The sequence below is a fragment of the Phyllobates terribilis genome, unplaced genomic scaffold (genome assembly GCF_046119375.1).
Source record: "Phyllobates terribilis strain yellow unplaced genomic scaffold, ASM4611937v1 Scaffold_4__5_contigs__length_816908805, whole genome shotgun sequence".
NCBI lineage: Eukaryota > Metazoa > Chordata > Amphibia > Anura > Dendrobatidae > Phyllobates > Phyllobates terribilis.
This window is the reverse complement of record NW_027362764.1, coordinates 756,863,453-757,151,810: the sequence shown is the minus strand read 5'-3', so window position 1 is coordinate 757,151,810 and position 288,358 is coordinate 756,863,453. Positions and strand designations below refer to the sequence as shown.

At 43.7% G+C, this 288,358-nt stretch overlaps 3 protein-coding genes and 1 pseudogene across 14 annotated transcripts in view; 2 read left to right on the top strand and 2 right to left on the bottom strand.

The window, feature by feature from the left end:
- ASAP1 (ArfGAP with SH3 domain, ankyrin repeat and PH domain 1) overlaps positions 1-7,989 on the top strand; it is a 328,274-nt gene extending 320,285 nt beyond the window's left edge. For all 3 annotated transcript variants that reach the window (XM_073679894.1, XM_073679892.1, XM_073679893.1), the window contains 3 exons: positions 3,411-3,922; positions 4,786-4,908; positions 5,999-7,989. In XM_073679894.1, coding sequence (XP_073535995.1) covers positions 3,411-3,922; positions 4,786-4,908; positions 5,999-6,073 — 710 coding nt within the window. In that variant the 3' untranslated portion in view covers positions 6,074-7,989. The remainder of the gene's footprint in view (positions 1-3,410; positions 3,923-4,785; positions 4,909-5,998) is intronic.
- A 7,548-nt stretch (positions 7,990-15,537) lies between these two features.
- LOC141264524 (elongation factor 1-alpha) lies at positions 15,538-18,400 on the bottom strand. The gene is made up of 7 exons (XM_073676800.1): positions 18,254-18,400; positions 17,340-17,519; positions 16,850-17,146; positions 16,432-16,582; positions 16,069-16,325; positions 15,757-15,991; positions 15,538-15,656 (listed from the first exon to the last, which is right to left on the bottom strand). The coding sequence occupies exons 1-7, from the start codon at positions 18,398-18,400 to the stop codon at positions 15,538-15,540; spliced, it is 1,386 nt and encodes a 461-aa protein (XP_073532901.1).
- Positions 18,401-54,416: 36,016 nt separating this feature from the next.
- Positions 54,417-260,167, top strand: CYRIB (CYFIP related Rac1 interactor B). 10 transcript variants are annotated; one of them, XM_073679886.1, is made up of 15 exons: positions 54,423-54,646; positions 156,996-157,117; positions 193,573-193,646; positions 196,671-196,703; positions 225,722-225,805; positions 226,516-226,598; positions 236,441-236,562; positions 241,994-242,099; positions 243,775-243,911; positions 245,038-245,115; positions 247,732-247,848; positions 250,181-250,260; positions 251,295-251,421; positions 257,810-257,880; positions 259,634-260,167. In XM_073679886.1, exons 6-15 carry the CDS (start codon positions 226,526-226,528, stop codon positions 259,695-259,697), a joined length of 975 nt encoding a protein of 324 aa, XP_073535987.1. In that variant the 5' UTR covers positions 54,423-54,646; positions 156,996-157,117; positions 193,573-193,646; positions 196,671-196,703; positions 225,722-225,805; positions 226,516-226,525; the 3' UTR covers positions 259,698-260,167. The 10 variants fall into 10 exon arrangements, with proteins under 10 accessions (XP_073535989.1, XP_073535987.1, XP_073535990.1 ...); XM_073679888.1 differs by lacking the exon at positions 226,516-226,598 and having other exon boundaries at positions 54,417-54,646; XM_073679889.1 differs by lacking the exon at positions 156,996-157,117.
- Positions 239,563-241,981, bottom strand: LOC141264127 (uncharacterized; annotated as a pseudogene).
- Positions 260,168-288,358: the final 28,191 nt, after the last annotated feature.

Genomic DNA, 288,358 nt, shown 5'->3' with positions numbered 1-288,358 from the left:
CTCCTAATGCAGGACAATGCCAGACCTCATGTGGCTGGAGTGTGTCAGCAGTTCCTGCAAGATGAAGACATTGAAGCTCTGGACTGGCCCGCCTGTTCCCCAGACCTGAATCCGATTGAGCACATCTGGGACATCATGTCTCGCTCCATCCACCAACGTCACGTTGCACCACAGACTGTCCAGGAGTTGGTGGATGCTTTAGTCCAGGTCTGGGAGGAGATCCCACAGGAAACCATCCGCAACCTCATCAGGAGCATGCCCAGGCGTTGTAGGGAGTTCATACAGGCACGTGGAGGCCATACACAATACTCAGCCTCATCAGGAGCATGCCCAGGCATTGTAGGGAGGTCATACAGGCACGTGGAGGCCATACACAATACTCAGCCTCATCAGGAGCATGCCCAGGCATTGTAGGGAGGTCTTACAGGCACGTGGAGGCCACACACAATACTGAGCCTCATCAGGAGCATGCCCAGGCGTTGTAGGGAGGTCATACAGGCACGTGGAGGCCATACACAATACTGAGCCTCATCAGGAGCATGCCCAGGCGTTGTAGGGAGGTCATACCGGCATGTGGAGGCCATACACAATACTCAGCCTCATCAGGAGCATGCCCAGGCATTGTAGGGAGGTCATACAGGCACGTGGAGGCCACACACAATACTCAGCCTCATCAGGAGCATGCCCAGGCGTTGTAGGGAGGTCATGCAGGCACGTGGAGGACACACACAATACTCAGCCTCATCAGGAGCATGCCCAGGCGTTGTAGGGAGGTCATACAGGCACGTGGAGGCCACACACAATACTGAGCCTCATCAGGAGCATGCCCAGGCGTTGTAGGGAGGTCATACAGGCACGTGGAGGCCATACACAATACTGAGCCTCATCAGGAGCATGCCCAGGCGTTGTAGGGAGGTCATACCGGCATGTGGAGGCCATACACAATACTCAGCCTCATCAGGAGCATGCCCAGGCATTGTAGGGAGGTCTTACAGGCACGTGGAGGCCACACACAATACTGAGCCTCATCAGGAGCATGCCCAGGCGTTGTAGGGAGGTCATACAGGCACGTGGAGGCCATACACAATACTGAGCCTCATCAGGAGCATGCCCAGGCGTTGTAGGGAGGTCATACCGGCATGTGGAGGCCATACACAATACTCAGCCTCATCAGGAGCATGCCCAGGCATTGTAGGGAGGTCATACAGGCACGTGGAGGCCACACACAATACTCAGCCTCATCAGGAGCATGCCCAGGCGTTGTAGGGAGGTCATGCAGGCACGTGGAGGACACACACAATACTCAGCCTCATCAGGAGCATGCCCAGGCGTTGTAGGGAGGTCATACAGGCACGTGGAGGCCACACACAATACTCAGCCTCATCAGGAGCATGCCCAGGCGTTGTAGGGAGGTCATACAGGCACGTGGAGGCCACACACAATACTGAGCCTCATCAGGAGCATGCCCAGGCGTTGTAGGGAGGTCATACAGGCACGTGGAGGCCACACACAATACTGAGCCTCATCAGGAGCATGCCCAGGCGTTGTAGGGAGGTCATACAGGCACGTGGAGGCCACACACAATACTGAGCCTCATCAGGAGCATGCCCAGGTGTTGTAGGGAGGTCATACAGGCACGTGGAGGCCACACACAATACTCAACCTCATCAGGAGCATGCCCAGGCGTTGTAGGGAGGTCATACAGGCACGTGGAGGCCACACACAATACTGAGCCTCATCAGGAGCATGCCCAGGCGTTGTAGGGAGGTCATACAGGCACGTGGAGGCCACACACAATACTCAGCCTCATCAGGAGCATGCCCAGGCGTTGTAGGGAGGTCATACAGGCACGTGGAGGCCACACACAATACTGAGCCTCATCAGGAGCATGCCCAGGCGTTGTAGGGAGGTCATACAGGCACGTGGAGGCCACACACAATACTGAGACTAATTTTGACTTGTTTTAAGGACATTACATCAAAGTTGGATCAGCCTGTAGTGTGTTTTTCCACTTTAATTTTGGGGGTGACTCCAAATCCAGGCCTCCATTGGTTAATAAATTTGATTTCCATTGATGATTTTTGTGTGATTTTGTTGTCAGCACATTCAACTTTGTACAGAACAAAGTATTCAATGAGAATATTTCATTCATTCAGATCTAGGATGGGGTATTGGAGTGTTCCCTTTATTTTTTTGAGCAGTGTATATAGATAGATCAAAATTTTACAGTCCATGTTCAAATTTAACTCCTTAATGGCGCTGCCATGTTTTTGCTCTCTTGGGTTTTTCTTCCTCCTCTTATTCCCAGAGCCATAACTTATTTGTTTTCCCTTCGACATCGTCATATTAGATTTTTTTTTTTTTGTTGTTTTTTTTTGTAGTTTTCATTCCATTCATTTACCACTTGGAGCATTGCGGCTTAAAAGTCTCCTCACCTCGGCATGCCAGGCTTGACATGTCACTCTCAGCAAGGAGAAATGTTACCCCTTGGACCACTTGGAAAAAAAATTGCAACTGCAGTGAAACAGAGAAAACACGTAATTCCGGTGTTGTTTTTAGTGGTTTTGTTTTTACGGCGTTCATTATACGATAAATATGACCTGGTAACAAGATACTTCAGGTCCAGCGTGATTTTTATGATTCCAGACTTATATAGATTTATTTATTTTTTTTTTTTAACTTTAGTAACTTAATAAAAAGTTTTGAAGTTTGTAAAAAATTAAAAATTGGTTTGTGTCGCCATTTTCTGAGACCCTTAACTTCTTTATTTTTCCATCATTAGAGCTGTGTGAGGTTTTTTTTTGCACGACCAGCTGTAGTTTTTTGCTGGCACATTGCGAAGTTTTGATCGCTTTGTCTTGTTTTCTTATGGGTGGGGAGGTGCCAGCAACAACAACAAAAAAACAGCAATTCTGATGCTTTGATTTTCGTATAGGTAAAAATAATTTTGATAAATTGGACTTTGACAGATGTGAGGAAACCAAATGTGTGGGGTTTTTTTAACTCCATTTCTTTATTTCTACATTGGGGGGGGGCAGGATGCAATTCAAACTGTTATAATCGCATCTGCCCTAGAATAAAAAATGAACTTTTAAAGTACCTTGTGTGCAGAATTGCTCTGGTCATTTAGGATGAAAACACTGGTCGTTAAGGGGTTAACTTGAATGGGGATGAGCTGTAATACCACTTTAGCCCATTGAGCCAAAGAGGCGCTGTTTCCAATAGAGAAGCATCTTTTTTTTTTTTTTTCCATTTTGGACAACCCGGATTTCCTAGAACAAATTCCGGTAGGTGGAGAGCCCCTTTAATCATTTGGGCTGCTTGATGTCTTATATTGATGTTTATAAGGTCATTACGTGATGGCTGTAATCCGTAGTGTAATGTCTCATCTACTTGTTTTCCGTTCATAGTGGCTCTTAGAAAAATAGACACCACTCATCATCTCTCTATGGACAAGTACAGCCCACAGTCGGACATCTTCCAGAAGTCGCCGCAGCCGGGAGACTTGCCTCACAAGCCACAACTTGCCGATCTTCCTCCAAAACCGCAACCTTCTGAATTCACGCAAAAGCCACACATGGGAGATCTACCACCAAAGCCTGGAGAGCTGCCTCCTAAACCTCAGCTAGGAGACCTGCCGCCCAAGCCGCAACTCGGAGATCTACCTCCCAAGCCGCAGCTGAAGGATCTTCCACCCAAACCCAACCTGGCAGACCTGGTGCCCAAAGCGCCCGTAGCAGAGCCAGCCCCCAAACCTCAAACCCCAGAGGCAAACCAGAATTCCCAGCCACCTGCCGAGGTGATTCACAACTCGCAGCCGACCGACCATACACCTGTCCAAAAACAGGGCTCCGAAGCTTCCAGCGATGGTCCTCCACCCCTTCCAGAAACACCGGTGCCGCTGCCTCGTAAAATCAACACAGTAAGTGTCACCTACCACCGAGATGGCAAAGATGGCTGGCATGGTCTCCGTATAACAGAACCTCCCGTTTCTTCCTTAAAAGGGGTTTCCAGTTTTACCTAAATTATGTTTAAACCACAAGGTCGTCGTTTTTATATATGTTTTAGCACTTTTGTTTTTTCCTCTTTCCTCCGTTACCTTTTTAATTTTTATTTTGTACAGGACAAATCCAATTGAGCTGATGTGTTGGGAAAAAAATGACACGATTCCTTCATTGTTTTTTGGGTTTTGTTTTTACGGTAAAAATGACCTAATAACCTGTTTCTCCAGGTCAGCATGATCCAAACTTACATGCTTTTTTTTCTTTCTATTACAGTGCCCAAAAATTAATTGCTTCATATTGATTTTTTTGGGGGGTGAGATGCTGCAACGGAAAAACAGCCATTTTGGCATTTCTATTTTTTTTTACCTTTTCAATTAATTAATTTTAGATTCTTCTTTTTAAATGTTTAATTTTTTTTTTAACTAAGAAAAAGAAGGTGATTGAAACTTTTTTTTTATATATAGTTTTAAAAACTTTTTTAGTCGTTTTGGGTAACTTGAACCGGCGACATTGCTCTGTCTAAATGCTGCAATTCTGTTGCGGTATATCGTGAAAGTGACGCACCGTCAACCAGTCCAATTAAATGCCGCTGTCACTGATTAAACAGCAGCAATTGGAGGAAGCTCTGATCGCTGCTGTTACAGGCAGATGCCGGCTGTGTAACCAGCCTGACTCTGCACCACCGACAACACGCGTTTCTGATGAGCAGCAGATGTTGCTGCATACATAGGGTATATATCATTATATCATTTGATGATTTTATTTTTGACATTTTTATAAGGGGAAAACCAAGCTGAAGAGAGCGAAGACGATATACGATTGCCAAGCGGACAATGATGACGAGCTGACGTTCGCAGAGGGGGAGGTGATCATAGTGACAGGTGAAGAGGACCACGAGTGGTGGGTGAGTGTCCGGAATAGAAAGCCTTGCATTACCTGTGAGTCGAAGGAACCTTATCCTACAGGTAGAAACATTGGTGTCTTAATGCAGCAAATAGATAATGGCTTGCAGCAAGGGAATAGTGAGGCCATGCTGTGACTACTTGGTGGAAGGACGAGACCCTGCTGGGTGGAAGGACGAGACCACGCTGGGACTACTGGGTATAAGTTGCAGTCAGAAAGCCGTATAAATCGGACCAAGATCAGAACGCAGTGCCCGGGCTGGCCGACGGCTCCCTCGATCCGACCACAACAGCTGCATAAAAATACATAAAGCCATCACACTCAAGTTGGGAGAGCCATGTAGTGCGTTCTGATCTCGGTCCGATTTATACGGCCGTCTGACTGGTGCCTAAGAGTGAGACCCTACTGCGTCTGCAGGGTGTAAGGGAGAGACCCTGCTTGGTTTGCTTGGTGTAAGGGCGAGGCCCTGCTGGGTGGAAGGGCGAGGCCCTGCTGGGTGGAAGGGCGAGGCCCTGCTGGGTGGAAGGGCGAGGCCCTGCTGGGTGGAAGGGCGAGGCCCTGCTGGGTGGAAGGGCGAGGCCCTGCTGGGTGGATGGGCGAGGCCCTGCTGAGTGGATGGGCGAGGCCCTGCTGGGTGGAAGGGCGAGATCCTGGGTAAAAATCAGAGGTACTGTTGGAACAACTGGGGTAAATCCAAATTTCTGCTGCTGGGATTACTGGGTGAAATGGGAAGGCACTGCTAGGACAAATGGGGGAAAGGAAGAAGTTCTGCTGTGACTATCAGGTGTAATAGGAGGCCTCGCTGTGACTACTGTGTGAAACTTAAGGCCCGGTCATGACTACCGGATGACATTGCTGTAACTGTGTTAGTTTGGAATACCCTGCTGTTACTGATAGGGGTAACACAGGCTCCGCTATAACTACTGGGAAGTGGTAGATACACCAGTGTGTATCGTATGGGGAAGGAAAAAATCTACTGTGACAATGAAGGAGAAGGAGATACTGCTGTTATTACTTAAGTTGCAATGAAAAACAGATTTTTCTTGTGAACTCTTATTTTTTTTCTTTTTGCATTTCCCCATTTTTTTTAGATCGGTCACATCGAAGGAAATCCAGAACGAAAAGGAGTCTTCCCTGTGTCTTTCGTCCACATCTTGTCAGAATAGAACCTGGATGTGTAAAGTGTAGGGGGGCCGGCATTGTGCGCGGTGTCGCCGGCATTGTGCGCAGTGTCGCCGGCATTGTGCGCGGTGTTAGGGCTCGTCCCCTTGTCTGTATATAAGCTCCTGTTACCGTCATCCAGTACTTCCATTCTGTGTATCGTAAATGTGCTATGTTTTCCTGCCTCCGCCAGTATTACTAGAGCCAGAGATTTGGCAGCCCCCACCAGCTCGCCTCTCTGGTCCCCCCTAGGTATATCAGTACTTCTACCCCTTTGGGCAAAACGTCATGTCCTGCCAGAGCTGTCTTGTCCGTATAGATACAATATATAGATATATCTAATATGCACTCGCTCCCTGATCACACGTCCGGCTTCAATTCCAATATCACACACAGGACTTAAGTCCGCTCCACCCGCAAAGCAATCCCCCTGCGTATTTATTACGGATAGAGCAATTTCAGGATAGTTTTTGAAAAAAAAAAATAATGAAAAAAAGTCTAAGTATTTCTGTGCTCCGTTCCTTTATGTTTTTCGACTTTTTTTTTTTTTTTTTGCAACAAACATAACTGTTACTTTGCTGCAAGTAGTAAAGAAAAAAAAAAAGAAGAAGATATATTTCTATCTAAAGGCTTCTTTTATTAGAAATGATATACATATATATATAATATACATAAATATATATATTGAAAATAAAACGACATTTCCGTTTCAATCCATACGACCGCGAAGCAATTATTAGTCTGTTTACAGTATGCATGCGTTATCGAAACCACATAAAAAAAAAACTCCAGAATACTTGAAACCTGTAATAAAAAATAAAAAAAAATACTTTGTTGTAGACCAAGTCGTTCTGTAGCTGTGAGGATCAAGGGGAAATATTTTTCCAGTAGAATGATCTATTTGAAATAGACAGTATTACGTTAAATAAAAATACGGATCAAATCTTTGTGGCCGACGGGCCTTATGGAAATAAATATGTATGCCTATGTATAATTTTTTTTTTTTATTATTATTTAAACTGTACCATAAATTATTCATAGATGAAAAGTGAAATGGACTTAAATGTATATTATTAGCTACATAGAAGCAAATCGAACCTTAACATGGAGGTATTAAATGCAGACGCCAGAGGGATGAGGGGTCTCTCTTGTCGCCCCCCCATTAAAGGTGACGGCACGACTCCTATCTTGACCCGATCATTGTGTTACGGACTGGAACTTGTTCATTGTGGTGATTGTTTAGATAGATAGAGATAAAAAAAAAATGTACATACTGTAGAAGTGTTTCCATTTTATTATGTCTTTTTTTTTTTTTTTTTTTTTTTTTTACAATGTACCTAGAAAAAAAAAATTGATTTTTTTTTTTTTTTTTTTTAAATTTACTTTTTCTATTTTCCGTGCACTTCTAAAATATTTTTTAAATTTTATTTTATGTACCATTATTTGGGGTATTTTAAAGGCACATATTTTCTGCATGTACAAATATTTTATTTATACTGTTTTTTGTTTTTTTTTTTGTTTTTTTTCCTGGCCAAAATATTCAAGCAATTTTAATTTGACAATTAGTTGGAAAAAAAATAAAATAAATAAATTTGGCCGCAGGACTTCCAGTAGTGGTAATCAAGTCGATCAAACTTTGCATGGAGAGAGGAAAAAAAAGATTAAAAAAAAAAGTATTATTTTTCAAGTATTTCAGCAATACCCTCAGAGCCGCCGCGTCATGGAAGACCCCACCTGAAAGAAATGAGACTTAGTAGGACCGTAGCTTCTTCTCTCCCGTCTGAGTGGAGTTTACCTTGCAGAGTAATTTAAGAACATGGTACAGTAATACCGTTTTTAACGCAAAGTCACAAGCTCATTTTATTAATCATTCCATATTTTAAATTAATAAAAATGTTTAAAGTGATAAAAAGTAGAAAAAGCTGTGTTTTTTTCTTTTATTATAAAACATTTAAAATTTCAGAAGCTCATAAAGAAAATAAAGGAATATACAGCGGCATGTAAAAGTTTGTGCACCCCTGGTCAAAATTACTGCCATTGTGAACAGTTACGCAAGTTGAAGATGAAATGATCTCTAAAAGGCCTAAAGTGAAAGATGACACATTTCCTTTGTATTTTAGGGAACTATATATATATATATATATATATATATATATATATATATATATATATATATATATATATATATATATATACACAGTACAGACCAAAAGTTTGGACACACCTCATTTAAAGATTTTTCTGTATTTTCATGACTATGAAAATTGTACATTCACACTGAAGGCATCAAAACTATGAATTACCACATGTGGAATTATATACTTAACAAAAAAGTGTGAAACAACTGAAAATATGTCTTATATTCTAGGTTCTTCAAAGTAGCCACCTTTTGCTTTGATGACTGCTTTGCACACTCTTGGCATTCTCTTGATGAGCTTTAAGAGGTAGTTACCGGAAATGGTCTTCACTTCACAGGTGTGCCCGGTCAGGTTTAATAAGTGGGATTTCTTGCCTTATAAATGGGGTTGGGACCATCAGTTGTGTTGTGCAGAAGTCTGGTGGATACACAGCTGATAGTCCTACTGAATAGACTGTTAGAATTTGTATTATGGCAAGAAAAAAGCAGCTAAGTAAAGAAAAACGAGTGGCCATCAATACTTTAAGAAATGAAGGTCCGTCAGTCCGAAAAATTGGGCAAACTTTGAAAGTGTCCCCAAGTGCAGTTGCAAAAACCATCAAGCGCTACAAAGAAACTGGTTCACATGAGGACCGCTCCAGGAAAGGAAGACCAAGAATTACCTCTGCTTCTGAGGATAAGTTTATCCGAGTCACCAGCCTCAGAAATCGCAGGTTAACAGCAGCTCAGATTAGAGACCAGGTCAATGCCACACAGAGTTCTAGCAGCAGACACATCTCTACAACAACTGTTAAGAGGAGACTTTGTGCAGCAGGCCTTCATGGTAAAATAGCTGCTAGGAAACCACTGCTAAGGACAGGCAACAAGCAGAAGAGACTTGTTTGGGCTAAAGAACACAAGGAATGGACATTAGACCAGTGGAAATCTGTGCTTTGGTCTGATGAGTCCAAATTTGAGATCTTTGGTTCCAACCACTGTGTCTTTGTGCGACGCAGAAAAGGTGAACGGATGGACTCTACATGCCTGGTTCCCACCGTGAAGCATGGAGGAGGAGGTGTGATGGTGTGGGGGGGCTTTGCTGGTGACACTGTTGGGGATTTATTCAAAATTGAAGGCATACTGAACCAGCATGGCTACCACAGCATCTTGCAGCGGCATGCTATTCCATCCGGTTTGCGTTTAGTTGGACCATCATTTATTTTTCAACAGGACAATGACCCCAAACACACCTCCAGGCTGTGTAAGGGCTATTTGACCAAGAAGGGGAGTGATGGGGTGCTACGCCAGATGACCTGGCCTCCACAGTCACCAGACCTGAACCCAATCGAGATGGTTTGGGGTGAGCTGGACCGCAGAGTGAAGGCAAAAGGGCCAACAAGTGCTAGGCATCTCTGGGAACTCCTTCAAGATTGTTGGAAGACCATTTCCGGTGACTACCTCTTGAAGCTCATCAAGAGAATGCCAAGAGTGTGCAAAGCAGTCATCAAAGCAAAAGGTGGCTACTTTGAAGAACCTAGAATATAAGACATATCTTCAGTTGTTTCACACTTTTTTGTTAAGTATATAATTCCACATGTGTTAATTTATAATTTTGATGCCTTCAGTGTGAATGTACAATTTTCATAGTCATGAAAAATCTTTAAATGAGAAGGTGTGTCCAAACTTTTGGTCTGTACTGTGTATATTTTCATCTTTTACATTTTAAAAATGACAAAGGAAAATGGGCCGATGCAAAAGTTTGGGCACCCTGCATGGTTAGGACCTAGTAGCGCCCCCTTCTGAAAGTATCACAGCTTGTAAACGCTTTTTGTAGCCGGACAAGAGTCTTTCAATTCGTGTTTGAGTGATTTTTTTCCATTCTTCCTTGGAAAATTCTTCCAGGTCTGTGAGATTCTTGGGGCGTCTTGCATGTTCTGCTATTTTGAAATCTAGACACAGATTTTCATTGATGATCAGATTAGGGGACTGTGAGGGCCATTATAAAACCTTAATCTTGCGCCTTTTGAGGTCGTCAATTGTAGATTGTGTGTTTAGGATCATTATCCATTTGTAGAATCATCCTCTTTTCACCTTCAAGTTTTTTTACAGATGGTGTTATGTTTGCATCAAGAATTTGTTGAAATTTCATTGAATCCATTCTTCCCTCTACCCGTGAAATGTTCCCTGTGCCATTGGCTGCAACACAACCCCAAAGCATGATTGATCCACCCCCATGCTTAATGGTTGATGAGATGTTCTTTTCCTGAGATTCTGTGCCCTTTTTTCTCCACACATACCTGTGATCATTGTGGCCACAGAGTTCTATGTTACCCTCATCGGTCCACAGGACTTGTTTCCAAAATGCGTCAGGCTTGTTTAGATGTTTTTCTGCATACTTCTGATGCTGAATTTTATGGTGAGGACGCAGGAGAGTTTTTCTTCTGATGACTCTTCCATGAAGGCCATATTGGTGCAGGTGTCTCTGAACAGTAGAACAATATACCACAACTCCAGAGTCTGCTAAATCTTTCTGAAGGTCTTTTGAAGTCAAGCGAGGGTTCTGATTTGCCTCTCTAGCAATCCTATAAGCAGCTCTCACTGAAATTTTGCTTGGTCTTCCAGACCTCATCTTGACCTCCACTGTTCCTGGTAACTGGCATTTCTTAATTGCATTTCAAACTGAGGAAAGGGCAAATTGAAAACGCTTTATCTTCTTACAGTCTTCTGCTTTGTGGGCCTCCACCATTTTCATTTTCAGTGCTAGGCTGCAGCTTAGAAGAACCCATGACTGCTGTTTTATGGCCACTGTAAATCCTTTGCAATAAATCAGAGATACTTCAAATCAGCCTTTCTTCCTAAAATATGAAATAAAACTGAAAATGAACTTTACAGGCAAAAAAAAAAAGATAAATTCCACAAAATTTTGGCTGCTACTTTTAAAAAGTTTTTTAAATCGAATCAGTCTGGAAACTTTTATGGGATGTCTCAAAATAAAGGGGAAAGGTTTTTGGCACAATTTGATACACGGCCTAACCTACAAAAGAAAAATAAAGTTGGATTTTTGGGAAGAGCCAGAGGTGTAACTTAAAACTCATGGACGCTAAATCGAAATCTGTAACATCTACCATGTGTTATACACAGAGTTTAGCGAAAAGGGTCACAGGACTAAAGTCCAGGGGCTACAACTTTCTCAATGGCCACTTGACCAGGATCCTGCAAACTTTCTACAAGGCAGCATCATCGATACTTCTTCTGATTAGTAGGCCCATCATGCCACAGCATAATGTTGCAGAGACACATCAGCGATGGCGGCAGGAAGGAAAAGGTTTGCAGGATTCTGTTCCAGCAGTCGTGGACTACTGACTTGGCCACTGGATCAGGACCGGATCCTGCAAAGCCTTTTTCTCAACTGTAGTTATATATAGAATATTGGTGTTATCTTATGTGGCCCTTTGCGCCACTCCAGCTCCAGGACTTTTCATTTTCTTTGCGCCACTCCAGCTCCAGAACTTTTCATTCTCTTTGCGCCACTCCCGTTCCAGGACTTTTCATTCTCTTTGCGCCACTCCAGTTCCAGAACTTTTCATTCTCTTTGCGCCACTCCAGTTCCAGGACTTTTCATTCTCTTTGCGCCACTCCAGTTCCAGGACTTTTCATTCTCTTTGCGCCACTCCAGTTCCAGGACTTTTCATTCTCTTTGCGCCACTCCAGTTCCAGGACTTTTCATTCTCTTTGCGCCACTCCAGTTCCAGGACTTTTCATTCTCTTTGCGCCACTCCAGTTCCAGGACTTTTCATTCTCTTTGCGCCACTCTAGTTCCAGGACTTTTCTTTCTCTTTGCGCCACTCCAGCTCCACGACTTTTCATTCTCTTTGCGCCACTCCAGTTCCAGGACTTTTCATTCTCTTGCTGTAAATGTCCACCAATATGATTTTCCAAGAGGCATCATACGACCCATTCTTAAAATCCAAGAAAAGGTGGCGATCCTACAGTTCTACCTATCCTAAAAGTGTATGGGGTTGTTTAAACGGCAGGGATAACATTTCCTCATTTTCCTAAAACAGCATCACTCCAGATCACAGGTTGCGTATGGCACTGCAATTTGGCCCCGTTCACAACAATGTGGAAGTGTTTTTCTACTCCTAGACACCCCCTTTAAGGTAGGATGCTCTGTGCATGGTATGTCAAGCCCACCACCACCAACAACAACATTTAAGGTTTTTGTAATTGTTTAAGCAAAAAGGAGAAATTATACCTACTAGAATCCACCTGTGCTGCAAACTGTTATGTCACCACAAGGGGGCTCTCTTACCACCTAAAATCTGAATATTTATTACATGGAAATTAGAATTTTGGGAGATTTTATTTGTTCTTTAACAATGGCAAATTACCACAAGGAATTATTACACACCGATGTGGAAATATCAGGGGTCTTTAGTGCAGTGGTGTAGCAATCGCCATGTCTTAGAACCTTGGCCTCTTGTCTACTCTGCCTATAACAAGGTCGGCTTCTTTTTAATTACAGCTAGGAGTCCTACAACTGGAGTTTTGTCCCTTATTCTTTACAAAGCTTGTATAAGCTCAACACGTAGAATGTATTTACAGCGAGGAGAAATAACCAAAGCGCCATTTATAAGGCTGCATTCACACATCAGTTGTACACAAAGCCCATAGGGTTTCATTGATCCTTGCATCCGTTTCAAAAATGGATCCATGTGTCCAGTTCTTGAGGACTCCGAGCAGAACCTATTTTCATCTGTTTTGGATCAGGCTGCCATTAAGGGGAATCTGACAGCTGCATGATGTAGGAGCTGAGACCCTGATTCCAACAATGTATCACTTAGTTTACTGAATGCAGCAGTTGTGATAGAGCTCTGCTAGATCTGCAGGGGAGAAAACTGAGCGGTGTATAATCCTGCCCACACCACTGATTTTTATATTGACAGAAAGCTGCCAATCAATCAGTGCTGGGGATGTGGTTGGACCAGGAGACACACAATACCTAGTCCTATAGTGATAAACTCCTGCTGATAAAACACTGATTTAATCAAAACAGCAGCACACAGCCTAGTAAGTAACACATCCCTGGAATTGGGGTCTCTGACACTAGATCATGCTGCTCTCAGATTACATCACAAAAATCTGCAATTCCCTTTAGAGGGTAGGAGGATCCTTCAACTGTATGAATAATGGAAGACATACTTTGTTGAGAACATAATTTTTGGATAAAACCATTTGAGATCAATTCATTGCTTCATTTTTGTAACCTGTTACTTTGGTATTTGACTCTTTTTGCACCAAATTTTTCAAAATCATTTATGACTTTTGAACAAAATCAAAATGTTCTGCTTTTAACTTGTTTGTGACCTGGGACAATGAATTAGGAGGACCTTTATTTCCTAGTCGGCTGTATGACCATCAGGGGCAGAGGTCCTAGTTATATGCAAGAGCTTCTGATGTGTGATCTGTAATGGACCAGTCACCAGATCAAATGGGACTAGTTTTTTGCCCTTTTAATCCCATGAGTTCAGGTTTGTTTTTTCCAAAAACCTGTCATGGTTCCAGAGATACTGGTGTTTTTGTGAAAATTGATCTTGTCTTCATAAAATGGGTGACTGACTGGGGAACAAGGCAGAACAGCAGAGGCATAGCTAGGGGTTCAACTACAGTGGTGAACCCCAATCGTGGGTGTAGAGGAACCTCAGTAGATGACCAGGCTGTTTCTTGATGATATCGCCATATGGTGACAGTCGTAGATACCAGACTATACAAGTAATTAGTTATATTAACTGACTCCATCAGAACATCAGCTGTAATTAATTTTCTAGTCTGGCCCAGATAGACACGACAACTTCTCCAGGCAGAACTCCTCTGCCTTCACATTTACAGCCCGGTCCCCATTATTCCCTACTTGCAGACTCCTTATCCTTCTGAGCCGGTGCTGCTGTATGTGTCCCTATTACTGCACCTGCTGTGTGGTACAAAACAGAGCTCTTAGTGCCCCACATAATGCTGCTCCTCCACTGTGCCCCTTACAAAGTAATAATGCCTCATTTATGCCCTCTAGATGGTAAAATTGCTACCTTGAAAAGATTAATGTCCTGTGCAACTGCCATAGAGCGAAAAAAAAAAAAGCCTCATTCCCCCCCCCCCCCCCTTTGGTTACAATACCGAGTGCCCCATTGACAGTTTATGCCAGTGTACAGCTCCTGTATACACAGTATAGTGGACCCACAGCTCCCTTATACAAAGTATGAGGTCCCCTCAGCTTACCTATACTCCGCATTGTGGCCCACAGCTCCCCTATACACAGAGCCAGTCAGTACATGAACGCAGCACCAGAACCACCATCAGTACATAAAAGCACTAGAATCACTTTTCTGCCTCTGTATACACAATGTGCCTCCACAGTAACAGCCCTCATATACAATAAAAGTCCCCATAACCTTTGGCTCTAAGGCAGTCCTCTTTCCCTGTTAAGCAGCCATGGTAGGGTACCAGTGGCTGGAAGGTGACCACCTCTGGTCAGTTATAGATGGGTACAGTCATACACGATCAAGACCATGGTCAGTACATGAATCCAATTTATCAATACTGTGCCCCAATGCTCCCTCCTGTCCCCAAAATTCTCCATGTGGTCCACACACACACACACACACACCCCCCCCCATAATGTGCATGCACAATGCATCCTTGCTGGCTCAGTGATGACAGCAACCTCATCGCTCCCCTACCTCCCAGCACTGCAGTGTTTGCCAGATGTATTCATGTCTTGAGACATGAATACATCTGAGCACGAGGAAAAAGGGAGCCGGCAGTGAGCCACATGCTGTGCAGCCTTGGCTTAACTATATCAGCGTGGTGTACACAGATATAAGGGTAGTGTAGCTCCGCTTGGGCCCCCTTGATCATGTGGCAGCTGCACCCTCTGCCACCTCCCAGTAGCTATGCTGCTGCAGGACCAGCTGAAGACACCCAAAATGATTTGCTTATCATAAGTCACGTTTTGGGAATCTTCTTGGAGCTGAAGGGTTAGACCAAAGATGCTATAGAGTCTGGTTAAAAGGTCTTAAGATGACACAGCCAAACAGCCTTCTTTACTCACACCACCATGCATGGTGGTCAAAATCTCTGGTCATACAAGTAATGGGAAGATTCTGCCATTCACACTAGCCCAGTGATCCCATTTCAATCTTCACAGTTCCCTCATGGGCAGGACAATACATCAATACCCAAGTGTCTACATGCTTTTAATATCTTTATTAGGAAGCCTTTTCAACATAAAGCAACAGTTTATTTCACTGTTGTAACAGAAACTAAAGAAATGCTTAACAGTCAAAGGCGGAAAGGTCTTCAATTCACCAGGATTGGTTTTGGGACTTGTCTCCTGGCCACGCTGCTCAGTTTCCTTTCCACTGATTTTACCACACCCACCGCAACAGTTTGCTTCAAATCCCGGGCAGCAAAGCGTCCTAAAATCAGAAAGGTTAAGCCAATGGATACTAAGAATGATGACCAGTTATTGGCCACCATACACAACTTCTACTGGATGAAGTAATAAGATAAGCCTACCTAGAGGCGGGTAGTCAAAGAACCGCTCTACAACAAAGGGTTTAATGGGCTTGAGGGTTACAATTGCTGCATCACCAGACTTCAGTTGGTATGGCCGGTCCTCCAGCTTTTTGCCAGACCGACGATCGATCTTCTCCTGAAGCTCAGAGAACTGGCAGGTGATGTGGGCAGTATGGCAGTCTATGACTGGAGAGTAGCCAGCTTTGATGAAGCCAGGATGGTTCAGAATGATGACCTACCAAAACAAAAACTTCCACTTAGCCAACTACAAGTGCTACCTCGATTTTAAGATAGTTGGAGGACATTACATACCTGGGCAGTGAAGCTGGTGGCCTCAGTTGGAGGATCACTCTTGGAATTTCCAGCAACATTTCCACGTCTCAGATTCTTCACAGCAATGTTCTTGACATTAAAGCCTATGTTGTAGCCTGGAAACGCAGTCTGGAGAGGCTCATGATGCATCTCTATAGACTTCACCTCAGCACTGAAGTTTGATGGCGCAAAGGATATGGTCATACCAGGTTTAAGGATTCCAGTCTCAACTTTACCCACAGGCACAGTGCCAATCCCTTAGACGAGCAGAAACACCATTTTAATTAATAGAACTTTAGATCAAACTTCCCCACAGTCTACATATTGTATCATAGCTGTGCCAGAAATTACCAAACCACCTACCACCTATCTTGTATACGTCTTGCAGTGGCAGTCGTAAAGGTTTGTTGGCGGGCCGGACTGGAGGAACAAGGTTATCCATGACTTCAAGTAGAGATTGTCCTTTACTAAAGCCATCTTTTCGTTTCACTTTCCATCCTCTAAACCAACCCATCTGTTGAGGATACAGAAGCCTTAATAACTGAATATTCGTTAACCCATAAGCATGCGGAGGGGAATTTTATCATGTCACAGCGTAGGAGACTTTAAGTTCTATTCTTTGGCATCACAAATGGCTTACTTTACATGCATCTTTGACCCAGATTTACATAAACCAGACCAAATTAATAGGCTAACAAACATGTCCCTAGTGTTGGACAAAGCTCAAGTGGCAGCTGGAGGGCATTTTGAGACAAATCTCAGAATTTCAACCTTTACTTACCTTCTGGCTTGGAGAAGAGATGTTTTCTCCAGTCCACCCCGACACTGGTACAAAGGGAATACCATTTGGGTTGTAGCCAATCTTCTTCAGGTACATAGTCACATTCCTTCCCACTTCATCAAACCTCTTCTCGCTGTATGGTGGATCAGTCAGGTCCATTTTGTTTACACATACAATGAGTTGCTTGACACCCATGGTGTAGGCCAGCAGTGCATGTTCCCTGGTTTGACCATTTCTGGACACCCCAGCTTCAAATTCACCGGTGGCTGCAGAGACCACTAGAAGAGCCACATCAGCCTGAAATCAAGGCAGACCATCAGCAAATATGGAATGTAAAGGCCGACTCATTAAACGAAGCAGCAACAGAACAGCAAGGTGGCACCAAAGTTATATGGTAGCCTTCTGGTGAAAGCCAACAAGGCAAGAGTTATATCTGGCATGTTTAGTCATAGCATTAGCGTCTAGGCCACCCCATGGAATGAGCACCTACCTGGGATGTGCCGGTGATCATGTTCTTGATGAAGTCTCTATGTCCCGGGGCATCAATTATTGTAATGGTAAACCTATTGGTTTGGAACTTCCAGAGGGAAATGTCAATGGTTATCCCTCGCTCCCTCTCAGCCTTCAACTTATCCAAGATCCATGCAAACTTGAACGAGCTCTTGCCAAGCTACATGAAGAAGAAACAGTAATGGCCACAGCTATTAGAAGACCTCATACCTCGATATTGTATATATACGCAACTTAGAGCACATGAATTTTCCTACAATAGTGCAGGAGCCTAGAGAAAGCACCACTAGGCTTCCATCTACACAATGTAGGAATCCAGATTGAATAGAAGGGTACCTATTGCAGGAAGCTGTAATCCCCAGTTTCTCCCATGGTGGCACTACAGGAACACTGCATAGGCTTTATAGATCAATGCTAAATCATAGTAACAAATTCATACTAGAAAGACAATTTTCTCGAGAGCTCTCCTTGCCATCATTCACTAGGAGATTTCATGGCTTCCTTCCATTTTTGAAGAGTCTCATTACATGATAGCAAGCAGAACGTTGGGAGAGAGGCATTACCAAGTATATTGGGTGTGTAGTGCTCATTTACAACACATGGGATTGTGGCTTTACATTAGGCCATGTTCACACGCAGCATTTATACAGAGAAAGCTGTACCAGCAAAATGATGCAAGATATCTCATGCACACCAGCTTTGATGGAAAACTGCATATACTATAGGGTCACATCAGCTCAGCTACATCATTCTGGGGTCCATGTGTACAGCTTCCAAACACTTAGGTTAATGACAAGTTAACGCACCCTTTTTTCGGGAGCACACAGCTCAATAACCCACCAAACCAGAAGACCTCACACAATCCATCCAAGAGGTGCCCACCACCATACTAACCTGGCCAGCTGCAGCCTCCAACTTCTCCAGAGACCTGGGGTCAAAGCCCCCACATTTGTAGATGAGGTGCCCAGTGGTGGTGGACTTCCCAGAGTCCACATGGCCAATGATGACCACATTCAGATGAGTCTTCACCTTCTCAGCCATTAGCCCTCTTCTCTCTCCTCAGCCTCACAAAGCTCCTGCCTGTGCCCTTGTGTGGTGAGGACAACTACTCTCAGCAGGATTATAAAGCCTCAATGATGTCACCTGGACTTGCCTCACCTGCATACTATTTGGTTCTGAACAGGTCCAGGTATTTTCTAATTAAGCCTTGTATCATTAACCCATTACATGCAACCAGCATCTCGCTCCATGATAAGGTCTGTCTGATATTCCAGAACTACATGGTCTTCTCTGCTGGATACCATCATGGTGCCAAGTGACCACTTCTACGTCCCATCGCTACAAGCGTTATATACTTGAATTGATTTTGCAGCAATGTTTCACATCTTTCTTTTTCACAATTTACATAAAAAAAACTCTGCAATTTTTGCTATTTATAAACTGCAAAAAAAAATGACATAAATCAAGTGAATTCAATGTGTTTGTGATAATCATCTCATCTTCACCTGAAAATCTGAATAAACCCTAAGGCTGTGTGCCCACGAAGCGTCTTTTAAGCGTTTCCACAGCGGCAAAAACGCTGCAGAAACACTTAAAAAACGCATGGTAGAAGGCCTGCCATGTCCCCCAATGATAATCCGGATGTGCTGTGCACATGCTGCCGAAATTTCCGCTGCGGATTATCATTGCGGAAAAATACGCAGCATGTCCATTAATTTTGCGGACACGCAGCGTAATTGCCACCATTGACTTGCATTGGAACGCGTTTTTTAAGCGTTTCTGGGGCGCAATTGCAGCTGCGGAAACGCTTAAAAAACGCATAGTGGGCACACAGCCTAATGCACAATTTGAAAGTAACATGTGAATAAGACCTTATGGTTCTTGCTAAATCTTAGGGAACATTTAGGGTATGTTCACACAAAGTTTTTTTTTTTGTACTTGGATTTTGGAGCAGATTCTGCTTCAAAATCCACATCACATGAAAAACTGCATCAAATACTCCATGAATAAGCTTATAGTAATAATATTATTGATGCCTATAGTACACATGGGGCTGTTTCTTTTCCACCTGGAAGCAGTAACATGCTAAATAAATGCTATTAACCAGCAGAACTGGGGTTAATTTGCAGGTTAATAGTGTTCTGAGGTCATACGGTTTCTGGGAGGAAATTTATTTTGATATTGAAAGATTGACACCTGTTCTGTGTTTTGGAGACACTCCTGGTTTTGGCATACAAATACTGATGAAATACTGATCAAAAATACTGATGTGTGAATAAAGCCTGAGGCTATGTTGACACGTTGCGTTTTTTCTGTGTTTTTTTTTTTTTTAGGCAAATGTTAATCTGCGTTTTACAGAGCCAGCAAAAGCTCAGAGATTTCAGAAATCTCATGCACACACCTAGTTTTTATTTCCTGATTAGGAAAACTGCGTTTTTCCAATCTGCTATGACAACCCGGGGGCTGCAGGAGACCCCTGCGGTTGTCATTACCAGATTGCTATGAGTGCCACCCAGCGGTCGGCGCTCATAGCAAGTGTGCATTTCTGCTACACACAGGCGATCTGACAATTGCAGCTTCTCGTCTCCCATGGAAACTATAGAAGCATGCAAAAAGTAAAAAAAAAAATGTTTTTAAAAATCTTAAAAGAAAAAATATATATAAAAGTTTAAATCACCCCCTTTCGCCCCATTCAAAATAAAATAATAAAAAACAAACCCCACATACACATATTTGGTATCGCCGCGTTCAGAATCACCCAATCTATCAATATAAAAAAAGAATTAATCCGATCGGTAAACGGCGTAACGAGAAAAAAATTCAAAACGCCAAAATTACTTTTTTTTGGTCACCGCAACATTGCAATAAAATGCAATAACAGGCGATCAAAACATCGGATCTACCCCAAAATGGTATCAATAAAAATGTCAGCTCGGCACGCAAAAATGATGTCCTCACCCGGCCCAGATCCAAAAAATGGAGACACTACGGGTCTCGGAAAATGTCGCCATTTTTTTTTTTTAGCAAACTTTGGATTTTTTTTCACCACTTAAATAAAAATGAACCTATACATGTTTGGTGTCTACGGATTCGTAATAACCTGGGAAGTCATAATGGCAGGTCAGTTTTAGAATTTAGTGAACATGGTAAAAAAAAAAAACAAAAAACAATTGTGGAATTGCACTTTTTTGCAATTTCATCGCACTTGGAATTTTTTTCCCTTTTTCCAGTAAAAGATATAGTAAAACCAATGATGTTGTTCAAAAGTACAACTTGTCCCGCAAAAAATAAGCCCTCACACGGCCATATTGATGGAAAAACAAAAAAGGTAAGGCTCTGGGAACAAAGGGAGCAAAAATGAAAACGGAAAATGGCCCAGGGGTGAAGGTGCCTGCAGAAAAAAAATGCAGCAAAAACGCAACGTGTGAACATAGCCTTAGTGTGATCAGATTCTCTTGGATGAGAGATTTGTAACACAAAATGTCTCCATCTTCTCCATTGTGTGAGTCCACGGAAATCGGACTGCACTCGGATGACATCCAGTGTTTTCCATGCACCCATAGACTTGAATGGGTGCGCGATTTGCGCAGCAGCTTGCAGCATGCTGTGATTTTTTTCAAATGCTGAATTAACAAGAGAAAAAAAAAAGCAGATCTGCTCTGCTCCGTAGTATAACATTGGTCCGATTGCTATCTGATAAAATATCACATACGAGTACTCGGCCGATGTATACGCTCATGTGAGCGAGCCCAAAGGCTGAGGCTGCTGGGAGGAACAAAGTTCATTTCCTCCCAGCACCCAGCTGTCAGTGCAGCGGCCGCACGGCCTCAGGACGATATTAATAGCAGATTAATAGCATTTTTTTCACATGACAGGTTCCCTTTAACTGCATAGGGAAGCACAGAAGACTGCAAAGAAACACATAGCATATGCCATAGATTTCTTAAGAAAGGGTCCCTATGGAAGCCGCTTGCCGACACGTCCACCCTGATTGTGGCCACCATCGGGCACATAACTCCGGAGCATATTTGACCAACACTGGGCACAAATGTAAAGAGTACCCAGCCTATAACACATAAAAAAGTGTCACTTTTTTATTTTTTACTTTTTTATAAATCAAAAACTGTATGAATATACCCTAATAAGAGAATTTCTTCACGGTTTTCTACATCATAGAATCATAGAATCATAGAATGGTAGAGTTGGAAGGGACCTCCTGGGTCATCTGGTCCAACCCCCTGCTCAAAGCACGATTCACTAGATCATCTCAGACAGATGTCTGTCCAGCCTCTGTTTGAAGACGTCCATTGAAGGGGAACTCACCACCTCTCGTGGCAGCCTGTTCCACTCATTAATCACCCTCACTGTCAAAAAGTTTTTTCTAATATCTAATCTGTGTCTCCTCCCATTCAGTTTCATCCCATTGCTTCTAGTCTTTCCTTGTGCAAATGAGAATGTTTTTTAGTCTCCTATTATTCAGCATTTATACCTTGTGCGAGGTAACTTGCATTGTGATAATGTGTGATATCGCTCGCTATGTTACTTTATATTGCAAACAGCTTTGAACTGTGATCTCACAAGTCGCTGCGGAGTCTTAAGGCTTTGTTCACACATCAGTATTTCTACGCCAAATCCAGGAGCGTTTCCTAAACACAGAACAGGCGTCAATCTTTCAATTCTAGTTTTTCTTTGAATGAAGCTTTCGTTAGTTTTTCACATACGTGTATTATCAGAGATTCTCACGGATAGAACCCGTAACCATTACAGCTTATGTAACTATTCACACATCTTCATTTATTTTATTTTTTTTTGTGGTCTGAACAAAAAAGCATGGAGACATGTCCGTCTTTGATCCAAGTCACTGATCAAAATCACCCATACAAGTCTCTGGGTCTGTAAAAATCACGGACGGCATCAGTGTGCAATGTGTGTGGTGTCCGTAATTAACTATTTATTTTTTTTAGCAATGAGAAAAAAAAATCTGATCCAAAACACTGATAAAAATCGCTCCGCTGTTCACTATAAGAAAAGTCACTGACGTCTGAATAAGCCCTAATTGTGGTAATAACTCACAATTTCCCATCACTGTGTGAACAGGCCCTTTGGTTTGTCATTGTAAAGGCAGCGCAGAGCCGGTCCTGGGATCACAGGTGAATGGATGACTACCACAGCTGATATGCCGTGTAGCCACAACTTTGAAAAATGTACCGCCAACTACAGTACCGGAAAACCGAATGTGGCTTATGAAATGGACTGTCAAGATACGCTCACACGCCACTTTTTTTTTTTTTTTTAAGCAGTCAAAAACAATGAGTTTCTTTAAGCGGAAACCGCTTTAGGAAGCCCCAGTATTTCTTGTCATTTTTTTTTTGTTCTGAAGCAATTTTTGTTAATTTTTTTTTTCATTTTTTTTATTTTATTTTTATTTTACTTTTTTTTTTTTTTTTTCTTTTTCTTTAGGTTTTATGGAAAGGTCTTTTTTGAGCTGTTTTCAGTTGTTTTTGTTTTTTTTTTAGATGCTTTTTGCACTTCTTTTTTTATAATTCTGTTAAGCAATGAGAAAAACACTAGCATTTTTTTCCTAGCAAAAATGCCTCAAATATGCTTACAAAATACTCTCAAAACACTTTTTGTAGCCTTCCCATTGATATCTATGTAAAGTATGAAGCAGCTTCCTAGCAGAAAAAACTTGAAGTATCCTATGATCACTTCTTTTAACCGCTTGATGTTTTTGGAAGCTTAAAGGGGATAAAAACTATTTAAAAGGCTGAACATGTGCACAGCAAGTCGTTTTTCAATAGAAATGATTGAGAAGGTTCTTTCAAGCGTTTTCCAAGGGATTTCGTGTATAACATCAAATGATAAACATATGCAATTGTGACATGCAGAAGTAGTGCTGTTGCTTCCAAAGCATCCAGCAACTGTTACAAATAACACAAGCACAGGAGACAGGAAGTGTTGTGCTTCTGAAGCATCCAGCAACTAGAGGGGTTAACACAGTCACAGGAGACAGGGAGTGTTTTAGCAGAGCTCCTAGGGGGATTGTGGGGAACTTGTTATTTAGTCTGCCTGAAGCCAAAGAGAAAGGTGGTGTGTTATCTAGATCTGACAGAAGGCAACTGAACAGGATTCAGATCAGGAGAGAAACTAAACACAGGTCAGATAAACTCCATGAACTAACAGTGCAGAGTATTATCGGACAGGAAGATAAGGACTGGAAGGAATTGTGTCATAGTGATCATCTCCCTCATCAAACCCTCCCCCCTCCATCTCCATGCAGGATAAAGAATGCTGTATACCTTGTGAAGGGAAAAGCAGGTGGTTGTGTATGCACAGAAGTGTGCTGCTAAGAGATCTAATCTATGCTGAATTATGCTACTGAAGAGGCTGTAATACTGTGCCTTGTGAAGAAACTAATGTATTGTTACTGGAGCCGGTTGCTCAAGAAACTCAGACTGTACTGTAATGAAGATTGTTGCTGTAATATCCCTGTATTGCACTGGCCGTGCTTCAGATTAAATTCCACTGTTAAACTGTTGAAAAAGACTCTTGTCAGATGTGTCTAGTCAACAATTGAATCTATTGTGTGCCTGAGAGAAGCTGCAGCCTATGGTCATCCTGAGTAACGGTTCCCCCAGGATTCCAAAGAATTCATGAAACCCGTCTCGCCCTTTCTGAACCTAGCAGTGTGCGTGTAACATTGGTGGCCCGTACGGGGAATCCTGTGCAAGAATTAGCATGTAGAGGGAGAAGAGGAAAAGTGTCTGGAAAAACACAGCAGCACAGCACCTCAATTCAACTCTGCTACACCAGTTCACTAGCAGCAATGGATGTGGAAATACAAATTGACAGAATTAGTGAGCTGCTTCTTCAGTTAACCTGTGAAGAATTGAGAAGAGTAGCAGATCATATAAAGATGTCAGAAGAACAGATTTCTAAAGCACACAACCGCAGGCAACTGTTAGCTGCCATTAATGAAAAATGAATGATCTGGGGAGAAATAAGCTGAAGACGTCATGGGGATGTTCCTCCAGGAGCTAACACAGTTTCTAAGCAGGTTAAAGTTGGAGGATGGAGGGGCGGCACCAATTACCAAAAGCAGGAATCCTCATCCACAGACAGAACTACAGGAATTGAAAGAACAATTCAAAGCTGACTGGACATAATCGCAAGAGAAGTATGCTGCCTCCCAGGGGCGAAGATCAAGGATGTTACCGATCGGATACCGAAGCTCATCAGTTCCAAGGATGTCCACCCATTTCTTCTGATACATGTTGGCACCAATGACACGGCAAAGAAGGACCTACCGACAATCTGCAAGGACTTTGAAGCATTGGGGAAGAAAGTAAAAGAACTGGATGTGCAGGTAGTTTTTTCTTCTATCCTTCCAGTAGACGGGCATGGCGTCAGGAGATGGAACAGGATCCTTGATGTGAACAACTGGCTGAGACGATGGTGCAGACAACAAGGATTTGGATTCCTGGACCACGGTGTGAATTACCTCTATGATGGACTCCTTGCCAGAGACGGACTACACCTCAACAAACCCGGAAAACACACATTCGCCAGGAGACTCGCAACACTCATCAGGAGGGCGTTAAACTAGAAGAAGAGGGGATGGGAAGAAAAACGCCGGACACGAACATGCAACCAGAGGACATACTAATGAAAGATATGAAGTGCGACAAAGAAGGTCCAAGACAAGATACTTGGAAGGGAGGTAAGAAAATTTCTAATACAATCCACAGGGAGAAGATTGGAACAAAACAAAATCGTGTAAACTGCGTGCTAGTGTAGCACCCTGAGGATTCGGCTGCTACAGGGGTATTGCACCTCAATCCAGAGGTGTGATATTCCACTCCCGGGTAAGGATGGAGTGTGGATCTGAGCTCGGTAGGCTGCATGCACTACACACATCCCATTTCCGAGGAACAGGCCGACGGTACTCCCACTTAGAAATGTGCAGGTACGACCGAGTCTGTTCCTGGCTGGAGTGGGAGGGGGGTGGTACATCCCAAGTAGTGTAGGGGTAGATAGGGGGAGCAGCCTGGGTAAAGATAGGAGCTCATTGGGTGCTGGTCACCTGAGCTCACACATAGAGGGTGTATATAAGGTGGGCACCATCAGAGATCAGGGTCAGTCAGCCACAGTCAGTCAGTCTGTGAGGAGCCAGAGGAAGAGGAGCAGAGCAGCCCTGGAGAGAGAGAGAGAGGAGAAAGAAGGAAAGACCCAGAGAGGGGACAAAGAGAGGACTCTGAGAGCCCAAATTCAAGCTAAGGGTGAAGAGTCGGCATTAGGGTACCGGAACCCAAGCTGGTGGGGGCAAAAACACACCCCAGCCAGAGACCGGAGGCCGTGGGCAGCGTCTGCCACGGCCACCCACCACATCCACCACGAAGGCATACCACGTGGAGGGTCAGGGAACCCAAGGCCAAGGGTCACCCAACAGAAGGCCCGAGGGAGCTGGACCTGGGTGGATCAATAGTGGGGACGGCCAGAGAAAGGACAGAAGGAGAGCTCAGGGTCACGCTCCGGACTCGCTTGGGGGTTGGCTGGATCCAGGACCTGGTGGACGCAGCACGGCTCGGGAGGTCACTTGAAGCTGGAGTGACCGGAACATCAGCAGTGAGTAAATACCCTGAACTGCACAACCCGACTCTGTCGTCCTTTAACACCTATGCTGCACCACCACAACCCCCATCCTCTGCACCTGACCCCCTGAGGCTATACCCCACCCGTTGGGGGTTATACCACCAAAAGCTGCACCTACACCATCAGCCTCAGCGGACCCTGCTGCAGCGGCGGCCATAGTGACCGCAATACAACGGGTGGCGTAGTCGACAATAAAGAACTTAATAACATCTGTAGGACTGCCACATACAACTGAGTTTGACACCCTGGGCACGGACCGGGTCACAGCCACTCGGAAGACTACAACTCCCATCTGATCCGGCTCCGGATATTCCCCCTAAAGAATATGGCCCAGGGGGCGCGTCACTAGCAAATGCCAGGAGCCTGACAAACAAGATGGATGAACTGGAAGCAGAAATATCTCCAGGTAACTATGACATAGTGGGAATAACCGAGACATGGTTAGATGAAAGCTATGACTGGGCAGTTAACTTACAGGGTTACAGTCTGTTTAGAAGGGATCGAAGAAGTCGGAAAGGGGGTGGAGTCTGTCTATATGTAAAGACGTGTCTAAAGCCTACAATATGGGAGGATGTATGGGAGGGAAATGAGGAGGTCGAGTCCTTATGGGTGGAGATACATGGGGCAAAAAACAAGAATAAAATTATCATAGGAGTCTGTTATAAACCACCAAATATAGCAGAAGCCACGGAAAGTCTATTAATGAGACAAATAGACGAAGTAGCAAAAAATAACGAGGTGATTATTATGGGGGACTTCAACTACCCCGATATAGACTGGGAAACCGAAAGCTGTAGATCTCAGAAAGGTAACAGGTTTCTGTCAATTATCAAAGACAATTATTTGTCACAACTTGTGCAGGAACCAACTAGAGGGACGGCCCTTTTAGACTTAATATTAACTAACAGGCCAGACAGAATAACTGAGGTGCAGGTCGGGGGGCACCTGGGAAATAGTGACCACAACATTATACAATTCCACATGTGCTTCAGTAGGTGCCCAGCAAGGGAGTCACAAAAACACTGAAATTCAGCTAAGAGATGCCCTTCACCTTATAGACTGGGATAGTACCTTCAGTAATAGGAGCACGGATAGAAAATGGGAAATTTTCAAAACAGTCCTACATAGTCACTGTAGAAGGTACATACCTTATGGGAATAAAAGGGCGAGGAATAGGAGGAAGCCAATGTGGCTAAATAAGGAAGTCAAGAGGGCAATGAAAAACAAAAAAAGGGCTTTCGGTAAACTTAAACAAGAAGGCAGCGAGGAAGCGCTAATATCTTATAGGGAAAAAAACAAAATCTGTAAGAAACAAATAAGAATAGCAAAAGAGGAGACAGAGAGACTAATTGCCAAGGAAAGTAAAACGAATCCCAAACTGTTCTTTAACTATATAAACAGTAAAAGGATTAAAACTGATGGCGTTGGCCCATTGAAAAATAACCTGGGTAAAATCATAGAGGGCGATGAGGGTAAAGCAAACCTACTCAATAGCTTCTTCTCCACGGTTTTCACAAAAGAAAACAATTTATCGGAGGAAATGCAGAGTGATAAAGTAAACCCTCCGCTAAATATCACCCACCTAACCCAGGAGGAAGTTCAGAAACGCCTAAATAATATCAAAATAGACAAGTCACCAGGCCCAGATGGCATACACCCCCGGGTACTAAAAGAATTAAGTAATGTGATAGACAGGCCGCTGTATCTTATATTCAAGCACTCTTTATGGACAGGGACTGTCCCACTAGACTGGCGCCAAGCAAATGTGGTACCAATATTCAAAAAGGGGTCTAAAAGTGACCCTGGGAACTATAGACCAGTCAGCTTAACGTCTGTTGTGGGTAAATTGTTTGAAGGATTTCTTAGAGATGCTATTGTAGAATATCTTAATGATAATAACTGTCTAACTCCATATCAACATGGATTCATGAGGGATCGCTCCTGATGGCCTTCTACGAGGAGGTGAGCTCACAGCTGGACCGGGGAGAGTCAGTGGATGTTGTATACCTTGACTTCTCCAAAGCGTTTGATACCGTGCCACACAAAAGGTTGGTATATAAAATGAGAATGCTTGGTCTGGGGGATAATGTGTGCAAGTGGGTAAATAGCTGGCTGAGTGATAGAAAGCAGAGGGTGGTTATCAATGGAGTAAGCTCAGGGGGTGTCAGGGTTACTAGCGGGGTGCCTCAAGGGTCTGTCTTGGGCCCTATATTATTTAATATATTTATTAATGATCTAGTGGAAGGGTTGCATAGTAAAATAGCAATATTTGCAGATGATACTAAACTTTGTAAAGTAGTTAATACAGATGAGGATAGGGCACAGCTACAGGAGGATTTAGATAAATTGGGGAGTTGGGCCAAAAAATGGCAAATGGGGTTCAATGCCGATAAATGTAAGGTCATGCACATGGGAAAGAAAAGCAGCAGTCACCCATACATATTAAATGGGAAACCGTTGGGGAAATCTGACATGGAGAAGGACCTGGGCGTCTTGGTTAATAGCAAATTAAATTGGAGTGCCCAGTGTCAGGCAGCAGCTGCGAAGGCAAATAGAGTCATGGCATGCATCAGAAGAGGAATAGGGGCATATGATGAGAACATTGTTCTTCTTCTGTATAAAGCGCTGGTAAGGCCGCACTTAGAATATTGTGCACAGTTCTGGGCTCCGGTGCTCAGGAAAGACATATTGGAGCTAGAGAGGGTACAAAGGAGGGCGACTAAGGTAATAAAGGGAATGGAGGGACTAGAATACCCAGAGAGGTTGTCAAAATTAGGCCTATTTACATTGGAAAAGAGAAGGCTTAGGGGAGACCTCATAAACATGTATAAATACATCAGGGGGCAGTACAGAGATCTCTCCCATGACCTGTTTATACCAAGGATGGTGACAAAGACGAGGGGGCACACTATGCGTCTGGAGGAAAGGAGGTTCCTGCACCAGCATAGAAGGGGATTCTTTACGGTCAGAGCCGTGAGACTCTGGAACTCTCTGGGAGAGGAAGTGGTGATGTCCAACTCACTTAATGAGTTCAAGAGAGGCCTGGACGCCTTTCTTGAGAACAATAAAATTACATCTTATGCTTAGTTAATTAATCCAGGGATTTAATCTGACTGCCAGATTGGTGTCGGGAAGTGAATTTTTCCTCAATGATGTAAATTGGCCTATGCCGCATGGTTTTTTCTTGCCTTCCCCTGGATCAACGCTGCGGAATAGCTGCAGTGCACAAGAAATAGACTGAACTGGACGGACGCTTGTCTTTTTTCGGCCTTATAAACTATGTAACTATGTAACTATGTAGCTCTAACAACAGCCCTGCAGGAATTGACCAAAACCTCTGAATAGGCGACAGACGCAGACAGAACCTTTACCATGCTCGGGTTAGATAAATCAGGAAGACAGTCCTCTAACACCACAAACCACCATAAGGAAAGAATTCAAGATCCTGGGACAGAATGGAGAGTGTGAACGGAAAGAGAAACTGTCTTATATGAACTTGTTGCACCAGATCGATGCTCGATGTAGGCTTACAGAAAGGCTACCAGCCAGCTGAGGTCGTTGAGGGGGTGGTAAAAGCGATCAGCCCAGGACTGAACCTCCGTAGCATGCTAGAAATGAAGAGTCAATTGACCTTGCAACAGCTGAACATGATTTTAAAAGGGCACTATAAAGAAGAGTGAACTTCAGAATTGTTCCACCGACTCATTAACCTTTCACAGAAAAATAATGAATCACCCCAAAGTTTCTTGTTCAGAGCAATAGAACTGAAGGATAGGCTGTTGTTTGCATCCAGAGATATAGAAGCGGAGGAGAAGTTTGATGCTGGACTAGTCCAGAAGAAGTTCTTGAGATCATTGGGAATGGGGTTAATCAGCAAAGACATCAAGTTGCAGCTGAAACAGTACGTAGAAGATCCTGGCATTCTGGACGAAGTCCTAATTGAAAAAATGAATGAGGAAGCTAGTTTGGAGTCAGAGAGCAAACAGAAGTTAAAGAAAGGCTCTGCTCCTAAAATCACCAAAATGAGTCAGCTGAAGTTGGTGACCCCCGGTGGCCAGACCCTCCAGTGCCACCTCCTAGAGGGAACCTTAAATCACCAACAGAAGAGAGAAGACTGCCTGCGCTGACTGGGAGGAAGCAATAGGAAAACTGTGAGCCGAGTTGATTGAGGTGAAAAAGTTGATTCATTCCAAGCCAGAACTTGTATCCCTCAGACCCAGGAGTGGGTTCCAAAACAGAAGATACCGGGCTTGTGAAGCGTGCCGTTCATCAAATCAGAGTACGGTATGTGTCCAGTGTCTAAGATGTGTTGAGGAAGGACATTATGCCAAGGAATGCCAATGGTCACGGTCGTTTGGGTTAAAAGACAGGAGGTTACCAGTGTGGGGCGACTGGTAACCGCTACATGGAGGAGGCCCCAGAAGCAAACCCAAATCTCGCCAAACCCCAGAACGGCGCATGAGGTGAAACGGCTGCGTCAATACTATCCCCAAGTGTGTTCCCGTCTCCAACAGCTGCAAGAGAGACAAGGGCATCAGTTACTTAATGCCCAGTGCGGAGGTCAAACGATGTACTCCTGGGAGGAGGATTCCTCAGTCAGTAAAGAAGCCTAATCGGTGAAAGGCGCTTTATACAGTGCCAGCTAGATGGACTCCTAGTAAAAGCACTGTGGGACACAGGAGCCCAAGCGAGCCTTTTAAATGATGGTGAGCGGTTCGGTGGGGTGCCAGCGCTTGCCCCCCCAACTTGTTCAGGGCACCAGCAGCCGGCGGCACAATACTTACCTCTCCCCGTTCCTCCGCAGCAGCTCCGGTTTCTTCCGTGGCTCTGCACTGTGACGTCTCAGGTCAGAGGGCACGGTGACGTCTTTACACCGCGCTCTCTCCTGAGCCGTCACAGGCAGCGCAGAATGGGAAGACGCCAGTGCGGGTGAGGGGTCCGGAGCAGCGACAGCAGGTGAGAAGTGAGGTATTTGATTTTTGGGGCATTATATGGGGGGGAGGGATGACATCCTGCATGAGGCATTATATGGGGACCCGGGGGGGGGGGGTGACATCCTGTATGGGGCATTATATGGGGGCGGAGTGAAATCCTGCATGGGGCATTATATGGGGGGGGAAGTGAAATCCTGCATGGGGCATTATGTGGGGGCACAGCCTGCATGGGGCATTATGTGGGTGCCAGTATTCTGTTTGGAGCGTTATATGAGGACCAGTATTCTGTATGGCGCATTATAAGGGGGCCAGTATCCTCTATGGAGCGTTATATGGGGGCCAGTATCCTCTATGGAGCGTTATATGAGGGCCAGTATTCTCTATGGAGTGTTATATGGGGGCCAGTATCCTCTATGGAGTGTTATATGGAGGCCAGTATCCTCTATGGAGTGTTATATGGGGGCCAGAATCCTGTATGGAGAGTTATATGGGGTCCATTATTCTGTGTGGAGCAATATATGGGGCCCATAATACTGTATTAAGGACTATGTGGGGTCATTATTCTGTATGGAGCAATATATGGGGCCCATAATACTGTATGGAGGACTATGTGGTGCCCATAATACTGTATGGAGGACTATATTGTCCGGTCTGCACTGTGCACTGCGAGGATTCGCCGGTTTCTGAGCTATTGTAGAATTTACAATAGATACAATAGATATCGCTCATGTAATGTAAGAAGTGAAATCTTTGGCCTTGTACTATATATATATTTTTCTGCGGTATTTGTGCATCATGAATCGTCATATGTGTTAAAGGGGCCACTGAAACTCTTTCGCCCAGAGCCCACAAAAACCTGGAGCCGGCCCTGCTGAAGATATAGCGATAGCAAAACAGATGCTGAAAGAAGAATGTCATGCATTCTCTAAAGATGACTCTGATATAGGCTGTATCCCGTTGTTGCAATTGAAAATCAATTTGAAAGACACGACCCCAGTAACCAGAAGTTACATGTCTGTGCCGAAACCATTACACCATGAAGTGAAAGAGTATTTACAAGATCTAATCAACAGAGGTTGGGTCCAAAAGTCAAAGGCGTCTTATTCCTCTTCTATTGTTTGTGTTAGGAAGAAGGACGGTACGTTGAGACTCTGCTGTGATTACCGGGAACTAAACCGAAAGTCAGTACCTGATCGGCACCCGATACCAAAGATTCAAGATATGCTGGATAGCCTATCAGGAAGTATCTGGTTCTCTGTCCTCTATCAGGGTAAAGCATACCATCAAGGGTTTGTTGAAGAGTCCAGTAGACCCTTGACAGCAATCATCAAAACGTTGGGATTATATGAGTGGATCCGCATATCGTTTGGGCTCAGTTCAGCTCCAGCAGAATTTCAGAGCAGCATGGAGACCTGTTTGACCTGTTTGGAAGGATTGAGGGACGATATCTGCCCGCCGTACTTGGATGAGAATGTGGTACACAGCAAAACCTTCCGGGAGCATGTTGAACACGTGAGCACCGTATTACAATGGTATCAACAACACAGCGTTAAGTTGACCCCAAAGAAGTGTGAACTATACAAAAGGCAAGTCCGATTTCTAGGGAAAATTGTGTTCGGAGAAGGATATATCATGGACTCAGCAGAAATCGCTCCGATACTGGCCTTAAAAGACAAGCGACCCTCTACTGTCAGGGAGTTGAGGCAGATCTTAGGATTCCTGTCCTACTATCGTACTTACGTTCGGAACTTCTCCAGGATTGACGCCCCGCTATACCTCCTCTTGGGGGGGAAGACAGAGACAACAACACCCACGGAGAAAAAGAAGAACGTGGGTAGGACTGGGCTTAAAAAATAACGCAGTTTCGTCCCAACAGCCCATTCTCTGAACAGCAGGCCTCCAGGAGGCATTGGAAGAACTAGTAGACTACCTGGTAAAACCACCCATCTTGGGATATCCTGATTTCATCTTACCATTTGTTCTTCATTGTGACGCTTCTCAAGTTGGACTGGGAGCTACCCTGTATCAGCATCAAGATGGAAAATTGAGAGTCATCGGTTACGGATCTAGAACTTTGACAGACGCCGAGAAGAATTACAATGTACATTCCGGAAAATTGTGGTTCCTGGCATTGAAATGGGCTATCTATGAACGATTTAGAGATTATCTCTATTACAGCTAAGAGTTTTAGGTATACACTGAGAACAACCCTTTGACCTATAGTATGTCCTCTCTACAGCCAAACTGAATGCAACGGGTCAGAGATGGGTCGCTGAACTAGCTGACTTCAATTTCAGCATCAAGTACAGGCCAGGAAAATGCAATGCGGGTTCTGACGGATTGTAGAGAATGCCACTAGAGCCTGAGGAGTTCATGCAAGAATACTCGGAGAAAGTCAGTCTGGAAGCAATTGAGAGCACTACCCAAACAGTTCAAGCTTATCAAGAGGAAGACACACCATTGTGGTGTCCGTTGACGGTGGAAACCACCATAAAAGACAGAGAACAAGATCACCCCCTGTCCATTCAACAACTACCAAAAGGAAAAATCCGTAGAGCACAAGGGGAAGATCAGATAATTGGCCGAATACTACCTTATGTGGACCAAAATCGGTTTCCAAGTAAATGGGAGAGAGATAATCAGTCACCAGCAGTATCTGTTTTAGAGAATGGGCAAAGCTCTACCTCAGTGAAGACGGTATCATGTATCGTAAAGGAGGACAAAACCAGCAGTTTTTACTACCAAGAGCATTCCGTAGGTTGGTCTTCAAAGAACTCCATGAAAACATGGAACACCTAGGAGTGGAAAGGACAACAAACTTGATCCATGAGCGCTTCTTCTGGCCGTACATGCAGAGAGATATTGAGAGGTACGTGACCAGGGAGTGTGGGTGTCTGAAAGATAAATGTCCCAACACATCAACCCGGGCATCTATGGGCAACATCCAAACTACGTATCCATTTGAGATGGTCTCAATATACTTTCTACATCTTGAGACATGCTAGGACGGTTATGAATACATCTTGGTGGTGATGGACCATTTTACTCAATTTGCGCAAGCGTATGCCACCACCAATAAATCTGGTCGAACAGCGGCAGAGAAGATCTTGAATGATTTTGCTTTGAAATTTGGGTTCCCTATGAGGTTACACCATGACCAAGGAAGAGAATTTGAGAACCAGCTCTTTGCCAAGCTAGGAAAGTACTGTAGAATTCAGAGATTCCACACAACACCCTATCACTCAGAGGGTAATGGACAAGTGGAATGTCTTAATCGGACATTATTGTCAATGTTACGCACTTTAACAGCTGATGAGAAGAAAGACTGGAAGAGTTCCCTGTCAAAAGTGTACATGCCTATAACTGTACAAAGAGCGATGCAACGGGTTACTCACCCTTTTTCCTATTGTATGGACGATCGCCAAGACTGCCAATCGACATCATGTTCGATACTCCGGTGTCAGAAACTTACAGAACGTATCCGGAGTACGTTCGGAAATGGAATGAACGGATGGCAGAGGCATACAACATAGCGTACAAAGTGGTTACGCAAGGGCAGAGCAAGGTGTATGTGGTCATGAAGAGGAAAGCCGATGATAGTCCAGTGTATCAAATCTGATTGGAAACAGGGGACAAGAAAACCAGAATAATCCATCGGAATTTACTACTACCCTGTGATTATCTCCCACCACAACAAGACTTCCCAGGAGCAGATCGCCATCAACCGAGATTGACTAAGGTACTATCACCAGCTTAAGCTCTGGAGGTGGATAGAGACCTTGAGAGCTCGGATGAAGAAGAGCACGCTGTTCTATTTCTTGGACTGGCAAAGAGAAGGATGTACCATCCTCAGGAGAGTGAACTAAGTCCCGAAGCACCAGAGTTTGTACCAAGGAATACAGATGAAGTCCAATCCAGATCTGACGATAGAACACCGGTCATTGAAGAGACCGACACTTAGGAGTAGCAGAATTACCAGACCAGGTGGAAACGGACGATTCAAGAGAAGCACAGGAACTTACAGAGGCAGTTCCAAGATCATGTGAGGAAGTATGAGAAATGAGTGCACCAGAAGAAACTCCTGCAACTGAGGAACCCGTGGCATCTGAGGAACAACCCACCAGGAGGATGTCGACTCGAGAAGTGAGGAGGCCTGTGATGCTGACGTATGAAACACTTGGTGAACCAAGCCTAGTGTCAAGGACTGTCGATTAGAAACAGGTTTCTCTGCCTACGGACCAGGTAAGCCCACTTGAGTGGTATTCACCACCGAGAGACAGTATGGACAATGTTACCTTATGGAAAGACTTGTTTTGGCCTAATGAGAGAGAGAGCTGGTTGAAGATGTACGAAAAGCTCCAGAGGAAGAGATGCTGATTGTTTTAATTGTGTATTTTTTACAGCAGTCCTACAAGAAAAAGGTCGTAAGAATAGGCTATCAATGTCTATAAATGTTATACCAATTTGACAATGACAAATTTATATATATAGTTACTAAGCTTTCACCACTGTCTCAGAATTGGTCAGATTGACCAATTAAGGCGAATGTCGAGGACGACATCCAAAAAGGAGGTAAGAGTGTGACATGCAGAAGTAGTGCTGTTGCTTCCAAAGCATCCAGCAACTGTTACAAATAAAACAAGCACAGGAGACAGGAAGTGTTGTGCTTCAGAAGCATCCAGCAACTAGTGGAGTTAACAAAGTCACAGAAAACAGGGAGTGTTTTAGCAGAGCTCCAGGGGGAGTGTGGGGAACTTGTTGTCTGGCTGAAGCCGAAGAGAAAGGTAGTGTGTTATCTGGATCTGACAGAAGGCAACTGAACAGGATTCAGATGAGGAGAGAAACTAAACACAGGTCAGATAAACTCCCTGAACTAACAGTACAGAGTATTATCGGGCAGAAAGATAAGGACTGGAACAAATTGTGTCACAGGGATCATCTCCCGCATCAAACCCTCCCCCCCTCCATCTCCATGCAGGATGAAGAATGTTGTGTACTATTGTGTCCCTGTGAAGGAAAAGCCTTTGATTGTGTATGTATAGAAGTGTGCTGCTAAGAGATCTAATCTATGCTGAATTATGCTACTGAAGAGACTGTAATACTGTGCTTTGTGAAGAAACTAGTGTATTGTTACTGGAGCCGGTTGCTCAAGAAACTCAGACTGTACTGTAATGAAGATTGTGCAGTAATATCCCTGAATTGCACAGGCCGTGCTTCAGATTAAATTCCACTGTTAAACTCTTAAAGACTCTTGTCAGATGTGTCTGGTCAACAACTGAATCAATTGTGTGCCTGAGAGAAGCTGCAGCCTATGGTCGCCCTGACTAACGGTTGCCACAGGATTCCAAAGAATTCATGAAACTCGTCTCGCCCTATCTGAACCTAGTGGCGTGCGTGTAACACAATACAACCCTAGGTTATAAAATTGTATATAACCCCCCCATATATGTGTAAGGAGCATATCAGACTAGAAAAATACACAAACAGTTCAATATTGGGGAAATTTATGAAACTGTCTAAAATAAAAACTATGTTGCCCTTAGCAACCAATCACAGAGCAGCTTTCATTTCATATCCTGCTTTTAAAAAATGAAAGTTGCTCTGTGATTGGTTACCATGACGCATTTTTTTGGTAGCTACATAAATATGCCCCATTGTGTCCACGTTACTCCATAGAAATATATACACTGCTCAAAAAAATAAAGGGAACACTTAAACAACAGAATATAACTCCAGGTAGATCAAACTTCTGTGAAATCAAACTGTCCACTTAGGAAGCAACACTGATTGACAATCAATTTCACATGCTGTTGTGCAAATGGAATAGACAATAGATGGAAATTATTGGCAATTATCAAGACACCCTCAATAAAGGAGTGGTTCCGCAGGTGGGGACCACGGACCACATCTCAGTACCAATGCTTTCTGGCTGATGTTTTGGTCACTTTTGAATGTTGGTTGTGCTTTCACACTCGTGGTAGCATGAGACGGACTCTACAACCCACAGAAGTTGCTCAGGTAGTGCAGCTCATCCAGGATGGCACATCAATGCGAGCTGTGGCAAGAAGGTTTGCTGTGTCTGTCAACTTAGTGTCAAGAGGCTGGAGGTGCTACCAGGAGACAGGCCAGTACCCCAGGAGACGTGGAGGCGGCCGTAGGAGGGCAACAACCCAGCAGCAGGACCGCTACCTCCGCCTTTGTGCAAGGAGGAACAGGAGGAGCACTGTCAGAGCCCTGCAAAATGACCTCCAGCAGGCCACAAATGTGCATGTGTCTGCCCAAACGGTTAGAAACCGACTCCATGAGGGTGGTATGAGAGCCGACGTCCACAGATGGGGGTTGTGCTCACAGCCCAACACCGTGCAGAACACTTTGCATTTGCCACAGAACACCAGGATTGGAAAAGTCGCTACTGGCACCCTGTGCTCTTCACAGATGAAAGCAGGTTCACACTGAGCACATGTGACAGACGTGACAGAGTCTGGAGACGCCGTGGAAAGCGATCTGCTGTCTGCAACATCCTTCAGCATGACCGGTTTGGCAGTGGGTCAGTAATGGTGTGAGGTGGCATTTATTTGGAGGTCCACACAGCCCTCCGTGTGCTCGCCAGAGGTAGCCTGACTGCCATTAGGTACCGAGATGAGATCCTCAGACCCCTTGTGAGACCATATGCTGGTGCGGTTGGCCCTGGGTTCCTCCTAATACAGGACAATGCCAGACCTCATGTGGCTGGAGTGTGTCAGCAGTTCCTGCAAGATGAAGGCATTGAAGCTATGGACTGGCCGCCCGTTCCCCAGACCTGAATCCGATTGAGCACATCTGGGACATCATGTCTCGCTCCATCCACCAACGTCACGTTGCACCACAGACTGTCCAGGAGTTGGCGGATGCTTTAGTCCAGGTCTGGGAGGAGATCCCACAGGAGACCATCCGCAACCTCATCAGGAGCATGCCCAGGCGTTGTAGGGAGGTCATACAGGCACGTGGAGGCCACACACAATACTGAGACTCATCAGGAGCATGCCCAGGTGTTGTAGGGAGGTCATACAGGCACGTGGAGGCCACACACAATACTGAGACTCATCAGGAGCATGCCCAGGCATTGTAGGGAGGTCATACAGGCACGTGGAGGCCACACACAATACTCAGCCTCATCAGGAGCATGCCCAGGCATTGTAGGGAGGTCATACAGGCACGTGGAGGCCACACACAATACTCAGCCTCATCAGGAGCATGCCCAGGCGTTGTAGGGAGGTCAAACAGGCACGTGGAGGCCACACACAATACTCAGCCTCATCAGGAGCATGCCCAGGCGTTGTAGGGAGGTCATACAGGCACGTGGAGGCCACACACAATACTGAGCCTCATCAGGAGCATGCCCAGGCGTTGTAGGGAGGTCATACAGGCACGTGGAGGCCACACACAATACTGATCCTCATCAGGAGCATGCCCAGGCGTTGTAGGAAGGTCATACAGGCACGTGGAGGCCATACACAATACTCAGCCTCATCAGGAGCATGCTCAGGCGTTGTAGGGAGGTCATACAGGCACGTGGAGGCCACACACAATACTCAGCCTCATCAGGAGCATGCCCAGGCGTTGTAGGGAGGTCATACAGGCACGTGGAGGCCACACACAATACTCAGCCTCATCAGGAGCATGCCCAGGCATTGTAGGGAGGTCATACAGGCACGTGGAGGCCACACACAATACTCAGCCTCATCAGGAGCATGCCCAGGCATTGTAGGGAGGTCATACAGGCACGTGGAGGCCACACACAATACTCAGCCTCATCAGGAGCATGCCCAGGCATTGTAGGGAGGTCATACAGGCACGTGGAGGCCACACACAATACTCAGCCTCATCAGGAGCATGCCCAGGCGTTGTAGGGAGGTCATACAGGCACGTGGAGGCCACACACAATACTCAGCCTCATCAGGAGCATGCCCAGGCGTTGTAGGGAGGTCATACAGGCACGTGGAGGCCACACACAATACTGAGCCTCATCAGGAGCATGCCCAGGCGTTGTAGGGAGGTCATACAGGCACGTGGAGGCCACACACAATACTGATCCTCATCAGGAGCATGCCCAGGCGTTGTAGGAAGGTCATACAGGCACGTGGAGGCCATACACAATACTCAGCCTCATCAGGAGCATGCTCAGGCGTTGTAGGGAGGTCATACAGGCACGTGGAGGCCACACACAATACTCAGCCTCATCAGGAGCATGCCCAGGCGTTGTAGGGAGGTCATACAGGCACGTGGAGGCCACACACAATACTCAGCCTCATCAGGAGCATGCCCAGGCGTTGTAGGGAGGTCATACAGGCACGTGGAGGCCACACACAATACTGATCCTCATCAGGAGCATGCCCAGGCGTTGTAGGAAGGTCATACAGGCACGTGGAGGCCATACACAATACTCAGCCTCATCAGGAGCATGCTCAGGCGTTGTAGGGAGGTCATACAGGCACGTGGAGGCCACACACAATACTCAGCCTCATCAGGAGCATGCCCAGGCATTGTAGGGAGGTCATACAGGCACGTGGAGGCCACATACAATACTCAGCCTCATCAGGAGCATGCCCAGGCGTTGTAGGGAGGTCATACAGGCACGTGGAGGCCACACACAATACTCAGCCTCATCAGGAGCATGCCCAGGCGTTGTCGGGAGGTCATACAGGCACGTGGAGGCCACACACAATACTGAGCCTCATCAGGAGCATGCCCAGGCGTTGTAGGGAGGTCATACAGGCACGTGGAGGCCACACACAATACTCAGCCTCATCAGGAGCATGCCCAGGCGTTGTAGGGAGGTCATACAGGCACGTGGAGGCCACACACAATACTCAGCCTCATCAGGAGCATGCCCAGGCGTTGTAGGGAGGTCATACAGGCACGTGGAGGCCACACACAATACTCAGCCTCATCAGGAGCATGCCCAGGTGTTGTAGGGAGGTCATACAGGCACGTGGAGGCCACACACAATACTGAGCCGCATTCTGACTTGTTTTAAGGACATTACATCAAAGTTGGATCAGCCTGTGTTTTTCCACTTTAATTTTGGGGGTGACTCCAAATCCAGGCCTCCATTGGTTAATAAACTTGATTTCCATTGATGATTTTTGTGTGATTTTGCTGTCAGCACATTCACCTTTGTACAGAACAAAGTATTCAATGAGAATATTTCATTCATTCAGATCTAGGATGTGGTATTTGAGTGCTCCCTTTATTTTTTTGAGCAGTGTATTTTTTGGCAGTAATTACTAAGGACTGGCCTTGTTTACTATAGAAATCAATCAGAGCTTTCATTTTTTTTTTTCAGTTGCTGAGCAAAAAATAAAGCCTCTCAATGACTGGTTGCTATGGACAACGAGGCCTACTTTCTGCCATTTTTGATCATAGAGGCCCAATGACTGATATGTGTACTGCACTTTGTTTTATCAGTATTATGTGTCTAGTCCATATGTTTTTTTTTTACATCTTCAAAAATAAAGTTCCAATTCAGTTTCCTTTGTCATTTTTTTTTCAATTGATATGTGAATAATGGATGCGATAGAAGCAACATCCTTATGGTCTCTATTGTGCTTCACAACCATTGAGTATAATTTCCACCAATCCATCCATTTCTGACCTTAATCTCCTGTTACCAACCAACACCTAGGGCCCAGTTCATCATTGCACTTTTTTGTTTGGTTTTGATGTTTTTTGCCTTATTCTTCTTTTAATTTGTGCCTTTTGTGTTCGCCTGTTGTTGTTTTTTATGTTCGCCATTTTGGTCGTTTTTTTTTTAATGTTTTCGGCTCATTCACATCTCCCCCCTCCATCTCAACTGGAGTAATAATTTCTGTATTTTTGTCTAAATTTTCCGACATTTTAGTGGAAAATGCGACTTTTTGCTCTAAAAAAGATGCAAAAAAAGTTAAATACAGAAATGGAGTGCATTTTTCATTATATGCTAAATTTATCAACCACGAAAAAGACAAAAAAAAAAAAAGAAAAGGAATTTATAATAAAAGTAGAGGATGAATCTGGCACATAATACAGTCCGGCTGAAGCTAATGGGCCCCAATGCAAAATCTTCATCAGGGCTCCCAACTGTCATGGAACTTTTAATAGTTTTATTTTTCTCATATTGGCCAAATATACTGTGTTTTGTCCAGAACAGTATGTAGGTATCTAGCACAGCTATAGCAGCCACAATATTAACATGTATGTTGTAAGGTGGCAACTGGACAGGTCCTGGACAGGAGGTATGTGTCACCAAGGTGGCAAGCCTAGGTGAAGTAGGATCCGGAGAAGCAGACTGAGGTATTTTTTAATGGGTTCGGATTTTTGAGTCCGGGTTTTTGGAGCGGCGAAGAAGCTGGGTGGGACTGGCCGTTCCCTTACCTCCAGTTCCAGGATTTGGAGCAGTTCACCTGCTTCATTTAGTTCTGGGAGTTGATATGGAAACACAGCTGAAGTACTGGTGATCGCAGCAAGAAACTGATTAGGTCTGCAAAGCCTATGTTCTCATATATGGACTGTTTTGTTCATTTTCATTTTGTTTCTTTGTGCCGAGTCAAGACTATTTGTTGTTTTATGTTGGAGAGATTTCTGGACTGAAATAAATCTATTTCGTTTACAAAAAGAGTCTTTGTGCCTGTGACTACCTTAAACTTCTGACAAAGAGTGGAATCCCTACAATGTGTATAATTGTAAATGTATATATGTCAGGGAGATATTAAGAAAATATGAACCATTTCTCCCAAGCCCCTCTTCACCCCTCCCTTATCTACCATTTGTCAAAAGAGAAGAGTTTACAGTCCAGGATCCGTCTCTCTGCAAATTATCACCTACAGCAGAAGTGACTTGTAAAGCTATAACCTAATTAAAATGCGAGGGTCTTTCTCCCTGGCAGTGGCAGGAGATGATTAGACGCTGGCTTTCAATCAATTTACATGTAGTTGCTGAAACTTGCTTCCCAGGACGAAAAAGCAAATTTAATCGAGGGTCCCAGGACGCCCGGCACCGATGCAAAATATGGAATAGCTCAAGTTCCATAATTCTGATAATAAGGGGACCCATATTTTTAGTGGCAGGGTTAGCCAAGGAACAAGATGCTTATTTTTTCGTAGCCGTAAACCCCTCTGGGGAACTGTAGCGCAAGAGCAACAAAATAGCAGATCGCAACTACGCCATGTGTGGTCTCTAAATGAAGGTAAAATCATAATAGAAAATATGGTATCACTTTGGGGCTTCTCGGATCAATCAGCGATAAGTTATCCCAAAAACCAGATATCTTAAATAAAATGTGCAGTATAGAGTCTAACCCCGTGATTTCAGCACAGGGGGTGTGTGGGCAGTCTCCCCTTAGGCATAAAAGAGTCCACGGAGGATAGATGAGCATTATTTGCCGGGAGTATATATTTAATATAGCAACGAATCCTGCTCGATAACAGTCAAAGCGGAGTGTCTCCCCTCCACCTATATTGAATCGTCTCTGTGAATGTATAGTAAGTTTCTTCTTTTATCCTGTTTTATGTATGTAACTGCATATGTATTGTATTATCCCCTTTTGTAAAATCTTGTATATTTTTCATAACACTTCCTCTCTTTTGGATTAAATATAACATTTAATACTTCTGTTTCTTTTGTCCTCTAATCGTTCCCTCCCCCGAAGCCATATACGCTACCAGAACACAGGCGTCCGACCAGGCCTATATTATATTTCAAAATGGACGGTGGTGGCAGAGAATAATATTAATAATTGGGCTATCGCGAAGCTAACAGTGACCGTACGGGGTGACGCGCCCCCTGGGCCGTGGGGATGCCCAGAACCGGGCCTGTTGTAGATGTTGGGGGTTGTAGTCACCGTGGCGGCGACCCAGTCCGTGACCCAGGGCGGTCAAACCAAGGGCGTATTGTCTGTATTTAGGTTACCGTCTGACTACGCCACCTGTGGATTGCGGTTATTGTTAACCGCTGCTGCGGAGCAGTCCGCTGAAGCTGGTGGAGTGCACAGCAAGTGTAATATGACTCCCCACAGGAAGAGTGTAGCTTCAGGGCAGCGCGTGTAAATGATGGTGGTTGTGCAGGGCGTCCCAGTACAGTTAGTGCTGGCGCGGTAAGAAACACGGAGACAAGATGGTGCAGTCCCAGGGTCTTTACTCACAGTTATCTACTTCCAAGTTACAGACGTCCAGGCAATTTCCCACGTCGTGCTGTGCGTACTCAGTGAGGGGCTCAGTCCACCCTCAGATAACTCCAGAGCACTTCTCAGGACCCCGTTCAATGTACCTTCCTCTGGCCTCTTCCTGCACTTCACACCCAGCGCCGCATCTATCCGGTACCCTCGGGCCTTAGCGGGTGACATATGTTCCGTCCCCTGGTCCTATGTGGGCACCTTCTTAGGGCCACTGGTGTGGATTATTGTTACAGCACGTTAGACACTGTAACCGCCGGTTCCTAGCTGAGCCTTCAATGTTTCTCCACTAGTTGAGGGATCCGGTTCCCTATTCTGGCCTCGACCCCTCCACTTCCTGGTAGCAGCGGGCGTACGGGTGGCCTTCTGCCCGGCCCGTACCCCTAGGGTCCCTTCTGGATTTCTGGAGCCTTCCTGCCCCTTCTCTCTCTCCCAGGCTCAGGCCTTCTGGATAGGCCTGCCCGTGGAGCAGAGCTCCTACAGAGCCCCTGCTCCTGTCTGCCCCTCAGTCTGACTGACTGGGTGAACTGCGCTGTGCACTGTCCTAAGATGGCTACTCTCTTTTATATATCTCTCACTATGTGATCCCCTTAACTACTTCCTCCACCCATCCACTACATGGTTCCCCCTCTCTAGGTGGTTCCCCCCACTCCAGCCAGGGATCAGGGACAGTTGTGCTCTCCCTTAGGAGCATTGTCGCCCTGTCCCCCGGAAATGTGGTGTAGTGAATGCAGTGTTAGGGTCCTGAGCCATACTCCTTCCTTACCTGAGAGTGAGATACCACACCTCTCTGTGAGATGCAATACCTCTGTGGCGACCGAACCCTCAGGGGCGCCATAAGGGCATATACTCATATTCCATGAGTTGGAATCTGGAGGTGTGACGCCATACGCTCACTGTTCGCTTGCCGATACCTAAGTAGTGAGTAATTGGGATCATGTGCTCGAGAATCCCTGCTCAATCCTGACGAAATCCTGGCAGAGTGACGGCAACGGTGAGGTATTGTGTGATCTCCCCGGTGTCGTCTCCGTGGAATACCTGACAATTTAATTTTATTTTAATTGGTAGAGAGTGTATGGGAAAACATATCCCTTGGGGCTTGGTTCCTTGTTCTTTTAAGAACCTAGCAATGCCCCTGCCCTAACCTACTGATACCTGTGCGGTTGTAATCTCCGTTCCATAACTTGTCCTCTCCATACATCCCTGACCTAATCTCATGGTAACTCACCACATGTAATCTCCAGACTATTACCTGTCCTTTCCGTACATCTCTGACCAAATCTCCCAATACCTCCTCAAATGTAATCTCCAGACTATAACCTGTCCTTTCCATACATTTCTGACCTAATCTCCTGATATCTCTTCAGCGTGCTTGAGTGTTATGTTTGAGTCACTCTGTGCTCATGATTTGCGACTGTTTGACAGCTTTAATACATGTGAGGAATGCTTGTTTCTTAGGCTTTCCTCACATGTATTAAAGCTGTTAAACAGTCGCAAATCATGCACATGGAGTGACTCAGACATAACACCCGAGCACGCTGAAGATATTCGGCGAGCACCTGAGCATGCTCGCCGAAAGGGTTAACAGAAATGCTCGCTCATCACTAGTAATTTCTAGTCTATAACCCGTCCTCTCCATACATCTTTGACCTAATCTCCCAATACTTCCCCACATGTAATCTCCATTCCATAACCTGTCCTCTCCATACATCTCTGACCTAATCTCCTGATAATTCCCAACATGTAATCTCCCAATACTTCCCCATATGTAATCTCCAGACTATAGCCTGTCCTCTCCATACATCTCTGACCTAATCTCCTGATACATCCCCACATGTAATCTCCATTCCATAACATGTCCTCTCCATACATCTCTGACCTAATCTCCTGATACATCCCCACATGTAATCTCCCAATACTTCCCCACATGTAATTGTAGCACCCTGAGGATTTGGCTGCTACAGGGGTATTGCACCTCAACCCAGAGGTGTGGTATTCCACTCCCGGGTAAGGATGGAGTGTGGAACTGAGCTAGTAGGCTGCATGCACTACACACATCCCATTTCCGGGGGACAGACCGACGGTACTCCCACTTAATAAATGTGCAGGTACGACCGAGTCTGTCCTTGGCTGGAGTGGGAGGGGGGGTGGAACATCCCAGTAGTGTAGGGGCAGATAGGGGGAGCAGCCTGGGTAAAGCTAGGAGCTCATTGGGTGCTGGTCACCTGAGCTCACACATAGAGGGAGTATATAAGGTGGGCACCATCTTAGATCAGGGTCAGTCAGTCAGTCAGTTGTCAGTCAGCCAGTCAGACAGTCTGTCTGAGAGCCTGAGAAGCAGAGCAGAGGAGAAGGAAGAGGGACCCAGAGGCGCAGGAAGAGGGGACCCCAAGAGCCCATAAGAGAGCTAATAGGGTGAAGGGTCGGCAACAGGGTACCGGATCCCAAGCTGGTGGAGGCTACAGCACTAATCCTCAGCCAGAGACCGGAGGTCGTGGGCAGGATCTGCCACGACCACCCACTAAATCCACCCGGAAGGCAGACCAAGAATAGGGTCAGGGAACCCAGAGACAAGGGTTTACCAACAAGAGGCCCGAGGGAGCCGGACTTAGGTGGATCCCTGGTGGGAACGGCCAGAAGAAGGGAGAGTCAGAAAGGAGCTCAGGACCACACTCCGGAGTTGCCTGGGAGTTGACCGAGTCCAGGACCTGGTGGACGCAGCACGGCTCGGGTGGTCACTGCTGTACACAGTGACCCGAGCAACACCAGTAAGTAAAACCCTGGAACTGCATTTTATGCCTCTGAGTCTCTTTGCTGCACCTTCACAACCACCATCCTCCACGGCTGACCCCCTGAGGTTATACCCCTCCCGTTGGGGGTTATACTACCGCAGCTGCATACACACCACCAGCCTCAGCGGACCATCTTGCAGCGGCGGCCTTTTGACCGCAAATCAACGGGTGGCGTAGTCGACACTAATAACATCTATAAGGACTGCCGCACACTGAGTTTGACACCCTGGGCACGGACCGGGTCACAGCCACTCGGAGACTACAACCCCCATCTGATCCGGCTCCGGGTATCCCTAACAACATGGCCCAGGGGGCGCGTCAACTTTGGCGTAGTCGGCAGGATAACGTGCCCGCAACAACCGGGTACTGCGTGCCTGAAGAAAAGTTCACCGTTACCTCAAAAAGAAGTCTCCCGCCGGTTCCGGAGGGTCCCCGCCAACGGACCCCATCACAGGTCGTTTCCCGCCGGTTGTCCGCCATTTGCAGCTTTTTCCCGCCATCCATGGAGTTTCCCTCCACTGGGAGACGATTCCCGCCATTTCCAAAGATTTCCCGCCTTGGAAGAGCGGACGCCATTATGGGCGTGCCAGAGGGTGGCAAGAGGCCACCTCCCATCGTGGGCCAGGTCGAAGAATGGCGCCAAAAGCGGAAACCGCGCCCACCAACAGAGACTGTGATGCTGGAAGTGTCCATCAGCGTAAGAGAACTGCCCCTGGAACTGACAATCACTAAGTTGCCCCGGGACCACCCTCAATGTGGGCGGAGACAGAACAAGAGAACAAAGATGGGTGTCGCCTGGAGCAGTCTGGAGAGAGCGCACCCGGAGACAAGAAGTCTGGAGGAGAGTCCAGAGAGAACACACCCGGAGATGGAGGGAGAGGCAGGCAGCACCGACCCAGTGGTCAGGAGCCTGTTGCAGGTCGCCACTCCAGAAGGCCTGCTGGAGATCCTGGCGCAGCTCCCCGGAGATCGGGAGCGTGCACAGACCGCGCTGGAGGGCCTAGCACGGAGGATGGCCCGGGTGCAGCAGGAAACACTGGCGGAGTGGACTCGAGAGATGGCCCAGCAAGCCGGAGCCCGCCAGCGAAGCATGCCACCCGCAGCGGGGAGCAAGTCCACCTCTGAGGACGGCGAAGGAGGGACGACGGCCGGAGACGGCGCCGCGGAGGGAGCCGAAGAGATGAAGGCAGGTAATGGGGACGACAGCATCCCGTGCCCAGAAGCCGTAAACCTGCCCCAGCTCCCCGTCGCAGAGCCCGAAGCCCCACTCACCGTTCCCGTAGCCGCTGCGTCATCGCTCCAAGCTAGGCCTCAAGAGGCCGGAGCCGCGGCCACGCCCCCTGCTATGTCACGTGCCTCAATCCAGAGCGCGGCCAAGCAGGAGAAGCCACCGGCCTGGTCGCAAGGCCGAGTGCCCCCGGGCGCCGCAGTACCAACAGCGCCCTCCACCTCTGCCGAGCCGCCGGCCTGGTCGAAAGGCCAGGAACACCCGGGCGCCGCCGTCTTCACGGTGCCCTTCACATTCAGGGTGCCCCAAGCCTGGTCGCAAGGCCTGGTAAACCTGGGCGCCGCTACCACCACAGCGCCCTCAACCTCTAGAGCGCCGCACCTGGGTGAAGACCTGTTCGCCCAGCATACGTGCCCGGATGGGCAGCCCTTTGTGTGGCCTCCGGAGTTCGTCAATCCCCGACTCCGGAGGGAACGGCCTCTGGATGAGCCCCTGATACCGCCTCCGGCGCCTGTCAAGATGACCCCGCTCCCGCTGGAAGAAGCGCAGTTCGAGTGGGACCCCACCGGAGGAGACCTCATGGGGTTCACTCAGGAAACAAGGGCAGCCGCAGCTGAGCGTGCGGAGTGCTGCCGCCAGCAGTTGGAAGTCTTTGACAGGGAAAGGAGAGAGAGGCGGGTCCGTGAGCAGCGGCTGCAAATACAGAGCGCTGAACAGAAGAGCCGGACCCGGAGGAACCCCCGTGCAGCTCATGGTCCCCGCACCATCGGGACTGTGATTAAGTTCAACCTGCAGCATGGGTGGGGCTTCATTAGAGACCATCATACCCCCGGCGACGTCTTTGTGACCCGCAGAGACGTAGAAAGCCATCTGCCGGAGGGACACAGAGGTCGTGACCTGTATCTAGGGGACGAGGTCACCTTCACCCGGCACAAGTGTGCCAAAGGACCCTACACCCTCCATGTGCATCGCCTGACGGAGGAGGAGCTGCGGTGTGAGGAGGTGCAAGAGGACCCGGACGGGTCTGAAACAGAAACTGAATCCAAAGAAAGAGCAGGAGGACGCCGTCGTTGAGTACGGTAGAGAAGAGACTGTATATAGTTGCCCGTAGGGGTACCAAAAAAAAAACTGTTGCTGCTTAAAATATGTTCCCCGTTGGGACAAAAGAGTGAACTGTACCCGTGTGTCCCCATCCCTTAACAGGCTGAGGACTGTGAACAGCCGTCCTTAATCCCACTGGTCGAGGACTGAGAGCGGCCATATCCCATTTGTATATAGTTGCGCTTCCTAAGGCGCCCTCTACCGGTTTTATAGGAAACTGTTTTCTTCCAAGAGAGACTGTCGCACTTTACCCGGTCACAAGTTGCACAGTGACCGGAGGAACCAGAAGCAAGAATGTTATTTATGAAAAGTTTTATATGAAAAGTTTATTACTGATGATAATATATATGATGTTTTATATGTTGATGTTTATGAAAAAAAAAAAAAATTTGTATGTTTTTGGATGTTTATTCTTTTACAGCCCGAGGACGTGCTGTGATTTACCAGGAGGGAATGTAGCACCCTGAGGATTCGGCTGCTACAGGGGTATTGCACCTCAACCCAGAGGTGTGGTATTCCACTCCCGGGTAAGGATGGAGTGTGGAACTGAGCTAGTAGGCTGCATGCACTACACACATCCCATTTCCGGGGGACAGACCGACGGTACTCCCACTTAATAAATGTGCAGGTATGACCGAGTCTGTCCTTGGCTGGAGTGGGAGGGGGGGTGGAACATCCCAGTAGTGTAGGGGCAGATAGGGGGAGCAGCCTGGGTAAAGCTAGGAGCTCATTGGGTGCTGGTCACCTGAGCTCACACATAGAGGGAGTATATAAGGTGGGCACCATCTTAGATCAGGGTCAGTCAGTCAGTCAGTTGTCAGTCAGCCAGTCTGTCTGAGAGCCTGAGAAGCAGAGCAGAGGAGAAGGAAGAGGGACCCAGAGGCGCAGGAAGAGGGGACCCCAAGAGCCCATAAGAGAGCTAATAGGGTGAAGGGTCGGCAACAGGGTACCGGATCCCAAGCTGGTGGAGGCTACAGCACTAATCCTCAGCCAGAGACCGGAGGTCGTGGGCAGGATCTGCCACGACCACCCACTAAATCCACCCGGAAGGCAGACCAAGAATAGGGTCAGGGAACCCAGAGACAAGGGTTTACCAACAAGAGGCCCGAGGGAGCCGGACTTAGGTGGATCCCTGGTGGGAACGGCCAGAAGAAGGGAGAGTCAGAAAGGAGCTCAGGACCACACTCCGGAGTTGCCTGGGAGTTGACCGAGTCCAGGACCTGGTGGACGCAGCACGGCTCGGGTGGTCACTGCTGTACACAGTGACCCGAGCAACACCAGTAAGTAAAACCCTGGAACTGCATTTTATGCCTCTGAGTCTCTTTGCTGCACCTTCACAACCACCATCCTCCACGGCTGACCCCCTGAGGCTATACCCCTCCCGTTGGGGGTTATACTACCGCAGCTGCATACACACCACCAGCCTCAGCGGACCATCTTGCAGCGGCGGCCTTTTGACCGCAAATCAACGGGTGGCGTAGTCGACACTAATAACATCTATAAGGACTGCCGCACACTGAGTTTGACACCCTGGGCACGGACCGGGTCACAGCCACTCGGAGACTACAACCCCCATCTGATCCGGCTCCGGGTATCCCTAACAACATGGCCCAGGGGGCGCGTCATAATATCCAGACTATAACCTGTCCTCTCCATACATCTCTGATCTAATCTCCCAATACCTTTTCACATGTAATCTCCAGACTATAATAACCTGTCCTTTCCACACATCTCTGACCTAATCTCCCAATACCTCCCCACATGTAATCTCCAGACTACAATTTGTCCTCTTCATACTTCTCTCTGACTTAATCTGTTGATACCTCTGGACATGTAATTGGAGGTGTTCATGTCCGGCCACTGCTCCGTGCAGACCAGCAAGTCCCTGTACTCTGAATTCTATGGATAAGTGAAAACTTCTAAACATTGGAATAACCATTTAAGCATGGAAAACCCCTTTAAGAACTATTTGAATTTGGTGGGAGCTGTATGTGTAGTAATTGCATCCTATTGGAAATTGCCGGCAACAAGAATTGTGGAAAATGCAAAATTCCACATACCCTATAAAACTAAGTGTTAATTCATAGGAAATCCTATTTTAATGAAACCTTTGCAAATTATTGGAAAAAAGAAGATAAAGCTGCAGTAAAATCCCTGTTTCGTGTTTTACCTGCTTATTTAAGTACCGCCATTAAATGTTCTGACTGGGGGCGATTTACTGTATTTTTGTTGGTATCTAAACATCTCATCACTCCTGCAGACAAGATATCGGGGGGGGGGGGGGGGATATTTGAAGTTCCTGGGGCCGCACCTGTACTTTATTAGGGCGTCTGTATTAGCTTAGGGTCTGTATTAGTTCATTGTGTCTAATCTCAGATCTGTATTAGCTAAGGGGGTCTGGTCTAGGGTCTGTATTAGCTAAGGGGGTCTGGTCTGGAGTTCGGTCTAGGGTCTGTATTAGCTAAGGGGGTCCAGTCTAGGGTCTGTATTAGCTAAGGGGTCCGGTCTAGGGTCTGTATTAGCTAAGGGGGTCTGGTCTGGGGTTCGGTCTAGGGTCTGTATTAGCTAAGGAGGTCTAATCTCGGGCCTATGTTAGTGGTCTGGTTTGGTGTCTGTTTTAGTTTTGGGGGTCTGGTTTGGTTTCTGTATTAGTTTTGGGGTCTGTATTCATTTAGGAGTCTGCATTTTGCACTAGTTTAGGGGTCTAGGAGGGCTATTAATTTAGAGGTCTGATCTGGGGTTTGTATTAGTTTTGGAGGACTGATTTGGGGTCTGATCTGGGGATTGCATTACCGTCCTGCTCGTCATTATTGGCACCCATGAAGTTTAAGTACATAATGTGGAATATCTCCTGAAAAAAAAGTGAATCAAGTGAAACAGTTTTTTCCTATAGAGACTTGTGTTAAATACAAGAGAGCAAATGATAAAGAATAATTTAAAACAAAAACAATGGGAGGGAAAAATAGAAAAACCTAAAGCTTGGTGTGACACTGGTATTGGCACCCTTTACATTAAAGAAGTTGTCCGCTACTTTATATGAACCCCCCAATGCATCCCCCCGGGGCCCAGAAGTGTTTTTGTAAATACCTTGCAGTGCCTTTTCTGCCTCTGAGCGGCGCTGTTGCCGGCTGCTCAGAGGCATCACGTGACGCGCTCCCCACGGTGGATGCTGGATGTGACCCATGGGGTAACCCCGCCCACAGCCCAGCATCTACTGTGGAACACAGAAGTGAGTACCCCCTGCTGCAGCCAGAACTTGACATGACATCAACGGATGTCAGAGCCGGCAGCAGCCGGGGGTCACGTGATGCCTGTGATCGGCCAGTGATAGCGCCGCTCGCAGGCAGAAAACGCACCACAAGGTATTTAGAGAAACACTTATGGGCACTGGAGGAATACATTGGGGGATCATATAAAGTAGTGGACATCCCCTTTAATTTAGTATGGAAAGACATTTTGACTCGCCTGCGGTAAATTACAAAAGAGATTCTCCTGTGAGTAATTGTCGGTGCCCATGTGACATGAATTAGCCAATGAATGATGACTTCAGTGTTTTAAAAAGCCACATGGTAGGCCCTGTTCCTTTGTCACAATAGTGAAGGCAAAGGAGCTGTCTGAGGACATCAGAACTGCTATTATTAGCAAAAACAAGACAAAAGGTATGAGGCCATCTCCGAAGACCTTGGTATCCTAGTTTCAATAGTGCACAAAGTTATTAACAAGTTTGTCAAGCATGGAACTATCAAGAACCTCCCTGGAATTGGGGGAAAGAGGAAAATTGATGAGAGATGTCTTTGAGGGTTGGTGCAGATGGTGGAAAAAAACACAACGTCAAACATAAAAAGATCTGAAGGCCAGCTTGGAACAGTCTGGGGTCATGGTTTCAACAAGTACCATACGCTGCACACTAAACCAAGCAGAGTTTTATGAGCAAAGGCCAAAGAAGAAACCATTGCTGAAGAAAAGACATAAAAAGGAACGACTGATCTTTGCCAAAGAGTACCTTGACGAATCACAATCCATCTGGGAAAATATTCTGTGGACAGATGAAACAAAAATAGAGCTTTAAGGCAATGCAAAGCAACAGTTTGTTTACAGACGGCACAGTGAAGTTTATAAGGAAAAGAACACCTTACCAACAGTTAAGCATGGTGGAGGATCCATAATGCTGTGAGGTTGCTTTGTTGCATCTGGTACTGGAGGCCTTGACCATATCACAGGAATCATGAAATCAGAGAATTATTAAAAGATTTAGAGCAAAATGTCCTACCCAGTGTAAGAAAACTTGGTTTGAGTCGAAAATCATGGGTCCTCCAGCAAGACAATGACCCAAAGCACACATACAAAAGTACACAGGAATGGTTGAAAAAGAAAAAATGGACTGTTTTAAAATGGCCAGCAATGAGTCCTGACCTTGATCCCATTGAAAATATTTGGGGTGAGCTGAAATCTGCCATTCGGAAAAAGAACCCTGCAAACATTCAAGAGCTTGAACAAACTGCAAAGGAAGAGTGGGAGAAAATTCCAGCTGAGAAGTGCAGGAAGCTTATAGATGGCTACAAGAAATGTCTGGAGGCTGTCAGCAATGCAAAGGATGTGCAACCAAGTATTAATTAGAGGTGCCTTTATTGCTGCACGTGCTGTATATTCTGTTTCTTCTTTGAAATTGCAACATGAAAGTTGAAAAACAATGTTTTATTGTTGTATTACTTTGGACCACTAATTAAAAATTCCTGAGGATATAACTTTGGTACTTTTTCATTTATTTCTGAAGATATTGTACAGTATATGAAAAAAATGAAGAGGTGCCAATAATGGTGAGCAGCACTTTAGTTTATGTGATCTAATCTGGAGTCTGTATTAGTTTAGGGATCTGATCTGGGTTATTTATTGGTTTTGGGGTCTGGTTTGGAGTTTGTATTGGTTTCGGGGTCTGGTTTGGAGTCTGTATTGGTTTCAAGGTCTGGTTTGGAGTCTGTATTGATTTCGGGGTCTGGTTTGGAGTCTGTATTGATTTCGGGGTCTGGTTTGGAGTCTGTATTGGTTTTGGGGTCTGGTTTGGAGTCTGTATTGGTTTCGGGGTCAGGTTTGTTCTTTTCTATTGGTTTTGGGGTATGGTTTGGAGTCTGTATTGATTTCGGGGTCTGTATTGGTTTCGTGAGCAGGTTGGAGTCTGTATTGATTTCGGGGTCTGGTTTGGAGTCTGTATTGGTTGCGGGGTCTGGTTTGGAGTTTGTATTGGTTTCGGGGTCTGGTTTGGAGTCTGTATTGATTTCGTGGTCTGGTTTGGAGTCTGTATTGATTTCGGGGTCTGGTTTGGAGTCTGTATTGGTTTTGGGGTCTGGTTTGGAGTCTGCATTGGTTTCGGGGTCTGGTTTGGAGTTTGTATTGATTTCGGGGTCCGGTTTGGAGTCTGTATTGGTTTCGGGGTCTGGTTTGGAGTCTGTATGGGTTTCTGGGTCTGGTTTGGAGTCTGTATTGCTTTTGGGCTCTGGTTTGGAGTCCGTATTGGTTTCAGGGTCCGGTTTGGAGTCTGTATTGATTTTGGGGTCCAGTTTGGAGTCTGTATTGGTTTCAAGGTCTGGTTTGGAGTCTGTATGGGTTTCTGGGTCTGGTTTGGAGTCTGTGTTGATTTCGGGGTCTGGTTTGGAGTCTGTATTGGTTTCGGGGACCGGTTTGGAGTTTGTATTGATTTTGGGGTCTGGTTTGGAGTCTGTATTGGTTTCGGGGTCCGGTTTGGCGTCTGTATTGGTTTCGGGGTCTGGTTTGGAGTCTGTATTTGCTTTAGTTGGTTACTTTTTACCTATAATTGTTTAGGGGTTCGGACTGAGGTCCGGATTTATTCTGTATACTGATTTGTGTATGTATGGAGGGTCATATTCACTACTTGTGATACAAATGCTTCAGGCAGGGGACGTGTCCTATATAAATTGTCATCCTTTGAGCAATGCCCCTGACACCTGTTTTCAGCTTCTCCTCCTTGCCCCCTGGATCACTGGCTATGATTTACAGCTCTGGCCCCTTTGAGATGCCCAATCAGTAAGCCATCCATTCCTGACACTTGGGGCCACATTGGGGAATTGCTATGCATGCCATTGCCTGCTGTCCTCCTGCAGGTGCCCGGCATTAACCCCTGGGTGGCCAGCAGCCCCTGCAGCAGGAGGGTGAGGCTGGGGAAGGTGAGCTTCCTCTTCCTCCATCATGTGTCTCTTCCTTTTATAGAGATATTTCTCAGAAGCTGCTCAGCAGATCTCTCTCTGCCTCTGACGCTCAGATTCACCAACCCGGAAGCTCCTTACCCAGAAATCAGAAGAAGGAGAAGCTGAGAGCAGCTGCAGCCCCCTGAGCCGGCACTGAGGGTCCTGAGGGTCCTGCACTGAGGGGCCAGCCCAGGTACATGACCCCTGCATCCAGCACTGCACTGAGGAGGGGGAGGGGAGCAGCCTGCAGGTAGGATAGATAGATGGGGGCAGAGTATACAGTGTATACAGGGCTATGGCACCTGCTGTGTGAGATGTGTGTGCTGTGTGGATGGCAGGAGGCGTCTCAGGGACAGCAACCTGTCTGCAAATATCTCTGTACACACAGGTAGTAGAAAATATATATATATATATATATATATATATATATATATATCTGTCTTATACACCCCAGAGATAGCTCATCAGAAAGCCAGAATATACAACACATGGATACATACAGTATATATATACACACCTACATACACATATACTGTACGTATATAGACCTGGATACACACGGAATGTATACACACAGTGCATATATACACCTATACACACATACAGTACATATATACACCTAGATACATACAGTACATATATACACACATACAGTACGTATGTACACACCTAGATGTACATATATACAGCTAGATACATATACAGTACATATACACACCTAGATACACACAAACAGTACATATACACACCTAGATATTTAAGGTACAAATATACACATACAGTACTTATGTACACACCTAGATGTACATATACACACCTAGATACACACATACAGTACGTATGTACACACCTAGATACACATATACAGTACGTATGTACACAGCTAGATACACATATACAGTACGTACAACGAATGAAATAAGTATTGAACACGCCACCAATTTCTTAAGTAAATATATTTCTAAAGGTGCTACTGACATGAAGTTCTCATCAGATGTCGATGACCAACCATCCAATCCACACAGGCAAAGAAATCACCATAGATGTCCATAAATTAAGTTATGTGGAATAATGAGAAATGACACAGGGAAAAAGTATTGAGCTCGCTTACTGAAATTTATTTTATACTTCGCACAAAAGCCTTTGTTGGTGATGACTGCTTCAAGATGCCTCCTGAATGGAGAAACTAGTTGCAGGCATTGCTCAGGTGTGATTTTGGCTGATTCTTCCACACAAACGTCCTTGGGCTTCTTCTGTGAACTCTGAGATTTAGTTCCTTCCATACATTTTGTATTGGATTCAGGTCGGGTGATCGGCTCGGCCATTCAAGCAGCTTTATTTTCTTTCTCTGAAACCAATTGAGAGTTTTCTTGCCTGTGTGTTTGGGATCATTGTCTTGCTGAAATGTTACACCCTTGCTTCATCTTCATCATCCTGGTAGATGGTAGCAGATTTTTATCAAGAATGTCTCATTACATTTGTCCATTCATCCTTCAATTATATGAAGTTTGCCAGTGCGGTATGCTAACAGCCCTACACAATGATGTTCCCACCTCCAAACTTCAACGTTGGTGTGGTGTTTTTGGAGTGATATGCAGTGCCTTTTGGACTCCAAACGTGGTGTGTATTATGGCATCCAAAGAGTTCAATTTTGTCTCATTTGACCAGACTATATTCTCCCAGTATTTCACAGCTTGTCTAAATGTAACTTGAACATGATTTTTGTTCAGCAATGGAGTCTTGCGTTGTGAGCGTGCATACAGGCCATGGAGGTTGTGTGGTGAGCGTGCATACAGGCCATGGAGGTTGAGTGCATTACTTATTATTTTCTTTGAAACAATTGTACCTGCTGATTCCAGGTCTTTCTGTAGCTCTCCACAGGTGTCCTTGGCTCTTGGACAACTCTTCTGATAATTCTTTTCACTCCTCAGTCTGAAATTCTGCGGGGAGCACCTGATCGTGGCCTGGTTATGGTGAAATTATGTTATTTCCACTTCCGGATTATGGCCCCAACAGTGCTCACTTGAACCTTCTGTAGTTTAGAAATTCTTCTGTAACCAATCCTATCAGTGTGTTTTGCAACAATAAGGCTGTGACAGTCTTGAGACAGCTCACTGGATTTACTCATCATGAGATGTTTCTTGTGTGGCACAGTAGTAATGAGACACCTTTTTATAGGCCATCAGTTGAACCAGCTGCTATTATTTTTCACTAAGTGGCAGGATTGCTTTCTAATTACTGATAGATTTCAGCTGGTGTCATGACTTTCCAGGGCTTTTTGCATCTCTCTTTGTTCATGTGTTCAATACTTTTTCCCTGTGTCATTTCTCATTATTACACATAACTTAATTTATGGACATCTATGGTTTGATTCCTTTGCCTGTGTGGATTGGATGAGTTGTCACCGACATCTTGTGAGAATTTCAATAGCACCTTTAATAACATATTTACTCTACATACATAGACAGTTACAGTCACAAAGCTATCTACACCCACACAGCTAATTAAACACATAGATACACATACATAAAAATAAACTCAAAGCTGGATGATTATATTCATTCATACACACACACACACACACTTGAACATTTGATTGCAAACATTCATTCATTCATAAACACCTAAAACTGGATGCTTACGTTCATTCATACACATACACTCACACACAAACATTCATTCATACTTATACATATACACATACAGCTGGATGTTTCTAATCATACATGCGCGCAGACACACGCACAAAGCTGAATGCATTCATTCATACACACAATACTTAATTCATCCATACACACACAACTGGATGCATTAATTCATTCATATACACATACATAAATAAAACTGGATGCTTACATTCATTCATACACTCACTCAAGCATTCATTCATACTTATACAGATACACATACAGCTGGATGTTTATATTGATTCATGTGCACAGACACAAACACAAAGCTGAATGCATTCATTCATACACATACATTGAGTTGGATACTTACATTCATTCATACACATACTCACATTGAGTTGGATACTTACATTCATTCATACACAACTGGATGCAACGTGCATTAGTTCATTCATACACACACACATACAGCTGGATTCTTATATTCATTCATGCATTCGTTCATTCATACATACATACGTAAAGCTCGATGCATACATTGAGTCCTTCGTAGAAGCGCACACAAATCTGCACTCTTATATTCATTCTTACAAACCACCTAGATGCATATATTGGTTTGCATATATACTGGTAGATGCACAGCTAGATACATACACTCACCTAAAAAATACATATATGCATTTACATGCAGCTAGATACAGACATAATATATAATAGCAGCTGGATGAATCCATGCATACGCATAAAAGCCTTCCTATACATACTGCTGAACATACACATACACACCATACACGCAGACAGCTATTACAATGATGTTGATGTAAACAATTAGTATTTTCTATCATCTCCTTTGTGTTTCGCTCCTTCTCTTCACCCCTCTGGCGTCTGGTTCTTGTCTCCTCTCGCTCAGTTGACGACCATGGAAACTGTAAAATAGTAAGAGGATTTTGGGATGTATCTGCGACATGTACTGCGGGGGGACATGTGTATTGTATGTGTCAGCCGATGGATACAATGTAACACTAACAATCCTGTGATATGAGATGTTTGTAGCCTGTGATACATTGTTGCAATTATTATTTATTATTTCCTTTCTTTGTTACGTTATTTTCTTGTTATGACTTTTGCTATGTTTGTATCAGGTCACATTAAATCACAAATTTCCTCAACAATTGCCCCAATTTTTTCAATACTTAGCAAAGTGATAATGCGGCTTTTTTTTTATTAATTGGCACCATCATACGAACATGTCTTCATCATCATACATGGTAAAGGGACGCTGGTGCGGCGAATGGCGCCTATAGTATCAGTACATATGCCCCAGGCTGTATATGAATGACGGTACTGCCAGCCTGTGATACAATGTAGCAGTTTATTATTATTATGGTGGTCTCTGATGAGTATGTATAGGGGCACACATGATATCTCGTTGACCTCTGTGACATTGAACATGATGATTGTTTCCTGTTTGGATGCGGCACCGTAGCTGGAATTGGCAAATAATAATCACTGAATTGTCCTTTGTCATTATCATCAGTTGCTAAGTGTCCTAATTATTAACTGTTTAGACTCCAATGCTGTACTAATGTGTCGCTTGCATTGTGTTGTGTCTGTTGTATCTTCTGCCGGAGCCAGGGATAAATTGTATAATAGATATGTGATATGTGCATTAAATGTCTGTTAGAAATAACCCTTTAATGTCTATCCCTATATAGTGTAGACTTATTAGTGATATATTTATTGGTTGGAAGCTATCACTTGACAATAGGTTGTCTACAGACACTGTTTTTTGGGATGACTGATGACTGTGCGATGTAGATGTATCGTTCTAACTGGGCTCTATAATTTGGACATCACCTTGCTTACATAGATCTCCAGTTATTCCCTTGCTTACGAGACCAAAGCGGCAGGGATCCAAAACTGACAAGAGAAACATCCTCCCCTTTCGTGGTAAGGTCACTGCTGGGCTTCCCAGAATTTGGATTCCAACCCATGGCATTTTTAGACTATCCAGTCCCTTCAAACAACAGGAGGAGTCACTCTTTAGAAATCCATTTTCTTCTGCTCTCAGTGATCCCTTGCTTGCGAAACCTAAGCGGCAGGTATCCAAAACTGACCAGAGAATCATTCTCTCCTTTCCTAGTCAGGTCCTTGCTGGAGTTACCAGATTTTGGATCCTAACCCATGTTATTTTCAGACTACCCATTTTCTTCAAACAACAGGAGGAGTCACTCTTTAGAAATCCATTTTCTTCTGCTTTCAGTGATACCTTGCTTGCGAAACCTAAGCGGCAGGTATCCAAAACTGACCAGAGAATCATTCTCTCCTTTCCTAGTCGGGTCCTTGCTGGAGTTCCCAGAATTTGGATCCTAACCCATGTTATTTTCAGACTACCCAGTCCCTTCGAACAACAGGAGGAGTCACTCTTTAGAAATCCATTTTCTTCTGCTTTCAGTGATACCTTGCTTGTGAAACCTAAGCGGCAGGTATTCAAAACTGACCAGAGAATCATTCTCTCCTTTCCTAGTCAGGTCCTTGCTGGAGTTCCCAGAATTTGGATCCTAACCCATGTTATTTTCAGACTACCCATTTTCTTCGAACAACAGGAGGAGTCACTCTTTAGAAATCCATTTTCTTCTGCTTTCAGTGATACCTTGCTTGCGAAACCTAAGCGGCAGGTATCCAAAACTGACCAGAGAATCATTCTCTCCTTTCCTAGTCAGGTCCTTGCTGGAGTTCCCAGATTTTGGATCCTAACCCATGTTATTTTCAAACTACCCAGTCCCTTCGAACAACAGGACGAGTCACTCTTTAGAAATCCATTTTCTTCTGCTTTCAGTGATACCTTGCTTGCGAAACCTAAGCGGCAGAGATCCCAAACTGACCAGAGAAACATCTCTACCCTTTCCTAGTCAGGTCCCTTCTGGAGTTTCCAGATTTTGATTCCTATCCCATGGTATTTTCCAACAATCCAGTCCCTTCGTACAACAGGAGGAGTCACTCTTTAGAAATACCATTTTCTTTTGCTCTGATACCATCATTTCTTTAAACACTGAGGGAATGCATCTTTGATATGGAGATATTTGCAGCAAAAGGAGTAGCTTAAGGCTTCGGGCCACGGTGCCAAATCTTTTCTTTGGTCTGTGTATGAGTTATGTACAGTATATATTTCATTAGCAAGAGGAAAAATACACTTATTTTATTATGCATTTTTATAATATGCCATCACACTTAGCGCTATGGTTTTATGATATCATGGGGCCCCTCAGATATTGGGGGCCCACAAACAAGTGCAACCTTTGCACCTTTTATATCTACAGCACTGTTTGTATCTCACAGTATATGGGATTTCTTGTGCTGCCGGTGGACAACAACGGCAGCTGGGACCCTGCTGAAGGCCCCCATCACTACCATCTTGGTACTCCTGTGAAGCCACAGACTTGGCTTCTTAGGAGATACTAAAATTTTTCGATTACTGCACATTTGCCCAAAAATGCAATAAAAAATTATCAAAATAATGCCTGACCCCAGAATGGTAACATTTAAAACTACAGCTCGGCACACAAAAAAAAACAAGCCCTCACAGAGCTCCATCAACGGTAAAAAAAAAAAAAAAAAAGTTATGGAATTTTTTTTACAAAGTTAAACATTTTTTTTAAGCCATAATGAAAATAGAAAAAAAAAAAGTAAAAAATAATTGTACTATTCTTTGTGTCGTCACTTTTTCTGCACAATCAACACGGTAAAAAAAAAAGCAGAAAACTAATTTTTTTTCCCATTTGGATTCTTTTTCCGTCTTCCAATATAGTATTTGGTAAATGGTGTCATTCAAAACTCGTTCCTCCAAAAAATTAAAAAGACCTCATATGGAAAAATAAAAAATTAAAAGGGTATTCCCATCTCCAAGACCCTATCCCAATATGTAGTAGGTGTAATAATGATGATATTAGAAAATACCATAAACTAGAGATGTGGTATAGTTCTTCTGATTAGCTATGTCACTTACCCCATGTGCAGGACATTGCAGTAGCTTAGGCATCCATGGTTACAACCAGTAACAGCTGTCACTATATGAGTGGCTTTAACCATGGATTCCTAAGCTACTGCAATGCCCTGCACATGGGGTAAGTGATATAGAGAATCAGAAGAACTATACTACATTTCAAATTGGAGGTATTTTCTAATATTATTATTATTATTACTACACCTACTACATATTGGGAGATGGGAATACTCCTTTAAGGCTCCTGGAAAAAGAGATAAAAACAAAAATGATGAAAATTGAATGTAGAGGTTACCCGCAATGTTCATGATAGGAAAAAGAGGTTATGAGGATTAATACCTGGTGGCCTAGAGGTTAACTCCCCGCTCCAGTCTGTAGGACTGCAGTGGACTGAAACGCGTGATGTTTTGGCATTATTGGCTGTAGAGGAGGATTTTCTGGCTTCCTTTAGTTTTATATATTGAATACTCTCCAGTATATGAGTATATACAATATTCCTCCCATATATATAGGAACAGAATAATTTTTGGATTCTGTTAGAAGAAGCAGGAGAAGATCCTGGCAGAACGTAGCAGGTGGCACCGTGACCCCCGGCTGAGGTTTGATGCCACCCCCCAGTGTTGCCGCACAGCAGAGACGCCTTATGTAACACAGAGATCTCTGCACCTCCCTGTTCAGAGATGAATTAGCATGTCCGCCTCCATAGTTCACATGTCTACACTACCTGCATCCTGGTTAGTAAACGTATCATACATTCTATTAGTTGATGGAGTTCTTAGAGGGGGCGTCCTCTGCTCAGGAGCCTCGTGTCTTCCCCAGAGTGGAGAACGGCTAGAAAGTCTCTCTCTCGGGGGGGACCTGTCTTGTCCTGCCTTATACCCACAACCCATTAATGTGAATGGACACTGTGTAATGCCTATTTTCCCCTGTGGTGGCGCTGCAGGGATCATGAACAATTATTGATATTTTTACCCAAAAATAACAACTGATCTCTGATGGTTCTGGGTAATCTGCCTATTGTTACCGTAACGCTGTAATGTGGGCAAATTCCAAAGAGGCCGGCTCATTTATCACTGTATACGGCAAACGCAGAACAATGGTGGGACTGCAGGAGCTGAGAGGGATAGAATTCAGCTGCTCGGTGGGGGCTTCCAGACTCTTAAAATTGACAACTTATCCCTAAATGAAGCCATAAATGTTAGATTGATGGGAATTCTCAGCACTCCTGTGATAGGCTGTGAGCACTGCAGCCTATTCATGTTTACATCGCTTGTAGGCTGGTTTCAGTTCCAAAGCATGCCGAATAGTGAGTGCAGCTCTGGAGTATAAAAATGTATGTACACAGTGACTGCACCAGCAGAATAGTGAGTGCTGCTCTGGAGTATAATACAGGATGTAACTCAGGATTAGTACAGGATCAGTAATGTAATGTATGTACACAGTGACTGCACCAGCAGAATAGTGAGTGCAGCTCTGGAGTGTAATGAAGGAGCAGTATAGTACAGGATAAGTAATGTATTTCTAAGTAAGTTTTTATGTGGCCTAATCCTATATAAACTGTACAATATGGAGTTATAAGAGAAATCTATGCGGAGAACCTATTCCCGTGTGTCATTACAGTAGTATAGGTCACGTTATTTCCCATATGCGCTGCAGGAGGTAAAGGGTTACTGCGGCGCTCTTCCTCAGCAGCTGAGGTGTGTGCTTATATAGAAACTTCCTCGGTACATTGTGAGATGTGACACTACAGCCGCGCTCACACTGGTCTGTGATGGGCAGGATGTGTTGTGTAAGGCTGCCCAGAATGACTGGTCCGTTCCTGGCTGTGCACCATACACCAGAGATTACACACTGCGGGGTCTTGTAATACCTCCGGTGTGCTGTGTCAGTGGGAGGTCATTGCACATGCTGGACATAGATTAGGAAATGTGCTGACATTGGGGGGCATGGAACGTGCCTACCGAATATACAATATTCTCAGGATAGGTGAAAACTTGCTGATCGTTGGGGGTCCAACCACTGAGACCCCAACCGATCGTAAGAAGGGGGTTCTGATTTGGCTTGTCGAAATAAAGTGGTTTCTGCGTGTGCACGCCACCGCTCCATTCATTGTCTCTGGGACTACTCAGAGTCGCTGCAATATTTAATTTGTGTCACAAAAAGTATGTAAAAGGAGATAAAAATATAATAGAAGAAATAAACAATGGGAAAAAAAATAAGCAATGCTGACCTCTTCTACCCCCACCTGATTCGGTGTTGACGCTATAGATTGTTTACACGCATTCATCATGTGACCGCTGCTGCCAATCAGTGGCCGCAGAGGTTAGGCGCCATACTACATTGTTGCACAGCGACACCCCCGCTGATCAGCTGTTTGCGGCTCTCACTTTGCGGCAGACACAGGACACACATCTCGGGTTAACTTCCTGCTGGTTTATTTAGATGGCATAAGCTCCAGCAGGGTTCCACAAAAATAAACAGGCTCTCTCCGGGGTAACGGAAAAACAAAAGATAAAGTATAACAGAGTCCATTAGCAAGCGAGGCTTCGCCCGCTCTGGGTAGCACAGTGAAGTTTCACGAAACACCGGTCCTTCGGTGTTGCTCTCTGGCTTCACCAAACACTGCCTGGAGACTTCACTCTCCAGACCACACACTCCTGAAAAAACAGTGACTGAGCATTTATAGTTGCTCCGCCACACCCTGAGTGGAGGTAGTGTGAATGGCTTCCCACCATCTTTGCCATTCACACCCTTTAAGTGAGTTAGCCCCCAGCATATAACATGCTGGCAGAGAGTTTGTAGGTTTCAGTTCACACAGGCTAGCAGCCGGAGTGACAAATACCTCACCTCGTATATATCACACCAGTGACTCTGACACCATATATATATTTATAGTGCACAGCTTATTTGTGCTCATATTTCTCCCAATATATGGGATGATCAGTTGTCATTGATAGTTTGGTTGCTTCTAGTTTCTAGTTTTGTCCTTGCCCAGCCTTCTTCCTGACTTCCTGCTGAGCTTCTGTACACAGGAGCCAATCTAAATAGGAAGAGCTCCAGTGTAAAATCAGGAGGAAGGGAATGAGGAGTTGTTTTTTTTCTACTCTCCTTCAGACTTCGATAGACAATTGAGTAAGAATAAAGGAGCAAAGCTAACAAAGAGGAAGGTAAAAAAAAAAAGAGAACCAAGCCAACAAAGAAACAAGCCATACCCAACAGAACCTGTTTTTGTAGGCAAGAACAATAATGTCCTATTTTTCCTGATCATGAATATTGCTTTTTAAGATCAGGTGGAATATTCTTGTTTTCGGGGGTCACCCAAGCCCTGTCCGTTTACCTATTAGGACATATGTACATAATTTAGGATGTCCAACACTCCTTTCAGCAAAGAGAGACGCTCTGTATGAGTGGCAGACTTTCAGCCGTCCACACAGTAAATGGGCGTAAAACTACATTTCCACCTGTCACCACCACTTCAACATAGTAGGGTTCACAGGACATTCTTTCTGCCATAGAATAGACTTCCTTAGCTTGCTACACAGACTTGATTTACATCCCATACACTTAAACATGTTTTACTAAAATTGCAAGTTATGTCCTACCTATATGATGGAGATTAAGTTGCTGATCGTTGAAGATACTGCTATGATCCCGAGAACGGTGCTGTACAGAGAATGGGGGGAGCTTCTGCTCCATTCATTGTTTATGGAAGGCCCGGAGAAAGCCAAGTACAATTCTCCCCTCTTTCTGGTAGTCATATTGATATTGAATGGAAAGGAAGCTGATCATGTGCACATCTGCACCATTCAGTGTTTTTGACCATGTGCACATCCGCTCCATTCAGGGTTTGTGAGCATGTGCACATCTGCTGCATTCAGGGTTTGTGCACATCCGCTCCATTCAGGGTTTGTGAGCATGTGCACATCTGCTCCATTCAGGGTTTGTGAGCATGTGCACATCCTCTCCATTCAGGGTTTGTGAGCATGTGCATATCCGCACCATTCAGTGTTTTTGAGCATGTGCACATCTGCTCCATTCGGGGTTTGGTTTGTGAGCATGTGCACATCCGCTCCATTCAGTGTTTGTGCACATCCGCCCCATTCAGAGTTTGTGAGCATGTCCACATCCGCTCCATTCAGGGTTTGTGAGCATGTGCACATCCGCTCCATTCAGGGTTTGTGAGCATGTGCATATCCGCACCATTCAGGGTTTGTGAGCATGTGCACATCCGCTCCATTCACTGTTTGTGAGCATGTGCACATCCGCTCCATTCAGAGTTTATGAGCATGTGCACATCCGCACCAATCGGTGTTTTTGAGCATGTGCACATCCGCTCCATTCAGGGTTTGGTTTGTGAGCATGTGCACATCCGCACCATTCAGGGTTTGTGCACATCCGCCCCATTCAGGGTTTGTGAGCATGTGCACATCCGCTCCATTCACTGTTTGTGAGCATGTGCACATCTGCTCCATTCAGGGTTTATGAGCATGTGCACATCCGCTCCATTCAGGGTTTGTGAGAATGTGCACATCCGCTCCATTCAGGGTTTGTGCACATCCGCCCCATTCAGGGTTTGTGAGCACGTGCATCCGCTCCATTCAGGGTTTGTGAGCATGTGCACATCCGCTCCATTCATTGTTTGTGAGCATGTGCATATCCGCACCATTCAGTGTTTTTGAGCATGTGCACATCTGCTCCATTTAGGGTTTGTGAGCAAGTGCACATCCGCTCCATTCAGGGTTTGTGCACATCTGCCCCATTCAGGGTTTGTGAGCATGTGCACATCTGCTCCATTCAGGGTTTGTGAGCATGTGCACATCCGCTCCATTCAACGTTTGTGCACATCCGCTCCATTCAGGGTTTGTGCACATCCGCCCCATTCAGGGTTTGTGAGCATGTGCAGTGTTTTTGAGCATGTGCACATCCGCTCCATTCGGGGTTTGTGAGCATGTGCACATCCGCTCCATTCAGGGTTTGTGAGCATGTGCACATCCGCTCCATTCAGGGTTTATGAGCATGTGCACATCCGCACCATTCAGTGTTTTTGAGCATGTGCACATCCGCTCCATTCAGGGTTTGTGAGCATGTGCACATCCGCTCCATTCAGGGTTTGTGCACATCCACCCCATTCAGGGTTTGTGAGCATGTGCATCCGCTCCATTCAGAGTTTGTGAGCATGTGCACATCCGCTCCATTCAGTGTTTATGAGCATGTGCATATCCGCACCATTCAGTGTTTTTGAGCATGTACACATCCGCTCCATTCAGGGTTTGTAAGCATGTGCACATCCGCCCAATTCAGGGTTTGTGAGCATGTGCATCTGCTCCATTCAGGGTTTGTGAGCATGTACACATCCGCTCCATTCACTGTTTGTGAGCATGTGCACATTTGCTCCATTCAGGGTTTATGAGCATGTGCACATCCGCACCATTCAGTGTTTTTGAGCATGTGCACATCCGCTCCATTCAGGGTATGTGAGCATGTGCATATCCGCTCCATTCAGGGTTTGTGAGCACGTGCATCCGCTCCATTCAGGGTTTGTGAGCATGTGCACATCCGCTCCATTCAGGGTTTGTGAGCATGTGCACATCCGCTCCATTGAGGGTTTTTGAGCATGTGCACATCCGCTCCATTCAGGGTTTGTGAGCATGTGCACATCTGCTCCATTCAGGGTTTGTGCACATCCGCTCCATTCAGGGTTTGTGAGCATGTGCACATCTGCTCCATTCAGGGTTTGTGCACATCCGCTCCATTCAGGGTTTGTGAGCATGTGCATATCCGCTCCATTCAGGGTTTTGGGGCCCCATTCTCAGTGTCACTGGAGTTTCCAGAGATCAAACCCCCAACAATCAGCAAATAATCGCTATCTTATGGATGCAAGACAACTTGCGATCTTGTGCAAACCACTTTTTAAAAGGGTTGCCCGGGACTTTAACATTTATAGCCTACCCTTATGATAGGTCATCAATATATGATTGGTGGGAGTACGACACCAGTGGGGGGTGCTGTTCCTGGTGTCTTCGGCGTCTCGAACTGCTCAGTTACGGAGCTGAACAGCTTTGTCTACTGTATAGTGGTTGTGGCCGGGTATTACACATCCGCCACCTATTCAAATCAATAGGGAGTGGATGTGCAGTACCCGGCCACGGCCACGGCCACTACACAGTCGACAGAGTTGTTCTGGCCGCGGCCGACACCATGAATAACTGATCGGTGGGGATGCCGGATGGGGGTGCCAGGGGTTGCACCACCACCGATCAGGCATTGAGGACCTCTCCTAAAATTGGGCCATTAATGTTAAAGTCCCAGACAACCCCTTTAAGTTCCACTTTCAGGAAGTCTTGCAGTCTCGTATTATCCTGCTGGCAGTCTCAGGATGAAAACATACCGGACAGAGGAGGAGAGGTGTAGAAACAAAGGTTGTCTATGATTTATATGTCACTTTTAAGCCACCAGTGAGGCGGATTACAGAAGGAATGAGGAAACAGACCTGCTCACCGCGGCATAGCGTGCCATGACTAGCCACCATTTATGGCACCTTAAAGGGAACCGATCATCAGAAAATGAACTATTATTATTACATTTATTTTTTTTAATTATTTGACAATGTTTTCGCTTTTTTTTTTTTTTACATATCACAATCTGTGTTAAAAATAAAAACTGAAAATTTTACAATTTTCACAATGGCATCTATGTCTTTTTCAAACGCTAACTTCCTGCTTAAGGAAACAACATATGTACATTAGCCACAATGGTCAAGCCCCGACACTATCTTTTGTAGCAAAGTGTCTAATGAGTTTGTACAGAGATGATTGTGAAGGGAGGAGGAGCAGGTGAGCTGTGCCATTACCTATTTTGATTGGTGAATAATGTTTTACCTGTTGTGTATAGAGGTGTTATCAGTCATGATAATCCAGCCTTTTATGATACCGAAACTTCTGAAAACTCTCCCTGAAAGGACAGGAAGTATGGGCGCAAAACAGCCCTAGTGGCTAGAGCGAAAATTGCAAGATTACTCTTTTATTTATTTATTTTTTTAAATAAAGAGTGATATGAACAAAAAATTGCCATTTTTTTTAAATTTCACATTAACACAAAAACCTGATTAACAATAGATCATTATCTGGTGATAGCTTCCCTTATGGATAAATGGTTCCACTGATTTTTTTTCTTCAGTTTTTCTTTGCTTCTGTCTCCTATTTTTTTTTCTCTTGTTGTGAATTACTTTATTTCATATTTGAACATATTTCAGTGTTTCAGACAAAATGGAAACTTCTTTGACAGCTTCTCTAAAATACATGATATTTGACTGTAGTGGAACCTGGGGAACAACAGAAGAGGAAGTCACAACCAGTCACTTCCCCTTTCACATGTCTGTAAATGACAATTCTACCTGAAACCTGCACATCAATGATGTATACAGTGATCTGCTATCTCTGGTGCCACAAGAGGTTAGCAAAAGTCCTATAGATAGTAATTGGTATGGACAAGAGTCCGATTATTTTTAATGGTGAGGAAAGAGTTAATTGGGCTGATTACCGTATTTTTTGGACTATAAGACGCACCTAGGTTTTAGAGGAGGAAAAAAAAAAAATGTAAGCAAAAAATGTGGTCATGATGCACTTTTAAGGGGGAGGGGGTCTTCTGACACTGGTATAGGGGTAATGTCCCCAAATTCTGACAATCCCCCATCCTGGTATATATGCCTCCCCCCTTCCTTTTATACGTGGTCCCCATCCCCATCCTGGTATGCCTGGCATCCCTCCATTATGGTATGCATGGAACTCCTCCATCCTGGTATGCATGGCCCCCTCATCCCTATCCTGGTATGCATAGCACCCCTCATCCCTATCCTGGTATGCATGGCACCCCTCATCCCTATCCTGGTATGCATGGCTCCCCTCATCCCTATCCTGGTATGCATGGCACCCCTCATCCCTATCCTGGTATGCATAGCACCCCTCATCCCTATCCTGGTATGCATGGCATCCCTCATGCCTGTCCTGGTATGCATGGCACCCCTCATCCCTGTCCTGGTATGCATGGCACCCCTCATCCCTGTCCTGGTATGCAGGCACCCCTCATCCCTGTCCTGGTATGCATTGCACCCCTCATCCCTATCCTGGTATGCATAGCACCCCTCATCCCTATCCTGGTATGCATGGCACCCCTCATCCCTGTCCTGGTATGCATGGCACCCCTCATCCCTGACCTGAAATGCATGGCTCCCCTCATCCCTGTCCTGATATGCATGGCACCCCTCAACCCTGTCCTGGTGTGCATGGCACCCCTCATCCCTGTCCTGGTATGCATGGCACCCCTCATCCCTGTCACGGTATGCATGGCACCCCTGATCCCTGTCCTGATGTGCATGGCACCCCTCATCCCTGTCCTGGTGAGCATGGCACCCCTCATCCCTGTCCTGGTATGCATGGCACCCCTCATCCCTGTCCTGGTGTGCATGGCACCCCTCATCCCTGTCCTGGTGTGCATGGCACCCCTCATCCCTGTCCTGGTGTGCATGGCACCCCTCATCCCTGTCCTGGTGTGCATGGCACCCCTCAACCCTGTCCTGGTATGCATGACACCCCTAATCCGTATGTTGGTATGCATGGCACCCCACATCCTTACCCTGGTATGCATGGCACCCCTCATCCCTATCCTGGTGTGCACGGCACCCCTCATCCCTATCCTGGTATGCATGGCACCCCTCATCCCTGTCCTAGTATGCATGGCACCCCTCATCCTTACCCTGTTATGCATGGCACCCCTAATCCCTATCCTAGTATGCATGGCACCCCTAATCCCTATCCTGGTATGCATGGCACCCCTCATCCTTACCCTGGTATGTATGGCCCCCTCATCCTTACCCTAGTATGCATGGTCGCCCTAATCCCCATCATGCTGCACATAAAAAAAAGTAAACACTCCCTACTCACCTTTCTTCTCTCCTCCAGCGCTGCGTCCTGTCTGCCTGCACTGATCTCTCCATGTGAGCCACGCATGATGTCACTGCCATGGGCGGCTCACATGGAGAGATCAGCTGCCGGAAGTCACTGCTTCCTACGCCGGGACCGTGTGCGCGGGGAGCAGTGACTTCACTCTCCTTCATAGCCGGCACACAGCGGAGCCGCGGTGCAGCTCCTGCTGCTGCCGGGCTATCTCGTGTGCTCGCTCATTAAAGGGCATGAATATTCACCCCCTCCCCACGCCCATGGGCGTGGAGAGAGGTTGAATATTCATGCCCTTTAACAGCGGGCACAGGCGATTCCGGCAGCAGCAGGAGCCGCAGCATGGCTACACTGTGTGCTGCTATTAAGGAGCATGAATATTCAGTGCTCCCCATGCCCATGGGGAGCAGTGAATATTCATTTTCTTTAGCAGCAGGGACAGTGTAGGCTGCAGTGGGCGGTTGCTGCCTCCTGTGCCCCGCTCCTCCACCGCTACCGCTCCCCCCCACACCATATATATATATATATATATATATATATATATATATATATAAATACACCCCCCCCAACATTCGGACTATAAGACGCACCCCCATTTTCCCATTTTGGAGGAAGAAAGTGCGTCTTATAGTCCGACCAATACGGTAAATAGTTCTTGTACATAGGAGCAGTATTATAGTAGTTATATTCTTGTACATAGGAGCAGTATTATAGTAGTTATATTCTTGTACATAGGAGCAGTATTATAGTAGTTATGTTCTTGTACATAGGGGGCAATACTATAGTAGTTATATTCTTGTACAAAGAAGCAGTATTATAATAGTTGTATTCTTGTACATAGGAGCAGTATTATAGTTGTTATATTCTTGTACATAGGGGGCAGTATTATAGTAGTTATATTCTTGTACAAAGAAGCAGTATTATAATAGTTGTATTCTTGTACATAGGAGCAGTATTATAGTTGTTATATTCTTGTACATAGGGGGCAGTATTATAGTAGTTATATTCTTGTACAAAGAAGCAGTATTATAGTAGTTATATTCTTATACATAGGGGGCAGTATTATAGTAGTTATATTCTTATACATGGGGAGCAGTATTATAGTAGTTATATTCTTGTACATAGGAGGCAGTATTATAGTAGTTATATTCTTATACATAGGGGGCAGTATTATAGTAGTTATATTCTTGTACATAGGGGCAATATTATAGTAGTTATATTCTTGTACATAGGAGCAGTATTATAATAGTTCTATTCTTGTACATAGGGGGCAGTATATTCTTGTACATAGGAGCAGAATTATAGTAGTTATATTCCTGTACATAGGAGCAGTATAATAGTAGTTATATTCTTGTATATAGGAGCAGTATTATAGTAGTTATATTCCTGAATATAGGAGCAGTATTATAGTAGTTATATTCTTGTATATAGGAGCAGTATTATAGTAGTTATATTCTTGACCATAGGGGTAGTATTATAGTTGTTATATTCTTGTACATAGGGGTAGTATTATAGTAGTTATATTCTTGTACATAGGAGGCAGTATTATAGAAGTTATATTCTTGTACATAGGGGCAGTATTATAGTAGTTATATTCTTGTACATAGGAGTAGTATTATAGTAGTTATATTCTTGTACATAGGAGTAGTATTATAGTAGTTATATTCTTGTACATAGGGGTAGTATTATAGTAGTTATATTCTTGTACATAGGAGGCAGTATTATAGAAGTTATATTCTTGTACATAGGGGCAGTATTATAGTAGTTATATTCTTGTATATAGAAGTAGTATTATAGTAGTTATATTCTTGTACATAGGGAGCAGTATTATAGTAGTTATATTCTTGTACATAGGGGCAGTATTATAGTAGTTATATTCTTGTACATAGGAGCAGTATTATATAGTTATATTCTTGTACATAGGAGGCAGTATTATAGAAGTTATATTCTTGTACATAGGAGTAGTATTATAGTAGTTATATTCTTGTACATAGGAGTAGTATTATAGTAGTTATATTCTTGTACATAGGGGTAGTATTATAGTAGTTATATTCTTGTACATAGGAGGCAGTATTATAGAAGTTATATTCTTGTACATAGGGGGCAGTATTATAGAAGTTATATTCTTGTACATAGGAGTAGTATTATAGTAGTTATATTCTTGTACATAGGGGCAGTATTATAGTAGTTATATTCTTGTACATAGGAGGCAGTATTATAGTAGTTATATTCTTATACATAGGGGGCAGTATTATAGTAGTTATATTCTTGTACATAGGGGCAATATTATAGTAGTTATATTCTTGTACATAGGAGCAGTATTATAATAGTTATATTCTTGTACATAGGGGGCAGTATTATAGTAGTTATATTCTTGTACATAGGAGCAGAATTATAGTAGTTATATTCCTGTACATAGGAGCAGTATAATAGTAGTTATATTCTTGTATATAGGAGCAGTATTATAGTAGTTATATTCCTGAATATAGGAGCAGAATTATAGTAGTTATATTCTTGTATATAGGAGCAGTATTATAGTAGTTATATTCTTGACCATAGGGGTAGTATTATAGTTGTTATATTCTTGTACATAGGAGTAGTATTATAGTAGTTATATTCTTGTACATAGGGGCAGTATTATAGTTGTTATATTCTTGTACATAGAAGTTGTATTATAGTAGTTATATTCTTGTACAAAGGAGCAGTATTATAGTAGTTACATTATTGTACATTAGGGGTTGTATTGTAGTAGTTATGTTCTTGTATATAGGAGCAGTATTATAGTAGTTATATTCCTGTACATAGGGGCAGTATTATAGTAGTTATATTCTTGTACATAGGAGCAGTATTATAGTAGTTACATTCTTGTACATAGGGGGCAGTATTATAGTAGTTATGTTCTTGTATATAGGGGCAGTATTATAGTAGTTATATTCTTGTACATAGGATCAGTATTATAGTAGTTATATTCTTGTACATAGGAGCAGTATTATAGTAGTTATATTATTGTACATAGAAGCAGTATTATAGTAGTTATATTCTTGTACATAGGAACAGTATTATAGTAGTTATATTCTTGTACATAGGAGCAGTATTATAGTAGTTATATTCTTGTACATAGGGGCAGTATTATAGTAGTTATATTCTTGTACATAGGAGGCAGTATTATAGTAGTTATATTCTTGTACATAGGGAGCAGTATTATAGTAGTTGTATTCTTGCACATAGGGACAGTATTATAGTAGTTATATTCTTGCACATAGGAACAGTATTATAGTAGTTATATTATTGTACATAGGGATCAGTATTATAGTAGTTGTATTCTTGCACATAGGGGCAGTATTATAGTAGTTATATTCTTGTACATAGGAGCAGTATTATAGTAGTTATGTTATTGTGCATAGGAGCAGTATTATAGTAGTTATATTCTTGTACATAGGAGCAGTATTATAGTAGTTATGTTCTTGTGCATAGGAGCAGTATTATAGTAGTTATATTCCTGTACATTGGAGCAGTATTATAGTAATTATATTCTTGTACATTGGAGCAGTATTATAGTAGTTATATTCTTGTACATAGGAGCAGTATTATAGTAGTTATATTCTTGTACAAAGGGAGTAGTATTATAGTAGTTATATTCTTGTACATAGGAGCAGTATTATAGTAGTTATATTCTTTTACATAGGGAGTAGTATTATAGTAGTTATATTCTTGTACATAGGGGCAGTATTATAGTAGTTATATTCTTGTACATAGGGGCAGTATTATAGTAGTTATATTCTTGTACATAGGGGGCAATATTATAGTAGTTATATTCTTGTACATAGGTGGCAGTATTATAGTAGTTATATTCTTGTACATAGGGGGCAGTATTATAGTAGTTATATTCTTTTACATAGGGAGTAGTATTATAGTAGTTATATTCTTTTACATAGGGAGTAGTATTATAGTAGTTATATTCTTGTATATAGGGGCAGTATTATAGTAGTTATATTCTTGTACATAGGGGGCAGTATTACAGTAGTTATATTCTTGTACATAGGGGCAGTATTATAGTAGTTATATTCTTGTACATAGGGGGCAGTATTATAGTAGTTATATTCTTGTACATAGGGGCAGTATTATAGTAGTTATAGTCTTGTACATAGGGGCAGTATTATAGTAGTTATATTCTTGTACATATGGGCAGTATTATAGTAGTTATATTCTTGTACACAGGAGCAGTATTATAGTAGTTATATTCTTGTACATAGGGGCAGTATTATAGTAGTTATATTCTTGTACATAGGGGCAGTATTATAGTAGTTATATTTTTGTACATAGGGGCAGTATTATAGTAGTTATATTCTTGTACATAAGAGCAGTATTATAGTAGTTATATTCTTGTACATAGGGGGCAGTATTATAGTGATTATATTCTTGTACATAGGGGCAGTATTATAGTAGTTATATTCTTGTACATAGGAGCAGTATTATAGTAGTTATATTCTTGTACATAGGAGCAGTATTATAGTAGTTATATTCTTGTACATAGGAGCAGTATTATAGTAGTTATATTCTTGTACATAGGAGCAGTATTATAGTAGTTATATTCTTGTACATAGGAGCAGTATAATAGTAGTTATATTCTTGTACATAGGGGCAGTATTATAGTAATTATATTCTTGTACATAGGAGCAGTATTATAGTAGTTATATTCTTGTACATAGGGGGCAGTATTATAGTAGTTATATTCTTGTACATAGGGGCCGTATTATAGTAGTTATATTCTTTTACATAGGGAGTAGTATTATAGTAGTTATATTCTTTTACATAGGGAGTAGTATTATAGTAGTTATATTCTTGTACATAGGGGCAGTATTATAGTAGTTATATTCTTGTACATAGGGGCAGTATTATAGTAGTTATATTCTTATACATAGGGGGCAGTATTATAGTAGTTATATTCTTGTACATAGGGGCAGTATTACAGTAGTTATATTCTTGTACATAGGAGCAGTATTATAGTAGTTATATTCTTGTATATAGGGGCAGTATTATAGTAGTTATATTCTTGTACATAGGGGGCAGTATTACAGTAGTTATATTCTTGTACATAGGGGCAGTATTATAGTAGTTATATTCTTGTACATAGGGGGCAGTATTATAGTAGTTATATTCTTGTACATAGGGGCAGTATTATAGTAGTTATAGTCTTGTACATAGGGGCAGTATTATAGTAGTTATATTCTTGTACATATGGGCAGTATTATAGTAGTTATATTCTTGTACACAGGAGCAGTATTATAGTAGTTATATTCTTGTACATAGGGGCAGTATTATAGTAGTTATATTCTTGTACATAGGGGCAGTATTATAGTAGTTATATTTTTGTACATAGGGGCAGTATTATAGTAGTTATATTCTTGTACATAAGAGCAGTATTATAGTAGTTATATTCTTGTACATAGGGGGCAGTATTATAGTGATTATATTCTTGTACATAGGGGCAGTATTATAGTAGTTATATTCTTGTACATAGGAGCAGTATTATAGTAGTTATATTCTTGTACATAGGAGCAGTATTATAGTAGTTATATTCTTGTACATAGGAGCAGTATTATAGTAGTTATATTCTTGTACATAGGAGCAGTATTATAGTAGTTATATTCTTGTACATAGGAGCAGTATAATAGTAGTTATATTCTTGTACATAGGGGCAGTATTATAGTAATTATATTCTTGTACATAGGAGCAGTATTATAGTAGTTATATTCTTGTACATAGGGGGCAGTATTATAGTAGTTATATTCTTGTACATAGGGGCCGTATTATAGTAGTTATATTCTTGTACATAGGGGCAGTATTATAGTAGTTATATTCTTGTACATAGGGGGCAGTATTATAGTAGTTATATTCTTGTACATAGGAGCAGTATTATAGTAGTTATATTCTTGTACATAGGAGCAGTATTATAGTAGTTATATTCTTGTACATAGGAGCAGTATTATAGTAGTTATATTCTTGTACATAGGAGCAGTATTATAGTAGTTATATTCTTGTACATAGGAGCAGTATTATAGTAGTTATATTCTTGTACATAGGAGCAGTATAATAGTAGTTATATTCTTGTACATAGGAGCAGTATTATAGTAGTTATATTCTTGTACATAGGAGGCAGTATTATAGTAGTTATATTCTTATACATAGGGGGCAGTATTATAGTAGTTATATTCTTGTACATAGGGGCAATATTATAGTAGTTATATTCTTGTACATAGGAGCAGTATTATAATAGTTATATTCTTGTACATAGGGGGCAGTATTATAGTAGTTATATTCTTGTACATAGGAGCAGAATTATTGTAGTTATATTCCTGTACATAGGAGCAGTATAATAGTAGTTATATTCTTGTATATAGGAGCAGTATTATAGTAGTTATATTCCTGAATATAGGATCAGTATTATAGTAGTTATATTCTTGTATATAGGAGCAGTATTATAGTAGTTATATTCTTGACCATAGGGGTAGTATTATAGTTGTTATATTCTTGTACATAGGGGTAGTATTATAGTAGTTATATTCTTGTACATAGGAGGCAGTATTATAGAAGTTATATTCTTGTACATAGGGGCAGTATTATAGTAGTTATATTTTTGTACATAGGAGTAGTATTATAGTAGTTATATTCTTGTACATAGGAGTAGTATTATAGTAGTTATATTCTTGTACATAGGGGTAGTATTATAGTAGTTATATTCTTGTACATAGGAGGCAGTATTATAGAAGTTATATTCTTGTACATAGGGGCAGTATTATAGTAGTTATATTCTTGTACATAGGAGTAGTATTATAGTAGTTAAATTCTTGTACATAGGGAGCAGTATTATAGTACTTATATTCTTGTACATAGGGGCAGTATTATAGTAGTTATATTCTTGTACATAGGAGCAGTATTATGTAGTTATATTCTTGTACATAGGAGGCAGTATTATAGAAGTTATATTCTTGTACATAGGAGTAGTATTATAGTAGTTACATTCTTGTACATAGGGGTAGTATTATAGTAGTTATATTCTTGTACATAGGAGGCAGTATTATAGAAGTTATATTCTTGTACATAGGGGGCAGTATTATAGAAGTTATATTCTTGTACATAGGAGTAGTATTATAGTAGTTATATTCTTGTACATAGGGGCAGTATTATAGTAGTTATATTCTTGTACATAGGAGGCAGTATTATAGTAGTTATATTCTTATACATAGGGGGCAGTATTGTAGTAGTTATATTCTTGTACATAGGGGCAATATTATAGTAGTTATATTCTTGTACATAGGAGCAGTATTATAATAGTTATATTCTTGTACATAGGGGGCAGTATTATAGTAGTTATATTCTTGTACATAGGAGCAGAATTATAGTAGTTATATTCCTGTACATAGGAGCAGTATAATAGTAGTTATATTCTTGTATATAGGAGCAGTATTATAGTAGTTATATTCCTGAATATAGGAGCAGTATTATAGTAGTTATATTCTTGTATATAGGAGCAGTATTATAGTAGTTATATTCTTGACCATAGGGGTAGTATTATAGTTGTTATATTCTTGTACATAGGAGTAGTATTATAGTAGTTATATTCTTGTACATAGAAGTTGTATTATAGTAGTTATATTCTTGTACAAAGGAGCAGTATTATAGTAGTTACATTATTGTACATTGGGGGTTGTATTGTAGTAGTTATGTTCTTGTATATAGGAGCAGTATTATAGTAGTTATATTCCTGTACATAGGGGCAGTATTATAGTAGTTATATTCTTGTACATAGGAGCAGTATTATAGTAGTTACATTCTTGTACATAGGGGGCAGTATTATAGTAGTTATGTTCTTGTATATAGGGGCAGTATTATAGTAGTTATATTCTTGTACATAGGAGCAGTATTATAGTAGTTATATTCTTGTACATAGGAGCAGTATTATAGTAGTTATATTATTGTACATAGAAGCAGTATTATAGTAGTTATATTCTTGTACATAGGAACAGTATTATAGTAGTTATATTCTTGTACATAGGAGCAGTATTATAGTAGTTATATTCTTGTACATAGGGGCAGTATTATAGTAGTTATATTCTTGTACATAGGATGCAGTATTATAGTAGTTATATTCTTGTACATAGGGAGCAGTATTATAGTAGTTGTATTCTTGCACATAGGGACAGTATTATAGTAGTTATATTCTTGCACATAGGAGCAGTATTATAGTAGTTATATTATTGTACATAGGGATCAGTATTATAGTAGTTGTATTCTTGCACATAGGGGCAGTATTATAGTAGTTATATTCTTGTACAAAGGAGCAGTATTATAGTAGTTATGTTATTGTGCATAGGAGCAGTATTATAGTAGTTATATTCTTGTACATAGGAGCAGTATTATAGTAGTTATGTTCTTGTGCATAGGAGCAGTATTATAGTAGTTATATTCTTGTACATTGGAGCAGTATTATAGTAATTATATTCTTGTACATTGGAGCAGTATTTTTAGTAGTTATATTCTTGTACATAGGAGCAGTATTATAGTAGTTATATTCTTGTACAAAGGGAGTAGTATTATAGTAGTTATATTCTTGTACATAGAAGCAGTATTATAGTAGTTATATTCTTGTACATAGGAGCAGTATTATAGTAGTTATATTCTTTTACATAGGGAGTAGTATTATAGTAGTTATATTCTTGTACATAGGGGCAGTATTATAGTAGTTATATTCTTGTACATAGGGGCAGTATTATAGTAGTTATATTCTTGTACATAGGGGGCAATATTATAGTAGTTATATTCTTGTACATAGGTGGCAGTATTATAGTAGTTATATTCTTGTACATAGGGGGCAGTGTTATAGTAGTTATATTCTTTTACATAGGGAGTAGTATTATAGTAGTTATATTCTTTTACATAGGGAGTAGTATTATAGTAGTTATATTCTTGTACATAGGGGCAGTATTATAGTAGTTATATTCTTGTACATAGGGGCAGTATTATAGTAGTTATATTCTTATACATAGGGGGCAGTATTATAGTAGTTATATTCTTGTACATAGGGGCAGTATTACAGTAGTTATATTCTTGTACATAGGAGCAGTATTATAGTAGTTATATTCTTGTATATAGGGGCAGTATTATAGTAGTTATATTCTTGTACATAGGGGGCAGTATTACAGTAGTTATATTCTTGTACATAGGGGCAGTATTATAGTAGTTATATTCTTGTACATAGGGGGCAGTATTATAGTAGTTATATTCTTGTACATAGGGGCAGTATTATAGTAGTTATAGTCTTGTACTTAGGGGCAGTATTATAGTAGTTATATTCTTGTACATAGGGGCAGTATTATAGTAGTTATATTCTTGTACATAGGAGCAGTATTATAGTAGTTATATTCTTGTACATAGGGGCAGTATTATAGTAGTTATATTCTTGTACATAGGGGCAGTATTATAGTAGTTATATTTTTGTACATAGGGGCAGTATTATAGTAGTTATATTCTTGTACATAGGAGCAGTATTATAGTAGTTATATTCTTGTACATAGGGGGCAGTATTATAGTGATTATATTCTTGTACATAGGGGCAGTATTATAGTAGTTATATTCTTGTACATAGGAGCAGTATTATAGTAGTTATATTCTTGTACATAGGAGCAGTATTATAGTAGTTATATTCTTGTACATAGGGGGCAGTATTATAGTAGTTATATTCTTGTACATAGGGGCAGTATTATAGTAGTTATATTCTTGTACATAGGGGCAGTATTATAGTAGTTATATTCTTGTACATAGGGGGCAGTATTATAGTAGTTATATTCTTGTACATAGGAGCAGTATTATAGTAGTTATATTCTTGTACATAGGAGCAGTATTATAGTAGTTATATTCTTGTACATAGGAGCAGTATTATAGTAGTTATATTCTTGTACATAGGAGCAGTATTATAGTAGTTATATTCTTGTACATAGGAGCAGTATTATAGTAGTTATATTCTTGTACATAGGAGCAGTATAATAGTAGTTATATTCTTGTACATAGGAGCAGTATTATAGTAGTTATATTCTTGTACATATGAGCAGTATTATAGTAGTTATATTCTTATACATAGGGGGCAGTATTATAGTAGTTATATTCTTGTACATAGGGGCAATATTATAGTAGTTATATTCTTGTACATAGGAGCAGTATTATAATAGTTATATTCTTGTACATAGGGGGCAGTATTATAGTAGTTATATTCTTGTAGATAGGAGCAGAATTATTGTAGTTATATTCCTGTACATAGGAGCAGTATAATAGTAGTTATATTCTTGTATATAGGAGCAGTATTATAGTAGTTATATTCCTGAATATAGGATCAGTATTATAGTAGTTATATTCTTGTATATAGGAGCAGTATTATAGTAGTTATATTCTTGACCATAGGGGTAGTATTATAGTTGTTATATTCTTGTACATAGGGGTAGTATTATAGTAGTTATATTCTTGTACATAGGAGGCAGTATTATAGAAGTTATATTCTTGTACATAGGGGCAGTATTATAGTAGTTATATTCTTGTACATAGGAGTAGTATTATAGTAGTTATATTCTTGTACATAGGAGTAGTATTATAGTAGTTATATTCTTGTACATAGGGGTAGTATTATAGTAGTTATATTCTTGTACATAGGAGGCAGTATTATAGAAGTTATATTCTTGTACATAGGGGCAGTATTATAGTAGTTATATTCTTGTACATAGGAGTAGTATTATAGTAGTTATATTCTTGTACATAGGGAGCAGTATTATAGTAGTTATATTCTTGTACATAGGGGCAGTATTATAGTAGTTATATTCTTGCACATAGGAGCAGTATTATGTAGTTATATTCTTGTACATAGGAGGCAGTATTATAGAAGTTATATTCTTGTACATAGGAGTAGTATTATAGTAGTTATATTCTTGTACATAGGAGTAGTATTATAGTAGTTATATTCTTGTACATAGGGGTAGTATTATAGTAGTTATATTCTTGTACATAGGAGGCAGTATTATAGAAGTTATATTCTTGTACATAGGGGGCAGTATTATAGAAGTTATATTCTTGTACATAGGAGTAGTATTATAGTAGTTATATTCTTGTACATAGGGGCAGTATTATAGTAGTTATATTCTTGTACATAGGAGGCAGTATTATAGTAGTTATATTCTTATACATAGGGGGCAGTATTATAGTAGTTATGTTCTTGTACATAGGGGCAATATTATAGTAGTTATATTCTTGTACATAGGAGCAGTATTATAATAGTTATATTCTTGTACATAGGGGGCAGTATTATAGTAGTTATATTCTTGTACATAGGAGCAGAATTATAGTAGTTATATTCCTGTACATAGGAGCAGTATAATAGTAGTTATATTCTTGTATATAGGAGCAGTATTATAGTAGTTATATTCCTGAATATAGGAGCAGTATTATAGTAGTTATATTCCTGAATATAGGAGCAGTATTATAGTAGTTATATTCTTGTACATAGGAGGCAGTATTATAGTTGTTATATTCTTGTACATAGGAGTAGTATTATAGTAGTTATATTCTTGTACATAGGGGCAGTATTATAGTTGTTATATTCTTGTACATAGAAGTTGTATTATAGTAGTTATATTCTTGTACAGAGGAGCAGTATTATAGTAGTTACATTATTGTACATTGGAGGTTGTATTGTAGTAGTTATGTTCTTGTATATAGGAGCAGTATTATAGTAGTTATATTCCTGTACATAGGGGCAGTATTATAGTAGTTATATTCTTGTACATAGGAGCAGTATTATAGTAGTTACATTCTTGTACATAGGGGGCAGTATTATAGTAGTTATGTTCTTGTATATAGGGGCAGTATTATAGTAGTTATATTCTTGTACATAGGAGCAGTATTATAGTAGTTATATTCTTGTACATAGGAGCAGTATTATAGTAGTTATATTATTGTACATAGAAGCAGTATTATAGTAGTTATATTCTTGTACATAGGAACAGTATTATAGTAGTTATATTCTTGTACATAGGAGCAGTATTATAGTAGTTATATTCTTGTACATAGGGGCAGTATTATAGTAGTTATATTCTTGTACATAGGAGGCAGTATTATAGTAGTTATATTCTTGTACATAGGGAGCAGTATTATAGTAGTTGTATTCTTGCACATAGGGACAGTATGATAGTAGTTATATTCTTGCACATAGGAGCAGTATTATTGTAGTTATATTATTGTACATAGGGATCATTATTATAGTAGTTGTATTCTTGCACATAGGGGCAGTATTATAGTAGTTATATTCTTGTACATAGGAGCAGTATTATAGTAGTTATGTTATTGTGCATAGGAGCAGTATTATAGTAGTTATATTCTTGTACATAGGAGCAGTATTATAGTAGTTATGTTCTTGTGCATAGGAGCAGTATTATAGTAGTTATATTCTTGTACATTGGAGCAGTATTATAGTAATTATATTCTTGTACATTGGAGCAGTATTATAGTAGTTATATTCTTGTACATAGGAGCAGTATTATAGTAGTTATATTCTTGTACAAAGGGAGTAGTTGTTATGCACACGCCCGGGCTGAGCGGCGTGTGCGTGTGATTGTAGTGATTCCACTGGACCATGAACCGGAGAGTGCCTGGAGGGGCGTGACTAAGTATCTGGCCGATCCGACCAAGATGGCACGACGGCATACGACGCCAGTGCACCAGGGAGAAACCGGGCAGAGGGACCAGGTGCTACTCCAGGTCAAACTCCGGACACGGGGGTTGACCCACACAGGGATTACTGGATCAGGCTGGTTAGGCTGGCGCACAGACTGGAGGGTATAGGAAGGCACGACTGGTATGCAGGCAGGCGGGTAAAGACAAGCGCAGCTAGAGTGCAGACAGGGAGGCACTAGCAGGTAGGAACACAGGCGGGATAGGACCCAGTACACACTGGGACTCAGGAACAATACAGGTAGAGGGGTACAGGCAAGCACAGCTAGAGTGCAGACAGGGAGGCACTAGCAGGTAGGAACACAGGCGGGATAGGACCCAGTACACACTGGGACTCAGGAACAGGCAGGTTAGGCTGGCACAGACTGGTGGATATAAGCAAACACAGCAGGTATGCAGATGGGTGGATACAGGCGAGTATGCAGGCAGGGAGGTACTGGCCGAAAGGACGGGCTGGAGCACAGAAAGGTTAAGACCCAGTACAGACTGGGTCACAGAACCACAGATGCGGTAGACAACCACAGCAGAGAGGGAACGCCCAAAGCGGTGGGCAAGAACAGAGCAGGACGGGGCTGCAGGAGCAGCGGGCAGAAGCAGGGCAGGACAGGACTGCCGGAGCAGCGGGCAGAAGCAGGGCAGGACAGGACTGCCGGAGCAGCGGGCAGAAGCAGGGCAGGACAGGACTGCCGGAGCAGCGGGCAGAAGCAGGGCAGGACAGGACTGCCGGAGCAGCGAGCAGAAGCAGGGCAGGACAGGACTGCCGGAGCAGCGAGCAGAAGCAGGGCAGGACAGGACTGCCGGAGCAGAGAGCAAAAGGGTAGAGCGGAGCAAAGCTGCCGGAGCAGTGAGCAAGGAGTCAGAGCAGGATAGGCTGAGTAGGGGGGACAGGGCTCTGTTCACACGGAACAGACAGGAAGGGAAAGGCAGAGCCAGACACCCACAGGGTACTAGCAGAGAAGTAGCGAGTGGACCACAAACTCACAAACGGGAGTACAGAGACAACAAGCAGGAGTTAGGTACGAGTTCAGACTCTGCAGAAAAAGGAAGGGAACGGACATAGAGGCAAAACAGGTAAAGGATAGGAGAGAGTTCAGACTGGAACTGAGTGTACGGAGGAGACCGACACTGCAGCGGAATACAGGAGCGGGTCTGGGAATACGGCCCCCAGAGAGGCAGGACGAACAGGCAAGGAGCGTGTTCAGACAGGACAGACAAGATACAGGAGCGGGTCTAGGAAATCAGCCCCTAGAAGGCGGGAGGAACAGGCTAGGAGCGTGTTCAGACAGGTCAGACAAGATACGGAACGGGTCTAGGTAATCGGCCCCTAGAAGGCAGGAGGAACAGGCTAGGAGCGTGTTCAGACAGGCCTGGAAATACAGCCTCCAGGATAGGCAGACAAGAGAACACAGAACGGGACCTGGCACCTTCAGAGTGCAAGCACACACTGAATGAAACACTATGCTCAGGCAGGAATAGATGGGAGCAGCTGAGCTATATACCAGGTGACAGACAGCAATAGGCTGAGGACGCACAAGGGGTGTGACCCACAGCAGGTACAAAAAGCAGGAAGTGATCGGGCGCCGCCCTTAAGCAGCAGAAACAGACACAAACAGACAGCATGGAGGGAAGCCAGAGAGACATTCTGGACAGGAGATCAAGTGCGCGCTCTTGCACAGTGGGAGATGGACCACTATGCAAGGACGCCGCCAGGTATGTTACAGTACCCCCCCCCTTACTCCCCCTCTTCTTCAGGCCTGCCAGAATCTTCCGCAGGGAATTCGAGGGCCAATTCTTCACTTCGAAGAGATCACTTCCCCTGTCCACCGGAAAAACTGGTCTCCTCTGGGTAGCTAGGATGCTACCTCCCATCCAGCCACCCTTAGCAACAGACGAAACGGGTGGAGTACCAGGAACAGCACACAAGGAAGTCTCTCTCCACATATTTTCAGGTGGCACCCCAGGGGGTACAGGAGACAACTGGAAGTCCTCCACCGGGTTGGAGGGGGACAGAGACTTGGGGGTAATCTCTGCTTCGAGGTACATCTTGTCAAGCTCACAGGAAGAAATAGACGGGTTATCAGGTACATAATGAGGAAAAGTCACTGTCTCTTTGTTTTCTGGTGGTACCCCGGAGGATTCAGGAAACAACTGGAGGTCCTCCGCCGGGTCAGAAGAGTGCAGAGGCTCAGAGAAAACATCTGCTCCAGAGTACACTAGGTCGGACTCACTGGACGAAGCAGGCGAGGTATCGGGTACCGAGTATAGGAAAGTCTCTGTCCATTCTCCACCAGGTGGCACCCCGAAGGGTTCTGGAGACAACTGGCGGTCCTCCGCCTGGTCAGAGGGGTGTAGAGACTCACGGGTAACCTCTGCTTCAGAATACACTAGGTCGGACTCACTGGACGAAGCAAGCGAGGTATCAGATCCAGGATATAGGAAAGTCTCTGTCCATTTACCACCAGGTGGCACCCCGAAGGGTTCTGGAGACAACTGGAGGTCCTCCGCCTGGTCAGAGGAGTGTAGAGACTCGGGAGTAACCACTGCTTCAGAGTACACTAGGTTGGACTCACTGGACGAAGCGAGCGAGGTATCAGGTACAGAGTATAGGAGAGTCTCTGTCCTTTCGCTACCAGGTAGCACCCCGAAGGGTTCAGGAGACAACTGGAGGTCCTCCGCCTGGTCGGAGGGGTGTAGAGACTCGGGAGTAACCTCTGCTTCGGAGTACACTAGGTTGGACTCACTGGACGAAGCGAGCGAGGTATCAGGTACAGAGTATAGGAGAGTCTCTGTCCTTTCGCTACCAGGTGGCACCCCGAAGGGTTCAGGAGACAACTGGAGGTCCTCCGCCTGGTCGGAGGGGTGTAGAGACTCGGGGGTAACTACCACTTTGGGGTACCCATTGTCAGGCTCACAGGACGAAGCGGACAAAGTATCGAGTACCGGGTGTAGAGAATTCTCTCTCCATTTGTCATCGAGTGGTATCCCGGAGGATTCAGGAGGCAACAGGGGGTCCTCCGCCAGGTAGTAGAGGTGCACAGACTCTGAGGTAACCACAGCTTTGGAGCATCCTTGGACATGCACACCGGTTAAAGTGGGTGAAGCATCTGATGCCGGGTGCAGGAAGTTCTCCTGTGTGGAGTCTGGATGGGCAGAAGTCTCTTCGGGCAGGAGAACTGGTGCACTACCCACGCACATTACCCGTTGGGGCTTCTCCGGGATACAGGGAGATGAAGCTTCAGTAGGGACTTCAAGGTTGGGGTCAGGAGGTCTCAGGGAGGACAGACCCTGGCGTGACGGCTTGCCTCTACGTCTAGCACGTCTGGACTGCCTCTTGAGGTTGGGAGAAGTATTCCGGAAAGCGTAGTGACCCTGTGAGGATTCTGGGTGGGCAGTAGTCTCATTGGGCTGGAGGACTATTGCGCTACCCACACACATTACCCATTGGGGCTGCTCCGGGATATTGGGAAGTGAAGCTTCAGCAGGAGCCTCCGGGTTAGGATCATCGAAGACCATTAGAAAGGCCACCAGGAAGGCCATTAGGTCCAGGAGGATCGGATCCTGTGTTTCATATAGGGGGTTGATCCATTCCAAGGCATCACCCGCCAGGTAAGACATAATGAATGCCACCTTAACCCGATCGGTGGGAAAACATAGAGGGTAGAACTTGAAGTGTAGCATGCATTGCTCCACAAATGCACGACTTTGTCTAGGATCCCCATAATAACGTAGCGGATCCGCGGGAACGAGAGCAGATAGATCCATCTGGACGGGTGCGTAATTCGCCTGGAACTCAGCTAAAGGAAAAAAAAAATATTTATTTATTTATTTTAATGCATATATTCGCTGGAAAACTTCTCAGAGAGCGAAGGCCGTGGGGCTCAACGGGAACCATGGCCTGAGCATGCTGTTATGCACACGCCCGGGCTGAGCGGCGTGTGCGTGTGATTGTAGTGATTCCACTGGACCATGAACCGGAGAGTGCCTGGAGGGGCGTGACTAAGTATCTGGCCGATCCGACCAAGATGGCACGACGGCATACGACGCCAGTGCACCAGGGAGAAACCGGGCAGAGGGACCAGGTGCTACTCCAGTTCAAACTCCGGACACGGGGGTTGACTTACACAGGGATTACTGGATCAGGCTGGTTAGGCTGGCGCACAGACTGGAGGGTATAGGAAGGCACGACTGGTATGCAGGCAGGCGGGTAAAGACAAGCGCAGCTAGAGTGCAGACAGGGAGGCACTAGCAGGTAGGAACACAGGCGGGATAGGACCCAGTACACACTGGGACTCAGGAACAATACAGGTAGAGGGGTACAGGCAAGCACAGCTAGAGTGCAGACAGGGAGGCACTAGCAGGTAGGAACACAGGCGGGATAGGACCCAGTACACACTGGGACTCAGGAACAGGCAGGTTAGGCTGGCACAGACTGGTGGATATAAGCAAACACAGCAGGTATGCAGATGGGTGGATACAGGCGAGTATGCAGGCAGGGAGGTACTGGCCGAAAGGACGGGCTGGAGCACAGAAAGGTTAAGACCCAGTACAGACTGGGTCACAGAACCGCAGATGCGGTAGACAACCACAGCAGAGAGGGAACGCCCAAAGCGGTGGGCAAGAACAGAGCAGGACGGGGCTGCAGGAGCAGCGAGCACAAGCAGGGCAGGACAGGACTGCCGGAGCAGCGAGCACAAGCAGGGCAGGACAGGACTGCCGGAGCAGCGGGCAGAAGCAGGGCAGGACAGGACTGCCGGAGCAGCGGGCAGAAGCAGGGCAGGACAGGACTGCCGGAGCAGCGGGCAGAAGCAGGGCAGGACAGGACTGCCGGAGCAGCGGGCAGAAGCAGGGCAGGACAGGACTGCCGGAGCAGCGGGCAGAAGCAGGGCAGGACAGGACTGCCGGAGCAGCGGGCAGAAGCAGGGCAGGACAGGACTGCCGGAGCAGCGGGCAGAGGCAGGGCAGGACAGGACTGCCGGAGCAGCGGGCAGAAGCAGGGCAGGACAGGACTGCCGGAGCAGCGGGCAGAGGAGTCAGAGCAGGCTAGGCTGAGTAGGGGGGACAGGGCTCTGTTCACACGGAACAGACAGGAAGGGAAAGGCAGAGCCAGACACCCACAGGGTACTTGCAGTGAAGTAGCGAGTGGACCACAAACTCACGAACGGGAGTACAGAGACAACAAGCAGGAGTTAGGTACGAGTTCAGACTCTGCAGAAAAAGGAAGGGAACGGACATAGAGGCAAAACAGGTAAAGGACAGGAGAGAGTTCAGACTGGAACTGAGTGTACGGAGGAGACCGACACTGCAGCGGAATACAGGAGCGGGTCTGGGAATACGGCCCCCAGAGAGGCAGGACGAACAGGCAAGGAGCGTGTTCAGACAGGACAGACAAGATACAGGAGCGGGTCTAGGTAATCGGCCCCTAGAAGGCGGGAGGAACAGGCTAGGAGCGTGTTCAGACAGGTCAGACAAGATACAGGAACGGGTCTAGGAAATCGGCCCCTAGAAGGCAGGAGGAACAGGCTAGGAGCGTGTTCAGACAGGCCTGGAAATACAGCCTCCAGGATAGGCAGAAAAGAGAACACAGAACGGGACCTGGCACCTTCAGAGTGCAAGCACACACTGAATGAAACACTATGCTCAGGCAGGGATAGAAGGGAGCTGCTGAGCTATATACCAAGTGTCAGACAGCAATAGGCTGAGGACGCACAAGGGGTGTGACCCACAGCAGGTACAAAAAGCAGGAAGTGATCGGGCGCCGCCCTTAAGCAGCAGAGACAGACACAAACAGACAGCATGGAGGGAAGCCAGAGAGACACTCTGGACAGGAGATCAAGTGCGCTCTCTTGCACAGTGGGAGATGGACCACCATGCAAGGACGCCGCCAGGTATGTTACAGTACCTCCCCCCTTACGCCCCCTCTTCTTCAGGCCTGCCAGAATCTTCCGCAGGGAATTCGAGGACCAGTCGTTCACTGGGTTGGAGGGGGACAGAGACTTGAGGGTAATCTCTGCTTCGAGGTACATCTTGTCAAGCTCACAGGAAAAAATAGACAGGTTATCAGGTACATAATGAGGAAAAGTCACTGTCTCTTTGTTATCTGGTGGTACCCCGGAGGATTCAGGAAACAACTGGAGGTCCTCCGCCGGGTCAGAAGAGTGCAGAGGCTCAGAGAAAACAACTGCTTCAGAGTACACTAGGTCGGACTCACTGGAGGAAGCAGGCGAGGTATCGGGTACCGAGTATAGGAAAGTCTCTGTCCATTCACCACCAGGTGGCACCCCGAAGGGTTCTGAACACAACTGGAGGTCCTCCGCCTGGTCGGAGGGGTGTAGAGACTCGGGAGTAACCTCTGCTTCGGAGTACACTAGGTTGGACTCACTGGACGAAGCGAGCGAGGTATCAGGTACAGGATATAGGAAAGTCTCTGTCCATTCACCACCAGGTGGCACCCCGAAGGATTCTGAACACAACTGGAGGTCCTCCGCCTGGTCGGAGGGGTGTAGAGACTCAGGAGTAACCACTGCTTCGGAGTACACTAGGTTGGACTCACTGGACGAAGCGAGCGAGGTATCAGGTACAGAGTATAGGAAAGTCTCTGTCCATTCACCACCAGGTGGCACCCCGAAGGATTCTGAACACAACTGAAGGTCCTCCGCCTGGTCGGAGGGGTGTAGAGACTCAGGAGTAACCTCTGCTTCGGAGTACACTAGGTTGGACTCACTGGACGAAGCGAGCGAGGTATCAGGTACAGAGTATAGGAGAGTCTCTGTCCTTTCGCTACCAGGTAGCACCCCGAAGGGTTCAGGAGACAACTGGAGATCCTCCGCCTGGTCGGAGGGGTGTTGAGACTCGGAGGTAACTACCACTTTGGGGTACCCATTGTCAGGCTCACAGGACGAAGCGGACAAAGTATTGAGTACCGGGTGTAGAGAAGTCTCTCTCCATTTGTCATCGAGTGGTATCCCGGAGGATTCAGGAGGCAACAGGGGATCCTCCGCCAGGTAGTAGAGGTGCACAGACTCAGAGGTAACCACAGCTTTGGAGCATCCTTGGACATGCACACCGGTTAAAGAGAGAGAAGCATCTGATGCCGGGTGCAGGAAGTTCTCCTGTGTGGAGTCTGGATGGGCAGAAGTCTCTTCGGGCAGGAGAACTGGTGCACTACCCACGCACACTACCCATTGGGGTTTCTCCGGGATACAGGGAGATGAAGCTTCAGTAGGGACTTCAAGGTTGGGGTCAGGAGGTCTCAGGGAGGACAGGCCCTGGCGTGACGGTTTGCCTCTAAGTCTAGCACGTCTGGACTGCCTCTTGAGGTTGAGAGAAGTATTCCGGAAAGCGTAGTCACCCTGAGAGGATTCTGGGTGGGCAGTAGTCTCATTGGGCTGGAGGACTATTGCGCTACCCACACACATTACCCATTGGGGCTGCTCCGGGATATTGGGAAGTGAAGCTTCAGCAGGAGCCTCCGGGTTAGGATCATCGAAGACCATTAGAAAGGCCACCAGGAAGGCCATTAGGTCCCGGAGGATCGGATCCTGTGTTTCATATAGGGGGTTGATCCATTCCAAGGCATCACCCGCCAGGTAAGACATCATAAAGGCCACTTTAGCCCAATCGGAAGGAAAATAAAGAGGGTAGGCCTTAAAGTGTAGCATGCATTGCTCCACAAATGCACGACACTGTCTTGGATCCCCATAGTAACGTGGCGGATCCGCAGGAACGAGAGCTGATAGATCCATCTGGACGGTGCGTAATTCGCCTGGAACTCAGCTAAGGGAAAAAAAAAATTTATTTATTTATTTTAATGCATATATTCGCTGGAAAACTTCTCAGAGGGCGAAGGCCGTGGGGCTCAACGGGAACCATGGCCTGAGCATGCTGTTATGCACACGCCCGGGCTAAGCGGCGTGTGCGTGTGATTGGTAGTGATTCCACTGGACCGTGCCGGAGAGTGAATGCCTGGAGGGGCGTGACTAAGTATTCACCCGATCCGACCAGGGTCGCACGACGGCATACGACGCCAGTGCACCAAGGAGGAACCGAGCAGAGGGACCAGGTGCTACTCCAGGACAGACCCCGGACACGGCTGTTGACCCACACAGGGAAATACAGGAACAGGCTGGTAGGCTGGCACACAGACTGGAGGGTATAGGCAGGCACGACTGGTATGCAGGCAGGCGGGTATGCAGGCAGGGGGGTAAAGGCAAGCACAGCTAGAGTGCAGACAGGGAGGCACTAGCAGGTAGGAACACAGGCGGGATAGGACCCAGTACACACTGGGACTCAGGAACAGGCAGGTTAGGCTGGCACAGACTGGTGGATATAAGCAAACACGGCAGGTATGCAGATGGGTGGATACAGGCGAGTATGCAGGCAGGGAGGTACTGGCCGAAAGGACGGGCTGGAGCACAGAAAGGTTAAGACCCAGTACAGACTGGGTCACAGAACCGCAGATGCGGTAGACAACCACAGCAGAGAGGGAACGCCCGAAGCGGTGGGCAAGAACAGAGCAGGACGGGGCTGCAGGAGCAGCGAGCACAAGCAGGGCAGGACAGGACTGCCGGAGCAGCGAGCACAAGCAGGGCAGGACAGGACTGCCGGAGCAGCGGGCAGAAGCAGGGCAGGACAGGACTGCCGGAGCAGCGGGCAGAAGCAGGGCAGGACAGGACTGCCGGAGCAGCGGGCAGAAGCAGGGCAGGACAGGACTGCCGGAGCAGCGGGCAGAAGCAGGGCAGGACAGGACTGCCGGAGCAGCGGGCAGAAGCAGGGCAGGACAGGACTGCCGGAGCAGCGGGCAGAGGCAGGGCAGGACAGGACTGCCGGAGCAGCGGGCAGAAGCAGGGCAGGACAGGACTGCCGGAGCAGCGGGCAGAGGAGTCAGAGCAGGCTAGGCTGAGTAGGGGGGACAGGGCTCTGTTCACACGGAACAGACAGGAAGGGAAAGGCAGAGCCAGACACCCACAGGGTACTTGCAGTGAAGTAGCGAGTGGACCACAAACTCACGAACGGGAGTACAGAGACAACAAGCAGGAGTTAGGTACGAGTTCAGACTCTGCAGAAAAAGGAAGGGAACGGACATAGAGGCAAAACAGGTAAAGGACAGGAGAGAGTTCAGACTGGAACTGAGTGTACGGAGGAGACCGACACTGCAGCGGAATACAGGAGCGGGTCTGGGAATACGGCCCCCAGAGAGGCAGGACGAACAGGCAAGGAGCGTGTTCAGACAGGACAGACAAGATACAGGAGCGGGTCTAGGTAATCGGCCCCTAGAAGGCGGGAGGAACAGGCTAGGAGCGTGTTCAGACAGGTCAGACAAGATACAGGAACGGGTCTAGGAAATCGGCCCCTAGAAGGCAGGAGGAACAGGCTAGGAGCGTGTTCAGACAGGCCTGGAAATACAGCCTCCAGGATAGGCAGAAAAGAGAACACAGAACGGGACCTGGCACCTTCAGAGTGCAAGCACACACTGAATGAAACACTATGCTCAGGCAGGGATAGAAGGGAGCTGCTGAGCTATATACCAAGTGTCAGACAGCAATAGGCTGAGGACGCACAAGGGGTGTGACCCACAGCAGGTACAAAAAGCAGGAAGTGATCGGGCGCCGCCCTTAAGCAGCAGAGACAGACACAAACAGACAGCATGGAGGGAAGCCAGAGAGACACTCTGGACAGGAGATCAAGTGCGCTCTCTTGCACAGTGGGAGATGGACCACCATGCAAGGACGCCGCCAGGTATGTTACAAGCAGTATTATAGTAGTTATATTCTTGTACATAAGGAGCAGTATTATAGTAGTTATATTCTTGTACATAGGGGCAGTATTATAGTAGTTATATTTTTGTACATAGGGGCAGTATTATAGTAGTTTTATTCTTGTACATAGGAGCAGTATTATAGTAGTTATATTCTTGTACATAGGGGGCATTATTATAGTGATTATATTCTTGTACATAGGGGGCAGTATTATAGTAGTTATATTCTTGTACATAGGAGCAGTATTATAGTAGTTATATTCTTGTATATAGGAGCAGTATTATAGTAGTTATATTCTTGTACATAGGAGCAGTATTATAGTAGTTATATTCTTGTACATAGGAGCAGTATTATAGTAGTTATATTCTTGTATATAGGAGCAGTATTATAGTAATTATATTCTTGTACATAGGGGGCAGTATTATAGTAGTTATATTCTTGTACATAGGAGCAGTATTATAGTTGTTATATTCTTGTACATAGGAGCAGTATTATAGTAGTTATATTCTTGTACATAGGAGCAGTATTATAGTAGTTATATTCTTGTACATAGGGGGCAGTATTATAGTAGTTATATTCTTGTACATAGGAGGCAGTATTATAGTAGTTATATTCTTGTACATAGGGGCAGTATTATAGTAGTTATATTCTTGTATATAGGGGGCAGTATTATAGTAGTTATATTCTTGTACATAGGAGGCAGTATTATAGTAGTTATATTCTTGTACATAGGGGCAGTATTATAGTAGTTATATTCTTGTACATAGGGGGCAGTATTATAGTAGTTATATTCTTGTACATAGGGAGCAGTATTATAGTAGTTATATTCTTGTACATAGGGGCAGTATTATAGTAGTTATATTCTTGTATATAGGGGGCAGTATTATAGTAGTTATATTCTTGTACATAGGGGGCAGTATTATAGTAGTTATATTCTTGTACATAGGGGGCAGTATTATAGTAGTTATATTCCTGTACATAGGGGGCAGTATTATAGTAGTTATATTCTTGTACATAGGAGCAGTATTATAGTAGTTATATTCTTGTACATAGGGGGCAGTATTATAGTAGTTATATTCTTGTACATAGGAGCAGTATTATAGTAGTTATATTCTTGTATATAGGAGCAGTATTATAGTAGTTATATTCTTGTACATAGGAGCAGTATTATAGTAGTTATATTCTTGTACATAGGAGCATTATTATAGTAGTTATATTCTTGTATATAGGAGCAGTATTATAGTAGTTATATTCTTGTACATAGGAGCAGTATTATAGTAGTTATATTCTTGTACATAGAGGCAGTGTTATAGTAGTTATATTCTTGTACATAGGGGCAGTATTATAGTAGTTATATCCTTGTACATAGGGGCAGTGTTATAGTAGTTATATTCTTGTACATAGGGGCAGTATTATAGTAGTTATATTCTTGTACATAGGGGCAGTATTATAGTAGTTATATTCTTGTACATAGGGGGCAGTATTATAGTAGTTATATTCTTGTATATAGGAGTAGTATTATAGTAGTTATATTCTTGTACATAGGGGCAGTATTATAGCAGTTATATTCTTGTACATAGGAGCAGTATTATAGTAGTTATATTCTTATACATGGGGCAGTATTATAGTAGTTATATTCTTGTACATAGGGGCAGTATTATAGTAGTTATATTCTTGTACATAGGAGCAGTATTATAGTAGTTATATTCTTGTACATAGGAGCAGTATTATAGTAGTTATATTCTTGTACATAGGAGCAGTATTATAGTAGTTATATTCTTGTATATAGGAGCAGTATTATAGTAGTTATATTCTTGTACATAGGAGCAGTATTATAGTAGTTATATTCTTGTACATAGGGGGCAGTATTATAGTAGTTATATTCTTGTACATAGGAGCAGTATTATAGTAGTTATATTCTTGTACATAGTAGCAGTATTATAGTAGTTATATTCTTGTACATAGGAGCAGTATTATAGTAGTTATATTCTTGTACATAGGGGCAGTATTATAGTAGTTATATTTTTGTACATAGGGGCAGTATTATAGTAGTTATATTCTTGTACATAGGAGCAGTATTATAGTAGTTATATTCTTGTACATAGGGGGCAGTATTATAGTGATTATATTCTTGTACATAGGGGGCAGTATTATAGTAGTTATATTCTTGTACATAGGAGCAGTATTATAGTAGTTATATTCTTGTATATAGGAGCAGTATTATAGTAGTTATATTCTTGTACATAGGAGCAGTATTATAGTAGTTATATTCTTGTACATAGGAGCAGTATTATAGTAGTTATATTCTTGTATATAGGAGCAGTATTATAGTAATTATATTCTTGTACATAGGGGGCAGTATTATAGTAGTTATATTCTTGTACATAGGAGCAGTATTATAGTAGTTATATTCTTGTACATAGGAGCAGTATTATAGTAGTTATATTCTTGTACATAGGAGCAGTATTATAGTAGTTATATTCTTGTACATAGGGGGCAGTATTATAGTAGTTATATTCTTGTACATAGGAGGCAGTATTATAGTAGTTATATTCTTGTTCATAGGGGCAGTATTATAGCAGTTATATTCTTGTATATAGGGGGCAGTATTATAGTAGTTATATTCTTGTACATAGGAGGCAGTATTATAGTAGTTATATTCTTGTACATAGGGGCAGTATTATAGTAGTTATATTCTTGTACATAGGGGGCAGTATTATAGTAGTTATATTCTTGTACATAGGGAGCAGTATTATAGTAGTTATATTCTTGTACATAGGGGCAGTATTATAGTAGTTATATTCTTGTATATAGGGGGCAGTATTATAGTAGTTATATTCTTGTACATAGGGGGCAGTATTATAGTAGTTATATTCTTGTACATAGGGGGCAGTATTATAGTAGTTATATTCCTGTACATAGGGGGCAGTATTATAGTAGTTATATTCTTATACATAGGAGCAGTATTATAGTAGTTATATTCTTGTACATAGGGGGCAGTATTATAGTAGTTATATTCTTGTACATAGGAGCAGTATTATAGTAGTTATATTCTTGTATATAGGAGCAGTATTATAGTAGTTATATTCTTGTACATAGGAGCAGTATTATAGTAGTTATATTCTTGTACATAGGAGCATTATTATAGTAGTTATATTCTTGTATATTAGAGCAGTATTATAGTAGTTATATTCTTGTACATAGGAGCAGTATTATAGTAGTTATATTCTTGTACATAGAGGCAGTGTTATAGTAGTTATATTCTTGTACATAGGGGCAGTATTATAGTAGTTATATCCTTGTACATAGGGGCAGTGTTATAGTAGTTATATTCTTGTACATAGGGGCAGTATTATAGTAGTTATATTCTTGTACATAGGGGCAGTATTATAGTAGTTATATTCTTGTACATAGGGGGCAGTATTATAGTAGTTATATTCTTGTATATAGGAGTAGTATTATAGTAGTTATATTCTTGTACATAGGGGCAGTATTATAGCAGTTATATTCTTGTACATAGGAGCAGTATTATAGTAGTTATATTCTTGTACATGGGGCAGTATTATAGTAGTTATATTCTTGTACATAGGGGCAGTATTATAGTAGTTATATTCTTGTACATAGGAGCAGTATTATAGTAGTTATATTCTTGTACATAGGAGCAGTATTATAGTAGTTATATTCTTGTACATAGGAGCAGTATTATAGTAGTTATATTCTTGTATATAGGAGCAGTATTATAGTAGTTATATTCTTGTACATAGGGGGCAGTATTATAGTAGTTATATTCTTGTACATAGGAGCAGTATTATAGTAGTTATATTCTTGTACATAGTAGCAGTATTATAGTAGTTATATTCTTGTACATAGGAGCAGTATTATAGTAGTTATATTCTTGTACATAGGAGCAGTATTATAGTAGTTATATTATTGTACATAGGAGCAGTATTATAGTAGTTATATTCTTGTACATAGGAGCAGTATTATAGTAGTTATATTCTTGTATATAGGAGCAGTATTATAGTAGTTATATTCTTGTACATAGGGGCAGTATTATAGTAGTTATATTCTTGTACATAGGGGCAGTATTATAGTAGTTATATTCTTGTACATAGGGGGCAGTATTATAGTAGTTATATTCTTGTATATAGGAGTAGTATTATAGTAGTTATATTCTTGTACATAGGGGCAGTATTATAGCAGTTATATTCTTGTACATAGGAGCAGTATTATAGTAGTTATATTCTTGTACATGGGGCAGTATTATAGTAGTTATATTCTTGTACATAGGGGCAGTATTATAGTAGTTATATTCTTGTACATAGGAGCAGTATTATAGTAGTTATATTCTTGTACATAAGAGCAGTATTATAGTAGTTATATTGTTGTACATAGGAGCAGTATTATAGTAGTTATATTCTTGTATATAGGAGCAGTATTATAGTAGTTATATTCTTGTACATAGGAGCAGTATTATAGTAGTTATATTCTTGTACATAGGGGGCAGTATTATAGTAGTTATATTCTTGTACATAAGAGCAGTATTATAGTAGTTATATTCTTGTACATAGGAGCAGTATTATAGTAGTTATATTCTTGTACATAGGAGCAGTATTATAGTAGTTATATTCTTGTACATAGGAGCAGTATTATAGTAGTTATATTCTTGTACATAGGAGCAGTATTATAGTAGTTATATTCTTGTACATAGGAGCAGTATTATAGTAGTTATATTCTTGTATATAGGAGCAGTATTATAGTAGTTATATTCTTGTACATAGGAGCAGTGTTATAGTAGTTATATTCTTGTACATAGGGGCAGTATTATAGTAGTTATATCCTTGTACATAGGGGCAGTGTTATAGTAGTTATATTCTTGTACATAGGGGCAGTATTATAGTAGTTATATTCTTGTACATAGGGGCAGTGTTATAGTAGTTATATTCTTGTACATAGGGGCAGTATTATAGTAGTTATTTTCTTGTACATAGGGGGCAGTATTATAGTAGTTATATTCTTGGACATAGTAGCAGTATTGTAGTAGTTATATTCTTGTACATAGGGGCAGTATTATAGTAGTTATATCCTTGTACATAGGGGCAGTGTTATAGTAGTTATATTCTTGTACATAGGGGCAGTATTATAGTAGTTATATTCTTGTACATAGGGGTAGTGTTATAGTAGTTATATTCTTTTACATAGGGGCAGTATTATAGTAGTTATTTTCTTGTACATAGGGGGCAGTATTATAGTAGTTATATTCTTGGACATAGTAGCAGTATTGTAGTAGTTATATTCTTGTACATAGGAGCAGTATTATAGTAGTTATATTCTTGTACATAGGAGCAGTATTATAGTAGTTATATTCTTGTATATAGGAGCAGTATTATAGTAGTTATATTCTTGTACATAGGAGCAGTGTTATAGTAGTTATATTCTTGTACATAGGGGCAGTATTATAGTAGTTATATCCTTGTACATAGGGGCAGTGTTATAGTAGTTATATTCTTGTACATAGGGGCAGTATTATAGTAGTTATATTCTTGTACATAGGGGCAGTGTTATAGTAGTTATATTCTTGTACATAGGGGCAGTATTATAGTAGTTATTTTCTTGTACATAGGGGGCAGTATTATAGTAGTTATATTCTTGGACATAGTAGCAGTATTGTAGTAGTTATATTCTTGTACATAGGGGCAGTATTATAGTAGTTATTTTCTTGTACATAGGGGGCAGTATTATAATAGTTATATTCTTGGACATAGTAGCAGTATTGTAGTAGTTATATTCTTGTACATAGGGGCAGTATTATAGTAGTTATATCCTTGTACATAGGGAGCAGTATTATAGTAGTTATATTCTTGTACATAGGGGCAGTGTTATAGTAGTTAATATGCAATAATAACTTTTTGTTGTACATACCATTTTGAACATTTGAAACTTTGCCTTGTCGTTCAAGTCACAATTTTCCTGTCGGTCCCTGGTCTTGGTATGTGTGACGAATACATATCCTAGTTTAAGATGCAGTAGTTTGTTCTGGGTGCTGATAATTAATGTTGAGATACTTTCCAGTGCTCTGTTTTCATGTAGCTTTGTGGTTGGCTGAAATTCAGCTGTTAGTACAGGAGGTGTTGCTGGGACTTTCTGCTGGGAGGGAGGATGAGAGAGCTGCTTCAGTTCTATTTTATTTTAGAATCTGTTGCTTATGAAGCAAATCACATGAAATTTAATGTTTTACTTACGAAAACTTTTAATTATTATTTTCTTTGTGGTTTTCTAGTAGACATCCCCTCCTCATACTTCGGTATGAGGTTTAATTTCTCACTTTCTAAATCGCCACCAGTAAGGAGGATTACCTTAATAATGGACAGGGGATTATTATTTCTCATTGTCTGTGTAGCTCCAGACCTGGCCACTAAATTCTTTCTTGATAACTTATCTGTTCTGGCAGGAGTTAATATTCTTTTTTTTTAATCACCTATTTTTTACTACCCTTAACAAGAGAAGTCATTTAATTGAGGTCATCTGTCTTCTTCATTTGACATCTTTTAGTCATGTTGCTATTTTGGTGTCTTGTGAGGAAGTACAGTGATGTATAGAGGAGAAATGACAAAGTGGTGACATGCGAAAAGTTTACCTTTTCGTATTAGAAATTGTCCTTTAAGGATTATTTCCATCGTCACAGATGGATATTTTCGGATAGCGCTTGTAAGAACAAGCATTTTTGCGATTTACTGCTTCTTAAAATTTTCAGCCGTTCTTGAGATATTAATGCTTTTCTTTTGTTCACAGCTTGTTGCCTTGGAGACCGACCACCGCTGCTGTCTAGATTGTAAGCGCTACACTGAAGCTGGCCGAAATAAGGAGGTAACAGCGCCTTCCAGTAATACTGGCCAGTTTCGAAACGGCGCTTACAAGCTTAATAGAGCTTATAAACACCGCACATGTTCTGCTGTCTAGCAGCAGTGGTCGGTCTCCAAAACACTGAGTTGTAAACAAAAGATAAGTGTCAATATCTCAAGAATGGGTGAAAACTTTAATAAGCAATAAATTGCTAAATTGCTTTTATTTACAAACACTATCCATGGAAGATAGGATTAAACCTTTAAAGGGGTTGTTCTGTTTGAACACATTTTGAATTGTGTCGTTATATACAGTGGTGGCCGAAAGTATTGGCACCCCTGCAATTCTGTCAGATAATACTCAGTTTCTTCCTGAATTGATTGCAATCACAAATTCTTTGGTATTATTCTCTTCATTTAATTTGTCTTCAATGAAAAAAACACAAAAAGAATTGTCCTAAAGCCAAATTGGATATAATTCCTCACCAAACCTATAAAAGCGGGTGGACAAAAGTATTGGCACCCTTTGAAAAATCATGTGATGCTTCTCTAATTGGTGTAATTAACAGCACCTGTAACTTACCTGTGGCACCTAACAGGTGTTGGCAATAACTAAATCACACTTGCAGCCAGTTAACATGGATTAAAGTTGACTCAACCTCTGTCCTGTGTCCTTGTGTGTACCACATTGAGCATGGAGAAAAGAAAGAAGACCAAAGAACTGTCTAAGAACTTGAGAAACCAAATTGTGAGGAAGCATGAGCAATCTCAAGGATACAAGTCCATCTCCAAAGACCTGAATGTTCCTGTGTCTTCCGTGCGCAGTGTCATCAAGAAGTGTAAAGCCCATGGCACTGTGGCTAACCTCCCTAGATGTGGACGGAAAAGAAAAATTGACGAGAGATTTCAACGCAAGATTGTACGGATGGTGGATAAAGAACCTCAACTAACATCCAAACAAGCTCTAGCTGCCCTGCAGTCCGATGGTACAACAGTGTCAACCCGTACTATCCGTCGGAGTCTGAATGAAAAGGGACTGTATGGTAGGATACCCAGGAAGACCCCACTTCTTACTCCGAGAAATAAAAAATCCAGGCTGGAGTTTGCCAAAACTTACCTGAGAAAGCCTAAAACGTTTTGGAAGAATGTTCTCTGGTCACATGAGACAAAAGTAGAGCTTTTTGGGAAAAAGCATCAACATAGAGTGTACAGGAAAAAAAAGAGGCATTCAAAGAAAAGAACACGGTCCCTACAGTCAAACATGGCGGAGGTTCCCTGATGTTTTGGGGTTGCTTTGCTGCCTCTGGCACTGGACTGCTTGACCGTGTGCATGGCATTATGAAGTCTGAAGATTACCAACAAATTTTGCAGCATAATGTAGGGCCCAGTGTGAGAAAGCTGGGTCTCCCTCAGAGGTCATGGGTCTACCAGCAGGACAATGACCCAAAACACACTTCCAAAAGCACTATAAAATGGTTTGAGAGAAAGCACTGGAGACTTCTAAGGTGGCCAGCAATGAGTCCAGACCTGAATCCCATAGAACACCTGTGGAGAGATCTCAAAATGGCAGTTTGGAGAAGGCACCCTTCAAATATCAGGGACCTGGAGCAGTTTGCCAAAGAAGAATGGTCTACAATTCCTGCAGAGCATTGTAAGAAACTCATTGATGGTTACCGGAAGCGGTTGTTCGCAGTTATTTTGGCTAAAGGTTGTGCAACCAAGTATTAGGCTGAGGGTGCCAATACTTTTGTCCGGCCCATTTTTGCAGTTTTGTGCGAAATGATCAATGATTTGAATTTTTGCTTCATTCTCTTTTGTGTTTTTTCCTTGCAAGCAAATTAAATGAAGAGAATAATTCCAAAGAATTTGTGATTGCAATCATTTTCAGGAAGAAACTGAGTATTATCTGACAGAATTGCAGGGGTGCCAATACTTTTGGCCAGCACTGTATATACTAGATGGTGGCCCGATTCGAACGCATCGGGTATTCTAGAATATGTATGCGGCCGACGGGGCGCAATTAGCAGAGCGGCGTTTAAATTTGGCACCCAAATAGCTGATTGGTCGCGTTAGGCAACCGCGACCAATCAGCAAAGCGGTGTTTAAATTTGGCGCCAATACTGCTGATTGGTCGCGGCCGCCGACCCCGACCAATCAGCAGAGCGATACAGAGCGGTGTTTAAATGTGGAGCCAAGATCGGTGATTGGTCGCGGCCGATATTTAAATTTGGCGCCCAAATCGGTGATTGGTCGCGGGCAGCGCCAGCGACCAATCAGCGATTTTTAACACAAATGTCGGGATCTTTGTAACACCATGCGGATACTGTGGGGACATCAGCGGCTAGGGTGTGAAGGGAGGACCGGGGAGCGGCGCTGCGGGTCGGGATACTTCTGCTGCGAGCAGTCGCTCATGTCCCGGCTTCTCGCAGCGGAAGTAGCCGCACAGGCAGCGGCGCTCCCCGGTCCTCACTAATACGATTCGCTGATTGGTCGCGCTCTCCGCACGCGACCAATCAGTGATCTTGGCGCTAAAGTTAAACACCGCTCTGCTGATTGGTTGCGGCCGCTGCCCGCGACCAATCACCGATTTGGGCGCCACATTTAAATAGCGGCCGCGACCAATCAGTACAGCGGTGTTTAAATGTGGAGCCAAGATCGGTGATTGGTCGCGGCCGATATTTAAATTTGGCGCCCAAATCGGTGATTGGCCGCGGGCACCGCCAGCGACCAATCAGCGATTTTTAACACAAATGTCCGGATCTTTGTAACACCATGCGGATACTGTGGGGACATCAGCGGCTAGGGTGTGAAGGGAGGACCGGGGAGCGGCGCTGCGGGTCGGGATACTTCTGCTGCGAGCGCCCGCTCATGTCCCGGGTTGTCGCAGCGGAAGTATCCGCACAGGCAGCGCCGCTGACATCCATGCGGCAAGGGTGTGAAGGGGGGACCGGGGAGCGGCGCTGACATCCAATTGGTCGCGGCCGCTATTTAAATGTGCCGCACAAATCGGTGATTGGTCGCGATCTTGGCCCGCGACCAATCACTGATCTTGCGGCTAAAGTTAACCACTACTGTGCTGATTGGTCGCGGCCGATATTTAAATTTAGCACCCAAATCGGTGATTGGTCGCGGGCAGCGTCCGCGACCAATCAGCACAGCGGTATTTAACTTTTGCGCTAAGATCAGTGATTGGTCGGGTCCGAAGACCGCGACCAATCATCGAATCGTCTTGGTGAGGACCGGGGAGCGGCGATGCCTGTGCTGTGCCTGTGCCTGTGCAGCTACTTCCGCTGCGAAAACCCGGGACCTGAGCGGGCGCTCGCAGCAGAAGTATCCCGCCCCGCAGCGCCGCTCCCCGGTCCTCCCTTCCGCATGGATGTCAGCGACGCCGGCGGTCCTTCCGCTGCTACCAGCCGGGACATGAGCGTCTCGCGGCGCTCATCTCCCGGCTGCAACGCCGCTGAGCTCCGTCCCGCAGATGAGCCGCTAACGGCCGCCATCTTTTTTCTGAAATCCCGCGGCGCTGATTGGCCGCTGCCGGACCAATGAGCAACGCGGGATTTCCTGGACAGACAGACAGACAGACAGACAGACAGATGGGATAAGACAATTATATAGTAGATATATATATATATATATATATATATATTTATTTATTTATTTATTTTTTCAGTCTTTTAGAGCAGCAGTGGAAATGGAATGAGGGGGGCATATCTAAAGAAGAATATAATTCTGACTGCAGGGAATACAGGGCAAGCTGAGAAGGTTAAACCTCCATTTTAAAGGGAATGGTTTTTGTGAATGACCATTGTGAAGGGTGGGAGGTCATTCACCATATCTCCACCTCAGGGTGTGGTTTGGGGTTTAAATGCTCGGCCAACTGAGGTATTCAGTGTTCAGTAGGTCTAGAGAAAGGAACTCCAGATCTGTTTGTGTGGAGCTAGCCTGAACCACGTGGAGTTGCTGAACTCTAAGCAGGCGGATCCCTGCTACCACAAAGACTTTGCTTTTGTGTTACCATTTTGCTTTGTTTTACCCAAAGGGCCATATTTTCTGTTATGGACTCAGTGTTGGTTTATGCATTTTAATAAACGAAACAGAAGTTTTAAAGAGACAGCGTACCTGTGTCTACCTCCGTGTGCAGCTGAGTGAGCGATCTACTACAATATATATAATCAGATAGCATTTTTGGGCTTGGCACACACGTCAATCTCAGGCGCAGCAGGATGGATGAAGTGGAACCCAGCAGAGAAGGAAGAAAGTAAAAGCACAGTATGTACAGAAGGTGGAACACACCAAGCATAGACGTCCAGAGTCTCAATCCCAAGACACAGGTGTTTGTGTCAATGCTTCTTAAATAGGTCTAGGGAGATTATGTCATTGATCCACGCTGAGTAGCTTGCAAAACCCAACATGGAGCACAACCCAGGGCAGCGGACAAAGGGGAGGGAAGCGGAGCCCAGGATACCCGGGAAAGTTGTGCAACATCGCCCCCTTCTTTGTCACAGGTGATGTTTAGCTTAGCTTTTGAAATGAGTCAGCCAGCCCCCTTCACATAGAGCACTGATAACATGCTGGACACACGAAACCCTGGACAGTGTCGGGAACAAGGTGGGAGTGGACCTGCTAGTACTAAGGGCTCATGCTTATAGATAAAGATGGAGGGCACCTTTTAAACCGGAAGCATATTAATTAGTTGTATGACCTACTAATCCATTAAGCTTTTAATACATTTTTTTATGAATTGAACAAGCTTTGTAAAAAATTTCAGTGATCTTAGCCCTTTTGTGGTTTATGTAATAGGAAGGTTATATTCTTTGTCTTATTGGCAGACCCATCAGCAATGAAGTCTTTACAGGTATGGAAAAAAAGTGAGCTCTTTCCTTTGATTGTCACATCATTATCTGCACATTTTGCCTTTGCAGTGATGTTGGGCTGCTGTTATGTTGTGTATGCATAACCTTCAAGTCTTACAATTGGCTTTTTTTTTTTTTAACTGAGTCGAAAACGATTGTCTGTAAACAGCTGCAACTGAGACGATCTCTTTGCTGTGATCTTGGCAAGCAAAATAACTGATACTCGCCTGTCCTGGCTCCAGCACTGAGCTCTGGGTCATACCTCGGCTTTGGCCATCTCTCTCTTCTATTTTACTCGTCGGGTTAACATGGCAATCTGGGCTCCTGTGATATCACGCCGGCTCAATATTCATAGAATCATAGAATGTTATAGTTAGAAGTGACCTCCAGGGTCATCGTGTCCAACCCCCTGCTCAATGCAGGATTCACTAAATCATCTCAGACAGATATCTGTCCAGCCTCTGTTTGAAGACGTCCATTGAAGGGGAACTCACCACCTCTCGTGGCCGCCTGTTCCACTCCTTGATCACCCTCACTGTCAAAAAGTTTTTTCTAATATCTAATCTGTGTCTCCTCCCTTTCAGTTTCATCCCATTGCTTCTCGTGTTTCCATGTGCAGATGAGATTAAGGATGATCCCTCTACTCTGTGACAGCCCTTCATATATTTGTAGACAGCTATTAAGTCTTCTTTTTTGCAAGCTAAACATTCCCAGCTCCTTTAACCATTCCTCGTAGGACATAGTTTGCAGTCTGCTCACCATCCTTGTACCTCTTCTCTGAACATGCTCCAGTTTTTCAGGTACTTAGCATCTAAGCTTTTACCGGAGACTGCTTCTTAGTTCTTGGACTCTGTGGCAAACCTAGCTCTGTTTTTTTCGCCAGCTACTGCTACACCTTTGGACAGTTCTGCCTGTAGTTTGTGACAAACCCAGGTCTGCTTTGTCACAGTGTAACCATACCAAACAGTGCCATCACTGCTTTGACTCTGTGACAAACTCAACTCTGCAACTTCGCTGAGTTAACCCCTGCAATACCAATGGATGTTATTGTTTCAAAACCTCCTGTGTCACTCAGCTCTGCCTCTCTGGTTCCTCATTGATGAACAGCCTCTGCTGTTGCAACTGACTCACCCTGCTGCACCAGCTCCATCTGTCCTTGCTGCATTAGAGCTGCTTCTCTGGATCCATTTTACCAGGTGAGAAATAGCAATAACTGATGGATCTCCTAGCTGTTTTGGCAGCATTATGGTGAATGAGGTTTTTTCTTTGAAGGTTACAACTTCTACAACATCACTACTTTCTGTCAGCTAGGAGGATTTGGACTAGTAGGTGGAGTATCTTGTTGCTCCATCTTCTAATTGCAGAATAAATGTTTTAAGTAAATGCAAGGTCACTTAAAAGGGAATCTATCATCAGGTTTTTGCTACCCCATCTGAGAGCAGCATGATGTAGGGGCAGAAACCCTGATTCCAGCGATGTGTCACTTACTGGGCTGCTTGCTGCAGTTTTGAAAAAATCAAACAGTTCTCTGAATGCTGTGCGCTGTATAACCCCGCCCCACACCACTGATTGGCAGCTTTTTGTTTACATAAACAGAAAGCAGCCAATCAGTGGTGGGGGCGGAGTTACAGAGAGCTCATGAATAAGGAGGACTACATGAAAGCAGATTTATTAGTCCTTTAGTGATAATCTCCTTCTGATAAAACAGTAATATTATAAGAATTATAGCAAGCAGCCCAGTGAGTGACACATCGCTGGAATCAGGGTCTTTGCATCTACACTTTACTGCTCTCAAATTAGGTGGCAAAAACCTGGTGACAGATTCCCTTTAAGAAAAAATGGCACCAAACATAATCCTGATTTAACCTTTTTCCGCCTGCAATTTTCATTATTTGGTGTTTTTACTACGTCCAAATCTTGTGTGCTCATTTATTAGCCGGTAATTACCGTCTTGTGAAAGAAGAACGCTCTTGAAAACCAGGATGCCGAGGGGTATTTACCATGCAGATAAATCTTCTGGCCGGCGGGTCGATCCCTTGATGTGTATCCAGTATCATTTTCCCGCTTTCTGGCCAGGCTGATAGTTTTGTAATCTATAGCTGACGAGTCGCAGAATACGAGCGGCATGATTTAAACATGACTCCTCGCCGGCTTTATGGATTTGCTGGAGAAACAGTTCATGAATATTTATAATCCCTTTTTTCTGGCAGCGTAAATACCGGCCGCTCTAGACGTCGTTGTTCTCGACTCGTTACAGAAGTGGATGTGAAGTCGAACGGGTCAATGCAGGAAACGGTGGTTACATATTTTGCCGCCGCTTTATTCAATGAGAAGAAGCTCAGGCATGGGTTGACTTAATCCAGTGAGCGTTGGACATGGGTGGAATAACACTTCGATGACTCTTGAACTTTTTGGAGATACAAGAAATCAAGAACTTCTTCTCGGGACCAGATGGAAATTTTAACGTATTTTGGAGAGACCGAGCTTATTAGAGTTTAAGACAAAAACAATATTGGGTCTTTTGGCTTCTAAATCTGAAAGTTTAACCGTCCAAACCATATTTTTTTTGCCTGAATTGGGAACCATTGGAGAAGACCAATACGGTTGGAAGACGTGATAGGAAAAGAGGAGGAAAACCAACAAGAGAGTCCTAGACAAGACTTTCAGAATCTGGAAGAGCAAAGCTAGAGAACTTACATTCTGTAATGACCGAAACGTGTGAAAATGAGCAGCGATGGCGCAACACGACTTTGCAAGATTTATGGACCATCAGTCTAGTTTTTCTTCTAGACTCAAATCAAGTAGAGAAAGAGAATTACTAGAAATTCAATTTATTGGAACCATTGCATAGATACTATGGAAAACGTTGCATGTGTTGGTCCATACATATCATCAATTAAATGGTGGCAATAAGGTGAAGTTTTATGGATGCTGGCAAATCTCTTCGAAGTCTTGGATTCTGTAACAACCACTCATCCACGTTATCAAGTCGTCTTCATCATCTTTTCTGATTTATTTATTATGCATTGCTTATATAGTGCCATCATATTCCGCAGCGCTGTACAGACATCATCATCACTGTCCCCATTGGGGCTCACAATCTAAAACCCCTATCAGTATGTCTTTGGAGTGTTGGAGGAAACCGGAGAACCCTTAAGAAACCCATGCCAACACGGGGAGAACATCTCCTTGCAGATGTCGTCCTTGGTGGGATTTGAACCCAGGACCCCAGCTCTGCAAAGCAACAGTGCTAACCACTGAGCCACTCCTAGGGTCCTTTACTTGAGAAACCAGAAACTCAGTCTTTTTCAGTGTTGCTCTTTTCTGCTGTTGGATGATCCACAAGAGTATAACTGTGGCATTCGACTACCATAGGCTATAATGATATCCATTTAATGAGTACATCATGATGTATCTCGCAACGTATCCGTCAAGCGAAGCACATATTGGTGTAAGAGTGACCAATGCCTAACATTGTCCTCATTTACCCATATCTGACAAGACTCCACCTTTACACTTGTCCATATCTTCTGCTTGTCTAATTACAATTTTTCCTGGGATCAGCTACTGTAGAAAACTTATGGAACTTTGATCTTAAATAAATCACTCTTAAGACAGTCCTAACTCCCATGAAAATATTAAAGGTCTCAATGGAAGTTAACAACCCGATGTCCTATGGATCTGTCTTACATTGGATGTAAGATGTGCAACACATTGTAATCTTTTGGACTTTTTACCTCTGCATTGCATGGACCCATCAAAACATTGGTGATCAGGCACGGACGTTCTCAATCCTTTCCTCAATCTGTAGTTACTAGTATGTAAAGATGCACATAGCTTTACCCTTCCATACAAGACAGTTGCAATAGAACACCCTAGAAGTCACAAACATCCCCTGATCACTGCATTGGCACACTGAAAAGATATCTATGTATCTGCTGCAGCCGGTTGCCTTACAGCCAGAGCCATAGACAGATTTGTTGGTAGAGGGAAACAGCTGATCTTCTGGGACACATATAGACATCATTTTTATCTTACAAACAACTGAAGTAATGGACATCTCCAAAAAGGTGGCACTTAGTTTGTCTGACCTCCCAGTGGACACAGAGCAATAGCAGAGGGCTCCTGCTGCAGGGAGTTGCCTTACAGCCAGACACAGGTGTCCATGTAAAAGGGTAAAAGTTGATCTCTTTGGACACCTATAAATAATTCTTTAATTTTACAGTTTTGATCACAATCTAGCACAGAATAATATGTAAAGAACTGATAATTTGTAGGCATTTTGTGTATTCTCTACGACTTGTCTCCAATAATTGACACATTTGGATTGTCTATACAGTTAGGTCCATATATATTTGGACAGAGACAACATTTTTCTAATTTTGGTTCTAGACATTACCACATTGAATTTTAAACAAAACAATTCAGATGCAGTTGAAGTTCAGGCTTTCAGCTTTCATTTGAGGGTATCCACATTAAAATTGGATGAAGGGTTTAGGAGTTTCAGCTCCTTAACATGTGCCACCCTGTTTTTAAAGGGACCAAAAGTAATTGGACAGATTAAATAATTGTAAACAAAATGTTCATTTCTAGTACTTGGTTGAAAACCCTTTGTTGGCAATGACTGCCTGAAGTCTTGAACTCATGGACATCACCAGACGCTGTGTTTCCTCCTTTTTGATGCTCTGCCAGGCCTTCACTGCGGTGGTTTTCAGTTGCTGTTTGTTTGTGGGCCTTTCTGTCTGAAGTTTAGTCTTTAACAAGTGAAATGCATGCTCAATTGGGTTGAGATCAGGTGACTGACTTGGCCATTCAAGAATATTCCACTTCTTTGCTTTAATAAACTCCTGGGTTGCTTTGGCTTTATGTTTTGGGTCATTGTCCATCTGTAGTATGAAATGACGACCAATCAGTTTGGCTGCATTTGGCTGGATCTGAGCACACAGTATGGCTCTGAATACATCAGAATTCATTCGGCTGCTTCTGTCCTGTGTCACATCATCAATAAACACTAGTGACCCAGTGCCACTGGCAGCCATGCATGCCCAAGCCATCACACTGCCTCCGCTGTGTTTTACAGATGATGTGGTATGCTTTGGATCATGAGCTGTACCACGCCTTCGCCATACTTTTCTCTTTCCATGATTCTGGTAGAGGTTGATCTTGGTTTCATCTGTCCAAAGAATGTTCTTCCAGAACTGTGCGGCTTTTTTAGATGTTTTTTTTAGCAAAGTCCAGTCTAGCCTTTTTATTCTTGATGCTTATGAGTGGCTTGCACCGTGCAGTGAACCCTCTGTATTTACTTTCATGCAGTCTTCTCTTTATGGTAGATTTGGATATTGATACGCCTACCTCCTGGAGAGTGTTGTTCACTTGGTTGGCTGTTGTGAAGGGGTTTCTCTTCACCATGGAGATTATTCTGCGATCATCCACCACTGTTGTCTTCCGTGGGCGGCCAGGTCTTTTTGCATTGATGAGTTCACCAGTGCTTTCTTTCTCAGGATGTACCAAACTGTAGATTTTGCCACTTCTAATATTGTAGCAATTTCTCGGATGGGTTTTTTCTGTTTTTGCAGCTTAAGGATGGCTTGTTTCACCTGCATGGAGAGCTCCTTTGACCGCATGTTTACTTCACAGCAAAACCTTCCAAATGCAAGCACCACAAATCAAATCAACTCCAGGCCTTTTATCTGCTTAATTGAGAATGACATAACGAAGGGATTGCCCACACCTGTCCATGAAATAGCCTTGGAGTCAATTGTCCAATTACTTTTGGTCCCTTTAAAAACAGGGTGGCACATGTTAAGGAGCTGAAACTCCTAAACCCTTCATCCAATTTTAATGTGGATACCCTCAAATGAAAGCTGAAAGTCTGAACTTCAACTGCATCTGAATTGTTTTCTTTAAAATTCATTGTGGTAATGTCAAGAACCAAAATTAGAAAAATGTTGTCTCTGTCCAAATATATATGGACCTAACTGTATTTTACCAGTTTTACCTTCATGACTTTACCAAGTTCTGTTTTATACCATCATGAGCTTTCTCTTTTTCCAACCAATATACCAATATCATGATCCAAAAACGACCAAGAGACGAATCCTTGTTTTATTCCTTGCCGATTCTCTCTGCATTGGATTCAAACCTTTTTTTTTTAACAATATTTTTTATTCATCTCTACTTTACAAAAACATAAAAGGGATTGACCATTCCTCCCAGCATGAGATGTTATTAAGAAACATTATCATTTTGTTCTAGATATTGTGCTTGTTTTTAGACAGAATCCGCTACACCAAAAGATTTTCGGCATGTGATCCATGTACCTCGCTGATAAACAGCCGGGCTGGTTCTGCTACAGAGTGCAGTTGTATCAAGTGACGCCATGCACGCTCTTATTTATGGCTGAATTCTAAAGAATTTACTCTTTTTTCTGAAGCTTTTGAAGAAGTGTCCAGCGCGCCTGCACTTACATTCTGTTTGTCTTGCACCACATTTCTCTGGATATCCCATTATCTGACGTCTCATAACGAGAATGCCACAATAGTAGAGAATGCACATCTGTTAGGAAATGCCAAAACTCAACCACCGTTTGTGAAGATTCATCACTTACTTACTCAGTAATACTGCAGTACTGAGCAGTGTAGTTGTGAATCCTGCACTGGGGTGAGATAAACGCTTACTAAAAACAGCACTGTGTGTGTGTGTCTCTGCCTCTCTCCTCCTACCCAACCATAAATAAGGTTTTATTGGAATTTATTAAAAATTTGTTTGGCATTTGCAATAAAATATTGCTATAAAAATGCAATAATTTGGTTAAAAATAGTGGAAGTTGCTGCCATTTTTGCAGTGAAAAATGATGCAAAAATCACTTTAACAACCTTTAAGCAATAAATGCAATAAAAGTCTTGGCCGCCTTGAGTTCCAAACCCTAAAAAATAATTGGTGGTAAATGATACAATGTTCCCATTAGTTCATTGTTTTTCTTTGATGAAAACTGAGCAGTAGCAAATTTATGGTAATGATATCAAGATAAGAGCTTGGAGCCCGTCCATGAGTCTGGGATGGGAATCATTATATAACGGAACAGCGGTTGCTCATTAAACAAGCGCCATGGCGGGTTTTGTAGAACTGAATGCAAATGCATATGAAAGCGATGAGGGGAATAATAGGAGATGGAACATCAACACATTGGACTTAAGTTTGTACTTGTGGGTCTCCATGATTTACAGGCCACATGGACCATTCAGCCTTTAAAAAGATTGCATGTTTTCATACAAAACATTTAAGACAATTCTGGCCAAAAATTGGGCAATAATTGGCATAAAATGTGCTTCTCCAAGGTGACACCCGTCTAATATCTGGCAGTGAAAAGTATCAGCCTGTTGATTAAGCAGTTGGCAATGACTTAGGCTTCAAGACCTTTCTTTAGCCAGGACTTCGCATCGATTTAAAGACATTATCGGTAGGTCTTGGTGTGATCCTGAATGATTTCTAGTGCGAAGAGGCCTCCTTTTGTTGCATCGAATCTCTTCATTTCTTGACTTGGAAATCTTTGGATTCCGTATCCGGTTGGGTTGGAGAAGCATGGTGGCCCTCTTCATACGCAAACTCCCATTTATTGAGTTTCTCACCCAGGATTTTCAAAAAGTTGACAAATTTAGGTCATTCTGAATTGTCCAGACTTCGTCAACAAGAACCTGAATTTCCTCACTTTTTAGTGGATCCAATATTAAAAACAATTTACTGTATCCAATGCTTAAACTCTTTTGCTGTCGTCGGTATTATCAGCAATTATTTTCTGGAGTCTCTACTTCTGTTTTCAATACTTTTCTTTTTTACTTATTATGCAAATAATTATTTTTTTCTGTCAATCGTGCCTCATACCACAAGAGAATGTTACGGATCTGGGTGGTGGAACCTCTGTGCTGCGGTGCAAGGAGGAACCAGAGGGGCGTGACTAAGTATCAACTCAGACTGACCAAGGTCGCACGGCGGCTCAATCGACTCCGTGAACCAGGGAAGGACCGAGCAGAGGGACCAGGTGCTACTCTGGACCAGTCCTTGTATGAGAGCAGGTGACTCCCACGGGTCAGAAGGCAGGAACTGACCGGTATAGCAGATGAGCACGGCAGGCAGGCTGACGGGTGATCCGGGAAGACGGACTAGCAGACACCATGGGTAACTGGCAGGAGCCTCCAGGTAGGCTGGCTGGTAGGCACGGCAGGTAACTGGTACATTCTCCGGGTAGGCAGGCAAGCCTGGCCCATAGACAGACTGGCGGGTTAGGACCGTAGGCAGACCAACGGGCTGGAGAGTGTACTTGGCAGGCGGACACAGGTAGACAGGCTGGCAGACTGGACTGGTAGTCAGGCTGGCGGACTGGACTGGTAGTCAGGCTGGCGGACTGGACTGGTAGTCAGGCTGGCGGACTGGACTGGTAGGCTGACGGACTGGACTGGTAGTCAGGCTGGCGGACTAGACTGGTAGTCAGGCTGGCGGACTAGACTTGAAGTCTGGCTGGCAGACTGGACTTGAAGTCTGGCTGGCGGACTGGACTGGTAGTCAGGCTGGCGGACTGGACTGGTAGTCAGGCTGGCGGACTGGACTGGTAGTCAGGCTGGCGGACTGGACTGGTAGTCAGGCTGGCGGACTGGACTGGTAGTCAGGCTAGCAGCGGGACCTGAGGGCTGAAGCTGAGTTTAGAACACAGAGCTACAACATTGCTCGGGCACCTCCATTTTGGAGGAGGTGCCTTTTATATGAGAGGTCCTCAGGCCATTGGCCAGGGACTCCTTAGGACGGCGCGCGCGGCCCCTTTAAGAGGGAGGGAGCGCGCGCGCGCCCTAACCACAGTGCTCGGGAAGCTGTGCGCGCTGGCAGCAGCAGCAGGAGGGCCGGAGGACGCTGGGCCCGGAGCGCGGCGGTAAGGGGGACGGCCTCTCTGCCTGTCAGGGGGCAGAGACGCCGATGCTACAGAGAATAGTGACATATGAGGCCTTGATATTTGTCCAGTATAGATGCTTACAAATAAAGTTGGCAAGATCATTTGAAATTAAAATTTGCCGGTTTCTCCAAATCCCCCCCCCCTCCTCGTTTCCCTGAAAAGCCTCTAGTTGACCGGAAAATATGTGTAAAATCACTTAGAACTGTTTTGAACCCGTTTTGAGCTTTTTTAAAGCCAATACCGGGGAAACCAGATACTAAGCAACAGCTGTATTTAGGTGGCATGTACAGTATGAGTCTAATAACTACAGCAAAGAAGTGTGCAAAAATAATATATATATTACAATGAGCATAGTTTGTAAGGTTGACAGTTGTGTTGAAATTTCTAGCTTATGGAGATTTTTTTTTCCTGGCTTTAAAAAAAAATGTCTTGGCTGTCTTACAATACTGGAAGCACACTGTCTGTGACACACAAGCCTTGGTTTCATGATTTTGGTTTAGTAGCAAAATTAGCACTGAGGGGTTTAATATTGCCCTCTTTGTTTGCAGTGTGTGAAGCATTGAAAAAAAAGGAACATTAAGATAATGTTACTTCAGTAAATCTCAGGTCAATCAGTTTACAGTCACACTGACTCTGCAGGTTCAGCACCTCCCTATCACTTGAATCTTTGGATTATTATTCACAGGCTGGGACTATCACTCCCCTTTTCAATATGTTTCAGTGCTGCAGTAGTACAACATGATCAGATTTGGCTTTGTTCTATCCCTATGTGAAAGAATGAGCTGTATACTTTGACCTTCTATACCTACTCTGGGAAAAGCCTAACGTGGTGCTCCATTATCGCCCCCCCCATTTATTATACATGTTGTAATAGTCCACCCTGATTGGCTGGGCTAGACCATGTGATTTGATAACTGCAGGGCATTATAGGGAAGCCCGTCTGGCCTCACCTGACGTAATTAGCTCGCTCTCTGAGTCTTCAGTAGTTTGTGAAATGGCAGCAGGCATTTTTTTTTTGGCCACTTCTCGCAAATCGCAGAATGTTCGAATTCACTGAGACCTTAGAATTTCAGGAAATTCGACACAAAGTTGATCCTCCGCTAATCGATCTGCTCATCTTTGCTTGTTGGTAAAATAAGGATGTTTAATGCACCACCCCCCTCCTGGGACCACCCATAAAAGCTCCAAATTGGGCATGAACACATCAAAATGGAGTTATGGTGACTAAGAAGATAGCGCCATTCATTGCCCCCAATATTGCCCCATACATTGTTCTCTCTGAAAGTATCTTCATACATACTTCTTTGAATACTAGACTGTGACCCCCCAAAATTGTGACTGTCACCTTCCAATCCTAATTTTCATACCAAATCTACTGGTGGCTCCAACATGTCTTAATATGGTAGATGCCCCCCCTTGCCCCAGCTTGAGGTTTCAATGCATTTTTAATGGTCAAATGTGTATGGTTTAGGTCAGAAAAGATGGGGGGGGTGCAGAGGAGCTGTGAAGGTAACCACAAGGGTTCCTAGAAAATAATTATAACTGATCCAAACAAAACCATCGTAACGTCCATAGCTTGGGTCAGGAAAGGTGGGATGCTGAGGAGCAGTGGCGGTGACCATATAGGTTCCCAGAAATTAATTTTAGCTCAAGTGGACAATGAATGATCTTCTCTGATGGATTTTGTATCTTAGTAGAAATTTTTCACCAGGGCTCTGAGCGCAGCTCTGCGTAGTACATTGCCTATTTGCCGCTAGTCCGGTCACCGCTCCAATGTACCTTTTTCATGCCCTGAAACAACCTCCGTTCTATCATTCCCATATTGTTGTATATTGTGATAGAGAAGCATTGAATTCTGCTCAGCACCCGCACGCCTTCATCCCCGCTGAATCCATGTGATGCGCTCGACAAAGTTCTGCTGCCTTTTGTCCCTTTTTTTTTGGTTCCTGCTTAGTATATTAGGACAATAGGAAAGTGTTTTAGCCTCGATCCCCAGCCTTGAGGAGAATGAGCCGGATAGAGCTCAGATCCACGAAGAGCAAAGATCTGTGATGCATCTCTTAACATGGCTTATAAAAGAGAGTACAATGTACATGACTGGAGTCCTCTATAGCCATAAGATAAGATTTACGTTTCTCCCATCTAAAGAACTAGTCTTCTGTCAGACGGAAATGCTCTTTCTTCTTCTAAGGATGATAAAACTTCAAGAACCCATCTCTTGAAGGACAATTGGAGATGACGTTATCCTCACGGATTTTCATCATTGGCTGAAATGGTCTTGATGTACATTTGGAGATATATTCTTCGTTTTCTTGGATTGACGCAAGTCTTGGTGTTATTTCGAATACTTTTGGTCCTCTAAAGCCGTTTTTGTTGTCCTCCCAGGTGTTGGATTTGCATCAGTCGATGCCCTGTATATTCGGTTGGCAGTGGTTACTTGTAAACGCCAACCTATATGGTGACCAAGATAACATTTCCCCACGTTGGCCAATTAACAGGTTCTTATAGTTGTCTATCAATGCTACACAGTGCCACCAACATCACACATCGCAAAAATAATACATGGCGTAGTCCTAATAGCAGAGCCGTTCTTAATGGGCTACACAATGGTATGGCATGTGAAACCCCTTCGCGAAGAACTGTGATAACCAGCAGAAGTTGTCCCTAGACATACAGATTCCCAATAATGGAGTCATATGATATGAGACACATCCTTGTCCAACAGTGCCCTGTCCAATAGATGGGAACTTCCAGGCAGGAACCCCATATAACAGTACCGTATGGGATGGCATGACCTCACAAGTACACATAGATGTACTACAGCCAGAATCTCCATATTTTAGACCATCTTCCCTCCTAGGTTTTTACAGATGCACTTACTGGTGTGCGTCTGAGCCAATCAGATGTCCCGCTAATGCTTTTCACCTTCTATATATTGAAACGGTGTGAGAAGCTGCAGCTGCATCCCCCTCTTCCCCTTTTTTTTTCTATTTACTGTTGTGAACCAGACACATTAGATGACTGAAGATGAGTTTGTGGACATTTATGGAAGAAAAGTAGACAAGTAAATGGGAACTTATGAAATTGGAGGAGGATACCTAACACACTAGAAACACTTGGGACGCTTGGCTCATAGTTAGGCTACGTGCACTTTTTCATTGATCTTTCCCATCTTAATGGAAATTATAATACTCTGATGGATCCTGTTGCATGACTGACACCCCCAGCGCTTGGGGGACCCATTGACTTATTCCGACAAGGTGTCCATAGTTTTGAGTAGAACAATAACACTGCATCCTCCATTACAGATTCTATCTTATAAAATATTCATATGCACCCAAATTCTCATTCATGTTCACACTTCATTTTATGCTTAATTATTTGCTGCAATTTACATTCGTCCTTATCAAACACATTTATTCATACGGCGTTTTTCATTGTTTTTTAGCATAATTATTAGTTTTATTTAAACTCCATTTTTTCTCTTTCCTTTTTTCATTATGCATAAAAATCGGCTGGCTGCAAATGGGGGAGAACTTTGAAGGCGACTGAAGTTTCAAAATGTGCCAATAAATTCACTACTTATCATAAATGAATTCAGTTTCTTTTGGGTTCTCCTTTATAACAACTGTTTCCGATGGTTTTTTTTTTTCACAAAAGGAAACAAAACTTCATAGCCACACATTTGTGAGAATTAGCCATCAAAAAATAGGCGGAAGATTGAACGACTTGTTGGAAAAAATAAAATCAGTTTGGCCAAACGGAACCTTTCCCAACAACTTCAGCCGACCAGCTGGTTCCGCAAACACTCACCTAGCAGCAGGCCATGCTACCAAAAAAGTTATTCCTGTTTTTTTTTGGGGGGGTACCCCTAAATATATGACTTTGTCATTTTTTGAGTTCCTCCTTCATATGGGTAGAATCTGATTTTATCTCCTTTTACATAGTTTTTCCTCTTGGCATTTTTAGTGTTTTTTTATTGTATTTTTTGCAATAGAGGCGGCATTTATATATTTGTATCTTCCAGTATATATATATATAATTTTTTTTTGGTGATCTTCTATTGCTTTATACTGGAGGCTGCTTTTCTTACAATAAAGACTATGATAGGTGTTGTTTATAAAGTTTTGGACACATCAGTAAGACCCGATTGTAATTGAGTTGTGTCTGTTGAGTCCTCGGGAACCAATTGTAATTGAGATGGGTCTGCTGTATCCTTAGGAACTGATTGTAATTGACTTTCGTCTGTTGGACAGTTGGGAACCGATTGTAATTGAGATGGGTCTGTTGGATCCCCAGGAACCGATTGGAATCGAGTTGGATCTGTTGAATCCTCAGGGACCAATTGTAATTGAGCTGGATCTGTTGGATCCTCAGGGACCAATTGTAATTAAGTTAGATTTGTTGAGTCCTTGGGAACCGATTGTAATTGAGTTGGATCTGTTGGATCCTTGGGGACCAGTTGTAATTGAGTTAGATCTGTTGGGTCCTCAGAAACCTATTGTAATTGAGATGGGTGTGTTTGGTCCTTGGAACCGATTGTAATTGAGATGGGTGTGTTGGATCCTTGGGAACCGATTGTAATTCAGTTGGATCTGCTTGGTTCTCGGGAACCGATTGTAATTGAGTTGCGTCTGATGGGTCCTCGGGAACCTATTGTAATTGAGATGGGTCCTTGGGAACCGATTGTAATTTAGTTGGATCAGTTGGGTCCTCGGTAACCAATTGTAATTGTGTTGCGTCTTTTGGGTCCCTGAGAACCGATTGTCACTTAGGTGCGTCTGTTGGTTCGCCGAGAACCGATTGTAGTTTAGTTGGATCTGTTGGGTCCTCTTAGTGTCCGCAGTGAGATTAGATATGACACTTCATTATGTAAACATCCTAAATGACGAATTTAGTACCTGTCTACATATCCTCAAAGCATGGTAAAATCTCAATAGTCCTATAAGTGCCTTATGCCCTGTAGACCCTCCATGGGAATCTTGGCCCAGTTAGTTAAAAAGCCTTGTGCCAGGGCAGAATTTTGCAAATACGTTAAACATGAACACGCCTATAAGACCCAGCGATCTCCAGATCTGCCACTGTTTTTTAACTCTCGCTCATATGTCCGTTCACTGATATCTTGTTATGAATCCTTTATTTTCCTTCAGTAGAACTTGATACTCGTTATCGAATCCAGGTCACTCCGACTGATGTAATATTATGTTAATGCGAGAGCATCCGCAGCAGACACGAAGCTTTGAAGGAATCTCAGCGTGAACTCAGAATGGTTTTTAAGAAGGATATAAAAGCGAAATGTTTTGTATCTACGTGGAAATTTCATTCAATGAGACTTAGAAATAAGAACATGATGGCTGTAAGGACAAAGGACTCCTGCGGGCTGGATATGTAGAAAGCTACAGCGTGTAGACGTCTGGATTCTGCGTGAATGATGCACATGTGTCCTCCTTTACCTTAGATGAGTGACGCCAGAGGAACGGCTTTGGAAATAAAATATGATTTCACCATACTCAGTTGAATGACGTTTATGCTAGAGGTGACTTTGTATCAGCAATTTTACTAAAGAAAAAAAATTCTCTTTTAATTTACCTGATCAACCGCTTTTGTAAAGTTATGAATCTTTGTAATATACTCCATTATCTTATTTTGCTTTTTTCTCTCCCAACTGCTCCTTCAGTTGCTGCTTTGAACTGCTACTCTAGCAAGAATCTGAACTCAAACACTATTTACAAACACTTTCCCTGTGTGAGCATCTCTGCTCCCCGCCTCCTTTCCCAGACAGTGTTTGTAAATAGTGCTTGAGTCCGTATTCTTTGCTAGAGCTGCAGTTCAAAGCAGCATCTAAAAGAGCAAGAACTAGGCATTTAAAACAGAACTCTCAGCAAGGTGTCTGGGAGAGAAGGAAGCAAAATAATGTAATGAAATATATGACAAGGATTCATAACTTTTCAATCAATATTTAGAGAATAATGATGGTAAAATAAAAAGTTTAGTTACTCTTTAAATGAAATTTGCAGGAAATCTTTATGTGGATTGGGCTGTTGTTGCTAACGTAATGCAAGTTATGTTTATAGGGCATATATAAATTGCCTTGTCACCAGCCGGAGCTGCACCAGCGATATCAGCTTGTATTGCCAGGTGTCGCTGTCTTCACTCTGCTTGCGGCGCTGGTGATGAAGACTTCATGGTCAGTGTTCCTGGGCGGCACAGACATTGTGCTATTAGAGATAGCGCTCTGCCGTAGTTTATGGGGCAGCACCACATCCTACTTTTATTCCCGGCTTTCCCCTGGGAACTGCTAGATATTGTGCTCATTTATCCTCAGACATTTTTGCTGCTATTCCTTTTGATATCCTTTTCTTTCTCTGCTTTTTACTGATATTTTCTTAGCCATTATCCCTCCTGATTCTGACCTCAACTTGTCTGACTCCTCTCTTGTCAGACCTTCTGGTATTTGACCTTAGTTTCTCCTTGTCTAAAGTTTCTGTGCTATGCTACATCTCTCCTGATTCTGACCTGACTTTGACCTTCCTTGCAGCAGGCTATCTCCTCTGGCCAGCAGCTACTCCGTGGATGCAAACCAAGGAGCCCCTGGTAAATCCAGATCCTGGTATAGGTTTAAGGAGTGAAGTCTGGGGCGTGGTTCCTCTTGAGTTTCCTAGGTGGAGTGGCTTGAACCAAGTCTGCTGGAGGTAGCCTTTTTGATAGTTTCTGACAAACATAACCATAATTGAGATCCAGACCATGATGTAAATGGGAAATCTTAAAGAGAACCTATCATTTGGATTTAACCTTTTAAAGTAAAGGTATGGCCGTATGATGTACTGATTTAATGGATACCCGTAGTGATATCCATAACCTGGTTCTTATTTAATTCACCTTAGAAGTTTTGGTGCTATAGTTTCTTAATGCATCAGGGCTGGGGGAAGGGTCTTCGGCTCTGCCGTGGCCCCTCCGCATTTGTATGAGCCTCCTTTTTTAAATTTCGAGCTAGCGCTGCCCTAGCAATGAGCGGCGCTTGTGCACATTCCTGTCCCGGCATTCTCCAGCAGAATAGCGCCAGAGGCGGAGCATGCTCAGGTTAACCTCCGGGGGTCTCCAGCAAAATATTGGCTGAGCATGCTCAGATTAACCTCCGGGGGTCTCCAGCAAAATATTGGCTGAGCATGCTCAGATTAACCTCCGGGGGTCTCCAGCAAAATATTGGCTGAGCATGCTCAGATTAACCTCCGGGGGTCTCCAGCAAAATATTGGCTGAGCATGCTCAGATTAACCTCCGGGGGTCTCCAGCAAAATATTGGCTGAGCATGCTCAGATTAACCTCCGGGGGTTGCTCAGATTAACCTCCGGGGGTCTCCAGCAAAATATTGGCTGAGCATGCTCAGATTAACCTCCGGGGGTCTCCAGCAAAATATTGGCTGAGCATGCTCAGATTAACCTCCGGGGGTTGCTCAGATTAACCTCCGGGGGTCTCCAGCAAAATATTGTCTGAGCATGCTCAGATTAACCTCCGGGGGTCTCCAGCAAAATATTGGCTGAGCATGCTCAGATTAACCTCTGGGGGTCTCCAGCAAAATATTGTCTGAGCATGCTCAGATTAACCTCCGGGGGTCTCCAGCAAAATATTGCCGGAGCATGCTCAGATTAACCTTACGGTCTCCAGCAGAATGGTGGCGCATGCGCCAATCGAGATCTCGGCTCGTCATTGAGCCAAGATCCCAATCTGCGCATTCTCAGCCACCTGCGCAATTTTCCTGGAGAACGCTGGGACATGAATGTGTGGGAAATTTAATAAGGAGCCAATGAGCTGACATTTCATCTTGGTCCTCTTCTAAAGCCAAGTCTGTGGCTATTGTGATCAGTAATATTCATACTTGCTGCAATGCTTAAGTATTGTATAAATCCACTAGGGGGATGAACAAATAAAGTAAAAAAAAAAATCAAACAAACAGTTTTAAGTAAATAAACAATAAAAAAGTATTCCAAATTTTATATCTCCTTTTTCTTGGTTCAAAAGTAAAAAAAATAAAAATAAACATCATTGTATCTGTAAAAGTCCGATCTATCAAAACATAAAAGCTATTAAACTGTATATTAAACGCCGACAAGAAAAATAAGTCAAAACTCCAGGACTGCCATTTTTCACTTTTCAGTTGCCACATTTCTCCTCCCTTAAATGCAATGCAAAAGTGATCAAAACATCATATGTATCATTAAAAATGTTAGAAAATGGTGACATGAACCAAATTAGCTTTTTCCAAAGTTCTACATTATATTTTATAACCATTGAAATATAAAATATAATGTATAAGGATACGTGCACACTGGAGATTTTTCAGCCGGGTTCCGCCCGGAATCCACCTGAAGAAGCGCTGCAAAAAAATGAACATAGTGTACGGTAATGTCATAAAGGCATCGCTGAGCGCATGTTTTGTCTTATATCACTTTTTTTTATCCGCTTTGGGGTTTTGGAAGTCTTGTAAGAGGTTAGAAGAAGTGCCAAGCTCATTCTTCCTAGCGGAAGCCGCTTCGAGAAAACGGTCGCTGGCGTTATCCTAAAACTGCTTCGTCTGGGAATACTCCTCCGATGTTTAAAAGACGTCAATGCAAACGAATTTAGAGAGTTGCAGAACTTTTAATAGTACGAGAACGAAGCTTTTTTTATGTAATCTGTATTATAATGTTCATAAGCGGAGGTTTCCTTTAATGCCGCTTTTATGAAGTCGCTGCCTCTTTAAGCGGATCGGGTGCCCTGTCTGTTTTCTGGCTTTTTTTCTTGACTAGAGAAATTGATTTTCGCAGAGATCATTAGAAAGCAGAGAGGGTCATGGAAGCTTATTGAAGTCGAGCCGTACATGAATAATTAAGAGGAGCTTGCAGGCTCAGCTTAGTGCCAAGCGCACCCAGCAAACAGGGATATTCACTGTGCCGAAAGTACATGGACTGAATAAACACATTGATCGCAGGCGCTGAGTCAATCAATGGACTTGTCAGAACTTTCACAAACAGTTTTTTTTTTTTGTCTATTGAGATCTTTTGTCAGAATTTCAGTCTCTTTCTTTCCCATTAAGAACATTATTTAATATCAATATCATTAAAGGGGAAGATAATAAAGATTCCAATAAATGGCAGCAAATAAAGAGATTGAAAATGTGAAGAATTAATTGCTGTGAAAGGTCTTGTTTCTCAAAAAGGTTTATCTTCATAACATGTTTTATGAAAAGGTCACGTCTTGTAAGGGTTGTTATTGGGGTGCATCATTATAGTTTTTGTGGCAGCAATCCATGTGTAAAAGTTGTGCTTCATTTACTATTTACATTCTTCATTCAGATTTTCAGATTCACTTAACTTGATGTCATTCTGTAATAATCTTAGGATTCTGTTTGTGATCCTTCTTATTCTACGTTTTGTTTACTGCCCGGTATGTACGATAATATAACTACTATAATACTGCTCCTATGTACAAGAATATAACTACTATAATACTGCTCCTATGTACAAGAATATAACTACTATAATACTGCCTCCTATGTATAAGAATATAACTACTATAATACTGCTCCTATGTACAAGAATATAACTACTATAATACTGCTCCTATGTACGATAATATAACTACTATAATACTGCCCCCTATGTACAAGAATATAACTACTATAATACTGCTCTTATGTACAAGTATATAACTGCTATAATACTGCTCCTATGTACAAGAATATAACTGTTAAAATACTGCCCCCTATGTACAAGAATATAACTACTATAATACTGCTCCTATGTACAAGAATATAACTGTTATAATACTGCCCCCTATGTACAAGAATATAACTACTATAATACTGTCCCCTATCTACAAGAATATAACTACTATAATACTGCTCCTATGTACAAGAATATAACTACTATAATACTGCCCCTATATACAAGAATATAACTACTATAATACTGCCCCTATGTACAAGAATATAACTACTATAATACTGCTCCTATGTACAAGAATATAACTACTATAATACTGCTCCTATGTACAAGAATATAACTACTATAATACTGCCCCTATGTATAAGAATATAACTGCTATAATACTGACCCCTATGTAAAAGAATATAACTACTATAATACTGCCCCCTATGTACAAGAATATAACTACTATAATACTGCTCCCTATGTACAAGAATATAACTACTATAATACTACCCCCTATGTACAAGAATATAACTACTAAAATACTGCTCCTATGTACAAGAATATATCTACTATAATACTTCCCCCTATGTACAAGAATATAACTACTATAATACTGACCCTATGTACAAGAATATAACTACTAGAATACTGCCCCTATGTACAAGCATATAACTACTATAATGCTGTCTCATATGTACAAGAATATAACTACTATAATACTGCCCCCTATGTACAAGAATATAACTACTATAATACTGCCTCTATGTACAAGAATATAACTACTATAATACTGCCCCCTATGTACAAGAATATAACTACTATAATACTGCTCTCTATGTACAAGAATATAACTACTATAATACTACCCCCTATGTACAAGAATATAACTACTATAATACTGCCCCTATGTACAAGAATATAACTACTATAACACTGCCCCTATGTACAAGAATATAACTACTATAATACTGCCCCTATGTACAAGAATATAACTACTATAATACTGCTCCTATGTACAAGAATATAACTACTATAATACTGCCCCGTATGTACAAGAATATAACTACTATAATACTGACCCTATGTACAAGAATATAACTACTATAATACTGCCCCCTATGTACAAGAATATAACTGCTATAACACTGCCCCTATGTACAAGAATATAACTACTATAATACTGCCCCTATGTACAAGAATATAACTACTATAATACTGCTCCTATGTACAAGAATATAACTACTATAATACTGCCCCGTATGTACAAGAATATAACTACTATAATACTGCCCCTATGTACAAGAATATAACTACTATAATACTGCTCCTATGTACAAGAATATAACTACTATAATACTGCTCTCTATGTACAAGAATGTAACTACTATAATACTGCCCCCTATGTACAATAATATAACTGCTATAATACTGCCCCTATGTAAAAGAATATAACTACAATAATACTGGCCCTATGTACAAGAATATAACTACTATAATACTGCCCCCTATGTACAAGAGTATAACTACTATAATACTGTTCCTATGTACAGGAATATAACTACTATAATACTGCTCCTACAGTACAGACCAAAAGTTTGGACACACCTTCTCATTTAAAGATGTTTCTGTATTTTCATGACTTTGAAAATTGTACATTCACACTGAAGGTATCAAAACTATGAATTACCACATGTGGAATTATATACTTAACAAAAAAGTGTGAAACAAGTGAACATATGTCTTATATCCTAGGTTCTTCAAAGTAGCCACCTTTTGCTTTGATGACTGCTTTGCACACTCTTGGCATTCTCTTGATGAGCTTCAAGAGGTAGTCACCGGAAATAGTTTCCACTTCACAGGTGTGCCCTGTCAGGTTTAATAAGTGGGATTTCTTGCCTTATAAATGGGGTTGGGACCATCAGTTGTGTTGTGCAGAAGTCTGGTGGATACACAGCTGATAGTCCTACTGAATAGACTGTTAGAATTTGTATTATGGCAAGAAAAAAAATTCTAAGTAAAGAAAAATGAGTGGCCATCATTAATTTAAGAAATGAAGGTCAGTCAGTCCGAAAAATTGGGAAAACTTTAAAAAGTGTCCCCAAGTGCAGTTGCAAAAACCATCAAGCGCTACAAAGAAACTGGCTCACATGAGGACCACCCAGGAAAGGAAGACCAAGAGTCACCTCTACTTCTGAGGATAAGTTTATCCGAGTCACCAGCCTCAGAAATCGCAGGTTAACAGCAGCTCAGATTAGAGACCAGGTCAATGCCACACAGAGTTCTAGCAGCAGACTCATCTCTTCAACAACTGTTAAGAGGAGACTTTGTGCAGCAGGCCTTCATGGTAAAATAGCTGCTAGGAAACCACTGCTAAGGACAGGCAACAAGCAGAAGAGACTTGTTTGGGCTAAAGAACACAAGGAATAGACATTAGACCAGTGGAAATCTGTGCTTTGGTCTGATGAGTCCAAATTTGAGATCTTTGGTTCCAACCACCGTGTCTTTGTGCGACGCAGAAAAGGTGAACGGATGGACTCTACATGCCTGGTTCCCACCGTGAAGCATGGAGGAGGAGGTGTGATGGTGTGGGGGTGCTTTGCTGGTGACACTGTTGGGGATTTATTCAAAATTGAAGGCATACTGAACCAGCATGGCTACCACAGCATCTTGCAGCGGCATGCTATTCCATCCGGTTTGCGTTTAGTTCGACCATCATTTATTTTTCAACAGGACAACTATAATACTGCTCCTATGTACAAGAATATAACTACTATAATACTGCCCCTATGTATAAGAATATAACTGCTATAATACTGACCCCTATGTAAAAGAATATAACTACTATAATACTGCCCCCTATGTACAAGAATATAACTACTATAATACTGCTCCCTATGTACAAGAATATAACTACTATAATACTACCCCCTATGTACAAGAATATAACTACTAAAATACTGCTCCTATGTACAAGAATATAACTACTATAATACTTCCCCCTATGTACAAGAATATAACTACTATAATACTGACCCTATGTACAAGAATATAACTACTAGAATACTGCCCCTATGTACAAGCATATAACTACTATAATGCTGTCTCATATGTACAAGAATATAACTACTATAATACTGCCCCCTATGTACAAGAATATAACTACTATAATACTGCTCCTATGTACAAGAATATAACTACTATAATACTGCCCCTATGTATAAGAATATAACTGCTATAATACTGACCCCTATGTAAAAGAATATAACTACTATAATACTGCCCCCTATGTACAAGAATATAACTACTATAATACTGCTCCCTATGTACAAGAATATAACTACTATAATACTACCCCCTATGTACAAGAATATAACTACTAAAATACTGCTCCTATGTACAAGAATATATCTACTATAATACTTCCCCCTATGTACAAGAATATAACTACTATAATACTGACCCTATGTACAAGAATATAACTACTAGAATACTGCCCCTATGTACAAGCATATAACTACTATAATGCTGTCTCATATGTACAAGAATATAACTACTATAATACTGCCCCCTATGTACAAGAATATAACTACTATAATACTGCCTCTATGTACAAGAATATAACTACTATAATACTGCCCCCTATGTACAAGAATATAACTACTATAATACTGCTCCCTATGTACAAGAATATAACTACTATAATACTACCCCCTATGTACAAGAATATAACTACTATAATACTGCCCCTATGTACAAGAATATAACTACTATAACACTGCCCCTATGTACAAGAATATAACTACTATAATACTGCCCCTATGTACAAGAATATAACTACTATAATACTGCTCCTATGTACAAGAATATAACTACTATAATACTGCCCCGTATGTACAAGAATATAACTACTATAATACTGACCCTATGTACAAGAATATAACTACTATAATACTGCCCCCTATGTACAAGAATATAACTACTATAACACTGCCCCTATGTACAAGAATATAACTACTATAATACTGCCCCTATGTACAAGAATATAACTACTATAATACTGCTCCTATGTACAAGAATATAACTACTATAATACTGCCCCGTATGTACAAGAATATAACTACTATAATACTGCCCCTATGTACAAGAATATAACTACTATAATACTGCTCCTATGTACAAGAATATAACTACTATAATACTGCTCTCTATGTACAAGAATGTAACTACTATAATACTGCCCCCTATGTACAATAATATAACTGCTATAATACTGCCCCTATGTAAAAGAATATAACTACAATAATACTGGCCCTATGTACAAGAATATAACTACTATAATACTGCCCCCTATGTACAAGAATATAACTACTATAATACTGTTCCTATGTACAGGAATATAACTACTATAATACTGCTCCTACAGTACAGACCAAAAGTTTGGACACACCTTCTCATTTAAAGATGTTTCTGTATTTTCATGACTTTGAAAATTGTACATTCACACTGAAGGCATCAAAACTATGAATTACCACATGTGGAATTATATACTTAACAAAAAAGTGTGAAACAAGTGAACATATGTCTTATATCCTAGGTTCTTCAAAGTAGCCACCTTTTGCTTTGATGACTGCTTTGCACACTCTTGGCATTCTCTTGATGAGCTTCAAGAGGTAGTCACCGGAAATAGTTTCCACTTCACAGGTGTGCCCTGTCAGGTTTAATAAGTGGGATTTCTTGCCTTATAAATGGGGTTGGGACCATCAGTTGTGTTGTGCAGAAGTCTGGTGGATACACAGCTGATAGTCCTACTGAATAGACTGTTAGAATTTGTATTATGGCAAGAAAAAAAATTCTAAGTAAAGAAAAATGAGTGGCCATCATTAATTTAAGAAATGAAGGTCAGTCAGTCCGAAAAATTGGGAAAACTTTAAAAAGTGTCCCCAAGTGCAGTTGCAAAAACCATCAAGCGCTACAAAGAAACTGGCTCACATGAGGACCACCCAGGAAAGGAAGACCAAGAGTCACCTCTACTTCTGAGGATAAGTTTATCCGAGTCACCAGCCTCAGAAATCGCAGGTTAACAGCAGCTCAGATTAGAGACCAGGTCAATGCCACACAGAGTTCTAGCAGCAGACTCATCTCTTCAACAACTGTTAAGAGGAGACTTTGTGCAGCAGGCCTTCATGGTAAAATAGCTGCTAGGAAACCACTGCTAAGGACAGGCAACAAGCAGAAGAGACTTGTTTGGGCTAAAGAACACAAGGAATAGACATTAGACCAGTGGAAATCTGTGCTTTGGTCTGATGAGTCCAAATTTGAGATCTTTGGTTCCAACCACCGTGTCTTTGTGCGACGCAGAAAAGGTGAACGGATGGACTCTACATGCCTGGTTCCCACCGTGAAGCATGGAGGAGGAGGTGTGATGGTGTGGGGGTGCTTTGCTGGTGACACTGTTGGGGATTTATTCAAAATTGAAGGCATACTGAACCAGCATGGCTACCACAGCATCTTGCAGCGGCATGCTATTCCATCCGGTTTGCGTTTAGTTCGACCATCATTTATTTTTCAACAGGACAACTATAATACTGCTCCTATGTACAAGAATATAACTACTATAATACTGCCCCTATGTATAAGAATATAACTGCTATAATACTGACCCCTATGTAAAAGAATATAACTACTATAATACTGCCCCCTATGTACAAGAATATAACTACTATAATACTGCTCCCTATGTACAAGAATATAACTACTATAATACTACCCCCTATGTACAAGAATATAACTACTAAAATACTGCTCCTATGTACAAGAATATAACTACTATAATACTTCCCCCTATGTACAAGAATATAACTACTATAATACTGACCCTATGTACAAGAATATAACTACTAGAATACTGCCCCTATGTACAAGCATATAACTACTATAATGCTGTCTCATATGTACAAGAATATAACTACTATAATACTGCCCCCTATGTACAAGAATATAACTACTATAATACTGCCTCTATGTACAAGAATATAACTACTATAATACTGCCCCCTATGTACAAGAATATAACTACTATAATACTGCTCCCTATGTACAAGAATATAACTACTATAATACTACCCCCTATGTACAAGAATATAACTACTATAATACTGCCCCTATGTACAAGAATATAACTACTATAACACTGCCCCTATGTACAAGAATATAACTACTATAATACTGCCCCTATGTACAAGAATATAACTACTATAATACTGCTCCTATGTACAAGAATATAACTACTATAATACTGCCCCGTATGTACAAGAATATAACTACTATAATACTGACCCTATGTACAAGAATATAACTACTATAATACTGCCCCCTATGTACAAGAATATAACTACTATAACACTGCCCCTATGTACAAGAATATAACTACTATAATACTGCCCCTATGTACAAGAATATAACTACTATAATACTGCTCATATGTACAAGAATATAACTACTATAATACTGCCCCGTATGTACAAGAATATAACTACTATAATACTGCCCCTATGTACAAGAATATAACTACTATAATACTGCTCTTATGTACAAGAATATAACTACTATAATACTGCTCTCTATGTACAAGAATGTAACTACTATAATACTGCCCCCTATGTACAATAATATAACTGCTATAATACTGCCCCTATGTAAAAGAATATAACTACAATAATACTGGCCCTATGTACAAGAATATAACTACTATAATACTGCCCCCTATGTACAAGAATATAACTACTATAATACTGTTCCTATGTACAGGAATATAACTACTATAATACTGCTCCTACAGTACAGACCAAAAGTTTGAACACACCTTCTCATTTAAAGATGTTTCTGTATTTTCATGACTTTGAAAATTGTACATTCACACTGAAGGCATCAAAACTATGAATTACTACATGTGGAATTATATACTTAACAAAAAAGTGTGAAACAAGTGAACATATGTCTTATATCCTAGGTTCTTCAAAGTAGCCACCTTTTGCTTTGATGACTGCTTTGCACACTCTTGGCATTCTCTTGATGAGCTTCAAGAGGTAGTCACCGGAAATAGTTTCCACTTCACAGGTGTGCCCTGTCAGGTTTAATAAGTGGGATTTCTTGCCTTATAAATGGGGTTGGGACCATCAGTTGTGTTGTGCAGAAGTCTGGTGGATACACAGCTGATAGTCCTACTGAATAGACTGTTAGAATTTGTATTATGGCAAGAAAAAAAATTCTAAGTAAAGAAAAATGAGTGGCCATCATTAATTTAAGAAATGAAGGTCAGTCAGTCCGAAAAATTGGGAAAACTTTAAAAAGTGTCCCCAAGTGCAGTTGCAAAAACCATCAAGCGCTACAAAGAAACTGGCTCACATGAGGACCACCCAGGAAAGGAAGACCAAGAGTCACCTCTACTTCTGAGGATAAGTTTATCCGAGTCACCAGCCTCAGAAATCGCAGGTTAACAGCAGCTCAGATTAGAGACCAGGTCAATGCCACACAGAGTTCTAGCAGCAGACTCATCTCTTCAACAACTGTTAAGAGGAGACTTTGTGCAGCAGGCCTTCATGGTAAAATAGCTGCTAGGAAACCACTGCTAAGGACAGGCAACAAGCAGAAGAGACTTGTTTGGGCTAAAGAACACAAGGAATAGACATTAGACCAGTGGAAATCTGTGCTTTGGTCTGATGAGTCCAAATTTGAGATCTTTGGTTCCAACCACCGTGTCTTTGTGCGACGCAGAAAAGGTGAACGGATGGACTCTACATGCCTGGTTCCCACCGTGAAGCATGGAGGAGGAGGTGTGATGGTGTGGGGGTGCTTTGCTGGTGACACTGTTGGGGATTTATTCAAAATTGAAGGCATACTGAACCAGCATGGCTACCACAGCATCTTGCAGCGGCATGCTATTCCATCCGGTTTGCGTTTAGTTCGACCATCATTTATTTTTCAACAGGACAATGACCCCAAACACACCTCCAGGCTGTGTAAGGGCTATTTGACCAAGAAGGAGAGTGATGGGGTGTTACGCCAGATGACCTGGCCTCCACAGTCACCAGACCTGAACCCAATCGAGATGGTTTGGGGTGAGCTGGACCGCAGAGTGAAGGCAAAAGGGCCAACAAGTGCTAAGCATCTCTGGGAACTCCTTCAAGATTGTTGGAAGACCATTTCCGGTGACTACCTCTTGAAGCTCATCAAGAGAATGCCAAGAGTGTGCAAAGCAGTCATCAAAGCAAAAGGTGGCTACTTTGAAGAACCTAGAATATAAGACATATTTTCAGTTGTTTCACACTTTTTTGTTAAGTATATAATTCCACATGTGTTCATTCATAGTTTTGATGCCTTCAATGTGAATGTACAATTTTCATAGTCATGAAAATACAGAAAAATCTTTAAATGAGAAGGTGTGTCCAAACTTTTGGTTTGTACTGTATGTACAAGAATATAACTACTATAATACTGCTCCTATATACAGAAATATGACTACTATAATACTGCTCCTATGTACAAGAATATAACTAATATAATACTGCTCCTATGTACAAGAATATAACTACTATAATACTGCTCCTATATACAGGAATATGACTACTATAATACTGACCCCTATGTACAAGAATATAACTACTATAATACTGCTCCCTATGTACTAGAATATAACTACTATAATACTGCTCCCTATGTACAAGAATATAACTACTATAATACTGCCCCCTATGTACAAGAATATAACTACTATAATACTGCCCCTATGTACAAGAATATAACTACTATAATACTGCTCCTATGTACAAGAATATAACTACTATAATACTGCTCTCTATGTACAAGAATGTAACTACTATAATACTGCCCCCTATGTACAATAATATAACTGCTATAATACTGCCCCTATGTAAAAGAATATAACTACTATAATACTGCCCCCTATGTACAAGAATATAACTACTATAATACTGCCCCCTATGTACAAGAATATAACTACTATAATACTGTTCCTATGTACAGGAATATAACTACTATAATACTGCTCCTACTGTACAGACCAAAAGTTTGGACACACCTTCTCATTTAAAGATGTTTCTGTATTTTCATGACTTTGAAAATTGTACATTCACACTGAAGGCATCAAAACTATGAATTACCACATGTGGAATTATATACTTAACAAAAAAGTGTGAAACAAGTGAACATATGTCTTATATCCTAGGTTCTTCAAAGTAGCCACCTTTTGCTTTGATGACTGCTTTGCACACTCTTGGCATTCTCTTGATGAGCTTCAAGAGGTAGTCACCGGAAATAGTTTCCACTTCACAGGTGTGCCCTGTCTGGTTTAATAAGTGGGATTTCTTGCCTTATAAATGGGGTTGGGACCATCAGTTGTGTTGTGCAGAAGTCTGGTGGATACACAGCTGATAGTCCTACTGAATAGACTGTTAGAATTTGTATTATGGCAAGAAAAAAAATTCTAAGTAAAGAAAAATGAGTGGCCATCATTAATTTAAGAAATGAAGGTCAGTCAGTCCGAAAAATTGGGAAAACTTTAAAAAGTGTCCCCAAGTGCAGTTGCAAAAACCATCAAGCGCTACAAAGAAACTGGCTCACATGAGGACCACCCAGGAAAGGAAGACCAAGAGTCACCTCTACTTCTGAGGATAAGTTTATCCGAGTCACCAGCCTCAGAAATCGCAGGTTAACAGCAGCTCAGATTAGAGACCAGGTCAATGCCACACAGAGTTCTAGCAGCAGACTCATCTCTTCAACAACTGTTAAGAGGAGACTTTGTGCAGCAGGCCTTCATGGTAAAATAGCTGCTAGGAAACCACTGCTAAGGACAGGCAACAAGCAGAAGAGACTTGTTTGGGCTAAAGAACACAAGGAATAGACATTAGACCAGTGGAAATCTGTGCTTTGGTCTGATGAGTCCAAATTTGAGATCTTTGGTTCCAACCACCGTGTCTTTGTGCGACGCAGAAAAGGTGAACGGATGGACTCTACATGCCTGGTTCCCACCGTGAAGCATGGAGGAGGAGGTGTGATGGTGTGGGGGGGCTTTGCTGGTGACACTGTTGGGGATTTATTCAAAATTGAAGGCATACTGAACCAGCATGGCTACCACAGCATCTTGCAGCGGCATGCTATTCCATCCGGTTTGCGTTTAGTTGGACCATCATTTCTTTTTCAACAGGACAGTGACCCCAAACACACCTCCAGGCTGTGTAAGGGCTATTTGACCAAGAAGGAGAGTGATGGGGTGTTACGCCAGATGACCTGGCCTCCACAGTCACCAGACCTGAACCCAATCGAGATGGTTTGGGGTGAGCTGGACCGCAGAGTGAAGGCAAAAGGGCCAACAAGTGCTAAGCATCTCTGGGAACTCCTTCAAGATTGTTGGAAGACCATTTCCGGTGACTACCTCTTGAAGCTCATCAAGAGAATGCCAAGAGTGTGCAAAGCAGTCATCAAAGCAAAAGGTGGCTACTTTGAAGAACCTAGAATATAAGACATATTTTCAGTTGTTTCACACTTTTTTGTTAAGTATATAATTCCACATGTGTTAATTCATAGTTTTGATGCCTTCAGTGTGAATGTACAATTTTCATAGTCATAAAAATACAGAAAAATCTTTAAATGAGAAGGTGTGTCCAAACTTTTGGTTTGTACTGTATGTACAAGAATATAACTACTATAATACTGCTCCTATATACAGAAATATGACTACTATAATACTGCTCCTATGTACAAGAATATAACTAATATAATACTGCTCCTATGTACAAGAATATAACTACTATAATACTGCTCCTATATACAGGAATATGACTACTATAATACTGACCCCTATGTACAAGAATATAACTACTATAATACTGCTCCCTATGTACTAGAATATAACTACTATAATACTGCTCCCTATGTACAAGAATATAACTACTATAATACTGCCCCCTATGTACAAGAATATAACTACTATTATACTGCTCCTATGTACAAGAAAATAACTACTATAATACTGTCCCCTATGTACAAGAATATAACTAGTATAATACTGTCCCCTCTGTACAAGAATATAGCTACTATAATACTGCTCCTATGTACAAGAATATAACTACTATAATACTGTCCCCTATGTACAAGAATATAACTCCTATAATACTGCTCCTATGTACAAGAATATAACTACTATAATACTGCTCCTATGTACAAGAATATAACTACTATAATACTACCCCCTATGTACAAGAATATAACTAGTATAATACTGTCCCCTATGTACAAGAATATAACTACTATAATACTACTCCTATATACAAGAATATAACTACTATAATACTGCTCCTATGTACAAGAATATAATTACTATAATACTGCTCCTATATACAAGAATATAACTACTATAATACTGCTCCTATGTACAAGAATATAACTAGTATAATACTGTCCCCTATGTACAAGAATATAACTACTATAATACTGCTCCTATGTACAAGAATATAACTACTATAATACTGCTTCTATGTACAAGAATATAATTTCTATAATACTGCTCCTATATACAAGAATATAACTACTATAATACTGCTCCTATGTACAAGAATATAATTACTATAATACTGCTCCTATATACAAGAATATAACTACTATAATACTACCCCCTATGTACAAGAATATAACTAGTATAATACTGCCCCCTATGTACAAGAATATAACTACTATAATACTACTCCTATATACAAGAATATAACTACTATAATACTGCTTCTATGTACAAGAATATAATTACTATAATACTGCTCCTATATACAAGAATATAACTACTATAATACTGCTCCTATGTACAAGAATATAACTAGTATAATACTGTCCCCTATGTACAAGAATATAACTACTATAATACTGCTCCTATGTACAAGAATATAACTACTATAATACTGCTCCTATATACTAGAATATAACTACTATAATACTGCTCCTATGTACAAGAATATAACTACTATAATACTGCTCCTATGTACAAGAATATAACTACTATAATACTACTCCTATGTACAAGAATATAACTACTATAATACTGCTCCTATATACAAGAATATAACTGCTATAATACTGCCCCTATGTACAAGAATATAACTACTATAATACTGCTCCTATATACAAGAATATAACTGCTATAATACTGCCCCTATGTACAAGAATATAACTATTATAATACTGCATCCTATATACAAGAATATATCTACTATAATACTGCTCCTATGTACAAGAATATAACTACTATAATACTGCCCCCTATGTACAAGAATATAACTACTATAATACTGCTCCTATGTACAAGAATATAACTACTATAATACTGCTCCTATGTACAAGAATATAACTACTATAATACTGCCCCCTATGTACAAGAATATAACTACTATAATACTGCCCCCTATGTACAAGAATATAACTACTATAATACTGCCCCCTATGTACAAGAATATAACTACTATAATACTGCTCCTATATACAAGAATATAACTACTATAATACTGCTCCTATGTACAAGAATATAACTAGTATAATACTGTCCCCTATGTACAAGAATATAACTACTATAATACTGCTCCTATGTACAAGAATATAACTACTAAAATACTGCTCCTATATACAAGAATATAACTGCTATAATACTGCCCCTATGTACAAGAATATAACTAGTATAATACTGTCCCCTATGTACAAGAATATAACTACTATAATACTGCTCCTATGTACAAGAATATAACTACTATAATACTGCTCCTATATACAAGAATATAACTACTATAATACTGCTCCTATGTACAAGAATATAACTACTATAATACTGTTCCTATATACAAGAATATAACTGCTATAATACTGCTCCTATGTACAAGAATATAACTACTATAATACTGCTCCTATATACTAGAATATAACTACTATAATACTGCTCCTATGTACAAGAATATAACTACTATAATACTGCTCTTATGTACAAGAATATAACTACTATAATACTACTCCTATGTACAAGAATATAACTACTATAATTCTGCTCCTATATACAAGAATATAACTGCTATAATACTGCCCCTATGTACAGGAATATAACTACTATAATACTGCTCCTATATACAAGAATATAACTGCTATAATACTGCCCCTATGTACAAGAATATAACTATTATAATACTGCATCCTATATACAAGAATTTATCTACTATAATACTGCTCCTATGTACAAGAATATAACTACTATAATACTGCTCCTATGTACAAGAATATAACTACTATAATACTGCTCCTATATACAAGAATATAACTAGTATAATACTGTCCCCTATGTACAAGAATATAACTACTATAATACTGCTCCTATATACAAGAATATAACTACTATAATACTGCCCCCTATGTACAAGAATATAACTACTATAATACTGCCCCCTATGTACAAGAATATAACTAGTATAATACTGTCCCCTATGTACAAGAATATAACTACTATAATACTGCTCCTATATACAAGAATATAACTACTATAATACTGCTCCCTTTGTACAAGAATATAACTAGTATAATACTGCTCCTATGTACAAGAATATAACTACTATAATACTGCTCCTATGCACAAGAATATAACTACTATAATACTGCTCCTATGTGCAAGAATATAACTACTATAATACTGCTCCTATATACAAGAATATAACTGCTATAATACTGCCCCCTATGTACAAGAATTTAACTACTATAATACTGCCCCCTATGTACAAGAATATAACTAGTATAATACTGTCCCCTATGTACAAGAATATAACTAGTATAATACTGCTCCTATGTACAAGAATATAACTACTATAATACTGCTCCTATATACAAGAATATAACTACTATAATACTGCTCCTATGTACAAGAATATACAGTTATATGAAAAAGTTTGGGCACCCCTATTAATCTTAAGCTTAATGTTTTATAAAAATTGGTGTTTTTGCAACAGCTATTTCAGTTTGATATATGTAATAACTGTTGGACACAGTAATGTTTCTGCCTTGAAATGAGGTTTATTGTACTAACAGAAAATGTGCAATCTGCATTCAAACAAAATTTGACAGGTGCATAAGTATGGGCACCTCACCCGAAAAGTGACATTAATATTTAGTAGATCCTCCTTTTGCAAAAATAACAGCCTCTTGTCGCTTCCTGCAGCTTTTAATGATTTCCTGGATCCTGGATGAAGGTATTTTTGACCATTGCTCTTTACAAAACAATTCCAGTTCAGTTAAGTTTGATGGTCGCCGAGCATGGACAGCCCTCTTCAAATGATCCCACAGATGTTCAATGATATTCAGGTCTGGGGACTGGGATGGCCGTTCCAGAACATTGTAATTGTTCCTCTGCATGAATGCCTGAGTAGATTTGGAGCTGTGTTTTGGATCATTGTCTTGCTGAAAGATCCATCCCCTGCGTAACTTCAACTTTGTCACTGATTCTTGAACATTATTGTCAAGAATCTGCTGATACTGAGTGGAATCCATGCGTCCCTCAACTTTAACAAGATTCCCAGTTCCGGCATTGGCCACACAGCCCCAAACCATGATGGAACCTCCACCAAATTTTACTGTGGGTAGCAAGTGTTTTTCTTGGAATGCTGTGTTTTTTTGCCGCCATGCATAACGCCTTTTTGTATGACCAAACAACTCAATCTTGGATTCATCAGTCCACGGGACCTTCTTCCAAAAAGAAATTGGCTTCTCCAAATGTGCTTTTGCATACCTCAGCCGACTCTGTTTGTGGCGTGCTTGCAGAAACGGCTTCTTTCGCATCTCTCTCCCATACAGCTTCTCCTTGTGCAAAGTGCGTTGTATAGTTGACCGATGCACAGTGACACCATCTGCAGCAAGTTGATGCTGCAGCTCTCTGGAGGTGGTCTGAGGATTGTCCTTGACTGATCTCACCATTCTTCTTCTCTGCCTTTCTGATGTTTTTCTTGGCCTGCCACTTCTGGCCTTAACAAGAACTGTCCCTGTGTTCTTCCATTTCCTTACTATGTTCCTCACAGTGGAAACTGACAGGTTAAATCTCTGAGACAGCTTTTTGTATCCTTCCCCTGAACAACTATGTTGAATAATCTTTGTTTTCAGATTATTTGACAATTGTTTTCAGGAGCCCATGATGCCACTCTTCAGAGGAGATTCAAACAGGAGAACAACTTGCAAGTAGCCACTTTAAGTAGCTTTTCTCATGATTGCATACACCTGGCTATGAAGTTCAAAGCTCAATGAGGTTACAAAACCAAAAAAAGTGCTTTAGTAAGTCAGTAAAAAGTAGGTAGGAGTATGTAAAACAAGAAAATGATAAGGGTGCCCATACTTATGCACTTGTCAAATTTTGCTTGAATGCAGATTGCACATTTTCTGTTAGTACAATAAACCGCATTTCAAGGCAGAAACATTACTGTGTCCAACAGTTATAACATATATCAAACTGAAATAACTGTTGCAAAAACACAAATTTTTATAAAACATTAAGCTTAAGATTAATAGGGGTGCCCAAACTTTTTCATATAACTGTAACTACTATAATACTGCTCCTATGTACAAGAATATAACTACTATAATACTGTTCCTATATACAAGAATATAACTGCTATAATACTGCCCCTATGTACAAGAATATAACTACTATAATACTGCTCCTATATACAAGAATATAACTGCTATAATACTGCCCCTATGTACAAGAATATAACTAGTATAATACTGCTCCTATGTACAAGAATATAACTACTATAATACTGCCCCTATGTACAATAATATAACTACTATAATACTGCTCCTATGTACAGTACAAGAATATAACTACTATAAAACTGCCCCCTATGTACAAGAATATAACTACTATATACTGCCCCCTATGTACAAGAATATAACTACTATAATACTGCTCCTATGTACAAGAAAATAACTACTATAATACTGCCCCCTATGTACAAGAATATAACTAGTATAATACTGTCCCCTATGTTCCACAATATAACTACTATAATACTGCTCCTATGTAGAAGAATATAACTACTATAATACTGTCCCCTATGTACAAGAATATAACTACTATAATACTGCTCCCTTTGTACAAGAATATAACTTCTATAATACTGCCCCTATGTACAAGAATATAACTACTATAATACTGCCCCTATGTACAAGAATATAACTACTATAATACTGCCCCTATGTACTAGAATATAACTACTATAATACTACTCCTATGTACAAGAATATAACTACTATAATACTGCCCCTGTGTACAAGAATATAACTACTATAATACTGCCCCCTATGTACAAGAATATAACTACTATAATACTGCCCCTACGTACAAGAATATAACTACTATAATACTGCTCCTTTGTACAAGAATATAACTACTATAATACTGCTCCTATGTACAAGAATATAACTAGTATAATACTGCTCCTATGTACAAGAATATAACTACTATAATACTGCCCCTATGTACAATAATATAACTACTATAATACTGCTCCCTATGTACAGGAATATAACTACTATAATACTGCTCCTATGTATAAGAATATAACTACTATAATACTGCCCCCTATGTACAAGAATATAACTACTATAATACTGCCCCTAAGTGCAAGAATATAACTACTATAATACTGCCCCCTATGTACAAGAATATAACTACTATAATACTGCCTCCAATGTACAAGAATATAACTACTATAATACTGCCCCCTATGTACAAGAATATAACTACTATAATACTGCTCCTATATACAAGAATATAACTACTATAATACTGCCCCCTATGTACAAGAATATAACTACTATAATACTGCTCCTATATACAAGAATATAACTACTATAATACTGCTCCCTATGTACAAGAATATAACTACTATAATACTGCATCCTATGTACAAGAATATAACTACTATAATACTGCTCCTATGTACAAGAATATAACTACTATAATACTGCTCCTATGTACAGTACAAGAATATAACTACTATAAAACTGCCCCCTATGTACAAGAATATAACTACTATATACTGCCCCCTATGTACAAGAATATAACTACTATAATACTGCTCCTATGTACAAGAAAATAACTACTATAATACTGCCCCCTATGTACAAGAATATAACTAGTATAATACTGTCCCCTATGTTCCACAATATAACTACTATAATACTGCTCCTATGTACAAGAATATAACTACTATAATACTGTCCCCTATGTACAAGAATATAACTACTATAATACTGCTCCCTTTGTACAAGAATATAACTTCTATAATACTGCCCCTATGTACAAGAATATAACTACTATAATACTGCCCCTATGTACAAGAATATAACTACTATAATACTGCCCCTATGTACTAGAATATAACTACTATAATACTACTACTATGTACAAGAATATAACTACTATAATACTGCCCCTGTGTACAAGAATATAACTACTATAATACTGCCCCCTATGTACAAGAATATAACTACTATAATACTGCCCCTATGTACAAGAATATAACTACTATAATACTGCTCCTTTGTACAAGAATATAACTACTATAATACTGCTCCTATGTACAAGAATATAACTAGTATAATACTGCTCCTATGTACAAGAATATAACTACTATAATACTGCCCCTATGTACAATAATATAACTACTATAATACTGCTCCCTATGTACAGGAATATAACTACTATAATACTGCTCCTATGTATAAGAATATAACTACTATAATACTGCCCCCTATGTACAAGAATATAACTACTATAATACTGCCCCTAAGTGCAAGAATATAACTACTATAATACTGCCCCCTATGTACAAGAATATAACTACTATAATACTGCCTCCAATGTACAAGAATATAACTACTATACTACTGCCCCCTATGTACAAGAATATAACTACTATAATACTGCTCCTATATACAAGAATATAACTACTATAATACTGCCCCCTATGTACAAGAATATAACTACTATAATACTGCTCCTATATACAAGAATATAACTACTATAATACTGCTCCCTATGTACAAGAATATAACTACTATAATACTGCTCCTGTGTACAAGAATATAACTACTATAATACTGCTCCTATATACAAGAATATAACTGCTATAATACTGCCCCTATGTACAAGAATATAACTACTATAATACTGCATCCTATATACAAGAATTTAACTACTATAATACTGCTCCTATGTACAAGAATATAACTACTATAATACTGCCCCCTATGTACAAGAATATAACTATTATAATACTGCCCCCTATGTACAAGAATATAACTACTATAATACTGCCCCCTATGTACAAGAATATAACTACTATAATACTGCTCCTATGTACAAGAATATAACTACTATAATACTGCTCCTATGTACAAGAATATAACTAGTATAATACTGTCCCCTATGTACAAGAATATAACTACTATAATACTGCTCCTATGTACAAGAATATAACTACTATAATACTGCTCCTATATACTAGAATATAACTACTATAATACTGCTCCTATGTACAAGAATATAACTACTATAATACTGCTCCTATGTACAAGAATATAACTACTATAATACTACTCCTATGTACAAGAATATAACTACTATAATACTGCTCCTATATACAAGAATATAACTGCTATAATACTGCCCCTATGTACAAGAATATAACTACTATAATACTGCTCCTATATACAAGAATATAACTGCTATAATACTGCCCCTATGTACAAGAATATAACTACTATAATACTGCATCCTATATACAAGAATATAACTACTATAATACTGCTCCTATGTACAAGAGTATAACTACTATAATACTGCTCCTATGTACAAGAATATAACTACTATAATACTGCCCCCTATGTACAAGAATATAACTACTATAATACTGCCCCCTATGTACAAGAATATAACTACTATAATACTGCCCCCTATGTACAAGAATATAACTACTATAATACTGCTCCTATATACAAGAATATAACTACTATAATACTGCTCCTATGTACAAGAATATAACTAGTATAATACTGCCCTCTATGTACAAGAATATAACTACTATAATACTGCTCCCTATATACAAGAATATAGCTACTATAATACTGCCCCTATACACAAGAATATAACTACTATAATACTGCTCCTATGTACAAGAATATAACTACTATAATACTGCTCCTATGTACAAGAATATAACTACTATAATACTGTCCCCTATGTACAAGAATATAACTACTATAATACTGCTCCTATGTACAAGAATATAACTACTATAATACTGCTCCTATGTACAAGAATATAACTACTATAATACTGCTCCTATATACAAGAATATAACTGCTATAATACTGCCCCTATGTACAAGAATATAACTACTATAATACTGCATCCTATGTACAAGAATATAACTACTATAATACTGCTCCTATGTACAAGAATATAACTACTATAATACTGCTCCTATGTACAGTACAAGAATATAACTACTATAAAACTGCCCCCTATGTACAAGAATATAACTACTATATACTGCCCCCTATGTACAAGAATATAACTACTATAATACTGCTCCTATGTACAAGAAAATAACTACTATAATACTGCCCCCTATGTACAAGAATATAACTAGTATAATACTGTCCCCTATGTTCCACAATATAACTACTATAATACTGCTCCTATGTAGAAGAATATAACTACTATAATACTGTCCCCTATGTACAAGAATATAACTACTATAATACTGCTCCCTTTGTACAAGAATATAACTTCTATAATACTGCCCCTATGTACAAGAATATAACTACTATAATACTGCCCCTATGTACAAGAATATAACTACTATAATACTGCCCCTATGTACTAGAATATAACTACTATAATACTACTCCTATGTACAAGAATATAACTACTATAATACTGCCCCTGTGTACAAGAATATAACTACTATAATACTGCCCCCTATGTACAAGAATATAACTACTATAATACTGCCCCTACGTACAAGAATATAACTACTATAATACTGCTCCTTTGTACAAGAATATAACTAGTATAATACTGCTCCTATGTACAAGAATATAACTAGTATAATACTGCTCCTATGTACAAGAATATAACTACTATAATACTGCCCCTATGTACAATAATATAACTACTATAATACTGCTCCTATGTACAGTACAAGAATATAACTACTATAAAACTGCCCCCTATGTACAAGAATATAACTACTATATACTGCCCCCTATGTACAAGAATATAACTACTATAATACTGCTCCTATGTACAAGAAAATAACTACTATAATACTGCCCCCTATGTACAAGAATATAACTAGTATAATACTGTCCCCTATGTTCCACAATATAACTACTATAATACTGCTCCTATGTAGAAGAATATAACTACTATAATACTGTCCCCTATGTACAAGAATATAACTACTATAATACTGCTCCCTTTGTACAAGAATATAACTTCTATAATACTGCCCCTATGTACAAGAATATAACTACTATAATACTGCCCCTATGTACAAGAATATAACTACTATAATACTGCCCCTATGTACTAGAATATAACTACTATAATACTACTCCTATGTACAAGAATATAACTACTATAATACTGCCCCTGTGTACAAGAATATAACTACTATAATACTGCCCCCTATGTACAAGAATATAACTACTATAATACTGCCCCTACGTACAAGAATATAACTACTATAATACTGCTCCTTTGTACAAGAATATAACTACTATAATACTGCTCCTATGTACAAGAATATAACTAGTATAATACTGCTCCTATGTACAAGAATATAACTACTATAATACTGCCCCTATGTACAATAATATAACTACTATAATACTGCTCCCTATGTACAGGAATATAACTACTATAATACTGCTCCTATGTATAAGAATATAACTACTATAATACTGCCCCCTATGTACAAGAATATAACTACTATAATACTGCCCCTAAGTGCAAGAATATAACTACTATAATACTGCCCCCTATGTACAAGAATATAACTACTATAATACTGCCTCCAATGTACAAGAATATAACTACTATAATACTGCCCCCTATGTACAAGAATATAACTACTATAATACTGCTCCTATATACAAGAATATAACTACTATAATACTGCCCCCTATGTACAAGAATATAACTACTATAATACTGCTCCTATATACAAGAATATAACTACTATAATACTGCTCCCTATGTACAAGAATATAACTACTATAATACTGCATCCTATGTACAAGAATATAACTACTATAATACTGCTCCTATGTACAAGAATATAACTACTATAATACTGCTCCTATGTACAGTACAAGAATATAACTACTATAAAACTGCCCCCTATGTACAAGAATATAACTACTATATACTGCCCCCTATGTACAAGAATATAACTACTATAATACTGCTCCTATGTACAAGAAAATAACTACTATAATACTGCCCCCTATGTACAAGAATATAACTAGTATAATACTGTCCCCTATGTTCCACAATATAACTACTATAATACTGCTCCTATGTACAAGAATATAACTACTATAATACTGTCCCCTATGTACAAGAATATAACTACTATAATACTGCTCCCTTTGTACAAGAATATAACTTCTATAATACTGCCCCTATGTACAAGAATATAACTACTATAATACTGCCCCTATGTACAAGAATATAACTACTATAATACTGCCCCTATGTACTAGAATATAACTACTATAATACTACTCCTATGTACAAGAATATAACTACTATAATACTGCCCCTGTGTACAAGAATATAACTACTATAATACTGCCCCCTATGTACAAGAATATAACTACTATAATACTGCCCCTATGTACAAGAATATAACTACTATAATACTGCTCCTTTGTACAAGAATATAACTACTATAATACTGCTCCTATGTACAAGAATATAACTAGTATAATACTGCTCCTATGTACAAGAATATAACTACTATAATACTGCCCCTATGTACAATAATATAACTACTATAATACTGCTCCCTATGTACAGGAATATAACTACTATAATACTGCTCCTATGTATAAGAATATAACTACTATAATACTGCCCCCTATGTACAAGAATATAACTACTATAATACTGCCCCTAAGTGCAAGAATATAACTACTATAATACTGCCCCCTATGTACAAGAATATAACTACTATAATACTGCCTCCAATGTACAAGAATATAACTACTATAATACTGCCCCCTATGTACAAGAATATAACTACTATAATACTGCTCCTATATACAAGAATATAACTACTATAATACTGCCCCCTATGTACAAGAATATAACTACTATAATACTGCTCCTATATACAAGAATATAACTACTATAATACTGCTCCCTATGTACAAGAATATTACTACTATAATACTGCTCCTGTGTACAAGAATATAACTACTATAATACTGCTCCTATGTACAAGAATATAACTACTATAATACTGCCCCCTATGTACAAGAATATAACTACTATAATACTGCCCTCTATGTACAAGAATATAACTACTTTAATACTGCTCCTGTGTACAAGAATATAACTACTATAATACTGCCCCCTATGTACAAGAATATAACTACTATAATACTGCTCCTATATACAAGAATATAACTACTATAATACTGCTCCTATATACAAGAATATAACTACTATAATACTGCCCCCTATGTACAAGAATATAACTACTATAATATTGCCCCTATGTACAAGAATATAACTACTATAATACTGCTCCTATATACAAGAATATAACTACTATAATACTGCTCCTATGTACAAGAATATAACTACTATACTACTGCTCCTATGTACAAGGATATAACTACTATAATACTGCTCCCTATGTACAAGAATATAACTACTATAATACTGCTCCTATATACAAGAATATAACTACTATAATACTGCTCCTATATACAAGAATATAACTACTATAATACTGCCCCCTATGTACAAGAATATAACTACTATAATATTGCCCCTATGTACAAGAATATAACTACTATAATACTGCTCCTATATACAAGAATATAACTACTATAATACTGCTCCTATGTACAAGAATATAACTACTTATTATGCTGATATTATATCCTGTAGCGCTGACCATGGAAAAATGCTAACAAATCACGACAATTGGCTACAGATGATTTTCTTACAATACTGGAAAAGATTGTAGCAAAGTCATTATTTGTCAGTGATTGGTCATTAAAACACAATGGCTAACAACTAAAATCTGCCACATCCGAGTAGATGAATCATAAAGCCTGAATAATGATGCCTTTAACCCAATGATGTTGCTCAAATTTGTCGGAAAACCTTTAGTTTTTTTTTTTTTTTAGAATCAACATTTTCTATGCATTGATTGCAAACAAGATTTGTTATTTTGTGCACCCCAAAAAAGTAATTTTTCTAACAAATTTATTCAAGACCATATTGCCAAAATGAGTACACCACAATGAAGGACTTAAAAGCAAGGTTAAAGTTTAGACTACAAAATTCTAATTAACAATAATTCAACCACAGATACATCTGATCATTTATTACACTGGTACATAGCAGAGAGGCAACTATAAAAGCCTGGTACTTCACAAAGAAATCCCCTTCCCATTTAGTGCTGTCAGCAATGGCACCACATGGAAGAGAAATGTCACAAGACCAAAGAAAGAAAATTATTTCTTTACAAAAGAAAGGTGAAGTTTAAAGATCAGCAAAGCTTTAAGTATCAGTCAGATTCTGGAGCAAAAGTGACACAAAAATGTAACAAAGATGGAAGTGCCACCATCTCACAGAGATATCTAGTCCGAACAAGGAACGCAACACCTAAACCAAAGCGTCTTTTCATGAAAAAGGTTAAAGAAAATGGAGATGCAAGTTCATTACCGTTAGCTAAAGAAGTAGAAAGCCAAACTGGGGTGAGTGTTTCCCGTGACACAATACAGCGTACACTGCAGAGGAACGACATGCATTGTTCATGAAGGAAGCCTCTCATTAAGCCCATGCACAAAAATGCCTCCTACAACGTGCCAGGGCCTAAGCCAAAAACTATGGACACTACGGGGACTCCAAACTCTGGAGAGATGAGACCAAGAGAAATGTTTTTGTAACTGATGGCTTCAAAATTGTATGACATCGCAAAGGTGAGGAATACAAAGAAAAATGCCTCATACCTACAGTGAGACATGGTGGTGCCGTGTCCTTATGTGGGGCTGCATGCGTGCTGGTGTCGGAGGCTACATGTCATTGATGATATTATGAATTCACAGATGTTCTGCTCTATAGTGAGAGGCAAGATGCCGCCATCACTCCATGCACTTGGTAGACGAGCATTTCTCCAACATAAAAATGATCCAAAACTCTGTTGCATTTCTGAAGAAGATTAGGGTGAACATGACTCAGTGGCCAAGTGTCTCCTGATCTGAACCTAATCGAGCACCTATGGGGAATTGTGAATAGACAAGTTGTCATCACTCTCCATCCAGCATTCAGGCTGTAAAAGAGCTCATTCTTGAAGAATAGAAAAAGATAGATGTTGCAGTGTGTCACCAACTTGATCATTTCCGGCCTAGCAGACTTTGACTGTGCTTAAAAATCCTGGAGGCAATGCAAAATACTGTACGAAATACTGGATGTAGTAGTTTTTGATATGGAGTGTACTCATTTTTGTATCAACTAATTTGGGTAAAGCTAAAGATTAACCTTACTTTCATGTTATGTGTTAAAAAGAAATGTTCTATGAAACTCAGTCTTGTCAACATTTTGGAAATTGTTCTTATGTTCATTGAGATATTAATTAAAATATTAGTTTTCAAAAGAGATGTACTCTCTCGCTGAGCACTGTAGAACTGGAAGATAAGCATCAAAGGTGGCCAAAGGATTAGGAATGGTAAAATCCAATATACTGAATTTTGGTTACATCATTAATTGACACCAGGAGTTACAGGCTGCCCTTATACCAGACTTGGGCAAGAAGTGCCGCCTGTGGGCCCCATCCGGCTCTTTAGCTGTTCCTGTCTGGCCCGCGGACCTTTATAGCTGAAGTGCTGGAAACCGTGAAGACATCATACTGTGTGTGGGGAGCTATGGGGGGCATCATACTATGTTGGGGGCTGTGAGGACATTCATATTGTGTGTGAGAGGGGGAGGGCTGTGAGGGCATGATAATGTTTGGAGGGCTGTGGGATCATCATATTGTTTGGGGGACTGTGAGGGCATCTTACTATGTTGGGGGCTGTGAGGACCATCATAATTGTGGGGGGCTGTAAGGACATCATACTGTGTGTGGGGAGCTATGGGAGCCATCATACTACTGTAAGGACATCATAATGTGTATGGGGAGCTATGGGGGCCATCATACTACTGTAAGGACATCATACTGTGTATGGGGAGCTATGGGATGCATTATACTACTGTAAGTACATCATACTGTGGTAGGGAGCTATGGGGGGCATTATACTACAGTCATGGCCAAAAGTATTGAGAATGAGACAAATAGTAATTTTTCCAAAGTTTACTGCTTCATTTTTTGTAATGGCAATTTGCATATACTCCTGTCAAAGAGTGATCAGCTTAACAGCAATTACTGTACTTGCAAAGTCAATATTTGCCCAGAAAATGAACTTTAACCCCCAAAACACATTTCAACATCATTGCAGTCGTGCCTTAAAAGGAGCAGCTAACATCGTTTTAGTGATTGATCCATTAACACAAGTGTGGGTGTTGATGAGGACAGGGCTGGCGATCAATCAGTCATGATTAAGTAAGAATGACATCACTGGACACTTTAAAAGGAGGCTGGTTCTTGGTATCATTGTTTCTCTTCAGTTAACCATGGTTATCTCTAAAGAAACACATGCAGCCATCATTGCACTGCACAAAAATGGCCTAACAGGGAAGAGTATCGCAGCTACAAAGATTGCACCTCAGTCAACAATCTATCGCATCATCAAGAACTTCAAGGAGAGAGCTTCCATTGTTGTCAAAAAGGCTCCAAGGCGCCCAAGAAAGACCAGCAAGCGCCAGGACCGTATCTTAAAACTGTTTCAGCTGCGGTATCGGACTACCAGCAGTGCCGAGCTTGCTCAGGAATGGCAGCAGGCTGGTGTGAGTGCTTCTGCACGCACTGTGAGGCGGAGACTCTTTGAGCAAGGGCTGGTTTCAAGGAGGGCAGCAAAGAAGCCACTTCTCTCCAGAAAAAACATCAGGGACCGACTGATATTCTGCAAAAGGTACAGGGAGTGGACTGCTGAGGACTGGGGCAAAGTCATTTTCTCTGATGAATCCCCTTTTCGATTGTTTGGGACATCTGGAAAACAGCTTATTCGGAGAAGAAGAGGTGAGCGCTACCACCAGTCTTGTCTCATGCCAACTGTAAAGCATCGTGAAACCATTCATGTGTGGGGTTGCTTCTCAGCCAAGGGAATCGGCTCACTCACAGTCTTGCCTAAAAACACAGCCATGAATAAAGAATGGTACCAGAATGTCCTCCAAGAGCAACTTCTCCCAACCGTCCAAGAGCAGTTTGGCGCCCAACAATGCCTTTTCCAGCATGATGGAGCACCTTGCCATAAAGCAAAGGTGATAACTAAACGGCTCATGGAACAAAACATAGAGATTTTGGATCCATGGCCTGGAAACTCCCCAGATCTTAATCCCATTGAGAACTTGTGGTCAATCATCAAGAGACGGGTGGACAAACAAAAACCAACAAATTCTGGCAAAATGCAAGCATTGATTATGCAAGAATGGACTGCTATTTGTCAGGATTTGGTCCAAAAGTTGATTGAGAGCATGCCAGGGAGAATTACAGAGGTCTTGAAGAAGAAGGGGCAACACTGCAAATATTGACTTGCTGCATTAACTCATTCTAACTGTCAATATAACCTATTGGTACTCATAATATGATTGCAATTATATTTCTGTATGTGATATAAACATCAGACAAACACTAATAAAAACCAGAGGCCAGCAGATCATGTGAAAATATCATTTTGGTGTCATTCTCAAAACTTTTGGCCATGACTGTACTGTAAGGTCATCATACTGTGTGTGGGAAGCTATAGGGGCCATCATACTACTATAAGGACATCATACTGTGTGTGGGGAGGGGAGCTATGGGGGCCATCATACTACTGTAAGGACATCATACTGTGGTAGGGAGCTATGGGGGGCATTATACTACTGTAAGGACATCATACTGTGGTAGGGAGCTATGGGGGGCATTATACTACTGTAAGGACATCATACTGTGTGTGGGTAGGTATGGGGGGCATTATACTACTGTACGGACATCATACTGTGTGTGGGGAGCTAGGGGGACCATAATACTACTTTAAGGATATCATACTGTGTGTGGGGAGCTATGGGAGCCATCATACTACTGTAAGGACATCATACTGTGTATGGGGAGCTATGGGGGCCATCATACTACTGTAAAGACAACATACTGTGTGTAGGGAGCTATGGGGGCCATCATACTACTGTAAGGACATCATACTGTGTGTAGGGAGCTATGGGGGCCATCATACTACTTCAAGGACATACTGTGCGTGGGGAGCTATGGGGGCCATCATACTCCTGTAAGGACATCATACTGTGTGTAGGGAGCTATAGGGGCCATCATACTACTGTAAGGACATCATACTGTGTGTAGAGAGCTATGGGGGCCACCATACTACTTCAAGGACATACTGTGCGTGGGGAGCTATGGGGGCCATCATACTACTGTAAGGACATCATACTGTGTGTAGGGAGCTATAGGGGCCATCATGCTACTGTAAGAACATCTTACGGTGTGTAGGGATCCATCATACTACTGTAAGGACATCATACTGTGCATAGGGAGCTATGGGGGCCATCATACTACTGTAAGGACATCATACTGTGTGTGGGGAGCTATGGGGGCCATCATACTACTTGAAGGACATCATACTGTGTGTGGGGAGCTATGGGGGCCATCATACTACTGTAAGGACATCATACTGGGGATGGGGAGCTATGGGGGCCATCATACTACTTTAATGACATCATACTGTGCGTGGGGAGCTATGGGGGCCATCATACTACTGTAAGGACATGATACTGTGTGGGGAGCTATGGGGACTATCATACTACTGTAAGGATATCATATTGTGTGTGGGGAGCTCTGGGGGCCATCATACTACTGTATGGACAGCATACTGTGTGTGGGTAGGTATGGGGGGCATTATACTACTGTAAGGACATCATACTGTGTGTGGGGAGCAATGGGGACCATCATACTACTGTAAGGACATCATACTGTGGTAGAGAGATATGGGGGCCATCATACTACTTTAAGGACATCATACTGTGTGTGAGGAGCTATGAGGGCCATCATATTACTGTAAGGACATTATACTGTGCGTGGGGAGCTATGGGGGCCATCATACTACTGTAAGGACATCATACTGAGTGTAGGGAGCTATAGGGGCCATCATACTACTGTAAGGATATCATACTGTGTGTAGGGAGCTATGGGGGCCATCATACTACTGTAAGGACATCATACTGAGTGTAGGGAGCTATAGGGGCCATCATACTACTGTAAGGACATCATACTGTGTGTAGGGAGCTATGAGGGCCATCATGCTACTGTAAGAACATCATACGGTGTGTAGGGAGCCATCATACTACTGTAAGTACATCATACTGTGTGTAGGGAGCTATGGGGGCCATCATACTACTGTAAGGACATCATACTGGGGGTGGGGAGCTATGGGGGCCATCATACTACTTTAATGACATCATACTGTGCGTGGGGAGCTATGGGGGCCATCATACTACTGTAAGGACATCATACTGTGTGTAGGGAGCTATAGGGGCCATCATACTACTGTAAGGCCATCATACTACTGTAAGGCCATCATAGTTTGTGTAGGGAGCTATAGGGGTCATCATACTACTGTAAGAACATACGGTGTGTAGAGAGCCATCATACTACTGTAAGAACATCATACGGTGTGGGGAGCTATGGGGGCCATCATACTACTGTAGGAACATCATACGGTGTGTAGGAAGCTATGGGGGCCATCATACTACTGTAAGAACATCATACTGTGTGTGGGGAGCTAGGGGGACCATAATACTACTGTAAGGACATCATACTGTGTGTGGGGAGCTATGGGGGCCATCATACTACTGTAAAGACATCATACTGTGTGCGGTGAGCAATGGGGGCTATCATACTACTGCAAGAACATTATACTGTGTTTGGGGAGCTATGGGGGGCCATCATACTACTGTAAGGACATCATACTGTGTGTGGGGAGCTATGGGGGCCATCATACTACTGTAAGGACATCATACTGTGTGTGGGGAGCTATGGGGGCCATCATACTACTGTAAGGACATCATACTGTGCGTAGTGAGCTATGGGGGCCATCATACTACTGTAAGGACATCATACTGTGTGTGGGGAGCTATGGAGGCCATCATACTACTTTAAGGACATCATACTGTGTGTAGGGAGCTATAGGGGCCATCATACTACTGTAATGACATCATACTGTGTGTAGGGAGCTATGGGGGCCATCATGCTACTGTAAGAACATCATACGGTGTGTAGGGAGCCATCATACTACTGTAATGACATACGGTGTGGGGAGCTATGGGGGCCATCATACTACTGTAAGAACATCATACTGTGTGTAGGGAGCTATGGGGGCCATCATACTACTGTAAGGACATCATACTGTGTGTTGGGAGGTATGAGGGCCATCATACTACTGTAAGGACATCATACTGTGTGTTGGGAGGTATGGGGGGCATTACACTACTGTAAGGACATCATACTGTGTGTGGGGAGCTATGGGGGGCATTACACTACTGTAAGGACATCATACTGTGTGTGGGTAGGTATGGGTAGCATTATACTACTGTAAGTACATCATACTGTGTGTTGGGAGCTATGGGGGCCATCATACTACTGTAAGTACATCATACTGTGTATGGGGAGCTATGGGGGGCATTACACTACTGTAAGGAGAACATACTGTGTGTGGTGACCTATAGGGACCATCATACTACTGTAAGGACATTATACTGTGTGTTGGGAGCTATGGGGGCCATTTTACTATGTTGGGGGCTGTGAGGACTATCATACTATGTTGGGGGCTCTGAGGGCATAATGCTGTTTGGAGGGCTTTGGGGTCATCATAGTGTATGTGTGCGGGAGGGTTGTGGGAGCATTATACTCTTTAGGGAACTGTGGGGTCATCATACTATGGAGGGGGGATCTGTTGATCAGGGTACAAAGGCTGATCTTTTAGTTCCCAACTGGTCAGGTGCTAGTATGTGGTATGAATGTGGTATAGGGTGTGAGCCGCACTAGGGGGGGACTGATGGCAATGGGTTTATTTTCTTCAGATTCACGGATGAGTTTCCTCTATGTATCTGTAATAATCTGCTAATCTGTGCACCTGCGGATAATCTGGGCTGTGTCACAATTCTTGGATGATTCTGCAGATTGGCATTGCTGCCATTTCTCGGGTAAATAACGAGACTGCTGCTCCTTGTGTATGTGCTGATGCTCCAGAGCGCAGCAGCATCCAGAGGGAATGGATGGCGGCTCCCACGCACGGCTGCTGCGCTCTGTCTGTCGCCTCGACACAATTAACTCGTCTGCAAAATTGAATAAAATGAGATAAACACTCAGAGCGCAGGTCTGCGGTGCGGATTATTGTTATCAGAGATTGTAAATATAATATACAGAGACGGTCCTATAACAGGGGGCTCAGCCATCCCTACTGTATATACGGGACGCTATAGGATATTCTTAAAGGGGTATTCCGGTTTTAAATCAATGATATTAGTTTTTTATGTATGAATGTGTGTATGAAAAGTTCGAGAGGGGATAATTTACTGATCCGACCGCTGAGCCCCAGCATTTCCAAGAACGGGCGTATCCTAAGGGATGCATGAATATATTTGCTCCATTCATTGTTTATGGAACTGCCTTGAGATATCCAAGGATTGCACTATGGACTGAGTATAACTTTTAATATTGGATAACCCCTTTAAGGATTGCTCAGGATCAGGAAAAGGAAACAGTGCCACCTTTCTGAATAGGCTGCATCTGGTATTGCAACTGGAATGCAACAAAAACTGGAATGCAAATGGTAGTACAACTAGAATGCTGTCATACCACTCACGGACTAAGGGAAAAAGTGGCGCTGTTTCTTTCTCGATTGTGTTTGATAATGCAACTCAAGTCCATTGAAGTTAAAGGGGCTGAACTGTAATGCCACACATCACCTGTGCACAGGAGTGGCGCTGTTTTTGGTTACAAAGAATCTTGTTTGTGTCAAAGCCAAAAATCCAAAAGGGTAGAGCAATTGGAGAGCTCTCAGCTCTCGGACCACCACCGATAGAAAATTGTTACCATAGCAAAAACTTTTTATAACACTCGTCTATGACTCCTCGTATACTGGAGAAGCACTTAAAGGAGCGGAGCATGACCCAGGGAGAAGAACAGCAAAAATGAATTCCTATGTTATGTTACGCCCCTTAGATCCTGCACAATACATCACTTTAAGATAGAAAATTGGGATAGAAAAGTCACAAATTTTTGTGCAAGATTTTGCAGCTTTTGAAGTTTTTGTTCCAGAATAGAAGTGGGGAGAAAAGGGCTCCCCATAAATGACGACCAAGAGGAGCTAAGAGAGGGTAGGGAGAGATCCTCTAGGTCACTAAAACAGATATCTAATGAGTATATAAACCTATAAGGGACTACACAAAAACAATATGCGCAATAAAATATACGTTTTATTGGTTATATAATTAAAACCAGAGAAAGGAATATAAGCAATAGGTGGGAAAAAACAACAAGGCAGGGGACTGATGTAAAGTGTGCCGTGGTACTGTTTGCGGTAAGGATAGAAAGGCATGTAAGTAGAAATAACAAAATGAGGGATCCCTCGTTAAAGCCCTTCTTTTGGCAGCGAAACGCGCGTCGGGACCCAGGCTGTGTGGACACCGTTACTTCTGTCTGCTGCGGTATGTAAATTACTTTTTGTTATTTCTACTTACATGTCTTTCTATAGTACTATGCACTGCCACTTTAGCAGTGCACTTCGGTTACGCTAACATTTACATTTGCGTTTTTTACTGCTAACTTCTACCTTTGCCAATACTTTTGCTGTAATATGCACTGCCACTTTAATAGCACGATGGCACATTCTCCATCTATTCACTGATTACATTGACAGGGCATTTTTGCACTCGCCTGCTGCAAACGTTTCGTATGCATTGTCACTTTACCAGCACATTGGCACTTTCTTGCATAATGGTATATTTCTCTGTACCTAGGTATTCACTAATTGCGTTCTATTTAGTTTTCTATTTGTCATCTACTAACTACCATTACCTATACTCATAGTTTGGCACTGCCATATTTCCCTATTTATTTGTGCAGCAGTAAGTACATCTTCCACCTGTATGTAGGTAATATGTATTTTGGCATTGTATTCTTATATGTATTCTTATATTATAGCATTTATCCTTACCGCAAGCAGCACCACGGCACACTTTACATCTGTCCCCTGCCTTGTTGTTTTCTCCCACCTGTTGCTTATATTCCTTTCTCTGGTTTTAATTATATAACCAGTAAAACATATATTTTATTGAGGATATTGTTGTTGTGTAGTCCCTTGTAGGTTTATATTGTATTCATGGCCACACAATAGTTTCTACATTTTCTCTATGTATTGAGATATCTAATGAGAGCTAAAATGGCCTGTCCTACACCCTGAAGGAAGGAGGGTCACACAGCTGAGTAACTGCACTCATTCACTTGGGAGTCTTCGGCTGCCTCTTTATTTTTGGTTGGAGGTGCACTTTATCGGGTATTTTTAAATTGATTTGTCGTCAGATTTCACAAAATAAGTTGCATATATTATTAAATAGATTTCTAAGACCTGATGAGGCTGGTGTACTTTCTTTGGAAATGCATGTCAGAATGGCTGTATAATCCTTGATTGATTGACAGCTTATCAATGTTCCTCTTCCATGCTGCTGAATCCCCACCCACCCGGCCTGATTGACAGATTCTAAATGTCCCTCCTCCCTATGCTGCAGAATCTCTACCCACCTAGTCTGATTGACAGCTCCTCAGTGTTCCTCCTTCCTGTGCTGCTGAATCTCCACCCATCTAGACTGACAGCTCCTCAGCATCCCTCCTCTCTGTGCTGCAGAATCTCTACCGACCTAGACTAATTGACAGCTTCTGAATGTCCCTAGTCCCTGCTGCTGAATCTTCACCCAGCTAACCTGATTGACAGCTCCTCAGTGTTCCTCCTTCCTGTGCTGCTGAATCTCCACCCATCTAGACTGACTGACTGCTCCTCAGTGTCCCTACTCCCTGTGCTAAAGAATCTCCACCCACCTAGCCTGATTGACAGTTCTCAATGTCTCTCCTCCCTGCTGCTTAATTTCTACCCACCTAGGTTGATAAACTGCACCTCAGTGTTCCTCCCCACTGCTGCTGAAATTCCACCCATCTATCCTGATTAGCAACTCCTCAGTGACCATGCTCTGCAGCTGCTAAATCTCCATCCACTTAGACTGACTGACAGCTCCTCAGTGCTCCTCCTCCCTGCTGCTTAATCTCTGCCCACCTAGACTGACTAACAGCTCAGTGCTCCTCCTCCCTGCTGTTTAATCTCTGCCCACCTAGACTGACTGACAGCTCCTCAGTGCTCCTCCTCCCTGCTGCTTAATTTCTGCCCACCTAGACAGATTGACAGAGGCTCAACATCCTTCCTCCCTGCTGCTGCTATGATCACACACTGCTCAGTAGGCTGGATGGACTGATGAGCTCTCTCACTCTTTCTCTATACTATATCTATTATGTCCTGTTCTTATAATGAAGGTATTTGCAGCCTGAGCATTAAATCTTTCCTTGTTCTTCCAGATTCTTTTTTGATGACACTGGATTTATACCACGAGCTCGGGGATATCCTCACAGCTCTGTAAAGCCTTTGGATTGTGATCAGTTCCTGGACCTCTTCCCGTCACAGCGGCTTTAGTATTCAGGTATACCGTTATATGGCCGTAAAGAAACATATCTTCTTCTTTTTGTATTGCTTCGATGAATCTAAAATAAAAAATGAAGCAACTTTGCAAATAGTTTTGGTGAAAAGTACTTTACCGTTTTGTGTCTACAGCTCTTATACAAACCCATGTGTCTCTATGGTTACAGACTACAAACAAACCCTGTGTAGTCTGACCCTGCAGTCATCTTCCATACTTTTCTCTAACCTACATTTAATTTATCAGCAAAGCACAATATACTAAGGGAAAGGCAGCAAAAAACAAGGCAAAGATGTAAGGAAAAATGGCTTCAGGATCTGACTACGCAGGCTTTTTTTTGTAGTCCGTTACCATGGATATACATAAATGCTGTATACACAAAACGAGAGATTTTTGAAATGATATTTGTTAAATTGTAGTCTGAATCTTTATCTTTGTGTCCCCTTCTTCTTGCTAATTTCCTGAATGTAAGATATCAAGAAGTAGGGAGCAGGTGGGAAAGGGAGCATGACTGCAGGATCTATAGAGACACATATGTCACGCAAGGTGTGGGAAAGAGTTAGTGCAACACAAAGGGAAGAGGGAAAGGGAGCCCAGACTCTAGGGAAAGGGGAAGTGGAGACCTCCTAGGTTGATCTAGCGTCACCCTGTCTCCCCTAACGTCCCTGTATTGGCTCTTCACCAATCTCCGCATGCGTACCTCGCCCTGTCTTTCCCTGGCTTATGGCTAAAGCTAGGGAAGGGAGGAGATGAGCACTAGTCGATCTCCACTAAACACTATAGACAACAGGGGTGGACAAACAGGGGGAAATTGCTTAGCTTTAGACAAACTCCAGACAAATGCGCACACGTCCTCAAGCTCCAGAGAGGATGAAGTACTGCTCTTGCTAAAGCTTTCACAAGTAGTAATGAATATCACCGGCACCTCCCTCTGAAACACAGCAGGTATTTATACACCCAGGCAGGGTGTTAATTAGCCAGAGGGAGGTAGCCGCTGGGTCCTAGAGACAGCCTCTAAAAAGATGTCTGTAATGCCAAACGTAGAGATCTCCTGCAACCAACAGCAGGGCGACTGTCTGTCACCTCTGACACACCTGTGACACATAAGTCTTCACATGGGCTGTATACACATTGTACATCAGAAAGAAGCAAAGGCAAAAGAAAGGCAGAACGTAGTATCAAACTACACCTATGTTGGTCCCGTCCATGGGGCCCCCCTTATGACATGGACCTCATTCATTATTGGATTTGTGCTTTTATTTAGTTTAGTTTTTGGTGTTTTTCACTTATTTTGCATTTGCATCTTATTCTTCTTTTGATCTGCGTCTTCTTTTAAGTCTATATTATACGTTTTTGCCTGTTTTTTTATGTTCGTTATTGTGGGAAGAGTTTGGGGTTTCTTTGCTTTTTTTTTTTTTTGCTTAAATGTCCTCCAACCACCTCCCCCCAGATGGAATGATTTTATGCTCTGAATTTTTTTTTGCAAAACTGAAAAATGTTTCTAACATTTTAGCGAAACATGCAATTTTTTTCAAATCTTTACTACCCATCCACCACAACCCCTATGTACAACAGGCCACTTCCCCTCCCCCGTAACATTCCTCCCCACCATCACTGATGGAGAGCTTACTCATCTCCTCTCCAAAGCGCACCTCACCACTTGCGTACTCGACCCCAATCCCATCCCACCTCCTCCCCAACCTCACCACCAGGCTTATCCCAACCCTAACCTATCTCTTCAACCTATCGCTAACTTCTGGTACCTTTCCTTCTGCTTTAAAACATGACACGATCACACCTATCCTGAAGAAACGATTCCTCAACCCGACCTCTACATCCAGATATTGTCCCATATTGCTGCTCTCGTTCGCCTCCAAACTCCTCGAACAGCATGTCCATGCTGAACTTTCCACCCACCTCTAATCCAAATCACTCTTTGACCACCTACAATCCGGCTCCTGTCCCCACCATTCCACCGAAACTGCCCTAACCAAAATTACTAACAACCTACTTGCTGCCAAATTAACAGACAATTCTCTATACTCCTTCTTTAGATTTGTCTTCTGACTTCGACACAGTTGACCACTGCCTCCTACTACAGATCCTCTCTTCTATTGGCATCAAAGACCTTGCCCTCTCCTGGTTATTCTCATATCTCTCCAACCGCACATTTAGAATCTCCCATTTCCATACCACCTCTTCATCCCACCGTCTATCGGTGTTCCTCAAGGCTCTCTTCTGGGACCCCTACTCTTCCTTATACCTTTGGCCTGGGACAACTCATAAAGTCCCATGGCTTCCAGTACCATCTGTACACTGATGAAACTCAGTTCTACCACTCTGGCCCAGACGTCACCTCTCTGCTGTCTAGAATCCCGGAGTGTCCATCTTTCATATCCTCCTTCTTATCCTCTTGCGTCTTAAAGCTCCGCTGCCTTGGAGTAACCCTAGACTCTGCCCTGTCCTTCAAACCGCACATCCAAGCTCTTGACACCTCCTGCCGCCTCCAAGTGAAAAATATTTCTAGAATCCGTCCTTTCCTCAGCCCTCAATCTACTAAAATGCTAGTGCACGCCCTCATCATCTCCCGCCTCGACTACTGCAACATCCTCCTCAATGGCCTCCCTGCTAACACTCTCGTACCTCCCCAGTCCGTCCTTTACTCTGCTGTCCGACAAGTCCACCTCTGTCCTCGCTATTCCTCCAATTATTCCCTTTGCAAATCCCTTCATTTGCCCCCAATTCCACAACGTATCCAGTTCAAACTACTAACACTGACCTACAAAGCCGTCCATAACCTTTCTCGTCCATTTATCTCCGAACTAATCTCCTGATATCTTTCCACATGTAATCTCTAGTCCTCCTAAAACCTCCTTCTCTTTTCCATACTCACTCCATACTCCCCCATCCTCACCCAATCGCCTCCAAAACTTCTCCCGAGTATCCCCCATCCTCTGGAATTCTCAACACGTCCGATTATCCGCCACAATCGGATCCTTCAGACGGAACTTGAAAACCCACCTCTTCAGAACAGCTTACAGCCTGCAATGACCCCACTATCACCTCACCAGCACCGGCGCTGCCACCTCACCACCATCGAAGCTGCTACCTCACTACCCCCAAGGCAGCCACCTCATCACCCCCGGAGAAGCCACCTCACCACCCCCGGAGCTGCCACCTCACCACCACCGGAGCTGTCACCTCACCACTACCGGAGCTGCCACCTCACCACCATCGGAGCTGCCACCTCACCACTACCAGATCAGCTGCCACCTCACTACCACCGGAGTGCCACCTCATCACCACCAGAGCTGCCACCTCACCACCACCGGAGCTGCCACCTCATCACCATTGGAGCTGCCATCTCACCACTACCAGATCAGCTGTCACCTCACCACTACCGTATCTGTCACGTCACCACCACCGAAGATGCAACCTCACCACCACCGGAGCTGTCATCTCACCACCACCAGAGCTGCCACCTCACCACTACCAGATCAGCTGCCACCTCACCACCACCGGAGTGCTACCTCACCACCACCAGAGCTGCCACCTCACCACCACCGGAGCTGCCACCTCATCACTACCAGATTAGCTGCCACCTCACCACCACCGGAGCTGCCACTTCACCACCACCACAGCTGCCACCTCAACACCACCGGAGCTGCTACCTCACCACCACCAGAGCTGTCACCTAACTACCACCGGAGCTGTCACGTCACCACCACCGGAGCTGTCACCTCACCACCACCAAAGCTACCACCTCATCACCACCGGAGCTGTCACCTCACCACCATCGGAGCTGTCACCTCACCACCATCAGAGCTGTCACCTCACCATCACGAAGCTGTCACCTCACCACCACCAAAGCTACCACCTCACCACCACCAGAGCTGTCACCTCACCACCACCAGAGCTGCCACCTCACCACCACCGGAGCTGTCACTTCACCACCACTGGAGTGCTACCTCATCACCACCAGAGCTGTCACCTCACCACCACCAAAGCTACCACCTCACCACCACCGGAGCTGTCATCTCATCATCACCGGAGCTGTCACCTCTCCACCACCAGAGCTGCCACCTCACCACCACCCGAGCTGTCACGTCACCACCACCGGAGCTGTCACGTCACCACCACCGGAGTGCTACCTTACCACCTCCAAAGCTGTCACCTCACCACCACCAAAGCTACCACCTCTCCACCACCGGGGCTGTCACCTCATCACCACCGGGGCTGTCACCTCATTACCACCGGAGCTGTCACCTCACCACCGGAGCTGCCACAACACTGTAAGCCCCCTGAGGGCAGGGCCCTCTACTTTCTGTACCTGTCTGTCATGATTCATTTATTCACCATGTTTTATATTTGCATCCTGTATGTAACCCTTTCTCATGTACAGCATCGGGAATCAATGGTGCCCTAAAAATAATATTTTTTCGCTAAAAAGTTGCATAAAAGGTTAAAGGCGAAAATAATGAGCATTTTTTTTTTCAAGAGCATGGCACAAAACCACAAGACAAAAAAAGAAACCGAATTAGAAAAAAAAAAGAAAACGCAAATGATGAATTGTTAATGCCTTAACAGAATAAAACCTTTATTTCTTTATTATGTATTTTATTTTTTTGCTGGTTTGGGTGTTGTTTTCTGGTGTTGGACGCGGAGCGGCGGCTTATTACGATATCCATCTTCCATGGAGGCTGGTTCTATGATAGAGATTAGGGGGGAGCAGAGAGCCGTGACGGCCGCTTCCCCAGAACTTTAATAAAGCTTTTATTACGTGTGACCGTATATAGACATTTCACAGGTCAGGGAAGTGCAGGGGAATAGAAAGCTGCAGCACGGAGGGGGTTTTTTTTGGTCGTTCTCTACTTCTTGTTTTATAGGTTTACTGTAATACCATTTCATTCTGAGATTTCTGGAATATTGGAGGATGTTTAAAGCCCCTAATCTCACACTCCCACATGGTCCAGGAAGCTGAGATATGGGGAGCTGTTTGCTCAGGTCCTGATGCTGTAGAATTACTTTATCTGTCCTCGTGGCAAGGAAAAAAATTACTTGGTGTCACCCAAAATTTCTTCTGCCAGCAAAATAGAACGAAAAAAGGTCAACAGTTTCCCCTTTAAATTCCATAAACATCAGTGATCCTGCAGAGCGTTTTATCAGAGCAGCAGTTTTTCCTCCAGAGCTGTCCTTCACCTTCTTACTGTCTTCATGTAGGCGCAGACGTATTTCTTCATCATTTTTGAGATTTTTGGAAGTCCCCTGCTTTCTACTCCTGCCTTGGTTTTGCATTTATTTAACTATACCAGGATAAGGGGTTGCCGCCATTTTTTGTTTCTTACTTAAATTTATCTCTTTTTGGCTAAAAGTAATTTTTATAATTGGGTTTTATTACAAATTTTGCACGGTTTGTCTTCTATATCCTCTGTATTACAATGCCTATTGTTGGCAGCAGAATGAGTTAACTGAGACTCCGTCAGTGAGCTTATTCTGAGGATTAAATGGAAGAATTTATAACTCTTTTATCTGTCTTTTTCTGAGCTCCTCTCAGCTGATTTATGACCACAGACCACAAGTTGAATGTGCAGGAAAACTTAAAGAACCTGTAAATGCAAAACTATGTAAAATTTTCAGAAAAACGGAATGGCAAAATGTTTTATTTATAGCCCAGAATACATGCATTGTCATTTTTTTTTTTTCCCATAAATGAATAGTCCACATGAAAATAAGAAACTTTGTAATATGTCTTATCAGAGAAATCTGCTTCTTTCTCCTCCTTTACAGATCATTCATTCTCAAAGTTCTCATTCACGAGTAATTCAGTGAATTCAGATTTCCTCATTACTAAGATTGGAGATAGCAGTTGGTGCTCATAAAGTTCTATGGAGAACTATAACTGTGGTATCAGGAAAACTTGCAGAAAAATGTCTGTGTCTGCCTCTAGCTCCTCCCCTCTCCATAGAATGTCCTTGTATTCCTCTAGCTCCTCCCCCTCCATAGAATGTCCTTGTATTCCTCTAGCTCCTCCCCTCTCCATAGAATGTCCGTGTATTCCTCTAGCTCCTCCCCTCTCCATAGAATGTCTGTGTATTCCTCTAGCCCCTCCCCTCTCCATAGAATGTCCATGTATTCCTCTAGCTCCTCCCCTCTCCATAGAATGTCCATGTATTCCTCTAGCTCCTCCCCTCTCCATAGAATGTCTGTGTATTCCTCTAGCTCCTCCCCTCTCCACAGAATGTCCATGTATTCCTCTAGCTCCTTCCCTCTCCATAGAATGTCCGTGTATTCCTCTAGCTCCTCCCCTCTCCATAGAGTGTCCGTGTATTCTTCTAGCTCCTCCCCTCTCCATAGAATGTCCGGGTATTCCTCTAGCTCCTCCCCTCTCCATAGAATGTCTGTGTATTCCTCTAGCTCCTCCCCTCTCCATAGAGTGTCCGTGTATTCCTCTAGCTCCTCCCCTCTCCATAGAATGTCTGTGTATTCCTCTTGCTGTTCCCCTCTCCATAGAATGTCTGTGTATTCCTCCAGCTCCTCCCCTCTCCATAGAATGTCCATGTATTCCTCTAGCTCCTCCCCTCTCCATAGAATGTCCGTGTATTTCTCTAGCTCCTCCCCTCTCCATAGAATGTCCGTGTATTCCTCTAGCTCCTCCCCTCTCCATAGAATGTCTGTGTATTCCTCTAGCTCCTCCCCTCTCCATAGAATGTCCATGTATTCCTCTAGCTCCTCCCCTCTCCATAGAATGTCCGTGTATTCCTCTAGCTCCTCCCCTCTCCATAGAGTGTCCGTGTATTCTTCTAGCTCCTCCCCTCTCCATAGAATGTCCGGGTATTCCTCTATCTCCTCCCCTCTCCATAGAATGTCTGTGTATTCCTCTAGCTCCTCCCCTCTCCATAGAATGTCCGTGTATTCCTCTAGCTCCTCCCCTCTCCATAGAATGTCCATGTATTCCTCTAGCTCCTCCCCTCTCCATAGAATGTCCAGGTATTCCTCTAGCTCCTCCCCTCTCCATAGAATATCCGTGTATTCCTCTAGCTCCTCCCCTCTCCATAGAATGTCCGTGTATTCCTCTAGCTCCTCCCCTCTCCATAGAATGTCCGTGTATTCCTCTAGCTCCTCCCCTCTCCATAGAATGTCCGTGTATTCCTCTAGCTCCTCCCCTCTCCATAGTGTCCGTGTATTCCTCTAGCTCCTGCCCTCTGCATAGAATGTCCGTGTATTCCTCTAGCTCCTCCCCTCTCCATAGAATGTCCGTGTATTCCTCTAGCTCCTCCCCTCTCCATAGAATGTCTGTGTATTCCTCTAGTTGCTCCCCTCTCCATAGAATGTCCGTGTATTCCTCTAGCTCCTCCCCTCTCCATAGTGTCCGTGTATTCCTCTAGCTCCTCCCCTCTCCATAGAATGTCCGTGTATTCCTCTAGCTCCTCCCCTCTCCATAGAATGTCTGTGTATTCCTCTAGCTCCTCCCCTCTCCATAGAATGTCCATGTATTCCTCTAGCTCCTCCCCTCTCCATAGAATGTCCGTGTATTCCTCTAGCTCCTCTCCTCTCCATAGTGTCCGTGTATTCCTCTAGCTCCTCCCCTCTCCATAGAATGTCCGTGTATTCCTCTAGCTCCTCCCCTCTCCATAGAATGTCCGTGTATTCCTCTAGCTCCTCCCCTCTCCATAGAATGTCTGTGTATTCCTCTAGTTGCTCCCCTCTCCATAGAATGTCCATGTATTCCTCTAGCTCCTCCCCTCCATAGAATGTCCTTGTATTCCTCTAGCTCCTCCCCTCTCCATAGAATGTCCGTGTATTCCTCTAGCTCCTCCCCTCTCCATAGAATCTCCGTGTATTCCTCTAGCTCCTCCCTCCATAGAATGTCCGCCTATTACTCTAGCTCCTCCCCTCTCCATAGAATGTCCGTGTATTGCTCTAGCTCCTCCCCTCTCCATAGAATTGTAAAAGCACCAACTGTCATCTCCAGTGAATATAGAGAAGTCTGTATACAGTATATACAGTAGATAACACAGGATCCACAATTCACAATAGGTGATGTCACAGCTCTCCTCCTCCTCCTGTACAATGACTGATAACATCTCAATATACAGTAGATAACACATGATCCACCATTCACAATAGGTGATGTCGCAGCTCACCTCCTCCTCCTCCTATACAATGACTGATAAAATCTCTGTATACAGTAGATAACACAGGATCCACCATTCACAATAGGTGATGTCCCAGATCACCTCCTCCTCCTCCTGTACAATGACTGATAACACTTCAATATACAGTAGATAACACATGATCCACCATTCACAATAGGTGATGTCACAGCTCACCTCCTCCTGTACAATGACTGATAAAACCTCTATATACAGTAGATAACACAGGATCCACCATTCACAATAGGTGATGTCACAGCTCACCTCCTCCTCCTGTACAATGACTGATAACACCTCTATATACAGTAGATAACACAGGATCCACCATTCACAATAGGTGATAACACAACTCACCTCCTCCTCCTCCTGTACAATGACTGATAACACCTCTATATACAGTAGATAACACAGGATCCGCCATTCACAATAGTTGATATCACAGCTCACTTCCTTCCTCTCCTATACAATGACTGATAACACCTCTATTTACAGTAGATAACACAGGATCCACCATTTTCAATAGGTGATGTCACAGCTCACCTCCTCCTCCTGTACAATGACTGATAACACCTCTATATACAGTAGACAACACAGGATCCACCATTCACAATAGGTGATGTCGCAGCTCACCTCCTCCTCCTCCTTTGCAATGACTGATAACACCTCTATATACAGTAGATAACACAGGATCCACCGTTCACAATAGGTGATAACACAGCTCACCTCCTCCTCCTCCTGTACAATGACTGATAACACCTCTATATACAGTACAGTAGATAACACAGGATCCACCGTTCACAATAGTTGATATCACAGCTCACCTCCTCCTCCTCCTGTACAATGACTGATAACACTTCTATATACAGTAGATAACACAGGATCCACCATTTACAATAGGTGATGTCGCAGCTCACCTCCTCCTCCTGTACAATGACTGATAACACCTCTATATACAGTAGATAACACAGGATTCACCATTCACAATAGGTGATATCACAGCTCACCTCCTCCTCCTGTACAATGACTGATAACACCTCTATATACAGTAGATAACACAGAATCCACCATTCACAATAGGTGATGTCACAGCTCACCTCCTCCCCCTGCACAATGACTGATAACACCTCTATATACTGTAGATAACACAGGATCCACCATTCACAATAGGTGATGTCACAGCTCACCTCCTCCTCCTCCTCCTCCGGTACAATGACTGATAACACCTCTATATACAGCAGATAACACAGGATCCACCATTCACAATAGGTGATATCACAGCTCACCTTCTCCTCCTGTACAATGACTGATAACACCGCTTTATATAGTAGATAACACAGGATCCACCATTCACAATAGGTGATGTCACAGCTCACCTCCTCCCCCTGCACAATGACTGATAACACCTCTATATACTTTAGATAACACAAGATCCACCATTCACAATAGGTGATGTCACAGCTCACCTCCTCCTCCTGTACAATGACTGATAACACCTCTTATACACAGCTGATAGCACAGGATCCACCATTCACAATAGGTGATGTCACAGCTCACCTCCTCCTCCTCCTCCGGTATAATGACTGATAACACCTTTATATACAGTAGATAACACAGGATCCACCATTTACAATAGGTGATGTCGCAGCTCACCTCCTCCTCCTGTACAATGACTGATAGCACCTCTATATATAGCAGATAACACAGGATCCACCATTCACAATAGGTGATATCACAGCTCACCTCCTCCTGTACAATGACTGATAATACCTCTTATACACAGCTGATAACACAGGATCCACCATTCACAATAGGTGATGTCACAGCTCACCTCCTCCTCCTGTACAATGACTGATAACACCTTTATATACAGTAGATAACACAGGATCCACCATTCACAATAGGTGATGTCACAGCTCACCTCCTCCTCCTCCTCCGGTACAATGACTGATAACACCTCTATATACAGCAGATAACACAGGATCCACCATTCACAATAGGTGATATCACAGCTCACCTTCTCCTCCTGTACAATGACTGATAACACCTCTTTATATAGTAGATAACACAGGATCCACCATTCACAATAGGTGATGTCACAGCTCACCTCCTCCCCCTGCACAATGACTGATAACACCTCTATATACAGCAGATAACACAGGATCCACCATTCACAATAGGTGATATCACAGCTCACCTCCTCCTGTACAATGACTGATAACACCTCTATATACAGTAGATAACATAGGATCCACCATTCACAATAGGTGATATCACAGCTCACCTCCTCCTCCTGTACAATGACTGATAACACCTCTTATACACAGCTGATAGCACAGGATCCACCATTCACAATAGGTGATGTCACAGCTCACCTCCTCCTCCTCCTCCGGTATAATGACTGATAACACCTTTATATACAGTAGATAACACAGGATCCACCATTTACAATAGGTGATGTCGCAGCTCACCTCCTCCTCCTGTACAATGACTGATAACACCTCTATATACAGCAGATAACACAGGATCCACCATTCACAATAGGTGATATCACAGCTCACCTCCTCCTGACAATGACTGATAATACCTCTTATACACAGCTGATAACACAGGATCCACCATTCACAATAGGTGATGTCACAGCTCACCTCCTCCTCCTGTACAATGACTGATAACACCTTTATATACAGTAGATAACACAGGATCCACCATTCACAATAGGTGATGTCACAGCTCACCTCCTCCTCCGGTACAATGACTGATAACACCTCTATATACAGCAGATAACACAGGATCCACCATTCACAATAGGTGATATCACAGCTCACCTTCTCCTCCTGTACAATGACTGATAACACCTCTTTATATAGTAGATAACACAGGATCCACCATTCACAATAGGTGATGTCACAGCTCTCCTCCTCCCCCTGCACAATGACTGATAACACCTCTATATACTTTAGATAACACAGGATCCACCATTCACAATAGGTGATGTCACAGCTCACCTCCTCCTCCTGTACAATGACTGATAACACCTCTTATACACAGCTGATAACACAGGATCCACCATTCACAATAGGTGATGTCACAGCTCACCTCCTCCTCCTCTGGTATAATGACTGATAACACCTCTATATACAGTAAATAACACAGGATCCACCATTTACAATAGGTGATGTCGCAGCTCACCTCCTCCTCCTGTACAATGACTGATAACACCTCTATATACAGCAGATAACACAGGATCCACCATTCACAATAGGTGATATCACAGCTCACCTCCTCCTCCTCCTCCTCCTGTACAATGACTGATAACACCTCTATATACAGTAGATAACACAGGATCCACCATTCACAATAGGTGATAACACAACTCACCTCCTCCTCCTCCTGTACAATGACTGATAACACCTCTATATACAGTAGATAACACAGGATCCGCCATTCACAATAGTTGATATCACAGCTCACTTCCTTCCTCTCCTGTACAATGACTGATAACACCTCTATTTACAGTAGATAACACAGGATCCACCATTTTCAATAGGTGATGTCACAGCTCACCTCCTCCTCCTGTACAATGACTGATAACACCTCTATATACAGTAGACAACACAGGATCCACCATTCACAATAGGTGATGTCGCAGCTCACCTCCTCCTCCTCCTTTGCAATGACTGATAACACCTCTATATACAGTAGATAACACAGGATCCACCGTTCACAATAGGTGATAACACAGCTCACCTCCTCCTCCTCCTGTACAATGACTGATAACACCTCTATATACAGTACAGTAGATAACACAGGATCCACCGTTCACAATAGTTGATATCACAGCTCACCTCCTCCTCCTCCTGTACAATGACTGATAACACCTCTTTATATAGTAGATAACACAGGATCCACCATTCACAATAGGTGATGTCACAGCTCACCTCCTCCCCCTGCACAATGACTGATAACACCTCTATATACTTTAGATAACACAAGATCCACCATTCACAATAGGTGATGTCACAGCTCACCTCCTCCTCCTGTACAATGACTGATAACACCTCTTATACACAGCTGATAGCACAGGATCCACCATTCACAATAGGTGATGTCACAGCTCACCTCCTCCTCCTCCTCCGGTATAATGACTGATAACACCTTTATATACAGTAGATAACACAGGATCCACCATTTACAATAGGTGATGTCGCAGCTCACCTCCTCCTCCTGTACAATGACTGATAGCACCTCTATATATAGCAGATAACACAGGATCCACCATTCACAATAGGTGATATCACAGCTCACCTCCTCCTGTACAATGACTGATAATACCTCTTATACACAGCTGATAACACAGGATCCACCATTCACAATAGGTGATGTCACAGCTCACCTCCTCCTCCTGTACAATGACTGATAACACCTTTATATACAGTAGATAACACAGGATCCACCATTCACAATAGGTGATGTCACAGCTCACCTCCTCCTCCTCCTCTGGTACAATGACTGATAACACCTCTATATACAGCAGATAACACAGGATCCACCATTCACAATAGGTGATATCACAGCTCACCTTCTCCTCCTGTACAATGACTGATAACACCTCTTTATATAGTAGATAACACAGGATCCACCATTCACAATAGGTGATGTCACAGCTCACCTCCTCCCCCTGCACAATGACTGATAACACCTCTATATACTTTAGATAACACAGGATCCACCATTCACAATAGGTGATATCACAGCTCACCTCCTCCTCCTGTACAATGACTGATAACACCTCTATATACAGTAGATAACACAGGATCCACCATTCACAATAGGTGATGTCACAGCTCGCCTCCTCCTCCTGTATAATGACTGATAACACCTCTATATACAGTAGATAACACAGGATCCACCATTCACAATAGGTGATGTCACAGCTCGCCTCCTCCTCCTGTACAATGACTGATAATGCCTCTTTTATACAGTAGATAACACAGGATCCACCATTCACAATAGGTGATGTCACAGCTCACCTCCTCCTCCTGTACAATGACTGATAACACCTCTATATACAGTAGATAACACAGGATCCACCATTCACAATAGGTGATGTCACAGCTCACCTCCTCCTCCTGTACAATGACTGATAACACCTCTATATACAGTAGATAACACAGGATCCACCATTCACAATAGGTGATATCACAGCTCACCTCCTCCTCCTGTACAATGACTGATAACACCTCTATATACAGTAGATAACACAGGATCCACCATTCACAATAGGTGATGTCACAGCTCACCTCCTCCTCCTGTACAATGACTGATAACACCTCTATATACAGTAGATAACACAGGATCCACCATTCACAATAGGTGATGTCACAGCTCACCTCCTCCTCCTGTACAATGACTGATAACACCTCTATATACAGTAGATAACACAGGATCCACCATTCACAATAGGTGATGTCACAGCTCACCTCCTCCTCCTGTACAATGACTGATAACACCTCTATATACAGTAGATAACACAGGATCCACCATTCACAATAGGTGATGTCACAGCTCGCCTCCTCCTCCTGTATAATGACTGATAACACCTCTATATACAGTAGATAACACAGGATCCACCATTCACAATAGGTGATGTCACAGCTCGCCTCCTCCTCCTGTACAATGACTGATAACACCTCTATATACAGTAGATAACACAGGATCCACCATTCACAATAGGTGATGTCAAAGCTCACCTCCTCCTCCTGTACAATGACTGATAACACCTCTATATACAGTAGATAACACAGGATCCACCATTCACAATAGGTGATGTCACAGCTCACCTCCTCCTCCTGTACAATGACTGATAACACCTCTATATACAGTAGATAACACAGGATCCACCATTCACAATAGGTGATGTCACAGCTCACCTCCTCCTCCTGTACAATGACTGATAACACCTCTATATACAGTAGATAACACAGGATCCACCATTCACAATAGGTGATATCACAGCTCACCTCCCCCTCCTGTACAATGACTGATAACACCTCTATATACAGTAGATAACACAGGATCCACCATTCACAATAGGTGATGTCACAGCTCACCTCCTCCTCCTGTACAATGACTGATAACACCTCTATATACAGTAGATAACACAGGATCCACCATTCACAATAGGTGATATCACAGCTCACCTCCCCCTCCTGTACAATGACTGATAACACCTCTATATACAGTAGATAACACAGGATCCACCATTCACAATAGGTGATGTCACAGCTCACCTCCTCCTCCTGTACAATGACTGATAACACCTCTATATACAGTAGATAACACAGGATCCACCATTGCTATAAGACCATAGATAGTTATAAAAATATTATTTATTCTACTATAGAAAAAAACTACAAACATAAAATAAAGTCAGTGAGGGAATTTAAAAGGTTAATTATAATATAATTTATTGTTTTCTTTTCCATGATACACACGCAATGGGTCTCACTGCTATGATGGGAATGATAGTAATTGTTCATTATCAGTGACCCCTGTAAGTTGCTATCCAGTGCTTAATTGGACGTTTGCCAGTAACAATATGGCGGTTGTCGGTTGTCGTCACAGGATGGCGCCATCTTTGTCCTCTAATGTGAAGTCAGCAGAGTAGGGGGCGGGGCGATGCCTGGAGGTGTCCGGAAATGGTCATGAGTCGGACGCCATCTTGGTGCTCTCGTTGGAAGCCTGTGTCCCCGGCAGGCAGAGGAGGGGGCGGGGTCTAGACTTGTTCCCGCCCCCGCCGCTGCTGCTGCAGTGTGTCAGAGCCGGGAGCTTCAATGAGGAGGAAGCAGTGAATGGAGATGCGGCAGCGGGGACTGTAGGCCCGAGGAGCGTCCTTCCCTGTTGTGTCCCTACCCCAGCTGCAGCAGGTGAGGACCCCCCCGACCAGGAAGAGCGGGCAGCAGCCTGGTGCAGTGTGCCACCTGCTCAATACTCACCTGTGTACTCCTTCCTCCATGTTATCACCCCTGTGTGCCAGTCACCAGCCCCCATGTGCCAGTCTGCCCGTCACCGTCAGGCCCCCGCGTGCCAGTCTGCCCGTCGCCGTCAGTCCCCCGCTTGCCAGTCTGCCTGTCGCCGTCAGTCCCCCGCGTGCCAGTCTGCCTGTCGCCGTCAGTCCCCCGCGTGCCAGGCTTCCCGTCGCCGTCGGTCCCCCGCGTGCCAGTCTGCCCGTCGCCGTCGGTCCCCCGCGTGCCAGTCTGCCCGTCGCCGTCAGTCCCCCGCGTGCCAGGCTTCTCGTCGCCGTCAGTCCCCCGCGTGCCAGTCTGCCCGTCGCCGTCGGTCCCCCGCGTGCCAGTCTGCCCGTCGCCGTCGGTCCCCCGCGTGCCAGTCTGCCCGTCGCCGTCAGTCCCCCGCGTGCCAGGCTTCCCGTCGCCGTCAATCCCCCGCGTGCCAGTCTGCCCACCGCCGCGAGACTCCCCGCGTGCCAGTCTGCCCACCGCCGCCAGACTCCCCGCGTGCCAGTCTGCCCACCGCCGCCAGACTCCCCACGTGCCAGGCAGCCCGTCGCCACCAGAGTCGCCCCCCCCCCCCCCCCCCCTGCGTGCTAGGCAGCCCATCGCCGCCAGTCTCTATGTGCCACTTTGCCCTTCTTTGCATCTACAGGTCACCCTGCGCTTCATTGCTAGCGGTGTTCAACAGCCAATTTACCATTCTCCTTGTGCGCCATCCTGGGCGGCGTCTTCTCCCCCAACTCCATATTCCATGCCGTCCCCCCTTCATGCCATCCAGTTTAATGTCACACTCCTTCACCCCCCCCCCCCCCCCTGTGCACAACTCTGGCTGTTGTTATTTCCCTGATGTCCTCTAGGCCATCCTACCAATCATTGCATTTTCACCAGCCTCCCTGCACCAGGCACCCTGATCTCGCCATGCCACCTCTGGTTTTCTTCTCTGATGTCCTCGTGGACATCTGGCCACGTTGCCTCCAGCCACTGTCCTGGCATTGGTACCATTCACTAATGCTCTCTGGATACAAGTTTTCATATTCTCCTTCTGCCTCACTGGTGCCACCTTATCTAGCCATCGGACCTGACTGATCCCTCACCACACACTTGGCACGGTCACACCTGTCAGAGCCCCCATGTGCCACTTTCACCATAACTTTGCTTACAAGTTCATGCCCAGCTGCCCCTGTTTGTTAATATGTCATCCTACTCTGATCTCAGCTTATCTGCCCCTTGTTAGGAGCTGTGCCCCCACAGAATGCCTTCTCTATCCTTGGCCACTCTGTGATGCTGCACATGGAGCAATATTATAGTAGTTATATTCTTGTACATAGGAGCAGTATTATAGTAGTTATATTCTTGTACATAGGGGCAGTATTATAGTAGTTATATTCTTGTACATAGGAGCAGTATTATAGTAGTTATATTCTAGTATATAGGAGCAGTATTATAGTAGTTATATTCTTGTACATAGGAGCAGTATTATAGTAGTTATATTCTTGTACATAGGGGCAGTATTATAGTAGTTATATTCTTGTACATAGGAGCAGTATTATAGTAGTTATATTCTTGTACATAGGAGCAGTATTATAGTCGTTATATTCTTGTACATAGGGGCAGTATTATAGTAGTTATATTCTTGTACATAGGAGCAGTATTATAGCAGTTATATTCTTGTACATAGGGGCAGTATTATAGCAGTTATATTCTTGTACATAGGGGCAGTATTATAGTAGTTATATTCTTGTACATAAGAGCAGTATTATAGTAGTTATATTCTTGTACATAGGAGCAGTATTATAGTAGTTATATTCTTGTACATAGGAGCAGTATTATAGTCGTTATATTCTTGTATATAGGGGCAGTATTATAGTAGTTATATTCTTGTACATAGGGGCAGTATTATAGTAGTTATATTCTTGTACATAGGAGCAGTATTATAGTAGTTATATTCTTGTACATAGGAGCAGTATTATAGTCGTTATATTCTTGTACATAGGGGCAGTATTATAGTAGTTATATTCTTGTACATAGGAGCAGTATTATAGTAGTTATATTCTTGTACATAGGAGCAGTATTATAGCAGTTATATTCTTGTACATAGGGGCAGTATTATAGCAGTTATATTCTTGTACATAGGGGCAGTATTATAGTAGTTATATTCTTGTACATAAGAGCAGTATTATAGTAGTTATATTCTTGTACATAGGAGCAGTATTATAGTCGTTATATTCTTGTACATAGGGGCAGTATTATAGTAGTTATATTCTTGTACATAGGAGCAGTATTATAGTAGTTATATTCTTGTACATAGGAGCAGTATTATAGTCGTTATATTCTTGTACATAGGGGCAGTATTATAGTAGTTATATTCTTGTACATAGGAGCAGTATTATAGTAGTTATATTCTTGTACATAGGAGCAGTATTATAGCAGTTATATTCTTGTACATAGGGGCAGTATTATAGCAGTTATATTCTTGTACATAGGGGCAGTATTATAGTAGTTATATTCTTGTACATAAGAGCAGTATTATAGTAGTTATATTCTTGTACATAGGAGCAGTATTATAGTAGTTATATTCTTGTACCTGGGGCAGTATTATAGTAGTTATATTCTTGTACATAGGAGCAGTATTATAGTAGTTATATTCTTGTACATAGGAGCAGTATTATAGTAGTTATATTCTTGTACATAGGAGCAGTATTATAGTAGTTATATTCTTGTACATAGGAGCAGTATTATAGCAGTTATATTCTTGTACATAGGGGCAGTATTATAGTAGTTATATTCTTGTACATAGGGGCAGTATTATAGTAGTTATATTCTTGTACATAGGGGCAGTATTATAGTAGTTATATTCTTGTACATGGGGCAGTATTATAGTAGTTATATTCTTGTACATGGGGCAGTCTTATAGTAGTTATATTCTTGTACATGGGGCAGTATTATAGTAGTTATATTATTGTACATGGGGGGCAGTATTATAGTAGTTATATTCTTGTACATGGGGGCAGTATTATAGTAGTTATTATATTCTTCTTGTACATGGGGGACCGTATTATAGTAGTTATTATATTTTTGTTCATGGGAGCGGCAATCACGTGTTTTGATCCGTTCTGTCCCTGGCGCTGATTAGCAGTGTTCCGCCGGTGATGCCAGGCTCGGCCACGTGCCGTGTGATGTTGGTCAGGTCACTTAGTCTCGGCTGTCTTGGTGCCCAATTACGGGTTGGTCGGCTAATGCCAGGCTGCCTCTGTCTGAGTCTGTGCCATGAATACAAATTGAAAGGCGCAGTGTAAGTGGACGGTTTGACTATGACTACCGGCTGCTCCCCGGCCTCGGTCTTTGGGCAGTGCTATGTGAGATGTTGATCATGGGAGACTCTGGGAGACCCTTTGTGTGTAGTGATCAGCATTATGAGGCAGGTTGGGGGGGTCCCACCAAGGAGAAAAGACAGGTTCATTGAAGGACCCCTGCACTGTCCGCACACATTCTTTGACTTATCTGCGCTGGATGTGTAGGGGGTGAAAAGTGTTAATTACAATGGCTTGCAAAAGTTTGTGCCCCCTGCCTGGTTAGTACCCAGTAGCGCCCCCTTTTGCAAGTATCACAGCTTGTAAATGCTTTTCGTAGCCAAACAATGGTCTTTCCATTCCTCTTTGAGGGATTTTCATTAGTGATGAGTGAGCTAGCACATTTAACCCTTTAAACGAGCATGCTTTGGTACTCGCCGAGCATTTGCGTCGTGCTCAGCATCGATGAAAGTGTCGCCGCGGCTACAAATGTCACATCTGTCATACACCTGTGATACATGCTGCTTTGACACATGTCAAACAGGCACTCCCTGCATATGTCACAGGTGAATGACAGATGTGACACATGCAGCCGTGGCGACACTTTCATCGATGCCGAGCACGCTGCAAATGCTCGGCGAGTACCTGAGCGCGCTCGTTTAAAGGGTTAAACGTGCTAGCTTGCTCATCACTAATTTTCATCCATTCTTCCTTGGAAAATTCCTCCAGTTTTGTAAGGTTCCTGCGGCGTCTTGCATGCTCTGCTATTTTGACGTCTAGCCACAGATTTTCAATGATGTCCAGATCAGGGGACTGTGGGGGCCATTGTAAAACCTCCAGCTTGCGCCTTTTCAGGTCGTCTATTGTGGATTTTGACGTGTGTTTAGGATCATTATCCATTTGTAGAAGCCATCCTCTTTTCAGCTTCAGCTTTTTTACAGATGGTGTTATGTTTGCATCAAGAATTTGTTGAAATTTCATTGAATCCATTCTTCCCTCTATCCGTGAAATGTTTCCCGTGCCATTGGCTGCAACACAACCCCAAAGCATGATTGATCCACCACCATGCTTAACCCCTTTACAGCCCATGACGTACTAATACGCGTCTGTGCCCTGGGACTTAAGAGCCTGACCCGTATTAGTACGTCATAGCGATCGTGCGCGCACACGGGCTGTGCGGGCACGATCGCCGCCGGGTGTCAGCTGATTGTCACAGCTGACACCCGGTACTATGTGCAGGGAGCGGTCCCGCACCTCTCCCTGCACATTAAACCCCGCAATGCTGCGATCGAAGTCGATCGCAGCATTGCGGTGGCTAAGGGGAGGTGATCGGGATACTCACCTCCTCTTCTGGCCTCCAGCGCTATCTGCCGCGACTTCCCGGGTGTTGCCATGACGACCTGATGTCGTCATGTCAACATCTGGGTCACCAGACAGCAGTAAGATCGTTTGGTCATGCGCAGTACATGACCAAACTATCTTCTCCCTGTGCAGCGCTGACAGCCTGCATGGCACAGGGATGGTGCTCCATTCCTGTGCTATACAGGCGATCAGAATAAAAAAGTGAAAGTCCCATAGTGGGACAAAGTAAAAAAGCTAAAAAACTATCTGAAAGTGAAAAAAAAAAAAAAAAAAATTGTAACAATATTAAAAAATAAATAAAAAAAAATAATCCACCAAAAATCAAAATATAATGTACCCATCAATAAATATTATTATGAAAAAACAAACAATAAAAGTACACATATTTGGTATCGCCGCGTCCGGAACAACCTGACCTATAAAACTGTCCCACTAGTTAACCCCTTCAGTGAACACGGTAAAAAACTAAAAATAAAAAACAAAGCAAAAAACAATGCTTTATCATCATACCAGCAAACAAGAAATGGAATAACACGCGATCAAAAAGACGGATGTAAATAAAAATGGTACCGCTGAAAACGTCATCTCGTCCCGCAAAAAACAAGCCGCCATACAGCTCCATCAGCCGAAAAATAAAAAAGTTATAGGTCTCAGAATAAAGCGAAGCAAAAAAATAATTTTTTCTATAAAATGGCTTTTATTGTGTAAAAGCGCCAAAACATAGAAAAGCGATATAAATGTGGTACCGCTGTAAACATACTGACCCGAAGAATAAAGCTACCTTATCAATTTTACCACACGCAGAGTAGAATAAAAAAAAAACAATTCCTGAATTGTTGGTTTTTGTTTGTTCTGCCTCCCAAAAATCAGAATAGAAAGCGATCAAAAAATGTCACGTGCCTGAAAATGGCACCAATAACAACGTCAACTCATCCCACAAAAAACAAGCCATCACATGACTGTCTGCCAAAATCTGGAAAAATTATAGCTCTCAAAATATGGCGATGCAAAAACTAGATTTTACAAAATGTGTCTTTTAGTGTGTGACAGCTGTCAGTCATAAAAACCCCATATGATTCTGGTATCTCTGTAATCACACCGAACCGAAGAATAAGGTCATCTAATTACTTATACCGCACGAGGAACGGTGTAAAAAATAAACGCTGGGGTTGGGGTTGTGCTAGGGTTAGGGCTAGGGTTGGGTCTAGAGTTGTGTTTTTTTTTTCAAAAGTAAAAAAAAAAGGAAAAAGATGACGATATGGCGACTAGTGTTGAGCGCAAGTGCTCGCTACTTGAGTTTGCATCGGGTGCTCGGGAATGCACTGAGTATCGCGGGTGCTCGAGTCTCCGCCCCATATGCCTCGCGGCCAAAAAAATTCCCCCAGGGATTGCCTGTCATGCTCGAGCGATCCCCGCATGTTTTTTTTTGGGTGTCTAATAACCGTGAAACATGCGGGGCAGGGACTCGAGCATGTCACTAGAGCACACGCTGTACATGGTGCATACCTGAGTACCCGATGCAAACTCAAGTAGCGAGCACTTGCACTCAAGACTAATGACAACTTATTCAATATGATGACCTAATGTTATCAAATTCTGTGTTGTACCTCTGGGTTCAAAATGTTCACTATACACCTTGATAAAATCCTTGAGGGGTGTAGTTTCCAAAATGGAGTCACTTGTATGGCGTTTCTACTATTTAGGCACATCAGGGGCTTTCCAAACGCAACATGGTGTCCGCTCTCGATTCCAACCGATTTTGCGTTCAAAAAGTCACACAGTGCTCCATCCCTTCTGAACTCTGCCGTACGCCCAAACACTGTATTTTCCCCACATATGGGGTATCTGCACACTCAGGAGAAATTGCACAAAGGTTTTTGGGGTCCATTTTCTCCTCTTAGGCTGAGTTCACACGATGCATATTTAATGCGTTTCCGCGGCGTTTTTGCAGTTGCGTAAACGCCGCGGAAACGCATTAAAAACGCATGGTAGAAGGGCAGCAATGTTCCCCAATTGAAATCCGCATGAGCTGTGCCCATGATGCGCTCAAAAATCCGCAGCATGTCAATTAATTTTGCGTAAACGCGGCGTTTTACCGCCATTGATTTGCATTAGAACGCGCCAATTCCGCAAGACTGCATTTGTACTTGCGCTATTGGCGCGTTCTAATGTGCGGATGGTACCCGAGTGTGGAGGAGAGGAGAGTCTCATCCACACCCAGGTACCATTAAAAAAAGCTATAATAAAATAAAAAATAAATGTATACTTACCTTCTGTCGGCCCGCGCACCGCTCCTGCTTGCTTCCCGGCACTTTGCAGTGAGTTGAAGGACCTGCGCTGACGTCAGAGTCATGTGACGGGTCACGTGACGCTGACGTCGGCAGGTCTTTCAATTCAAAGTTGCCGGCGAGGGAGAACGGAGTGTAAAGCAGGACAGCGCGGGCCATCGGAGGTAAGTATATACACTCTCTCGGGTCACACTATATAAATCCATGCTGTTTGCATGGATTTATATAGTGTGACCTAGTTGTCAAGCACTTTCCAGGTGATGCTAAAATCGCTTGGAAAGCGCTTGTCAATCTGCATGTGGAAACGCATGTGAATCCGCATGTATTCCGCAGGAAAAACGCATGCACAATCTGCATGCGTTTTTTCTGCCAGGGAGATGCAGAAATGATGCAGAAATTTTCTGCTTCATTTCTGCATCGTGTGCACATACCCTTACCCTTGTGAAAATAAAAAAATTGGGGCTAAAACATCATTTTTGTGGAAAAAGTTTGATTTTTTTTAAATTTTCACGGCTCCCTGTTATAAACGTCTGTAAAGCACTTGGGGGTTCAGGGTGCTCACCACACATCTAGATAAGTTCCCTGAGGGGTCTAGTTTCCAAAATGGTGTCACTTGTGGGGGGTTTCCACTGTTTAGGCACATCAGGGGTACATCCGCTAATTATTCAAGCAAATTTTTACAGTCAAAAAGTCTAATGGCGCTCCTTCCCTTCCGAACCCTGCCGCGCGCCCAAACAGTGGTTTTCCCCCACATATGTGGTATCTGTTTACTCAGGAGAGATTGCACAACAAACTGCATGGTGCAATTTCTCCTGTTACCCTTATGAAAATGCAAAAGTGGGGGCTGAAAAACATTTTTGTGGGAAAAATGTGAAAATTTTATTTTTACGGCTCCATGTTATAAACTTCTGTGAAGCACCTGGGGGTTCAAGGTGCTCACCACACATCTAGATAAGTTCCCTGAGGGGTCTAGTTTCCAAAATGGGGTCACTTGTGCGGGGTTTTCTACTGTTTAGGCACATCAAGGACTCTCCAAACGCAACATGGCGTCTGCTAATTATTCAAGCAAATTTTACATTCAAAAAGTCAAATGGCGCTCCTTCCTTTCCGAGCCCTGCCGTGCGGCCAAACAGTGTTTTTCCCCACATATGGGGTATCTGCGTGCCCAGGGGAAATCGCACAACAAATTTTGGGGTCCATTTTTTCCTGTTACCTCTGCGAAAATAAAAAAAATTGAGTCTAAAGTAACATTTTTGTGAAAAAAGTAAAATGTTAATTTTTTTTCTTCCACATTCCAAAAATTCCTGTGAAGCACCTGAAGGGTTAATAAACTTCTTGAATGTGGTTTTGAGCACCTTGAGGGGTGCAGTTTTTAGAATGGTGTCACTTTTGGGTATTTTCTGTCATAAAGACCCCTCAAAGTGACTTCAAATGTGATGTGGTCCCTAAAAAAATGGTTTTGTAAATTTGGTTGGAAAAATGAGAAATCGCTGGTCAACTTTTAACCCTTATAGCTCCCCAATAAAAAAAAAAATGTTGGTTCCAAAATTGTGCTGATGTAAAGTAGACATGTGGGAAATTTTATTTATTAACTATTTTGTGTGACATATCTCTCTGATTTAAGGGCATAAAAATTCAAATTTTGAAAATTGCAAAATTTTCAAAATTTTCGCCAAATTTCCGTTTTTTTCACAAATAAACGCAAGTGATATCGAAGAAATTTTACCACAATCATGAAGTACAATATGTCACGAAAAAACAATCTCAGAATCAGGGGGATCCATTGAAGCGTTCCAGAGTAATTACCTCATAAAGTGACAGTGGTCAGAATTGAAAAAATTGGCCTGGTCATTAATGTGCAAACCACCCTCGGAGGTAAAGGGGTTAATGGTTGGTGAGATGTTCTTTTCCTGAAATTCTGTGCCCTTTTTTCTCCCCGATACCTTTGATTATTGTGGCCAAATAGTTCTATTTTACCTCATCGGTCAAAGGACTTCTTTCCAAAATGCATCAGGCTGGTTTAGATGTTCTTCTGCATACTTCTGACACTGAATTTTATGGTGAGAATGCAGGAGAGGTTTTCTTCTGATGACTCTTCCATGAAGGCCATATTTGTGCAGGTGTCTCTGAACAGCAGAGCAATGTATAACAACTCTAGAGTCTGCTAAATCTGATTTGCCTCTATAGCAATACTATGAACAGCTCCTACTGAAATTTTGCTCGGTCTTCCAGACCTTATCTTGACCTCCACTGTTCCTGGTAACTGCCATTTCTTAATTACATTTAGAACTGAGGAAAGGGCAACTTGAAAACGCTTTCCTCTCTTCTTATAGTCTTCTCCTGCTTTGTGGGCCTCCACCATTTTCATTTTCAGAGTGCTCGGCAGCTGCTTAGAAGAACCCATGGCTGCTGTTTTTTGGCACAAGATTAGAGGAGGCTGGGTTTTATAAAGCTGGGAAATTTGCATCACCGGCCTTTCCTAACGATGATAGTGAACAAGCCATAACCCTAACAGGCTAATAAATCTCCAAGGGTGTTCAAACTTTTGCATCGGCCCTTTTTTCTTTTTGTAATTTTTAGAATGTAAAAGAAGAAAATATATATTTTGCTTAAAATACAAAGGAAATGTGTCATCTGTAACTTTCGGCCTTTTAGAGAACATTTCATCTACAACTTGCTTAACTGTTCACAATAACAGTAATTCTGACCAGGGGTGCACAAACTTTTACATATCACTGTATATGAAAGAGGAGCCTGAGCCATTAACCCCGACCGATCCATATTGGTTCATCTAGCGTCCCTAATGAAATTTACTTGCTGTCAGTGAATGGGAATACCCGATGCCCAAAGCGGCTCCTGTACTGAGAAAAATGTGGTTGTACCACTGACTGCAAAACTGTATTGACCTGTTTATATAATAATAGATGTCAGCAGCTTGCTGACTGTTTCCAGATAAGCGCTGGAGACTTATTGTCATACATTTTACACAACAACATAGAAATATCTGTGACCAAACAACTCCTGCGTTTTCCATGTGTGGCGCCACAGATCGGGTGTGAGAGGTGAAGCGCTCCCCTTCCTCGCGCAGTCTGGGCGGGGCGCTCCCCTTCCTCGCGCAGTCTGGGCGGGGCGCTCCCCTTCCTCGCGCAGTCTGGGCGGGGCGCTCCCCTTCCTCGCGCAGTCTGGGCGGGGCGCTCCCCTTCCTCGCGCAGTCTGGGCGGGGCGCTCCCCTTCCTCGCGCAGTCTGGGCGGGGCGCTCCCCTTCCTCGCGCAGTCTGGGCGGGGCGCTCCCCTTCCTCGCGCAGTCTGGGCGGGGCGCTCCCCTTCCTCGCGCAGTCTGGGCGGGGCGCTCCCCTTCCTCGCGCAGTCTGGGCGGGGCGCTCCCCTTCCTCGCGCAGTCTGGGCGGGGCGCTCCCCTTCCTCGCGCAGTCTGGGCGGGGCGCTCCCCTTCCTCGCGCAGTCTGGGCGGGGCGCTCCCCTTCCTCGCGCAGTCTGGGCGGGGCGCTCCCCTTCCTCGCGCAGTCTGGGCGGGGCGCTCCCCTTCCTCGCGCAGTCTGGGCGGGGCGCTCCCCTTCCTCGCGCAGTCTGGGCGGGGCGCTCCCCTTCCTCGCGCAGTCTGGGCGGGGCTCTCCCCTTCCTCGCGAGGCGCAGTCTGGGCGGGGCTCTCCCCTTCCTCGCGAGGCGCAGTCTGGGCGGGGCTCTCCCCTTCCTCGCGAGCCGCAGTCTGGGCGGTGCGCTCCCCTTCCTCGCGCGGCGCAGTCTGGGCGGGGCGCTCCCCTTCCTCGCGCGGCGCAGTCTGGGCGGGGCGCTCCCCTTCCTCGCGCGGCGCAGTCTGGGCGGGGCGCTCCCCTTCCTCGCGCGGCGCAGTCTGGGCGGGGCGCTCCCCTTCCTCGCGAGCCGCAGTCTGGGCGGGGCGCTCCCCTTCCTCGCGAGCCGCAGTCTGGGCGGGGCGCTCCCCTTCCTCGCGAGCCGCAGTCTGGGCGGGGCGCTCCCCTTCCTCGCGTGGCGCAGTCTGTAGAGCGCCATAGTTTGTGGTGGTAAAATTGTGGTAAAGTGAGAACATCACCATGAAAAACTCCCACTGTGAGGATTGTCCTGCCCTCGCCACTGATTGGTAGCTTTCTGCCTATACACAGTATACACATGAAGCTGCCAATCAGTGGTGTGGGCGGGGTTTTACCCAGCCCTGCTTTCTGAGTTCTGTTAGATCTGCAGCAGAGATATAAGGGATTTTAATCGAAACTGCAGCAAGCTGCCCAGTGACACATTTCAGGAGTCAGTGTCTCTGCCCCTACATTGTGCTGCTCTGAGATTACATAGCAAAACTTACTTTCAGGTATGAATGGACTGCCTATGCAAGACAGGTTAACAGACTTGGGGTTATTCAGTTTAAGAAACGCTGAGATTTAGGGGGCGATCTAATAACCGTACAGAGATCTGTGTAATGATCTGTATTCACCTAGGCCTGCAACAGTGACCAATGGACGTAAGAGCAGTGAGGCAATGGTTACTTTCTGATCACTGAGACTATGTATTCTCTACTGTAAGAGCAGTGAGACTATGGATTTACTTTAAGAGCAGTTAGGCAATGGATTCTTTACTGTACAAGCAGGTAGGACATGGATTCATTATGAGTAGTGAGACTATGGATTCTTTACTGTAAGAGCAGTGAGACTATGGAGCTCTCTGCTACAACATGTTGTAATGGTCGATTCAAACAAATTCATGGAGGGCCTGGATGTCTTTATGAAAAATATATTTTGAATTATTTCTTTCAGCGGGGTGTTAAATCTGTCCTAAATTACTGTAGAGCTTCCGGTCCTCTCTGGAGTGCGGTGTACACCTTACATTACGCTGCTGACCCCAGTACATGTGCCGGTGTTTCCTTCCGAGGTTGCGCTATTGATCCGTGTAACCCTTTGTGTGATGCTGGTGATCAGGAGTCGCCCGCGGCCTCTGGCGTCCATCCCTGGGTGCAGTGTATTGATGTAGTGATGTGTATAACGAGCGGTGGGATTAATTAGGTCGGCCACGTGTTAGTGCCGCTAATAGACACTGGATGGAAGAGGTCGTATCAGGCGAACAATCCTCTGCTCTTCCCCGTTTACTGTTTGTTGCTCCCTCACTGTTGTGGCAGGGGAATGCTTGTCATCTGACTGGCAGTGCCCAGATTTATCCCGAACGCCTGGTCATAGAGGAGGCATATGACTTTCTAATCATGTTTTGTAATGTAGAATTTATTTTTTTTCCCTACAGTCAGCATGATGTGTTCCCACCTCCTCCAGAGCTGCATTCAAAATTCTGCAGTGTTTTTTTTTTTTTGACTGAGGCTTGAGTGCGTCCCCCTTCCCCGCAGATCCGGAGTTTTATCTGGGGACTGGACTGGCTACGATAGGGGATAACTTGCTGACCACTGAATTCTGCAATACCTGACAAAGCCACGGGAAAGTGTGGTGCTGTTCCTAGTTATTTCTGTGGTGTCCCGCTGCACAGCATTGTGGATGATGTAGTGGCTATATATCGGATCCTGTGCACTGACACTGCAGTATATGTGCACGGCCCCTTCCTCTGGGATGTTCCCGGCCTTCGGCTGACAGCTGCGGTTACAGTCACTGACCGTAGCAGAAGGCAATTACTTCAGTTCTCCTCCATTTACCATGCTCCTCTGTGCGGTAACCTTTACATTTTTTTGCATTCATCTTCTGGAATTTTAATTCTCCGCTGTATTTCTTTTTCACATTTTGTGCATCACTCAGAGCAGCCTGTCCTCACCGTGCCCACCAGCTGCCCCCACCGTGCACCCACCGTGCCTAAGCACCACAGCAGTGCGCCTCAACTCTGTCTATACATCCTCCCCTTCTTCCTTCCCTCCTTTTCTCTTTCCTATCTTAGTTTTTCCTTCTGTCTCCGCACCTTCTCTCCTCGCTCTCTGCCCTCCTTTTTTCCTTATTTCCATTTTGCTTTTTTATTTCCTTCCCTCTTTTCTTCCATTATTCCTTTTTAGCTTCCTTCCTTCTTTTTCCTTGTTACTCTTTGCTTCCTTCTTTTCCCTCCTTCCCTTCCTTCTTTTCCCTCCTTCCCTTCCTTCTTTTCCCTCCTTCCCTTCCTTCTTTTCCCTCCTTCCCTTCCTTCCTTCCCTCCCTTCTTTCTTTTCCTTCCCTCCCTTCTTTCTTTTCCTTCCTTCCCTCCCTTCTTTCTTTTCCTTCCTTCCCTCCCTTCTTTCTTTTCCTTCCCTCCCTTCTTTCTTTTCCTTCCCTCCCTTCTTTCTTTTCCTTCCCTCCCTTCTTTCTTTTCCTTCCCTCCCTTCTTTCTTTTCTTCCCTCCCTTCTTTCTTTTCCTTCCCTCCCTTCTTTCTTTTCCTTCCCTCCCTTCTTTCTTTTCCTTCCCTCCCTTCTTTCTTTTCCTTCCCTCCCTTCTTTCTTTTCCTTCCCTCCCTTCTTTCTTTTCCTTCCCTCCCTTCTTTCTTTTCCTTCCCTCCCTTCTTTCCTTTCCCTCCCTTCTTTCTTTTCCTTCCCTCCCTTCTTTCTTTTCCTTCCCTCCCTTCTTTCTTTTCCTTCCCTCCCTTCTTTCTTTTCCTTCCCTCCCTTCTTTTCTTTTCCCCTTCCCTCCCTTCTTTCTTTTCCCCTTCCCTCCCTCCCTTCCTTTTCCCCTCCCTTCCTTTTCCCCTTCCTCCCTCCCTTCCTTCTTCCCTCCCTCCCTCCCTTCCTTTTCCCCTTCTCCCTCCCTTCCTTTTCCCTTCCCTCCCTCCCTTCCTTTTCCCCTTCCCTCCCTCCCTTCCTTTTCCCTTCCCTCCCTCCCTTCCTTTTCCCCTTCCCTCCCTCCCTTCCTTTTCCCCTTCCCTCCCTCCCTCCTTCCTTTTCCCCTTCCCTCCCTCCCTCCCTTCCTTTTCCCCTTCCTCCCTCCCTCCCTTCCTTTTCCCCTTCCCTCCCTCCCTCCTTCCTTTTCCCCTTCCCTCCCTCCCTCCCTTCCTTTTCCCCTTCCCTCCCTCCCTTCCTCCTTTCCCCTTCCCTTCCTTCCTTTTCCCCTTCCCTCCCTCCCTTCCTTCCTTTTCCCCTTCCCTTCCTTCCTTTTCCCCTTCCTTCCTTTTCCCCTTCCCTCCCTTCCTTCCTTCCTTTTCCCTTCCCTCCCTTCCTTCCTTCCTTTTCCCCTTCCCTCCCTTCCTTCCTTTTCCCCTTCCCTCCCTTCCTTCCTTTCCCCTTCCCTCCCTTCCTTCCTTCCTTTTCCCCTTCCCTCCCTTCCTTCCTTCCTTTTCCCCTTCCCTCCCTTCCTTCCTTCCTTTTCCCCTTCCCTCCCTTCCTTCCTTCCTTTTCCCCTTCCCTCCCTTCCTTCCTCCTTTTCCCCTTCCCTCCCTTCCTTCCTTTTCCCCTCCCTCCCTTCCTTCCTTTTCCCTCCCCTCCCTTCCTTCCTTTTTTCCCCTCCCTCCCTTCCTTCCTTTTTCCCCTCCCTCCCTTCCTTTTCCCCTCCCCTCCCTTCCTTTTCCCCTCCCCTCCCTTCCTTTTCCCCTTCCCTCCCTTCCTTCCTTTTCCCCTTCCCTCCCTTCCTTCCTTTTCCCCTTCCCTCCCTCCCTTCCTTCCTTTTCCCCTTCCCTCCCTCCCTTCCTTCCTTTTCCCCTTCCCTCCCTCCCTTCCTTCCTTTTCCCCTTCCCTCCCTCCCTTCCTTCCTTTTCCCCTTCCCTCCCTCCCTTCCTTCCTTTTCCCCCTTCCCTCCCTCCCTTCCTTCCTTTTCCCCTTCCCTCCCTCCCTTCCTTCCTTTTCCCCTTCCTTCCTTCCTTTTCCCCTTCCCTCCCTTCCTTCCTTCCTTTTCCCCTTCCCTCCCTTCCTTTCTTCCTTCCTTTTCCCCTTCCCTCCCTTCCTTCCTTCCTTTTCCCCTTCCCTCCCTTCCTTCCTTCCTTTTCCCCTTCCCTCCCTTCCCTCCCTCCCTTCCTTCCTTTTCCCCTTCCCTCCCTTCCTTCCTTTTCCCCTTCCCTCCCTTCCTTCCTTTTCCCCTTCCCTCCCTTCCTTCCTTCCTTTTCCCCTTCCCTCCCTTCCTTCCTTCCTTTTCCCCTTCCCTCCCTTCCTTCCTTCCTTTTCCCCTTCCCTCCCTTCCTTCCTTTTCCCCTTCCCTCCCTTCCTTCCTTCCTTTTCCCCTTCCCTCCCTTCCTTCCTTTTCCCCTTCCCTCCCTTCCTTCCTTTTCCCCTTCCCTCCCTTCCTTCCTTTTCCCCTTCCCTCCCTTCCTTCCTTTTCCCCTTCCCTCCCTTCCTTCCTTTTCCCCTTCCCTTCCTTCCTTCCTTTTCCCCTTCCCTCCCTTCCTTCCTTCCTTTTCCCCTTCCCTCCCTTCCTTCCTTCCTTTTCCCCTTCCCTCCCTTCCTTCCTTCCTTTTCCCCTTCCCTCCCTTCCTTCCTTCCTTTTCCCCTTCCCTCCCTTCCTTCCTTCCTTTTCCCCTTCCCTCCCTTCCTTCCTTCCTTTTCCCCTTCCCTCCCTTCCTTCCTTCCTTTTCCCCTTCCCTCCCTTCCTTCCTTCCTTTTCCCCTCCCCTCCCTTCCTTCCTTCCTTTTCCCCTTCCCTCCCTTCCTTCCTTCCTTTTCCCCTCCCCCCCCTCCCTTCCTTTTTTCCTTTTCCCCTTCTCTCCCTTCCTTTTTTCCTTCTTTTCGGGGCCCCTTGTGCAGCGGTGCGGGGGCTCTCGGGGCCCCTCGTGTAGTTTGCAGCGGTGTGTGAATAGCAGACTCGTGCTGGCGGTGATCTCTCGGTGACGGGGCCTCTGATCACGCAGGTCGGTGGCGAGCCGCAGCACGCTCATGTCTGGAGGCCAATGTTCTGCTCGCTGACGTTATTCTCTTGGCTCTTTCTCTTTTCCCGAACACCTCCGCTCGTCAGTCCTAGAAAGTGACATGTCCTAAGTACGGCCCCCCGGCCCCCCGCTCTATTGTGCAGAGCCCGTTGACTTCTCCATTGTTTCTTATTGAGAAGTGTCCGCCGTGGAAAGCGCAGCTTCATCGGGGTCACCACCCAGCTCTTCACAGACCCTGCACAGCCTATGCGTCGGCCTTGTATTGCAGAGCCATTTTCCGCTCCTATTTGCGTCAGTCTTCACTGCAGTTGTAGGATTATATTCGGCAGCCGGGGAAAAATTCATCATGAGAATGAAGGTAAAGGCCACAGGAAGGGATCGTAGAGGAAATGTCCAAGCGCCGCACTTGTTGGCCTAAATATTTCCTAATCTGATCTAATCTCCATGTCCTCCTCGTAGCCCTCGGCCGAACGTTGCGTCGTTGACGTCTTGTAGGCGCTGACATACAGTGCGGACCCTATTACACCTGCAGATTTGGCGCAGTCACTGCCCAGTGACCTCAGCACGCCTGACCCCAATAGCGCTACCTTCAGAAATATCCTCCCGGATCGGGCATGAAAGGGAAGACATTAATGCGTGCGCTTATTTAATTTTCCATCGCTGACGAGCTTCATCTCCTTGAAGTCGGCCTTAATGAACAGCGAGCGCGCTGAGCTCCCCCCCCCCCCGAGGACATGGCTAATTAAACACCAGAGACCCCACGCTGACGAATCGGGGACAGCCAATCGGATGGGATTTTCATTCCCAGGGAGCGAGGACTGTAATTTTTTTTTAATTTTATTAATTTTTTTTATTTTTTTTAACCCTCTGTGTATGAAAATTGCGCCTCTCGCTGAAAAGGTTAACATTTTTGCGGGTGCTCATATGGAGGAATTCAGGTTTGTCCAGTCTGGATACAATTGTAGCAAACCCTCAGCTGTGAGAGAGGCTCAACTATTACTGAATTTCCAACCTTGTTGGGATGTTAATGAAGAACATTCTGATTTATGGACAGCAAGCAGAGATCTTGAAAATGAGGAATAATTGCAACACATGTTTATCAAAGTGCAAACTTGGACCAGATGGATCAAAGTGGTTTACGCCGTTGGAGAAGTTTGATGCATCTTTAGACTGTCCCCTTTTCAATAGACCACACCCTCTTGTCAGATAAGGCTCAGAAAGTGTTTAGGAATCTACTCCGAAGCATATTAGAATTATCTGAATAAAGATAGAAAAAAACCCTTTAAATATGTGTGCACTTCACCTTTAAGGACCACGCACCCGCGTTTCGCTGCTCACAACAGACTGCCGACTTTGTGATGTCTTCCTTGAGCATTTTGCTGCATGATAGTCGCGTTGGGAGAACCTCCAAGAGCTTGCTTTGTGTCGTGACCTCAGAACTCCAGAGCAGAAATCATAGTTCAGCCGAGTTCCACAAGACTTTGCTGCTATATTCTCATCAGACCTGGTACAAACTGTCAGGGGACCAACCCGCTTGGATGTTCTGTAGGCTGGCCCTGCCTTCTCCAAAAAGTTCCATCGTCTTAGGCTTTGTTCACACTGTGGCAGAAAATTGCAGTCATTCATCTCCTTTGCCGTCTTTTCACCTCTGCCTCACACGATCACTTTATCTTGCAGGGAAACAGCAGTTTCGCCTGCAGAAGCGAAGGGGAGACACTGCAGTATTGCTCCCTGTTATCAGCCATTTCGGGCTGACTATAGTGTGACCTGAAGTTAAGGAAAAATCCTTACAGTCGGAAATTTTCAGCGACTCTAAAGCAAAATGCGCTGGTGGAGGCCCCCGGACGCGCGCCGGTGGAGGCCCCCGGACGCGCGCTCTTTTTCGTTTTCTGCCACTGTGTGAATGCAGCCTTAGATGATGATGGTCATCAATATGTGTATGGAAATAGGTGTGAACATTGTCCGAAATGGTGCATGGCTGATTTTTAAGAATTGCAGAAAGTAACGGCCACAGTGTGCCGACAAGGTAGTGTTTCCTATCCGATCACTTCTCCTGACAATTGGTCTGGTTCTGCTTTGCATATGTTGGTCACCTTCCCCGTCGGGGTATTTGCATAGTACAAATGCAAATAATCGTAACCTTTTCCCTGCCAGCGGTGCTGGTGTTACATTGCTCCGCACAGACGCGCAGGACGGGACATGAGATAATTGCACGGCATTTATAGGAAGGCGTTGTACCAGCGCTTCCTCATGCACCGCACCCCGCCTTCCCCTTTCTCTGAGAATACACAATATATGACATTTCAGAAAACGGAAGTCTCCGCAGAGGAACGTGCCGTTGCGTGGGAACATGCCACGCCATCTACCAACCACTAAAGCGCGCCCGGATGCCACTTACTAATCTATATTGTCACTTCTAAAAGGGGTACAATTTTTAGCACCTATATAAATGTACGATCTGACCGCTGGGACCCCCGCTGTGCTCCTTGTACGCTCTATGGGAGCAGCGTTCTTTCATACTCAGTACCGCACCCATTGAATTGAATGGGAGGGATGGTCACACTTGTGCACTACTGCTTCTCTCACACAGGGGCCTTTAGGACCCCCAGTGATCGCACATTTATGCGTATTTGTTATGGGGCATTGTTCAGCAGAGAAAGAAAGAAAAGATGTAATGCTCATGTCGCCGATCCCCCACAGCTCTTATTTCAAAGCTTATCCTGAGCCCACTCAGGCGGCCATGCCTCAAAATGCCCGTTCACCCATCGCTGCTGGGTGGACAGTTGGTTAACAGGGCATGAGACCAGCGTGGTAACGAGATAAGCATTGGAATCGATGTTTTAAGGGGGTGTCAAGCGTTAGTGTTGCTACTTTTATATTTTAACTCTGTCAAAGCCTTTTTTTTATTTTCTGAACAACCCCTTTAAAGCTTTTTTTCCCAACATTTTCCCTATTTTTAAAGAATGTGACCAACGCTCCATTCTGACTTTCCATTTTTTGACAGCACTAATTTTGGCAGCCTCAAAAAGCCTTCACCTCACTGTGCGTGCAGATGCCCTGACACCTGCCTGCTGCCACCTCGGAGCAAGCTCTGCACTGATTTTGAACCGACCTCATAGCCGAATCCTCTTTAAGGGATGGTCTTTGCACTTGCTGGACTTTGGGTGCCTTCAAGCCTTCTTCACAGCAATTGAACCTCTCTCTTTTAAAGTTCTTGATCTGATAAATAGTTGATTTAGGCGCAATCTTACAAGCAGCAATGTCCTTGCCTGTAAAGCCCTTTCGTTGCAAAACATTAATCACTGCACTTGTTTCCTCTGAGGTAATCAGCTTGAGAGTAATATCCGCTGCCTTGTCCTAGTTAACACTTTCTACTGAGCTAACCACTGGAATGATCTTACAATTTATTTTGCAAAATCAGTCTGGAATTAATGCAAATTGTTGCTATAAAAACTAAAGCAGCAAAACTTTATGAAAAGTTTGTGTCAGTCTCAAATCTTTTGACCGCAACTGTAGCATGTTGGATAATTAGATGTTATGGTGTAAAGGGGCCCTTGTCATTGCTGAGAACAGACCCCTGCAGGTAAAGTTTGGGAGTGGCGGGAGGAGGCCCTACAGACCAAAACTGGTTCTACCTCATAACTGGGATAACTTTCTCCAGTTTCTTCATATCCTCGGGTTATTCTGCTGGAGCTGTCACCTGGTTTCGTACAGTAAGGCGAATTACAACGTGGAGTTATTTTTTTTAATTTTTTTAAAAAAATTAAACGTACATCAATAAGTTTTTTTTTTTATTTTTTTTTACCTATTTTGCTTTCTCCAATAGAGCAGAACTTGTGACTTTTTAGGTATCTGCTGGGGGGAAATAATAAAAAAAAAAATCTAAGATCAAATTGCATCACTGCAGAGCATCTCCTGCAAACTCAAGACTTAAATGGGATGTCCAGGAGTAGAAAAATAGCTTTTTTTTTTCCTTTTTAAAGATTAAAATGGCATTCCCATCTCCAAGATCCCATCCCAATATGTAATAGGTGTAATATTAATAATATTAGCAAATACCTTCTGTTAGAAATGTAGTATAGTTCTTCTGATTAGCTGTGTTGCTTACCCTATGTGCAGGGCATTGCAGTAGCTTAGATATCCATGGTTACCACCACTAAGAACTAACTAATTAACTGTCACTACATGAGTGGTTGTAACTATGTATAACTAAGCTATTGCAATGCCCTGCACACGGGGTAAGTGACATAGCTTATCAGAAGAACTATACTACATTTCTAATCAGGCATTTGTTAATATTATTATTATGACACTTACTACATTATTGGGATAGGATCTTGCACATGGGATTACCCCTTTAAGCTCAGAGATCAGCTACATGCTGTGATAGGGGCTCCTCAGCCTCCACTATTAGTAACAAAGTAACTATTGCAGTGGAGCAACTGATACAAGCACACAGCTTAGTAATTTCTATTTCTGGTGACTTTTCAGAACATTACGTCGTGTCCAAGGAACCTGAGGAATAACAGTATTTATGGCCGTTATTATATGACTTGTATCCTGCATTTCAGAAACACTTCAGAGGAGTGTAACTGTGAATCCAGCTCTGGGAAGAAATAAACACTTACTAGAAAGCAACAGCAGGATGAAAGATATCATGCTGCAGTAGTGAGTGGGTGTACCTGTGAATCCAGCACTAGGATGAGATAAAAGCAGCAACATGGGTGTCACAGTAGTACTAAGTGGTGTAGCTGTGAATCAAATACTAGGATGAGATAAAACGCCAGAAAGCAGCAGCATGGAGACTATCCTACAGCTGTATTAAGTGGTGTGATTGTAATTCCAGCACTAGGATGAGATGAAACACAAGAAAGCAGCATGGAGGATATCATTCAGCAGTACTGAGCTGTGTACCTGTGAATCCAGCACTAGAGTGAGATAAAACCATAAAGTAGCAGCAGAAGAGTGGATGATATGCAAAGGTGCTAAGTGGTGTAGCTGTGAATCCAGCGTTAGCATAAGATAAAATACCAGAAAGCAGCCGCATGGAGGATATCGTTCAGCAGTACTGAGCAGTGTAGTTGTGAGTCAAGAACTAAAATGAGATAAAATGTGAAGCAGCAGCATGGAGGATATCATACATCAGTACTGAGTGGTGTAGCTGTGCATCCAGCACTAGGATGAGAAAAAACACCAGAAAGCAGCAGCAAAATCTGTGATTGTCTCTCTGCATCTCTCACTCTGCCCCTCTTCATACACTTTAACAGGCAGCTGTAATCTGATCTCTGTGACCTGGCAGTCCGTCTTGCTTTGGCCAAGATAGATTTTAGCAGTTTTTTTTTTTTCAAGATTGATGATGAGTTCAGGAGGCATGAAGGAAAAAAAAGGGGCTCATAAGTGGAGAAAAAAAGCAGATTGCCATTCAGGTGACCGGGAAAGCATTGTGGCACCCAGCTTTCCCAGTTGACTATTATTAACCCTTTGACCACTGCTCCTTTTTTTACCGGTTTATTCCCTGTTTTTCTTATCGGGAAGTATTTTTCTTTGATGGCGGGGTCTAATGATTCTTTTGGTTTTGCTTTGTTTCAGACCCTCAGGAGCGAGCGGCTGCGCCTCCCAGCCTGGTGATTCTCGGAAACACGTGAAGAGCCTCTCATCTGCTGGTAAATATTTGCTCAGCTGTCCCCTCTTCACCAGCAGCAGCGGGGCTGCGTACACAGAACGGCAGGATGGGACTTGTCCGCCTCTACCTGTTCCCTGCCTGCGGAGCTTCCCTCACCCGTCTGTGTTTGGCCTCTGTAGGAGGATAAGTAAATGCATGCTGCAGGTGACGCACATGGAAATGTGTTTAAAGGGGCTATGAACCCCCCCCCCGTAGGAGACCCCCCTAGTTAAAGGGATTGTCATGTGTGATACGGTCTGCTGAGCTGTGTATCTAAGCTTACCCTGTGTGATACCGTCTGCTGAGCTGTGTATCTAAGCTCCAGTCTGCTGTACCGCACACCTGTATGTGGCGCTGTCCTCTAATCTTCGGTCTTACACTGCCCTCTGGTGTCAGTGTGCGGTACTGAATAAAGAAAAGGCTTGTCCTCCAGCTCCCCAGTGCTTTGTAGATAGGATTTTCCAGCGGTGCACGGATCCGGTAGACTCGTGCTGGTAACAAGTATTATAATCCAAATAGAACAAGAGATCCAGCACCATCAGTCCCCCCCAAAAAATTATTTGTAGATTAAAAACAACATTTATTGAAGAATTATTTTAAAATCATTCCATATTAAAAAGCGCAACGTATCAAGTGTGCACACTGCCGCGTTCCGAACACAAGGTCCTTAATCTTAGTATTGCAGAAGATCAGCGCCATGTGTGCTGTTTAAATATCAGGTGAGCGAGTGACGTGGAGAGGCGCGGTATACAAGTGTATGACCGAAGAATACGTGACCTAATAGATATATAATCTGCCTGCTGTATGGAATGCGGCTATGTAACTTTAGAATCCATGCTGCCTCTCTATATGTTAAGGGTATGTGCACACCGTGCGGTTTTGACGCTGCAGAATTTCTGCACCATTTCTGCACCTAATATGCAAATTAGGTTACTTGCGGTTTTTCGTGCGTTTTTTACATCCGTTTTTTTATGCTTTTTTTTATGCATGTGTTTTTCATGTCTTTATATTTAAATTAGAGAATATTCTTTTTTTAAAACAAACTTTACTGATCATCATGCAGCGTTTCTGCTGTGGATTTGCATGCGGATTTTCCTCACCTAATGCAAGTCTATGGGGAAAATCCGCATGCGTTTCCGCAAGAGAAATAGACGTGCTGCGGATCTGAAAAACGCGCCTCATGCCAGTTTCTGCAGGCGCACAAAGACGCCTAGTGGGCAGCGGATTTCTAGAAATCCCATCCTCTATGCTGTAACATCTGCCCGCTGCGCTTTTGACGCTGCATAAAAACAGAGCGTCGAAACCGCACTAAATCTGCACGGTGTGCACATACCCATAGACTGAGGAAAATCCGCATGCGTAAAGACCGCTTGTGTGTTTTCAATAGCGTTTCCTCAGCAGAAATGCACACAAAAAAACTCTGCATGATGGTCAGTAAATTTAGTTTTTTTAAAAAAAAAAAAAAAACACCATTCTCTAATTTCAACATGAAGACGTGAAAAACGCAATAAAAAAACGCATCAAAAAATGCATGCAATAAAAAAACACATGCGGTAAGGCTGTGTGCCCACGTAGCGTTTTTCAAGCGTATATGCTGCGGAATTTCCGCAGCGTAAACGCTTGTAAAACGCTAGGTAATCCGCACCCCATGGTCCCCAAGGGGATTCCGCATGTTCTATGCACATGCTGCGGATTTTCCCGCAGCGTTTTTGATTCGCTCAAAAATCCGCAGCATGTCATTTAATTTTGCATTTCCTCAAGCGGAATTGCCTTATTGCAATGCATTAAAAAACGCAAGGCAATTCCGCATGTAAAAATCGCACCAAGAACCGCAAGTAACTTAATTTGCATATTAGTTGCGGAAATGGTGCAGAAATTCTGCAGCGTCAAAACCGCAGCAAATCCGCACGGTGTGCACATACCCTGAGAGAGATGACATCGCCCTTGTGGCAATTAGGAAAGTGGTGTGAAGCCCCCTGAGCGCTCCAGTGCTGTCCTGAGCGCTCCTGTGCTGTCCTGAGCGCTCCTGTGCTGTCCTGAGCGCTCCTGTGCTGTCCTGAGCGCTCCAGTGCTGTCCTGAGCGCTCCTGTGCTGTCCTGAGCGCTCCTGTGCTGTCCTGAGCGCTCCTGTGCTGTCCTGAGCGCTCCTGTGCTGTCCTGAGCGCTCCAGTGCTGTCCTGAGCGCTCCAGTGCTGTCCTGAGCGCTCCAGTGCTGTCCTGAGCGCTCCAGTGCTGTCCTGAGCGCTCCAGTGCTGTCCTGAGCGCTCCAGTGCTGTCCTGAGCGCTCCAGTGCTGTCCTGAGCGCTCCAGTGCTGTCCTGAGCGCTCCAGTGCCGTGTCCAGCGCCGTGTCCTGAGCCTCCTATATGGGCTCACAGATGCGCTTTCTGAGGGTCCTTGTTGTACACCCCCCATATTGCAGGTGACATTTGTCACATCTCACACTATACGCCGCATAGTTGCTACTACAGTTTATAAAACGTCTCATTGAATATTCCGCTTGTTGATTTGTGGGAAGCCCTTTCCTTGTATTATGCACATACGCCCCCTATCTGCAGGGTTTATACTGCATCAGTAGGAGCCTTTATGAGTTTTTTTGGTATTGTCATCTGTGTGGTTATCACAGTTGGTTTGATCGCTCGGGGTAACTCTTATTTCCACTAGTGAGTCCCCCTTTTAGAGACAAAGCGCCGGCCATTTTCACCAATATCTCGCTGACAGTAATCGCGCACAGTCTCGCTTTCTCATACACCAGGTGCTGCAGGTCCATGGAGTTTACTTCTGCTGCTCTGCTGCCACCTAGTGGTCTTTATTGGTTACTACACGCTCAGAACTGGCTGCCATAATGTAAATATGGTAGAAGAAAACTGCAATGAAGTTAGAAGTCTGACTGATGCTGTTACTGAACGGCAGAATTGTGAATGCTGCTCTAGAGTATAAGATATAGACGTCATAGCAGAGCTGCATTCTGACTTCTGCCATCATATTCTTCTGTCTTACGGGTAATGTTGTGTTTTGTGTTTTGCAGGTTGGGAGCCGATATATCAGCACAACACTGGGAGTAAGTGAGCGCCGTCCATCTGTAATGCTATACGTGTATATGTGTGAGGAGTGTGACCGCCACCGACCACCTCTGCCATCCTCCGACCACCTCTGCCCTCCTCCGACCACCTCTGCCCTCCTCCGACCTCCTCTGCCCTCCTCCGACCTCCTCTGCCCTCCTCCGACCTCCTCTGCCCTCCTCCGACCTCCTCTGCCCACTGCTGCCCACCGCCGACCACCATTGTGCTGATCATATATAGAATAATCTACACACATAGTCCGGAGCTGCACTCAATATTTTACTTGCTCTTATTGTAAAGGGTCATCAGGTTTGTTAGTGAATAATGTCTTCACTTCCCAGATTAAACTAACAGGAACTGAAATGCAGGATGATTTCAGCTCTGAAGAATGCAGGTCGTTAATTTAGTTCACAGCATGCAACTCAGGATCAGTAATGTATGTACACCGTGACTCCACCAGCAGAATAGTGAGTGCAGCTCTGGAGTATAATAGAGGATGTAACTCAGGATCAGTAATGTAATGTATGTACACTGTGACTGCACCAGCAGAATAGTGAGTGCAGCTCTGGAGTATAATACAGGATGTAACTCAGGATCAGTACAGGATCAGTAATGTAATGTATGTACACAGTGACTGCACCAGCAGAATAGTGAGTGCAGCTCTGGAGTATAATAGAGGATGTAACTCAGGATCAGTAATGTAATGTATGTACACTGTGACTGCACCAGCAGAATAGTGAGTGCAGCTCTGGAGTATAATACAGGATGTAACTCAGGATCAGTACAGGATCAGTAATGTAATGTATGTACACAGTGACTGTACCAGCAGAATAGTGAGTGCAGCTCTGGAGGATAATACAGGAGGTAACTCAGGATCAGTACAGGATCAGTAATGTAATGTATGTACAGTGACTGTACCAGCAGAATAGTGAGTGCAGCTCTGGAGTATAATACAGGATGTAACTCAGGATCAGTAATGTAATGTATGTGCACAGTGACTGCACCAGCAGGATAGTGAGTGCAGCTCTGGAGTATAATACAGGAGGTAACTCAGGATCAGTAATGTAATGTATGTGCACAGTGACTGCACCAGCAGAATAGTGAGTGCAGCTCTGGAGTATAATACAGGATGTAACTCAGGATCAGTACAGGATCAGTAATGTAATGTATGTACACAGTGACTGTACCAGCAGAATAGTGAGTGCAGCTCTGGAGGATAATACAGGAGGTAACTCAGGATCAGTACAGGATCAGTAATGTAATGTATGTACAGTGACTGTACCAGCAGAATAGTGAGTGCAGCTCTGGAGTATAATACAGGATGTAACTCAGGATCAGTACAGGATCAGTAATGTAATGTATGTACACAGTGACTGCACCAGCAGAATAGTGAGTGCAGCTCTGGAGTATAATACAGGATGTAACTCAGGATCAGTACAGGATCAGTAATGTAATGTCTGTACACAGAGACTGCACCAGCAGAATAGTGAGTGCAGCTCTGGAGTATAATACAGGATGTAACTCAGGATCAGTACAGGATCAGTAATGTAATGTATGTACAGTGACTGTACCAGCAGAATAGTGAGTGCAGCTCTGGAGTATAATACAGGATGTAACTCAGGATCAGTACAGTATCAGTAATGTAATGTATGTACACAGTGACTGCACCAGCAGAATAGTGAGTGCAGCTCTGGAGTATAATACAGGATGTAACTCAGGATCAGTACAGGATCAGTAATGTAATGTATGTACACAGTGACTGCACCAGCAGAATAGTGAGTGCAGCTCTGGAGTATAATACAGTATGTAACTCAGGATCAGTGCAGGATCAGTAATGTAATGTATGTACACAGTGACTGCAGCAGCAGAATAGTGAGTGCAGCTCTGGAGTATAATACAGGATGTAACTCAGGATCAGTAATGTAATGTATGTACAGTGACTGTACCAGCAGAATAGTGAGTGCAGCTCTGGGGTATAATACAGGAGGTAACTCAGGATCAGTGCAGGATCAGTAATGTAATGTATGTACAGTGACTGTACCAGCAGAATAGTGAGTGCAGCTCTGGAGTATAATACAGGGTGTAACTCAGGATCAGTACAGGATCAGTAATGTAATGTATGTACACAGTGACTGCACCAGCAGAATAGTGAGTGCAGCTCTGGGGTATAATACAGGAGGTAACTCAGGATCAGTGCAGGATCAGTAATGTAATGTATGTACAGTGACTGTACCAGCAGAATAGTGAGTGCAGCTCTGGAGTATAATACAGGATGTAACTCCGGATCAGTAATGTAATGTATGTACAGTGACTGTACCAGCAGAATAGTGAGCGCAGCTCTGGAGTATAATACAGGGTGTAACTCAGGATCAGTACAGGATCAGTAATGTAATGTATGTACACAGTGACTGCACCAGCAGAATAGTGAGTGCAGCTCTGGGGTATAATGCAGGAGGTAACTCAGGATCAGTGCAGGATCAGTAATGTAATGTATGTACAGTGACTGTACCAGCAGAATAGTGAGTGCAGCTCTGGAGTATAATACAGGATGTAACTCAGGATCAGTAATGTAATGTATGTACAGTGACTGTACCAGCAGAATAGTGAGCGCAGCTCTGGAGTATAATACAGGGTGTAACTCAGGATCAGTACAGGATCAGTAATGTAATGTATGTACACAGTGACTGCACCAGCAGAATAGTGAGTGCAGCTCTGGGGTATAATACAGGAGGTAACTCAGGATCAGTGCAGGATCAGTAATGTAATGTATGTACAGTGACTGTACCAGCAGAATAGTGAGTGCAGCTCTGGGGTATAATACAGGATGTAACTCAGGATCAGTACAGGATCAGTAATGTAATGTATGTACACAGTGACTGCACCAGCAGAGTAGTGAGTGCAGCTCTGGAGTATAATACAGGATGTAACTCAGGATCTGTACAGGATCAGTAATGTAATGTATGTACAGTGACTGCACCAGCAGAATAGTGAGTGCAGCTCTGGAGTATAATACAGGATGTAACTCAGGATCAGTACAGGATCAGTAATGTAATGTATGTACACAGTGACTGCACCAGCAGAATAGTGAGTGCAGCTCTGGAGTATAATACAGTATGTAACTCAGGATCAGTGCAGGATCAGTAATGTAATGTATGTACACAGTGACTGCAGCAGCAGAATAGTGAGTGCAGCTCTGGAGTATAATACAGGATGTAACTCAGGATCAGTAATGTAATGTATGTACAGTGACTGTACCAGCAGAATAGTGAGTGCAGCTCTGGGGTATAATACAGGAGGTAACGCAGGATCAGTAATGTAATGTATGTACAGTGACTGTACCAGCAGAATAGTGAGTGCAGCTCTGGAGTATAATACAGGGTGTAACTCAGGATCAGTACAGGATCAGTAATGTAATGTATGTACACAGTGACTGCACCAGCAGAATAGTGAGTGCAGCTCTGGGGTATAATACAGGAGGTAACTCAGGATCAGTGCAGGATCAGTAATGTAATGTATGTACAGTGACTGTACCAGCAGAATAGTGAGTGCAGCTCTGGAGTATAATACAGGATGTAACTCCGGATCAGTAATGTAATGTATGTACAGTGACTGTACCAGCAGAATAGTGAGTGCAGCTCTGGAGTATAATATAGGGTGTAACTCAGGATCAGTACAGGATCAGTAATGTAATGTATGTACACAGTGACTGCACCAGCAGAATAGTGAGTGCAGCTCTGGAGTATAATACAGGATGTAACTCAGGATCAGTAATGTAATGTATGTACAGTGACTGCACCAGCAGAATAGTGAGTTCAGCTCTGGATTATAATACAGGATGTAACTCAGGATCAGTACAGGATCAGTAATGTAATGTATGTACACAGTGACTGCACCAGCAGAATAGTGAGTGCAGCTCTGGAGTATAATACAGGATGTAACTCAGGATCAGTATAGGATCAGTAATGTAATGTGTGTACACAGTGACTGCACCAGCAGAATAGTGAGTGCAGCTCTGGAGTATAATACAGGATGTAACTCAGGATCAGTACAGGATCAGTAATGTAATGTATGTACAGTGACTGTACCAGCAGAATAGTGAGTGCAGCTCTGGGGTATAATACAGGATGTAACTCAGGATCAGTAATGTAATGTATGTACACAGTGACTGCACCAGCAGAGTAGTGAGTGCAGCTCTGGAGTATAATACAGGATGTAACTCAGGATCTGTACAGGATCAGTAATGTAATGTATGTACAGTGACTGCACCAGCAGAATAGTGAGTGCAGCTCTGGAGTATAATACAGGATGTAACTCAGGATCAGTACAGGATCAGTAATGTAATGTATGTACACAGTGACTGCACCAGCAGAATAGTGAGTGCAGCTCTGGAGTATAATACAGGATGTAACTCAGGATCAGTAATGTAATGTATGTACATAGTGACTGCACCAGCAGAATAGTGAGTGCAGCTCTAGAGTATAATACAGGAGGTAACTCAGGATCAGTACAGGATCAGTAATGTAATGTATGTACACAGTGACTGCACCAGCAGAATAGTGAGTGCAGCTCTGGAGTATAATACAGGAGGTAACTCAGGATCAGTACAGGATCAGTAATGTAATGTATGTACACAGTGACTGCACCAGCAGAATAGTGAGTGCAGCTCTGGAGTATAATACAGGATGTAACTCAGGATCAGTAATGTAATGTATGTACAGTGACTGCACCAGCAGAATAGTGAGTTCAGCTCTGGATTATAATACAGGATGTAACTCAGGATCAGTACAGGATCAGTAATGTAATGTATGTACACAGTGACTGCACCAGCAGAATAGTGAGTGCAGCTCTGGAGTATAATACAGGATGTAACTCAGGATCAGTATAGGATCAGTAATGTAATGTGTGTACACAGTGACTGCACCAGCAGAATAGTGAGTGCAGCTCTGGAGTATAATACAGGATGTAACTCAGGATCAGTACAGGATCAGTAATGTAATGTATGTACACAGTGACTGCACCAGCAGAATAGTGAGTGCAGCTCTGGAGTATAATACAGGAGGTAACTCAGGATCAGTAATATAATGTATGTACACAGTCACTCCACCAGCAGAATAGTGAGTGCAGCTCTGGAATATAACACAGGATGTAGCTCAGGATCAGTAATGTTATGTATGTACATAGTGACTGCACCAGCAGAATAATGAGTACAGCTCTGGAGTATAATACAGGATGTAACTCAGGATCAGTACAGGATCAGTAATGTAATGTATGTACATAGTGAGTGCAGCTCTGGAGTATAATACAGGATGTAACTCAGGATCATTAATGTAATGTATGTACACAGTGACTGCACCAGCAGAATAGTGAGTGCAGCTCTGGGGTATAATACAGGAGGTAACTCAGGATCAGTAATGTAATGTATGTACATAGTGACTGCACCAGCAGAATAGTGAGTGCAGCTCTGGAGTATAATACAGGATGTAACTCAGGATCAGTACAGGATCAGTAATGTAATGTATGTACATAGTGAGTGCAGCTCTGGAGTATAATACAGGATGTAACTCAGGATCATTAATGTAATGTATGTACACAGTGACTGCACCAGCAGAATAGTGAGTGCAGCTCTGGGGTATAATACAGGAGGTAACTCAGGATCAGTAATGTAATGTATGTACACAGTGACTGCACCAGCTGAATAGTGAGTGCAGCTCTGGAGTATAATACAGGATGTAACTCAGGATCAGTACAGGATCAGTAATGTAATGTATGTACACAGTGACTGTACCAGCAGAATAGTGAGTGCAGCTCTGCAGTATAATACAGGAGGTAACTCAGGATCAGTACAGGATCAGTAATGTAATGTATGTACACAGTGACTGCACCAGCAGAATTGTGAGTGCAGCTCTGGAGTATAATACAGGATGTAACTCAGGATCAGTACAGGATGAGTAATGTAATGTATGTACACAGTGACTGCACCAGCAGAATAGTGAGTACAGCTCTGGGGTATAATAAAGGATGTAACTCAGGATCAGTACAGGATAGTAATGTAATGTATGTACACAGTGACTGCACCAGCAGAATAGTGAGTTCAGCTCTGGAGTATAATACAGGATGTAACTCAGGATCAGTAATGTAATGTATGTACACAGTGACTGCACCAGCAGAATAGTGAGTGCAGCTCTGGGGTATAATACAGGAGGTAACTCAGGATCAGTAATGTATGTACACAGTGACTGTACCAGCAGAATAGTGAGTGCAGCTCTGGAGTATAATACAAGATGTAACTCAGGATCAGTACAGGATCAGGAATGTAATGTATGTACACAGTGACTGCAAAAGCAGAATAGTGAGTGCCGCTCTGGAGTATAATACAGTATGTAACTCAGGATCAGTGCAGGATCAGTAATGTAATGTATGTACACAGTGACTGCACCAGCAGAGTAGTGAGTGCAGCTCTGGAGTATAATACAGGATGTAACTCAGGATCAGTACAGGATCAGTAGTGTAATGTATGTACAGTGACTGCACCAGCAGAATAGTGAGTGCAGCTCTGGATTATAATACAGGATGTAACTCAGGATCAGTGCAGGATCAGTAATGTAATGTATGTACACAGTGACTGCACCAGCAGAATAGTGAGTGCAGCTCTGGAGTATAATACAGGATGTAACTCAGGATCAGTACAGGATCAGTAATGTATGTACATAGTGAGTGCAGCTCTGGAGTATAATACAGTATGTAACTCCGGATCAGTAATGTAATGTATGTACACAGTGACTGCACCAGCAGAATAGTGAGTGCAGCTCTGGGGTATAATACAGGAGGTAACTCAGGATCAGTAATGTATGTACACAGTGACTGTACCAGCAGAATAGTGAGTGCAGCTCTGGAGTATAATGCAAGATGTAACTCAGGATCAGTACAGGATCAGTAATGTAATATATGTACACAGTGACTGCACCAGCAGAATAGTGAGTACAGCTCTGGAGTATTATACAGGATGTAACTCCGGATCAGTACAGGATCAGTAATGTAATGTATGTACACAGTGACTGAACCAGTAGAATAGTGAGTGCCGCTCTGGAGTATAATACAGTATGTAACTCAGGATCAGTGCAGGATCAGTAATGTAATGTATGTACACAGTGACTGCACCAGCACAATAGTGAGTGCAGCTCTGGAGTATAATATAGGAGGTAACTCAGGATCAGTACAGGATAGTAATGTAATGTATGTACACAGTGACTGCACCAGCAGAATAGTGAGTGCAGCTCTGGGGTATAATACAGGAGGTAACTCAGGATCAGTAATGTATGTACACAGTGACTGTACCAGCAGAATTGTGAGTGCAGCTCTGGAGTATAATACAAGATGTAACTCAGGATCAGTACAGGATCAGGAATGTAATGTATGTACACAGTGACTGCACAAGCAGAATAGTGAGTGCAGCTCTGGAGTATAATACAGGATGTAACTCAGGATCAGTAATGTAATATATGTACACAGTGACTGCACCAGCAGAATAGTGAGTGCAGCTCTGGAGTATAATACAGGATGTAACTCAGGATCATTAATGTAATGTATGTACACAGTGACTGCACCAGCAGAATAGTGAGTGCAACTCTGGAGTATAATACAGGAGGTAACTCAGGATCAGTACAGGATCAGTAATGTAATGTATGTACACAGTGACTGCACCAGCAGAATTGTGAGTGCAGCTCTGGAGTATAATACATGATGTAACTCAGGATCAGTACAGGATAAGTAATGTAATGTATGTACACAGTGACTGCACCAGCAGAATAGTGAGTGCAGCTCTGGGGTATAATACAGGAGGTAACTCAGGATCAGTAATGTATGTACACAGTGACTGTACCAGCAGAATAGTGAGTGCAGCTCTGGAGTATTATACAAGATGTAACTCAGGATCAGTACAGGATCAGGAATGTAATGTATGTACACAGTGACTCCACAAGCAGAATAGTGAGTGCCGCTCTGGAGTATAATACAGGATGTAACTCAGGATCAGTACAGGATCAGTAATGTAATGTATGTACACAGTGACTGCACCAGCAGAGTAGTGAGTGCAGCTCTGGAGTATAATACAGGATGTAACTCAGGATCAGTACAGGATAGTAATGTAATGTATGTACACAGTGACTGCACCAGCAGAATTGTGAGTGCGCTCTGGAGTATAATACAGGATGTAACTCAGGATCAGTACAGGATGAGTAATGTAATGTATGTACACAGTGACTGCACCAGCAGAATAGTGAGTACAGCTCTGGGGTATAATAAAGGATGTAACTCAGGATCAGTACAGGATAGTAATGTAATGTATGTACACAGTGACTGCACCAGCAGAATAGTGAGTTCAGCTCTGGAGTATAATACAGGATGTAACTCAGGATCAGTAATGTAATGTATGTACACAGTGACTGCACCAGCAGAATAGTGAGTGCAGCTCTGGGGTATAATACAGGAGGTAACTCAGGATCAGTAATGTATGTACACAGTGACTGTACCAGCAGAATAGTGAGTGCAGCTCTGGAGTATAATACAAGATGTAACTCAGGATCAGTACAGGATCAGGAATGTAATGTATGTACACAGTGACTGCAAAAGCAGAATAGTGAGTGCCGCTCTGGAGTATAATACAGGATGTAACTCAGGATCAGTGCAGGATCAGTAATGTAATGTATGTACACAGTGACTGCACCAGCAGAGTAGTGAGTGCAGCTCTGGAGTATAATACAGGATGTAACTCAGGATCAGTACAGGATCAGTAGTGTAATGTATGTACAGTGACTGCACCAGCAGAATAGTGAGTGCAGCTCTGGATTATAATACAGGATGTAACTCAGGATCAGTACAGGATCAGTAATGTAATGTATGTACACAGTGACTGCACCAGCAGAATAGTGAGTGCAGCTCTGGAGTATAATACAGGATGTAACTCAGGATCAGTACAGGATCAGTAATGTAATGTATGTACATAGTGAGTGCAGCTCTGGAGTATAATACAGTATGTAACTCAGGATCAGTAATGTAATGTATGTACACAGTGACTGCACCAGCAGAATAGTGAGTGCAGCTCTGGGGTATAATACAGGAGGTAACTCAGGATCAGTAATGTATGTACACAGTGACTGTACCAGCAGAATAGTGAGTGCAGCTCTGGAGTATAATGCAAGATGTAACTCAGGATCAGTACAGGATCAGTAATGTAATATATGTACACAGTGACTGCACCAGCAGAATAGTGAGTACAGCTCTGGAGTATTATACAGGATGTAACTCCGGATCAGTACAGGATCAGTAATGTAATGTATGTACACAGTGACTGAACCAGTAGAATAGTGAGTGCCGCTCTGGAGTATAATACAGTATGTAACTCAGGATCAGTGCAGGATCAGTAATGTAATGTATGTACACAGTGACTGCACCAGCACAATAGTGAGTGCAGCTCTGGAGTATAATATAGGAGGTAACTCAGGATCAGTACAGGATAGTAATGTAATGTATGTACACAGTGACTGCACCAGCAGAATAGTGAGAGCAGCTCTGGGGTATAATACAGGAGGTAACTCAGGATCAGTAATGTATGTACACAGTGACTGTACCAGCAGAATTGTGAGTGCAGCTCTGGAGTATAATACAAGATGTAACTCAGGATCAGTACAGGATCAGGAATGTAATGTATGTACACAGTGACTGCACAAGCAGAATAGTGAGTGCAGCTCTGGAGTATAATACAGGATGTAACTCAGGATCAGTAATGTAATATATGTACACAGTGACTGCACCAGCAGAATAGTGAGTGCAGCTCTGGAGTATAATACAGGATGTAACTCAGGATCAGTACAGGATTAGTAATGTAATGTATGTACACAGTGACTGCACCAGCAGAATAGTGAGTGCAGCTCTGGAGTATAATACAGGATGTAACTCAGGATCAGTACAGGATCAGTAATGTAATGTATGTACACAGTGACTGCACCAGCAGAATAGTGAGTGCAGCTCTGGGGTATAATACAGGATGTATCTCAGGATCAGTACAGGATCAGTAATGTAATGTATGTACACAGTGACTGCACCAGCAGAATAGTGAGTGCAACTCTGGAGTATAATACAGGATGTAACTCAGGATCAGTACAGGATCAGTAATGTAATGTATGTACACAGTGACTGCACCAGCAGAATAGTGAGTGCAGCTCTGGAGTATAATACAGGAGGTAACTCAGGATCAGTACAGGATCAGTAATGTAATGTATGTACACAGTGACTGCACCAGCAGAATTGTGAGTGCAGCTCTGGAGTATAATACATGATGTAACTCAGGATCAGTACAGGATAAGTAATGTAATGTATGTACACAGTGACTGCACCAGCAGCATAGTGAGTGCAGCTCTGGAGTATAATACAGGATGTAACTCAGGATCAGTACAGGATCAGTAATGTTATGTATCTACACAGTGACTGCACCAGCAGAATAGTGAGTGCAGCTCTGGGGTATAATACAGGAGGTAACTCAGGATCAGTAATGTATGTACACAGTGACTGTACCAGCAGAATAGTGAGTGCAGCTCTGGAGTATTATACAAGATGTAACTCAGGATCAGTACAGGATCAGGAATGTAATGTATGTACACAGTGACTCCACAAGCAGAATAGTGAGTGCCGCTCTGGAGTATAATACAGGATGTAACTCAGGATCAGTACAGGATCAGTAATGTAATGTATGTACACAGTGACTGCACCAGCAGAGTAGTGAGTGCAGCTCTGGAGTATAATACAGGATGTAACTCAGGATCAGTGCAGGATCAGTAATGTAATGTATGTACACAGTGACTGTACCAGCAGAATAGTGAGTGCAGCTCTGGAGTATAATACAGGATGTAACTCAGGATCAGTACAGGATCAGTAATGTAATGTTTGTACACAGTGACTGCACCAGCAGAATAGTGAGTGCAGCTCAGGATTATAATACAGGATGTAACTCAGGATCAGTAATGTAATGTATGTACACAGTGACTGCACCAGCAGAATAGTGATTGCAGCTCTGGAGTATAATACAGGATGTAACTCAGGATCAGTACAGGATCAGTAATGTAATGTATGCACACAGTGACTGCACCAGCAGAATAGTGAGTGCAGCTCTGGAGTATAATACAGGAGGTAACTCAGGATCAGTAATGTAATGTATGCACACAGTGACTGCACCAGCAGAATAGTGAGTGCAGCTCTGGAGTATAATACAGGATGTAACTCGGGATCAGTACAGGATCAGTAATTTAATGTATGTACACAGTGACTGCATCAGCAGAATAGTGAGTGCAGCTCTGGAGTATAATACAGGAGGTAACTCAGGATCAGTAATATAATGTATGTACACAGTCACTCCACCAGCAGAATAGTGAGTGCAGCTCTGGAATATAACACAGGATGTAGCTCAGGATCAGTAATGTGATGTGTGTACACAGTGACTGCACCAGCAGAATGAGTACAGCTCTGGGGTATAATACAGGATGTAACTCAGGATCAGTACAGGATCAGTAATGTAATGTTTGTACACAGTGACTGTACCAGCAGAATAGTGAGTGCAGCTCTGGAGTATAATACAGGATGTAACTCAGGATCATTAATGTAATGTATGTACACAGTGACTGCACCAGCAGAATAGTGAGTGCAACTCTGGAGTATAATACAGGATGTAACTCAGGATCAGTACAGGATCAGTAATGTAATGTATGTACACAGTGACTGCACCAGCAGAATAGTGAGTGCAGCTCTGGAGTATAATACAGGAGGTAACTCAGGATCAGTACAGGATCAGTAATGTAATGTATGTACACAGTGACTGCACCAGCAGAATTGTGAGTGCAGCTCTGGAGTATAATACATGATGTAACTCAGGATCAGTACAGGATAAGTAATGTAATGTATGTACACAGTGACTGCACCAGCAGCATAGTGAGTGCAGCTCTGGAGTATAATACAGGATGTAACTCAGAATCAGTACAGGATCAGTAATGTTATGTATCTACACAGTGACTGCACCAGCAGAATAGTGAGTGCAGCTCTGGGGTATAATACAGGAGGTAACTCAGGATCAGTAATGTATGTACACAGTGACTGTACCAGCAGAATAGTGAGTGCAGCTCTGGAGTATTATACAAGATGTAACTCAGGATCAGTACAGGATCAGGAATGTAATGTATGTACACAGTGACTCCACAAGCAGAATAGTGAGAGCCGCTCTGGAGTATAATACAGGATGTAACTCAGGATCAGTAATGTAATGTATGTACACAGTGACTGCACCAGCAGAGTAGTGAGTGCAGCTCTGGAGTATAATACAGGATGTAACTCAGGATCAGTACAGGATAGTAATGTAATGTATGTACACAGTGACTGCACCAGCAGAATAGTGAGTGCGCTCTAGAGTATAATACAGGATGTAACTCAGGATCAGTACAGGATGAGTAATGTAATGTATGTACACAGTGACTGCACCAGCAGAATAGTGAGTACAGCTCTGGGGTATAATAAAGGATGTAACTCAGGATCAGTACAGGATAGTAATGTAATGTATGTACACAGTGACTGCACCAGCAGAATAGTGAGTTCAGCTCTGGAGTATAATACAGGATGTAACTCAGGATCAGTAATGTAATGTATGTACACAGTGACTGCACCAGCAGAATAGTGAGTGCAGCTCTGGGGTATAATACAGGAGGTAACTCAGGATCAGTAATGTATGTACACAGTGACTGTACCAGCAGAATAGTGAGTGCAGCTCTGGAGTATAATACAAGATGTAACTCAGGATCAGTACAGGATCAGGAATGTAATGTATGTACACAGTGACTGCAAAAGCAGAATAGTGAGTGCCGCTCTGGAGTATAATACAGTATGTAACTCAGGATCAGTGCAGGATCAGTAATGTAATGTATGTACACAGTGACTGCACCAGCAGAGTAGTGAGTGCAGCTCTGGAGTATAATACAGGATGTAACTCAGGATCAGTACAGGATCAGTAGTGTAATGTATGTACAGTGACTGCACCAGCAGAATAGTGAGTGCAGCTCTGGATTATAATACAGGATGTAACTCAGGATCAGTACAGGATCAGTAATGTAATGTATGTACATAGTGAGTGCAGCTCTGGAGTATAATACAGTATGTAACTCAGGATCAGTAATGTAATGTATGTACACAGTGACTGCACCAGCAGAATAGTGAGTGCAGCTCTGGGGTATAATACAGGAGGTAACTCAGGATCAGTAATGTATGTACACAGTGACTGTACCAGCAGAATAGTGAGTGCAGCTCTGGAGTATAATGCAAGATGTAACTCAGGATCAGTACAGGATCAGTAATGTAATATATGTACACAGTGACTGCACCAGCAGAATAGTGAGTACAGCTCTGGAGTATTATACAGGATGTAACTCCGGATCAGTACAGGATCAGTAATGTAATGTATGTACACAGTGACTGAACCAGTAGAATAGTGAGTGCCGCTCTGGAGTATAATACAGTATGTAACTCAGGATCAGTGCAGGATCAGTAATGTAATGTATGTACACAGTGACTGCACCAGCACAATAGTGAGTGCAGCTCTGGAGTATAATATAGGAGGTAACTCAGGGTCAGTACAGGATAGTAATGTAATGTATGTACACAGTGACTGCACCAGCAGAATAGTGAGTGCAGCTCTGGGGTATAATACAGGAGGTAACTCAGGATCAGTAATGTATGTACACAGTGACTGTACCAGCAGAATTGTGAGTGCAGCTCTGGAGTATAATACAAGATGTAACTCAGGATCAGTACAGGATCAGGAATGTAATGTATGTACACAGTGACTGCACAAGCAGAATAGTGAGTGCAGCTCTGGAGTATAATACAGGATGTAACTCAGGATCAGTAATGTAATATATGTACACAGTGACTGCACCAGCAGAATAGTGAGTGCAGCTCTGGAGTATAATACAGGATGTAACTCAGGATCATTAATGTAATGTATGTACACAGTGACTGCACCAGCAGAATAGTGAGTGCAACTCTGGAGTATAATACAGGATGTAACTCAGGATCAGTACAGGATCAGTAATGTAATGTATGTACACAGTGACTGCACCAGCAGAATAGTGAGTGCAGCTCTGGAGTATAATACAGGAGGTAACTCAGGATCAGTACAGGATCAGTAATGTAATGTATGTACACAGTGACTGCACCAGCAGAATTGTGAGTGCAGCTCTGGAGTATAATACATGATGTAACTCAGGATCAGTACAGGATAAGTAATGTAATGTATGTACACAGTGACTGCACCAGCAGCATAGTGAGTGCAGCTCTGGAGTATAATACAGGATGTAACTCAGGATCAGTACAGGATCAGTAATGTTATGTATCTACACAGTGACTGCACCAGCAGAATAGTGAGTGCAGCTCTGGGGTATAATACAGGAGGTAACTCAGGATCAGTAATGTATGTACACAGTGACTGTACCAGCAGAATAGTGAGTGCAGCTCTGGAGTATTATACAAGATGTAACTCAGGATCAGTACAGGATCAGGAATGTAATGTATGTACACAGTGACTCCACAAGCAGAATAGTGAGTGCCGCTCTGGAGTATAATACAGGATGTAACTCAGGATCAGTACAGGATCAGTAATGTAATGTATGTACACAGTGACTGCACCAGCAGAGTAGTGAGTGCAGCTCTGGAGTATAATACAGGATGTAACTCAGGATCAGTGCAGGATCAGTAATGTAATGTATGTACACAGTGACTGTACCAGCAGAATAGTGAGTGCAGCTCTGGAGTATAATACAGGATGTAACTCAGGATCAGTACAGGATCAGTAATGTAATGTTTGTACACAGTGACTGCACCAGCAGAATAGTGAGTGCAGCTCTGGATTATAATACAGGATGTAACTCAGGATCAGTACAGGATCAGTAATGTAATGTATGTACACAGTGACTGCACCAGCAGAATAGTGAGTGCAGCTCAGGATTATAATACAGGATGTAACTCAGGATCAGTAATGTAATGTATGTACACAGTGACTGCACCAGCAGAATAGTGATTGCAGCTCTGGAGTATAATACAGGATGTAACTCAGGATCAGTACAGGATCAGTAATGTAATGTATGCACACAGTGACTGCACCAGCAGAATAGTGAGTGCAGCTCTGGAGTATAATACAGGAGGTAACTCAGGATCAGTAATGTAATGTATGCACACAGTGACTGCACCAGCAGAATAGTGAGTGCAGCTCTGGAGTATAATACAGGATGTAACTCGGGATCAGTACAGGATCAGTAATTTAATGTATGTACACAGTGACTGCACCAGCAGAATAGTGAGTGCAGCTCTGGAGTATAATACAGGAGGTAACTCAGGATCAGTAATATAATGTATGTACACAGTCACTCCACCAGCAGAATAGTGAGTGCAGCTCTGGAATATAACACAGGATGTAGCTCAGGATCAGTAATGTGATGTGTGTACACAGTGACTGCACCAGCAGAATGAGTACAGCTCTGGGGTATAATACAGGATGTAACTCAGGATCAGTACAGGATCAGTAATGTAATGTTTGTACACAGTGACTGTACCAGCAGAATAGTGAGTGCAGCTCTGGAGTATAATACAGGATGTAACTCAGGATCAGTACAGGATCAGTAATGTAATGTATGTACACAGTGACTGCACCAGCAGAATAGTGAGTGCAGCTCTGGATTATAATACAGGATGTAACTCAGGATCAGTACAGGATCAGTAATGTAATGTATGTACACAGTGACTGCACCAGCAGAATAGTGAGTGCAGCTCTGGATTATAATACAGGATGTAACTCAGGATCAGTAATGTAATGTATGTACACAGTGACTGCACCAGCAGAATAGTGATTGCAGCTCTGGAGTATAATACAGGATGTAACTCAGGATCAGTACAGGATCAGTAATGTAATGTATGCACACAGTGACTGTACCAGCAGAATAGTGAGTGCAACTCTGGAGTATAATACAGAATGTAACTCAGGATCAGTACAGGATCAGTAATGTAATGTATGTACACAGTGACTGCACCAGCAGAATAGTGAGTGCAGCTCTGGATTATAATACAGGATGTAACTCAGGATCAGTACAGGATCAGTAATGTAATGTATGTACACAGTGACTGCACCAGCAGAATAGTGAGTGCAGCTCTGGATTATAATACAGGATGTAACTCAGGATCAGTAATGTAATGTATGTACACAGTGACTGCACCAGCAGAATAGTGATTGCAGCTCTGGAGTATAATACAGGATGTAACTCAGGATCAGTACAGGATCAGTAATGTAATGTATGCACACAGTGACTGTACCAGCAGAATAGTGAGTGCAACTCTGGAGTATAATACAGGATGTAACTCAGGATCAGTACAGGATCAGTAATGTAATGTATGTACACAGTGACTGTACCAGCAGAATAGTGAGTGCAACTCTGGAGTATAATACAGGATGTAACTCAGGATCAGTACAGGATCAGTAATGTAATGTTTGTACACAGTGACTGCACCAGCAGAATAGTGAGTGCAGCTCTGGATTATAATACAGGATGTAACTCAGGATCAGTACAGGATCAGTAATGTAATGTATGTACACAGTGACTGCACCAGCAGAATAGTGAGTGCAGCTCTGGATTATAATACAGGATGTAACTCAGGATCAGTAATGTAATGTATGTACACAGTGACTGCACCAGCAGAATAGTGATTGCAGCTCTGGAGTATAATACAGGATGTAACTCAGGATCAGTACAGGATCAGTAATGTAATGTATGCACACAGTGACTGCACCAGCAGAATAGTGAGTGCAGCTCTGGAGTATAATACAGGAGGTAACTCAGGATCAGTAATGTAATGTATGCACACAGTGACTGCACCAGCAGAATAGTGAGTGCAGCTCTGGAGTATAATACAGGATGTAACTCGGGATCAGTACAGGATCAGTAATTTAATGTATGTACACAGTGACTGCACCAGCAGAATAGTGAGTGCAGCTCTGGAGTATAATACAGGAGGTAACTCAGGATCAGTAATGTAATGTATGCACACAGTGACTGCACCAGCAGAATAGTGAGTGCAGCTCTGGAGTATAATACAGGATGTAACTCGGGATCAGTACAGGATCAGTAATGTAATGTATGTACACAGTCACTCCACCAGCAGAATAGTGAGTGCAGCTCTGGAATATAACACAGGATGTAGCTCAGGATCAGTAATGTAATGTGTGTACACAGTGACTGCACCAGCAGAATGAGTACAGCTCTGGGGTATAATACAGGATGTAACTCAGGATCAGTACAGGATCAGTAATGTAATGTATGTACACAGTGACTGCACCAGCAGAATAGTGAGTGCAGCTCTGGAGTATAATACAGGAGGTAACTCAGGATCAGTAATATAATGTATGTACACAGTCACTCCACCAGCAGAATAGTGAGTGCAGCTCTGGAATATAACACAGGATGTAGCTCAGGATCAGTAATGTAATGTGTGTACACAGTGACTGCACCAGCAGAATGAGTGCAGCTCTGGGGTATAATACAGGATGTAACTCAGGATCAGTACAGGATCAGTAATGTAATGTATGTACACAGTGACTGCACCAGCAGAATAGTGAGTGCAGCTCTGGGGTATAATACAGGAGGTAACTCAGCATCAGTAATGTATGTACACAGTGACTGTACCAGCAGAATAGTGAGTGCAGCTCTGGAGTATAATACAAGATGTAACTCAGGATCAGTACAGGATCAGGAATGTAATGTATGTACACAGTGACTGCACCAGCAGAATAGTGAGTGCAGCTCTGGAGTATAATACAGGAGGTAACTCAGGATCAGTAATGTAATGTATGTACACAGTGACTGCACCAGCAGAATAGTGAGTGCAGCTCTGGAGTATAATACAGAATGTAACTCAGGATCAGTAATGTATGTACACAGTGACTGTACCAGCAGAATAGTGAGTGCAGCTCTGCAGTATAATACAGGAGGTAACTCAGGATCAGTAATGTAATGTATGTACACAGTGACTGCACCAGCAGAATAGTGAGTGCAGCTCTGGAGTATAATACAGGATGTAACTCCGGATCAGTAATGTATGTACACAGTGACTGTACCAGCAGAATAGTGAGTGCAGCTCTGCAGTATAATACAGGAGGTAACTCAGGATCAGTACAGGATCAGTAATGTAATGTATGTACACAGTGACTGCACCAGTAGAATAGTGAGCGCCGCTCTGGAGTATAATACAGGATGTAACTCAGGATCAGTAATGTAATGTATGTACATAGTGACTGCACCAGCAGAATAGTGAGTGCAGCTCTGGAGTATAATACAGGATTTAACTCAGGATCAGTAATGTATGTACACAGTGACTGCACCAGCAGAATAGTGAGTGCAGCTCTGGAGTATAATACAGTATGTAACTTAGGATCAGTGCAGGATCAGTAATGTATGTACATAGTGACTGCACCAGCAGAATAGTGAGTGCAGCTCTGGAGTATAATACAGGAGGTAACTCAGGATCAGTAATGTAATTTATGTACACAGTGACTGCACCAGCAGAATAGTGAGTGCAGCTCTGGAGTATAATACAGGATGTAACTCCGGATCAGTAATGTATGTACACAGTGACTGTACCAGCAGAATAGTGAGTGCAGCTCTGGAGTATAATACAGGATGTAACTCAGGATCAGTAATGTAATGTATGTACACAGTGACTGCACCAGCAGAATAGTGAGTGCAGCTCTGTAGATTACTCTATATATAACCTGTGTAATGAGGTTGGTGGTGGTATGCGGTGTATTTCTGGGCTGTCACATGACATTGCTTTTGTATTATATACATATTTTGGGTGTTGTGTGATTTTGCCCTTCCCTCCTATGGTGAATACACAGCCGGGGGCTTCTTGTGGTGGACGCTCCCTGACACCTTCCTGCACCTTCTGTCACCAGTCAGATCAGCGTCGCTGCTTTCACAGGTCTTTGTGAAGTGGTTACAGACTGGATGCAAATGTATCATGCAGACAGTCCTCTGTGTTATCACATCTGCAGCACTGATACTTTGTTACAATGTGTCAGTCTGCGGTCACACAGTATTATTGTAGCAGACCTGCAGCTCTATGAAGAATTAGATCCGTTTTGGTTTTCAGTCTCCCGATCTTTAAAAGAATAAATGAATAATAATGTTTCCATTCACTGACAGCAATCAGATGTGTGGAGTCCGCTGACCTCCCGGTCACATGGCCCAGGGGGCAATCGGCTTATTACTGTGAGAGGGGAGAGACCCATGGATGCGGCCTCCCCGTGTCCTGACTGCGGCCTCCATTCCCTCTGTGCTGCTCCATGCACAACTCCCTAATGATCGGGTAGAGTGCCTCTAAATTGCTCTGCCCTATAAGAGAATGCACTGTGCTACAGTCCTGTTACAGATGCTCTGTGACTGTGCAGTCGGGCATTGCTGGGGCCTGGGGCCTGGAGAGACTAGAAAGTTTTGCCCTAATCTTTCTAGTGCCCTAGAAAACCAGGGATCTTTACAGAAAACTCATCAGTTTCCTTCACCACCAGGGATCATTACATTACTCCTCTGCACCACCGGGGATCATTACATTACTCCTCTACACCACCAGGGATCATTACATTACTCCTCTGCACCACCAGGGATCATTACATTACTCCTCTACACCACCAGGGATCATTACATTACTCCTCTACACCACCAGGGATCATTACATTACTCCTCTACACCACCAGGGATCATTACATTACTCCTCTACACCACCAGGGATCATTACATTACTCCTCTGCACCACCAGGGATCATTACATTACTCCTCTACACCACCAGGGATCATTACATTACTCCTCTACACCACCAGGGATCATTACATTACTCCTCTACACCACCAGGGATCATTACATTACTCCTCTACACCACCAGGGATCATTACATTACTCCTCTACACCACCAGGGATCATTACATTACTCCTCTACACCACCAGGGATCATTACATTACTCCTCTACACCACCAGGGATCATTACATTACTCCTCTACACCACCAGGGATCATTACATTACTCCTCTACACCACCAGGGATCATTACATTACTCCTCTACACCACCAGGGATCATTACATTACTCCTCTACACCACCAGGGATCATTACATTACTCCTCTACACCACCGGGGATCATTACATTACTCCTCTACACCACCGGGGATCATTACATTACTCCTCTACACCACCGGGGATCATTACATTACTCCTCTACACCACCGGGGATCGTTACATTACTCCTCTACACCACCGGGGATCGTTACATTACTCCTCTACACCACCGGGGATCGTTACATTACTCCTCTACACCACCGGGGATCGTTACATTACTCCTCTACACCACCAGGGATCATTACATTACTCCTCTACACCACCAGGGATCATTACATTACTCCTCTACACCACCAGGGATCATTACATTACTCCTCTACACCACCAGGGATCATTACATTACTCCTCTACACCACCAGGGATCATTACATTACTCCTCTACACCACCAGGGATCATTACATTACTCCTCTACACCACCAGGGATCATTACATTACTCCTCTACACCACCAGGGATCATTACATTACTCCTCTACACCACCAGGGATCATTACATTACTCCTCTACACCACCAGGGATCATTACATTACTCCTCTACACCACCAGGGATCATTACATTACTCCTCTACACCACCAGGGATCATTACATTACTCCTCTACACCACCAGGGATCATTACATTACTCCTCTACACCACCGGGGATCGTTACATTACTCCTCTACACCACCGGGGATCGTTACATTACTCCTCTACACCACCGGGGATCGTTACATTACTCCTCTACACCACCGGGGATCGTTACATTACTCTTCTACACCACCGGGGATCGTTACATTACTCCTCTACACCACCAGGGATCGTTACATTACTCCTCTACACCACCAGGGATCATTACATTACTCCTCTACACCACCAGGGATCATTACATTACTCCTCTACACCACCAGGGATCATTACATTACTCCTCTACACCACCAGGGATCATTACATTACTCCTCTACACCACCAGGGATCATTACATTACTCCTCTACACCACCAGGGATCATTACATTACTCCTCTACACCACCGGGGATCAACACATTACTCCTCTACACCACCGGGGATCAACACATTACTCCTCTACACCACCGGGGATCAACACATTACTCCTCTACACCACCGGGGATCAACACATTACTCCTCTACACCACCGGGGATCAACACATTACTCCTCTACACCACCGGGGATCAACACATTACTCCTCTACACCACCGGGGATCAACACATTACTCCTCTACACCACCGGGGATCAACACATTACTCCTCTACACCACCGGGGATCAACACATTACTCCTCTACACCACCGGGGATCAACACATTACTCCTCTACACCACCGGGGATCAACACATTACTCCTCTACACCACCGGGGATCGTTACGTTACTCCTCTACACCACCGGGGATCGTTACGTTACTCCTCTACACCACCGGGGATCGTTACGTTACTCCTCTACACCACCGGGGATCGTTACGTTACTCCTCTACACCACCGGGGATCGTTACGTTACTCCTTTACTGCCTTAAAATTCCAAGAATCTTTCTTTACATTACAGGGCGATTCCTATGTCTTACCTTTATCGCATGTCCCCAGACTGCGCCATGACTGTATAATGGGCCTGAGTTCCACCATTGGGACCTGCATCCATCTCTAACACTCGGCCCCTCCGCTCTCTGCTGTCAGTAGAGTTGTAGTCAGAATTACCCTATAAATTTATGGGATTTCTATTTCTGAGATGGATTCGGGTCTCATTTGAAGGCTGTTGCATAAATCAAAAAATGTATGAGGTTGGAATTCCTCTTTAGCCACTTCATTGTGTAAAGCCATCAGGAAACCTTACGTTGATTCAACTTTTTTTTCTCTAGACCACCAGGGTTTTTTTCATTAACCCTTTTACTACCCTAGACCACCAAGGAGCCTTAAATTTACCGCTTTACTGCCCTAGAACACCAGGGGTCCTAACATTAACCACATTAATACACTGGACAACCTGGGATCCTTTTGTTAACCACTGTTCTGCCTTAGACCACAGGGGATCCTTACAGTAACCATTTTATTGCCAAGCATCCTTTTTTTTTTTTTTTTTTTTTCCCTCAAGCTGTCCTTACGTTAACTCCTTTGCTGCTCTAGACCACCAGGGATTTTTACATTAACCCTTATTTTTACGGTAGACCACCAAGGGTCCTTTTTTTTTCTTTCAGGAATTCTTACATTAATCCATTTACTGCTCTAGACCATCAGGGATCGTTAAATTAACCCCTTTACCAGTCTGTACCACCAGGAGTCCTCACATTTACCTATTAACTATGCTTACATCAATCCCTTTATTCCTCTGGACAACCAAGGGTCATTACATCAACTTTTTTTTTTTTTTGCTCCAGACCACCAGGGGTTCTTACATTAAACCTTTTACTGTTCTAGACCACCAGAGATCTTTACATTAACCTGTTGACTACTCCTAGTCTACCATAGATTCTTACATTAATTGCATTAGACCACCAGTGGGTATCATAGAATGGTAGAGTTGGAAGGGACCTCCAGGGTCATCGTGTCCAACCCCCTGCTCAATGCAGGATTCACTAGATCATCTCAGATAGATGTCTATCCAGCCTCTGTTTGAAGACTTCCATTGAAGGAGAACTCACCACCTCTCGTGGCCGCCTGTTCCACTCATTGATCACCCTAACTGTCAAAAAGTTTTTTCTAATATCTAATCTGTGTCTCCTCATATTCAGTTGTGCGATATCCCTTCAAAGTGCGATAATGACTTCACGTGATCTAGACTGTATGCTTCTGTTAATACATCCCAGAATTGTATTTGCCTTTTTTGCTGCTGCATCACACTGTTGTCTCATGTTTAGTCTATGATCTATTAGTATACCTAAGTCTTTTTCACATGTACTGTTGCTTAGCTCTATTCCTCCCATTCTGTATATGCTTTTTTCATTTTTATTGCCCAGATGTAGTACTTTGCATTTTTCCCTGTTAAAAACCATTCTGTTGGTTGCTGCCCACTGCTCCAGTTTATTTAGGTCTTTTTGAATCCTCTCTCTCTCTTCTCTAGTATTAGCTATCCCTCCTAGCTTTGTGTCATCAGCAAATTTAATCAGTTTACCCTCAATTCCTTCATCTAAATCATTGATAAAGATGTTGAACAATACAGGTCCCAGGACAGAGCCCTGTGGTACCCCACTTGAGACATTCATCCAGCTGGATGTGAAGCCATTTACAACCACCCTTTGAGTCCGATCACTAAGCCAGTTATGAATCCACCTAACAGTTGCCTGGTCCATTCCATACTTGGTCATTTTTTCAATAAGGATGGTGTGAGATACTTTGTCAAATGCTTTGCTGAAGTCAAGATATACTATATCTACAGCATTTCCCTGATCCACCCAGTCAGTGATTCTGTCATAGAAGGAAATTAAGTTAGTCTGACATGACTTGTTAGTTACAAACCCATGCTGACTCTGGTTAATCACTTCATTCTTATCCATGTACTTACATACATGTTGTTTAATAATTTATTCAAAGATCTTTCCTGGTATAGAAGTCAGACTCACCGGCCTATAGTTGCCTGAGTCCACCTTCTTCCCCTTTTTGAAGATGGGAACAACATTTGCTCTTCTCCAGTCTTCTGGGACTTCTCCTGTTCTCCAAGAATTTTCAAAGATTATGGAGAGTGGTTCTAAAATTTCTCCTACGATCTCCTTCAGTACTCTGGGGTGTAATTCATCTGGACCTGGAGACTTGAACTCATTTATGTTAATAAATGTTCCCTCACAATCTTTCTGTTTACAGATAACTTGGATTCCTCTATTCCTCTAAAAGGACAGTGAAGATCAGTTGATGTTACATTTTCTTTCTGAGAGAAAACTGATGCAAAATAGGAATTAAAAAGTTCGGCCTTCTCAACATCCTTTCTTACCATTTCACCATTTTCATCCTGTAAAAATCCTATAGCATCTTTGACTTTTCTTTTACTTTTGACATACCCCCAAAATCCTTTTTTATTGCTTTTGACATCTCTTGCAAGCCTTAATTCATTGTCAGCTTTAGCTAACCTGATACGTGCCTTGCAGGTTCTGCAGACTGCATTATAATCTTCTTTAGATATGCCTCCCTCTTTCCATTTGATAAACATTTCTTTCTTTCTTTTTAGCATGTGTTTAAGTTCTGTGTTCATCCATCCTGGTTTCCTTAAATGCTTCCCATTCTTCCTACTTTTCGGGATTGTTAACGATTGTGCTTTGAGAATCTCATTTTTAAAAATTTCCCATCCTTCCTGGACATTTTTGTCCTTAAGGACATCCAGCCATTGGATCCCTTCTATTCTCTTTCTGAGTCGCTTAAAATCTGTCTTTCTGAAATCTAACCTTAAAGTACTTACATTAACCCCTTCTTTGCTCTAGACCACCAGGGCCCCTTACAATAATAACAGTATGCTTCAGTGTATACTTTTAATAAGTAAAAACATGATATATTCCCTTTTAGATTTGCAATAATCTACAGCCCCAGTGTCCAGCATCCAGTAGTCGGCAATTTCTTCTAGTCCAGAACTCTAAAGGTTATCTGAGTAAATTCCGCATCTTTCAGCCCCCGGGGGCGTCAGACAGTTCAGCTTTAATATCAATTCTGTTTTTATTTGTAAATTAAAATTATAGATAATAATAAATGGAGCCAAACCTGAAATCGTGTTCCATTTTCTCTGTAAATGCAGCATTTTATGCCGTTTACATTTGCAGCGTACCCGCGCTGTATTCTCTTTTCTCCCCACTAGATGTCAGCGTCCCTCCACCGCACATCACATGGGGGGCTTCCTCCTCTGCTGGTAGCATGTCGCTCCCCTGTGGGACACAGCACAGATGGGATTTCCATAGCTGTATCAGTTTTGCACATTTTCTGCACAAGGTACAATGAAACCTCTCCAAAGATTACCCCCTTGTGAAGACCACTCCCTTATGAAGGCCAGATGTCTATCATTATGCCATGTGTATCAGCCATCTATTTCTTTGAGATGAGCAAGCCTTTTAATGGCATTATGGCTAAAAGATTTTGGGAGGGGTGATGGTGCACCATGGCCTCCTTGTGGTGGAGATGTGGGGGGCTCTGCTACCGTTAAGCATCTTACAGCCTCCGGTTAACCACTTGTGCACTGCACGTCTGGTCGACTCATTGCCTTTGCGGTGCCTCCAGCCATCAGGGCTCGGTTTCCCTTCTTGTTATGGTATTTCACGCCCAGTTGACCGCCGGCATCTCTCTCCATGGCGGCAGTGAAGCCCCTGACAAGTGCACGCCGTCCGTCCCTGCATTTCTGCAACATCGTCTCCCCCCCCCCCCCCCCCTCCGGTATCACTCTGAGATGTTGGCAGCGTGAAGGGCATGCGTGCAAGGCTTGTTTCCCGATCGTGTATCTGCTTTCCGCCTGTCCGGTCCTGACATGGAGCCCGTCGTCATCCATCCCCACAAGGCTGCGGCGGGCAACGTGATGCTAATAGGATGTGGCGGTCCGTATGTCTTACTCCGGAGAAGTAGGTCAAGTTTATCATTGTGTCCTTGAATGGCGGGTCACATTCCCACAACCTGCTACTCTTTCCCTTGATAGTCTCCCTTGCCGAAGAAGACCCCCCCCTCCCACTGACCACAGACCCCCCCAACATAGCAAAGGTCAACCCTTCCCTGATATTCACTCTTAAAGGAGATGGCATATCACTAGGATCACTATATGATCGACAGGGGTCTGGTTTGATTTATTTACTGCATAGCGCCCCCCACGGCCACCAGGCTCTCCAGGGAACTGCAATACAAACCCATCCCAGTGCTGCCTCCAGCGATCATAAAGCGATGGATTATCTTGACTAATTTTTAGATAAAAAGACCCCCTTTAAAAACTTGTTAAAGGGGTATTCCCTTTTTTTTTTTTTTTTTTTTTTTTAAAATAAGTTATCCAGTCTTATCAAACCGTTCTGCCAATTCTTGGAAAGTTAGACGATAGTTAATATGACTGACCTATAAGCTCAGCTCAGCTTGCTTGCTTTCAGTGAATGGAAACCTAGAAGTTCACAAGTAACCGTTTCGGGAATTGCTACAGTCGTATCTAGTGTGGACAATGTTCTGTGCCTGGACTGATACATTGTAACAAACGATCAGAACAGTAGAGGTCTCAATTGACTGACTGATGGGTAAATGGTGCATTTTTTTTCTCCCTCCACTAGAGGGAGCACAGGTTTACTTTTCAGTTCAATGGAAGCTGTAATGTTCTGTATGCAGTGAGCTCCCCCTAGTGGTGACCACAAGCAGCCATGACCATAGCTTTAAGAATTTCTTGCTAATGCAATTATTATTATTATTTTTTTTTTACCAAAAGTTACAGTTTGCATGTGTACCCCCACCAATAATACGGCGCCATCCTTCACTGACCTATTAACCCATTCTTGTGCTCGTATAACCACGCAGCCGCGCTATAATGACAGGAGATGTTATCAGGAGGCGGCTCCGGCAGGTGTCCTCCTAGTATACAGGCAGTGTGAATATTGGGGGGATGGCAGGTGCTATAACAGCACAGGGTATCATCAAAGCCCCCGTCTGTGCTCCAGTTCTCACGGCGCTGATATTTTTATCCCATCCACTTTTTTTTTTAATTTTTTTTTTAAGATTTCCTCGTTGAGAAAGAAACGAGTTCAAATTTTGGTGTAAAATTCAATTGTTTTCCCCCAGGAGCCAGAATATTCAAAGGTGCATTTCCAATATAGTGTTGGAAAAAAATAAATCTGGAAACCGTCAACAAGCAGGCGATGCTGCAACTGACCCATCTTCATTATTTATCTGCATTAGCACATGGCCACTAGAGGGCAGGCTGTCGGACATACCCATAAAGGGATGGCTGCCTCCGCGTCACACCCGTCCATGGGTTGTATCTGTCATTGCAGCTCAGCTCCATTGAAACTGTAATACCGCACACATCCTGCAGACAGGGGGTGTGCTGTTTTTTGTGCAAAAAGAAAAAAGCAGCCATGTTATTTTTTTTAATCCTCTACAACCTTTTTAAATTTCGATCTAAACAGAGCACTATGTATTCAAACTAAGCAAAGACACACAAAAGGAATAATAGAGAAGGTCAGAGCAGCTTGCTGATGGTTTCCATGTAATTAGAACAACAGAACTCAATCGTCACTAAAAATTAACCAGTGAACCTCCAAACTATGCCGGCTGCCCTTGGCTGTAGCTCCGGCTGCCCTTGGCTGTAGCTCCGGCTGCCCTTGGCTGTAGCTCCGGCTGCCCTTGGCTGTAGCTCCGGCTGCCCTTGGCTGTAGCTCCGGCTGCCCTTGGCTGTAGCGCCGGCTGCCCTTGGCTGTAGCGCCGGCTGCCCTTGGCTGTAGCGCCGGCTGCCCTTGGCTGTAGCGCCGGCTGCCCTTGCTTTTTTGTGATGAATCTCACTGATCGGACGCCACGCAATGATTTTGATCTTTTTCTTTATCATCTTGGATTCTGCACTTTGTCATTTAGGCCAATTTCCGCTGGCGATTTGGTTACAAATTTCGGAATGAATCTGCAGGCACAATCCACATGTGTTGCGGATTTCACTCTTCTCCGTTGAAAAGGGTGAAATTTGCAATAAAAATCCAGAAAAGAATAAGCACACTACAGATATGAATTCCGCATCCATGGTTACATTATTATTATTTTTTTTAACGCACCACAAACAAATCCACTAGGTGTGAACGTTGCCTTAGGCTATGTTCACACGCTGCGTTTTTGCTGCGTCTTTTTTTGTGCAAATTTAAAGCTGCGTTTTACAGTACCAGCAAAAGCTATGCGATTTTGAAATCTCATGCACACACACTGTTTCTTTTTTTCCTGACTGAATTGGAAAACTTCTTTCAACGTTTCTTTTAGCGTTTTTGCAGCATTTTTTTCACCCATAAAAAGCAATGAGTAAGTGCAAAAACACAGCAAAAATTACTGCAGAAAACACAGGTATCAGGTTTTATTGCATTTTTAGTGAAAAAAAAGCTGGTACAGCAGTTTGTGAAACCCATTTATTTTTGTGATTTTTCCCAAGTTTAAACTGTAATATCTTGGTCTCCTCACCTGAGATGGCAGTTAGGATTAGTACAGTTTAATTAAATTAGTGATGTGTGTAAAGTAAATATTGTCCGACCAAGGTGTGGAATTTTACAATACCTGAGCAAGTCAAAGTGTGAAAGTAAACAGTGTCCTACCAACCCAATGCTCTGCCAGTGTCTTAGGTAAACTATTCCCAACTAATTCACCTCCTCCCGCTGTTACATTTGTAATTGAATATTTTTTACATGAACTTTATTGTTCAGAATAGTCACTATTTTTTTCAGAAATAAAAATCTTTTTCCACTAAATAATATCAAAATTGCCCTTTTTTTCCCCCCAAAATGGTTTCACACACATCTTGCACTGGTGCCCTGTGTTCATGCTTCTGTGGTGGAAGCAAAACTGAACTTTGGGATCCTTTAAAAATGCAGCAAAAAAAACGCAACGTGTGAACATAGCCTTAAGTCGTTCAGGGGATTGGTCGGGCGTAGTCCGCGCTCGGACATCTGGTTCAAGGACTTCTGCTATTCCTGTGTCAGATATTGTGTAATAACTTTTTTTTTCCCCTCCTTCCTGAGAACACGATTAACAGATTCCTTGCAAGGAACTAGAAGCCCAAGTCTTGGCTCCATCCACGTGCGCACACACGTAGGAAACCACGAGCGAGGGAGGAAGCTGTAACTGTCTCTCTTACTGGAAATGAATGACACTGCCATTTCTTATTTTTAGGTTTGGCTGGCATGGGTAATCTCATTAAGGTGCTAACCAGAGACTTAGACCACAATGCCGCTCATTTTTTCTTGGATTTTGAAAGTAAGTCTCGCAGCCGCTTCCTCCACAGCTGGGGCCGGTAACCCACTCGGGTTTGCTCATTATTCACCACCCAGTGGGAACTGTCGTAGGTTACAAAACCCACCAAAGAAATATAGAGAGTGCATGAGGTTGGGAGGACATAGACATCCAGAAGACCAAGGATGGGCAAACACAATGTTACCGACCCATCGGAGTTGGTGGAAACATCTCCATTACTTGCCGACCCTTGTTTTTTTTTTTTTCATTTTTTTTCGAGGTCATGAAAGGTCCTTTGTGATCAATTCCCTTCTGTATTAATACACGCATGTAGTCAGCAGTGATGCCTCCAGGGTCTTCTAGGCTCGGACCACCGTTCCTGTTCCATATAAGAATATAACATTACCCATTGTGCCATCTTGTGAGGTTCAATGTGGCCTTGCACCCTCCCGTAAGGAGGATAAAAGATGACCACGCGGTACCACTGCTGACCTGCCACGGAACTAATGGGTGGAAACCTCTGTGATGTCCTCAGTGTCTACATTCCTCAGGTTCCTCAGTGTCTACATTCCTCAGGTTCCTCAGTGTCTACGTTCCTCAGGTTCTCCAGGGAGTGGACGGCCGCCACGTGCGCTGAGCCTCGTCCTCCTTCCATATTCATTTTCTCCTTGTGTATATCGGGTGTTCTGTCTGATGAAGACGTGCTTTGTTTTTTCTCATTCTTGTCTCGACAGGTATCTTAACATGGGGAACCTTCTTAAAGTTTTGACATGCACAGATCTTGAGCAGGGGCCAAATTTTTTCCTTGATTTTGAAAGTGAGAATATGATTTTATATATCTACTTCTCTCTGCCTGCCGTAGACTGCGTCTCTCCGTCCGTCTGCACTCAGCGTCTGTCTGCTCCTACTTGTGTGTCTGGTTATGGAGACCAAGAAATCTTCCACCTGATAGGACCGGCCAAATATGTGCAAAACACTGTGACTACCAGCAGAATAGTGAGTGCAGCTCTGGAGTATAATACAGGAGGTAACTCGGGATCAGTAATGTAATGTATGTGCATAGTGTCTGCACCAGCAGAATAGTGAGTGCAGCTCTGGAGTATAATACAAGATGTAACTCAGGATAAGTACAGGATCAGTAATGTAATGTATGTACACAGTGACTGCACCAGCAGAATAGTGAGTGCAGCTCTGGAGTATAATACAGGATGTAACTCAGGATCAGTAATGTAATGTATGTACACAGTGACTGCACCAGCAGAATAGTGAGTGCAGCTCTGGAGTATAATACAGGAGGTAACTCAGGATCAGTACAGGATCAGTAATGTATGTACACAGTGACTGCGCCAGCAGAATAGTGAGCGCAGCTCTGGAGTATAATACAGGATGTAACTCAGGATCAGTAATGTAATGTATGTACACAGTGACTGCACCAGCAGAATAGTGAGTGCAGCTCTGGAGTTGCATAAGTAATGTGTAATGATAGCTATTAGCAGAGTTGGTCTCAGCAACCATAATTGTGATGCACTTTAATGTCAGTTTTATGTCTGTAAGACTGGAGTATTGCGATTATATTAAGGTCTACTACAGATCAGTAATGTAATGTATGTACACAGTGACTGCACCAGCAGAATAGTGAGTGCAGCTCTGGAGTTGCATAAGTAATGTGTAATGATAGCTATTAGCAGAGTTGGTCTCAGCAACCATAATTGTGATGCACTTTAATGTCCGTTTTATGTCTGTAAGACTGGAGTATTGCGATTATATTAAGGTCTACTACAGGCGTGGCGAAAAGTTTTGAGACTGACACAAATTTTGTTTTCCATAAAGGTTACTGCTCCAGTTTTTATAGTGGTAATTTGCGTAAACTCTAGAATGTGAAGCTGGAGCAGATAAATAAGTGCAGAGTCAGTCCCTGCCAAAAGTAACTTGATCACAAAAGCCCCATTCAAAGAAAGAGGTTGAGTTGCTCAGAAGAAAGCGTCAGGGCTCCTGAGAACGTCTCCTAAGGAGCAGTCAGCTACGGGATCGCTGCAGTGCAGAGAATGCTCCTTGATGGCAGCAGGCAGGTGTCAGTGAGGGGAAGGCTTTTGGAGGTGGCCTGGTGACAACAAGGGCAGCAAAGAAGCCACTTCTAACCAAGGAAAACATCAAGGACAGACTGACATTGTGCAGAAGTGCAGGGATCGGACTGCAGAGGACGGGGGTAAAGTTATTTTCTCTGATGAAGCCCCCTCAGACTGCAAGAATGGTTGTCTGGAGAAGAAAAGGTGAGTGGTGCCATGAGACCTGGTCTTAAATTCTGATAATTGTATCATGGAAATATCCAACCTAAAGATCGAAAAAGTGAAAAAGAAGACTTTGTGTCAGTCTCAAAACTTTCGGCCACGACTGTATGTGAACACCAACTCGCTCAAACTTTTTATGCAACTTCATCCTTTATATAAAGTTGTCATCGTACTCCTGGAGACAGGGAAGCTACGCATACCATGACCTGACAGTGTACTACTTTCATGGCATGCTGAGAGTTGTAGTTCCCCCAGCTATATAGCAGGGGATTGTATACCTCTGATGTAGCCATACTGTCGGTGGAAGATTTCTATGGTTCTCCAAACACAAAGTCAATGTTAAGGATGTTGCAAGGTTACGTTCAGTGTTCTGCATGCTTGCTGTTACCTCCTGGTGCCTGCAGGGGGAGCTGACTACATGTTACTGCAGTACTTGTAGTGGTTTAGTGTAGATTGCTGATATAAATGGATGGATTTGAGTTCTGTAATTTTCTTTTTTGGGATTCCCTAGTTTTTCCTCCATCGTTTCTTTCCAGCATTTTTACTCCTCTCCTATTGAATTAAGGGAATCGGAATACCCCTTTAAGTCCTCTCTGTAGGATAAAGACTGTCTTCCATTCGGAATACCCGGCAGTGATGTCTCGGCTGCTCCTTGAATGGATGAGTACCGTGACCATGGACATAAAAGCCACCACCTTGCATTCAGATTTTAAGACCAGTAGTGGAGGTAGTTTTCCTCCCTATTCCTATCTAAATTGACCCTAATTTTGTTAAACCATGGCATAGAATAACAATTCCACTCTGCTACATCTCTCAATCCTTCCCTTCAAAGGACAGAAAAATCGGTACTGTCCTTTAATCTTAAAATTGGATGGCGGATAAACCCGGGAAGCCCTGTGCTTGTCGCATTGTATTCTTCTCGTGGCTTGCGTCCCCCTGCAATGCCTTTCTGTTCTTGGGGGGGAGGGGGGGGCACAGCCACGTAACACCGGGGAAAAGAAAGGGGAAAAGAAAGAAAGAACAAAGAAACAAAAAACTTCCTCCCCTCCCCCCCTTTTTCCCCTCCCTCCCTCCCCCCCTTTTTCCCCCTCCCTCCTCTCCTTTTTTCCCTCCTCCCCCCCCTTTTCCCCTCCCTCCCTCCCCCTTTTTCCCCTCCCTCCCTCCCCTTTTTCTCCTCCCCCCCCCCCCTTTTCCCCTCCCTCCCTCCCCCCCTTTTCCCCTCCCCCTCCCTCCCCCCTTTTCCCCTCCCTCCCTCCCCCCTTTTTCCCCTCCCTCCCTCCCCCCTTTTTCCCCTCCCTCCCTCCCCTTTTTCCCCTCCCTCCCTCCCCCCCTTTTTCCCTCCCTCCCTCCCCCCCTTTTTCCCCTCCCTCCTCCCCCCCTTTTCCCCTCCCTCCCCCTTTTTCCCCTCCCTCCCCCCTTTTTTCCCCTCCCTCCCCCTTTCCCCCCCTTTTTCCCCTCCCTCCCCCCTTTCCCCCCTTTTTCCCCTCCCTCCCCCTTTCCCCCCTCTTCCCCCTCTTTGTTGGCCCCCTCTCTCCCCCTTCCCCTTTTTGCCCCTCTCCTCCCCCTTCCCCTTTTTGCCCCCCCTCTCCTCCCCCCTTTACCCCCCTCTCCTCCCCCCTTTTTGCCCCCCTCTCCTCCCCCTTCCCCCTTTTTGCCCCCCCCTCTCCTCCCCCCTTTTTGCCCCCCTCTCCTCCCCCCCCTTTTTTGGCCCCCCTCTCCTCCCCCTTTTTGCCCTCTCCTCCCCCCTTTTTTGCCCCCCTCCCCCTTCCTCTCCCCCCCCTCCTCTCCCCCCCTCCTCTCCCCCCCCTCCTCTCCCCCCCCTTCCTCTCCCCCCTTCCTCTCCCCCCTTCCTCTCCCCCCCTTCCTCTCCCCCCCCCTTCCTCTCCCCCCCCTTCCTCCCCCCCCCCTTCCTCCCCCCCCTTCCTCCCCCCCCTCCCTTCCCCCCCCTTCCTCCCCCCTCCCTTCCCCCCCCTTCCCTTCCCCCCCTTCCCCCCCTTACCCTCCCCCCCTTCCCCTCCCCCCTTCCCCCCCTTCCCCTCCCCCCTTTCCCCTCTCCCCCCTTTCCCTCTCCCCCCCTTCCCCTCTCCCCCCCTTCCCCTCTCCCCCCCCTTCCCCTCTCCCCCCCCTTCCCCTCTCCCCCCCCTTCCCCTCTCCCCCCCTTCCCCTCTCCCCCCCCTTCCCCCTCTCCCCCCCTTCCCCTCTCCCCCCCTTCCCCTCTCCCCCCCTTCCCCTCTCCCCCCTTCCCCTCTCCCCCCCCTTCCCCTCTCCCCCCCCTTCCCCTCTCCCCCCCCTCCCCTCCCCCCCCTTCCCCTCCCCCCCTTCCCCTCTCCCCCCCTTCCCCTCTCCCCCCCCTTCCCCTCTCCCCCCCCTTCCCCTCTCCCCCCCTCCCCTCTCCCCCCCCTTCCCCTCTCCCCCCCCTTCCCCTCTCCCCCCCTTCCCCTCTCCCCCCCCTTCCCCTCTCCCCCCCCTTCCCCTCTCCCCCCCCCTTCCCCTCCCCCCCCCTTCCCCTCTCCCCCCCTTCCCCCCCCCCCCCTTCCCCCCCCCCCCCCCTTCCCCTCCCCCCCCTTCCCCTCCCCCCCCTTCCCCTTCCCCTCTCGCCCCCCTTCCCCTCTCGCCCCCCCTTCCCCTCTCGCCCCCCCTTCCCCTCTCGCCCCCCCTTCCCCTCTCGCCCCCCCTTCCCCTCTCGCCCCCCCTTCCCCTCTCGCCCCCCTTCCCCTCTCGCCCCCCCTTCCCCTCTCGCCCCCCCTTCCCCTCTCGCCCCCCCTTCCCCTCTCGCCCCCCCTTCCCCTCTCGCCCCCCTTCCCCTCTCGCCCCCCTTCCCCTCTCGCCCCCCCTTCCCCTCTCGCCCCCCCTTCCCCTCTCGCCCCCCCTTCCCCTCTCGCCCCCCCTTCCCCTCTCGCCCCCCCTTCCCCTCTCGCCCCCCCTTCCCCTCTCGCCCCCCCTTCCCCTCTCGCCCCCCCTTCCCCTCTCGCCCCCCCTTCCCCTCTCGCCCCCCTTCCCCCCTTCCCCTCTCGCCCCCCTTCCCCTCTCGCCCCCCCTTCCCCCCTTCCCCTCTCCTCCCCCCTTCCCCCCTTCCCCTTCCCCTCTCCCCCCCCCTTCCCCTCTCCCCCCCCCTTCCCCCTCTCTCCCCCCTTCCCCTCTCCCCCCCCTTCCCCTCTCTCCCCCCCCCCTTCCCCTCTCTCCCCCCCTCCTCTCCCTTCCTCTTCCTCCCCCTCTCCCCCCCCCTTTTTTTTTCTCTATGGTACTTTTGTTTTGTACTTTTATTTTAGACAGTTGTGAATCAAGACTTGTTTGCCCCGTATGTGATCGATGCTGCGTAAAATGAAGAATCTTGACTACTTTCTGGTAGAAATCTGCACTCTGACAATTAATCTTCTATAATAATCATCTGTAATCGAACAGGACGAGTCAGGAGTGCAAAGAGCTCTGTACTCTGTATACAGAGCAGTTGTCATGTCTGCAGCAGTCTGTATTCTGTATACAAAGCAGCAGACACAATTATGGCAGCACTATTTCATCAGATAATTTTATGATAGCCTATATTCTGCAAACACAGACTCAGACATATTTATGGCAGTCTGTATTCTGCATACAGTGCGGCAGACACATTTGTCATCTTGTGTTTTGCATACAAAGCAGAAGTCACACTTATAGCAGCTTGTGTTCTTCATTCAGAAGAATGGACACATTTGTGGCAGCCTGTATTCCTCATGCAGAGTTACAGACGCACGTGTGGCAGCCTGTATTCCTCATACGGAGTTAGACGCACATGTGGCAGCCTGTATTCCTCATACGGAGTTACAGACGCACATGTGGCAGCCTGTATTCCTCATGCAGAGTTACAGACGCACATGTGGCAGCCTGCATTCCTCATACAGAGTTACAGACGAACATGTGGCAGCCTGTATTCCTCATACAGAGTTACAGACGCACATGTGGCAGCCTGTATTCCTCATACAGAGTTACAGACGCACATGTGGCAGCCTGCATTCCTCATACAGAGTTACAGACGCACATGTGGCAGCCTGTATTCCTCATGCAGAGTTAGACGCACATGTGGCAGTCTGTATTCCTCATACAGAGTTACAGAGGCACATGTGGCAGCCTGTATCCCTCATGCAGAGTTACAGATGCACGTGGCAGCCTGTATTCCTCATACAGAGTTACAGACGCACATGTGACAGCCTGTATTCCTCATGCAGAGTTACAGACGCACATGTGACAGCCTGTATTCCTCATGCAGAGTTACAGACGCACATGTGACAGCCTGTATTCCTCATGCAGAGTTACAGACGCACATGTGACAGCCTGTATTCCTCATGCAGAGTTACAGACGCACATGTGACAGCCTGTATTCCTCATGCAGAGTTACAGACGCACATGTGACAGCCTGTATTCCTCATGCAGAGTTAGAGACGCACATGTGACAGCCTGTATTCCTCATGCAGAGTTACAGACGCACATGTGACAGCCTGTATTCCTCATGCAGAGTTACAGACGCACATGTGACAGCCTGTATTCCTCATGCAGAGTTACAGACGCGCATGTGACAGCCTGTATTCCTCATGCAGAGTTACAGACGCACATGTGACAGCCTGTATTCCTCATGCAGAGTTACAGACGCACATGTGGCAGCCTGTATTCCTCATGCAGAGTTACAGACGCACATGTGGCAGCCTGTATTCCTCATGCAGAGTTAGACGCACATGTGGCAGCCTGTATTCCTCATACGGAGTTACAGACGCAAATGTGGCAGCCTGTATTCCTCATACAGAGTTACAGACGTACATGTGGCAGCCTGTATTCCTCATACAGAGTTACAGACGTACATGTGGCAGCCTGTATTCCTCATACAGAGTTAGAAGCACATGTGGCAGCCTGTATTCCTCATGCAGAGTTACAGACGCACATGTGGCAGCCTGTATTCCTCATACAGAGTTACAGACGCACATGTGGCAGCCTGTATTCCTCATACAGAGTTACAGATGCACATGTGGCAGCCTGTATTCCTCATACAGAGTTAGACTCACATGTGGCAGCCTGTATTCCTCATGCAGAGTTACAGACGCACATGTGGCAGCCTGTATTCCTCATGCCGAGTTACAGACAGATTTTGGATGAATGTTTGCAGCCATTATTATTGGGGTAGAACAAGTCTTGATTATGTGACTGATCTGACACTGGGGGGCATCGTCCGGTGCATGACGGGGGCTGATTTACCAGCGGCTACTTCCTGTACCGTCTTACCCGCTTCTGTGTCCTCCGCACAGCAGTCTTCTGCAGCTTACAAATTCCCCCCTCGTCCCTTTAAGTGATGGCCTCTCAATTCTAATCAGCGTCTATTAAGCATTTTACCTCTGTGAACACAAAGGACCTACAATCCCCTTAACATATCACACGCGAGTGTCACGGGGACGGACCCTTAATAACTGAATTATGCGTAGACCCTCATAGCCTGGTCCACTGAGCAGAATCATTCATGTGTCCATCTCATTGTTCACCACGGCTCTTTACACAAAGAATTACCACTCTGTTCCCAGTTATGACCCCAGAGGCAGATCTCTGTCCGATGCTTAAAGGAAGAGTCATTAGTGCAAAGAGTAATTCACCATTAGGATACATTAAAATAATAATAATAAAATAATTAGCAGTAATTATACAGATTGTCCACTGGGGGCACTCATGAGTAGATAGTACTAAAACATAGCCTATGTAAGGATGCCCTCAATGATAGTATTGAAGTACAGGTGTCATAGGGATGCCCTATAAAATATTACAGCATAGCCTATGCAGAGACTCGTAAGTAGGTAATATTAGAACATGGACTGTGTAAGGGACAGTTATAAGGACCCCAGAGGATAGCCTGAATAGGAACTCATGAGTAGATAGTATTAGAATATGGACTGTATAAGGGACTGTTATAGGGACCCCAGACAATGCAATAAGAGAACATAGCCCAGATAGGAACTCATGAGTAGATACTAATAGAACACAGACCATGTAAGGGACTTTTATAGGGACCACAGAGGATAGCCTGTTTAGGAACTCAAAATTAGATAGTTCCTTACACAGTCTATGTTCGAATACTATCTGCTCATAAGTTCCTAAGTAGGCTATCCTCTGGGGTCCCTATAACTGTCCCTTACAAAGTCTGCGTTATAATAATGTCTACTCTGGAATTCCTATCCGGGCTATGCTCTCTTATTGTGTCCTCTGGGGTCTCTATAACAGTATTAGAACATGGACTGTGTAAGGGACTGTTATAGGGACCCAAGAGGACACAATAACAGAGCATAGCCCGGATAGGAACTCATGAATAGGTAGTCCCTTATGCAGTCGGTGTTCTAATACTATCTACTCATGAGTTCCTATCCGGGCTATGCTCTCTTATTGTGTCCTTTGGGGTCTCTATAACAGTATTATAACATGGACTGTGTAAGGGACTGTTATAGGGACCCAAGAGGACAGAGCATAGCCCGGTTAGGAACTCATGGGTAGATAGTCCCTTACACAGTCCGTGTTCTAATACTATCTACTCATGAGTTCCTAACCGGGCTATGCTCTGTTATTGTGTCCTCTTGGGTCCCTATAACAGTCCCTTACACAGTCCATGTTCTAACACTGTTATAGAGCCCCAGGGGACACAATAAGAGCATAACCTGGATAGGAACTCATGAGTAGATAGTATTAGAACATAGACTTTGTAAGTGACTGTGTAAGTGACTGTGTAAGGATCCCAGAGGATAGCCTGGATAGGAACTCATGAGTAGATAGTATTAGAATATGGACTGTGTAAGGGACTGTTATAGGGACCCCAGACATTGCAATAAGAGAACATAGCCCAGATAGGAACTCATGAGTAGATACTAATAGAACACAGACCATGTAAGGGACTTTTATAGGGACCACAGAGGATAGCCTGTTTAGGAACTCAAAATTAGAGAGTTCCTTACAGTCTATGTTCTAATACTATCTACTCACAGAGGATAGCCTGGATAGGAACTCATGAGCAGATAGTATTAGAACATGGACTGTTTTAGGGACCCCTAGGACATAATATGAGAGCATATCCTGGTTGGGAGGTCATGAAGTAACAATGTTGAAACCCAGATGACTTTAGGACATACTGGGACTGATTTACTATCTCGGCCACTACTGAGACTTGATAATCTTAAACTGCGCCAGATTTATCACATTGGTTTGCACTGGGTGATACAACAATTTATTTTTGTCTCATTTTACATGAAAATTGTGGTAAATGTATCACATTGAAGCTGCATCCCAGCTTCTAAGCCTCCCCCCGTCCCGGTAAGCCTGGTTTCCTCTAGGGAACGATCTTTCCTGATTGAGACCTAAAGTGTCTCAAAAAGACATAATAAATAGTTGTAAAACTTTAAACAACATTATGCACCCAAATGTGTGTACGCCTTAGTAAATCTGTCCCTGTATGTGCGGGACCCCACAGGTTCAGTGGACATAGGTTATATAGTGTTCGAACATAGCCGGTGTAGGGACTAATGAGAAGCCAGGACTGGCATAGGGACTGGAGCGTAGTCCATGTAGGAACTCACATTATCCGACTGTTACCTACTGATAGACTCTAGACTGTAAGGTGTCAGAGCATGAGCCGGTGCAGGGACCCCGACCATGAGCCGGTGCAGGGACCCCGACCATGAGCCGGTGCAGGGACCCCGACCATGAGCCGGTGCAGGGACCCCGACCATGAGCCGGTGCAGGGACCCCGACCATGAGCCGGTGCAGGGACCCCGACCATGAGCCGGTGCAGGGACCCCGACCATGAGCCGGTGCAGGGACCCCGACCATGAGCCGGTGCAGGGACCCCGACCATGAGCCGGTGCAGGGACCCCGACCATGAATTCTAGCCCATTAGAAGTTTGGTGTAGAGTTGCCTTTGATGGTCAAATGTTGGACATTGCCTTTTAGGGTTCATCCATTTTGGGTCAACTCCCTAAAAAGATATAGTTCTACCCACACAATTTAAAGGATTGTCCACCTTGAATCTCCCTTTTTATATGGCAGTTGTAGCAGGGGGGTGCATTTTTTTTTTTTGGGACACACCTCTTGTTCCGGAGGGTTTTCAATGCCCAAAAATTTCAGGGTACCCATTGGCATCTATTGGCTCCATATGGTGCTTGCTGGACAATTACCCAGCTGATCGACAAGTCACATGAGGACCTTTCTTATGGAAATGGCAGGTCCAATGTGGACAAACCCTTTACGTATTCATGTGTGTGCTGAAATAATGAAGTTCCGTCAGAGTTGCTTGCTTTTCCCTCCCTCCGTTGTCTCCCCCTGTAGTCGGGGATCCTGATATCGATGGTAACAGTGGTTATGATTTCATGCCGTCTAGATGCTCAACCTACAGAATCCGAGAAAGATATTTATAATCAGGTGAATGTAGTATTAAAGGACGCGGAAGGAATCTTGGATGATTTACAGTCGTACCGAGGAGCCGGTCTGGAGATCCGAGAGGTAAATGACTTATCCTTCAATTTGTAATATTTTACTTTGACTTACGTATTTAGTATTACTTTTAGAGTTGCATTATATGTTATACTCTAGTCAGTCCGGCGATGGGCAATTCATTTCCCCAAGTGGCCGAAATTAAAGAGAATCTCAGCAGGTTTTTGCTATGTAATCTGACTGCAGCATGATGTAGGGGCAGAGACCCTGATTCCAGTGATGTCTCTTACAGGGCTGCTTGCTGGCATTTTGATACAATCTATGTTTTCTCTGCTGCAGAGCTCGGAATGCTGAGCTGTGTATAACCCCGCCCACACTACTGATTAGCAGGTTTCTGTACTCAGAAATCTGCCAATCAGTGTTGGGGGCGGGGTTACCCAGAGCAGTTGATAAGGAGGCGCAAGAGAACCTAGTCCTGTAATGATAATCTCCTGCTGATGAAACACTGATTATATTGAAACAGCAACACACAGCCTAGTAAGTGACACATCTCTGGAATCAGGCTCTCAGCCTCTACATCATGCTGCTCTCAGATTACATAGCAAAAACTTGATCACAGATTTATGTGTATCATTATTTCATATTTTTATCACGTAGCATTGAGCAGTATGACTAGTAGCTACTGCTAATACATATTACGTTAGGACGTGTTGTAACCTGTATTCTTACCTGTAGCAGCAACTCAAAATCATATAAGTTACTGCTTTTTATAAAGCTTATAAATTATCCTGGTCCAGTTATTCAGCCTAAAAAAGCCCTCCTCCTCCTGCTGCTCCTCCTCCTCCTGCTGCTCCTCCTCCTCCTGCTGCTCCTCCTCCTCCTGCTGCTCCTCCTCCTCCTGCTGCTCCTCCTCCTCCTGCTGCTCCTCCTCCTCCTGCTGCTCCTCCTCCTCCTGCTGCTCCTCCTCCTCCTGCTGCTCCTCCTCCTCCTGCTGCTCCTCCTCCTCCTGCTGCTCCTGCTCCTCCTGCTCCTCCTCCTCCTGCTCCTCCTGCTCCTGCTCCTCCTGCTCCTCCTGCTCCTCCTCCTCCTCCTCCTGCTCCTCCTCCTCCTCCTGCTCCTCCTGCTCCTCCTCTTCCTGCTCCTCCTCCTCTTCCTGCTCCTCCTCCTCTTCCTGCTCCTTCTCTTCCTCTTCCTGCTCCTCCTCCTCTTCCTCCTCTTCCTCCTCTTCCTGCTCCTCCTCTTCCTGCTCCTCCTCTTCCTCCTCCTCCTCTTCCTCCTCCTCCTCTTCCTCCTCCTCCTCTTCCTCCTCCTCCTCTTCCTCCTCCTCCTCTTCCTCCTCCTCCTCTTCCTCCTCCTCCTCTTCCTCCTCCTCCTCTTCCTCCTCCTCCTCCTCTTCCCTCCTCCTCTTCCTCCTCCTCCTCTTCCTCCTCCTCCCTCCCTCCTCCCCCTCTTCCTCCTCCTCCCCCTCTTCCCTCCTCGTCCCCCTCTTCCTCCTCGTCCCCCTCTTCCTCCTCGTCCCCCTCTTCCTCCTCGTCCCCCTCTTCCTCCTCGTCCCCCTCTTCCTCCTCGTCCCCCTCTTCCTCCTCTTCCTCCTCTTCCTCCTCGTCCCCCCTCTTCCTCCTCGTCCCCCTCTTCCTCCTCGTCCCCCTCTTCCTCCTCGTCCCCCTCTTCCTCCTCGTCCCCCTCTTCCTCCTCGTCCCCCTCTTCCTCCTCGTCCCCCTCTTCCTCCTCGTCCCCCTCTTCCTCCTCGTCCCCCTCTTCCTCCTCGTCCCCCTCTTCCTCCTCGTCCCCTCTTCCTCCTCGTCCCCCTCTTCCTCCTCGTCCCCCTCGTCCCCCTCTTCCTCCTCGTCCCCCCTCTTCCTCCTCGTCCCCCTCTTCCTCCTCGTCCCCCTCTTCCTCTTCGTCCCCCTCTTCCTCCTCGTCCCCCTCTTCCTCCTCGTCCCCCTCTTCCTCCTCGTCCCCCTCTTCCTCCTCGTCCCCCCTCTTCCTCCTCGTCCTGCTCCTCTTCCTCCTCGTCCCCCTCTTCCTCCTCTTCCTGCTCCTCTTCCTCCTCGTCCCCCTCTTCCTCCTCTTCCTGCTCCTCTTCCTCCTCGTCCTCCTCTTCCTCCTCGTCCCCCTCGTCCCCCTCTTCCTCCTCGTCCTGCTCCTCTTCCTCCTCGTCCCCCTCTTCCTCCTCGTCCCCCTCTTCCTCCTCGTCCCCCTCTTCCTCCTCGTCCCCCTCTTCCTCCTCGACCCCCCCCTCGTTCCCCCTTGTTCCCCCTTGTTCCCCTCGTCCCTCTCTTCCTCCTCCCCCTCTTCCTCGCCCCCCTCGCCCCCCCTCGCCCCCCCTCGCGCCCCCCCCTCGCCCCCCCCTCGGCCCCCCCCCCTCGTCCCCCCCCTCGTCCCCCCCCCTCGTCCTCCCCCCCTCGCCCCCCCCCTCGCCCTCCCCCCTCGCCCCCCCCTCGCCCCCCCCTCGCCCCCCCCCTCGCCCCCCCCCTCGCCCCCCCTCGCCCCCCCCTCGCCCCCCCTCGTCCCCCCCTCGTCCCCCCCTCGTCCCCCCCCCTCGCCCCCCCCCCTCGTCCTCCCCCTCGCCCCCCCCCCCTCGCCCCCCCCCTCGTCCTCCCCCCCTCGCCCCCCCCCTCGTCCTCCCCCTCGTCCCCCTCCCCCTCCTCGTCCCCCTCCCCCTCCTCGTCCCCCTCCCCCTCCTCGTCCCCCTCCCCCTCCTCGTCCCCCTCCTCGTCCCCCTCCCCCTCCTCGTCCCCCTCCCCCTCCTCGTCCCCCTCCCCCTCCTCGTCCCCCTCCCCTCCTCGTCCCCCTCCCCCTCCTCGTCCCCCTCCTCGTCCCCCTCCCCCTCCTCGCCCCCCTCCCCCTCCTCGTTCCCCCTCCCCCTCCTCGTCCCCCTCCCCCTCCTCGTCCCCCTCCCCCTCCTCGCCCCCCTCCTCGTCCCCCTCCCCCTCCTCGTCCCCCTCCTCGTCCCCCTCCTCGTCCCCCTCCCCCTCCTCGTCCCCCTCCCCCTCCTCGTCCCCCTCCTCGTCCCCCTCCCCCTCCTCGTCCCCCTCCTCGTCCCCCTCCCCCTCCCTCGTCCCCCTCCTCGTCCCCCTCCCCCTCCTCGTCCCCCTCCTCGTCCCCCTCCTCGTCCCCCTCCTCGTCCCCCTCCTCGTCCCCCTCCTCGTCCCCCTCCTCGTCCCCCTCCTCGTCCCCCTCCTCGTCCCCCTCCTCGTCCCCCTCCTCGTCCCCCTCCTCGTCCCCCTCCTCGTCCCCCTCCTCCTCCCCCTCCTCCTCCCCTCCCCTCCTCCCCCTCCTCGTCCCCCTCCTCGTCCCCCTCCCCCTCCTCGTCCCCCTCCCCCTCCTCGTCCCCTCCCCCTCCTCGTCCCCCTCCCCCTCCTCGTCCCCCTCCCCCTCCTCGTCCCCCTCCTCGTCCCCCTCCTCGTCCCCCTCCCCCTCCTCGTCCCCGTCCCCCTCCTCGTCCCCCTCCCCCTCCTCCTCCCCGTCCCCCTCCCCCTCCTCGTCCCCCTCCCCCTCCTCGTCCCCCTCCTCGTCCCCCTCCCCCTCCTCGTCCCCCTCCCCCTCCTCGTCCCCCTCCCCCTCCTCGTCCCCCTCCCCCTCCTCGTCCCCCTCCCCCTCCTCGTCCCCCTCCCCCTCCTCGTCCCCCTCCCCCTCCTCGTCCCCCTTGTCCTCCCCCTCTTTCTCGTCCTCCCCCTCTTTCTCGTCCTCCCCCTCTTTCTCGTCCTCCCCCTCTTTCTCGTCCTCCCCCTCTTTCTCGTCCTCCCCCTCTTCTCGTCCTCCCCCTCTTTCCTCTCCCCTCTTTCTCGTCCTCCCCCTCTTTCTCGTCCTCCCCCTCTTTCTCGTCCTCCCCCTCTTTCTCGTCCTCCCCCTCTTTCTCGTCCTCCCCCTCTTTCTCGTCCTCCCCCTCTTTCTCGTCCTCCCCCTCTTTCTCGTCCTCCCCCTCTTTCTCGTCCTCCCCCTCTTTCTCGTCCTCCCCCTCTTTCTCGTCCTCCCCCTCTTTCTCGTCCTCCCCCCTCTTCTCGTCCTCCCCCTCTTTCTCGTCCTCCCCCTCTTTCTCGTCCTCCCCCTCTTTCTCGTCCTCCCCCTCTTTCTCGTCCTCCCCCTCTTTCTCGTCCTCCCCCTCTTTCTCGTCCTCCCCCTCTTTCTCGTCCTCCCCCTCTTTCTCGTCCTCCCCCTCTTTCTCGTCCTCCCCCTCTTTCTCGTCCTCCCCCTCTTCTCGTCCTCCCCCTCGTCCTCGTCCTCGTCCTCCCCCTCGTCCTCGTCCTCCCCCTCGTCCTCGTCCTCCCCCTCGTCCTCGTCCTCCCCCTCGTCCTCGTCCTCCCCCTCGTCCTCGTCCTCCCCCTCGTCCTCGTCCTCCCCCTCGTCCTCGTCCTCCCCCTCGTCCTCGTCCTCGTCCTCCCCCTCCCCCTCGTCCTCCCCCTCCCCCTCGTCCTCCCCCTCCCCCCTCGTCCTCCCCCTCCCCCTCGTCCTCGTCCTCCCCCTCGTCCTCCCCCTCGTCCTCGTCCTCGTCCTCCCCCTCGTCCTCCCCCTCGTCCTCGTCCTCCCCCTCGTCCTCCCCCTCGCCCTCCCCCTCGCCCTCGTCCTCGCCCTCGTCCTCGCCCTCGTCCTCGCCCTCGCCCTCGCCCTCGCCCTCGTCCTCCCCCTCGCCCTCGTCCTCCCCCTCGTCCTCCCCCTCCCCCTCGTCCTCCCCCTCCCCCTCGTCCTCCCCCTCGTCCTCCCCCTCGTCCTCCCCCTCGTCCTCCCCCTCCCCCTCGTCCTCCCCCTCGTCCTCCTCCTCGTCCTCCTCCTCGTCCTCCCCCTCGTCCTCCCCCTCGTCCTCCCCTCCCCCTCGTCCTCCCCCTCCCCCTCGTCCTCCCCCTCCCCCTCGTCCTCCCCCTCGTCCTCCCCTCGTCCTCCCCCTCGTCCTCCCCCTCGTCCTCCCCCTCGTCCTCCCCCTCGTCCTCCCCCTCGTCCTCCCCCTCGTCCTCCCCCTCGTCCTCCCCCTCGTCCTCCCCCTCGTCCTCCCCCTCGTCCTCCCCCTCGTCCTCCCCCTCGTCCTCCCCCTCGTCCTCCCCCTCGTCCTCGTCCTCGTCCTCCCCCTCGTCCTCGTCCTCGTCCTCCCCCTCGTCCTCCCCCTCGTCCTCCCCCTCGTCCTCCCCCTCGTCCTCCCCCTCGTCCTCCCCCTCGTCCTCCCCCTCGTCCTCCCCCTCGTCCTCCCCCTCGTCCTCCCCCTCGTCCTCCCCCTCGTCCTCCCCCTCGTCCTCCCCCTCGTCCTCCCCCTCGTCCTCCCCCTCGTCCTCCTCCCCCCTTCCAGGTCTGCTCTAGTCACATCCAAAGGAGCGGGGACAGTTTTATTGTTGGCCTGTAACTTTCCATTAGGGACTTTTTTTAAAGATGCATCGGGGGGACATATCCCCTTAATTTTGCATACGCTGTGGGAGAGATGGACTACCAGGGCTCGGCTGAATGCAATGACCAATATCCGCCCTGTACTCTGACCCCCCCCTGATCTGGTACTTTGCATTGTATTCTGCAGGCCATACAGCATGCTACTGACGAGAAGCTACAAGAGAAAGCCTGGGGGGCCGTTGTCCCTCTAGTCGGCAAGCTAAAGAAGTTTTATGAATTTTCTCAAAGACTAGGTAAGTTTCCGCTGTGTAAGCGGGAACTCCCAGACTGGCGAGCGACACTGGGGCTGGCGTTCTACCATAAAGGCCATAGTGTTCAGGGAATGTGAAGTTTTACATGCAGGCCAGCAAATAAATGTCTGACCCAAGATGCAAGGATGCGACTGTCAGTTTTGGCTCATAGTGAGTGCAGCTCTGGAATATAATGCAGGATGTAACTCAGGATCAGTAATGTATGTACACAGTGACTGTACCAGCAGAATAGTGAGTGCAGCTCTGGAGTATAATACAGGATGTAACTCAGGATCAGTACAGGATCAGTAATATAATGTATGTACACAGTGACTGCACCAGCAGAATAGTGAGTGCAGCTCTGGAGTAATACAGGATGTAACACAGGATCAGTAATGTAATGTATGTACACAGTGACTGCAGCTCTGGAGTATAATACAGGATGTAACTCAGGATCAGTACAGGATCAGTAATGTAATGTATGTACACAGTGACCGCACCAGCAGAATAGTGAGTGCAGCTCTGGATTATAATACAGGATGTAACTCAGGATCAGTAATGTAATGTATGTACACAGTGACTGCACCAGCAGAATAGTGAGTGCAGCTCTGGAGTGTAATACAGGATGTAACTCAGGATAAGTATAGGATAAGTAATGTAATGTATGTATACAGTGACTGCACCAACAGAATAGTGAGTGCAGCTCTGGAGTATAATACAGGATGTAACTCAGGATCAGTAATGTATGTACACAGTGACTGTACCAGCAGAATAGTGAGTGCAGCTCTGGAGTATATTGCAGGATGTAACTCAGGATCAGTATTGTATGTACACAGTGACTGTACCAGCAGAATAGTGAGTGCAGCTCTGGAGTATAATACAGGATGTAACTCAGGATCAGTACAGGATCAGTAATGTAATGTATGTACACAGTGACTGTACCAGCAGAATAGTGAGTGCAGCTCTGGAGTATAATACAGGATGTAACTCAGGATCAGTACAGGATCAGTAATATAATGTATGTACACAGTGACTGCACCAGCAGAATAGTGAGTGCAGCTCTGGAGTATAATACAGGATGTAACTCAGGATCAGTACAGGTTCAGTAATGTAATGTATGTACACAGTGACTGTACCAGCAGAATAGTGAGTGCAGCTCTGGAGTATAATACAGGATGTAACTCAGGATCAGTACAGGATAAGTAATGTAAAGTATATACTGAGCCTTGGCATCAGCAAGCAGAGCCATATTAAAGGGGTATTCTCATGATTGGAAGTCATTTCCTATTTCTATAAAATAAGGGATCATTTCACAATTGCTTGGGGTCCGATCCTGAGAACCAGATATCTGAATAGGCCCAAAATGGTGAACGGAGCAGTGATGGATCCTGTGCGCTGCCGCTCCATTCATTAGCAGAGCGCTACTCTCGGTGTTCTCCCGCAGTGCGCAGGATCGACCATCGCTCCATTCACATAAGGTTCTTCAGATCCCCTGTTCTCGGGATTGGTGGGGTCCCAGCGTCGGACCCTCAGCGCCTGGGACTTTATCTGCTGTATTTTGTGTCTTCTGTGGGTGTCCGCACCCTCGGTCTTATTCTTGCTTTATCATTATGAGCGATCTTATATGTGACTTTAGAGTTGTGTGATGTCTTACGGTACTTTTCGGTTGTGTATTTAGAGGCGGCGTTACGTGGGCTCCTGGGGGCTCTCACCAGCACTCCCTACTCCCCAACGCAGCACCTGGAGCGAGAGCAGGCTCTTGCCAAACAGTTCGCTGAGATCCTTCACTTCACTCTCCGCTTTGATGAGCTTAAGGTAAAATATCTGATATTTAATATCCAGCTGATGCAAGAAGACGATCTGCCCAATCTGTCTGATCTGCCTGACCGACGACAGCACGGATCCCTGAGAGGATCTCCACAATGAGTTTTTGGACCTATTGCAATTGATGGCCTTTGATTTAAAGGGAATCTGTCACCAGTTTTTTGCTATGTAATCTGAGAGCAGCACGATATAGGGACAGAGACCCCGATTCCAGTGCTGTGTCACTTACTGGGCTGCTTGCTGCAGTTTTGATACAATCCCTGTTTTCTCTGCTGCAGATCTAGCAGAGCTCGGAATGCTGAGCTGTGTATAACCCCGCCCACACCACTGGTATGTGCATAGGCAGAAAGCTGCCAATCAGTGTCGAGGGGCGTGGCTGGACTTCCTGCTAGCAGGCTAAGTAGTCCTCTAGTGATAAATTCACAGTTTTCTCTGCAGGAGATTTTCAAAATGACAGCAAGCAGGAGTGGCTGACCCATCACTGCCATCATCTGTACTCCTAATGCAGACGCTCTGATATTGACGCACCTGAAAGCAGGAAAATAGACTGGGGAAACCCAGGGCTTGGAAGCCGCTTACAGGAATGAGGACACAGCCCCTAATAAAGTGATTTGCAAAGTTTCAAAACTTTAAAAAAGAAATCAAAAATATAGTTTACTTACTCTTAATGTTCTTCCCTCATTTAACCTTTTCATGTGCAGTCGTATTTTTTTCATATTCCATGCAGGAGCTATAATTATTATTTAGTACGATATACCCTTATTGTTTTTTTATGGTCGCCACCATTTAATACCATATTATGTATGTGAACATCGCATGTCAGAGAAGGATTAAAGAACATTTCCGCGATGTATAATCAAAGCTGTAGGAATGACTAGTGTTACTCCTATTAGACACCGGAGCTGAGCAATGGCCACAGCGCCGCCCTAGTGGCCAAGATTAGAGGGGATGCTTATTTCCACAATGAAATCACAACACCAACCCCCATAAATTATTCTCGCCGTACTGTGCCAGTTGTCACACGATCGCCTTGTATTTAATTCTTTCTTGTACATTATAGTTTATCGTGTTTTCTGCTCATTTAAAGATTCACGTCGCTTTTTCTTCATCTTTCCAGATGACAAATCCTGCTATCCAGAATGATTTCAGCTACTACAGACGAACCCTGAGCCGCATGCGGATTAATAATGTCCCGGTAAGCTGTCAGCCGCTTTTCCTACATTAGATGCAGCCATCGCTCGTACACGTCTCGTCTCTCGCACACGACCGTATTACGGCTTGGTGCGGCCTCCTAGGTGCGCGGTGATGTAATGTCGCATCTGTAGTTTTGAAAAAAAAAAGTAAGTGAAGAACCCTTTTTAACACTTGCTTTTTTTTGGCTTGAACACATATTAAAGGATTTCTCCAATTTTTTCTTATTTTTTTTTTATATCCAGAAAGTGGAGAACCCCTTTAATATTTACATTATTGATTAAAAAAAAAAATAAGTGGAGAACCTCCTTATTTTTTATGTGTGTGTGTGTGTGTGTGTGATTTTAAATGAAAAACCCACAATGGTCACAGAAAAAACTTCAATCTGCCAAAAGTAGTAATAAATTAAAAATCTATGAAAATGAACAAATGAAAGTCAGACATTGCTTTTCTGCTTCCACAGAATTTTTTATAAAATTAAGCTCATGAAACAGAAATGATGGTTTTCTTCTTAACTTAATATTTTGTTGAACAACCTTTTGAGGCAATCACTGCAATCAAACGATTCCTGTAACTGTCAATGAGACTTCTGCGCCTCTCGACAGGTATTTTGGCCCACTCCTCTTGAGCAAACTGCTCCAGTTGTCTCGTGTGTGAAGGTTGCCTTTTCCAGACGGCATGTTTCAGCTCTTTCCAAAGATGCTCAATGTGATTTAGGTCAGGGCTCATAGAAGCCACTTCAGAATAGTCCAATGGTTTCCTCTTAGCCATTCTTGGGTGTTTTTAGCTGTGTGTTTTGGGTCATTATCCTGTTGCAAGACCCATGACCTGCGACTGAGACCAAGCTTTCTGACACTGGGCAGCACATTTCTCTCTAGAATCCCTTGATAGTCTTGAGATTTCATTGTACCCTGCACAGATTCAAGACACCCTGTGCCAGATACAGCAAAGCAGCCCCAGAACATAACAGAGCCTCCACCATGTTTCACAGTAGGGACAGTGTTCTTTTCTTGATATGCTTCATTTTTCCATCTGTGAACATAGAGCTGATGTGCCTTGCCACAAACTTTCATTTTTGTCTCATCTGTCCATAGGACATTCTCCCAGAAGCTTTGTGGCTTGTCAACATGTAGATTGGCAAATTCCAGTCTGGCTTTTTTATGATTTTTTTTCAACAATGGTGTTCTCCTTGGTTGTCTCCCATGAAGTCCACTTTGGATCAAACAACAACTGCTGGTGCGATCTGACACTGATGTTCCTTCAGCTTGAAGTTCACCTTTTAATCTCTTTAGAAGTTTTCCTGGACTCTTTTGTTACCATTCATATTATCCGTCTCTTTGATTTGTCATCAATTTTCTTCCTGCGGCCACGTCCAGGGAGGTTGGCTACAGTCCCATGGATCTTAAATTTCTGAATAATATGTGCAACTGTAGTCACAGGAACATCAATCTGCTTGGAGATGGTCTTATAACCTTTACCTTTAACATGCTTGTCTATAATTTTCTTTCTAATCTCCTGAGACAACTCTTTCCTTTGCTTCCTCTGGTCCATGTTGAGTGTGTACACACCATGTCACCAAACAGCACAGTGAGTATCTGTAGCCCTATATACAGGCACAGTGAGTATCTGCAGCCCTATATATAGCACAGTGAGTATCTGTAGCTCTATATACAGGCACAGTGAGTATCTGTAGCCCTATATACAGGCACACCGACTGATTACAAGATTGTAGACATCTGTGATGCTAATTAGTCGACACAACTTGATTTAACATGTCCCTTTTGTCACATTATTTTCAGGGGTACCATCATTTCTGTCCAGGCCGATTTCATGTGTTTAATTTTTTTAAAAATTCTGTGGAAGCAGAAAAGCAATGTCTGACTTTCATTTCTTCATTTTCATAGAAAAAAGGAGTAGCAGTGAATCAGTGAATGTGTGCTCCCCCATTTTTCGTATATCCATTTGTGCCTAAAATTTACTTCATTTGTAGTTTTAGAAAATTAATATTTTGTCGCTTACATTTTTTTTATGTACTTTTTTATTTTTTTTATAATCCACCCACATTTTAAGTTTGGTAAAAACCTATAAATACTTTTTTTTTTTCTAATATTTTGCATTTAATATCTTTATGATCATCCCAATTAATTTTTTGCTCTTGTTTGACATTTTATTGTTATCTATTATAAATTGTTTTTTCTTTTGTTTTTTGCTGTTTTTTTTTTTTTTTTCATTTTTTTTTTATTGGTCATCTAACAAAAAAAAACAAAATTGTTCCCTTCTCATATTTATTTAGATTTTTTTTTATTCACTTTTAAATTTTTAGAAATTATTTCTCCTTTTTTTTCCACAATTATCACAAAATTCTGACATAGAACGCTACAAAACTGAAAGTTGTGTTTTTTTTTTTTGTTCTTCTGACGTGCATTAACCAGAGATTCTCAGTTTAAGTATTATTCATTAGGGGACCGGATGTCTCCGGTCCATCCCCCGGATTCAGTGCAGGTTTCCCATGTATCCCCTTGTTGTTCAGGGTGCGGTAATGAATCTGTGGTTAGGAGTAATGTGATGAATCCCGTGTATATACATGATGTTTATTCCCCTTGCACACTTCTGATTATAGGCAGAGGGAGAAAACGAAGTAAATAATGAACTGGCCAATAGGATGTCGCTATTCTACGCTGAGGCCACGCCCATGCTCAAAACGTTAAGCGATGCCACAACTAAGTTTGTATCGGAGGTAAGAAAAGGGGCCAAGGGCATTTGCTGGTTTCCAGGTTCCTATGCAGAGCTCATAGAATGATGAAGTGAGCTTTGTCATCTTGGTCGTCTCCTACGCAGAGCGTAGCAGCCGTCAACAAACTCATTTAGACTGCAGCGCTCTGCATAGGCAGCAACTGAGATTACAAATGTTGCTCTGAGCTCTGTCAGAGTTCCCTACCTCTCCTCTCGCTTGTAATTTTGTGGAAGGAGAGACCGAGACCTACTTGGGGGGGGGAGGGGTGCTGTCTTAAATTTAAAAAAATTGTCCCCCTATAAAACAAAAAAAAAAGCACTAACATGATATTACTATTTTAAAGTATTGCACAACTTTTAGCTTATGCCAGTTCCACTAAAAATGGGCGAAGCTGGTGGCAGGGTGGGGCGTGACAAATCCATCAAAGGATGTGGTGTAACTTGCGTAAGAAATGTTACTCCAATTTTTGACTGGAGGGAGCAACATTTCTGGCGGAGGAGCGCGCCAGTTGTAAGATGCACCGAATTCATTCATTGGCATGCGCCTCCTAAGGGATTTGGGTCATTCCTACTCCTGGACATCCATCAGTAAGGCTGGCATGCGCAACACCAGTCGTAATAAGTCGGACCCTAAGTTTTTAAATATTCCAAATCTTTACTATGTTTAGAGCTAGCGTTAGGGCTAGCGTTGGGGTTAGGCCTAGCGTTAGAGCTCTGGCAAGGTTTGGGGTTAGGGCTAGCATTATTGTTAGGTTTGGGGTTAGGGCTAGCGTTATTGTTAGGTTTGGGGTTAGGGCTAGTTTTATTGTTAGGTTTGGGGTTAGGGCTAGCGTTATTGTTAGGTTTGGGGTTAGGGCTAGCGTTATTGTTAGGTTTGGGGTTAGGGCTAGCGTTATCGTTAGGTTTGGGGTTAGGGCTAGCGTTATTGTTAGGTTTAGGGTTAGGACTAGTGTTGGGGCTAGGGCTAGCGTTGGGGCTAGGGCTAGCGTTGGGGCTAGGGCTAGCGTTGGGGCTAGGGCTAGCGTTGGGGCTAGGGCTAGCGTTGGGGTTAGGGCTAGCGTTGGGGTTAGGGCTAGCGTTGGGGTTAGGGCTAGCGTTAGAACTCTGGCAAGGTTTAGGGTTAGGGCTAGGTTTAGAGTTGGGGTTAGGGCTAGCGTTGGGGTTAGGGCTAGAGTTAGAGCTCTGGCAAGGTTTAGGGTTAGGGCTAGCGTTGGGGTTAGAGCTAGGTTTAGAGTTTGGGTTAGGGCTAGCGTTGGGGTTATTTTTATAGTGAAGATTGGACTTTGGGCTACGGTTAGGACTGGGGTTAATGTTAGGTTTGGGGTTAGGGCTAGCGTTATTGTTAGGTTTGGGGTTAGGGCTAGCGTTATTGTTAGGTTTGGGGTTAGGGCTAGCGTTATTGTTAGGTTTGGGGTTAGGGCTAGCGTTATTGTTAGGTTTGGGGTTAGGGCTAGCGTTATTGTTAGGTTTGGGGTTAGGACTAGTGTTGGGGCTAGGGCTAGCGTTGGGGCTAGGGCTAGCGTTGGGGCTAGGGCTAGCGTTGGGGCTAGGGCTAGCGTTGGGGCTAGGGCTAGCGTTGGGGCTAGGGCTAGCGTTGGGGCTAGGGCTAGCGTTGGGGCTAGGGCTAGCGTTGGGGCTAGGGCTAGCGTTGGGGCTAGGGCTAGCGTTGGGGCTAGGGCTAGCGTTGGGGCTAGGGCTAGCGTTGGGGCTAGGGCTAGCGTTGGGGCTCTGGCAAGGTTTAGGGTTTGGGTTAGGGCTAGCGTTGGGGTTATTTTTATAGTGAAGATTGGACTTCGGGCTACGGTTAGGACTGGGGTTAATGTTAGGGCAAGGATAATAAAAACCATACACAAACCACTGAAAATTTTTCTGTTAGCTTAAAAAAGAAAAAAATAAATATGACAATGTATAACTTCTTAGTAAAAAAATGTTATATTGGATTTACGCAAAAAACAGGAAATTTAAAGGGTCAAAGGGAAAATCATAATTATGGCAGCATTTTCTTACAATATAATACATGTACTTGGTGAATAAGGGGCTGGTGGAAGAGACTTAAGGAGCGCTAACGACCCAGAGGTTAGAGGGGCGGAGAATCCTTGCTGTGCCCTGAGCTGTGCCGCTAGCTGCAGGTGCACCAGTAGTCTTGTGTTGGGACCAGAGAGGCTCTGTTCAGCCTCGGTTCAAGTCAGGAGACCCCTTTTTCCCTTATAACACCCATAAAGTTGCCCTAATGGGGCATCAACATGACGAGATAATTCCTTATCACATTTTTTGCATCAGTTGAATTTTTTTTTTCTTGCATTGGATTTTCTTCATATCCTTCCCCCCTTTCATAGAACAAGAACCTACCTATAGAAAATACCACTGATTGTCTAAGCACCATGGCCAGTGTGTGTCGGGTAATGCTGGAAACTCCGTAAGTTCTTTTTTTTTTTGTTTGTTTTTTTACTTTTTAGTGTTTTTTTCTATTGTATTATATGTACTATTACTTTATTAAAGAACTTTAGTTATCACTTTGAGTTAGTTCACTACTGATCTTATGTTTTTAATAGAGTTCTAATTCAAGGGTTTACAATATTGTATTTTGATGATCAGAAAAAGACAGATTAAAGAGCTACTAATTCTTCTGTTTGAAAGAGCTCGCTGAAAAATTCTCAGTTAACTCATTCTGCAGCCATCAACAGGCAGTGCAACGAAGAGGCCTTAGAAGTCAGAAGGTGCAGCATTTTAAACTAAACCCAATTACAAAAATACATACCTTTTTAATTAAAAAAAAAAATGTTCCCAAAGGAGGACAGCCCCTTTAAAGTCAATAATTATACCGTAAGCTCCTAAGATTCCCCATAGTGGTGACAGCAGGAAAATTCTGTTTTATTATATAAAGCAGACCTATCTCCTGGTCAAAAGTGGCTCCTATTAACTCTTATTTAATTCCCATTGCTCCCCTGAGTTTTCCATTTTTTGTTTTTTTTAGAATCCGTCGCACGGATCCAGACATATGGGCCTTTTTTTATCTTGCGCTAGTGCGCATGGTCTTTAGGAGGGGGCGTGGCTCACCTAAAGACACGCCTCTATAGAATTTTGTCAGACACGCCCCCTGGTAAATTTCCATAAAATGAGCACTGAATAAAAAAAAGATCCATATCTATGGAACCGTATGGCGGATTTTAAAAAAACAAAAACTGAAATACTCACGGGAACATGGGGAATAAAATAAAAGCACAAATTGGCCACTTTTGACTTGGTGACAGGTTCCCTTTAAATGTCTCTGTACACAGAATACGGAGCTCTGTACGAGAAAAAAATGAAGCTGTAACCGTTCTAAAAATATTTCAAGAAATGATATGGAGATTCACTCGAGAGACGCGATTATGTAAATATATTTATTTTGAACGTACAGTAACAATCTGGTGAAATATTTTAACATTGCGTCTCTTTTACTCATTGCAGAGAATACAGGAGTCGGTTTACAAATGAAGAGACCGTGTCCTTTTGTCTGAGAGTGATGGTGGGAGTCATCATCCTGTACGACCACGTGCATCCCGTGGGAGCCTTCGCCAAAATGTCAAAGATTGATGTATGTTTGTTCTCTTTGAATATTAAAGAGGCGCGCGGCTTTGCCAGCATCGGGAAGTGCATTAGCACCGCAACTCCGCGCTCCGTATCCATTAGCACAACACAGAGTCAGCAGGAAAGTTCTCAAAGACGCGCTGGTGTCAGGAGACCTGATCAAAAATGACAGACTAAGCTGGCGCTCTGGCGGGCACACAGACTGCCAGCTCAGGGTCACCCCCACCGTGACCACCGCTCCAAAACACTTTTAGGAAATGCTGATCTGAAATTGAAGGTTTGATGATGAGAAAACCACAACAGCAATTTTTTAAAAAAAAAAAAAAATAAATAAAATTTTCAAGCTGCTCTGGAAGAAAAAAAATCTATAATCACAACCTCCATTCTCACATCAGAAGCCCTGAACTCTTCACCTGGACACCATCTCTAACCTTACTGTTTAAAGGGAATGTGTCCTCTTATATATACCCAATATATTGTTTAGATCAGGTTTATGTATATATATTTTTATATTACTTTCTTATATTTTGATAATTCAATTTTGCGTTTTTCCATTTTTTTATGTCATAATATATATATATAACATGGAAGAAAAAATAAATATATGAAATATATAATACATATGTAATGTATGTAAAAAAAATTATATAAAATATATACATATATATAGATGGATAGATATCTATTTATCTATAGATATTTATTTCTAAATATATATTCACATATATTTATATACCATACAATAACTGTGTATGTGTGTGTGTGTGTGTATATAGTACAGACCAAAAGTTTGGACACACCTCATTTAAAGATTTTTCTGTATTTTCATGACTATGAAAATTGTTCATTCACACTGAAGGCATCAAAACTATGAATTAACACATGTGGAATTATATACTGAACAAAAAAGTGTGAAACAACTGAAAATATGTCTTATATTCTAGGTTCTTCAAAGTAGCCATCTTTTGCTTTGATGACTGCTTTGCACACTCGTGGCATTCTCTTGATGAGCTTCAAGAGGTAGTCACCGGAAATGGTTTTCACTTCGCAGGTGTGCCCTGTCAGGTTTAATAAGTGGGATTTCTTGCTTTATAAATGGGGTTGGGACCATCAGTTGTGTTGTGCAGAAGTCAGGTGCATACACAGCTGATAGTCCTACTGAATAGACTGTTAGAATTTGTATTATGGCAAGAAAAAAGCAGCTAAGTAAAGAAAAACGAGTGGCCATCATTACTTTAAGAAATGAAGGTCAGTCAGTCCGAAAAATTGGGCAAACTTTGAAAGTGTCCCCAAGTGAAGTTGCAAAAACCATCAAGCGCTACAAAGAAACTGGCTCACATGAGGACCGCCCCAGGAAAGGAAGACCAAGAGTCACCTCTGCTTCTGAGGATAAGTTTATCCGAGTCACCAGCCTAAGAAATCGCAGGTTATCAGCAGCTCAGATTAGAGACCAGGTCAATGCCACACAGAGTTCTAGCAGCAGACCCATCTCTACAACAACTGTTAAGAGGAGACTTTGTGCAGCAGGCCTTCATGGTAAAATAGCTGCTAGGAAACCACTGCTAAGGACAGGCAACAAGCAGAAGAGACTTGTTTGGGCTAAAGAACACAAGGAATGGACATTAGACCAGTGGAAATCTGTGCTTTGGTCTGATGAGTCCAAATTTGAGATCTTTGGTTCCAACCACCGTGTCTTTGTGCGACGCAGAAAAGGTGAACGGATGGACTCTACATGCCTGGTTCCCACCGTGAAGCATGGAGGAGGAGGTGTGATGGTGTGGGGGGGCTTTGCTGGTGACTCTGTTGGGGATTTATTCAAAATTGAAGGCATACTGAACCAGCATGGCTACCACAGCATCTTGCAGCGCCATGCTATTCCGTCCGGTTGGCGTTTAGTTGGACCATCATTTATTTTTCAACAGGACAATGACCCCAAACACCTCCAGGCTGTGTAAGGGCTTTTTGACCAAGAAGGAGAGTGATGGGGTGCTACGCCAGATGACCTGGCCTCCATAGTCACCAGACCTGAACCCAATCGAGATGGTTTGGGGTGAGCTGGACCGCAGAGTGAAGGCAAAAGGGCCAACAAGTGCTAAGCATCTCTGGGAACTCCTTCAAGATTGTTGGAAGACCATTTCCAGTGACTACCTCTTGAAGCTCATCAAGAGAATGCCAAGAGTGTTCAAAGCAGTCATCAAAGCAAAAGGTGGCTACTTTGAAGAACCTAGAATATAAGACATATTTTCAGTTGTTTCACACTTTTTTGTTCAGTATATAATTCCACATGTGGTAATTCATAGTTTTGATGCCTTCAGTGTGAATGTACAGTTTTCATAGTCCTGAAAATACAGAAAAATCTATAAATGAGAAGGTGTGTCCAAACTTTTGGTCTGTACTGTGTATGTATGTGTATGTGTATGTGTATATGTATATATATATATATATATATAATATATATATATATATATATATATATATCCTGACACTGCCATATTGGGGACAAACCGTTCCTGTATTGTCTATATAGAAAATGCGGCAGAGAGTATCTGCTTTATGGCTGCTGAAATGAATGGATCGATAAACATCCTAAATTTTTAGCGTCCAAGGAGTGATTGGATATAGGCTCTTCACCCAGAGATCAGGGGGTGACAGCAGAGCAGCATACAGAGCTTTATAGTGCTACAGTCCTGCCTAATCTTGACATTCGTCAGTACAATAAACATGTGAATAAATCCCCTACTCTTTATTGATCAGATGACTCTGCACCTACTGCCTCAGTCTATACAGCAAATGAGATGACTCTGCACCTACTGCCTCAATCTATACAGCAAATGAGATGACTCTGGTCCTGCTCCCTCAGGCTATACAGCAAATGAGATGACTCTGGTCCTGCTCCCTCAGGCTATACAGCAAATGAGATTACTCTGCCTCTACTGCCTCAGTCTATACAGCAAATGTGATGACTCTGCTCCTACTGCCTCAGGCTATAGCGCAAATAAGATGACTCTGCGCCTACTGCCTCAGGCTATAGAGCAAATGAGATGACTCTGCCTCTACTGCCTCAGGCTATAGAGCAAATGAGATGACTCTGAACCTACTGCCTCAATCTATACAGCAAATGAGATGACTCTGCTGCTACTGCCTCAATCTATACAGCAAATGAGATGACTCTGAACCTACTGCCTCAGTCTATACAGCAAATGAGATGACTCTGCACCTACTGCCTCAGTCTATACAGCAAATGAGATGACTCTGCTCCTACTGCCTCAATCTATACAGCAAATGGGATGACTCTGCTCCTACTGCCCCAATCTATACAGCAAATGAGATGACTGCCTCTACTGCCTCAGTCTATACAGCAAATGTGATGACTCTGCTCCTACTGCCTCAGGCTATAGCGCAAATAAGATGACTCTGCGCCTACTGCCTCAGGCTATAGAGCAAATGAGATGACTCTGCCTCTACTGCCTCAGGCTATAGAGCAAATGAGATGACTCTGAACCTACTGCCTCAATCTATACAGCAAATGAGATGACTCTGCTGCTACTGCCTCAATCTATACAGCAAATGAGATGACTCTGAACCTACTGCCTCAGTCTATACAGCAAATGAGATGACTCTGCACCTACTGCCTCAGTCTATACAGCAAATGAGATGACTCTGCTCCTACTGCCTCAATCTATACAGCAAATGGGATGACTCTGCTCCTACTGCCCCAATCTATACAGCAAATGAGATGACTGCCTCTACTGCCTCAGTCTATACAGCAAATGTGATGACTCTGCTCCTACTGCCTCAGGCTATAGCGCAAATAAGATGACTCTGCGCCTACTGCCTCAGGCTATAGAGCAAATGAGATGACTCTGCCTCTACTGCCTCAGGCTATAGAGCAAATGAGATGACTCTGAACCTACTGCCTCAATCTATACAGCAAATGAGATGACTCTGCTGCTACTGCCTCAATCTATACAGCAAATGAGATGACTCTGAACCTACTGCCTCAGTCTATACAGCAAATGAGATGACTCTGCACCTACTGCCTCAGTCTATACAGCAAATGAGATGACTCTGCTCCTACTGCCTCAATCTATACAGCAAATGGGATGACTCTGCTCCTACTGCCCCAATCTATACAGCAAATGAGATGACTGCCTCTACTGCCTCAGTCTATACAGCAAATGTGATGACTCTGCTCCTACTGCCTCAGGCTATAGCGCAAATAAGATGACTCTGCGCCTACTGCCTCAGGCTATAGAGCAAATGAGATGACTCTGCCTCTACTGCCTCAGGCTATAGAGCAAATGAGATGACTCTGAACCTACTGCCTCAATCTATACAGCAAATGAGATGACTCTGCTCCTACTGCCTCAATCTATACAGCAAATGAGATGACTCTGAACCTACTGCCTCAGTCTATACAGCAAATGAGATGACTCTGCACCTACTGCCTCAGTCTATACAGCAAATGAGATGACTCTGCACCTACTGCCTCAGTCTGTACAGCAAATGAGATGACTCTACCTCTACTGCCTCAGGCTATACAGCAAATGAGATGACTCTGCCTCTACTGCCTCAGTCTGTACAGCAAATGAGATGACTCTGCCTCTACTGCCTCAGGCTATACAGCAAATGAGATGACTCTGCCTCTACTGCCTCAGGCTATACAGCAAATGAGATGACTCTACCTCTACTGCCTCAGTCTGTACAGCAAATGAGATGACTCTGCCTCTACTGCCTCAGTCTGTACAGCAAATGAGATGACTCTGCCTCTACTGCCTCAGTCTGTACAGCAAATGAGATGACTCTGCCTCTACTGCCTCAGGCTATACAGCAAATGAGATGACTCTAACTCTACTGCCTCAGTCTGTACAGCAAATGAGATGACTCTGCCTCTACTGCCTCAGTCTGTACAGCAAATGAGATGACTCTGCCTCTACTGCCTCAGTCTGTACAGCAAATGAGATGACTCTGCCTCTACTGCCTCAGTCTGTACAGCAAATGAGATGACTCTGCCTCTACTGCCTCAGTCTGTACAGCAAATGAGATGACTCTGCACCTACTGCCTCAGTCTATACAGCAAATGAGATGACTCTGCACCTACTGCCTCAGTCTGTACAGCAAATGACATGACTCTGCCTCTACTGCCTCAGTCTGTACAGCAAATGAGATGACTCTGCCTCTACTGCCTCAGTCTGTACAGCAAATGAGATGAATCTGCCTCTACTGCCTCAGTCTATACAGCAAATGAGATGACTCTGCCTCTACTGCCTCAGTCTGTACAGCAAATGAGATGACTCTGCCTCTACTGCCTCAGTCTGTACAGCAAATGAGATGACCAAAATGATATGGTGGAATATATGTGGACAAATTTAATACATTTTTTCGAGTATGATTCCATTGAAAAGAACGACCTTCAGGCCCGGCACCGTCTATACTGAGGCCAACATTTGCAAAGTGAGGGAGGAATGGGCCACACATGCTTCTTACCCTTGGCTTTGCCATCTCGGGGCACGATTTTCCCTTTACTAGGAACGTCCCCAAAATGTTTATAGTTGTCCTTAAGCTGCAAAAAGATTACAGGTGTCAGTCTGTTCCCAAGAAGGAGAGCTGCAGATGGGGCGCAGCACGGGTGGCTTAGCACGGAAAACCCCTAGAGTTCATAAGAAGCCCGTCTGACAGCTGGTGGACGTCCGCCCTGGTGCCGCAGCGTTCTTACTATAGGTCTCTATAATAGAGATCTGACTGTACATGCAAAGCAATCTCACAAATGTAGCCTGCAAATAGATTTAATGACCTTAAATGGTTAGTCCCGTCTTCGTAGATGGATATATGGTTGGATACGGCTTCTAAAAACAAGCACGTTTCCAATTTACTGCTTATTAAAATTTGCAGCCGTTTTTGAGATATTCACACTTTTTCTTTTCTTTCCAACTGGTTTCCTTGCAGACCGACCACCGCAGCTGTCTAACATGTAAGATCTGCGCTGAATCTGGCTGAGATTAGGAGTTGGCGGCGCGCTCTAGCTATTGTGCTCAGCGTCAAAACAGCATTTACAAGCTTAATAGAAAAGAGCTGCTCATGTTCTACTCTTTAGCAGCGGTGGTCGGTCTCCAAGGCAACGAGCTGTAAACAAAAGAACCAAGTGTTAATATCTCAAGAACGGCTTAAAATTTAACCAAGCAGTAAATAGCAAAACTGCGTGTATTTACAGTGACACTGTTGTCCTACATAGCAGGCAAGTCAATGAGGCTGAGCTGCAATACCAGACACAGCCACGGACAGGAGTGGCGCTGTTTTTAGTTATGATTTTTTTTTATTTTAGGTTGTTTTTCATGTATGACCATGAACAGACTGTGCAGTATTGTATTAACCCCGCTGTTCTTTTCTGGTTTCAGATGAAAGGCTGCATTAAAGTTCTCAAAGAACAGCCCCCCAACAGTGTAGAAGGTCTCCTAAACGCTCTCAGGTACGGATTCCCCAGCAGCGACCCACCCGTCATGCAGGAGTCAGGGTTTGGTCACTGGTTTCCATAGCTGTGAGTTATAGGGCCAGCCGCCTGTGACCGGCTCATTTCCCAGCGTTCTGTGGGAGGCGCCACAGTCTCCTGACAGTCTGTTTTTTTTTCCCCAAGATCACCTCCGCTCTTGATGTGAAGCATCTGCTTACTGAAGAGCTGAGGGGTAATGGAGCATGGATCCATAGCGGAGAGAACAGGCCGAGCGCAAAAGCTTATTTACAGCTTGTCAGCACCGTTAGTACCGGCCCGTGCAGCACTTCTTATGTCGTTCTTTTATCATCATGTCGCATTAAGGACCAACATTCTGAGCAGAACTTTACATCTTTACAGCCGGCCAGGCTGAGATTTCTGTTACAGATAACGAAATCCCCTGCATTAACATTCTGCCTGCAGCCACTAGAGGGAGCTAATGTGCAATGTATACCATAGCGGTCAGCTCCTGAGCGCCATCTAGTGGCCAGATAAGTTTCATCTTAGAGAAATCGCATAGAGGTAGAGGGCAGCCTCTTATTATGTGGGTAATGTATGTACACAGTGACTACAGCAGCAGAATAGTGAGTGCAGCTCTGGAGGATAATACAGGATGTAACTCAGGATCAGTACATGATCAGTAATGTATCTACACAGTGACTCCACCAGCAGAATAGTGAGTGCAGCTCTGGAGTATAATACAGGATGTAACTCAGGATCAGTATTGTATGTACACAGTGACTACAGCAGCAGAATAGTGAGTGCAGCTCTGGAGGATAATACAGGATGTAACTCAGGATCAGTACAGGATAAGTAATGTAATGTATGTACACAGTGACTGCACCAGCGGAATAGTGAGTGCAGCTCTGGAGTATAATACAGGAGGTAACTCAGGATCAGTAATGTAATGTATGTACACAGTGACTGCACCAGCAGAATAGTGAGTGCAGCTCAGGAGTATAATACAGGATGTAACTCAGGATCAGTAATGTAATGTATGTACACAGTAACTGCACCAGCAGAATAGTGATTGCAGCTCTGGAGTATAATACAGGATGTAACTCAGGATCAGTAATGTAATGTATGTACACAGTGACTGCACCAGCGGAATAGTGAGTGCAGCTCTGGAGTATAATACAGGAGGTAACTCAGGATCAGTACAGGATCAGTAATGTAATGTATGTACACAGTGACTGCACCAGCAGAATAGTGAGTGCAGCTCTGGAGTATAATACAGGAGGTAACTCAGGATCAGTAATGTAATGTATGTACACAGTAACTGCACCAGCAGAATAGTGATTGCAGCTCTGGAGTATAATACAGGATGTAACTCAGGATCAGTACAGGATCAGTAATGCAATGTATGTACACAGTGACTGCACCAGCAGAATAGTGAGTGCAGCTCTGGAGTATAATACAGGAGGTAACTCAGGATCAGTAATGTAATGTACATACACAGTGACTGCACCAGCAGAATAGGAGTGCAGCTCTGGGGTATAATACAGGATGCAACTCAGGATCAGTAATGTAATGTATGTACACAGTGACTGCACTAGCAGAATAGTGAGTGCAGCTCTGGGGTATAATACAGGATGCAACTCAGGACCAGTAATGTAATGTATGTACACAGTGACTGCACCAGCAGAATAGTGAGTGCAGCTCTGGAGTATAATACAGGATATAACTCATGGTCGTCCTGTGTCTGTGTCATGGTCGTCTTTGTGTTCCCCAGGTACACAACGAAGCATTTGAATGATGAGACTACCTCGAAGCAAGTCAAGGCAATGCTGCAATAACAGTGACGTCGGTGCTTATCTGCTGTGGACACAAGACAGTATTCTGCAATGACTGAGACCTCCAGGATTTTAGTGATTGCAATGACTATTTCTGTCCGGCTTCCCCTCTCTACTGTTTTATTTCCCCCCTCCGGATTTCTCACTTTCCCTTTCTTTAACTTTTTTTTTTTTTTTTTTAACCGTGTTCTTGTTCTTAAGTAAGCTCTGACGTCGTCTTATTTTTTCGTGCCAAAATCAATGGGATTGAAACCTGGGAAGGCGGTGTGAACAGTTTTACAATGGCCGTTTCAGTGGCAGCTATTTATGCATCGCATTAGATTTTTTTTTTCCCCTGAATGTGGGGAAAATTCTGTGACTTGAACTAAATATTTTTAAATTTTATTTTATTTTTTTTTTTGTCCCCTCCCAGAAAATATACTAATATTTAATATTGCTTAAACTGCATGGCGGATCTGCCTATTTCTGCTGTCGTCAAAAAAAAAAAAAAAAAAAAAAATTATATATAAAAACATACAACTGGATTTTTTTTTTTCTGTTGCGGCTTTTTTTTTTCTCCATGTGCAGCCAAGAAAAAGAAAAAAAAAAAAGAGCGAAAGTGTTTAAATTAACTGTTGTAAAAAAAACAAATGTTGGTTCCCAGCACAATGATTTTTTTGACTTAGGAAGAAAAAAAGAGAGAAAATGTTTTTAGGTTGCATTTTGACTCATTTTTGTAAGGACGTATGTTGTATGTTTTAATCTTTGATGACTAACATAAAATAATGTGATGTGTGCGTAACAGAATTACGTATGCATGTTTATGTCAAATGGATGGCTGTTAAAATAATAAAAGTCAGCTTTCATTTTTCTAAATTATGACTTTGCACTGATCATTTGATTCATCATTTTTTCCAGTTTTCTTTTTTTTTTTTTTTTTTTTTTTTGGACTCTTAGATGCTGTTTTTTGCTAAATCATATAATATATAATTAATGTCATATCCACAGATCCTGGTGGGATTGGGCAAACCACTAGACCACCAGGGTTAAAAAAAACTAAATAAATCCCTTTTCTACCCTAGACCACCCAAGAATTACCCCGCACTGATACTCTAGACCAGGGGTGGACAATTAATTTTCCCCAGGGGCCACATTAGTCCGTGACTGTTGTGAAGGTCTGAACCAATAGGTTGAAATTAATTCTACTCAATATTTTAATTACAATGAATATTATTATAAAATAATTATCATTAAGCAGAATTATGTATGCTTGCTGACATCCCCTTTATAGCGTAAGAGCCCACACACATCCCCTATATACCATTTGAGCCCCCACATAGCCTCCTATACACAGGATGAGCCCCACATAGCCTCCTATATACAGTATGAGCCCTCACATAGCCTCCTATATACAGTATGAACCCCACATAGCCTCCTATATACAGTATGAGCCCTCACATAGCCTCCTATATACAGTATGAGCCCTCACATAGCCTCCTATATTCAGTATGCACCCGCACATTGCCTCCTATATACATTATGAGCCCGCACATAGCCTCCTACCTGCCGTATGAGCCCCCACATAGCCTCCTACCTACAGTATGAGCCCCCACATAGCCTCCTACCTACAGTATGAGCCCCCACATAGCCTCCTACCTGCAGTACAAGCCCCCACATGGCCTCTTACCTGCAGTACAAGCCCCCACATAGCCTCGTACCTGCAGTACGAGCCCCCACATAGCCTCGTACCTGCAGTACGAGCCCCCACATAGCCTCGTACCTGCAGTACAAGCCCCCACATAGCCTCTTACCTGCAGTTCGAGCCCCCACATAGCCTCCTACCTGCATTACCAGCCCGCACATAGCCTCCTACCTGCAGTACCAGCCTCCTACCTGCAGTACCAGCCCCCACATAGCCTCCTACCTGCAGTATGAGCCCCCACATAGCCTCCTACCTGCAGTATGAGCCCCCACATAGCCTCCTACCTGCAGTATGAGCCCCCACATAGCCTCCTACCTGCAGTATGAGCCCCCACATAGCCTCCTACCTGCAGTATGAGCCCCCACATAGCCTCCTACCTGCAGTATGAGCCCCCACATAGCCTCCTACCTGCAGTATGAGCCCCCACATAGCCTCCTACCTGCAGTATGAGCCCCCACATAGCCTCCTACCTGCAGTATGAGCCCCCACATAGCCTCCTACCTGCAGTACCAGCCCCCACATAGCCTCCTACCTGCAGTACCAGCCCCCACATAGCCTCCTACCTGCAGTACCAGCCTCCTACCTGCAGTACCAGCCTCCTACCTGCAGTACCAGCCTCCTACCTGCAGTACCAGCCTCCTACCTGCAGTACCAGCCTCCTACCTGCAGTACCAGCCTCCTACCTGCAGTACCAGCCTCCTACCTGCAGTACCAGCCCCCACAGAGCCTCCTACCTGCAGTACCAGCCCCCACAGAGCCTCCTACCTGCAGTACCAGCCCCCACAGAGCCTCCTACCTGCAGTACGAGCATACACATTAATAAAAAACTGCAACACATACTCGTCTTGTTCCAGTTCCCCCGGCGCCTGTGCTCTCTCCGATGTACTGACTCTCCGCAGTGCACAGCCGACTCAATGTAATGACGTGATTACGTCTGCGGACTCGCACGCTGATTGATGGAAGATGGAGCCACCCATGTATTCACCGCGGGTGTCCCGATGATGCAGAGAGCGGTGACGGCGGGCAGGCAAGTCATGGTCCGGCCCATGGGCTGTCTGTCTGAGGGTTGGATGTGGCCCGTGGGTCGCAGTTTGCCCAGGTCTGCCCTAGACCACCAGGTACTTACAAAATTAGTTTTTTATTTATTTATTTTACTCGCTTATATAGCGCCATTAATTCCACAGCGCTTTACAGACAGGGTGTGGCACCCCAGGGGTCTGGTTTTCCACAGTAATGTAATGTTATGTCTGAGAGCAGGTGGGAGGTCTCTTGGTCAGGGATCCTATGCATGCCACACCTCCTGCCCAGTCCTGGGAGGGGAAGAACTTCCCCTATATAAACCTAGGGCTGAGGCAGGGTGAGTGAGTAGAGAAGAAGCAGAGAAAAGAAGCAAATATAGGAAGAAACAACAGGAGCTCTGTGGGAGCAGTGTTACAAGGAGTCAGGGGCTGGCAGCTGCAGAGCTCGCCCTGACTGAGAAGTTATCACCGGACCCGGAGTCCGAGGCTGTGGGGACTAACTCCTATCCAGCAGCAGAAACCGACCGGCAGGGGATTGCAGGTCCTCTGGCCCAGAAACCCGAAGGCCCCGAGTCACCGGCCATACGGGTGAGCACCACACGGTACACTCAGGGACGTGGGCTACTTATACCCGCCTCTAGCAAGGTAGCCAGAAGAGTATCGTTAGTTTGGGAGGCCTACAACTCCGCCTGGCCAGGGGAGATCCCATCTGCTCAAGGACTGACCAGGCCCCAATCGCTAGCCAGTACTCCGGGAGGGTCTATCTTTGTCACCAGTAAAGACCCTGAACTACACAGTACCGTCTCCGAGTGGTTCCTGCTACCCCCATCATCCACGTCGGCTGCCCTGAGGCCATACCCCTCCCGTTGGGGGTTATACTATCACGCTGCACAATCCTACCACCGGCCTCAGCGGTCTGCCCTGCAGCAGCAGCTCCCTGGCTTCACTCAACGGGTGGCGTAGTCGTCCAACATCTACCGCTAAAACAGCGCCACTTAGTCTGACTCCCTGGGCACGGACCGGATCACCGCCACGAGACTACAACCCTCAACAGATCCGGCTCCGGGTAAGCTCCCGCGTGCGCAACGCAGCGCGACACAGGCCCAGGGGCGCGTCAAGGGCACTGTCCCCATCGGGGCTCATAATCTACATTCCCTATCAGTATGTCATTGGAATGTGGAAGGAAACCGGAGAACCCAGAGGAAACCCACGCAAACACGGGGAAAACATACAAACTCCTTGCAGATGTTGTCCTTGGTGGGATTTGAACCCAGGACCCCAACGCTGCAAGACTGCATTGCTAACCACTGAGCCACCGTGCTTCTAGGTTTTGTGCTCCTTTAAGCTGGTTCTGCTGCGTACTCCTGTACTGTTGTCGCTGCGAATCGCCCCAGTCCTGATATTGAGGCACATGAGGCCTCGTAAAAGTTCAAAGCAGAAAAGGCCCCTGTCCAAAGCCCGTGCACAGGTCCAGGCTATGTATGGTCACAGGCAGGCGCGGGTCACGCTACGTGCAGGCAGGAATGTGCAAGCAGCACAAGGCTGTGATGCAAGAGGCTCCTCTCAGGCCCCCGACAGCTGCACAGTGCGGTGAAACCCCCGGCAGCTTCTCCAGTGGCCCCAAATAGTGTCCACCAACACCCCAGGCAGAGTGTGCAGGACACGATTCTCGGGGCCATTATACCAAGTGAGTCCAGCGCTGGAAACCATTACTGGCTCTAACCATAGATAGTATAAATGATCTATCACACCGCATTGTATGACAGTATGGCTCCGCACCCCCCTCTACCCCAGCGCTGGCATCTGGGCACAGCTGGCATTCTCCGCTGCATACATTTATTCCAGGCTCGGCTGAATATGTAAATCTGCAGCTGTTTTTTTTTATGTCAATCAAAGATCTATTAATACATTTTGGGTTGTAAAATTACTTGGAAAAACCGACCCGGTGATGCCTGGCACCTGCAGAACATGTGGTGCACACACCTGGATGGCACACTGTGGTAAAGCAGATTACGGTCTGGGGTAACGCGCCTGAAGAGAGATGAATGGAGGCCGGACCCTGAGAAGATCTATAGATCAGTGTAGATGCAGCTGATAAATGGGAGAAATGAAGAAAGGTTTGTTTTTTTTTATTCCAGAAACAGCCCCACATACAGGCGCATCTCACTAAATTAGAATATCATCAAAAAGTTTATTTCAGTTCTTCAATACAAAAAGTGAAACTCATATATTATACAGAGTCATTACTGAGTGATCTATTTCACGTGTTTATTTCTGTTAATGTTGCTGATTATGGCTTACAGCCAATGAAAACACAAAAGTCATTATCTCAGTAAATTAGGGTAATTAACAAAAAACACCTGCAAAGGCTTCCTAAGCATTTAAAAAGGTCCCCTTAGTCTGTTTCAGTAGGCTCCACAATCATGGGGAAGACTGCTGACTTGACAGATGTCCAGAAGGCAGTCATTGACACAATCCACAAGGAGGGTAAGCCACAAAAGGTCATCGCTAAAGAAGCTGGCTGTTCACAGAGTGCTGTATCCAAGCATATTAATGGAAAGCTGAGTGGAAGGGCAAAGTGTGGGAGAAAAAGGTGCACAAGCAACCGGGATAACCGCAGCCTTGAAAGGATTGTTACGAAAAGGCCATTCAAACATTTGGGGGATATTCACAAGGAGTGGACTGCTGCTGGAGTCATTGCTTCAAGAGTCACCACACACAGACGTATCCAGGACATGGGCTACAAGTGTCACATTCCTTGTGTCAAGCCCCTCATGACCAATAGACAATGCCAGAAGCGTCTTACCTGAGCCAAGGAGAGAAAGACCTGGACTGTTCTCAGTGGTCCAAGGTGTTGTTATCAGATGAAAGTACCGTATTTTTCGGACTATAAGACGCACCTAGGTTTTAGAGGAGGAAAATAAAAAAAAAATTTAACCAAAAAATGTGGTCATGAATTAAGGTACATAAAAGGGAGTGGGTTGTAGTGAATATTCATGGACTTTAATAGCGGGCACACTGATTGCTGGCCGCTGCAGGAGCCGCGCTGCGGGTACTGTGTGAGCGCTATTAAAATGACTATTCACTGCTCTCCACGCCCGTGGGCGTGGGGAGCAGTGAATATTCATTTTGTTTAGTAGCGGGCACAGTGTAGGGTGCCGCTCCTTCGCCGCACCACCCACAGCCACTGTCCCATATACATTCGGACTATAAGACGCACCCCCCAGTTTCCTCCAAAATTTTGGAGGAAAAAAAAATGCGTCTCATAGTCCGAAAAATACTGTAAATTTTGCATTTCATTTGGAAGTCAAGGTCCAGAGTCTGGAGGAAGAGTGGAGAGGCCACAATCCAAGCTGCTGGAGGTCTAGTGTGAAGTCTCCACAATCAGTGATGGTTTGGGGAGCCATGTCATCTGCTGGTGTAGGTCCACTGTGTTTTATCAAGACCAAAGTCAGCGCAGCCGTCTACCAGGACATTTTACAGCACTTCATGCTTCCCTCTGCCGACAAGCTTTTTGGAGATGGAAATGTCATTCTCCAGCAGGACTTGGCCCCTGTCCACACGGCCAAAAGCACCAATACCTGGTTTACACACAACAGTATCACTGTGCTTGATTGGCAGCAAACTCGCCTGACCTTAACCCCATAGAGAATCTATTATAGAGAATCTATGGGGTATTGTCAAGAGGAAGATGAGAGACCCCAGACCCAACAATGCAGACGAGCTGAAGGCTTCTATCAAAGCCACCTGGGCTTCCATAACACCTCAGCAGGGCCACAGGCTGATCGCCTCCATGCCACATTGCCGCATTGATGCAGTAATTGATGCAAAAGGAGCCACGACCAAGTATTGAGGCATTTACTGAACAGACATTTCAGTAGGACATTTCGGATTTTAAACATTTTTCAGGCTGTTGTTATAAAGTATTCTAATTTACTGAGATAATGACGTTTGTGTTTTCATTGGCTGTAAGCCATAATCATCAATATTAACAGAAATTAAAAGTGATCATTATTGAAGCCTTCTTCCACCTCGGGTGTAGCTCTCTAACCCTCTGCGCAGTGGCAACCTGATGTGCTCCATCAGCCGTATCTGTGCCAGTTCTGCTATATCACCTAATCTATATACCGTCTTGCTCCATCAGCCGCCTCTGGGCCAGCTCTGCTCCATCAGCCACCTCTGGGCCAGCTCTTTTCCATCAGCCAGCTCTTTTCCATCAGCCACCTCTGGGCCAGCTCTGCTCCATCAGCCACCTCTGGGCCAGCTCTTTTCCATCAGCCAGCTCTTTTCCATCAGCCACCTCTGGGCCAGCTCTGCTCCATCAGCCACCTCTGGGCCAGCTCTGCTCCATCAGCCACCTCTGGGCCAGCTCTGCTCCATCAGCCACCTCTAGGCCAGCTCTGCTCCATCAACCACCTCTGGTCCAGCTCTGCTTCATCAGCCATCTCTGTACCATCTCTGCGCCATCAACCACCTCTGGTCCAGCTCTGCTCCATCAGCCACCTCTGGGCCAGCTCTGCTCCATCAGCCACCTCTGCTCCATCAGCCACCTCTGGGCCAGCTCTGCTCCATCAGCCACCTCTGCTCCATCAGCCACCTCTGGGCCAGCTCTGCTCCATCAGCCACCTCTGGGCTACCTCTGCTTCATCAGCCACCTCTGCTCCATCAGCCACCTCTGGGCCAGCTCTGCTCCATCAGCCACCTTTGGGCCTGCTTTGCTTCATCAGCCACCTCTGCTCCATCACCCACCTCTGGGCCTGCTCTGCTCCATTAGCCACCTCTGCTCCATCAGCCACCTCTGTGCCAGCTCTGCTCCATCAGCCACCTCTGGGCCAGCTCTGCTCCATCAGCCACCTCTGGGCCAGCTCTGCTTCATCAGCCACCTCTGGGCCAGCTCTGCTATATCAGCCATCTATGCGCCAGCTCTGCTATATCATTCATCTATATGCTGCCCTGCTCCATCAGCCATCCTTGTACCAGCTCTGCTACAGCAGCCATCTTTGAGCCAGCTCTGCTACATCAGCCACCTATGTGCCAGCTCTGCGCCATCAGCCATCTCTGTACCAGCCCTGCTATGTCAACCATCTCAGTACCAGCTCTGCTACATCAGCCATCTTTGAGCCAGCTCTGCTCCATCGGCCACCTCTGGGTCAGCTCTGCTCCATCAGCGACCTCTGGGCCAGCTCTGCTCCATCAGTAAGCTCTGAGCCAGCTCTGCTCCATTAGCCACCTCTGTGCCAGCTCTGCTATATCAGCCATTTATATGCCACCCTGCTCCATCAGCCAGCTATATGCCAACTCTGCTCCATCAGCCATCCCTGTACCAGCCCTGCTACATCAGCCATCCCAGTACCAGCTCTGCTACATCAGCCATCTCTGAGCCAGCTCTGCTACATCAGCCAGCTATGGCCCATCAGCCATCTCTGTGGCAGCTCTGCTACATCAACCATCTCTGTACCAGATCTGCTACATCAGCCAGCTCTGCTACATAAGCCAGCTATGAGCCATCTCTGCTACATCAGCCAGCTCTGTTACATCAGACAGCTATGAGCCAGCTCTGCTCTATCAGCCATCTCTGAGTCAGCTCTGCTACATCAGCCATCTCTGAGCCACCTCTGCTACATGAACCATCTCTGTACCAGCTCTGTCACATCAGCCATCTCTGAGCAAGCTCTGCTACATCTGCCATCTCTGAGCCAGCTCTGCTACATTAACCATCTCTGTACCAGCTCTGCTACATCAACCATCTATGAGCCACTTCTGCTACATCAGCCATCTCTGTACCAGCTCTGCTACATCAACCATCTCTGTACCAGCTCTGCTACATCGGCCATCTCTGAGCCAGCCCTGCTACATCAACCATCTCTGTACCAGCTCTGCTACATCAACCATCTCTGAGCCAGCTCTGCTACATCAACCATGTCTGAGCCAGCTCTGCTACATAATCTATCTCTCAGCCAGCTCTGCTACATCAGCCATCTCTGAGCCAGCTCGGCTACATCAGCCAGCTCTGATCCAGCTCTGCTATATTAGCCACCACATTTATAACTTTACTATTCTAATAATCATTTCTCCAGCTCTGCTGAGGGCATTATTAATGGAGGTACTTTAAATGTCACTATAGGTGCATGGTTCATGGAGGTAATCCGATGTGCTGGCACTACTTAGAGATAGTGGCACTGTGATGTCACAGTAAATAGAGTACCGTTGGGCCACTGTAATACAATTTCTAATAGAGACACTGTAACACGGGTACTTTAAATGCAGTGACACAGAAACACAGAGCAGCCAATACAGGGTTAATAAACAGGAGGTTTATGATAACAGGTTTAATCTCCACGCAGGGAGTAACAGGGGAAAATATGGGGAAAAACAAGGGAAGTAGCAGGTAAAAGTCTATAACTGACAGTTCACAGTTTAACTAGATGTAGCAGAGTTGAACCGGTTGTAATCGACAGTTTTTACACTTAGCTGACTCTTATCCTCCACAAGGCAGTTACCAGCTGATGCCGGTGTTGCTTTCTTCAGGCTTCCCTGCCCAAACAATGCTCCGTCTTCTGGCGGCAGCAGGCGGTCTCCGGTTTTACCCGCTGAGCCCCTAGTCCATAACACGGCACCTCATGTGCTCGGCTCCACGGAACCTGCGTCTCTTCTCCCTCTAGTCGGCTTGACTCCTCCGGTCCACTGCACTCGGATCTTGCTCCAAGTACTGTAGCCAAGAGCCTGGACCCTCTCACATTGCTCTCCTGAGCGGGACACTCCTGCCGCTTTCCCGCGCAAAAGTCCTCGTCTCCCCCTCTCTCTAACCACGCCACCAGTTTTCCGGTCACCTGACCTCCCAGCTCTCACTCTGGACACACCCCCAGCTTCCCAGTCACCTGACTCCTGTGCTCGCAGTCTGTCTTCCCCCTGCAACCAGAGGTACGGCCCCGGAAGTTCCGGATCCCTTGCTCTGAAAGTACTTACACCCCGGTCTTCCCCCTTACACCACTATAAATGGGGGCAAATTTGGGGCATAATTAATGTAAGCAAACTAGAGTGTTGGCATTATAGATAGAGAACTATGTTAAAGTGAGCAAAGTAATATTTTTGGGCACTTTGGTGGTGCTGTAATTGCCTGGTGGCACGATTAAAACAAAAATCAGACAATTAGAGCAGTGTGTAAAGTTTCGGTGACTCTTGACCATGTTGTAACTTTAATATTAGTTGATAGTACCACCCATTCTGGTTATTTCAAGGGGATTTAATAAAAGTGCCTATTTTGTTTTGTTCCATAAACAGCTCCCCTCTTGACCGTAGGCTGAATTTGGTATTGCAACTCAACTTACATAATAATAAAACTTGTCATTGGATAAAATACTGACAAACTTTGGCGAAATTCATGTAGTGACCAGCAGATGGCAGCCTAACTCCATTGATGTTGATGGCGTCTATTGCAGCGGGTTTCATCATGCGATGTGTATGTAACATCAGCTGCTGCCTCCACAAGGTCAGCCTGACAGTGAAAAGCGCAGAAAAAAGCTCCATTGTTCCAGGCCGCCTAGAATAGAAATTGGTAATTTTTGTTCCGTTCTCAGTTTTTATGTAACCAGAACTTTTTTTTTTTTTACAAACAGGACACTAGATCCGATCTGCACTGGGTCCCAGCTCTCTCCTTATGTATCCATCAGTCCCACCCTGACATCGAAGTGGCGTCCAGCATTGCCTGCGCCAACTCATGTCTCATGTCTGTGCTTAACGTGCATTTTATTGTAGCTCAGGAGATAAAATAATCACAGCAGCACAGAGTATTTCAGTAAATGAAAATGATATCTTCTAGGGCTTTGGAAATTCAGGTTATGGCTATATATAAAGATAGATAGATATAGATATAGATATATTGGTAGCAATGTGGTAAATGCAAAATCTAGACCTCAACACGACGTATGGGATGTAAATACTCCATATGTGTTCTAGAAATAATGTAAAAGATCTACGTGTATAGGATCTGTATCCTGTATACAGTCTGTAGAGGATTTATTACACTGCTAGGATCCGTTATATACACACTGTACTCAGTATATACAGTAACAGTCAAAAGTTTGGACACAGCTGCTCACGCAATTGGTTTTCCTTGCTCTTATGCAATGTGCACTGACTGTAGGCAGCAAAACCATGAAGGAACATGTATGGAAATGAGGAGTAAAGAACATGTGTTACACCTTAAGTTCCTCTTGGTGTCCCTCTCTCACTGTAATGACAGCTTTACATCCACTTGGCCTTCTCTCCAGCGGCTCCATCAAGTTGTCACCTGGAATGGCTTCCAACAGTCTTGAAGAGGTCCCCAGAGGTGCTGAGCACTTGTTGGCTGATTTGCCTTCACTTTGCGTCCAACTCATCCTCATCCCAAACCATCTCCATTGAGTTGAGGTTGGGTAATCGTGGAGGCCATGTCATCCGACGCAGCCTCCATCCCTCTCCCTCCAGGTGACATCATCCTTACATTGCCTGGAGGTTTTTTAGGTCATTGTCTTGTTGTAACACAACACTAAGTACAAAACCAGACGTCATGGCGGTCGCTGCAGAACGTTGTGGTAGCCATGCATGGGTGTGCCATGAATTTAGAATAAATCAACTACTGTGTCACCAGAAAAGTGTCCCCACATCATCACACCTCCTCCTCCAGTGGGCACCAGACATGTAGAAACTATGAGGCTGTTAAATGTGATGAACTTATCCTCTGCAGCAAAGGTAATTTTTGGTTTTCTTTTCCTGGGGCTGTCCTCTTGAGAGCCAGTTTCTTCAAAGTGACTTATGATTTCCATGACTGCACTAGAGGGATACCTGCAAGGTTCTAGCAATTTTCATGATTGACCTTAAAATAGCGATGGGCTGACGTTACTCTTAGTTTAGTGTTTTTTTGCCATATTCAGGCTTAGAACAGATGTGGAATAGGGTTCAGCACTGTATGGGACTGCGTACCAACACTGCCTCTGAAAACACACCTGATGGTCGCAAATACTTTTTGAGGGTCGGTATGTCTCTGTATTCGGACCACTTTAAATTTTTCACTCTTTGTTTCATTGCAGCCATTTGGTAATAGCACCCACTTTATGCCTCCACAAGGATAGTATAATAGAATAGTGCCCCCTCTATATAGAATAGTGCCTTCATATGATAATAGAGCCCCCTCTGTGCCTTTACATGATAGTAGTGCCCAATTTGTGCCTCCACACAGTAATGATGCCCCCTTTGTGCCTTCAAGTGTGAATAGTTCTCCCTTTGTGCCCCCAAGCAGTAACAGCCCCCCCCCCCTCTGTGCCTCCAACTGGTAATCATGCCCCTTTTGTGTCTGCACACCCTTATGATACCATCTTTGCCACCACACAGTAATGACCCCAATTTGTGTTTTTTCTTACACCTTATACCATTTACGTCTTTGCTCACACCATTTTTTGGCTGCCTTACTAAACTTCGTACAGCTTGAGTGCCGACTGCGTTATACAGCTGACACCCAAGTCTAATGGCTGAGATCGGATCTAGCTTTAACTGCAGCAGATAACCCCTTATATGCCATTGTCAGTTGTGACAGTGGCATTTTAGAGGTTGGATGAAGATTTGCTTTCCTTTCCGATCCCATAGGCTCCATCCTGAATATGATTGTGGGGGTGCCGATGGCATGGTCATTGCAGCTGAGGGGGTCTACAGAAGACTCTCGTATCTAGTATGATCAAGTACCAATAAAAAATGTAAAAAAAACGAAATTTGAAATCGGTACCAGTGTAACTGTCCGAACTAATAAAATACCACAACATCTATTCCCTTCCATGAATGCCCAACCGTAGGAAAAAAAAATCAAAAAGGCAGAATTGCAGGTTTTTTTTCGCCACTTTGCCTCCAAAATTAAAAATAAAAATAATAAAATAAAAAGTGATTAAAAAAAGACCCTGAAATCATTATACTAAAACTACAACTTATACCGTGAAAAAAAAAATAAAATACAAGCCCCGATACCATGGTTTATTGATTAAAAAAAAATTAAAAAAAAGTTCTAGGTCTTGGAAGGTTAAGAGGAAAATCGGAAGTGAAGAATGGCTGCCTCCAAAACTTCATGAACTCCATAACCTCTCCTATATGTGGGGGCTCATGTAGGTTCTGGGTCCCAGATGTGGAACCAAATTTTGGCAAATTGGCCCTTTTGTGTCGAAAGATATTTATAGCTCGAAAAAAAAAAACCCCTTGACAAATCCCATAAGATGAAGTTGACACCTGGTGCCCGGGGCTTGCTCTCTGACTTGGGGGCAGGGTGGTATAACGGACTCTCTGTGGATGGTGGATCTCCTGCGGTTTGCGATAGTGGAGAGCGTTGCCACACACGGCTTCTCTGTAATAACGTTCACTTCTCATTAACCTACTCTTCATTACTAATACCAGATAATCTGCCCAATGTTACATAAATGTTCTGCCGGAGGAAGAAGAACCCGCAAGGGCGGCCATAAATCACCTGTCAGAGACTCAGCCCCCTGCAGGAATGTCGTTGGCCGCGTCCAACTGAAAGTGTCAATTATATAATAGGACGGTGCAGAAATGACAGGAAACCATTGTGCGAAGTTACATAATTCACAGCAAAGGTCGGAAGCTGCAGTGACAGAGGATTCACAATGGAGACGTGTGTGTTTCCTCTGTACAAAACCATCACAGTTCACCTGACGGGACGTCTACTTCTCTCATATTCCCATTCATAATTACATGGCTTATGTGTAGATCGCAATTCACTATATACAGTATACAACATTAATGTAGTAATATTCTTATACAATACATAGGGGGCAGTATTATAGTAGTTATATTCTTGTACATAGGAGCAGTATTATAGTAGTTATATTCTTGTACATAGAGGCAGTATTATAGTAGTTATATTCTTGTACTTAGGAGCAGTATTATAGTAGTTATATTCTTGTACATAGGAGCAGTATTATAGTAGTTATATTCTTGTATATAGGAACAGTATTATAGTAGTTATATTCTTGTACATAGAGGCAGTATTATAGTAGTTATATTCTTGTACATAGGAGCAGTATTATAGTAGTTATATTCTTGTACATAGGAGCAGTATTATAGTAGTTATATTCTTGTACATAGGAGCAGTATTATAGTAGTTATATTCTTGTACATAGGAGGCAGTATTATAGTAGTTATATTCTTGTACATAGGGGGCAGTATTATAGTAGTTATATTATTGTACATAGGAGCAGTATTATAGTAGTTATATTCTTGTACATAGGAGCAGTATTATAGTAGTTATATTCTTGTACATAGGAGCAGTATTATAGTAGTTATATTCTTGTACATAGAAGCAGTATTATAGTAGTTATATTCTTGTACATAGGAGCAGTATTATAGTAGTTATATTCTTGTGCATAGGAGCAGTATTATAGTAGTTATATTCTTGTACATAGGAGCAGTATTATAGTAGTTATATTCTTGTACATAGAGGGCAGTATTATAGTAGTTATATTCTTGTACATAGGGGGCAGTATTATAGTAGTTATATTCTTGTACATAGGGGCAGTATTATAGTAGTTATATTCTTGTACATAGGGGCAGTATTATAGTAGTTATATTCTTGTACATAGGGAGGAGTATTATAGTAGTTATATTCTTGTGCATAGGAGCAGTATTATAGTAGTTATATTCTTGTACATAGGGGGCAGTATTATAGTAGTTATATTCTTGTACATAGGAGCAGTATTATAGTAGTTATATTCTTGTACATAGGAGCAGTATTATAGTAGTTATATTCTTGTACATAGGAGCAGTATTATAGTAGTTATATTCTTGTACATAGGGGACAGTATTATAGTAGTTATATTCCTGTACATAGTGAGCAGTATTATAGTAGTTATATTCTTGTATATAGGAGCAGTATTATAGTAGTTCTATTCTTGTACATAGGAGCAGTATTATAGTAGTTATATTCTTGTACATAGGAGCAGTATTATAGTAGTTCTATTCTTGTACATAGGGGGCAGTATTATGGTAGTTATATTCTTGTACATAGGAGCAGTATTATAGCAGTTATATTCTTGTACATAGGGGCAGTATTATAGTAGTTATATTCTTGTACAGAGGAGGCAGTATTATGGTAGTTATATTCTTGTACATAGGAGCAGTATTATAGTAGTTATATTCTTGTGCATAGGAGCAGTATTATAGTAGTTATATTCTTGTACATAGGAGCAGTATTATAGTAGTTATATTCTTGTACATAGAGGGCAGTATTATAGTAGTTATATTCTTGTACATAGGGGGCAGTATTATAGTAGTTATATTCTTGTACATAGGGGCAGTATTATAGTAGTTATATTCTTGTACATAGGGGCAGTATTATAGTAGTTATATTCTTGTACATAGGGAGCAGTATTATAGTAGTTATATTCTTGTACATAGGAGCAGTATTATAGTAGTTCTATTCTTGTACATAGGGGGCAGTATTATAGTAGTTATATTCTTGTACATAGGGGACAGTATTATAGTAGTTATATTCCTGTACATAGTGAGCAGTATTATAGTAGTTATATTCTTGTATATAGGAGCAGTATTATAGTAGTTATATTCTTGTATATAGGAGCAGTATTATAGTAGTTATATTCTTGTACATAGAAGCAGTATTATAGTAGTTATATTCTTGTACATAGGAGCAGTATTATAGTAGTTATATTCTTGTACATAGGAGCAGTATTATAGTAGTTATATTCTTGTACATAGGAGCAGTATTATAGTAGTTATATTCTTGTACATAGGTGCAGTATTATAGTAGTTATATTCTTGTACATAGGAGCAGTATTATAGTAGTTATATTCTTGTACATAGGAGCAGTATTATAGTAGTTATATTCTTGTACATAGGGGGCAGTATTATAGTAGATATATTCTTGTATATAGGAGCAGTATTATAGTAGTTATATTCTTGTACATAGGAGCAGTATTATAGTAGTTATATTCTTGTACATAGAAGCAGTATTATAGTAGTTATATTCTTGTACATAGGAGCAGTATTATAGTAGTTATATTCTTGTACATAGGAGCAGTATTATAGTAGTTATATTCTTGTACATAGGAGCAGTATTATAGTAGTTATATTCTTGTACATAGGAGCAGTATTATAGTAGTTATATTCTTGTACATAGGGGCAGTATTATAGTAGTTATATTCTTGTACATAGGGGACAGTATTATAGTAGTTATATTTTTGTACATAGGGACAGTATTATAGTAGTTATATTCTTGTACATAGGGGGCAGTATTATAGTAGTTATATTCTTGTACATAGGAGCAGTATTATAGTAGTTATATTCTTGTGCATAGGAGCAGTATTATAGTAGTTATATTCTTTTACATAGGGGGCAGTATTATGGTAGTTATATTCTTGTACATAGGAAGTAGTATTATAGTAGTTATATTCTTGTGCATAGGAGCAGTATTATAGTAGTTATATTCTTGTACATAGGGGGCAGTATTATGGTAGTTATATTCTTGTACATAGGAGCAGTATTATAGTAGTTATATTCTTGTGCATAGGAGCAGTATTATAGTAGTTATATTCTTGTACATAGGAGCAGTATTATAGTAGTTATATTCTTGTACATAGAGGGCAGTATTATAGTAGTTATATTCTTGTACATAGGGGGCAGTATTATAGTAGTTATATTCTTGTACATAGGGGCAGTATTATAGTAGTTATATTCTTGTACATAGGGGCAGTATTATAGTAGTTATATTCTTGTACATAGGGAGGAGTATTATAGTAGTTATATTCTTGTACATAGGAGCAGTATTATAGTAGTTATATTCTTGTACATAGAGGGCAGTATTATAGTAGTTATATTCTTGTACATAGGGGGCAGTATTATAGTAGTTATATTCTTGTGCATAGGAGCAGTATTATAGTAGTTATATTCTTGTGCATAGGAGCAGTATTATAGTAGTTATATTCTTGTACATAGGGGCAGTATTATAGTAGTTATATTCTTGTACATAGGGGCAGTATTATAGTAGTTATATTCTTGTACATAGGGAGGAGTATTATAGTAGTTATATTCTTGTACATAGGGGCAGTATTATAGTAGTTATATTCTTGTACATAGAGGGCAGTATTATAGTAGTTATATTCTTGTACATAGGGGGCAGTATTATAGTAGTTATATTCTTGTACATAGGAGCAGTATTATAGTAGTTATATTCTTGTGCATAGGAGCAGTATTATAGTAGTTATATTCTTGTACATAGGAGCAGTATTATAGTAGTTATATTCTTGTACATAGAGGGCAGTATTATAGTAGTTATATTCTTGTACATAGGGGGCAGTATTATAGTAGTTATATTCTTGTGCATAGGAGCAGTATTATAGTAGTTATATTCTTGTACATAGGGGGCAGTATTATAGTAGTTATATTCTTGTACATAGGAGCAGTATTATAGTAGTTATATTCTTGTACATAGGAGCAGTATTATAGTAGTTCTATTCTTGTACATAGGGGGCAGTATTATAGTAGTTATATTCTTGTACATAGGGGACAGTATTATAGTAGTTATATTCCTGTACATAGTGAGCAGTATTATAGTAGTTATATTCTTGTATATAGGAGCAGTATTATAGTAGTTCTATTCTTGTACATAGGAGCAGTATTATAGTAGTTCTATTCTTGTACATAGGGGGCAGTATTATGGTAGTTATATTCTTGTACATAGGAGCAGTATTATAGCAGTTATATTCTTGTACATAGGGGCAGTATTATAGTAGTTATATTCTTGTACAGAGGAGGCAGTATTATGGTAGTTATATTCTTGTACATAGGAGCAGTATTATAGTAGTTATATTCTTGTACATAGGGGCAGTATTATAGCAGTTATATTCTTGTACAGAGGAGGCAGTATTATAGTAGTTATATTCTTGTACATAGGAGCAGTATTATAGTAGTTCTATTCTTGTACATAGGGGGCAGTATTATGGTAGTTATATTCTTGTACATAGGAGCAGTATTATAGTAGTTATATTCTTGTATATAGGAGCAGTATTATAGTAGTTATATTCTTGTACATAGGAGCAGTATTATAGTAGTTATATTCTTGTACATAGGGGGCAGTATTATAGTAGTTATATTCTTGTACACAGGGGGCAGTATTATAGTAGTTATATTCTTGTACATAGGAGCAGTATTATAGTAGTTATATTCCTGTACATAGTGAGCAGTATTATAGTAGTTCTATTCCTGTACATAGTGAGCAGTATTATAGTAGTTCTATTCTTGTACATAGGGGCAGTATTATGGTAGTTATATTCTTGTACATAGGAGCAGTATTATAGCAGTTCTATTCTTGTACATAGGGGCAGTATTATAGTAGTTATATTCTTGTACAGAGGAGGCAGTATTATAGTAGTTATATTCTTGTACATAGGAGCAGTATTATAGTAGTTCTATTCTTGTACATAGGGGGCAGTATTATGGTAGTTATATTCTTGTACATAGGAGCAGTATTATAGCAGTTATATTCTTGTACGTAGGAGCAGTATTATAGCAGTTATATTCTTGTACAGAGGAGGCAGTATTATGGTAGTTATATTCTTGTACAGAGGAGGCAGTATTATGGTAGTTATATTCTTGTACATAGTGGCAGTATTATAGTAGTTATATTCTTGTACAGAGGAGGCAGTATTATAGTAGTTATATTCTTGTACAGAGGAGGCAGTATTATAGTAGTTATATTCTTGTACATAGGAGCAGTATTATAGTAGTTCTATTCTTGTACATAGGGGGCAGTATTATGGTAGTTATATTCTTGTACATAGGAGCAGTATTATAGTAGTTATATTCTTGTATATAGGAGCAGTATTATAGTAGTTATATTCTTGTACATAGGAGCAGTATTATAGTAGTTATATTCTTGTACATAGGAGCAGTATTATAGTAGTTATATTCCTGTACATAGTGAGCAGTATTATAGTAGTTCTATTCCTGTACATAGTGAACAGTATTATAGTAGTTCTATTCTTGTACATAGGGGCAGTATTATGGTAGTTATATTCTTGTACATAGGAGCAGTATTATAGCAGTTATATTCTTGTACATAGGGGCAGTATTATAGTAGTTATATTCTTGTACAGAGGAGGCAGTATTATAGTAGTTATATTCTTGTACATAGGAGCAGTATTATAGTAATTCTATTCTTGTACATAGGGGGCAGTATTATGGTAGTTATATTCTTGTACATAGGAGCAGTATTATAGTAGTTATATTCTTGTATATAGGAGCAGTATTATAGTAGTTCTATTCTTGTACATAGGAGCAGTATTATAGTAGTTATATTCTTGTACATAGGAGCAGTATTATAGTAGTTATATTCTTGTACATAGGGGGCAGTATTATGGTAGTTATATTCTTGTACATAGGGGCAGTATTATAGTAGTTATATTCCTGTACATAGGGACAGTAGTATAGTAGTTATATTCCTGTACATAGGGGGCAGTATTATAGTAGTTATATTCTTGTACATAGGAGCAGTATTATAGTAGTTATATTGTCGTAGATAGGGAGCAGTATTATAGTAGTTATATTCTTGTACATAGGAGCAGTATTATAGTAGTTATATTCCTGTACATAGGGGGCAGTATTATAGTAGTTATATTCTTGTACATAGTAACAGTATTATAGTAGTTATAGTCCTGTACAACTGGAGATATTGGGGAAACGGCATCATTAGACGGTTTATTCCTCAGAACCAGTGGCGTACCGCCAATGGCGGTAGGCCATGCCACTGTTATGGGGCCCGTGAGCCGAAGGGGCTCACAGTGGGCTCTCACTACAGTGGGCACTCACCGCATCGGACCCTGCCTCCGCCCATTAGCACCTGCACAGAATTATAGGAGTGGAAGCGTCTGCTGACGCTCCCTCCTCCAACATCATTGTTCGCGCTGACGGCCGGAGGGGGGCCTAGTGCAAGCAATGATGATGGAGCGTCAGCAGACGCTTCCACCCCCATCATTCTTCCTCGGTGTCTGATGTCTCAGACTAGCGGGCGTGATGATATCATTACAGGGCGCTGGCTGCTCTGAGATTTCTGAGCTTTACACCGCATGCTGAGGAGACTGGAGCATCGAATCGGACCAGGAGAGGTGAGTACTCTGTTTATTTTTTTAAACTCAGTGACTGGTGGCCACAATACAGTATAGGGGGTGCATTATACTGTATTGAGGATGATGGTGGTGCATTATACTGTATGGAGGATTATAGGGGTGCATTATGCTGTATGGAGGATTATGGGGGGCATTATACTGTATGGAGGATGATCAGGGGCATTATACTGTATGGAGGATCATGGGGGTGCATTATACTGTATGGAGGACTATGGGGAGTGCATTATACTGTACGGAGGACCATGTGGAGTGCATTATACTGTATTGGGGACCATGGGGGGTGCATTATACTTGTATAGTGGTTTATGTGGGGGTACATTATATTGTGCGTAGGACCATGGGGAGAGCATTTTATTATATAGAGGACCATGGGGAGTGCATTATATTCTATGGAGAACCATGGTGAGTGCATTATACTATATGGAGGATTATAACGGGCACATTATACTATATGGAAAGTTATGTGGGGCCATTATAATATGTGGGGGTCCATTATACTGTATGCAAGCAATTATACAGTGTGAAGGTTTGTGTAGGTCCATCATACTGTGTGCGGACCATTATATTGTATGTAGGCCCATTATACTGCATGGAGGGCTGTGTGGGGGTCACAGTTGGGGGCTGTGTTGGGGTCACCATACTTCGCCTTGGGAGTTGAGGTGGGATACAGTAGGGTCATTATACTGTGCATGTGGAGGAATTCACCACAGGATATCATACTGTGCATGGGGGGGCACTTTTTTTCTGGCATCATACTTCATGGGGGCAATGAAAGAGGAATCTAGGACTTCAGCAGGAGGAAAATTACTACCGGTATGTAAAGGCTGGAAAGTTATGAGATCTGCTCTTTTGTGACCCCGACAAATATGTAATTTCTTTTTTTTTTTGAGAGGGAGAAGAGGCAATTAGAACTTCTGCTATGGGGCCCCATGATTTCTATGCATGCCCCTGCTCAGGACCTGGGAAAAAAATAGGTGACAAGCTATGTATAAGATATAATAGCGACTATGTTGGTTTTAAGCAAGCTTTTCGATTTTGTTTTGGGGGCTTTTTTTATTGGCTGGATTACTGATGATCACATAGAGGTGACATTGTCCTCGTTGATGAATGGCCAATTCATTATTTTTTTACATTGACCAATTGCTTCCTATCGCTTGCACCATTATAAGGTAACGTGGCCCAGAACCTGCCGTGTTTGTCGTCTTCTGACCTCCGGGGCTGTGTGTGAGAATGAAAATTTGATTTTCCCACTTGTTAGGACCGTGACGGCAGCTGCTCCTCCATGTCACTGGACTCCTGTCATCATTACTATCTACACGTGTTACCATCTCCCGCCCTTTGCCATTGCTGGTCCTTGATTCCCACAAATACATGATTTAATGTAGAAAGCGTATGGAGAGTGAACTGTGGGGGATTCCTGTTACCCCGTTGACCCTTTAATCCTTTGCTTTCTTAAAGATTAAGTTCCCTGCAGGGAATGAAATGGAACGAGAAACCATGAAGTTATTATAGATAAAGAGGAAATATGTGGCTTTGGTGATAGATAGAGAATTTGATCCATAAAATATGTCGGCTACTTCTCTGATGTCATGAACCAAGGCCTCATCATACCCATCCACAAGAGTGTGGGACAGGTATCACCCCTCCAACCACAGAGGCATATGTGTCAGCAGCAACCTGCGAAAACTGTTCACGGGCATCCTGAGCTTCGTCACCGAGCACAATGTCCTCAGAAAAAGCCAGGTAGGGTTCATGCCAAACCACCGCACCACTGACTACAGCCTCATTCACAGCCACGTCCACAGCACAAAGCATGGAAAGACATACGTCACATTCGTGGATATTAAAAAGGCCTCCAACCCAGCTATTCCTGCAACTGCTGCAGAGCGGAATAAGAGGAAAAACCTAAGACTTCATCAAGAGTTCCTACACCGAGAACCGCAGCAGTTTGAGGGTAAACGGGAGAACAGTTTACAAACTTGGTCAAAATTGTTGTTTAATGAAAGAAAAACCCACAATGGTCACAGAAATAACTTGAATCAGACAAAAGTAATAATATATTACAAATCTATGAAAATGAACAAATGAAAGTCAGACATTGCTTTTCTGCTTCCACAGAATTAAAAAAAAAAAAATTAAACTCATGAAATCGGCCTGGACAGAAATGTTGGTTCTTCTTCTTAACTTAATATTTTGTTGAACCTTTTGAGGCGATCACTGCAATCAAACGATTCCTGTAACTGTCAATGAGACTTCTGCGCCTCTCGACAGGTATTTTGGCCCACTCCTCATGAGCAAACTGCTCCAGTTGTCTCGTGTTTGAAGGTTGCCTTTTCCAGACGGCAGGTTTCAGCTCTTTCCAAAGATGCTCAATAGGATTTAGGTCAGGGCTCATAGAAGGCCACTTCAGAAGAGTCCAATGTTTTCCTCTTAGCCATTCTTGGGTGTTTTTAGCTGTGTGTTTTTGGTCTTTATCCTGCTGCAAAACCCATGACCTGCGACTGAGACCAAGCTTTCTGACACTGGGCAGCACATTTCTCTCTAGAATACTTTGATAGTCTTGAGATTTCATTGTACCCTGCACAGATTCAAGACACCCTGTGCCAGATGCAGCAAAGCAGCCCCAGAACATAACAGATCCTCCACCATGTTTCACAGTAGGGACAGTGTATTTTTCTTGATATGCTTCATTTTTCCGTCTGTGAACATAGAGCTGATGTGCCTTGCCCAAAAACTTCCATTTTTGTCTCATCTGTCCATAGGACATTCTCCCAGAAGCTTTGTGGCTTGTCAACATGTAGTTTGGCAAATTCCAGTCTGACTTTTTTATGACTTTTTTTCAACAATGGTGTTCTCCTTGGTCGTCTCCCATGAAGTCCACTTTGGATCAAACAATGACGGATGGTGCGATCTGACACTGATGTTCCTTGAGCTTGAAGTTCACCTTTAATCTCATTAGAAGTTTTTCTGGGCTCTTTTGTTACCATTCGTATTATCCATCTCTTTGATTTGTCATCAATTTTCCTCCTGAGGCCACGTCCAGGAAGGTTGGCTACAGTCCCATGGATCTTAAATTTCTGAATAATATGTGCAACTGTAGTCACAGGAACATCAAGCTGCTTGGAGATGGTCTTATAACCTTTACCTTTAACATGCTTGTCTATAATTTTCGTTCTAATCTCCTGAGACAACTCTTTCCTTTGCTTCCTCTGGTCCATGTTGAGTGTGGTACACACCATGTCACCAAACAGCACAGTGAGTATCTGTAGCCCTATATACAGGCCCACTGACTGATTACAAGATTGTAGACACCTGTGATGCTAATTAGTGGGCACAACTTGATTTAACATGTCACATTTTTTTCAGGGGTACTGTCATTTCTGTCCAGGCCTATTTCATGAGTTTAATTTTTTTTTAAATTCTGTGGAAGCAGAAAAGCAATGTCTGACTTTCATTTGTTCATTTTCATAGATTTTTAATTTATTATTACTTTTGTCAGATTCAAGTTATTCACATGTAAAGCGCAATGGAATAAATGGCGCTATAATAATAAATAATAATAATTTCTGTGACCATTGTGGGTTTTTCTTTCATTAAATGAGGGGTGCCAACAATTTTGACCAATTTTGTGTATTTGCAGCAGAGCTGTGGAGTCAAACAGGGCTCCAGTCCACTATCTACATCAATGATTGGCCACCGCTGTGGATCCTCCCTGGCACCAGGTCTCACCTTCCATGACGTCAAGATGAAATTCCTGCTGTAAGTAGATGACCTACTCACCAACTAAGAAAGGCCTCCAAGACAACCTGTAATGCCTGGAGAAACTCAGCTCCACAAGGACACTACCCATCTACCCAAAGAAAACCAACATCATGGTGTTCCAGAGGAGAAAGACAAGATAGACCCAGCACCATTCATTTGTGCTAAAGAACTGAGCACTTACAGGAATGGACAAATACACCTACCTGGGCCTGGAAATGCATCAGTCAGGGAGCTTCAAACAAGCCATAGAGACCCTGAAGGACAAGGTCTGCAGAACCTTCTATGCCATCCGAAGGAAACTCTACCATCTGAAACCACCTGATCTGGCTAAAAACTTTTGATTCCATCATCGCCTCAACCCTTCTGTATGGCAGCGAAATGCGGTGCCGTCACATATATCCAGACTAGTCACCTGAAATTCTGTAAGCACCTTCTCCAGGTTTATTGGAGCACCTCTAGCAGAGCCTGTCGGGCTGAGCTGGGCAGATTCTCTCTATACTTGGCAGTGCAGGAGAGGGAGCTGTCATCCTGGGCTCAGGTGCAGTCCGAGTGCTTATCACATAAAGCCTTGCTCGTCGTGGGTGGTCAAGGCGAACCAGAACTCCAGGAACAGCTCACCCAAACCAGGCCCCTCTGGATCAGCTCACCCAATTAGGACTTCCCGAAACAGCTCACCCTATCCAGGGCCCACTCTATCAGTTCATGTCAACTGGGACTCCCAGAACAACTTATTCAAACCAGGCCCCCTTGGTTCATCTCACCCAAACAAGGACTTCCTGGAATATCTCACCAAAGCCAGGTCCCCTTGGATCAATTCACCCTAACAGGGACATCCAGAACAGTAGTACTCTCGTCTGACCGGCGGTAACCGTTTCACTGCCGGTCACAGCTGCTGGCTTACGCTGTGTGGGAAACGCAAAGCTGTGACCGGCGGTAACGTAAAAGAATTTCTCATGCTGTCACTCAGATGACCACAAGGGAAATGCTTGATGTTTGGGCCCTTCATTCATTCGAATTGGATCCAGGTTCGAGTTCGGGTACGGAACCCAATAAACTTGAACATCCATGGGTCCGCCCATCACTACTAAGGACAGAAGTTTTCAACCTAATATGATTGATTTTTATGAAGAGGTGAGTGGAAACCTGGACAGAGGAGTATCTGTGGATATAGAGTTTTTGGACTTTGCAAAGGCATTTGACACTGTCCCACATACTGTAGAAGTCAATGGGAAAATTAAGGTCTATAGGATTAGAGAGTAAGATTTGTAACTGAATCGAAAACTGGCTCAAATATCGCGCCCAGGGAGTTGTGGTGAATGACTGCTGCTCTGAATGGTCTCTGATTGTAAGTGGGGACCCTAAGGTTCAGTGCAGGGTCCACTATTATTCAACCTATTTATTAATGATATAGAGGATGGGATTAATAGCGTTGTGTCTATTTTTTTTGCAGATGACACCAATCAATGTAGTATTATAAAACCAACAAAATGAGCTGGAGCATCAGTCAGTATATATGCAACCTATAATAGCACGTTCACACTTTGGCATTTAACAGACAAAGCCTAAGATAGAAACAAAATGAGCAAATACGCTGTAGTAAGCAAGTAATAGTATATATAAATATCATAGGGTGCTTAGTAAACACTGTTTTTGATGAAAAAAAGCGTAAAACCCATCCCACTGCAAACAGGTGCATCCCAATCAGGGCAGTCCTATCCTCTAGTACATGGGTATGAAACTCGAGGCCGGAGTGCCATGCCATACTATGAAGCCCGCGAGGTCAGGACACACTTTAACACTGCTCTGACCAGCTCTCCATACGGAGAAAGTAAAGAGCCGATCGGTGCATTGTTGAAGTGTGTGCCGAAGCTCAAAATCTAAGATGGCAGCCGCCCCCTGTGCTGGCGTCACCCCCTCTACTAAGTACTGAATGCGTTTTATGTCAACACAACAAGTGCTTAGCAGAGAAGGTGGAGCTCTCTTAGCCCTACTACCCAGGAACAGCAGTCTTATAACCATACTACCCAGGAACAGTTGTCTTATAACCTTACTACCCAGGAACAGTTGTCTTATAACCATACTGCCCAGGAACAGCTGTCTTATAACCCTACTACCCAGGAACAGCTGTCTTATAACCCTACTACCCAGGAACAGCTGTCTTATAACCCTACTACCCAGGAACAGCTGTCTTATAAGCCTACTACCCAGGAACAGCTGTCTTATAATCCTACTACCCAGGAACAGCTGTCTTATAACCATACTACCCAGGAACAGTTGTCTTATAACCTTACTACCCAGGAACAGTTGTCTTATAACCATACTACCCAGGAACAGCTGTCTTATAAAGCTACTACCCAGGAACAGCTGTCTTATAACCCTACTACCCAGGAACAGCTGTCTTATAACCCTACTACCCAGGAACAGTTGTCTTATAACCCTACTACCCAGGAACAGCTGTCTTATAACCATACTACCCAGGAACAGCCATCTTATAACCCTACTACTTAGGAACAGCTGTCTTATAACACTACTACCCAGGAACAGTTGTCTTATAACCCTCCTACCCAGGAACAGCAGTCTTATAACCCTCCTACCCAGGAACAGCAGTCTTATAACCCTGCTACCCAGGAACAGCTGTCTTATAACCCTACTACCCAGGAACAGCTGTCTTATAACCCTTCTACCCAGGAACAGCTGTCTTATAACCCTACTACCCAGGAACAGCTGTCTTATAACCCTACTATCCAGGAACAGCTGTCTTATAACCCTACTACCCAGGAACAGTTGTCTTATAACCCTACTACCCAGGAACAGCTGTCTTATAACCATACTACCCAGGAACAGCCATCTTATAACCCTACTACTTAGGAACAGCTGTCTTATAACCCTACTACCCAGGAACAGCTGTCTTATAACCCTACTACCCAGGAACATCTGTCTTATAACCCTACTACCCAGGAACATCTGTCTTATAACCTTACTACCCAGGAACAGTTGTCTTATAACCATACTACCCAGGAACAGCCATCTTATAACCCTACTACTTAGGAACAGCTGTCTTATAACCCTACTACCCAGGAACAGCTGTCTTATAACTCTACTACCCAGGAACAGTTGTCTTATAACCCTCCTACCCAGGAACAGCAGTCTTATAACCCTGCTACCCAGGAACAGCTGTCTTATAACCCTACTACCCAGGAACAGCTGTCTTATAACCCTTCTACCCAGAAACAGCTGTCTTATAACCCTACTACCCAGGAACAGCTGTCTTATAACCCTACTACCCAGGAACAGCTGTCTTATAACCCTACTACCCAGGAACAGTTGTCTTATAACCCTACTAACCAGGAACAGCTGTCTTATAACCATACTACCAGGAACAGCCATCTTATAACCCTACTACTTAGGAACAGCTGTCTTATAACCCTATTACCCAGGAACAGCTGTCTTATAACCCTACTACCCAGGAACAGTTGTCTTATAACCCTACTACCCAGGAACAGCTGTCTTATAACCATACTACCCAGGAACAGCCATCTTATAACCCTACTACTTAGGAACAGCTGTCTTATAACCCTCCTACCCAGGAACAGCAGTCTTATAACCCTGCCACCCAGGAACAGCTGTCTTATAACCCTACTACCCAGGAACAGCTGTCTTATAACCCTGCTACTCAGGAACAGCTGTCTTATAACCCTACTACCCAGGAACAGCTGTCTTATAACCCTACTACCCAGGAACAGCTGTCTTATAACCCTACTACCCAGGAACAGTTGTCTTATAACCCTACTACCAGGGAACAGCTGTCTTATAACCTTACTACCCAGGAACAGTTGTCTTATAACCATACTACCCAGGAACAGCCATCTTATAACCCTACTACTTAGGAACAGCTGTCTTATAACCCTACTACCCAGGAACAGCTGTCTTATAACTCTACTACCCAGGAACAGTTGTCTTATAACCCTCCTACCCAGGAACAGCTGTCTTATAACCCTGCTACCCAGGAACAGCTGTCTTATAACCCTACTACCCAGGAACAGCTGTCTCATAACCCTCCTACTCAGGAACAGCTGTCTTATAACCCTACTACCCAGGAACAGCTGTCTTACAACTCTACTACCCAGGAACAGTTGTCTTATAACCCTACTACCCAGAAACAGTTGTCTTATAACCCTACTACCCAGGTGCAGCCATCTTATAACCCTACTACTTAGGAACAGCTGTCTTACAACTCTACTACCCAGGAACAGTTGTCTTATAACCATACTACCCAGGAACAGTTGTCTTATAACCCTACTACCCAGGAGCAGCCATCTTATAACCCTACTACTTAGGAACAGCTTTCTTACAACTCTACTACCCAGGAACAGTTGTCTTATAACCCTACTACCCAGGAACAGCCATCTAATAACCCTACTACCCAGGAACAGCCATCTTATAACCCTACTACCCAGGAACAGCTGTCTCATAACCCTCCTACCCAGGAACAGCTGTCTTATAACCCTACTACCCAGGAACAGCTGTCTTATAACCCTGCTACCCAGGAACAGCTGTCTTATAACCCTACTACCCAGGAACAGCTGTCTTATAACCCTCCTACCCAGGAACAGCTGTCTTATAACCCTACTACCCAGGAACAGCTGTCTTATAACCCTACTACCCAGGAACAGCTGTCTTATAACCCTACTACCCAGGAACAGTTGTCTTATAACCCTACTACCCAGGAACAGCTGTCTTATAACCATACTACCCAGGAACAGCCATCTTATAACCCTACTACTTAGGAACAGCTGTCTTATAACCCTACTACCCAGGAACAGCTGTCTTATAACTCTACTACCCAGGAACAGTTGTCTTATAACCCTCCTACCCAGGAACAGCAGTCTTATAACCCTGCTACCCAGGAACAGCTGTCTTATAACCCTACTACCCAGGAACAGCTGTCTTATAACCCTTCTACCCAGGAACAGCTGTCTTATAACCCTACTACCCAGGAACAGCTGTCTTATAACCCTACTACCCAGGATC

Bases quoted from the DNA above. Each gene is read 5' to 3' on its own strand.
- LOC141264524 (XM_073676800.1), bottom strand. From the start codon at position 18,400: ATGGCTGAGAAGGTGAAGACTCATCTGAATGTGGTCATCATTGGCCAT. The intron at 16,583-16,849 runs GTAAGTAAAGGT...TATCCTCAACAG, and splicing joins TCTCTTCTCCAAGCCAGAAG to ATGGGTTGGTTTAGAGGATG. The intron at 15,657-15,756 runs GTAGGCTTATCT...TTCTGATTTTAG, and splicing joins CTTTGACTACCCGCCTCTAG to GACGCTTTGCTGCCCGGGAT.
- CYRIB (XM_073679888.1), top strand. From the start codon at position 225,733: ATGGGTAATCTCATTAAGGTGCTAACCAGAGACTTAGACCACAATGCC. The intron at 251,422-257,809 runs GTATGTTTGTTC...TTCTGGTTTCAG, and splicing joins CCAAAATGTCAAAGATTGAT to ATGAAAGGCTGCATTAAAGT. The intron at 257,881-259,633 runs GTACGGATTCCC...TGTGTTCCCCAG, and splicing joins GGTCTCCTAAACGCTCTCAG to GTACACAACGAAGCATTTGA.